The sequence below is a fragment of the Rhea pennata genome, chromosome 3 (assembly GCF_028389875.1).
Source record: "Rhea pennata isolate bPtePen1 chromosome 3, bPtePen1.pri, whole genome shotgun sequence".
Classification (NCBI taxonomy): Eukaryota; Metazoa; Chordata; class Aves; order Rheiformes; family Rheidae; genus Rhea; species Rhea pennata.
This window is the reverse complement of record NC_084665.1, coordinates 12,132,405-12,391,993: the sequence shown is the minus strand read 5'-3', so window position 1 is coordinate 12,391,993 and position 259,589 is coordinate 12,132,405. Positions and strand designations below refer to the sequence as shown.

Sequence of the window (259,589 nt, the reverse complement as noted above, 5' to 3'; positions counted from 1 at the left end):
CAAATCTTGAAAGATCACTGAAGTTAGGAAGGGCGCATATGCTAAAAGTATGTTGCCATTGAAAGGAGACTTCCACTCCATGAGAAGAGAGTCTTGAAGCAAGCAAAGAAGACAAGGAGCAAGATACATCTGTAGAGTCTGACTCTGCAGAAATAATCAAACATAATGCACTAGTATGGTAAGCAGATTAATTTCAGATGGGACTGGCACTAGCACTAGCAAATACTTGCAATGTTTCTTTGCAGTATGAAGTACTACCAACAGCAAGCATGCAGTTTTGTGAAGTAAGGTTTCCAAAATCAGAAAACCGGTGTAAAAAGTAAAAGTTTAGAAAACAATAACAAATGTCTGGTATTTCACCCTGTAAAATCACATTTCTATGCTTTCTGATTATAAGAAGGTGGAAACTCATTCAATGCATGAATCCAAGAGCCAAGGCTTTAAGAAATAGTCCAAGCAGTTCAAGACTTCTGCTTGAACTGTGAAGCACAGCAAAATTAGTCAGGCCTCGAGTAAGGAACAGCTTTAGAAAGCCAGTGAAGAAAAGATGGGCTGGCCTCCCAAGCTTCCCAGCCTGCTCTAGGTGGTGGCTTTTCATCACGTATGTCCTCCTTCATTCTTGCAAAATGTTGTAGTTCTTACTGATAAATAGGATTAGCAAAACTATGGCCTTGTGTGCAAAGACCTCTTGAAGAAGTGACAATAAGTCTCTCTAAATGGACAAATTTACAACCCATGGTCTCTGCAAAGCCTTTGCTGGCAGTTGTTCCGTTAGGCTGCTCGTCAGTCTCGGAGAATGCAGCAGACACCTTTGGGATGCCAAACAGCTCATTTGGCTTTTGGTATAAGAGCTTTTACATATGCAGCTTTTAGTTACCTTTTTGCTATTTTGCTCCTTATAAAGAAGAGCTGAGCATCTTGGTCTTCAGCTTTACTTTGCTGCTTCTGGCAGCTGTAAAAGATCTGTGAACCAGATGCTCCCCCACAGGTATTCCCTTCAACCAAACAAGAGCTGCAAAAGCCAAGTTTAGGAGCTGAGGTTTACCCAGGAGGCCACTGTAAGCACAGACACCAACCACAGAGAACATTGCCTGGATGCAAAGCAGGTACCAGAAAATTTAAATTCAACCCTTTTAGTCAACCTTGTATCGCAGCTAGACATTACTGTTGGGCCTACCCATCTCGTCAGTGATTCTCTCTTGCTGTTTGCACAGAGATCAACAGGAGGTTTGTCTTCCCTTGTTACCTCACCTTTGCTTTTTGTATTGTATATATGCAGCATAATGGTTGCCAAAAATAACTCTACATTTCCTTTTCAATATGCAAAAATCAGTATAGGTATGACATGGGTTATTCCATAGTGCAAAGACTATCTATTCATAGCAGACACTATTTGTTTCAGATGTGGTTTTCCTTCCTTTTAGATAGCCTATTGTTTGCCTTTTCCATTTGTATTAAAAATAAAATCTTTGAAAACTGCAAGTAAGAGAGAAAAATATATTCCTTCTGAAACTAACAATTCTCCAAACAGGAAGGTTAGCTTTTTCCTGTTTAGACATTATGTTCAAAGAAAGGAAATTGGGATTTTCGATTATAATAGTAATTACATGGTATGTAAACATCAGTAAGTATCAAAGAAGGCTTCACTCTATTTATTGTGTCCCAAATGACATAGTGTTGTTTAGAATATCTTGCTGTTTGCGCATTCACAGCCTCATGCAAAAAAAAAAAAAAAAAAAAAAAAAAAAAAAAAAAAAGCCATTGCACTTGGCTGATCACCTGTATGCGTCTTGCAAGCTTCCACAGTACAAGAACAGCCCTATCCAGCTGCCTCAAGCCTGCGTATAATGCGGTGGGAAGCAGTGAAGCAAACAGAGGATCCTGGTACAAAACACCAAAATTTGATGCGGTATTGGTTTTTTGTCTGTTTGTTTTTGCATCAGGAATGTTTCTAGGCTGTGCAACTTTTTTCATGTTGGCAAAGCAAAGCTAAGTATTTCAGCTATGTCTGTTGACACCATTTCTAAAAATTGAATTGGGAATGGAATTTCAGTGTTGTGATTACATGTGATATTAAACCAGAGATATTTAGTACGTATGGTACCTTGTAACAGTGAAACTAAAAGTACTTTAGAAAGATAAATGCATTTTATTATCTTCTGTTAAAAGATGGAGAAATTTAGGCACTGTATGTCATGGGTAGTATTAGGAAGAAAATTCAGGTTTGGGCTGTGCATCCACTGTCTTGTATAATATACTGAATTAAACATCAAGAAGAGACACAGTATAAGCTAGCAAGTCTGTTTGCTCTGGTTTGTAGTAGCCAGCAGTGCCCCTGACAGAACTGATGACACAAGGAGCAATGCAAGCTCTTGTGGAGCAGAGAGAAATCCAGGACACACAGTACTTTTAAAAAATGACCAGTACAAGGTCCCTGCAGCAAGAGCAGAGAGTAGCCTGTAGGTTAATCCAAAGCTAGGCATGTTTCACTCTGTTCTGTCTTTACAATTCTTTATCAGGAGTAATTTAGAATCTGACTTGATGGAGAACAGACTCTGGCTGGGGCTGACAAAGCTTGGTTAGTTTAAATAATGAAGTACTTTCTTCTTTTTTTGTTCCTGATACTTCAGACAGGCTTTACAAAAGTCCAGTTAGCTTTCTGCCCCATTTTCCATTTTTGTGCAAGTCTCCTAGCCTAGGTTCTGGCTGCAGGTGGAAACAAGCTACTTTATGAAAGAAAAGTTAAAAGATCTTTAGTCTGATTTGAGAGACCCGAGGAATCCAGAGAAGCAAAAGCATAAGAACTACCAACAACAATGGCTGCAAGAAAACAAAATCTGAAATTAGCAAAAGTTTCCAGTGTGAAGAAAGAGGGGAGCTGCATTACTACGGAGGGCACTGTCCCTACCAACCCACCAGCTTTTCATACTGTAGATGCAGGGGCATCTAAATGAGAGTAAAAGAATGGTATGAGAGGACGATAGTCCGAAACACAGGACACAGATTTTTAGAGAATCTTGGGCAAATCACTTACCTTCTTTATACTTCATTTCTTCACCTTCTTTTTTTTTAACTTACTCCCCTCCTAAGAGAGTTCTGCTTGTCCTACTGTCAAAAAAGTACATTTCACTGGCACTTACCTTCATGCTCAGAGCTTTCACTGAGGACAGACACTTTTTTTTTTTTTTTTTTTTTTTTTTTTTTTTTTGCTAAAACTGGAAAGTCTTTCCTACCTAGCATGACTTCTGAAAAGAAAATAATGGAGTTCACTAGAAAGTGGGAACCCACTCCCCCTGGGTGTTCTTCCTTTCAAGTATTTGCTCATACTTCTGTGGCTGTTTTTGCTAACAGTGTCCTTTTCATCAGTGTTCTTCTCTGAAGAGACTCATTCATAATATTCTCATTTGGGTATATACACATTCGTCCCCTTGACACTTCAGAAATCCACAATTCCATTCATACACCAAGACACACATGAGAAAGCTGCTTTAAAAAGCCCAGGAAGTTTGCTCAGACATGTTCTATTTTAAGACTTGGACTGAGTTTTGGAATTTTGTAATATTTAGAGGATTTGGCAGTGTGACTGTTTCCACCCCAGGACATATGTGCAGTCAGAACGTGTACCATACACCTTGTGGAAGGGGAATAAACTACCTGCAAAATAAGAGATAAAGATGAAGGCCTGTAAAATGCTTGAGATAAGTAATTTTGGGAAGACGGATTCAGTGAGCCAGCAGGCTCTGCCCAAAGAGAGGGGTGGGCCAGGCTGCAGCTGGCCAAAGGGTCTGTGGGTTGTCTGCTGCTCTGCCACCTGAACTGTACCTTGTGAGCAGGAGGAGACACGTACATGTAAATTGTTAGTGTGTCAGAGGCTGGGTTATAACACAATTCGGTATTAGGCGAAGAGACAAACTAAACATTTATTCATGTCACAGTACTGTAAGGTATGTAGATACAAAACCTGTCTGATACTTTGCACAATTCTGCTGTATCAGCATTTGCAGTATAGTCCTAAAATTGTGGGAAGATAAAGGATTACCCAGTCAAAAGAAGCCTGAGGAAGAACAAATAAGACACTGCAGTTTTTCTACGGCGCTTCAATATACCTGCTGGCAGCTGACAAAGACACCAGAACCCTTTTCAGCAGGGGTGCCCAGGGACGATCAGCCCTGCTAATATAGTCCTTGCCAGAGTTAAAAAGCTACTTAAATCGGAAGTCTGAAGTAATCTTAAACAACAGAACTAGGAGGAGGCAGTGGTCACATCACTAGCTTTATCCTTCTCACTCAACAGGCAACCTGTGACACCTGGTCAAACACCACTGACTGACGTAGGGGAGCATTTGCACATAGGGGTGCAGTGGACACTGTTCCTAGGAAGCAGTAATTCTCCAGTTGCAGTCCAGGAGCTCCCTGCAGTAGCAGTTCTGGGTCCAAGGTTTCAGAAGGATCCCACAACTCACATCAGGTTTCCATGCACACAGTACTTGCAAGCGCTTAGGAAAGAGGCCTGATGGTGTAACTTAGGAACCTATCAATCAGGAACATCTGCAGAAGAAATATTTTAGAAAGACGGTAGCTGACTTAACCACTCTGGCTAGGCTCACGTTAGATTTTTTTTTTTACTCTGATTCTGTCTTCTTAATTTTCAGAGGAAGGGAGTATTTCTCACATGTCTGTTCTTCTGTAGAAGCAGGCTATTTGCCAGAAAACTGCTCCCTACTTCACGTGCGTGAGACGCAGAAATGGGTGCTGATGCTCACTGAACAGCCCTGCATTTTGCAGAAGCAGGGCAATGGCTGTTCTCAGCAAAGTCTAGCCCTTTGTTCTGCCATGCTACAGATTCTGCTGCTTCTCAGACAACCTCAGAATATACTGTTTTTAACTTAACAACATACTGCTTTCTGAACTTTGGCTTTGCCCAAGATTTTAAAGCCAGAGGCTTTGGTGGAGCCTGTTTGGAGGGATGCAGTCTGTATTCCACGTACAGAAGTAGCAGCTTTCCTCTCACCGTGACCCTTTGGTAGCCCTTATGCTCAGGTTGGAGCTCTCCCCATATCCTGTTGACTGTGTTTTATTGGCATGAGAAAGCAGCACATCCTGTCTGAACCCGTGAACCTTTGGCTGGACCCTTCTTTTTAAGGCTCCAAGATACGTACATTAATAATACTTGATGACCCATCACAATATGCTTGATGCCTTAGACACTGAAACTGCGCTTTGCTCCTGTGAAACCTGATATTATTCCTTTAAGCCTTATATTTGAAGCCCAAATCTTCACTAAACACTGCTGTGCCACAAGAGCACCATCCTCAGCAAAAACAGCTGAGATTTGGGACAGAAGCCTTTGGTTTTACTGTGACTTCCTGCAAAGGCTAGAGATGTATCAAGCCTCAGTTTTCAGCGCAGGATCTGGGATCAATGCAAACTTGTGTTACAAGGTGAGAGACTCAGACTTGTCTCCCACGGAGACCCAGCAGCTGCCTAGATTGCTGTCAGACTGATTAACTGTTTATGCCGTGGCAGCTATTTTCATAGCCATTTATTCATACTTTCATGTCACTTCTTTAGGGGGGAAAAGATACTAAGAAGCCTATATGATTTTGTGTGTGTGTACTTCACAGTTTGATAGAAAAAATATGACCTAGGAGGGTAAGAATCTGAAAAAAAGAGATATGATTGCTTTAGCAGGAAGGATAACAAAACAAAATTCCTCAAGACCTGATCCCTCCTCCCTAGCTCCTACTTGCCTTTTGTGACTACTGTGCATGTTTTGACCTACCCACTGAGAAGCAGGGGATAGTTGGTTGTGGACTGCCTGGCCTTTGAGGAGGATGGGAGAAACATCTACAAACATTTTTTCCCCTCAATACTAATACACTTACTAGAAACAAACCTAATCAGTAAGATGTTGACTAATTAATGCGTGTTTTGGTTTTGATGAGTCACCTCAGATAGGACCCAGAGAAGCATCTAGATGGTTGTAAGTTGGATGAGCTGGGGAGGAGGTGTTTTAAACAATTATGTTGTGGTAAGAGGAGAACCAGGTACTACAAGCCAGAGAAAAATGAGCTTGAAAATCAGAGATAACTAGAGAAAAAAAAATGAAGAGAAAAACAAGTGGGCTTTTTACATTTTAAGCGGTCTAAGATCTGACCAGGTTCCATCAATAGAAAGATATTGAAAGAGTTTGAAGTCTTTAGTTAGAAAAAAATATATATATTACATCTCGAGTAAATTAATCTCACAGCAAAAAGTATAAACTTTTTTTTTTTCAAAATCCTAGTCCTTCTGAAGAAAAAAAAAAGTTTTTTTAAATGGTATTAGATCTTGATAGGCAGAATCAGATGATCTCAGCCCTGGAGCAGCTTCTGACCTACAGTGTCCAGAATTACCAAGATCATTCTCCTGCATATATGGCTTTAAGCATATTTAAAATATACATCTGCTTAGGATACCACATTTAAAAAGAGGAAATTACCATAAAAAGATCGCTATTGTGACTCATTGTTCTCTAATCTCTCTTTCAAAAAAGATGTCTCTATCCCTTCCCAAAATGTGAGTAACAGTTCTTTGGTGTGAGCCAGAAACCTGCCCTCCAGTTCTCAGAAAGTGATGTTAATAGCATTGCAGTATCTAATGATTCAGGAATTACAAACCCTACTTGAGAAATAAAAAGAGCTGCTACTCTCAGGTGGCCAGCAAAGAGCATGACCCCTGGAGGGAAGGACATCCTTGTGGATGAATGTGAGGATGACAAAAAAAAAAAGTCCCAGGATTTCCCTGGAAAAGCCACAATCTCTGTGTTTTCCCTGTGACAACCATGCACTCCCACACTCATAGAAAGAAATCAGTAGGGAGCTGATCAATATATATTTTAAATAATTCCCAGTATTTTGATGTCTCCAGGAGTTTCTTCAAAAGATAACATAGCAAACATACCTCTTTCTATAGAGTATCAAGCACGTAAGGGAACCACCTACCCAGAAACTGCTCTCAGCAGGAGTCACAAGCAACATCTGCCCTGTTACATTACGTTTTCCATTAGGCTTCTGAAATTAGATTTGACTGAGAAAAGGAGTGTGCGGGTACCTTTGTCAGCTCCAGAGGCATGAGACAGGAATGGCACTTTAATGACCCACTTAAAAGTAGTGAAACAGCCATTTATCTTAATTGGAGGAATACTAATTATACCAGAAAGCAGTGCACTCCTGCATGGCAGAGTGCAAATGGTGTCTCATCAAGCTTAATGAGTAAGTGAAGTATCCTGACAGAGCATCTATGCATCACACATGCATTCCTGCAAACAAAAATTAGCCTGTAAGGAGCTGATTTGCAAATGAAGGTTTTTAAATGGAAGGTTAATTATAATACCTGAATCCATGTGATTTAACTAAAAACAAATTTCCAATGGGACATTTTGCATTTGAAAGAAATTAATGTAGCTGAAGGGTGGCTGGGATACAGGGGAACATCTGGCACGGGAGGGCCAGTAGTGGTAACTAGGAACATGAGAGGGACTCTCAGTCCTAACTCATGTGACAGAAGGAGGAGATTCAAGAGAGCCTTTGAATAAAACCTCAGATGATACTTAGCACTGCTGCTAAGTCAAGAGTAAACATATGCTGAAATATCTTGCTTTGCACTCAGTTTGGTTTTCAGCAAGCAGGACAGATGAGCCTCTGGCACTGCTGCTGGGAGGCAAAAGCTCATTGCTAGTATCTTCCTGCAGACTTCCTGGGCACACTGCAGAAGCAAAGTGTGCCGTGCCTGGGCTGGCCCAAAGTGCCACGCATCATTCAGCATCAGTCCTTTGGGACAGCAAAGAGGCCTCCTATGCCAGGCTCTGACTGGGATCCTATTTGCTCTGTATCAGCCAGGAGAAAGGTGGTTGGGACACAAGGGCTGCGAAGGGACGTGAAACAAGGATCCATGAACAGGTAGGTCCAGGAGAACACATCACTGTCCTACACTCCTGGAATGGGAGATGACTACTACAGGAGGAGTGCAGAGCTCTTGGCTTCAGCAATCGCATGGATATACTAATGCTTTTGTATGAAAGTGAGCTGGGCTTTCCATGAGTGTTCACTGACAGGAACCCACCACCTAAAAAAAAAAAAAAAAAAAAAAAAAGGAAAACACTTTGCCATGTATTTAAAAAAAATCTAATGAGGAATAGGAGTGAATTGACAAAATTGAAACCTCTACCAATGAGAAAAGTCATCAAAACTTGTTCCAGTGAGCACGGTACAACATTAAAGTCAGAAAACATTTACCCTTAAGCCACATTAGTCAGAGCCTTAAAATATTAGCAGAATTGGCTGCATAAAAGCCGTGCTAACAGCGCTAGTTTTATATACTGAAGATGCCAAGTAAACACACAAGTCCTGACCAAACAAGTAGCACACTGACAGCTCAGTGGAGACAAAAAAAAACCCATGAGGGATGTAATAAAACTACAAGCAAAATGTGTTCCCAGCCAGAAAAACAAAACAAACCCCAACAACTCAGGATAAAAAGACATTCACAGCCTCTGAACGCTTACTGAGATTAGACATAAAAGCCTCTTCAACTTATCTTGAGCCACGCTTTCCTCTTAATGTCAAAGGGTACCCTGCTGCATAGGGAGATGTTTATACGCTCCCATGGGAAGCCAGAGGCTTCAGATAAGCGAGTGTCTTTGGAAGAGCAGAACTTTGAAGGCTTGGGAAGATAGCCTTTACTATCAGCGAGCCCTCTGCTAGGTTGGTGAGATTCCTGTTTGATTTGGCTGCCGTCTCTAGCCTCAAGTTCCTGCCTTAGCTTTTAAAATAGAACAAGATCTCCCTGCAGCTGGAAAACGGGCAAAGGGTGGAACGTGTAAATAGCAGTTAAAACAAAAATTTTGTTTTTAGAAAAGAAGTCCTCCCCTAAAAGATACCCTGTGCTCTTCCCTAGTGACTCAGGTTGGCAGGCTGACAAAGCCAAACATGCCATACAAAACAGCTTGAGTTAAATACAGCTTGACCGTTTATTTCAAACAGTGGAAGATGACACAGTCCTTGGTATCACCCTTCCTCGCTCTTGTCATTAGAGGCAATTCCACCAAAAGGACAGACCGCTGGACAGGGGCTCATAACTACTGGGCTCTGTCCCGGCTCCTTGCCAACCTGGAGTTACCTCGGGACAGCTCTGACGCTCAGTTCACCCACATGAACCACAGGGGAATGTACCATGTGAAGCCTAATGCCCCTCACCTTTCTAAAGTATTTTTTGAAACCTACATGTAAGAAGCTCTGGATTAGGTATTATTATATATTCTTATCATCAGCAATTTCTGTTCCACACAGGGTGGTAAAGACTATGTGGAAAGAGGAAACAGACCAGCAAACCAGACTTGGTGTAGCGAATAGGAACCCCTCATATCCTCTCTTACTGCACGTTGGACTGTCATGGGAGAGCCCAGCCAGGTCTGTGTTTCAGAGGAGCTGAGCACGCTCTGCTCCTGTTTACTGCTCACGTTTTGAGACTTTAGCTCATCTGTTTCTCAGTCTTTCATTGTACTGTTATAAATCATGACTTTCTTGACTCTCCAAGTTTCGATCAATATATAAAATGTCGGATCAGATAACTGCACCCCCCATGCACACTAAAGTGATTTCGTAATGCAATTTCATTTTTCGGAGAAGACACAATCAGAAGAGCTATTATTGGAACAGAAAGAACTCGGCAATCGAGCAAGGACACTTTAAAGGCAAAAGTCTTTCAGTTCGAGTAGCAGTTTTGGCTTTGGATTATACTCAAGTGGCTTCACTGACTTCCACATCATTTGCATAAGCTAAAGAGCAAAACTCTTTCCAAAAGCTAACTGCATATACCACTAACCGAGGACAAAGCAAACTCAGGAGGGTTAAGCACCCGTATCTGGGGAGAACGGTGAAGTGCTAGGAGTGCTTCAGCAGCTACAATTCGTTTTCATATAGCATGTGTGGATGAGGTCAGACAGTAGTTTCAGTCTCACTTACAAGCAATTTCTAACAGATGGGATGAACCTAAGCTAATATGTATCTTCAAGTATGATAACACTGGATAGAGATCTTGGAGAAGAGCAATTGACTGCAAGATATGAAACAGAACTAAACTACAAAATTTTAAGGAATAATTAAGGAATTCCTGCAGAAAAATAATCCAAAACTCATGATGTTGATTTGAATCTGTGTACCAACAGAAGGCAAATCCAAAGACTGAGTGAAGACACAATTACTCCTTCTTGCTCTGGAACCAGACCTGTGAAATGACAAGACGAAGTGCTGCTTACGTCTCTGCAGGTTGCCTCTCCCTTAGTTCATGGCCATATCCATCTGTGTTAGAAGCTGATGAAATTTTTCCATTTGGAATTTTTGATAAATTTGCCTTTGGAAACCAGTTGCTTTCAGAAGCACAACAGTAATGCCTGGGTGAACTGTTAATAATTTGCATTATATAATAGTTTGCAGTTTCAGAGTGTTTTGCACTTTGCTCGATTCTCTGAATTATCTACAATACCCTCCCCATTGCTCAAACTTGAGGCATGGAGATTAAATGGTACAAACCATTGAAGAAGAAGCCAGTATCTGGGCCAGAAACACAATTGTTGTATTTCTTGCTTTAATCACATTTTGGACAGTCCAAGCAAAGAGTCTTTTGAAAAAATAATCAGATAGTTTTTTTTTTTTTTTTTTTTTTTTTTTTTTTTTTTTTAATTTAGTCACTGACCTCAGGTTTTGCCCATGGCCTCGGTAGACACACCAAAGGGCTCAGTAAGGAATACAGACTATTTTCTGCGATAGCAGAGTTCACTCTATCGGCTTGATGGCCTGCTTCGTTTCAAATTCTCAAAGCTTTTGCTTCAGAGCAAAGGAGGTTTTGTTTAGATAAGAAAGGTCATTGCATTGCATAGTTACTGCTATAACGGCCCTAATTTCAAAGCACTTTTGCTAAGCAAAATATCTTAAACAGTTTGTGTGTGAAACATGGAAATACGCAAAGAAGCAGAACTAGATATTATTGGGATGGACTAATTGGAGGTTAGAAGGAATAGCTACTGCAAACAGGAATTAAGATATGAAACAAGGGAGACTGGCACAATGGTCTCTGCACAGCTTGGTGAGAATCAAACAAGCCCAAATAACCTCTCTGAAACTGCAGAATTACCTCTCTGAGGTGTTTTAAGAGCTGTGGGAATGCTAAGACTCAAAAGACGACATAACTTTTTCTGAGAGAAAAAGAAAAAGACAGAGAAGGTGAAGGATTTTGCAGAGCCAGGCAACTCCACATACATCAAAGTTCCTCCATGTGGGAGAAAGAGGCATTTTTCTTCAAATCCTCCCTGCGATAAAATTAGCAGGAGTTTGACTTCCCCGGAGCAAGCCCTTCCCCTGGGGCAGGGCCGCGCCGCTCGGCACCGAGGGCAGCGCGGAGAGCTGGCGCCAGGTCCTGCCTGCGGCCGGGTCGCTGAAAAAGTCCACGCAGGGCTTTACCTCGGTGTGGCAGAGACAAACCGGGTACCTCAGGCAGCACCGCGCGGAGACGGCGCACCGGCAGCGCGCTGCGCAGGCAGCGTGACCCAGGCTGGGGCGAGAAAAACAGCCCGTGATTTACACAGGCGAGGGGCAGAGCGGAGCTCCTTGACAGACCCCGCTAGCACCATCAGACTGAGGATTTTTTCATTTCAGGAAACACTGAGAATTTTAATTTCCAGCAAAAACCTTGGTTTTGGAATTGTCTCACTATAAAATAAACACTAAATTAAAAGTAGTTTCATTTTTCTTGTCTTTTCTTTTTTTGATTTCTTTTCCTTCCTCATTTTTCCTCTTTTTTCCCCTTTTTCAATGACAAAAAAGTTTTGTTCAGTGTCCTGTGCTCAATGGTAACCAGAAGAAAACCAGCATTTCCTACTGCCCTTTCAGGGCCAGGCACAACTAGAGACACTAATTTCTAGCGCTGGTCACCAAACTGAGTTGCATCCAAACTGAGTTCATCTCTTTAAGTGACTAAGTTTCTTATACTTGCATTTTCCTTGAGAGTTTTTCTAGTCAGGCAGACTTCCCAAATGTGGGGATTTTGGACAACTCCATACACACACCATGGCTTTGACTCTGCTAACTCTCTCCAGGCTGGTGGAAAGACAAGGTGGAAGAGCAATCAGCAGGTCTTTTAGTCCCTGGTGCAGCTGATACCTGAGAAGAACATCTCAGCAAGGCCCTAAGGGTAACAGCGACTTTGATTTACTCCAGGAACTGCTTTCTTAGACGAGTTGCTTTCTTTAGAACAAATTCTTGAACGGTGAAGGCTGGAGGAAGGTTTTGACTTCCTGCCTCTCCTGAACAAGTGCTGTCTGTGCTGTGTTCTAGGTGTCCCCCCCGCCCCAGCAACACCACTGACCATTTCCTGACGGAATGGCGGTATTTGGCACGTTTAAAGCCTTCACTGTTCGTAATTATTTTATGAACACAATGTTGAGAGTTTATTTCAAATTCTCATTAACTTCGGCAGCAACAGGAAGAGGAACGTAGGGGAAGCAAACCCCGCAGTTACTGTTTCGCGTCCCCTGTAAGGCCAGTCCCACCGCCTCAGCACGCTGCCTGCCTTGCTCTTCATGTCTCTTCTGCTCAGATGTCCTCTGGCAGAGCCAGCTCGGAGAACAGAAGCTGGATTAGACAGTTGTATGAATAGAATAGTAACTAATATTACACTACCTAACGAAAAATGACCAAAGATATCAACCGTCATGCTTCCAGGGGACAAACTGATTGCCAGCTGCGGTCAAGGAAAAACAGCTTTCCCACCATCACCTCTGCAGAGCTCTATAGCAGAGAAACAACAGGGACACGACGAGGATTTAAATCTTGTTTGAAGCCTCCACGACTGGAAGCATTGGAAAGGAAAATAATTGACTAGACAACTCATTTGCCCGGAAGATTCCTACAGTCGTACAAAAAGAAGACAAGGTGGCAATCCAGATGAAGCCAATAAAGGAATTTGGGCTTTTCTCCTTAATTACTGGCAGATGAGCCACGTACGGCTGTTTTCTGCAATTCAGGCCTGCGCGCGTAGGTGACAGATGCTCATCTGCCACGGCACTACAGTTCCTTGCCCAGCCCGTTGCCTGCACGTCCACCAGGACCCGTAGTGCCAGGCCAAGCACTTTCTGCACAGACCATTCAGTCTGGTCCTCCTCATGGCTGGCCCTGCAAGGCCAAACTCTGCGCCACCCCGGCTTCCTAACTCGGCTCCAAAGCTCTCAAGCCCACTACTCAGCAAGATGGTAACACACGCTCTCAGCAGCACACATACAACTCAGGCTCAGCTTGACTGTCTCTACTTAGATCCTTTTTATTCCTTTTTAAATCTTCTTTGGAAATAGCATACTTCAGAGTGGCAGCAATATGAAATACCCCTCTGGCTAGCTGCTTCTGTCTCTGCTTTATTTACCAAACACAAGGATTTCTCTGCTTGCCAGTGCTGTAGATTTAACTGTGAATCTAAGAATCAGGCTTGCCTTTTATTTAATACATCAGTTTTAATAAGAAATATCATGCAATTACAATGAGATGGTGCCTTCTCCTGGAACTGGGTAAATTCTGAATTCGGAGCAGTTAATATGAATATCAGCTACCTTGCTCTCCCTACTTCTATCTATAATATAAGGTAATATCCTTGCCTTCCACAGTTAACCTTACATTTACCTGGAACACCCACAAAGGGCTGCAGAAGTAATACAGAATTAAAAATACTGAATAACAAAACTATCTGCTTTATTTTGGCATTCTTTTAGTGTTGTCCTATCTTTAATACTGCAGAAATCAAGCAGATACCATGTAGTGCCTGGAACTTTTCCCTCCTGTGAAGCCAACATTTCTTCTGTGCTTAGAGTAAATATTTTGGTAGAGGAAGGGTGGGTAGGAGATTCAGAGATACAAGAATGATGTTCACAATTTAAGTACTTGAGTGTGGAATAGCTTTCTAAGGAAAGCTCTGAAATACCCTCAGGGTGGTCTGGGTTCATCTGGTCTGTTTTGAGAGGTTTTTCCCTGTCATTTGTGAAGAAAACAGGCCTGCCCACACTCTGTGTTTCACGCTGTGCTAGAGAAGTGTAGCAGCTAGAGTCATACACAGATTAATACTCAGTCTCTAATGTGGCTGAAGCTTGATCCACTTATTAATTTGAAAATTAGATCAATGCTTTAAATTCATTTTGGAAACTAAATGGGAAGCAGCAGAGTGAGTTAAATTCAGACCTCAGGTCTCCACTGTGGCCTGAACCATGGAGAAGGGATGCAACCATGTTCTGCCCCTGCTGAAATCCGTGCATCATCCTCAAATTCAGCTTTAGATGCAACGAGTTACAGTAGGGCAGTCTGGAAGAGATGAACGGACTGGTGTATGGTGGCCAGATCTGTATAAGAGAAGAAAGGCCAAACTTCCTTAGAAAGCTAGAAGCGAAAGATGACATTTTTAGAAACTAATGTAAACCCAAGGTTCCTCAAATAAAGTATGCTAATGAGTCTCAAATCTTTGGCTGGCATAGACATCACGAGTAAGAACAGGGATTTTTTTATTATTTTTATCATTATTATTATACTATTTTTAACTGACCAGATCTAACCTTTTAAAAAAGCAAGTTTTATGGTTGCTTACTTACATAAATACACACACATATATATATCTATACTTATTAATACACACACATACATGTATATGTAAAAACAAACAAACAAACAAACGGGGAAAACAGATTAATCAATTTAATTAAACTACCCCCAGCCTGCACACAGCTGATGGCTGACCACGAGCGGGAAGATGATCTGGATTTAAAGCATCAGCACAGGGAATCCAAGAGCTGGGCTCCAAGCACTGGGCCTAGGGACTACCATAGCTGTTCACCCGTCGTGAAATCGGGTACCAGTTACTCACAGAAGGCTGTGCTCTGTCCCTAAAGGACAATTACCGGATAATATTATGCAAGACTTCCAGTAGAAGTAAACTTTGGCATGCCACCAAATGTCCTGCCAAAGACCACAGCACAGCATAGGTGGCTTGAAGAGGAGAGGCAGGAGAAGCAAACTGCTGCAGAGTCGGTGTTGCCTCAGCTTGATGCCTTTGGTGCCTTGCGAGGGCCACGGGGAGCAGGGTGAGTATCCCAGGATACTCCCGGGGGAGCAGCCCATCAACCCCTTTCTTTGCATGATCAAATAAAAAGACTGATTGAAGTGAAGCAGCCCCTTCCCCAAGCCTGCTACCTCTAAGAGGAAAGAAACTACTTCAGCAGTTCTTGTGCTTGCCCAGCTTTCCCATGCTATTCCAAATCCTAATCCAACCTGATAGATTAGTTAACGGGAGAGAAACAGACTTTTACTGGATTGTTAACCAAAAAGTCACTGCAATCCCTGAAAACTTTCAGAGGGGGGTGTTCCAAGTGAGGTATAATCCCCTAATCCTGAATTAGGCACCAGGGCTCCCTGGACAGTCAATGGGAAGAGACGGGAGTTCTTCCAGAAGGTTGCGCCTGAGTTGGATGTCTCCCTCAGATTGCTACTGCACAGTCAGGAGCTGAGTCACCCCCTGAGTTTGGGGGCTCTCTACAGCAAGAGCTGAGGGATTTCACGCAGGACACCATAGCCCAGGATGCACGTCCTCCTCCTCCGTGGCAGCACACATACTGCCTAGGTGCTAGCATACATCCTGCCTGCTCCATCCACAGCCAGGTAGCCTGGAGCTTTCAGATCCCACTTCATCCTAGAGCTACTTCAGTTTACAAAAAAACTTCCTTGCTGAGAGGCAAATTCCTGATTCAGATCATCAGTTACGGATCAGCTAGTGTCCTGCTGAGAAGGAATTTAAGTGATTGGGAAGAAGAGTCTGTTGGTACAGCTCCAGCTTCTCTTCCCCAATTCCCCTCCAGCAAAGCAGGAACTACAGACAAGACTTGTGCCCAGGTGGATATACCGAAGATATGGCTGTTCATTTCCATGTCAGACCCTTTAAAACAAAAACACACGAATCTGAGAGCTGTCCTATCTCTGAGGAAATTTAAATTCAGCCAGACGCATTCAAACGTGAAAACATGAAGAGGCTGTGGCTTCCTTGCTATCTGGGTTTCCTAAGGAAGGGTGGGCCCATCTCCAGATAGCATGGGCTTGGGTGGGAGGAAGGGGAAAGCCACTAACAGCAACATCACCTGATATGAACCTCTGCTCTTTCAATCTTAAAACACAACGGTGTGAAACCAGGGCAAGCGTGGAAGCTGCAGACTGCAGCAGGGTTTCACATCAATCCCTTTTCAGGCTAAAGGGCATCAAGAAACACGACTGAAACACACTTTATTGGTCAGGACCGTTTCTGAGCTCTTGCATAGTCAGAAGATAAACCAGATATAAATCTACAGCTTTGAGATTTACAGTCCACCTCAGGTGCTCCTGCTGCCCCTGCCCCTTTCCTCTTCTCCAAGCGGCAGAAGCTAGAACTGCTCACACAAACAATAGCTATTTTCAGGGAAAGGTCACATAAATAAATGGAAACCAGCGTCTCTCCTCCACTGCCACAGGGCTCCGAGGAGGCCGCGCACGAGCCGCAGGGGCTCCTCCTGCAGCCCGCTTTCTGGCACGCGGCTCCGACGGCAAAGGTTGGAGCACCGGCTCCAGGAGGGAGCCACTCCGGGGTAGCTCGCAGAGTAGGACAATGGTAAAGGATAAAAGGCAAATTTAGACCTAACATCACGAAGATAAATTGCCGAGAGATCCGTGCCTGGAAACAAGTCCTTGCACAGCCCCGTGCCCACCGCTGCACAGGGCATCGCACCTGCCCTGGGGCACCAGATCACCCCACGGCCAAGATCTCGGAGGGATACAAGAGCAGGTCCCTTTTCGAGGGCTGTGCCTGGGAACATATTTTTAATTTTTATTCTGCCAGTTATTTCAAGCTGCTTTAAAGATAACTGTCGGTATTTTGAATCACCTGGGTTCAGGCCTAGCATTTAGATATTATTCTTTTAAAGACATTGTGAAGTTCTGAAAATGGTAAATGAAAACACAGTTTATACATCCCTACAGTACTAGATGATTTATAAAAATATTGAAGTAACGATAACAACATTAAACATCATTAAACATCAGTTTATAATAACAAGAGTTTAAGGCTGGGGGATATTATTGTAGCATTTATATATCTAAAATAAACATGAATTTAAACAAAACAGCATGGTATTTCTTTAAGAGAGCCAAACAGAAACAGACTAGGCCATTTTTTACACTTAAGTAAAGAGGAAGGTGAAAAATTAAACAATCATTTTAAACGTCAGTAAGTTTTAAGCTACAAAAATGCCAAGTATGTACTCGGAATGTACTGAAACACACACATCCAAACACACACATACAATTTTAGCCATATGTGCAGAACATCCCTTTCATAGAATCAGTAAGGTTGGAAGGGACCTCTGGAGATCATCTAGTCCAACCTCCCTGCTCAGCAGGGTCACCTAGAGCATGTTAGACAGGGTTTCATCCAGGCAGGCCTTGAAGATCTCCAGAGAAGGAGACTCCACAACCTCTCTGGGCAACCTGCTCCAGGGCTCCGTCACTCTCACAGGGAAGAAATTCCCCCTCACGTTCAGGCAGAACTTCCTGTGCTTCAGTTTCTGCCCATTGCCTCTTGTCCTGTCACATGGGACAACTGAAAAGAGTTTGTCCCCGTCCCCTTGACACCCTCCCTTCAGGTACTTATACGCATTGATAAGATCCCCCCTCAGTCTTCTCTTCCCCAGGCTGAAGAGGCCCAGCTCTCGCAGCCGTTCCTCATAGGCCAGGTGCTCCAGCCCTCTGACCATCCTCACAGCCCTACGCTGGACTCTCTCCAGTAGCTCCATGTCTCTCTTGTAGTGGGGAGCCCAGAACTGGACACAGGACTCCAGATGAGGCCTCCCCAGGGCTGAGTAGAGGGGCAGGATCACCTCCCTCCACCTGCTGGCAACACTCTTCCTAATGAACCCCAGGAGACCACTGGCCTTCCTGGCCACAAGGGCACATTGCTGGCTCATGGTCAACTTGTCATCCTCCAGCACTCCCAGGTCCTTCTCTGCAGAGCTGCTCTCCAGAAGGTCAGCCCCCAGCTTGTACTGCTGCCCAGGGTTATTTCTCCCTAGGTGCAGGACATTTGCCCTTGTTGAACCTTAGGAGGTTCCTCTCCGCCCAGCTCTCCAGCCTGTCCAGGTCTCTCTGAATGGCAGCACAGCCCTCAGGTGTGTCAGCCACTCCTGCCAGCCTGGTATCATCAGCAAACTTGCTGAGGAGGCACTCTGACCCCTCATCCAGGTCACTGATGAATAAGTTGAACAGGATGGGACACAGTCCTGACCCCTGGGGGACTCCACTAGCCACAGGCCTCCCATTAGATTCTGCTCCACTGATGACGACCCTCTGAGCTCTGCCTTTCAGCCAGTTCTCAATCCACCTCACCATCCACTCGTCTCACCGGCACTTCCTGAGCTTCTCTAGGAGGATGTTACAGGAGAGAGTGTCGAAAGCCTTGCTGAAGTCAAGGTACACAACGTCCACCGCTCTCCCCTCATCTGCCCAGCCAGTCATTCCATCAGAGAAGGCTATTAGATGGGTTAAGCAGGATTTCCCCTTGGTGGATCCATGCTGGCTACTCCTGATCATCTTCTTTTCCTCCATATGCCTGGAGATGACATCCAGAAGGAGCTGTTCCATCACCTTTCCAGGGATGGAGGTGAGGCTGACTGGCCAATAGTTGCCTGGGTCCTCCTCCTTGCCCTTCTTGAAGACTGGAGTGACACTGGCTCTCTTCCAGTCCTCAGGCATATCTCCAATTCTCCAGGACCTTTCAAAGATGATGGAGAGCAGCCTGGCAACAACATCCGCCAGCTCCCTCAGTACCCATGGGTGCATCCCATCCGGGCCCATGGATTTGTGGATGTCTAGCCTGCCCAGAAGGTCTCTAATCCTTTCCTCCTCAACCAAAGGAAAGTCTTCCCTTCTCCAGACTTTCTCCCTCACATCCAGGCTGCAGGATTCCTGGGGGTTGCCCCTAGCAGTGAAGACTGAAGCAAAGAAGGCATTCAGTAATTCTGCCTTCTCTGAATCCCTTGTCACCAGGGCCCCTTTACGAATTTTCTTGAAGGACTTTATTTGCCTTTCAGGTTCTGAGACATCTGTGCTGGTCAAAGTCATCAGCTTTTGCCCTTAGGGGACAGGCAGAAGAACTGCTCCAATCTCTCTCCTCCATTGCCCACAAGCTGGCATCTGGCAGAAGACAAACCAGCGAACTAGCTTCTGCTTCACACATGGCCTCAGTTTTGTTGGTCTCCATCCACAGTCCTGATCAGTAGCAGCCAGATTTGCTGCACTGCTGTGCTTGTGAAACCCGTATAATAGGTGTCAACTGGAGTACATCAAAACTGGAGCACTAAGATGTGCACTGAGTTACTTCTTGAAGACCCCTGGTACTTTGTCTTGAACAAGTACTAACACTTATTACAGGTTCCTGAAATGCATCTTTTTTAAACACCATCAACATTAAATACATAGAATATTACAATTCCCTAAATAAACATCAGCGACCTTCTACAAGCTTTTATTTACTGCTGTTTAGGACTTACTACTCTGAGGAGATCATAACAGTTCTTGTAGTTGGGGTTTTTTTCCCTAAATCAGGACTCTCAAATACTGCATTTACAGAGGTTTTCAAGACATTTAGTTGAGTTTTGCAAAATACTAAACTCTATCAAGTATCCCATATAAACGTATTGCAGTACAAATAAGGCTTCGGGGTGCCTCTCTCCACTAGACTAATTGAAAGCTATAGATCTGAGTTATCCAGGGCACCTACTAAGCTGTCTCAAATCTTTGCTTATGGCCTTGAGTATCTTGCAGCTAAAATATATTAGTTCAGTTCTCGTATTATTTTTCAGCTGCAAATAATGAAAAAGCCAAGACAGAGTAACACCTGAATGATAGCCTTCATTAAGGAACCTTCTTTTGGTAAGGTATCATCTTTCCCCAGTGCTGTTAAAATTATTTCACATAGTCAAACTTTGCTGGAAAGTGATACCATGAAGAGAGGCCAACAGACAATTTCTTGAATTCTCATTCTATAACAGCATGCTGTTCATCTGGGACACATTAAGTCAGCTAGGGAGTTAAAAAGTCTTCACAGAATCCAGAAAATAGCTGTTTTCCTCCTAGTAAGCCACCGTAATCCTAGCATTTTTTTAATTTTATTTTGCTTAATGCTTCCTGACTTATTTTTTTCCAAGCTCTTTGCTCAATATGTTTTAAACACAGTGAAGCAATGCGACACAAAAGAAGAGGCGTATCTGTGATAAGTCAGCACCTATCACGTAAGCTACAAAATTCATAATGCTTCAGAACAGGGACTCATCTCCGTCCTTCCATGTGAAGATTATGCTCTACGAATGCTACACCAAATAAAACACCTCCAAACTATGTAACTACCTACCAGTTAAGTACTCACGCTAAGGTCAGTGTAACACAGCAGTCTTTATCATCTGCCATAGTTAGTGGTATAATATTGCTGTGATTTGTTAACAAGCTGACATATTTTATCCCCTAAATCTAAGTTTCTCTAATAAGAAAGGATCAAAGCGATTATGCTGCACAAGACATATTTCAAAACCTGAAGATAAATGGAAATCAACACAAGGAGAGGAAGAACTTGTGTGTGTTATTTTATCCATACATTGTTATCTTTAGTGTACATTAACGTCAAAATGAGCTACATTTATCGCATGAAAAAGATGCAACAGATTCAGTATTATGTCCAAAAAGAAAAATCAAGCCATCAGGGCATTTAAGAAAAGATCGAAATTTTAGGGTCACATGAGACAAATCCCTAATTAAGTGCACAGGAAAGAAGAAAGGGGCGGTGAGGGTGTTGGACAGCTTTGCTGCTACGATTGCCTTAAATTTAAGTTTTGTCAGATTGAAAAGAACATATTTTGGGGGAAAAAGTCTGATGCTCAGCCGTATCGTATCAGATCTCTTGGAAAAGATAAGGGCAATAGCATAATATATCATATTTGTATTTCTGTATTGAAAAGTGAAAAATCTAACCACGTATGGCAGGATGGCAGCGACACAGCTCTCCGCCCAAGCACTGCCAAGCCCCCTCTTCACGTACCGTGAGTTTGCATGCTGTTGTTCGCATGCTTGTGTTTGTTTTGGGGGTTTGAGCTTTTTGATTTTTTTTTTTTAAGAGGTGGATGTCATTTTTCCTAGAACAGATAAAAACATTGCAGGGAAGCAGCTGGATGTTGCTTTTACTTACATTGTGCTAGCAAAGAGTGTATGCTCGGTTTAGTCCCCAAACCACTGAAGTTAATTAAAAGAGGTGCTGATCTTGCCCGTTTTTGTTCATTTTGCACAGCCTGGATTCTGAGGACATCCATGTGCTTTTGCACATTAGCATCTCTTTCTGAAAATGGATTTAGGGCCAGACACTCAAGTGCACTCAGGAGCTTTTATGACAGCCCAAACCCAGCAGTTGTGATTCCTCTCTAATGCCAACAGAGCTCCGGAGCCTCCAGTTCACTTACCTGATTTATACCATGAAAGTGAGAGGTGAATTATGGCCCCAGCATGCAACGTATAGAAGTTTCTATGGAAAACACAGAACTTCACCTGTTCATGAAGGGAAGAAGAGGTGGCTGAGAAGGTTATTGCCCGCCTCCGCCATCCCCACCCCAGTCTCCCCAGGCTGCAGATACCCGGCAGCTTCTCAGGGAGCCCCAAATGCTGCAGTTTACCACAAAGTGGTTTCAGGGGAGCTGCTGCTGGCGTTGGGCAGACAACTGGAGGTGCTGCCCGGTCGGTCACCTGAAGCCAAGCTGTCCTCACTTGTCATTCAGTGTCCAGGAAATGACTTCTAATACACTGGAATCCAGCAGCAATTTTGGTACCTCATCTGGCTAAAGATTTAAATTATAACATTCCCCGTTATTGACTACTCTTTGAAAAACATTCTTGTATGCAAAAGATATGGCTTAGGGCAAATTTTCAAGGCTGTGACATTTCGGAGCTCAAGTTTTTACTTTAATCATAGTCTGTTCTGAGGATCAGGCCACTGTAATGTAGCCACTATAATTACAATTAAGGGTTAATAATAATCTGCTCCTTTCCTCAGCCATGGAGAAACACGCTAGAACTGCTACTAAGAAAAATTTACAGACAATTTCTGGTCAAGTCTTTACATGGGTTTAAGAGAGTTTGTTTAGGCCCCAAAACGAAAACATCCCTCTGCTGTAAAGACTCATTGCTGGAAGAGTTCAGTTTCTAACACTACAATCATTGTGGCCAGCCCACAGCAAGGGAACAAACGTTATTCCTGCTGCTTCAAAGACAGATCAGCACCTCTTTTAATTAACTTCAGTGGTTTGGGGACTAAACCGAGCATACACTCTTTGCTAGCACAATGTAAGTAAAAGCAACATCCAGCTGCTTCCCTGCAATGTTTTTATCTGTTCTAGGAAAAATGACATCCATCTCTTAAAAAAAAAAAAAATCAAAAAGCTCAAACCCCCAAAACAAACACAAGTAGGACATATTGCCTTTAATCCGTTTCAGGAATCAACTAAAAATTAGGTGGCTCCCAAAAATACTTGAGTCTATGTAACTTCCTGAAGCAGCAAGCTTAGAAAAAATACCCAGAACACAAGCTACCAAATAAAGGCAAACGACAAAGTAAGAGTCCTCAGGGCATAAAACCACTTAGCGTTCACTAGTTACAACACACTAGTACCTTAAAAACTGCAGTCAGCGCCAGGGCTCTGCCGGAGCTGCACGTGATCTATCTTACGGGCTCTCCAGACCTCAGAGATCTTCCGCGGGCAAAGCGAGCGGAGAGATGAGAGCCACGAAGAGGCGGAACGACGGATGCCGAACGGATACGATGCACGGAGGGAACAACTGAGGGACAATAAATTGGCGTGGAAAGAAAGCGAGGGTAGTTTTGTAATACCGGTACTGAATTCAAGTTCAGGAGTCTGTGGAGATCTGTTATGCGCAAAAAAGCTCTCACCTTTCTTGCACGCCTCTCTCTTACTTATATAGACTGATTATTTATTTATTTAGGTAAAGGCAAGCATGGTTTCACACTGCGGGAAAACGCAGTGCTTAGCACTATGGTGTCCCAACTTACCTTCATAAATCAAATGCTAGATGTATAGGTACTTCAGATATTATTAGTAGAAGTAAAATTTAATATAGCTTGCCAGCACGTGGAAAAAATTTAAGTTCCAATTCAATGAAGTCAGTATGATTTTGGCCTGAATCAGCCATCTGCTACCGATATTAAATAGTATAACATTCTCAATATAAATAGAATACATTCAATTTTTATCAAGTCTGGCATTTCTTACAGTACTAAAATTTTGTCATTTGTCAACCTCTATTTTTAGACCTCTCTTGGACTGGAGTCTGAGCTCCACCTGGTAAAATCAGAGGTGCTCCAAACCCAAAGCATTTCAAAGGAATACTTCCATGTTAGTTAATAAAGAACAAATTATAACTGATTGCAGGTGATAGCGAAAGGACAGATTTTAATTTTCTTTTTGAAAATATAAACTACGAAATATTAGCTTAAAAACTATGGGTAGTATGGGTAGCAACTTTCTGTTGCTGTACCAGCTACCTATCAATCTACCAACGCATTATATGAGGTAGCAGCATGACGTTTAGAGCAGTTATATATTGAGCGTGGCATAATATTCGAAAAGGCTTACTGTAAATCAGCGTATCTTCTTTTTGTTAAGCTAATCGCTGTGTTACTCACATTATAAATACGAATGCAATCTGAAAAACACAGAGCCTAAGGACAACACAGTCAACTAACATTGCCTAGCACGTTAGATACATGGTTTTTTCAGGGTTTAAGTGAATCTGAAAGGGATAGGCTCAGCTGCAAGTCCCACTCCCAGGAAGATTCTGGTTCATGCAGGTTACTGTTGGAGTAAGCGTGCTAGCAACTTAGGAGACACAAGCAGATCCCTGTCCTCCTACGTGAAGTCTCTCAGAGAAAGAGATATTAAAGACTCGTTATACGCACGAGTTATAACCGAGTCTTCCCTATAACTGTGTTGTCTTCCTAGGGCTCTCCTTCAGCCTTCGTGCAGAGCAGTTTCCAAGCAGCCTGCCCAAAGCTGTAAGCTCCCCGGGGCGGTTCATCCGCAGAAGCGGAGGCCCAGGTCTGCTGAGCCCAAGGAGCGAGCGGCAGGGCCCTTGCTGCCCGGGCCGCAGGCTGCAAGGGCTGCTCCACGCTCAGCCAGCTCGCGACGCGCACGTCCCGGTTCACGAAGCGACGGCGACGCGAGGAAGGGCCTCAGCTAATGGCAGTGACAGTATCGTAAGCCGAAGACCTCCCCCGGGGACTTGGCAACCGCTGGCCGCCCTCTCGAGAGACGTCTCAGTAGGATGTAATGGTCTTTGCTAAGTTTTCCGGGAGCGGAAAAGGATCCCACATCTCCCCACGTGCTCCTCGCAGCCTACAAAAACTCAACATATTAATATTTAGCTCAGCTCTCACTCATGCCCTGGGGGCCTCACTAGCCTCCAGCCACCAAGTCTTCTTCTCGTCCACTCTCCAGGAGTCTCGTATTGCTTTGGATTTTGCAGTCCAAGCATGCAGCTACTTATGCACATCCGTTTGGTGCCACGCACACAAATACTAAACGTGCTCTTTCAGCGGCTGCCGTGCGTCCAGCTAAGTGACTCGGCAGGAACAGAGAGGCTGGCAGGGAGGCAACGGCAAAGTCGCAAATGGCAAACGCAACAGCAGTATCGTCCGCTCGCCAAGTACGTTAGCTCATTTTAATCTTTTCTAAGTGTACGTTACATCACAGCTCCTTATCTGCCCCAGGATTTTTTTTACTGTATCAGCCTTTCTTAAAAACATATAAATCATACTGAAAACACAATACTAATCTTTATCACTTACCTCACCGTTATTTAATAAGCAGCAGGAGGGAGTTCCCTTCTGCAGAACGCCGTGGGGAAAAGCTGGCTTTGAGCTAACTCCGGTTTCGAGCTCACCGGTGCTCTTGAGCTGTGCGGCCGTGTCAGCCAGGGACCTCCAAAAGGCCCGCGTCCGCCCGCGGTGCAGCCGAGCATCACACGCCGCTTTGGCAAGGCCGGGCTAGAGGTCAGCTAAGCTGTCGTGATCTCGACTTTAGCTCTGGCTTATCGTCTAAAAATTTATTTCCTAGCGCGTTACGTCCACCCCTCACAGAAATTACACTGTGGCATGTATAGTGGTTAGAAAGAAAGCTGGTTAGCACCACACGGCAACAGCCCAATGTATTTCTTACCCCCTTTATTTCGATTACTAGCATGGCCAATACTAGTTCTTTATGATTCCTGGCCTCTACAGTGCACAGAAAATCTTTGTATTACTCTCATTATAGACATTTAGAAGGAATGTAGCTCTAAATTGAGTTTTGAGTTTTAAAAGTTTTATTGAAAATTAATTTTTAGTAAAAATGAGTTTTGTTTTATAGCCAAGAGAAAACAGGACTCCTCTTAAGCCATGTAAAATCACTTCAGTTTTTCTGTAAAGTTCAACCTCTTATTCTGCTCCAGTCACTGGGGTACGTAAGCACGGACATCACCACCCCTGAGACAAACCAAACTGGTTTGACATACGAAACTGATCTTCTACGTCCCTTTGATAGGAAAATTAGAGCAGAAAAAGCTAAGCTTTTCCTACAGTCAGTCATAACACGCCAAGTACAGGACAGCAAACTGTTCTTCGAAATGTATCTTACGTTACCTAAGGAAAGTAAATCAACATCACTGATACAACCAAACTATCACTAGAAGAGCGATTCAGCATTAGATTACATATCAATTACGATAAATTATATATCCACATCTCGAATCCACCTTCTCTGCATCACGACACCAGCAAGTGTCTCCATGACCAAATCGTACCTATCGAGAAAATCATTTCGTCACATAAATACAATATCTAAAATCCAGTTTCTCATTTAAATGATTTAACTTGTAACTATATTTTTGGATCTTCTATGGGTAAGCAAAAACCCTGAACATGACATTTTAATTTTAATAAAGCCCCATTTGAGCTTTCTGAATCAACTGCATCCCATATTACTGGCAGTAAGTTTAGAACGCGTGCTATGCTTTTTTTTTGCAACTGCTTTACTTCTAATTTTCACATTTATGGAAAAATGCAATAGGAAAATGTAGTATTGGAAGGCACTTCATTCCTGACTCGATAAACTCCTGACTTTGTATACATACATACGTATAAACATCATATAAAAAAATTGTACGTTTCTTGTCTTCACATGCAGTAAATAACTTTCACTTACCATAGTTTCTTCTTGCAGTCTCTTGTACTTAAGGGTAAGCTATACAGTAACTGCCAGGAAGGGCAGTTTAAAATGTTTTACTGTACTATATATACAGATATATAACAATGGCAGTGCAAGCGCTGCTGACCTCTACAGAGCTATTCTTCAGATTTTGTTAGGATTAGTAGTTAAATATATTCTCAAAACACAGTACACCGCAGAGCTGGTCTTCCAGACAACCCTGAACTAGGGCACTCCAGCTGATCCATGGTGTGCACCACGGTCTCAACAGGAGCCTGCCAAGGCAGCAGAGGAGCGGGGTAAGAGATGTGGCCACCATCCTCTACCCCAAATGTTACGAGTCTCACATGCCCTGGCTTCAGAAAAGGGGGAGTTTCTTCATATTACTTTATTTCTTGAGATGGCTTATAAGAAAAATTCAAACTCAAGTGCCCTGAGGCAAAAACTAAATTAAGTATAATCCATCTTCCGAGTTACAGCAAAAAACATTCTGGACAGTATCAGGTTTCACTACATGTAATGGCTTCATGAAAAGTATAAATGTTACCGTTCTATAAAATACATTTTTCATTCCAAAAGGAAAATTATAATTCATATTTAATCAGGACCTTACTCATTAGTTTTTAAATGTACTTTTAAAAGAAAGACACAAGATTGCCAAATTAAAGATTTATTATAGCGTTTTTATTAACAAACTTTCATTGGAAAGTTCTGGGCGCATTAACAGAGGAGGCACATTGGCTTCGATGTTTGGCATTTGACAGGCAACAGAATTGCACTTCACTGTTAAAGCCTTGCTACAACAGTGTGAATTTTCATGGCAACCTTCATAGTGAGCCTCTCTCCCCGACCTACTCAGCAGGTGTTTCTGATCATTTTGGTCAGCCTTCAAAACCTGCTCATTCTCCAACGAATGCTGATGGGTTTTGCTCTCAGCTTTCTTCTTCTGCTTTGACATAGAGGCTTGCTTGCTTTCAACCCCGTTTACTTCCGTACCACACTTTCCATCACATTTGTCCTTCTGACAGAGTCCCTTTTGGTTAGTTGATACACTGTTCTCACATTCAGAGCAATGCATCATTAGAGGCCCTGCATTTCGGCAGAGAAATTGCGAGGAGCTCATCACTTCCGGAAGAGTTTTTATGTTTTCCTCCGGGTTTTGATGACCACATGAATCTGTCCTATTTACTCTTTGATGTGCCTGAAACTGTTGTACTGACTGGAAGAAAAAATTTTTAGGCAGAGAGTTCTGTGTCATCGTTCTTTTGAGCCTTTCTTGAAGGCAACCGCAGCGGAGGACGTGCTGGACTGGGCGCACATACCCTTCTGGAGCCTGCTGCAAAGCATTCACGGGAGCCGCAACGTTTTGGAGCTGTACTGCTCCAGCTGAAGGAGAGCACTGGTAACAGAAGGTATCACTTAACTGTTGACATGAGTGCGGGCTCCACTTCACTGCTACCTGCTTATATGCATCAGGACAGCTACAATGTCTGTTTGGAGAGAAAAGTGGGCATACGGTACGTTGGTCAACAGATGATTGTAACACAGCTGAACCAGCAACTTTTTGAATGCTTTTATTCACTTCACTGTTATATGCTGAATGCATAGGCATACACGTGTTTTGGGGCCTGCTACTGAAGAGTTCAGAGCAGATATGTGTTTCCTCATAAGTCACTTTCTCTGCAGGGTTACAGTTACTGGTTTGGGATGCCAGAGGCTCCAGCTCATAGCGCTCATGCTCCATTTCTGGTTTTTGATTTCTGGAGTCCAGCTGGTATTTGCTAACTGAATGTGATTTATTTTGTCCTCTGCTTCCCTGTCCTCCTGAAAACGTCTGAGAGAAGGCATTGCATTGCAGTTTTTTTGGTAGTGGAATCTGGCCACAAGTGCCCTGGGGCCCAAGGCAGCGGCACATGCACTGGAAGAAGAATGTTGCAAAAGCCCAACTAATGCACATTATAAGCATCATAAAGGTGCCAAGCTGCGTGTAGGCCAGCACTGTAGAAGGCATCATCATCGCTCCAGCTACAAACGTGGTCAATGCAGCCATTGCAATAGCAGAACCCATACGGCTTAAAGAAAAGATGACTTTTCCTTCTCGGTCAGGATCAGGGGCTAAGCGATAAGCCACTCCATAGTGAACAGCAAAGTCTACAGATAAGCCGACAGCCACAGAAATAGTGACAGATTCTAACACATTTAGCTCCCATCCAAGAAGAACCAGAGAACCTACGGTGACAAAAATAGTTCCAGCTATTGAAACGATTGCATAAAGGCTTATAATTATGTTCCAAGTTGTAAGAAGCATTACACTAAACGCAACAGCAACTGAAAGACCCATGGCAATCAGAGTACCATCAGACAGGCTGTCCTGAAGATCATAAAATTCTAAATTACTCACAAACCAGCCATTGCTGAGACCCTCGGGAGCAGAACTAAGCTCATTTGAAATCCAGGAGTCCACCTCTTTGTAGAACTGATGCATTTTCTCATAAGCAAGTGTGAAGAGGTAGGTGCTCTGGAACTCCAACACCACTGCCCGAATAGTGTCATTTAGGTCAAAGCGAGGCCCTGGGGTTTTGCTATCTAAATGGTACCCTGTGCTTCTTTCTAACTCCATTATAGCTCTCTTGATACATAATTCAAAAACTTCTTGCTTGTATGGAAAGCTCCAGTGGCTGCAGCAAGGGTAAAGAGATGGCTCATCGCAGTCCTGATTTTCCATCCACTGCTTAAATGTTTCGATAAAGCAGCTCGTGAAGTCTTGTTCTTCAGTCTGATGATAAAATGTTTGATTTCTTAACTTCTGACAGAAACGTAAAATCCAAACCTGTGAAGCTGGGCTAGCAATATTAAAACTACTATCCAGCTGCAACTTTCCTTTACTTTTAGGGTTTAAAGGGTCACCATTATCTTCAGGTATGACACCCCAGATAACCGTAATTGGCATGTGGAGTTCCTCTCCATGGTGGACACGTTCAAACATAAAAAGCTTTTTGTATTCTGCATCATATCGTTCAAACGGGTGAGAAGACCTAAATACCTGAAACTCAGAGAGCTCCAACGATGGCAATTTCATCTTTGGATTTACACACACAATATATGCTCCACCTATTGTTAAGGCAAGAAACCAGAAAAGCCAAATGTATCGAAATTTGATAACAATGCACGGCAAAACTTTTTCAAAAAATATCCTGGATGCTTCTGAGACTGCAAAAATAACCTTGTGGAACATTTGGCACAATACTGTCCAGCAGTTTTTGTTGTTGTATACCCTCTGCTGAGATTTTTTAAAGCAACTGAAAATATTGAGAAGGTATCGTTCATGTAATACAACTACGGCAGGTAGCCACGTAACCATCAAAACGTAATTCACCAATATGGCAGTGCCAGCGTAAACACCAAAACATCTGATTGCTGTGATATTGCTGACATAATTAGCATAGAAGGCAGCCGCGGTGGTGAAACTGGTGACAAACATGGAAAGAGCAGCATGCTGCAATGTGATGCTTACTGTCTCAGAAGTTCCAGCATGAGGTTTATCAAACTTTGTGTAGTTCCAAACATCACATAAGACAAAAGCATCATCTGCTCCAATTCCAACAAGAATAATTAATGCAGTGAGATTCATAAATGGAAAAAACTCAAAATTAAATACTACCCGATAGAGAAAATAAGAAACAATCAAGGAGCTAATTATTGCAAACATAGTCATCAGCGTGATAAACATGGACTTCGTGTATACACACATAACTAACAGAACAATTACAATGGCTATGGCAGGATACACGGTATCCATCAACAGGTAATCTTGAAACAAACTATGTTTTATTCCAAACTCAATCCCGGTGATGGTTGTTACACCATCAGAAGAGTTCCAGTTCTCAAAGTTATCCAGGTAAATATTCATCATGCTTTCTCCTTTCTCAGTCGGAGAGAAGAGCATGCTGTATTTTAAAGCTGGTAGGACATAGTCAGCTGTCTTTGGGCTTAGAAAATCCTTGTCCACTAGGTAGTGGAGGATCTGGTAAACAGCATTGTACTTTGTACATTTACGAGGCACATTTGTACACTTGAGCTGGTCCTTCCTTTTGGCATTCATGTCCCAGCAGTCCGGTCCCAAGGTCCCATTGTAGTAGTATTTGGCACACGTGCGAAGCAGCTTTAGGGTGTGAGAGACATCTCGTTCTACAACTTTTTGACATGATGACCTGTTGTTTAAAATGGCAATATAGTTGCCCAGCGTCCAGCTAGGACAGCACGAAGCAGCAGTGGCTCTCTGGCAGAGATCACCAAATTGGGAATGAGATCTGATCTGTATAAAGACAGGCAAGGCAAAAATCCATTTTAAAGCAAGAGTCTGAATGGTATTTTGAAATTAGAAACATTCACACACAGAAAATTTAAGTGTGATGAAAATTGAGCTTACAGTCATTTTATGTTAATATTTTAAACTCTTATTTCCACAGACAGTGTTTGATCTGCATCGCATTACTTATACCAGGCTAAATCAGCAGTAACTCTACTGAACTGTCACAGCAGCACAAAATTGGCAAAGTGGTAAGAATATCGCACTGCAGCAATTCTAGTCTACTGTTTGTAGATGCACCGAGTTCTCTTCCCGACTGAAGATTGTTTCTCTCCTCTACTATCTCATACCATAGTCCTGAAAATAAACAGCCAGTCATACATTAGAGGAGTCTCCTTCTGCTTGAAATCACACGCGGAAGTTTCTAGGAGAGGCAGGGATTCACCATCCGGAAAGAAGGGACGTGACAGCTTTACAGCAACGACTTCCATCATCTGGGCTCTCTTCCAGAGGCTCCGACTTCGTGAGCCTCTGTCGCTCTCATACACATCTCCCGAAATACCGAGCCTCCCCCAGGGCGCCGCACGTCCCCGCCTGAGCCAGCAGCTCCCGCACAGGAGAGTCGGATGCAGCCCAAAGCCGCCCAGCCTGAGCCCCGGGGCGCAGAGAGCGCCCACGCCTCGGGGCGCTGCGCCCACCCCCGGGACGTCCCGACGGCCATCCCAGCGGGAGGAAAGGAGCGGGAGAAAATCCTGCGGCAGCAAGAACCTTAGCCGGTATTTTAGTTTAGAAATCCCCTTAGCCAAACGAGCGTTAATCCTTATGTGCATACTCTTCTTTAAGACAGTTCTAGATTTAGGTGAAGCCAGTAAGAATACGACTTAGCTAAATCACCATCAGGTACTTTTAAGCAAAATTGACTGTGTCTATAAAATACAATTGAATCTCTTAGCTAACAAGGTTAGAGCATGGAAATCTGCTCTAGTGCATAAGACCCATGAACTTGATAGGGCACAGGGAATTTAAGTCTTAAAAACTTCATATGTATGCTGCTAAACAAAACTTCTGGCTTGTTATATATATCATGTGAGAATTAACCTTTCAAATATTTAGGCATATGTAAAATTTCAGTCTATTAATCAAGTTATATGCAATAAGCACATATTAATAAAGTTACATTAATAACCTATGTCCTTACGGGTTTTTAAGACCTGGCCCCTAAATCATTGTCCATGCATACTTCAGATCAGCTAGATTTAATAAAAACTTTGCATTTTTTTTTAGCAAAATTGCACAGGTTTATTATTAGCAGTCATTTATAATGCAGACAAAAAAAAAGTACTTGGGGAATCTCCTGACAGTTATAAAAGCTTTAATATGGACTTAATTTTGTCAGCCAGTTTCTGAACAAGAACAAACTGACATTCCAAAAAACAGGATAATTCACATTTGATTGTTTCCAGATAAAAACACTCACACATGCAAACTCAGGAAAAACTGAACAACCTACTAAATAAAAGGAAGCACTGCAACAGCATATCTGTATTTTTCATGGCACATCTCCAGGTTTATCCTAGGAGGATATAATAGGCAAACCCTTGGGTCAGGCAGGCAAATGGGGAGGAAAGGACTGTATTGTCTCCTCTGCGTATTCAAGTTCAAAGCGACACAAGGAGTTTATCTGGTATTCTTCAGTACTTGCCGCAGGCTATGGACATTCATTGGTAAAGTAACTGTTGCCAAAACGCAACATGAGCAGCCAGCTGAAACTTAGAAGTTAAAATATAAAATGTATTTGGGGATAACATTAAAACACTATGTAAAATGTTAATATATTGTAGTGTTGGGCCCTCTTTCCTGGTGAACCAAAGGTATGGCCAGAGCCATCCTGCTGTTGCCAGACTGGGTCTGCCACTGGCAGCCTTTTTCTTAATTTCAGGACAACTAAAGAAACAAAGCTGTGCATCCTGTGCACATGCTGTATCTGTAGCCAGATCTCCTTGCCAAATGGATCTGTGCAGCGACAGAGAAGCACAAACACACATTTTGGGGGCAGCAGACTGGGAAAATCATTTACAGTCTTTGAAGTTTATAAAATGACTGTTTTTGGTTTATAGAGAAAACACCCTGTGATTAACACGTGAAAGAAAGGACTCTTCTTATCCAAGTAATTAAAAATTAGAACACCTCCTATAGCTATTTTGTATACAATGTTTCCATGAAGATTACAGGTTTACCATGTGCTGAGCAGCTGCAAGATGAAGCCCCTAAATGTTAGTAAAACATATAGTTAAATAGTTACAAGCAGATGGGAATGCAATTAACACACAGGGGATTTACTTATAGCTCATATTTAAGTAAATAGTTCGTGTAGAAATCCTACTCATCATTAGAAAAATATATAAACCCTAAGGTTCATACTTCCAGAAAATGTAGTGTCTGATTTTCCTGTCTTTTAATATGGGAAGTTTCACCACGTATTTAATCAGAAGGAGAGTTGTGCCCCTGAACAAGCATGAATTCAACAACAAAGAAATAGCAGCAGCCAGAGCAGAGTCTGCAAGACCAGAAGGTCACTGAAGTCATTTATTTCTTCTGATAGCTACAGGGTAAGCTAGCATCCTTTCTAGAGACTGGATGTTAGCAGAAGAACACAGCATTCAGAAGTGGGGCATATCTCAGCGCTTCACGGGATCTAAAAGGCGTTCGAACTTAGAAACGCCGTATGTAAGTAATAACAAGTGTTTTTTAAATTTTAATGAAAAAAGCTTCAGCTTTTTCTGTCCTGCTCTGTTATGGTGCCTGATTATTATTATATTCTTAAGTAATGCCCTAAGTTACAAAAAGGATCAGTGGAAACATTATCTGCAATAAATATTCTTTATAAATATTGACAGCTCTGGGTGCAGCTGAAGTAGCCAACATTTCGGTTTCTCAAGTGTTCTTATTTGAAAGGAAGAGGTACTTTTGTGGAGTTGAGATGGATGGTGCTTGTTCTTTAAAACAGTTTCCTCTCGAGCGATTTCATCACTCTTTGGTTTTGCAAAGTGGTAGTTGAAATAATGCTTTATTACAAAAGCATACACGTGTACATACATATAGGGCAAAAAAAGATGAAATCCTCGGGGGTAATACAATCATTACAAAAATTATCCTTCAGAGGTAATAACTGATTTTATTTTGTTATACAAAAATATTTTTCTTTGTTTATGCTGAATTGCTTTACAATGATCTATAATATGTGAAATTTACCTTCCTCACCTGTACCTGTAGCAGTTTAATCCCATGAACATGCGCACAGATGAGCACCTCCTACTTAACTCGCCTAATTCTTCCCCTTGCAAAAGGTTATTAGACTAAATACTGCATTTTGCTCTCCTGGTTCATTTTGATTTAAAGACATACGGGGTAAGCACATGAGCCCTTCTGCTAGTGCAAGATTCTCCGGTGGGGAAACGAGGACCAATGTGTGACCGTGTGAGGACAACAACCACTTACAGCAAAAGAGCCCAGTCAGAACAAATTCTGTGTCAACAGACTTAGAGGGAGGTTCATCACACAGTTCTTCACTGCAGCTCGAAATTTTAAGCAAACAAATGCCAGTGGTTAGGGAAAAGAGTTTGCGAATTTGTCTGAAAGGCAACAGTAAAACAAATATAACAAACGTTCCTCATGAAATAAATGTGCTGTATTTACGATGTTAATCATTTACGACAATTTTGGTTTTGGAGGAGGAAAAATATGTTTCTTATCAGGAAATCAATGGCTCATTATTAACACACAAAAACATACTGCATAATTAATTTCCACATGAGGTCAACAGGACACAAAAAATAGTTGCCTAGTAATTCAAAGAACAAAATTTTCAGCAAGTCACAAGCTTGTAGTTTTAGAAATGTGCTACCTGAACACCTAATTTATTTTAGCCTGTGTTAGTTAACACCTATTAGTTGAAATCAGACATCAATTTTAACAGTGTGCTTAACTGTCTTCTAATATATGCAGAAAAAGCTGTAATAGCCCAAGGCTGGCTATTACACTGGTCATTTTGGCTATGCAAGGTACCAAGAGTAAGTAAAGCCATATCTGTATTGTCCAAGGAAAATTACAGCTGAGCCAGATGGACAAGGCCAAAATGTCTTCTTTCATTTTCTCAATTTAACATAAAAACTCTTAGATTATCACAAGCCAGATCTAATTAATTGTGCTTTTCATCTAGATACTGTATCTATGTTTCTTTGACATCCAGCTGCTAATTTATCATCTTTTGACTTCATAAATCTAAAGATCCACTGGCTCCCAGAAAAGACTGCATGTACTGTGAAGACGTAACCAGTTCAGCTGACGCAGAAAAAGCAAGGAAAACAAGTATTTTCTGGGAAGCATGAACAAAAATCCAGGAAATAATATTTTAAGAGGAAGCACACAGCAAAAGTTAAGTTCCTTCAATCATTCTGTACTGAAACTTTTGAATCAACCCTAGCCTGTTCTATTCTGGATTCTAGATAGCATTAGCAGCAAAACGCAAAGAAATTCCTGTGTGTAATAAGACTGTACAAACTGAAAGCTGTTTGTTAACGCTTTGCATGCAGACTGACCATCAACAAGGATGTGGACAATGTGAAATGCTCTCATACACTATCAGATTGTAATGGGCAGCAAAAACAAATTCTGAAATACATACTTCATACCTGTGTATTAAACAAAGACCATCTTTACTTACCCTTAAGTTATCTACATTGCACATTGACTTAATTGCATTCAAATTCCATAAATTTTCTCCCTCTGTTGAAGTAAATACCACTCGTGAATACCGATCACCTGAAATTATAGTAGGAGAGTTTATGGATTATTCAGCTATGCCTGGTATCAAAGACTGAAGCAAAATCCCACCATTCAAATGATACAGATGGAATCTTTTTCAGATCATGGGAATCATCTCCTTTTCAAGATGATCTCTTTATCTTCAAGATTCAGTCCACATGAAAGCTTCAGTTTCCTTAAAGTGCTTATAGTAAATACAGCATCTTAAATATTATATACCTCTTAGAAGTTCTACTGACTTCTGTCCAAGCAAACTATCTTCTGAAATATGACAAACATGAAAATCAGAAGATCTAATCAGCAGATTATGAAATTCTTGGCACAGTATAATGGCAGCATGTAGATAACAGTAATCAAAGGCTGATTCAGTAAGACATTTGGGAATATAAATAATAATTATAAAGATGTTTCTACAAGAATGTTTTTGCTTCAGAAGTGAATGACTGCAGTAGAAATTGTTGCAATATCCTTGAGGCCATTTTAAAAGAATTCTACAGTTTAGATACACACACAGCTTAAATTACAAACTGAATCACATTTATTAGGAGACAGCTTTTAGGAAGAAAATTATTACTTAGCAGCAGCAAGATCATCATGCACAGCTAAACACATACACACTAATCTATACCCACTAATCTATGGCACTGTGTAGCACAATACGAAATTTTGGGTTAAAGAAACATTATTAAGTTTACAATGTTTCAAATACCAAAAGACTGAATTTTTCCTTCTGCTGTGAATTGGCAGAATTGCTGCCTCTCAGAGAACTGTGATCAAAAGACTAAGGGGCTAGTGCTTTAAGATATTTGACTGTGCTTTAGGATTAGGGAAGCTGAAATTTGCTGATCCTGGAGCATACCAGGGAAGACAAATACTGGTCAACAGGAAATAAACTGTTTTCTTTCTATAATGTGCTGGCAAACCTTCCTATAGAAGCATAATTCTGTCCTGACTGCTATGACTGAGACTGTGCAGAAACAGTAGGGGAAAGAAAAAAAATGAGACTTAAAATATAAAAAAGAGTGGGCAGAGTAAGAGCAGTTAATTCTGCTTCAAGCTGTGGTTAATGCTCAGTAGAGTTTCTAGTACATTTGCTCATCCTTAGGAGAGGTCTCATTAGTCTAATTCAGTTCTACTTATAGGAGCAGAATTGATCATGCTGTGCACTTCCTCTCACTTATACTAGATGCAAGACGTTACTATAATTGAAAAAAAATCAAAAATCTATTTGTTATCTCTGTTTTTTCTTGGTTATTGCTCTCTCAGATAAAGTAACGTAACCAAACAATTACACAATTACGTTTTCATGTTGTAATCAGTGTTCATATATTGAAGCAGCAGGTCATATACTAATGTAGCAGCAAAAACCCCAAGTTTAAAACTATTCCATGAAATAAAGGTAAGATCTACGCTAACGCACGCTCTCTGCCAGAATAGGACCTATCAAAGTTGTCTTTGCAATACGTCTTCTTGGTCAAAATAATCTCTTTACTTGAAACTAAACATCTTCACAGGCACAGGCCTTTGGTTTTTAAGATTTTTTTTTGTTAAAAAAAAAAAAAAAAAGAACTAAATCCTAGGCAGGATGTGACCTGTAGATGTCTTTTAGAAAAGAGTATCATAAAAACATAAAGAGGAAAAGTACTTTAGTTTAGGTATTTTTAGATTTGTGTTGATGGCACAGATAAAACACTTCTTTCCTAAGCTGAATTAGGTGCAACTTCTATAGGTATATAAAGAGACTGCTTTTACAATGATCAGTATTAACAACTCATAAAAAGTTTAAAGGAATGGAACTACTTAAAGAAAGGACTTCAAGGAAGTACCATTGCTTCCTAAGACACACCAATAGAATGCAATTTTTTAATTTGATTTCTTCAAAGGCTTCTGCAGACAAAAAGAAGGTACTTATTATGAATATACCAAATAAGAAATATTTTCCTAATATTAAAGCATACAACATGAGGAAGAGTTCAGAAATCATCACACTGGCAAACTTTTTAGGCTTCTTGATATCATTTCTCCACTTACTTGGAATATCGCAGAAAAAGGTATCTTTGTGGAAGTTCCAATCTGCTTGCCTCTTCTCTCTTTCATAGTGATCATCTGACCATCTGTCATCCTGATGACTAACACAGGATAAATAGTTTTACTTTTCTTAAGCAAAGACATCATTAAAAGGAGTACCCAAGCTAGTCACACCTCTTCATAACTCTTGCATTAGAAAAATATATATTTTTTTGCCAGTGTGACTTCAGTATTCAAGAACTGAAATATTCATTAGTTTTTTCTTCTTTTAGAGACTTCAAAGGAAATTACATTGAGTCTACTACTGAAAAATCCTCATAATTCAAAGAGAAAACAAAAATGCCAAGATATTTTAAACAGCTTGTGATGGGAAAAATCTAATTCCATATGAAAGGCCTTATCAGAGGATTAGATTCAGTGTTCGTCGAAATCATTGGCACTGTATACATTGAGTTCAGAGGATACCGGAGCAAGCCTCTTTTAAGCAATAAAAACAATAAACGAAGTTAATTTTGAATACAAATTCTTACCTTTTAGCCTGCTCATCTGCATATTTGAAAGGATAGTTTGCCAGTGTTGCTTTGTACCCTGTATTTTTGACCATGTTATTCCACGTGACCAGTCTCTGCCCTATTGCAGTCCCTCTTGGTTCAAAACCCTAAGGGAGAAAATTATGAAATTCCAGTAATACATTTCATTCTTTAGTTTTAATGGGAAAGTGGAAACATGATCAAAGTAATAGACAGTTTTCATGATGAATCATAGTTACTCCAGGCATCTACATTTAAGGTAAAGCGCTTTATGACAGGGCAGTTGGACAAAGTAATGACCAACTGTATGGACTATCAAGGAATTAAGAATTCTTGTGCCTACTATTTACCTCCTTGACAAATTATGATTATTTAATCTTTGACAATGTTTGATACATTAGTTTTCAGAACAAGGATGCTCTAGATTGTCCTCTTCTGTATCTTAATTATCACTCTTTACTGATTAAATATGATTTTAAAATCCTGAAGTATATCTTTTTAGTTCTCCAAGAAAAAGCCAATATTATAATAATTTTAAAAGAGACTTTTAACCATAATTTGAGTAACTGTTGACTGTGTCAAGAAATATCCTTTACTGCACATTGCATATATACAGTACTGTGTCATAACTTATAGGAATGGTATATTTACATTTGCGGACAATAACAAAACATAATTTCTTCCAAAAGCATTCTGAAAGTTTCTCATGGGTAATACAGCTCAAGAAAAATAAGAAATGAGCTTATTATTTAAGGGAATCTGATAAAGATTACTTTCAGCTTTCAATATGGATATGATTTCATCCCCAGAAGGCTCTTAGAATCCCCTTTCCTTTAAAAAAATCCTGGCACTTACTTTTTGAAACTTGATTTAGAACGTATGGTCTGTGTTGTACTGCGCCTATTATCTATAACCACGATGAATTTACATTGTTCAATGTATAGAAGTTCTGTTGTAAGACGCATGAGATCTGAATGCAGAAAACCGTAACTTGAACTAGTGCACAACACTGATGTGCAATTGCTTTTTTATATCATCTTTAGCTAGCTATGGTAACATCAAATTGTATTTTTATTTTTTTTTTAATTAGAGGAATTACCAGGCTCTTAAATCCAATTTCTTTCATGGATTCATCATATAACACTTACTTCTCTATGCTTACTATTAATGGACTCTCTCTGGAAATTGATTACAAAGCAGATCCATAGTAAGAAAAATCTTCAGGTTTTGATAGTAAAAAGATAAACACGCCAATTCAATTTTTAGATCCCAAATACAGTAGGCTGCACTGTAGACTTTAGACAGAGATGTCCACTAAACTGAGGTATGTCAAGAGTCAGGGGTTTTGTCCAGGCAGACTTGAATTTAAAAGGAATTTTAACAATTTTACAGCACTGTACTTACATTCACCATTTACTCGTATCACTGAAAAACCAGCACACCAAAAATACTCATTTCACAGTACATGTGACTAGTATTTACCTACCAGCAATGGATCAGAGAAGTCTGGAAGATCTGGCACCAATATCCCAACCAGAGCACACACCACTATCAGCACAGTGCACATGCCCAGCACCACCACGGGCCAGTCGGCTATCAGTGCCGCATAGCTGCGGGGAAAGGAGCAGAGGAAAAGGCGTCAGAGAAACAAAGCTCATACACCGAAGGAGTCCACGTCCCTCTCCAAGCAAAGAGCCTCACTGAATGATGGACCTACTTTCTTCGTTTTCTTTCCATGAAATTAAGCTAAATGTCATATGTGGATGTAGGAAAGATTTGGAAATCACATTTATTTCTACTACCATTTTGTTAAGCAAATCAGAAAATAAACAAAAAAAACCCCACTTTCAAATTTTCTCCCTACAGAAACTTTCTACTCTCATGAGAAGCCCTTCATATCAGACTAGTACTACTGTTTTTTTCAGGATTCTGACAAAAATGTAGGTTTTAGCCTATATTTTTTTTCTGTTGACAGAACTATGACTAACTATGGGTTACTGAAATAAGTGTTTTTGCTGTATGTGTTCTGTAATGAAAACTGCCGTGACTATCATTTATATAAAAACAAATTGACACTAAAAATGCACGCGCGAACTGAAAAGGTTGTTTAAGACCAAAGATGAATTATTGATATTAATACTTCTCCCATAACTTTAATTTTTGGTATAAATATTATCCATGCTCAGAAATCACTAGAAAACAAGTGTTTGCTAAAAGCTTAATGATAGAAAACATCGTAGTTTCTTTTTTGAAAGCATCAGCTTTTTAAGAAAAATACCGTACTTAAAAGAGGAAAATCCATTTTAAAGTAGAACTTATAACGCAAAAATTTCCTCTATATTTAAAACTATCATATATTTAAAACTATTTAAAACTTACTGAAAAGCTATATTCTAATAATACATAAAATCTGTTGTAAATTCAAAGGTGAAGGTGAAGCAACATGATGCATAAACTAACAGCATTAGTTACTTAGTCTTCTGGAACAACGTATATTCTCAGCTTTTAACTCTCTCTTCCAAATTGTCAGAATGCAAAGTTTATGCACAAATCTAATTTTTGTAATTTGCATAAGATACTTTTATTGTTGTTAAATTGGAAAAAAGTAGCAGAAAATGCCCAAATCTTAATTTCTTTATGATTTTTCTACTCCTGAAATCATAGCGCTTATGTTTCAAGGGCAACACTGTCTGATCTTAGGAGCAAGGAGAGTACAGAAAGTCCACAAAGTTTACATAGTATTTTAAAAGATAATTATACAATATGAATCATCCTACACTGTTAGTGTCTGAACACACTAAATATTGATCAAGATTCCTACTCTACTTCCTCCTCAACTTACATGCAGTGTAACATGAAAATAAATTTATAGCAGAGTGCACTCTGCACTTATTTCTATGTCTTAAAGATTGTTGTTCTTTTTCAACCTCAGACAACCCATTTCCTAATCACAGTTACAGAAATTAGGCAGAAATTGTCTGTCCTCCTCCCGCCCAGAGGAGACCTAACAGCTACAGCCAGCTCCTCACTCCAGCAACACCTTCCCATTTTTCGATCCGTAAAATCGACACCCTGTTGCTGACTTTCTGCAGCGTGTGGTGCCAGGTACTGTCTAGAGGTCTAAGCACAGCTTTAGGAGCAAGAAAGTCCAAAGCAATGGATGCACCTCAATTTCTCGTTAGGTAAATGTGGAATAATTTTCACATTCTCACACAAGAAGTTACGAACCTTAACTAACTGAAGCTTGAAAAGTGATCTGACATGTTAGTTATTATTAAGGTGAATCACAAAGAGGCAGTTTGCCAGGTGAGCAACTGTCCAAAGTAGGAGTGAAGGGAAGTAGATGACCTAACAGAATTTCCCTTTCTAGAGGATGTTTTTCCCTTTCGTATAAACACCAATTGCTAGATCGATTGGCTACGACAGACATTTGCTCTGAAGTCATAAAAATTATACCTAAAAATTTATTTTCCTTTTCATCACCACTGCAGGATTTACCCCTTTGACATGTTGCCTATGTAATTCCATTCTCAGTTGAGCAGCTCGTAAATTGGTTAAATTCTTTATTCGCTACCTATAAAATAAACTATGTCCTAGATAAACTGCTTAAATGTTAATAAGCCACAAACAGGAGACAGTAATTGTGCCTTTACATCTGTAAAATTCTCCTGTTTCTTATATCACATGCTCAGATAAGCAAAGATGACCTAAACCAGAACACCAAACTAGACGAACCACAGTACACAAATTTTATTTGTCTGAGTATCATTTGGTGCTGGAGGATTCTGGTTCGAACCAAGTTGCCTACAGATAGCCTATACCTCAACTGACTGTAAGTAATGAGAAAGATGGAAGTTGTAAGCAAGTAATGAGAAAGATGGAAATTATTTTATTTTTCTTGCATTAAGAAGCCTTAATGTATTTAGCTATTTTTTATTTTCTCTATGAAAAGTAAGCCACTGCCCTGCCTACTCCTTTCCACAGTCATTTGCGGACCCGCAGTACATCAAATTTTCTAAACCTCTTTGAGCTACCTAATGCTATTTGCCTCCACTGCTTTGGCAGTTCCAGAAATTCATTATCCACTGTGTAAGATACACTTAAAAAAAATCTAATTAATTGCCTACTATTTTCACCAAACATCTCTTATATTTTGTACTGTATGGAGAATAACAGTTTAGCCTTCACCTTATTCACTGCCTTCATGATTTTGTAAACCTCACATGTGACAGTAATATACCTTACCTTTTTGGTAACTTGAATGGTCTGGCTGGTCTGGAAAAAAAGAAAAGTGTAATTGAAAATATATGAAACATACATGCATATACCAATTTGTTTAATTCTTCTCCTTCATAAATATATGATCTTTTACTTCTTATCCATGAATATATATTATTTTAAAAGGCATACAATCATATTCAACTGAGTCTCTGCAAACAAGTAATTCAGCAAATAATTATAGCTACAAAGGCAGCTGGATTTTCAAAAGCAGAATTTCGAGGCAGCTGATTTTCAGGATTACTCTTTGAGAGGCTTTTCAAGTTTTCAATAAGAGAGCAAATAAACTAACAGTATAAAAATTCAGTACTTTAAAAATCACGGCAAAGTTTGCATTTGATGGGAAAGGACAACCAAAACACCATCTTCCAGCTCTGCAGTTCATGAACCTTCTTAATCGCTGCTGTAGTTCCATCACAGAAAGTAACTTTGGCCCTAATTCTCTCTTTCCATAATTATGAAAATAGAATGACAAAAAGTACCCATATGTAATACCTTTTCTATGTGACTTTTTGTCATTTATTTAAAATTTAATACAAATAATATTACTTTGATGGATAAGAGAAAGCAAACCCACATGCAAATTATTCATATCTGCTGCCGGTCAGCAAGCACTTCATTTTGTTAGTTACTGGATCCTTAAGTTTCATATAGACTTCTCTTTAAAAGGAGACAGGGAAAAAAAAAGAAATCCTAATTCCCATAAATAACCTGTAAGTCCTTTTATGAACTTCCTCTCTGTGAACGTGACATACAATCATTCTGAAGATGTAACCAAACCATAGCTTCAGGTAAGTTATGAACTTACCTAAAGTTCATATGTGAACTCATTTTACTTTTACCATCAAGGTTGTATCTAACGCTCTTTCTTTAAAAACATAAAAAACAATGAATTAAGAAGCAGCTCCTTGCGTAAAATAGATCACTTAATATTTCCGCACTGAGGTTTCCAAAAGAGTAAAGATTTGCATGTTTTCACACCACATAACAGCTCAAACATTGGAGTATTCGAAAATTTTCATAAAAATTTAAAGATTAATTCACTGCTCAAGAATGAGGTTGACTGTCCTTTGAAGAATGAGATTCACCACACCACAGGGAAATCCTAGTCCACGGGGGTGAAACACGCCGGCATATTCATCTCAAGGTAGTTGCAACCATGCCCATACCAGGTAGCAGTTCTGCTTAGACTACGCTATTTCTGAATCAGAAAGTTGCTTTGGCAAAGGGGAAATAATCCATATAAAACGAACCTCAGAAAGTCAATACTCTGCTACACCAAAAAAAGGTACAATTTAATGTAAAACAGGTCTTACCACAGCAATAGACCACTTGAGACATATATTCAAAGCATTGCTAACTAGTATGATTGCAAAGGGGGTGACAAAAGAATGAGTATAATTGACAGCCTGGCATAACAAAAATGTGAACTTTCCTATTAGCACTTTCATCAGAGGAGAGGATGGAAGGAAAATATAAACTAGAAAAGCTAAAAACTGCTGCTAAACTGTCTTTTACTCCTCATCCTCACTCACAGCATGTCTCACCTGATACAACACGACTATAAATATTATAGAACATTTCCTCAAGAAATATAAAGCCAACATAGGTATTTTCTCAAGAAATATAAAGTTAATCTAACTGTGACAATAAATTTAAGATTTCTAAGAAAGTAAAACTCTCTCAGCTGTATTTAACTGCTGTCTAGAAATGCTCTGAACGGAGCTGCTAACTGGGGCACGAAAGCAGGAGCCAGCAGTAGTAAAAACTGCTAATAGCAGCCACGAGAAAGCTGCAGAAAGGGAAGAGAAAGGCAGAACACCTGATCTTTAGTTGCAGTAACTCGAAGATTGAGGAAGCACACAGACGTAAAACCGACTGCAGGAATGGTTCTGCAGTAGCCTGCCCGAGGCTGCAACGGCGTCGCGTGCGCCCTCGGGGACCTCCCGCCTTCCCGCCGACAGCCTCCACCGCTAACCCAACTCACCTCAACTCAGGCTCCCTCGGAAGATGGGAAACTGCCTACCAGAGCCAGAAGCGACTGAATTTGCAAGTGGAGTGAGTATATACAGGACTGTATACGAAGAGAAATACTTAAACAGATGAGCCTCTCACGCATTAAAGCGTCACCAAAGAATACAGAAATAGTTGCTTCGCCTAAATACTAGAACCAGGTACAGCCCCAGCGATGAGCACAACCTACGAACCTGTGCATCCACGCCTGTATGGAAAAGGGAATAAAGACACGAACTGAGCCAGAGAACAGATTTTTGTGATTGCAGCGCACATCTTTGTGTTTACGGGTCAGAAAAAAATGGATTCACAACATTTATTCTTAACACAGAGATGAATTTCTAGCTTTTTTTTCTGTAAACATCTACATTTATGTATAAGCTCAGGCTCTTTTGAAAATGAGTCCTCCCTGGGTCGTAGCAGGCTTTACCACCATGAACAATAATACCACGTAATTTTTTGGCACAACCAACAACCTTCCAAGGACATTAGCTGGCATAGGCTGTTTTAATTCAGGTTTATACTTACTTGTAAAAGTTTATATGACAACTCAGGTTTATGCTGGCAGATAAAATTGCTTCGCTTGTATTTGGACTTTTAATCAATTTTAGTACCTGCTTTTACAACAAAGTTAATCTACAAGGTTGAAAAACTAAGCGACCGATTTAATGGAGAGTTAACCCCCACGGAGACAGTATTTTCCTGCGTGCGTGCCAGGGCGCTGCTATTCCCAGCGCCCCACGGCAGGCCGTGTCCGGGGCTCCGCAGAGGGGGAGTCTGGCTCATCCCGACGCTACCGCTACGCAATGCCCCGGGCACCCGAGCTCGCTCGGCCAGCGAGACGGAGCCGCCGAGCCGTCAGAGGGCCGAAGAAGCAGGCGCGGGGAGGGAGCGCCGGCGCGGGCACGTCTCCGGGCGCCTTCCCGTGCTGCCCCCGCTTCCACGGCTCTCCCAGCCCCTTCTCCGTAGCTTGCTTAGTAAATGCGTGTTTTGAATCAGTCTTTTCATCCGAGACTGATCATATTTTCATTATGTCCCTGTAATTATACAGCAAAAAAAAAAAAAAAAAAAAAAAAGTTTTCCCAGTCAAACTTACAACTTGTTTTAGACAGAACTTTCCAAACATAACCCTGCCTTGTCCGGTGTATAAAACAGGGACAAGGATCCCTACAGAGCCACTCCTCAGCCCCCTTCTTTCCCATCAGAACCAAACTACATTTCCCTCCGTTCCCTCCACCTGCAAAATTAATTCAGTGCTGAACAAATGACGATGATTAAGTTCTTCAAAGTTAGGGAGGGTTAAAGGCCACACCTGCTATCAAACTGTTTTGTTTCGAAAAGCACGCACAAAAAACCCCCGCGCACACCAAAATGAATCCCAGCAGTGTAACCAATCCCTTGCAGCTGTTGTGATGACTCTATTATATCAGTCAATAGGAAAAGTTATCCCTGAAAACTATGCCCCAGAATTCTTTAGTTATGCTCTAACACACAGAAATGCATAGCAAAGCCAGGTCGTTCCTGCTTAATTAATTAATGCTGCTCGGTCTAATTTTTGAATTATTGTACTTTCATTTAGTCAGTTTAAATAACATCACGAACGCCTAAGAGAAAGGCAAGACAAAAAAGAAAAATCCTCATCAGTTTACACGGGAAAAAAAGGTAAATTCCATAAATTACCTCAAGAAAAAAAATTAAAGCATGCTATCCTATCAGAAAGCCTGGGACAGAGCTCAAGTTGATCTGTGTATTAAATTATTAGTTTGATCACAAGTTTGACATCAGAAAGTAGCATCCCATTTGTCTGCGATGAGACTAACAAAGCCAGGTTATTGCAAAACTACAGTCACTGATAAAATATCCAATACACATGACGCCAAAGACTGAAACTGGAAGGTGAAATAAAAGCATTGGCTGTACTTCACAACATTTACTGCAAGCCTCAGCTCCTATTCTACAGACGCTTTTCTTCATTCTGACCTTCCTAATGGCTAGTTCGGACTGAGCACCATACAGTTAGGACCACATAACGAAAAGAAATATATATCGAACGAAGAATGAAACAGAGGTTCTTTAACATGAGATTCATTTGGTTGTCTCACATCCTTCAATTCTACATGGTGAAAAAGAGTAGTGGTGTTTCTAAAAAGTGTTGCTGTAATATCGAGGTTTACCATAGGAAATAACAGCAACAAGAATGACAGATTAGAGCACCCGTTTGGACTATTACGGCTCTAATATCCAGCCTAAACAATCACCTGACCTCAGCTTTTCTACTAACGTTCTGAACAGTTGGGAAACACAATATATTTTCACTTTTGTATTCATTTTCATGTATTTTTATTAGTAAATACGAAAATACTATTGCTTTAGATGTTTTTCAACTTGAGAAGAAGAATGGTACTAGAAGTCTAGTTTCCTTAAGTAAACTATGTCATGCTCTTCCATCACAGTATGCATTCCAGTTCTCAGTACAGTCAAAATTTCCATATTTTTCTCATGAAAAGGGACTGGCATGATTATAACAGAGAGGCCAGTTTAGCCCTAATTTCAAGCATAGTAATGAAAAACAAGCTCTTGAAAAACAAAAGTATTATTACATCTAGTTCCATAATCTTCACATTACCTGGACATTACTTGACCCAAAGCAATGTTTCTTGAGCATGTTCCTCAGCATAGAACTGTTCCAAATTAAATGCTTAATAATAAAGCTACAGTTGGTTACAGTTTTCGCAGTGTATTTGCTTCACTGACCTAACACATTTCAAGGGAATAAGACTTCCAAGAAACCTGAACAAGTACCTAAGTATTCCAAGACTTTCTTCACAGTCCTTCTTCACAAATCTCAGTTGTGAAGACGACATCAATTACAGAAACCCCTTTTGCCTCACACCTGAAGAATCAACATTAGCTGCTTCCGGAGTGGGTGCAACAAACCCTGCAGAAGGCAACGATGAAACAGAAAATGATGAAAATAGGCTGTCTGTTGATGCATACTTTGATAACAGCTTTCTACCTATTGCAAAGCAACCAGCGTTTTAAAATGTGTTAGCAGTTATCAATAACTTGACAAGTGGAAAATTATACTAACATGATTCTGAACGTGAACACTCCTGCCTACGTTAATACTGTTTTTTAAAAAAGTTATTTAGAAAATGTTAATACATTTCAACTTACTTTCGTACTAACATACCCAAACAATGACCTCCTAAAACGTTTTAAATCCCCCATCACAAATTTATATATTGTCCTTGCTAATTATTTGACTTCTGAGTTATTTCTTGACACTTGAAGATCCAATACATCTATACATTGTGAAACAGAGAGACTGGAGCTTAGAAGGAGGACTTTTCTCCTTCATTCCTTGGAGGCAGCAAGAAACCCATCAGCCTTCAAGCTAAAACTAAAGCCTGTGGGGCTACCTCCCCAGATACGGAGCAACACAGGCACTGACGAGGATTGTCATGCTCTAGTCTACAGTATAAGGCAACATCTAAAGCACCTCAGATGTGTGAATCTGCCTTCCCCTCTGTTTTGCTCCTGAGGGACAACTAAAGGAAGCTCCCAGCAGCGACACCCAGCTGACTCTGGTGCTTGTGCTGAGCAGCTGAGCTGAAGATGACTTGAGGAAGCATCGCAGTGCTCTTCCTGCACATCACTCCCTGCAGTGAAGCAGCTTCTCAGAAACTCCTAGTGAAATGCCTTATAAGCATTTCAAGAAGGTAAGCACCAGTCTTTGCAATTATTTTTCCTACTTCATTGCAGCAACTGGTCTCAGATGAAAAGTATAGGTTGCTGATAAATGCAATCCCCTGGCAAACTGAGCAGAGAATCCTATTCAGTTGGTCCGAATAGGAACAGTAGTAACAGCCCTCAATTTCAGGGCTCAAGCACAGGTCAAACTGCAGCAAAGAAAGTCACTAACAGAAATCTGGCAGATAGAAAAAGCTTAGTTTTCTAAACTGGTCCAGAGAGAACTGTTCACATGGCTGGTCTTCTTCATTTTGGCACTAAGCTGCACAAAGTTGCAAAGACAGATTAAATACACAGCCTATAAGTATTTATCCAGAAAAACAATCGAAGTAGCTTTCATAGGAAAGTAAAGTGATCACCAACGGAACTGCAGACAAGTCAGCAGAAGAAGCAGTTGCAACAACTGCTCTAGCAAAACGGGATCCAGAGTAAATGAAAATTGTAGACTTTGACACAGATCTATAGCAACTCCAATTTCTAGAAGTACAGACAAACTACGTTTTACCTAATCTCAATTCTACTTTTCTCATGCAAGTATTTGTAAAAGATCTATTATTTTCTGGATACAAATAAGATCACATGCATAAAAACCCTTACGGTGTTTGGGTAGTTGTCAGGGCACAAACTGTACCTTCTGTTGGAAGCATCTGACATACCATAGGTGCTATCATTATCTAAATGAATAGCAATATAAAAAATTAAAAAGCTAATAGCAGAAAAACTAACCTCGCTCCCTTGCATTTCACTATAAAATTAACTTGAATCAAAAACATTATGTTACAATAAATGTAACTTACTGAAGAAATCAATATGAAGACTCTCCTGTCCAAGGATTATGAAGTGTTTAACTCCAACACCTTACTTTGTCAAAGGGAAGCTATTCCTTTGTTGGTAGATCTGGTTACAAGAAGTGGTAAAACACAGCTTTTTGTCATTACTACACTCAAAGATAAGCTAAATCCCTTCAGGATAGAACAAAATATGCATCATATTGTACACCTTCCATTAGAACATACAATACCAACTAAATTCCTGCAGAGGAAGAAAATCCTAGTGTTTTCAGCATGTCACTGACCCATGAGAAAAACTTCAATTGCTTTTAACTATCAAGCTAGCTTTTGCAGTTACATGAGATATAACATCTCTCTGCTCTATCGTTTTAACAATAAGAGCAACCACTCAGCCAAAAAATCCAAATGATTTAAATTGCCCCCCAAAATTTTGCAAGCCTCCCAATTTAATTTTCTGCTATGCTGTATAGAGTTTTCCTTGACTCTGATCATGATTTAACTTCCGAAGTTTTTTAAACATGTAGTGTTTATTGCCTTGTAGTGTTTATTGCCTTTGTCTGCACATATTTTTGTTTATCTACATCTATAAAGGAAGTACAAGACAATGCACAGCAGAAGCATGTTGTAATAAAGATGAAAATTCACTTTTTTGATAAACCTCTTTTATCTAATTTTTAATGAAAGCAAGAAAAACGCAAAGAATTTCTTGTTGTCTCTCACACAAAATGCCAAGGAACTCTCCAAAATATTTTTCTTTCTCTAAATTATCAGGGTGAGATGATCTTAAACTAACTGAAACTATCTGAAATTTCATCTCACGAAAACATATGAAAACCTGATGTTGCACATTTGTTTAACCTTATGCTTGTTAATTACTTCTGATAAGGCTATTTTTATGCATAAAATTAAGCAGAATGAAAACTGTTGTTGTACAGAGACTAAAATAAATAAACTAACTGGCAACTGTATTACAGATGTCCATTTGAGTTTTTACAGTCAATATTCCAGGCTTTCTGAAGGCCCCTGTTTTTCTTGTATTCTACCTCTTCAGTTCCATCTGGGAATCTATGTTCACCACAAGTATGAGTGAATAATATTGCCTTTCTGCAAAGTAATTGTAATATGTTAATGACAATAAAATCATTGTCTGAGTGATCCTTGCTGTAACTGATTTAAATTTTAGCATGAAAATGTATGCCCCATTGACCTCCAGCACGCACACAGGGTACACGCAGATTCCTTTGGCATCAGCAACATGTCCTATATACTTTACTGTAGCCAAGACCTTGCTTTCTTTCTGCTATTAAATCCATATTAAGCTGACAGTTTGTTGATCTATTTTGTAAAAGTGAAAGGTAGTTTTGACACATCTCAATCACAAACTTCCAGCTTAAGTCAGCATACAATAGATGCACACGGCAGACACATATGTTCCTTCCAAGTCAACAGATATGCATAAAGGCCAATGCAATCAGATTAACATCCTATACCTGCATATTTTCACTTGGAAGTTTTGATTAATTCAGTATCACTGTATGATTTACTATATACTAAAATTAAAACTTCTACAAATTTATAACATACAGATGACTTAAATTTTAAATGCTCCTTTAAACATCTCCAAGGCTTGGGGTTCTTTTTCCTTTTGCCTACTGCTACATACAGACAGAATACATGCAGAATACCAGGCTCTACTTACAAAGTCTTCATCTTCAGGTTCTTCAGAAGATTCATTTTTGCAATATTGACTTCTGATGCCCTCCCTCTTTCACCTCCCACAACTGAACACATATTATCATACTCCTAAGAAAGTTAGTTCTTCTCCTTAAGAGAGTGTACCCTATTCATTATCTTTAACAGGAGATAAATCACCTTCTCTGTAGGAAAATGCCAGTGTATGAGGAAGCTATCAAGCACTTATGCAGTATATACCCTAAAATTATTTTTCTTATACCCTTCTTCCCCTCAGAAATCCCTCTTCAAGGAGTCCAGCCACTTCTAAAGATAGTTCTCAAAAAATACCAGTAAGAAAACTATCATCAAACATACATAAAACGGAGTGTCCCAGTTCTAAGTGGCAAAGTTTATAAATTTAAAGTATGTTCTTCTTCAGAAGGTTTAAATAAAGCTATGCATGTTTTCCTTTAGCTTCTGAAACGCTAAAGGCAGGACCACATATAGTACAGTTTGGCAAGTTAAACAAAAGTTCTGAACTATTCAAGATAATAAAAAAGGCTTAGTAAAATACCAGCATGAATCACTATTTGAAAACAAGCCAGTAGCTAATTTGGAGCAGACTAATATTATTTCAAGATCTCTCACAAGTCTAAAACCATTAATCGTTTTTCTTTTCTCTGTAATTACAGTGAAATTAATAGATACGTTCTGGGATTTAAATGACGACTAGAGTAGTTTTCAGCATTTTCACTAGCAAAAAAAAAAAAAAAAAAAAAAAAAAAATCCCCTCCTTAGAAATATTTTTATTTCAAAGCTGTTTTTATTATACTTCCCAGTTTAATGGAGAAATTCAAGGTCATAGTCACAACTTCTATTTCTCACACAGACAGGAAATTAATGTGACCCACCAAACCACAACAGGCACCCAGCAAAAATCCACCCTGCAGCAAAGGGGGCAAAAGAGATGGACCAGAGCTTCCACCTCAACGCGCATTTCTCCACAAAGGCTGTACTCTAGGCTCTTACAGGCACCTGGGGCCGATATTAAGGATGTGCACGCTTGACTCTGAAGCGTGGAGACTCTGGAGTGTCTCGTACCGCGCTTCAGCTGGTCTACGCTTCAGCCTTCCTTCCTGCGCAGATGTAAGATTTGTAAATGCAGATCACCAGAGGCTTCATTTTTGCCTAGTCTCAGAAGCTTGGACAACCTCCTTGGACTGAAGAGCTTCTCTGAAGATAGAACACAATCCTCAAGAGTTTCTCCCAAAGCGTTTGGCTGACTATAGGGACAAATGCTACTTTTTAGCTTTCTACATGTTTACTCTTTTACAGCAAGTGAAAACACTTCTGCTTTACTTGAGCAATTTTCTTTAAAATCAGCAGTTTTTCTCATTTAAAATTTTAGTGTTAAGCTGCTGTTCTAATACTTGTGAATTTTGAGTCACTTAGAAACTGATAATTTTATATGACATAAAACACATTCAACAACACTAGGAGATTTTAAAAGGATTTAAAAGGATTTGTAAGTATCTATAAAAAAGGCTCTTTAATCTTTGCTGACTTCACTGAAAATCTGAACATATATAATAGGCCATCATCTTCTGTATCTCCTGAAATGATATTATTTGCGTTTTGTTTGCTTAGTAAAAAGCAAGCAAAATCAGAAATATTTGATGAACATTCGAGATTTTTGCTAAGACCTCCCCAAAAAGCAGTGTAAAATTAGCCAGCAGACCATAAAATAGATTTAACATGATGAAATATTTTACTGTTTTTTCAGTAAGAAGTTAGAAAAGTTCACCTCCTTGAATGAATGTACTAGACACCTGATGAACGGAAAAATGTAACGTAAGAATTCTGCAGAAAGGTATCCCACTTACATAAGAGAAAATATTGTAAAAGTGGGAGAGGGGGATGCCTATAAGCTTTTCTAATTCAATATATTTGTCTCCTCATTCATGGCTTTGCTAGAAAAAATTTTGATTTCTAAAGTAGATGGTTTAGACTTTCTCAGTCTAAGTCCTGATAACTTAGGATTTCTGCCTATGACTCCTTCCAATCTGTATAAATCTATTAGTAGTACTAGGTAATTTGTATTTTGCAATAACAGTTAAAGTTTTAAGAAATTTGCTTATTCAGCAAATATGAATGGGAGTACTCTCGTAACACTTAGTTTAACACAAAAACTAATTAATGCCAAATTGCCCAGGCATGTTGCTCAGGCATATTTTTCTCTTGCATTTCTTTTTCATTCTTTTTTGTTCAAGCACCTTCTACTACTTAAAAGCATGTACATCAATTATTAATTACTAGGAGCTGAAGAAGACATTGAAATATTATCAGAGGGGAAGGACAAATGCTTTTGGAATGAGCAGCAGATGACTATTTCCAAAGCCAACTCTCCTCGTTCTGCGCTACCACCCTGAAGGCAAACGGAAAGCTTCCAAGAACAGGGTTTACCCTGCTCTTCCAAACACCGTCCCGGAAGAATGCTGAAAACCAAGTACCTGCTCAGGTTCACTTCTGACTTTCCTTCTTCATTTTTTACTGTTGCCTTACTGTTGTTTCACACTTGAACTTCTTACTTACTATTAATAGTGAATGCAAACAACTGTACACGGTCAAAACATTCCGATAAACAAACTGTCCTTTTTTTAGCTATTCCTCCACACGCATTTTTTCACTATTTCTAAATATAATGTGTATGTAAATGCTCAGTTTTAAAAGCTGTCTCAAGCACAACACACAGCCCCATCCTTTTCAAGAAGGAACACAGCTGATGCTACTTTTCCAGTCCATTTAGTACAAAAGAAAGCACTTGCTTCTTTTTTTTTTCTTTACTATTTCTCTTGTATTATCTTCTGAGGACTTTATATTCAGAATTATATCTTCTGAAGACTACAGCCCAGCAGATTACTAGTCAAGTGCTAGCTACTCTGTTGGTCAAGGAAAGGTGAAGGATATAGGGCACAAGAAATTCATTTTCAGATACGTAGAGTCTCTGCCTCTTGCAGGCTCCAGGTTCTGGAGGCCAGAATGCCACAGGGCTGGTACTCAGCTGTGCTCAGACCAGAGCAGGAATCGTGGCCATTCCTTTTTACTGCAAAAAAAGGCCTAGTTCAAAGTGATCTGAAGTCTAGACAAATACTAATGCTTAATTAGTGCAACTAAGAGCCTGCAAAAATCCCTTGGACTGTCTAATGAATGAGATCTTTTAAGAGTACTCAAATTTTTTTTTCTAAGTATGTTATTTTTAATTTGGTCAACCTCTGAATTATAAATGGCATTTTTTATTTGTATTCTGGTCTCCACATGTCAGCCCTTTGCTTTAAGCTCTGTGCAAGACTAACAAGGAGCGTAGCAAGTTTTTGTATAGCTGACAAGGTACAGTAATTACCACGGGAACTGTGAATGACCTAACAAAACCAGAATAAACCTCCTGCATTAACACCGTGTGAGATAACTTTTAAGACTAAATAAAAAGAGTAAAAACGAGAAAGCATAGCTCAACACGTTGACTCCCACGAAAACAATTTTTTTCCAGAGAAAGAAAATTAACCAGTTTATTTCTTTGGTCACAAGGAGAGCTCTTCTTCCAAACTTGCACAGCAGAGAACCCCCACGGGGGCCCAGAGATTCAGAAGGATGCAGGAGATTGCTTTACATTCTGTGTCCCTTCCTTGACTGCTTCAAAATCTCCAAGTACGCCGCTGGGCTGGTCACACTGCGACGTGAAAGGGAGCATCTAATTTGTGGTTCCCATTTGCCTCCAGCCTCCTCATTCCAGGATCCCATTTTAGTATGGCATGAACAGCTCAAATGAGGGAAAAAAAGAATTTGGAATTTTTATTGTTCCCATACAAATTTCTGTCGTGCATGAACTCCTGATCTAGAACATGTATTGGCAACATAATGAACATTAAAAACATTAGTATGTTGACAAATGACAGAGCAAAACAAGAGCAAGAGCTTCCACCTTCTAGCTGCTGAAGGCTGATAAAACGGTTCAGGAACAACCTTAAATATATGTATTTGGTCAGATTTTTGAAGATATGTACTTTTAACCTTCTAAGGGCAAGAGAATAGGTTTCTTTTACTGATCTTTAACACAGTATATATTTACATATTGTATAGAACACACTAACACGTTTCATACAAAAAGTGAAAACCAAAGAATCTTCTAATGCATTAAGTAGAGCAGACTCTAACAATTTTTGAAACAAAAAATACTTAGATGTGTGTAAAATACTTTAAATAATATTCCATGTAGGAGTTTTTTTGTGAACTATTAATATTGCTGAAATGAGAAATTATATTATAAAATATTGTAAATGCACATATAAGTATAACCAGTTTAGCAAGCCTCACAAAATGCACTAGATAACAATTATCCTTTTCCTGGACTCAAGCAGAGAGCTGTTTCATAACAAAGTCTTCTTATTAAGATTGGTATTTGGCAAATATTCCCTTGCTTTTTGAAAAAACAAGAGCTTTTTATTTCTTTCTGGTTCTAATCTTTGTGCCAAGTATTAGCTAGGAGTAAAATAAAAAATGGGTAAGAGGCAGCTATCATGCTCTATCTTCACAGCTATTCAGCTGCACGTTTCTACACAGCTCCCTCTTTAAAGCGTTAAAGTATTGAAATATATCTATAATACTGTTTAAAGTGTTTAGCACAGAAATACATGACATATAGCAGAACCCCAGAAACTGTGAGGGTTTCCCCTCAGAACTGTGACATAGATCTGCAATGCCAAAACAGATCTAAAGAACGTTTAAATCTAACTGAACAGATGATGTCCAATAAGTTTGGAGATATTAATGCTTTAACAGTTTCCTGACTCTGAACTATTATGGTTTTTCCTGGCTTAAAATATCAAATTGGTCTAACAAATGAAAAATTTGAATCCAGCAAGTCAAATTTTAGTTGTGGCCCAGCCACTCAGGTGCTGTCCGGGCACTGCTACTAATGGTGAGCTGTTATTCTCAGCTTACAGTGCTTTGGGTGCTCATAAAGTTTTAGTTAAGGAAGGCTGGAGATGACATGAACAGCTCCACTTCCCTTAAAGGAAGCATGTAGCAGGCACGACTGCTGAGAAAGGCTTCGGAAACTAAAGGTTTAAAACCAGGGGGACAGAGCATGGGGAAGGATCTACATATTTTCCATCGTCTAGACTCTGTGCAGCTTAAGCTGATTTTCTTCTTATCTTCTAGCTTGATATGACTGTATGATCATGGAGAGATCACATCCTTTACTACAGAAATTTTATCAACAACTTTTAGTCCCTCAATTTATCAGAAATAATTTGGATGCTTTACAGAGGGGTTTTCTTTACTTATCTGCTTTAGTCAAAAGTATTAACAATATCGTCTTGAAATATAAATAATGGTAGGTGATATAAAGCAGGTCTACTCTGAGCGAGGAATGCTTGTATGAATTTATGGGCTCAGACTTGCAGAACTGCAAATACTATGCTTGCTGGCAATTTGGAGCAGTTTCCTTATCAGCAATACCACCATTTCTTTTGCAGCTCCCTGACCTTCTGTCCTCGTTTGTCTGTGAGTCCAGTCTTACGTTCTCAGAGTTGTACTACACAAGATAGATTCCAAAAGGGTCGGTATCAAGATTAGCAATGACATAGGTAGTTTTCAACTACAGTTTTCCAACTAGAAGTTCACATACCAGCCTGAGATTAACAGTCTAATTTGGTACAGAGACAATAGCTGTACATGGAAGCGTGTACACATATGCCGTCCACAAATCTATGATGACTTACTGAATGTTTTCTACATGTTCTTCCTTTTTGCTCCAATTTACTCGCACACATTCGTACATAAATAATAGATTTTGAAAAAAACAAGAACGACTTTAATTAAGAGCTTTCTAGTTTTACATTGCTTTACTGCAGTGTTTAGTTCTGCTACAATATGCAAACATTTATTTATTTTAATCCTGCTTTCATCCAATTAAACATGCTGCTGGGCGGCACAGTTTCCTTCTGCCCTAGTGACTCCTAACTCAGTGCCTCCAGCTCTCAAGAGCGAGTCTTCATGCTTCTACTTCTTCTGTATAACAACAGACTAACACTTTGCTTGGTTCCTCTTCCTCATTTCTACCTTCTACTCAGGCAATGCTGCTGATGATTACAGAAGCAGATGGTGGTCAAGGAGCAGCAGTAACTACCCATCTTCCAAGGGCTCTAATCCCCACAGGTCTGTCAAGATACATAACTGTGTTTAGACAAAACACGTTACATCAACATGATGGGATTTCCACCCTCTCAAAGGGAGAGGGTGGAAAATCTTCCAGAAGCACCTGAAAAGAACTAGTTGCAGCATGCTCCATGAAATGTAAGTTTAGAAACCATTAGTCAGAAAGCAGAGTCCCCAGACAATTTCATTCTAGTACGGACAGACTGCAGGAATCTCACAGATCGTGTGCAGTCAGATATTCTGCCTACTATGAAAGGGGTAAGAACATATTCAGATGAATTACATCTTAAATACAGACAAGAAATAATACAACACTTCCAATTTCTTCCAATCTCATAAAAATAGCTTTCTAAAAATAAAGTCCATCAGAATGATTAGGATGAACAGTTGAACTATTTTACCTTCTTTTATAATAGACTAGTCATGATCACATTGTATACCCATAAATACTAAAAATATTTTATTTCTGTTATGTTACAAGCCTTTCATACCAATTTAAAAAATTGCCCAGACATTCAAGATATGGTGTATAGACGATGTTCCCATGTAATTTAGTTTAAACTTCAAAGCTCAACACACTACGAAATCCCAGATCCAACCAACTTTCAGAGGAGACAAGTGTGGCGTTATTTCAATCTGTCTTCTTTTTACGCTCCCATCCACAACGATACACCAGGCCCACATTCTTTTAATATTAGGTCACTAACAAATGTTAAGCCTGGGGCTTAAAAACCTGATAAAACCTGTCGTGCTGAAACAATTGGTTACCTGTCCAGAGCTGCAAGCATTAGTGATACAGTTTGCAAAAAGCTTTCACCCTCTCTAACAACATCTTTTCTCCCCTCAGACTTAAAATTATAAGAATATTTAAACGCATATTTTTAAATACTAAGAATCAAAATGAAAGCTATTTTGACTATACACTGAATTTAATTAACATATCATATGAGATCTTGCATTTTAAGTAACCCTGTTAGAACATGCACATACTGTAAAACTGGGTGAAATCCAAGTCAGCCTTGTAAGTATCTGGGAAAGAAGCTTTTGTGCTGATTTTAGGCTCAAAATGTATTAAAATTAGAGGGTGGAACAGAGATCATATAAATATCACATACACAGAAGTGTTCTTTTGTGAAGAGAAAGTTACCTGCTCATGTCAGGGAAGAATGTACAAGTTTTATCACTTACTTTCTCCATCAGTGTGAGGTAACAACCAGGTAGCCAGACTACTACTCTCTGAGCAGACCTACATTTGCAAGTTTGTATCCAGTTTCTCCTTTTTAACATCTACCAGCATGTCTTCATCCATAACAACCTTGCGTTATTATAACTGGGATTCACAGTGTAACAGGACGCTCTAACATTTAGACACACTCTGTGGAGTACGCAGGAAAAAAAAAAATCCATGCCCGTAACACCACTGATAAAGTCAGACAGCACGCATCTCCCATTAACGCAGCCACTGTCCGTTCAAGTAGTTAAAATACATGCAGAAGCCCAGCTTCCACCGCACGGCGCGGGACCTGAGTCTCATTTACCTCATGTTTAGACCTAAAACACAGCTGACAATAACCAGAGGCTGCATGATTTTTAGAAGATGGACTAATCGATTTGCTGGCCTACGAGGCATATTGCAAGCACCTGCTCTTTCAGCAAACTCAGTTGCCCTGGGTAGAAAGCAGCCTAGGAAAGAAACAGTGAACATTTTAAAGGGATATGTAGAATACACTAATGTAGATAGTTAATAACTACAGATGTTTTAAAGGTCAGAATCTACCCTTACTTTGATGGCTAACAGTACAATGACAATTACCATAATTTATATAACAGATCCTCACAAATACGCATTATTGGTGAGGAAGTATAAGGTGAAGAAAAGCATCTTGGCTCCAGATCTTAATCACAGAGGTCAAACACAAAATCCTGGAATTTGTAAAATACTATGGAAAATATTATTTCATCATATCTGAGAACTTTTCAGTGCTTTTTTTTTTTTTTTTTTTTTTAAGAAAGAACAGAAATCCACATTATGGATAAAATTTGTTCTCTTTCTCATAACTATGGAATATAGATACAATTTAAACAGTCCTGCTGCAAAGGGAAAAAAAAAACAGAATTTAGTGTAGCCACTTTGACAGTTTGAAAGGTATGACTGACTCTTCTGTAAGTGCTTAGCCTCCTGCATACCTTTGCACACAGAATCATACAAAAGTTTTCATCTTTTCTTAATATTTAATCAAATATGGGATGGAAAAATTATGTCTGACTGTAAAAAGTTCCAACAATTAGGATTTTTTCCACTTGTAAGAGGAAAAACTGGCAGAGGCAAGCTGACTTGCACATTATGTCATTAACTTCATTTTAAGCTGCTTTCACCTTACAGAAAAAACTTTTTTCATTTTGACATTTTCCACCTTGGATATTTGTCCCAGTCTCATATTTTCAGAAGTTTAAAATCCATATGTACATTTCATCAAGACAAAATGCATAGAATTGGCTGAGAAATATTTGTAGCTCCAAGCTCTAAAGCAAGGATGCAGATGTTGAACAGTCTCCCGAAGAATAACTTTTATTATCCCAGTGAAACAACATCCAATTTGGCTCAATTACAACTCAAAAGGAAAATCTTGTATGAAAGCTTAGAAGTGTCTCACATTGGGGAATTAGATTTTTAGAAACTGACTCCTAGACTGAGAGTGAACTTGCCCAGTACCAGCAGTTCGTAGTCAACTTTCCTTCCAATTGTTGCTCCTAGTAGCTGTTCACTGAACCTCCAAAACTAACAGATATAAAGAGGAAATTCTTTATGAAGTGGTGGAGAGATAGGATTAAAAGCTTTAACAATCTCAAATTTCTCAATCCTAGCACAACTTTGAAGTTTGGCACATACATACACTGACATGAGGTCAACTCACTCAAACAGTTGATCTGACAAGGAAAAACAACATAGTACATTTATTAACAGAGTTGTTAAAAGTATTTTTCAATGCGTCTTTTTGAGGAAAAGTGATTTTCGATCAGACTATACAGATATATCAGCTTTTTCAGTGCTAGTTATCTCTGTGTTGTCCTATCCCTAGAAATGTAGGCACACTTCCAAATAATCCCCAAGAAGAAAGAAAAAAAATGGCCTTTCTTGTTTAGGAAGAAGAAATTCATTCCAGAAATACTCATGTAGAGCAGCAAAGCTAGTTTCCTGACTTGGTTTCTTTCAAACAATAAATCCTAAGTAAGAATGAAATAAATAATTTCAATCAATTACACTGTTCATGCAGGCTTCCCCAACTTAAGGCAGTAACGTATCAAAAATTAACATGGAAAAGCACTGTGAAAGAAATTAGGGTCACCACCCTTTTTGATCATCTTCTTCCACAGCAAAATGAAACGACTTCACAGTTCTCAATATGTGTAGCTCTTTCTAACAAAAATTCAATCTGCTTACCTTATCCTGGCTATATGTTGCTGCACAGGCTGATGCTGAAAATGATCAGGCCATTGATGGTGAAGGCAGAAGGACGGCGAGGGCTGAAGACAGCATGCAGGCTGATATATAGGTGTATGTTTTTGGCAAATAGATGCTGAGTACTCAGTATGTGGCTGCATGCAGCACGAAGTCATAGGAGACGGTGCCGAGCTGCCAACCACTGAATGACATTCTTGCTTATTATTATGGCTACTTAAAGGATGATGGTATGGGCAAGGGTGGCAGCATTGCGACAACATCTGCTGAGTTCTTTGGTTGTCTAAAGGCAGAAAAGATGGTTTGATTGTACCATTAAGTTGCAGGCAGCCATTCGGACTCGCTTTTGTTCTCGGTGCTTCCTTGGGTGGGAGCTGCTGGACGGCAACATCTCCGTCATTAGCTGCAACGACACTTGGGCTCGTAGCGCTTGAGAGGATGCTGCCGTTGCTCAGAATCGCGGAGTCACGGACACTGCTCATAGCCATGCTCCCCGTTCTTGATGGGTACGCGACGTTCCTGAAGAAAAACAAAGCAAATGTGCAACATTTTCAGGTGCTCAGAAATAAACACAGACTTAAATTAGTAAAGCTCCTCTCCCACTTTTACCTTTTGCAACATGGGAAAATGGAAAGGAGTCACACATGCTGTTAGGAACATTTTGAAGACTTTTACTTGTTTGACAAAAAATTAAAGTGAAGTTACATAAATGCTGGGAGATTAAACTGAAATATAAGTCAAATTAATAGATATCTGACAGTCTCTGAATCAGAGCCAAGATGTAATGTTTGAAATACATTTTGTACAATATAAAGACTAAGTAGAAAACTACTGTTTATGAAAACAGATTTCACTACAAACTACAAAACCATCCAAATCTTACACTGCAGTTTGCCTGTGTGCTCTGAAAGCCAGCAAGAGACAGGACTGCATAGCAGAGAGTGTTTAACAGTGATCAACGTGGCAGTTTCTGTAACCTCCTTTCCTATTCCCCCACTTCCATTGAAAAATCAGGCTTATTAATATTTTTGAATATTCTTTTAAAGTGCCTTATTTAAATAAATCAAAATACTTTAGCAGATATCTGTCAGGATTTCCAGATGATGGACTAAGTCGGTACCAGTAGTTCAAAATGAACCTTTAGAAATAGTAAAAATGTATAATGCAACCAGTATGTTTTCTCCAAACTTAAAAAAAAAAAAAAAAAAGAAAAAGTATGAAAGAACCCTAGGATCTAATTATTGCTGATTGAGAAGCTCACCCTTCAGTAACAGCTATCCCAAAGGCAATTAAGAAATGCACTGTGCTGTGTTAGTTTAAATAAAGGGTATTAAAGATTTTCTTCTCATGTTCCATCTTTTTCAAGCAATTTGTAAATGAATTAAAACTATTTATGCTGGAAAGGTGACTGCAGCATTTGGCTAAAAAGCAAAACTGGTCGAGATACTTGCAACAGCTAATTTCCCTGTATTAACCGTAATTGTGTTTTAACAAGATTTGAAAATAAGTTAGAGGCTATTATTTTGATAACATAATTTTGAAAAACAGTACGAAAAGTGAAACACTACACTCATCTAAGATAAGAATTTGTTTCACAAGTGGTATGTTTTTTTTGGGGGGGGGAGGAAAGAGGAGAAAGAATGAGGAAGAAAGAACGCTAATTATATACTATTTAGAAGAGTAACTCAACACTTGCTTAAAAAAAAGAGAATCAGTTAATTACTACTGCTTTGGCTACCTTGATGTTACCTTTTTAATGCTGAGCTGAATTAACAACACTCCAAGCCTAAATTGCAAGGCGGACATTGTAGGCACTGCGCTTTGCATCAAGACACAACACACAGATTAAGAGAGATAAATAAGAGAGTTTCTGACTGGTTTTCTTCGCTGCACCTTTGCTGCGTGCTCGGAGGGCTGAGCCTGCGGGGCCGGCTAATTGCCGGAGCGCTAATTCGGGGCAGAAGGGGGCTGTGCGCAGAGGAATGCTTCCCCCAGCAGCCCCCCGCCACAACCTCCCTCCTAGCCATAACTAAACGCTCAGCTTGGGAAACGAAAAGAAAATTAATCCCGGGCTATTTGTTCTAGAGCACGTGCAGCGCCAGATTCCCCGTGACGGCGGTCGCGCTGAGGTAACTAGTCAGAACAGGAGGATTTGCTGCTAAACCAGACTATTTTCTCCACAGTGCAATTCCTCGCATTTTTTTTCCCTCCGCGTCCCCCGCCCCGGCCCCTGCCAGTCGAGCCCATTGAAGACCTTTCACTAAGCACAGAGAGTAAATTCAAGTGGCTGGCTGATGTTTGCCTCGGCCTGAAGAGACACTTCAGTTATGTGAAATACTGCTGTGTTTGAGCAGGCTGCTTCTCTCCCAAACCGCGGGCAGCTCCGAAGAGCCTGCAGGGGTGGACAGAGCGAAGGCTGCGCGGGCACCGGGGACGAGAAAGCTCCTACCGAGGCGCCGGGCAGCCGCCTAGGAATGCCTGCCTGGTTATTTTCTCATTCACTCACCTAACAGATACGATGCAGGGTGATAATCATGTTTCTTTTCCTAAATGAGACGTACCCATGTCATTGCTCGAGTTTTTTTTTTTTTTTTTTTGCTTTAAACTCAAGCCAGCTGTAGCATCCATGAGTCAGGTCATGGAGCATAATTTACAGTAACTGTTTCAAGTCCCTTTTTATAAAGAAAAACAAGCATTTTTGCATAGGGCATACGCACATTACACACACCTTCGCCAGCTGATGCAGATTCTCGGAAACTGGACACTCCCAGCACTACGGGACCGCAGGGATATTCGGGGTCTTTGTGCCCCTCTTCAACACTGATACGGGAGCTTTAACTTGTGCTCCAAACAGGTCAGAAGCTTCAACTGAATATGAGCAGAGGTGAAATACTGTATTTTCAATAGATGTAATATCCACCCGCGTGTCTTTGAGTTCAAGCATAATCTTCAGAAAGACTCTTTAAAAACTAGTGAACTGAAAGAATTGCCAGAGATCACCATCATCAGTAAGAAGGCATGCGAGTGACACAAGCCTGCCTTTGTTCTCTGGTTGAACAGACTGTTCATGAAATGTTTCAAGCCACAAAAAAGTTAATATATCAAGCCAATTCAGTCTTTCTTCCTAAACCTTGAAAAATTTGTGAATTTTGTCCATTTTCACAGATCTTTGGGCACGGCTGGAAGCATCTGCTTACCTTGAAACTCTTTCACAGCCATATTAAAGTAAGCACGACGACTCTGACAAGTCTAAGGCACCTGAATTTTGTTTCACTGATACTTAAGGGTATTAAAATTGCATTACAATTGCATTTAAGACATTTACATTACAAACAAATTAATGCACTAGGGAATTCCATTACATTTGTGTCACACTACATAAGGAAGTGCAACTCCACTGACACCAAACCTGTTCTTGCAGTTGTCACACCAAAACATATTTGTATAATATATTCTTATTTCTCTGCAGTTATTTTGACTCAGCTATCACAACTGCAGTGACTAGCAGCTTACTGTGATACGCAATGGCCCACAGAAACATTTATCTGAGAGTCTCAGCTTTAGAGGATGCACAAATAGGCAAATTAAAGGCAACAAATGAAACCACAAAAAGATTTTAATAACTCATGGACTTGGGAAAAACAAAGCTGTGCATTATGAAAAAAATCTAAAAATAAAAGTCTTCTTATCTAAAAACAAAAGGCAAATATTTGAGAATTCTGAATTACTTCCAAGCTTAAAGTCTATTTTTGCTGCATTCCTCAGAATGCTTTAGGATTTATATTCTCTACTATAGAGGATTTTTTAGACTTGGATTATGTTCATTTACTACTCTGGCCACAAGTGAAATGATTTCTCTTTGATTTAAAGTTTTATTGAAAAGACATTTATCATCCCAATTTACAACTGGAAGTTTTGAAGTAATGAACACATAGTTCTGAATAATGCAGTTATGGATAATGCACATTTTAGTACGGACAACCCTAGTTAACAGAAGGTTAAATAAAAAGTGTCCTTTAACTTAGATGTTAAATACACCACACACAGCTATCCACCTCTCTCTGAGCATATTTTAAACATTAATGTCAATTCAGAAATTATGCCAGCTAAAATGCTATTAAAAAAATAGAAGAAAAACTAGAAAAATTCTAGAAAACTAGAATTATCTTTAATTACTATATGCTTGACAACAATAACTGCTAAGAAAGCACTTAAGTCATTCAATTCAAAACAACAGTTTGGAACAGCGTCGTATCTGGGAAGTAAAGTAGCACAGTACGTAGAGGCCGTAGTACTTAGTGACAGTTTTATGGAGTAATCCCTCTATTATTTGTAGAGCTAACAATGAGCACAGCTTACCCAGCAGACATCTGCCATCTGCATTGCAAGCCCTGCAGGAAATAAAGCAATGCTGTACCACACCGAAACTATGTAGGATTTGGTGTTCTCTAACTAGCATGTTCTTTTTAGATCTGGATTAAGTTCACCTGTTCCTTTGGTTGCAGCTGAAAGAATTTTTCTGTGCTTTAAAGTTGCTTTAAAAAAACCCCAAACCCTGCAAACCAGACTTAAGAAACCAACAGTTCAACAAATTCCATCTAGATTCATAATGTCCACAACAGAGAATGACAGTGCAAATACAAGACGGAATAATGTAGTAGAAATTTAGTATAACCCAGTTATACTAAAAGATAATTTATAGATCTTTAGAACAACTTGGAAAATAGCTAATTGGTTTCATATAAGTGTACAAGGAAAAAACTCCTAAAAAAATCTTGCATTAAAATAGAACTAAACTGGTTCATAAGACTTCTCATTATTCATTTAAGGTAGAACAAGACTCAGACTTCACTTGAAAGTTATCTAAAGCCTTTCAGCTGTAGTCAGCATCCAGCCAAGCAGTCATTTACACCAGTTCAGGTTTTCAGACCTGCCGACTGCAAGGCATCCCCGTTCTGACCCCCACATAAGGTCTGAAGTAACGAAATAAATCTTTCCTTTTCAAAAGCTCATCTAAGGCAGTTTAATTATAAAAGGAGTGCCTGCTCAAAATAAGCAATATTTAACAGTCCCACTGCAACCACTAAGCCTCCTTTCAGATAAAATATTATCATGGACTTACAGCCCCTTAAGACTACACAGGTTTTTAACGCAGCAAACGGGTTACGTGGTCTCAGCCTGTTAGCTCAGATAACTCCTCTGCAGCCTTCATTTGCTGTGCCAGTCCGTGCATCGCTGCGCCAGGGAGGGTTTTCTCCCCCTTCACTTCACCAAAATTCCTTGCAGCTTTGCTTTTTCTCAGCATTTGCAGAAGTAACAGGTGGTGCCTGGTATTTGATATTGTTTTTTATGGGAGACGTCTAGTTATCTATCAATGCAATGTTCTTCAGGAAGTCAAACAGCTTTTTAATGTTTTATGGTTGCTGATCTCCGTTTTGGCTCTCAGCTAGACATTTTTTAAATTCTCCAGCTCTTATTCCTATGTGTTCACAATGTAGTGCTTGGTTTCTTTCAATACTCTGATTCCTGCTTTTCTATTTCAGCTGTAAATGACTAGGTCTTCTCTAGAAAGCTTTCACTGTACAAAATACAGAAATGTACTCAAACAAACCTCCCTGTCTGAAAGGTTTCTCAGACCTTTAAAGTATATTTGAAAAAAGTTTTACCTTAAAGAAAATTATCTAATTTTAATCTCATTAGCACCATAACTTTACGTGATATACTTACTAATGCAACTGCTTCACTATGAGGATTGATGCAATATAGTTCATATTTTTAAGAAATGTGGTTATGATCAGTGTGTAAATACAGACTTTCTCAATCAATATCTCCCTGTTAACAAGCAGATTTTCAGCAAACTAAATACTTTTACTATGCAATAGAAGTCAGAGGACAGTTATGAAGCAGAAGAAATCTGTCAGAAAATTCCCCTCCTCCATTTCAGACATAGTATCTCAAAAAAAAGGCTACTTCTTCCCTCCCTCTCGATAGCACGATACAGTACGAAGCTGCCCCATCCTGAACCTGAGACTCCATGATTTCATTTCCTGCATTGCAGGCTGGCTCAGGAATTGCAATTCCTGTGACAGGGAGTTTCCAGATGTCACGGTGCCAGGACCACAGCTCATGCTGCACGTGGGCACCAGTGAATCAACGCTGCCAAGCTGGCGCAGGAAACGACCCACCACGAGCAGCTGGGGGGTGAGGGAGCACAAACTGGGGAAGAACTCCACAGGGCGGGGAAGACAGTATTTGAAAGAACTTAATAGATATATTTTGCTTTTAAGCTAAAGTTACCTTGGCTGGCACAAACAATAAAACACAGCAGACTGCTTACAGAAATTATTTGCAATGCTTTGGCTAGAGAAATCATAGAAAATAATTGCAGTGCTTTGACTACGAAGTCCTTTCAAAGTCAGGATTTGAAACAAAGATCATTTTATATAATTGCATGATCACACAAAATTTCTGGAAGAAAGAAGTAACAGCAAGGAGCCTGAAAACTATCTATTGTTGTGTGGATTCTTTTAAATGTATATACACAGGGAATAGGGATGAGGTAACATATTAAGAAAATCAGAAGAAATCTTCAGATAATCAGTTTGGGAAAGACATACAACTACAAAGCAGTATGATGAGAACAAAACATACCACTTCAGGAAAAAACGTACATAGTTTTGTAAAGTAGGACCACCTCAGTAAAGTTTAAAAGCAAGAAAAGGTGTTAAAAAAAAATGTTTACAACTGGGACACTCACCACACTAAATCTTATTTACACAACTTACTGATTTTCCATTACCATATGAAAGACACTTAAGTTTTTGTAATTGCAAATATTCTGATCCAAAATAGCTCTAATCCTGCTTACACAGACGGGGTGGGGGGGGGGCGGGATCACATCTCTTTGGATTTAAAATGAGTTGCTTGTATTGAGAATTCCACAAATTCTTAGTTCATCATGCTGTGGGAACAACACTCAAATGAATATAGCTGCAAAAAGATGCTAAAAGATATACTCTTTTAGGATATACCTACAGCTACGCCTACCATCATCCCGGTTACATTACTGTTACGTGATAGGTTAAGAAACCTCTTAACCATCTCCCCAGAAAAAAGAAGTTCTTTTTCAGTTCAAATTTGAAAGCGATATTTGAAAAAAAAATCTTTAAAGGAGCTTTGTTAATTACAGCACTTTCCACATATTTTAAATACAAGCGTAACGTTATTTTGCAGCGAATAAGCGTAACGCTATTTTGCAGCGAAAACGAGCAGGGCATTAAACGGGACGGGCAGCGCGCGCGGAGCAGGTCCGCAGCGGCCGTCACGCCTGCTCGCTGGACACAGGCTCCTCTCTGTGCGCCGCGAGAGCGGGCAGCGCGCAGGCCTTTTTAACGAGCTTTTCCTTAGGAAGCTCCGCACTCCCGCGGCGATTTTCACTCCGCCTCTGAACCGCGCTTTTTTCCAAGCCTCATGTTTGCTGAGCTGCGCTATGAAGACCCAATGAGAAAACACATATACTATTTTGGTAAAAGGGTATATGCCTAATTAGATTTTAACATCGGGGGTTTGTTTTTCTTTCTCACGAGGTTCTTAAGCTTTAACACAGCTCTGCTCTAAGCTCTCAGACGTTCCCATCCAGCTGTAGTGTTTTACAAGCGAAGGAGCCTACTTATGTTACAAAGTAGCACTTTAGTGTAAATAAACTGAACACACACAATAGTCTTAGCTAAATCGACATTGTAATGCTTTCTGAAAGAGCAAGTTGTTTCAGCTGTAACCTCACATACACCGCAGGAACGTACGGCTGGATTTTAAACAGCGTAACGTAAAAATACTTTTAAGCACTTACCAGAAGCAAACAGAAAGATTAACAGCCACAGAAAGCAGCGCTCTGCTCCAGCGAGGGATCCCGCACCCCGGAGCGGCCTCCCCGGGCGCCGCCGCCGCCCATCCGCCCGGCCTCGGGGCGGCGAGCGCCGCGCCGCAGCAGTCAGCAAGGCAGGACGCGAAGGTGACATGTAACTCCCGGCCTTTTCCTGCTTCTGCCGGGGGGGGGGGGGGGGTCAGCCAAGCGCTGCCGCTAGTTACCACTGGCTTTGATCTCCTTGATTAAAGTCGATCAGGAGATTAAAGCCATATTCCCAGCCGCGTTCGACCGCTTAGACTCGGGGTGCTTGCTGGATTTCTAATCGCTGCGGGTATTTCTGTTTCGCTATCTAGTCTTCTGAACACGTGTTTACACAGAAAGGGAAAGCACAAGTCAAACGAGCATGCCAAAAAAAATTAAAAAATAAACTTCAGTCCTTCATTTTATTTTTTATTTTTTTTTTTTTTTTGAAAGAGAGGTGTCTGGGGAAAACGCTGAACACTGAAAATAGCATTGAGTGTAATTTGAAGTGTTTTTTAAGCTCAGTTCAGTCTTCATTAGTTCCTAGCAACAATACATCACCCCCCACCCCCAAACAGCTCATTTCATGGTTTTGTTGTGAGGGATTTCTCACAAAATACCTCTGCACGGGCTGCAGAATCTCTTAAGCTTATACAACAACAAAGATGTAGAAAAACACAGCTTTCCCCTCCACCAGATTTTAAGATATCTGTGCCTAAAACGCCCTTTTCTCAATCTTCCTTCTGAGCACCTGAGGACCTGTTGGCTCGGAAGGGTACACCTCCACATGCCTGGGTCCATTTTTTTTTAAAGACGTTATGAAGAAAACCTTAAGAATTATTACAGACTAGTAATGCAAAAAGCTGGTAACTCCACAAGGAGAGAAGACAGTCTGCCCAAGCAAAACTCCAAACGTAAAAGCAGAGACTGCCAAGCCCGGGGGGGGTTTTAAATCCTCAGTCCGGGGATCGCAAGCGTAAAGCGGCATGCCTCGTTCAGAGCGCGCACTACTACAGAGGCACAGAGCACTGTACTTTGCCAAGCAACATCACGAGGAATTTTTTTCAGTATTCCTACGGGACGGGTCACGAGCTGGTTTCGGCCTGCTCTTAGGGACGTACTCATTCTAACTACCGAACCGCACGTGCTTCCAAGCCTCGTATTTCCACGAGGTGCCTCACGGCTTTTCCTCAGCTCAGGATGAGCCTGACTTTTCCTCAGCTGACATCCTCCTGGGGCAGCTAGATCTTATAATCCAACCTCCTGCCACTGCAAAGCGGGTCCCAGACCTCCCGAGATAGCTTTTTTAGAAGTGGTCTCTTCTCCCCGCACTTCAGGGGCTTTCATCCCAGGATGAAGCGGAGCTGGTGAAGCAAAGAACATAGTTGTAGAAGGAATTCCTTCTCCACACGCATCTTCACTCTTTGAAAAGCACGCAAGCTCTTTTTAAAATGCAAAAAATCCTACCAAAATAAACACTGGAGCTCAATTTTCCTCAGTGTCACCTTAGACTTACAAGTCCTAACTTCAGTCCAAGTTCTTACGCAAGGCAGCTCTTCCCACTCACTGGCTCTGGTCTTTAACAGGTGGTGGAAGACCACTGCTCTACTGCTTTTCTCCACTTCTAAGTCAAAATCTTTTGCTGTTGTTATCATTTCTCAAAGCAGTGGTTCTCGCCTTTTTCACTTAGCTTCCACTGGAAAACTTCACTGTCATCAGCTGTCCTTCCTCCACCTCCCCCCAACACCACCAGCACCTGATCTAGCACACAATGGATTTTCTAATAGAAAACTCCCTTTCCACCAGCGTAGAGCTGTCCAATGCTCGTGATGCAAGACAGTCCTTCCACAGGTACTCAGGTATATTTAATAAACAAAATACCAGCACTACAAAACAGACAGCTTTAAACCACAGCTCAGAATGGAAGTAAGAACACAACATGATTAACAACTACAGAGCAAAGGTCTATCTTGAGCAAAGTGCTCCCCACCTAGGAAGAGCCTCGTTATGCAATCACCTTGGAGAACAGTATGGTTTGTGAACAGCATGCATGCAGAATGCTATCCGCTTTGCAATATGTGAAATACATCCTCAGAACTGTTTCAAAAAGAATCTCAAAGCCACTTTTCAGAAATCAGAAAGCCTTAGTCAACGTGCTTTTTGAAAAATCTGCTACTAATAAAGGTATTATTTCTTAAAACATGTAAATATTACTCTATACCCATTCACCACTGATACCATATCACTTATATTTGCTAACCACCTCAAGGAAGTTATGAAAATCACATTAATATTTGTTCAATGCCTTGGTATCCTGTAGGGAAAAGTACTGTAAAATCTAAAGGACGAGTTAATCTATTGAAGCTCTCAGCATTATATGTACTGCACAGAATAGCATTACTGTATCTTAGCTCATGAACTTTCTGAAGTTACTTTGTTCCCAAAGATGACAGTAAAATGAAAGTATAATGTACTTTCATAGGTTATGGTTAATAAAATATTTCCTGTGAAAATTGGATTTAAATATTGTATCACATATTTGAATTAGGGACTAGCAGTCAATTACTGGCTTCATGGTATCTTAAAAGCAAACGCAGCACTACAAGCAGCTGCAAAACACAACTTTACCCACACACTATGCTCTATCCCTAAAGAGCTTTAGGTGCCTGATGTTCCTGACACGCTCTTATTTTTTGGTGCTTCCAGCAAGCACCCTTTAATTTCCACCTCTGTAGTACATTCAGCTTTTAACATTGCTGTTTATTTCACAGTTCATCTCCAGCAATACCAGATAAATGCCAACTTTATCCTTTATAAATGGATGATAAGGAAACACAACTGAGCTTCACACTATATGGTGTGCAGGTACAAGACCACCGGGGAGGGAAGGTGGGAGAAGATGGAAGAATTTAGACCAATTAACAACACAGATCAGGGATGTCAGATTTGATCTGTGGAGGCCTAAAGAGGATGAACAAGTAACACTGCTCTACCCACCACCTGAAAAAAAATACACACACACACACACACGTGTGTGCAGAGAATCTGCAGTATGTCTCCACTACTAATTCAGTCTTAAGTCAATAAAATACTCTTGGATCCACCAGAAAGTTCCACCAACGTATATATTTAGCAATATGTTTTATAAATGACAGACTTTCAGTAATAAATAAAATGAATTCTGCAAACTTAAGTATGTGTTAAAGAGACACTGAACAGGATAAAATTTGATTGTTATACCACCTTGGAGATTAATTTTCATTTTCAGATTTCAAACATGACTTGAAAATTTCCCATTTGATCCTCAAGCTCTTAAGACAGATATACTGTTCTGGCAAACTGAAGTACTTTCAACGTTCTGATCAAAGAGAAGTCCTTTAAATTTAGACAAATACGCAAACCACCTCTCTATAACTTATCATAAGCCATCTTTTCACTAAGATTTCATTTTTCATAAACATCTATATAAAATCTAATAGTAATAAAAATATTAATACGGTTCACAGAATTCTACGCATAAGCTTTAGGAAAAAAGAAATCCAATTATAATGACAGCCCTAATAGAGATTCAAATGAATCACAGTTTGTATAATACAAAAAAAGTAAGTTTAAGATACATTATAGCTGATATCTGTATTTACAAAGCATCGATCACTTTCATGTATATTAACTGTTTTGTATTATGTGAAGTTTCACAATCCTCTCTATTCAAACATGATATGAAGAGCTACCATTCTCGGTCATGATCCTTTATGATTTCTCCTAAACTAAAAGATCACCAAGCAATGCCATCAAGCAACACCCACTTCTGTTAGTTTTGGCTGCCTGTGATCAAGAGGTGCTACTCAGCTACTTTTCCAATATTATAGTGCAGCCATTCTCTGTACCTTTTCTTGGCTGGATTCCTTCTCACGCCTCTGAGCTTAATACGACACTAATCACAGATACTTCTTGTCACTGCAGCGTCCTTTAAAAGGAGAGAGATACACAAAAGAAAGAGGTTGAAGGACTTTGATAGTGTTGGACATTAGTAGGAGAGCTGGCAGCCTTTTGGGGTGTCCTGGAGACAAAACGAAGCTGAACGCCTATGTAAGTGCTCACAGAAAATCTCAGAGGCTTTCAAAATGCTTGAGGTCTAGACAGAGGGGACCATGGGCCCTGCAGAAATTATACTGGATTGCTAATGAATTGGGAAAAATAAGTGAATATGGAATAGAAATAAAGAGATATAAGCTGAGGTTGAAATGACAGAATGCATTGTGTGTGTGGCATATATACTTCCCAAGTACTTTTATTACATCTACACTGATTTTTTATTAAAATTCCTAATTATCTACAACATTGTAGATAGAATACAAGGTATTAAATGGAAATATAAAAAGTCACATCCCCTTATATTGGTATTCTTCTAAATTTTCTTTTCTTTTTGCTTAGGGGGAGGAGATATACAAACTTTAATGTAAATATAGGCTGATAAGCAAAATTGATTTAGTATCATCATATCCATACAGCTGAGACCTTAAGAATTGACTTTCCACTCTCAGACTGCTGACTCCAGGAAGATGAAATATTATTGTCTGATCAATAGATGACATGAAGTAAATTGGCTGCCCTTCTCCAGCTCCCATTCACCCAGATTCATTGCAAATATCTTTCATAACTGATATCCTCAAGAAAGGCAGAGGATGAACAGACTGCGGAGGGTGAAATATCTTTCAAATCCTGCAAAGCAGGCTCACCAGCCCTAGCGATGGGGGAAATGTTACACATTATTGCTGTTCATACACAATTTGTTTTTTTAGATAAACAAAGCACTTCTGTCTTGCAATCAGGAAATTTAAACTCTACATGCTACATTCTATGAAACAGTTTGATACCAACACATTGCATGCTTAAGATCACATCATCTTAAATAATACTGAAAGCCAAAGCACTGAGCTGAATTTCAAGGGGGCAGTGTCTTTCACTGCCCATAAAATATCTGGAACAGTATGTTCTCAATCTCTAGTGTAAATTAAAGCCAGATCAGTATGATATTGCAAATAGATAAAGTAGTATTCAAAACTACTTCTGCTATTTTTTAAAAAAGTTCTCAAAATATAATAGTGACATTTTCCAGTCTTTCTTTTTCCAACTGAAAGATGACTCTCCAGTAGTTTTTTTTTTTTCCAACATTTTTCATCCTGAGTTTTATCACAAACCAGGTCATGCTAAGGTTGGACTTTATGAAATGTAAAACTGTCTTGTTTTATCTACTTACAGGATAGAAATATTAACGTCAATTTAATGAGTTTTCAGTAAAGATCTAGAAGAGATGTATCATTTAATAAGCACGCTCCTAAATCAACAGATTTATGCTGAACTGAAGTAGATATGATTGGCTCTGCAATAGCTAAAGTCCCATATCACTCAAAATCTTAGAAAAAACAGTAAGTTTAAAAAATGTCCCCATACGCACATGAGCATTGAAGTATTTATCTACTTTCCTAAAATAAAAACCAAAGTTGTGCATTAATCATGAAAAACAGTCAAAAAAAAGCATAATACTCTCCTTTGCAGAAATGCTTTAACAAGGAAAAGCTCATAGGACAAAGTTTCACTAGCAACTGAAATAGTTTTCAAATACTAGTATGAAGAAATCTTGTTCAAAGTATGAATAAATCTGAAAGCAGAACTGAAGAGCTATGCTTTTTTATTTATCTACTGCTCAGTGTTTCGAAGCAATTTTTAATAGCCTGCCTTCAGTTGTAACACATTCTGTAAATAGAGTGCTCCAATAACAAATTACATAAAAAGGCAGCTGCATAAACATATTCGCACAGTTATATTTTCTCATTCACATTCCTTTCTCACAGGTGTAACTTTTCCACTATGAACTAACTATACTTACGTATGAATGTGATGTAAGTGCACACATGTAGAGTATCACTTGTAAAATAGCCCAGACTGACCACAGAGGGAAAAACTAACAGAATGCTACATCTGAACATAAAATAAACAAATGATGCCAAAAGCAATAATAATAATTCCATCACTTGTACAACACTGGTATTTGTACAATTACCATACTGATGTTACAGTGAAAGTGACTACTGCTGCATAAGTTTTTCCAAATGACAGGAAAAATACACTTTTGCGATATCACTATAGTGATTACCGTATTAATATTACCTTTCATTTACAACAAAAGAAATAACACTGCTTTTTTTCTCATTATTTGGGAAAATTTATACAGTAATAGTATATAAATACAACTAGCATTATTTCTATTTTAACTAAAATCAAAAGTCACTTCAGAATCACTTTCCTAGCTCAGAAAACAGTAAAGTTTTGAAATACACAAGATTCTTTTTAAAAACTAAGATGTCAATTACTTTTAAGATGACAGAGACTGTCTTTTTGTCCTTAAGTTCAGGGAAACCAAAAACGTACACATTATTCATTGCAACTGGGAAAGTATTGATAATTTACAAATATAGATCTTGCAGATATTATAGAAATCTATCATTTTGTTATTTCCTTTCACACCTAAAGCAAACAGATTATTCTTGTCATTTAAGAGCAAATTAGGCAATGATTGTAGCGCTCAAACATTTCTTCTGCCTAATGAAGAGTTTAGGCTTCAACTTAGTATGCTGTTCATTGGCTTAGTAAAAATAACGCAACAAAAACCCTACCAACTCCCCTAATTATTCATTTTTCTAAAGGATTTTCCAAAAACAACTGCCTAAACCTTCAAGTAACACATGAAAGAGCTCCCTCCTCCCCTTCCCACACAACCCACAGCATACCTTCACCTTTCCTCATTAGCGAAGTGAAACAGGCACCAAAGTTCTTTTCTCCTTCAGAAAAAAAAAGATCCAAGTGTTTTGAGTAAACGGACATAGCTAGAGCCCACAGAGAAGGTTTTATTTGATGTGAGCTTTACTGACACACTAATGAAGGCCTGACAGACAAGGCAAGAGAAAATGTTATTTGAGCACAAACTTAGTGTTTGCTCTCTAGCCCACTTGCCTTTCAGAAGGTTACCCAAACACAGCTCACGCAATGTGAAGTCAGTCTTTTCTAGCTGTCTCGTAGCAAACAGATGCGAGCCTGGGAATTTCTCTTACATTCAGCTAAATCCAGAAGACCTTTCACAACGCTAACCTTCCTACCTTTAGAAGGAGATGTCGAATTTCTCTGGGACTCTCTGATTTCACGCTGCTTAGACTAAACTGTAGTTATTGCTTATCATGCACAAGTCACATCATTTCAAAAGCAGCTCACTAAAGTGAGTTTGAAATGCACAAGTTCATTTTGCTATTCTAAGTCTAAAATGTTGAGACAAGCCTTTCTAATGCTGTCTCTATTCCTTTTATGTTATGGCTAGCAATACTGATGTGTACCTTCTTAAAAACCTGACGTGGCGTTTTCTATAGTGCACCCAAACTCCCTAGGGCCACACAGCTCTATGCGATGTTCCTGTCAGCACAAAACTGCAATTCTACTCTGACTTGGCCAATGCACAAATCAGAACGCCTTTGGAAAAGTAGAGGGTGTCTAGAAATTGTGTTACAATTGTAATACAGCTCAAAAAAACTACTTCTTTGCTTGAGGTCCATTTAACAAACCCAATTCTTCTAACGGAAAAATCTCTAATATTGACCAGGTGTCTAAGAATGATGCACTTAAAGGCCTCCCAAATCTTGTGGTTTACGTTCAAGTAAGCACAGTCAGACAGCTGGGTAAAGACTGAATTCAGGATCAGGCTTTAATAAGATTACTTCAACTACAGTGTCCCTGATGCAGTTAGACAATATTGCTTTCTCCAGTTACTAGAAACTACTCATTTTATATGTACTATGCTCTCCATTTCTAGGAGATAGTTCAGAATAGGATTTGGTTCTCTACCGGTTATACAACATGTAGTATCAGATTAACTCTCTTCACATACGAATTAAGGCATTTGAATTGGATTAGCTATTGTAACGTGTTTAGGAGTACAGTTTCTTTCAATACACAGGATTTGAGAACCATGAAATTCTCCAGGACTCTGAAACAGCAGGATTGATACTGGTCTTCCACATAGGAAACGAGGGTATGGGAATTATGCAGAGATTGATACTTTCAGTGAAGTTGAGTAAAACTGTGGAGAGCTTTTTTTTTTTTTTTTTTTTTTAATAACTCTGCAAGGAAGAGTGACTGGGTATATCTGGGTATATGCCAGCAGTACCACAGCTGTACAAAGTCACCAACAGTAACCCCCCCACACACACCTCCCAGTATCGGATACAGCCCGGAGCAGCTGCCGAGGAGTGCTGGCAGCCCTGTGGCAGCAGCAGCTGCAAAGCAGGTCCGTGGCTGGAAGGAAAATTTGGTCCCTTTGCAACTCTCTGCCTTCCAACTACCTTGGATTGGATGATGTACTTGTTTCAGGGCACGGACATTGCTAATTTTAATAAAGCTAAGAAACTGGTTTACTATCTAGCTGTTGAACCTTTGCTGCCGGGTTCAAACATTAAAACCTGAATATTGTTTTTTACAATTTTAAGTCTTATTTAACAGAACAGCCTTGTTAAATCTACAGCACTTAACTTACATCAGTCGGATACTATTATAACATGAGCAATGTACAAACAAGATAGTGACTTTGTCGGCAAGAACGCGTTGCCCAATTAGCTACTGAGAGCAACAGAACAGCAGCAAAAGGACTGCTTGGTTTGTCAGAAGATATTCAACTTCGTGCATTATACTCAAACCAGCTTACACATAAAGCTATTAGGATTTTTTTTTTTTTTTTTTTAACAAACTGTGAAAAGTGGCCCAAATTCTGTGTTAACTAACCAATCCACACACCCCAAACATACAGTAAATTTCTACTCTAACAGCAAAAATTATTTTTCCCATAGGATTTTCATTAGAGGAAGTGAGGAAAAAATATCTAACCTTGAGGAAAGCAATCCCAAGCACCAACTTTTGCTCCTGGTGCTTGAACCACGTATCCAGCCACACTTTCTCACAGCGAAGAAAAGCGGTACCACGTGGACCCGACCGTCGCGCTCGAAGGCGAACACGCGCAGAGCCGGCGCCGGGCGTCAGGAGAGACGCGGATGCTCTCCGTGGCTTCGCGGTGCCTGCGAGCGCGAGCCGGAGGGCGGGAGCAGCGGTGCTCGCGGCCGGCGAGCGGAAAGCGGCGGCCCCCGGGCTGCCGGCGCGTCACGAGAGGGGTGAGGGCAAGCGGGGCAGGCAGGAAAGGAGAGCAGCGACCTGCCACGCTTGTAACTCAGGTCAGGGGATGATTTTACAACTGATTTTAAACCTAGGTGATAATTTTAAAAGGTAAGTGCTCATCATACCAACATGTGCTATGGCTCCCACAACTGTACACTTTCTCTTCATAAATTTGTTTTATTCTCAATGAGTTTCCCAGATTCAGTTCACCACTTACCTGCACAAGTATGTTTGCTGGCATAAAGAAGAGGATCAAGACAGGCAAAATAACTAAGCAAGGAGTGAAGTACTTTCTGTGGCACAGATGATTTAGCTCCTCTTAAAAGTATTTATGTATACAATGTGTATAAATATAGTATACAATGTAGAAGCAACAGCTTCTAGAGTTGAACAGCTCTCAACAAAAACTTCTTTAAACGATTTTTAAAATTTTGCTTAAGAAAAAGCACATAATACACAGAATAATTCTAGAAGTTAAACTGCAAATAGAAAGCACAAACATAAGTTGCATATTTTCTGGTTTCAAATTTTCCACAAAAACGAATTACGGCTGAAGCAGTTTTGAATTCTTCCAAAATAACAAGCAAAAAAGCGAAAGGTTGTGCTTGCAAACTGAAATGCCAGTCCCATACAAATTGAAATTTCTTTCACTAGGACAAGATGGATAGGAAATAAATTATCAGCCTGCTAATTAAATACTAAAAGTACTCGGACATTATTTGTAAAATCACAGAAGGGTATTTTCCCAGCTTGACATTTTACGCTTTCTGGTTGAATGACTGCACTTTTGCTTTAGCAGCTAAACATTTAAGCGGTTCAACAACAAGATTACCTTACCTGACAGTCTTCACAAGCACCGCACTATTTTGCTACCTGCATCGCTGCTGTAGGCACTGACCAGAAGCATCAGAATGAGCCAGGCTGCAAGGCATCAGGTGGACACGGGAAAGCGACAGCAAACAAAGCTGTACTCAGTGGAAACGACACGGCTGGAAAATACGGCACTCTAGTTCTAATTCAGATGGAGGTAATTCAAGAAAAACTGTTCTGCATTGCGTATTACTGACTTCTTAGTAGTTGGAAAAAGCCTCATACACTTCAAAAATACAAGAACAGCCAGCTGCTGCTAGGTTTACTATGCCTACCCCCTCACATTTAAAGATGGAAAGAAATACTTCCCTCAGGGAAGGAGGCCCAGCTCATAATTTCTGGATTAAACTCATTACTATTATCTGCAGAATGAAATTATTAGTGACAAGTTCACTGAATTACCTCTTTAGAGGGGTCACTAGCGCTTCCTAGAAACCTAAAACTGCCATTGTAAATTTAGCTAATAACAAATGAGTTTTTCAAACTATCAAAATCAGAGGTAAACATAATTTAAAACTGTTTTAACACACTAATTCAGTCATGCACTCAAGTACAGTACATTTTTGCTTTCTTCACTACAAAGTTATAAACTGAGAAATACATGAGTGCTGGCATGCTTCACTATTACATCAACATTTTATATCCACAGATGTGGATGTAGAATTTGTATTGATTTTCAGTGCATTCACTTCTCTCTTAAAACTATAAAACGAATCAAGAATCATTTCTCCAAGAAAACAAGCTGTGAACTTGTAGCATTTAAATAAACAAAAATTTCTTTTATTATGGGATATTTCCTGTCACGAAATTATGAAATGAATCAATTTTGCAAATACCAAGAATCAGAATCTTGGAGGAGGGTCAGGGCAAAGGCAACTACCTCTACAATATTTTACTTACCATTTTGTGCTTATTACTGCCATTTGAAGGCTTTGCACGATTAATTGCTTAAAGACCTAAGACAAAAATTGTTCCATCCATCACTTCACAGGCTATGCTTTGTTCTGTTTATACTTCCAAGACTGCCAATAAATTCTGTGCACTGCTTCATGTAAAGTACAGCCTGTGTTTCCTCCCTCCCAGGTAAGTGACCTCATCACTGGATTACAAAGTCCTGCTTCTCTTGCTTGTGCTCTCCCTCACTCCGGTCCTGTTCATTTTGCATTCCTGGCTGTACAAAGGATGTCCTTGATCCCAATCTAGTCAACAGTTCAGCAGCTAAGACTCTGCCACTCGGTGAAAAATGTGTACTTGAAATTCTTCAAGTATGGCCAAAAATACAGGTCTTCCTTTTCTTAGAGGTGCTGCACTGCTGTCCATGAGTTACAGCAAGGCATTGCAAGGTGTTCAGAGACACGTTGCTGCTCCTGCAATGGAAGGGGGACACTGGCACAGAGGTAGAAATGGCACCAGGGACAATTTCTGCTCTATAACACTTCAATATACCTTGTTAATCGGAGCTATGGGAGTGTTACATTTGTTTTTCTCAAGATCTGCTTTCCCACTTGTATAAGCTCTTTGAGTACCTTCAGCCCTGTTGTCTTTTTTAAGCTCTGACATACTTTGTCAGATGCTACTTCAAGAACTTTTAGAAGTATCCATGCTTTACGCTAGCTAAAAGCACTTTGGAATCCCCACTTTTAAAAAGGATAAAATAACGATCCTTAACTCTACTGCCTCACAAGGAATTGCCTGTTAAAATGGTGTGATAGTTGAATTACTAGAGAAGAAATGCAACACTCCACAAAATGGTCATGGTAAATCTCACGTTAAAATGAGTGTCACGTCACTTTAACAACTGAGCCAGGTTCATTATTATTGAACATTAACCTACTAAAGTTTAGATAGTTCCACAACCCTTAAGGAAATTTAAAACTGTGCTCTGTTATGATTTATTTTACCAGTAAAAAGTTAAGTAATTTGAATCCCACTGATTCTGGCCACAAGTTCCCTTAAATACTGTGATGAAAATTCAACAAGTGTTATATAGAGCATGAATCTAAAGTAGACTGATATTAATTTGTGGTGGTTAGGACACCGAACCATAACTGTGCAGATTTCAAGGTCTAAATTCAGTTTACTATTATTACAGTTCATTCTGTAAATCTTTTCCTACTTAATATTTTAAGGTTGCTATTTTTAAGCAATTAGTACATTTCATGCAATAACTCGAGATAGCTAATGACAGAATGCAGAAAACGGGAGCAGCTGTGCAATTCAGCATCAGCCTTGTGTGGGGCACATCTGCTACTGAGCAAAGCAGGCAAATGAGCTCCTCTCTGCCCGGCCGGTCCCTACGGCACTGCGGCACAGAGGAATAGCACCACACTGCTAAATGCCTTCCCGGCCCGGCATTTAGCTCTTAAGAGCTCAAGGTAGACCGAACGATCTTACCGAAGAAAGAATTCCTCTGAATTGTTCCACTCTACAGTGTGTACAGAGCACTGTTAGCAAGATGCAGCTCAGAGGAGACAGGCACTAAAATACTGAAGCATTGGACACTCCCATAAAAGGAACTTCAACATGACACAAATCAAAACAAAGAGGTGACCAAAACACTGACAAGTCCCTAAAAAATTCAGACGTCGAAGTCCTGCAGTGGTTACTACCGTATAGCTCCCAGGCTTTACAGGTCTAACCCCTCCTTGCAAAAACCTAGTGTGAAAATAAAGTTCAGCTAGTCCCCAAGCCATCAGGTGAGCTGAAATTCAGCAACTGCTGTCAGGGGTCACACTAAATTATCTACCATCTGGAATTCCTAAAATCACTGTTACGTTAAGAGGAACTAAAAATACATATTATTAAAGCATGATGGTGGTGATTTGACCCCCTTCCAACAGCACCGATGGGAAAGCAGCCTTTGCAGATCACCCCTGCAGCTCACAGGAGGCTGGAGGAGAGGGAAGACCCCTGCGGCCCCGCACAGGAGGTTGCCCAGCAGGTAAGATCTCACCACCAGCGCCTCTTATCTGTGCACAGCTGCCAGGCAACTGCCCTGGAGACAAACTCTATTGCTTTCTATAAAGAAATCCAGCACATTTTATTTTCATTTCTAAAGAGGACCAAAAAAATCAAATTTCAAAATATTGAACTTCTTTGCAAAAGCAGTCATCTTACTCCAGCCAGCTCTATATAAGTCTCTTTGTGAAATATGTACCACAGTTCAAAATGAAGTTAAGAAGAAATTATTAGGAGTTGTCGTGCATAAACACAAGCCAAATATCGGCTTAAGTTACAATAACGGTCTTTATACAGGCTCATAAGTCACATGGCAAATTCTGGCAGAAACAGACTTCATTCCTGAGAACATGCACATTTAGTTAAAAATCTCCCAAAGAAAAGTGAAATATCCCAGGAAAACTGTGGTTTTAGTATCTGAAGAGTTACTGAACCTTCAGTGAATTTTTCAAGATAAAGAGTACATTTTTCTCATTATCCTGAAGACAGATGAATCTTTCAGCTCAATGTCTAACAGCTGTTGCAAACAACTGAGATGCTACAAATTCTCTTAAGAAACTCTGCAAAATCTTTTATAGCAAAACATACTCAGCAACCTAAACATTGGAGTTGTTACAGTATCCTCCTATAATCTGTGCCATAGTCCTAAATTCACTCTACGTCATATATTCATTCATCCTAGAGCCTCTAATCTTTGTATCCAAGAAGTTCTCAGACAAGCTGTAGTCTTCCATAAACTTGTTCACTTACTAGTACTAATCTAAACTCTGTGAAATATTGTTCTGGTGACCTGCCATGTAAAGTAACTGAACCACACCACAGTCTGTTCTGATGGAAAAGCAAAAAAATAAACAAGAAATAAAAAGGCTATCATTCAAAAACCAAGACTTCTAGTCTGTAAAACTGTGTAGTTAATTCTGTATAGAACAATTCAGTCTATTCTATTCCTTAATCCAAAAATGAAAATCATAACCTTTAATCAATTTACTAAAAAGCTTTTCTTCCATCCACAGCTTAAGCCAAATGTCTCAGCACTGGATCCCAAACTTTAATTTTCTCCTACTTCAGCTATTGTTATGCCAGCACTTCTAAATATTTACCCTTCCCAGATTCCTAAAATGGAATGAGACATGGCTCTTTTGTAGTGCAGATGATTTGAACAGACCACAAGTAGTGGAGAAATTCTCACGCTTTCACGGGAGGGAACTGGATTTAGGGGACACTTTGTTCCTGACAGGGTAAACTAATCTTCAATAAATCTACATTGAAGGATCTTTCTAACACAGGCACCTTCCTCATATACAATGATAAACATTAAAGGCATTAATAAATGCCTTCTAGTCCTTAGAGAACTGCAGATTTAAATTTTACATGAAGTGTAGATGTGATCATATTGCACCCATATCTGGAAAAATTTAGCACTAAGTTGTTGAAAAGTTATTCCACTATATGTTCAATTCCAATTTATCTTCAAAACATTGAACACTTTTTGTAGATAAGGATTCAATAAAAGCTTCGTGTGTGTGTGTGTGTGTGTGTGTGTGTGTGTGTGTGTGTGTGTGTGTGTGTGTGTGTCGGGAGGATCCTAAGGAAAGCCAAGCAAAACACAAGCATTAAAAAATGTTAAAAAGGAAGATACGTTCCAGTTTTATGGCTAGAGAATGTTTCAGAGTCTCTGCAGAGGCAGCTTGGCCACTGCCACTGAAGGAGGAAGGCAATCTTGGTCTTTGCTAACATCATGTGGATTCAGCAGAGTGATCTACAAGAGAAACATTTCACATCCCATGTATTTAATAAGTCAAATCCAGAGCTTTACATGTTACGCTACAGTAAATCTAAAGGAGATGTAAACACAAAAAACACTACAGAGTAGGCAGAGAGAAAATTAGTTTTCCTTTTCTCGTTTTTGCAAGCACATGCTGAATTCAGCTCTCCTTAAAATAAACTTGTTACTAAAATATTTATTACTCCTGTTCACCACAAAAGCTCCAATGGCTATAACAGAACATACAGAAGACTGACTAAAACTTGCTAAGCCATTGATCACACCATCATAGCTGAAGCTATAAATAATAGTACCAATACCATTCTAATACCAATAATAGTACACCAATAGTCGTCTTTCAAATAAAGTTACCAAATTATTTCCTCTAACTACAAGGAATTCTTTCCAGAACATCTCTTACTGAGCCTCTTTGTTATCAAAGCAACCATTTCTTTATGTGTGTATTTTACAGCATAAAATTGCTTTTTTTTCCCCTGCCTTAGTTGCTGACATTTTTGGTGATAATAAACAAAATGAGACCAACATCCTCATGTATTCCACAACGGCCTGAGAATCTGTTCAAACATACACAGTAACTGACAGAGTCACATAATAAAACTTAAGAGTTTTCTGCACAGGGAGGAGCTACAATTCATCAGTATCCAACTCAAAATGCTACTGATGTCCGAGTGCTCTCCTTTGAGCATGGGGAGGAAGCAGAGTAACATACCTCTTTTTTCTACATACCTTTGCATCTTTCTCCTCTCCTCCTTTTATATTTATCTCATTTGCTCCTCAATTTTCTTAATTATTAAATATTCTGAATTAGCCCAGCAACACAAGATTCATTTCTGGAAGCAGCAGCTTCTAGATAGGAAAGGAGAAATCCCTGCATCAGTCCTGTAGGCAGCCCTAATGTGTAGAATATCCATCTGCATAAACACCATGTTAAAAGGCCACTTTGAACATATAACTACGAAGTTTCTATATGCGTGCAGGTTCCACAGATCAAAGTGCCATAACATCTTCCATTAACCAGCTGCACCTTTTAATCACTGCAGTGAACTGCATGGCACTTGCATCTTCCACACTGCAATATGAGGCACCATAAAGCTCATTTACGAGGCATTTAACAAATTTTCCAATTTAGGCTAAAATTACTTCAAAACTATTTACCCTACTAAGGGAAACATTAAAAGAAGATGAAATCAGAAATGTTGTTACTGAGATTAGAAAGAAATTGTAGTATTCAAAGAAGTCATTAAACAGATTTTTTTGTTGTTTTTACAGCCTGACTCCATCAACCATCAAGAAAATATTTCTGAAAGCTCCTTCCAAGTGATCCTTACTCAGCTGTTAAGTTATGATAGAGTTTAACTTCTGATAAAACTTGTCAACTATCTGAACTGTCAAAAGATCATTAAACAAACACCAGCTATTAATTAAGAAAGCCCCTCTCAGGGAAAAAAGAAAAGAAAAAAGAGAGAAAAGAAAGCCCACCACCGAAAACTAGTACTAGAACTTTAAACCCCTGAAAACACAAAAATAACAGTGAACATTGAAATTTTAGGTACTTTTTTTCTTGATTAAAGAAAGCATCTTGTTATAAAGAAAAAAGAAAAGAGAAAAGAGAAACAATTCCTTACCACTAATCACTTTAAAAACACAGCTGAAAGGCTAGAAGCCTGCCCTATAAGGTTAATGAAGGGATAAAAGCACATTTTCCAATCCCAGCCTCATCTCCGATGCCAGCTTTGTGATTAGTTTGGAACACCAAAATTTAAACTGACTGATAATCATGAAACACCTTAGGTGCTACACCACCTTAACTGAATCATCCAAACCCTGCCAGTACCAAGAACCTGGCTTACAAAACAGGTAAACTAAGGTGTGTTGCATGTCACTCACTAACTGCATAATTTGGAAACACTTCACTTGCATACATGAACTTGTTTCTTAATAGTACTTAAGAAAGTAGATTACAAAATCAACCTTGTCTTCTTCTGACTAGAAAAAGCAAGAAGAAAGATGAATAAACTTCAGTGTTGCCAAACGCCATACTACACGTAGCAGAGTAAGCAATGTATCTCCTACAGCCTGTCCTGGGACATACACACAAAATACAATGGTTAACTTCTATTTGTCTTTGCCTAAAATGAGATAACTAATGTCTTCATTTCTATCTTTCAGTCTCTAAAGCACAAAGACAGATAAATGAAAATAAACTAGTAGAAAAAAAATCAAATATTACTACTAAATTTATCTTGTTTAAGAGCATGTTAAAGAAGTTAGGGTTTCTTATCAAAATTATTTGGAGAAAAAACATGCTGCTTTATAGAATTATTGGAATCTGTGATTTTCTAATATGATAATGAAAGTAATACTAACTAGCTATAAAGAATATTGTAACTTTCCAGGGTTATACAGTAATGAACAAAGGAAAAGATTTCAAAAAAAAATCAGTTTAATCACAGTAATACTATCTACTTCTTTCGTGTATCAAGTGACAGAGCTACTAACATCAAAGCTAGTAATTAACAGAAAATTTTAAAAAGCTGAAAAAATATCTAAGTTAATCTTCCATTAACTGCAATAACCAAAGGTTAGGTTCCACTGAAGGCTGGATCAAACTTTTAAAAATTCTTCATCAAGTTTTGTGCTTTCCATTTATCTGTTTTAAAACAGTATAGTTGAACAAATTTTAACCTTAAAAGCTGACACATAAGGCAAGTAGCAAAGCTCAAAAACTATAATGCTGTTGAAGTTAGGCAGAGATGTATCAAATATGTTTCTAATACCAAACAGCAAGTAAGGCTTGTCTAAGCTGAAAAACAGTTTTTAAAGAGCAGCATAGAACAGTCAAGGTTAATTTGCATAGTAAGAAATTGTCTTAAAAAGGAAAATGTTTATACAGTTAATGGTTTTGTATATATTATAAGAAATAACATCCAGATAACAGGCCACAGATACAAGTGTTTCAAAACATTTAATGTTTGATACTCTCTGGAATCTCACCCTCTCCCACTCGGACCGTACGATGGCACCTAGAGAGAGGCGAAAGGGAGCGGAAAGGAAAAAAGAAAAAGGCATCTGGGAAGAGGTGACACAGCTCTGGACAGGACGGTCCCGTTCTGAGAGGCACTGCGTCAGGAAGAAAGCGATTTCAAAGCGTTCTGTGCAGCGTTCTTCAGGCTACGATTTTAACGATTTTGAAAATAAATTTCACAGAGAAATATAGAGAAAACAAACTTAAAGCTATAGAAAAGAGGAGAACATGCTCCCATGGAAAGGTTCAAACACTTATTGTGTACTGCACTTTTATTCCATCCATTACCACAAAACACAGAATTTTTTAGGTTCAGATTTCTCATAGTTGGAAAGTTATGGTGCTTTAATTACCACTGCTGGCTAGAAAAGAAGCCACTTCCTGCTCCCAGATTACAGTTCCTTAAATGCAAGCAAGCTGACAACTGGAACAGAAACCTTCCCAACACCAAAGGAGGAGAATCATGAAGTCCCGGGCGAGCGAGCGGCGCACCGAGCGGGCCATGCTGCCTCACCCCAGCAGCGGCGGGCCGCCGAGGCGCAGCTCGCTGCACGCACAATGCGTTCTCCCCATAGGGCTTACATTTGATGTACTTTAGGCAAGTGAAAAACTTCATTACAACCTTCTAAGCAGGCTTCCAGGAATTGAGGCACACTGAATTAGGGTCTAAAGGAAGAGCAGTTGTCAGTTGTAACAGCATCAGAAAGAAAAACAGGGACACGTTTCCTGGGGCTTTTTAAATTACACTTCCAAGAGCTACTGTTATTAATAGCTGCCCCAAGCTGTAAAAACTGCAACCTCAGAGGGCAAAAGTCAAAGAAACCCTACTGATTTTCCCTAGATTACTCGCAGATTAATAAAATCACTTGGGAGCTAGCCTTGAGGTTATCAGAAATCTTTGGACATACGCCCACAGTGTACCTTTGCAGCATTTCTGTTTACAGCATTTTCCTGAACTGCAGCACTGAAGCAGCAATCCTCTCGTCTGCTAGTAGGTGGTGTTGGAATGCAATTGAGGTATCTATATATTTTGCATTTCCAGTAGCAAAGTTAGCAAAATGAAGCAGGTGAATCTCCAGGTTTTCAGTATATGCGTCTAAAATACCTGTACAAAAAGGTGTTTACCACAGAAAGAATAAATATCAAAACTTGAATATCAGTATTATTACTGATAATAAGCAAATTATCATAATCATTCATGATACAATCAAATGGAACATCACCTTAGAATGCCAAATAAGGTTAGTGGGAGGTTTTGCGATATTTTTAAAATGAACAAAGTCTCAGGCCAAGAGAAATAATCCAAACAATGAACAACTTCATTGTTGTTTTGAAACAGGCTGAAAAATCCTAAATATCAGGAGAACTGAGTAGACGCATGCCTTCACTACGTTATTAGTTTGTAAGTGTAGACACTTCCATGGTTTAGCCCACACTCTACCACTACTTGTGGCAATGAACACTTTGGTCCACGAGGTTTCCCACATTCTCGAAATGTGGAACAAGACAGAGATACCATTTTGGATATCTCCTCTTAGATACCATCTTGAATATCACCTCTCAGCATTCAAAACGTGGCTTGCCAGCCAGCAGCTCAGACATCCACTGTGAATTCGTGATGTGAGATGATTCGAGCTCACAGCTAGAACGGGTATGACAAAAATCAACAACTACAGGGTAGCACCTCAATATGGAAAGATTAAACCAGTAATTTGGTAGTGATTCAACTCAAATAATTCAAATATACATGACAAAACAGGACCTCAACCTTCCTTTAACGTGAAGATCAGCATTGCTGAAAGTGCTGTGAATTTGAAAGTGTCATGCATTCAAAAGCAAATCCTTTCTTTCAAACTAGATCTAAAGGCTGAGATTGAGAATTAAAGGACTCAAAAAAAAAAAAAAAAAAAAAAAACAACACCAACTGGTCTGAGAAGCAGAATAAGACTTCAGAAGAGCAGATAGCCTGGAAAAAAAAAACAAAAAAAACCCAAAAACCAAAAACCAAAAAACAAACAGCTTGAAACCTAAGGGTCTGGACAAGATATGGGTTAGACCTCTTCTTCTCCTCAAAAACCACCACCACACAACCAAACCAAAAATCCACAGCCAACAGTCACAGGTAAAAAGCTGCCTGCCTTTGATATTCATTAGAGAGAGATCACAGGATTTGTGGCAGAATTTTGCTTGTTTAATCAGTGCAATCATTGCAATAGAGAGTACTAAGATTATCAGGCATCCACCATCACAGCTTCAAGGGAAGTCTGGCAATATTTGACGCCTCTTCCCTTCTACATCTCAAGCAACCACAAACTGATTCTAAGCAAGCAATAAATTTAAACTTCTGATTTATTCTAACTGGTCTTTGGCCAGTTACTGACATTTTACTCAAAACAAGTTACAAACAGAACAAATCCAGTAGATGAAGCAGCAGACGCACATAAATGCAAATACACCTACATTTAGAGGTTGAAGGGGAAAATTAGGTCTGAATGTGGAATGAGATTGTGTGTCTTAACTGCTGTGCGTGAAAGCTTGCTGTTCTGAGAAGGGCGAGTATGCCAAAAGTATCAGCCATTTCAACAGTGCAAACTTGTGCACGTGGGGTTTCTGTACACCCGAACTGGCCTGAAAGCATTGTCTGCGGAGTCCTTACTCATAAATCTTACTGTGTGACGCGCAGTTTTAAGCAGTCCCATGGTACTGCCGTCATTTGGAATCTAGGCCCTGCTGATTCACTTGTATGTGTTGAAAAGACTTCTGTCATATGCAACATTCTGCATCCAAGTTCAGCATCTTGTTTGCGTTAGCATGAACTTCTGCCCGCTGTTGACTGATGATCCTTTTTGAACAGGAAAAGCTTAAGGTGGGTCTGTGAAATTCCTTTGTCAGGGCAGATGCTCCCTCCCCTTCCTCTCATAAATGCATATGCACACGGCACACTATCCTTGGAAGAGCAAGAATAAAGCTTTTAATAAACTCTCAGAACAACAGATAAATGTGCGTGTGTTATTCTGATAAAGCACATTACTAGTTATCAGCACATTTCATCCTCAAGAATACAGGAACAAAGAGTATCTGTTATTTCCCCTGTACATCTAATACTAAGCAGCCAGCAGAACTGCACTTCCTAGCTTGGAATTAGTATATCCATTTCAACCCACTCCTATCAACAGCTCTTGGCTCCATTCTCCTATTTATAAAGTATTCACTGTACTATCAGCAACATGAGCAGAACTGAACTTGCCATCCAAATGGCCTGGAGGCAGCACTGTTTGCCTGCTCGGAGAAGGTTGCTACCTCCAGCTGGCCCAAATTCTTATAGCAGGGTGTTGTTTTATGAGTTAGATCAGCACAGAGCTGGCTGTATCCCCCAAGCAGTAGGGTAGATGTATACTTGCTGGTGATATCAATGGCAGTAGGGATGAAGAAGATAGGTAGTTGGTTTTACATCATGTGGCTTACCAAAGAAATCCACTGCCTTGGAGAAAAGTCAAAGTGATGAGAGGACAATTTCCATCACCTAGAAATGACAGTTGTGTCAGAATTTCCTCTTCTGTGGATCTTGACAAAGTTTGTCGAGAAAAGTTCTTAGGCCACAAAAATCATGTGTCTGTCTTGGAGCTATTGGGAACGGCACCATGGAAATGTAATGCAAAAAGGGATACTTGCCTTTTCTGAAAGCCCTTTGGCTGGTAACATCTGGAGGCATCTATTAGATTTCTTAAGGAGTTTTTGCAGACTTGAATTGTCTTTGAGTAGTCACTGTCTGAGTTACTAGAAATGATGCAGCATCTCTCTGAAGGGAGGAGGATTTAGGGTTATAGTAATTCTTTCCACATAATTCATTGTCGATTCTTCACCTGAGCCAGGCACCTTGAGTTTCAACAGAATAGTCCCATATGCTTTCGTTATGTTTCAGCCAACAACAGAGCCACAAGTAACTTCACCTTACTACTCTCTAGGGAGTACAATTATTAACCTAACATCTTTACGAGTTCTTAAAATTTTCCTGCAAATCCCTCTTATACAGGTAACACTGCTTCACCAATAACCTTCTCTTTCAGTGTGTCTAATACTAACTTCTACTTTTCTTGGATGATGGCTTCTTGTCAGAACTATGTCTAACTTGGCACTTGGGCCCAAAGGTGCAATTTTTACATGGTAAGACTATTAGGCATAATATTACATCCCTTCTCTCCCGGAAAGATAACTGGTACAGATTCAATATTTCATCTACAATATCTTCAACCAAATATTTACATCAAATCTATTACATAAAAACAGGAAGTGAAAGAGAACAGCATGTGCTTTCTATATTTTAACTTTAGGCAATACTGAACACAAAAGTAATCATCAAGAAACAGTTATTTAAATGTTTATAATTACGAGTGTTAAGAATATAAAGAAAATTTAAATTTTTTAACCTGAACACAGGTGTTCAGAACTTACAACTTATCAAAACACTTGATGTATTGCATACTGAGTGGTTCAGGAAATAACTATACAACTAAGAGTGAGAAATGAAGGTTTTACATCTAACACGCTAGTTTATAACCACTTTCAGGTAGTGTGCACTAAAAAATATAGAATAACTTTTTCACTGCTCATGTAAATTAAATGGATGGATTCAGCTCAGAACTGCCAGTCTCAAAGCGTTGAGAACTTCTAGACACACAGGAGCCTGTTAACCACTGCACTGCAGTTAACCACCAGGATGATTTTTTTAAAAAATAAGAATTCTCATTTCTGCACAGTAAACAGCTTTTAGTCAGCAGAAAGCCTTGGTGGTGACAGGAATGGAGCAGACTTGCTTTCAAGAATGCCCTAAATTTCTTTCAGTATACCCTGAAGACAACCTCAAGGTCAGAAGAGTCCTTGTCCAAAGTAAGCATATTCCAATCAAGGCTACTCTATTGTGAATTTTGAAATGGATGTGAAGCCATGTGAATTAACAATCTGAGGAACTGTGACTGTCATGCTGATCTCACCAGCTCCATGAATATGAAGTTCCCTACTCAATGCCCAAGCGCAATCAAATCTAGTATTTAAATAACAACGCAAATATTTGTTGTGTCAGCTCATGACAAATTTCTAATATTCTTAAAACCTGATTTACATTTGGAACATGATCTCAGGTTTATATGTTTTTCACTTAAGGACAAGAATTATTTACTACTAAATATTTGGTTCTCATTTGCCAAGACCACATTTCTGCAAAGAACACTTAATGAAACGAGAGTGGAAGAGAGTTGAGAACACAGTTTCTCATTCATGGTATCAGAAAACCATGCACCACTTCATGCTTTCTAAATTGTTTTCCTATAAAATCAAATTTTTTTCTTTGAAGTCAAGAAGAAAGTTAAAAGCAGTAGCTGTACCTGGATTGACAAAAAACAGAGTCTGCAGCTATTAGCCTCATGAGGGCAGGAAGGCATCTCAGTGTAAATTCCTAAATGGAATTCTGCTTGGAATTTCAACAAGGTAATTAAATATAGACCACTTCAAAGTGAGACTTGTCCATACTGATCACAGTAACACACAGAATTCCAGAAGGGGGAGAAGTCAGTACTTCAAACAGCATTTGAATAAAATCTGGATTTTTTAGAAATCTATACAAGAAACATAAGGACAGAAGAATATTTGGGCAGACCTGCCTCTCATTTTTTGAGTTAACGTAACTTATGCCTATACATACCTTTACAAAGCAGAAGAACGTAGCTATTAGCTCCAAACACCCTCAGATAATCAGAACAGTCTTAAACATTAGTCATGCCATGGTTCAAAATCTTTCCATGCAGATTGCAAGGTACTGCAAATCTAGTTTGTTTTCTCCCTAGATGACCTAAAGTAGTACAGCAACTAAGCTCGTCCAGCTCTAATTCAGAAGGGTCTTGCTGTGTATGTCTTTTCTCCAGTTCATGTCATATGTGATGGGACTTCTGGTGATACACCGTCCGTGCCAACACATCGGCTTGCTTCTTCTGAAAATTTGCTAATTTTCTACTTCCAAACTGCAACCTCTTCAGATATTCAAAAGAAAGTACTGTTCTGTGCAGTACATATATTACGTTGGCTGGATCACCCCGAACTCTGATTATTCATAATAACCTCCTCCCTCATGCTCGCTTACTCTCTTGGAAGATTTGCAAGCCATGACTTCTTTCCATGAAAACTATGCCGATTGTCAATATATTACCTTCATCCAGTTTGTCTGGTGTACAAATTAGACTTACTTTACTGTTTCTCCTCAGTCTAGAAACACAAGTGAAATAAGTGTTTAAATCACAGCAACAAGAAAAAGAATTGGCTGCTGCACTTGTTTGGAATATAAGCAGGAGGGCAACTGACCGCTATTTTGGCAAGTAGGAGCTGTAGCTGTTATATAAAATCCAGATTTTCAGAAGGAGTAGAAATACATTTGTCTTTATCCTACTACAGAATTCTTACTTTTTTTTTACATAAAAAAAAAAAAATCTAGCAATTCCGAATCTATGCTCAATCAGACAGACTTGCATGAAAACATATTTTGTGGACCAAGATGCAGAGCCTAGGTGACTTGAAACTTCGCCTAAGATGGTACTCAGTCAGTTGGGAATAGATTCTAGGTGCATTATCAGAAATGGAAATACAAGCCAAAAGCTTGCCTCCTTCTCTAGAGATCTAAACACAAAGCAGTATTTCACTTGAAGGGCAGAATATACAGAAAGGAAAATAATATACTTCACTTATACAAGAGAAAATCACTTTGACAGATGACCAAATACATCATGTCTCTAAATTATATCAAAAAGATTCAGGGTTTCTTTTATATACTCTTTTTCAGCCATATTTTGTTCAACGAGCTTCAGACAAAACGTGCAGATTTCAAAAGTGAGAACATATGCAGAGCACAATAAAAGGCTGAGCGAATGCCACCAGTTCGACCAAACAGCTCTTCCTGCACGTGTATGCAGATGGAAGCAGCTGTTGCCACCGAATATGTCACAGAGCTGTTTTAAAACACATTCGGAAATCTGGCTCCATTCGCTAGGCAGGATACTCTTTCATGGGTTTCAGCATCAAAACTAGACAAGGCATAAAGTGTACACAAGTGGCAACATGCTTATTCCTAAAGAGTCATCTTTAATTAAAAGACTTAGATAAATACCACTTTTTCTTGTAATTGTTTAAGAAAAACGTTATAAGTAGTGTTATAATTCCACATTTTTGTTCTGTAGCACAGCACTAAACCATCAAAATATGCAATTTCCCAAGCAGGTCACTACAAGAGTAGTCAAGAAAAAAAAAAAAAAAAAAAAGAAGTATGCTGACTGCAATACAAGTTTATACTGAAAAAAGGAGGAGGTAGAAGGATGAGGTAATGGAAAGGGAAAAAGCAGTTCATCACTCCTCTTTCTTTCTCCCTTCTCCTTATAGGCAACTTTTGTCTGAACACTCAGGAACAGGAGAGGACTACATTCCTTTTCATGACCTTTCTTTGAAGAAGTGAAGTACACAGTCCTGAAAAGTAACAGAAAAGTTGGGGTGGAGGAAGAAATCCAGCATTCCAACACTCCCACTCTGAGTTTAAACCTCAGGGGCAGACTGATTGCCATTTCACAGTCTGCTGGTCTGCTCTACTTTACATGAATCAGAAATGCTTAAGAAGTTTTAACTCAATCTCTGTTTAACATCTCAAGTTAATCATGGTAAAATTTTATATCTGAATTCTTCAGTGTCATCAGTGGCAATAATGGCCAATTTAAACGCATGTTTGATAAGAAAAAGAAAGTTAAGAATCTCCTTGCTTCAGATGACACTGAAGTCATCTTTCCAGAGTATTTTAGAGACAGGTTACTTTGGTTTTCAGGTTTTATATAAACATATGTACATATAAAGAGAAATACAAGTAGATCAGTACAGAATTTGCACTCTTCTCCAACATTTATCAAGTTATGATAAGCCATTAGCAACAGCACTGAAACCTGCTTATTTATGGACTAGAAAAACATTTATGCTGTCTGTGAGCTCATGAAGTAACTTTGCTCTTGTACACACCCTGTAACTAGAGTATCATTTACTGTTTTATACACAACTGCAGACACTTCCATTTCTATGACCAAAATACGGAAAAGATAGTACTGAATCAACCCATGAGATTTCCCACAATCTTCAGTAATGAAGAAACATCAGATGCTTCAGGGAAAAGTATATGCTGCCACATGATGGACATCTCTGTGGGGAATATTTTACCTAGTCCTCAGAAGTTATTATAGCCTCATCGTACTTTTATGTGTCAGCTATTGCAAAAAAATGATAAATTTAAGTTTACATTTTGGTCTAATCTCATTATGTACCTAATATGCCTCAGTATCTTCTAGGAGTCAGGTCCCTAAGTTCCATATGGTGTAGTCTTCACTGCATGAGAAAAGTTTCACGTTTTGAGTTCAGATACAACGGAGGCCCTATCTATTTCGCAAACATATAGCCAAACGTTCTAGATTTCAGGATTTTTCCCTATCACAGGGCTGCTTCACAATTAAATGATTACGACTGTCATGCCATACATGAAGAACACATAGATACACCAACACAGATGGGTGCAGTCATGCTCTTGTGCTCCAAGCCAGACGCAAATCCTTCTGATGTTTCGGCAGAGCAGTGAATCTGCAGAAACGTCAACTTCCATAAGACAGTAACTGTAAAATGAAGATGCATCCTTAAAGGGGCAGTGCCTCAAAAGCACTCCCGAATCACTTGCCTTCTACATTTCCAAGTAAAACATACTACATGGAAGCTCTACGTTACTATGTACCTCCAGAGTTTGTATCAGAAGAATGAAGTTCACAGACTCGCAGGATTACAAAACAGCTAAGGTTGGAAGTGACCTGTGGAAACCACCTTGGCCAACTGCCCTGCGCAAAGCAGTCAGATAGAACTGTTCAGTTTAGAAAAACTCCAAGGCTGGAGACTCCACGGTCTCTCCAAGCAACCTGTTCCAGTGCTTGATAACCCTAATAGTAAAAAAGGTTTCTCTAATATTTAAGTAGAATTTCTTGTATTTCAATTTCTTGTCCTTTCCCTGGACTAGGATGCAAACAGCAAGAGAGCCAAGAATGAAAACTACTACTCAGAAAGAGTTACCATGCACACGAAGCTGTGAGAGAGAAAAAGATTTCTCTAATCTTTAGGTACTATAATCATGCTTTGCTTGGAAACATAGATGGTAACTATTAAGGCACTATGCCTTTAAGGATATTTCTTCTTCAGTTCACTGGGTATTTTGAGCATAGGCAGCACAAAAGCATATATATTCAAGTTTTATTCCATGCTCTGTCATCTAAATAAATGTTTTCTATTTTTATAGACAAACTGTGCCATTATCTTAGCCCAGAAAGTTGTATTTCTCCTTTTGCCAAATGAAAAATTATTTCATTCTAAATTTCAAGTGAATGTTCCTACAAGAGTCATATCAAAATAATGAAGCAAATTAAAGAAGAAATCAAAAAAAAAAAAAAAAAAAAAAAAAAAAAAGAAGAACAAATTCAACTAATCCATGATTCACATGGAAATTAGCTTGCTTCCAAGAATATGCTTAATGTCCATTAGGTACTGATACAACCTTAAAGGTATAGCCTCCCTTAATGCAGAACCTCATTTTCCATAGTTTCCACTGAACTGTGCACAACTTCTCACCTAAAACAACTTCTCTCCTACCCAGCTGATGGACAAGGATATTCATTGTTTTGACCTCTGCAGCAGGATGCACTTACGTTAGTACTAACACATTAAATCGTTAACTGCTTTATAATCCAGTCATTGCCTGGTTGGATATGACACTAACTAAAAGAAAGACAATGAAATTAAAAGATTCAGTGAAAAGAATCCTCATCTACTTACTCATCTTTTAAATGTTTCATCCAACTTTTCTGCTCCCACTTCTTTAGAGATTAGAGATACTGATGGCTTATAAGATCAGCTCTTATTTAATGAGTCAATTACTGCCCTGATAACATACATCTTCAGCGCAGCTGCCACTTGAGACCTCTTCATCTTTGTTCTTGATATTTCTGGGGACTTGAGCTCTTGATTTTGATTCCTCAGGTCCTTCTCTCATCAAAGCAAGGTTCTTGCCAGTGCTGCAGCTTCTTTAGCTAAGCCCTTCCTTCTATTCCTCTTCTTTGCCAGCATTAAGAATCTGATTCTTCTTCTGAATCTCTGAATTTCTGTCTAACTTCCATCCTAACTCTCTTGCCATTCTATAGCAATACTTTCCCAGAAAGCAAGCAAGCAGCAAGATGGAACAAGTCAAATTCAGCACAGCCATTTATATATTCTTTAAATGCCTTCCTCTTTAGTGAAGATGTGTTTTCTATCATTATTCACCTCGGACATCCAATATACTTTATTTGTTCTCCCTAAACTTGCTTTTTCTTCAACTTTTTAACACTGTACTTTGTTTTAACATTCTGATAATGTGAATAGACCTGAGACAGAGATGGCAGAGGAGTGAGCACTAATAATAGTAAGTAGGATGAAAGACGTTGAGTCATGATTTTAGTAAGACCTGTCAGGATGCCTAGTACTTGGGAAGAATAATGCCCTTGCAACCACAAGGGAACAGAGTAACTGCGAAGAAAGTGCAAGATGTGAACAAACTGGTACAGTAAAGAAGTACTGGTCACCTCTCTCCTTATCAATCATCCTTTTCATGCCCTAGGGTAGATCTGATGCTGCTTTTTATGTTAGTACTAGCACTGCATTTTAATACTTATATTTAGTACCAAGATTATGATGCTATAAAACAGAGATAAATATCAACTAAATTTTCTGGAGAAATTAGGTTCTAAATCTAACCAATTTTGAAAAATAGTAATTTCAAAAACTCCAACCACTATTAGAATGGGAGCAGCTAGGGAAAACAAACCCTGGCTGATGCTGTTTCAGGCACCTTATCAGTTATAGGTTCTTTATGATTTCTAGCACTTCATGATCACAAAATGAAGTTAACTTTTTATGTTGATTCATGACAAAATACATCCTCTCTTTCAGTATTCAAAATCTACCTATTTTTTACAACAGTACACAACTACTAGTAGCAAAAATCTTCAGCTCAGGCAAGGTATTTTTAGTTTTGCCCCTGCATGTAGTTATTGATGACAAGATAACAGAGGCAAAGATTACTATTATTATACTGTCTAGCATTAACCTGTCTAAAGGTGCTTAGTAACCATGCATTTGGATCTGTTTCATTATTTCCATACACAGAATGTGAAGGTGCAAGCGTACAATGCTTTCAGCACTGTAGATCTCTACTCATTTAATTAACACTGTTTCAGAACTGTAGTCATTCTCTTTAGGCTTTAACAGAAGGGACAAAATTGAGTTAGACTGTCTCAACTGTAAAACTACAAAGAAAACAAACCCTCCCAAACACAGCACCCTTAAGCCAGAAGGGAAAGAGGAGAAAAGGAAGGAGTAGCTGACTCTCAGACTCTTGCAACAAGAGTAGAAACTGCATTATTTCACATTTCTGAAAATGTTTAACTGAGGCATTCAAATAAAATTTCTATGATATATACTGCACAGAATCTGCTCTAAAGTGACAGACCATCACTTTATTACTTTGTGTAAAGTTTATGTGGTAAAATGCCATATTCCCATATAAAACTTACTAAAAGGAGGTACAGAATCCTTAGAAAGCCAATGAAGAAAAGTATATATTGTACTTCAGGTATCGTAAATTGAAATAATAGAACAGATATGTAATAATAAAATAGTTGCAAAAAGATCCCACAATAAGTTGATTTAAGCTCAGCTTGGCTGTACCTGTCCCACATAAAAACATACATAAAAGGCAAGCATGTAAAAATCAATTATAAACATGTAACTTGCAAAAGCAGCATGAAAATCTCAAGAGCTACCCAGACTTTCAGCCACTCTCAGACCACTGCTTCTTATTTCTGATAGGTGATTTCTATAGGAATATTTTGTTTTAGTCAAGTTACAGCTAAATCACTTTACTAAGGTTATATTGCACAGGTGAACCCAGCAACCCCTCCGCCTATTTGGACAGACAATTCTGTAATTCCCCGATGAGTATTTTCATCCTAGGAGAAGTGGTAGCTTACAATGGCTCAAACCACTACCAATTTCTAATGGCCTAAATGAAGCAATCTGGTCTTATTCCAAATGTTATTGAGCCCAAAGTCATACGAAGGAAAAGATACAAGCAGCAAAACCTAAAATTAAAAGCCACTACTAGCAGTCTCTGTATTTAGGTCAAGTAACAGAAGAAACTAATTTGGACATGAAAAAGCAGTGTCTGGATACCTGATTTACTCCTGATCACTAGGAGTGTTTCAACAGCTTCAAAAGGTTGTTCATGAAACATTATTTTGACTACAATGTGATACAGAATAATCAAAAAACAGTTTGAACAGTCAGTTTTTACCATGAATATAAAGCTGTGGATGAATATTTTATTTGTAGACCAAGTCTATGTGCTAGCTCTTTAGCAAATTTTAATTGTCACTGTCTCCTAAGACCACTTCAAGTGTTTTCCCAGTGTTTTTCAAATTAGATTTTGTAACATACATATAGGTTCTTTTCTTAAAAGCAGGATCCCATTTTGTGCAAGTTCAATTTAAAACATTCAAAATTCATCCAAAAAATAACACACATTTTTGTAGGTAGCTAATTTCTTAATACAAATACATAAGCTCAAAATCGTATCTCTTATCAAAGAACTGTAACAGCGCTTTAACAAAGCAGAAGTTGTATTGCAGTACGAGTACTGTCACTGCCTCCTTCTAGCAAATGATTTCATTTCACCAGCGCAAATTTTATCATAATTATTTTCCACTGCTTCTACTCTCTCAAAGCATTCCTGTATCATAATGTTATAGAATATAAATTTTCACACTTCAGAAACCCAACATCTTGTTTGGAAATAGCCTTGAAAAACTGGCATATGGCCAACTTGCAACTGATACTACAGTTTAAATGCCTTCCTAGCAAAGTTGCACAAACTTCAAAATACTCTGGGATCAGTCATTAAAATGTTTTTGTTTCAGTTACAACACTAATGAAAACCAAATGTCTAAATTTATTTTAGCTAGCTTAATGGTCTAGGGACTTCACTGAAGAGAAAGGTCTGAATCAACCCCCCAGCTGAATCGTCAGTACAACATTTCAGAGAGATGGGGCTAATACCTGGAAAAGATTTAATTATAAGAGTTTCAGCCACAGATTTAATTAAGAAGGCCTAATTAATTGTCTCAATTTGTCTTCAACTACTATTTGCTGAAACTATGTGCTTCTAGCTGCAAGTTTTCCCGATTCCATTTGTGAACAGATTCCAGATCCAAAACTAATGCTACGCTACAAAATCAGCTATTGCAAACGGGATGATTTTACCTGTCCAAATTAGGTGCACAATAACTAACCTTGTTCAAAGTCTATGCTTTCCTGAAGTGTTTGCTTGTAAAACAGACAGAAAGACTTCATGTAAGCATATCTCTGGGTTAATATACATGCCTCATTCAGAACACAGGAGTATTCTGGGTGGGAAATTCAGAATCCAAAATGCAACACTTTGCACAAAGCTGCCTTTCAGCTAAGAGCCATGACATGCTGCTGCCCGTTTAATCCATATCCTCTACAACTAGGTCAGCAATTCTATGCCGGTTTTGTACATGCTTGAAAATTTATATTTTTTTTTCCCGAAAATACATTTTAGAAAGCCTTGTACATTCTTCTCTACAGCAAACAATATCAGGGTTCTGTTAAAACAAAATCAACACAAGCTGATATAAGTATCTACATTTTCATTTACAGCATTGTTGACTACCATCCATACCAAGATATTGAGAGCATGCACCACCTGTTTCCAACTAGCTTCAAACTGTTTAACTACACAATTAGTGACAGCTGCTAAAAAGTCCAAAATATCAGGGAAAAAAAATAAAAGTTTAACAACTGCTATATAGCATTGATGTAAGCCAGAGTCTTTTGCTAAATATGAGGCATTATAATACATACAATACTCTAAACATGTATATTCACATTTCACAGTGTTCTTTCAAAAGTTAAGTTTATCTGCAAGAATGCCAGAGTGAATGCGTAATGAGTATTTGTAGGACAGCAGAACAAGCGTATTTTCTGCATAATTCTAGAATGTTACATATTTAAGAAATTCCTGGAAGGGAATTTCCAAATACTCATCCCTACATGTAGAGCCACACTTACTATTTATTCAAGAACTTGTACAACAAACACTTAGAAGATTTAAGACAAAAAAGAGAGACTAGAGGATATATTTTACTTAAGAGGCAATATCAAGCACGCCTATCCCAATCCAAAAAGAAAAGCTAAGATTCAGTCATGTGACATTTAATTGGTTATTCCCTAAAACAAGTAAAATCTGATCTCGAGCGAGAAATAAAAGGTTTTATGTCATTGATCATAGGGTAAGCAGGCTTTAAAACACCAATTACCACTTTACTTGAAACTGCAGTTTCCTTATTAACATTGACATTCTCATCATGCTTTCAAAAGCACGTGCAAGTCTCCTCTTTTCTAGCATACCAGTCTTTCTAGCATACGAAAACACTGAAATAAGCATATAAAAAATTATTCTTTTCAGAGTAATATCATCACATGCTTACAGTGATTCAATTACTCTTCTGTATTTCAGAGGTTCTTCTTATGAAAACTAGAAGATAGAATCCTAGCACTAAAAACCTATTAAACCTATTGCTTTAGGCCTGTAAAGTGAATCTATTAAACAATACTGAAATTCAACTACATGTTAATTATTCCTTCATAGAAAAGTGATCACGTCAAAAGGAGATTAACGGAGAAATGATAATATTGACGAACTGAATCTCATAAATTCAGAATATTAAGACTGACTTTTATAGAGAAGAATAAAATGATACATGTTAAACCTTCCCCATTGAAGCAGAACAGTCTAACACTTCCCATAGATACTGCATTCTTGTTTTAATACCTCATCTACTTGGGTACTAGTTTAAAACACACCTCAGGTCACATGAACTGTTCCATAACAGTAATCCAGAGACAGGTACCACTCGAGAACAAGCTGGCGACAACTTCCTTCAAATCAATATGCCCACAGGAGCGATCATTTCATTCAAAATAATAGTATTTCACTATAGTCTTCCCCCATTGTTCTTAGCATTTGAGACTTTTCCACTGCACGTAAAGAGAAATCATTTAAATAGAGAATCTTTTTTATGTACAACAAAATACTGATGACTTTTTTTTTTGCTGTTAGCCAACTCATTTTTAAGCTGCTTTTAGCAAGCCTAAAGGGAACATTACCTCCATGAACATTTGGGCTCTTTGCGGCTGTTCGCTTCAGCTCTGGAAGCTAGCTGTTTGGCCTACAAGGCCTGATGAAAAATGAGGGAATTCAGCAGATGTTGGCAGCTGTTTTTGTTTTCTTCCCCCTGTCCGTACTCTGAGTGGCTTTACCCACTATAGTACCATAAATTTCTTTGCATATGTAGTGGTATAGGACAAAGTCACTGCCATCATGCCCAAGGAGTTCCAGAATTAAGTTTATCTTGACATGCACAAAAGGCTCAGTTTTACCAAGAGAACTTCTGCTGTTAGATACATGTTTTTCTTCCTTGGACATCTTTCACCTTCCATGGAAGTCCATCTCTTCACTCTTTTCCCATTCCTTTGCTTCTTGACTTTTGGCTTCCTCTCTGACAAGGAAGCTAAGCATGTGTCCAGTAGCAGTTAGCAGCCCTGTCCTTAAGGGCTGCACATCTTCGAAGAATGAGGCATTAGCAGTACTTAGTCTACCTGTTTATATCCTAGTGCAATAAAGACAGTGTTCATTTTCTTTAGCTTTGAAACATGCCTCTCTCCATGTCTCCTCTTACGCATGACCTAGGAGAAGAATCAGTTAACATCTGACTTCTCCTTTAATTCTACACTTTCCTTAGTGGTTACTTAACAGCAGGGTCTGGCATGCTCTGTGGGTAGTTTGCATAGGTTTGAAAGTCAGCAGTCTGTTCTGAATCAGGATTTAAGGGGTTGCACGCTCAAATTCATCTATTTGTGTGATCCTTGCTTTGGAAAAAGAACAGTAAGAAAGCAGTGAGGAAGGGGAAAGCAGATGGTTTTAAAAGTCAAAAGAACAGACCAGAAATACTTTGAGTGTCGCATTATACAAGTAGCCTCTCCCAGGCTGATGGTCTATGTATGGGTAGTCTTTTTTTTTTTTTTTTTTTTTTTTTTGCCTTTTCTTTATTATTATTATTATTTTATTGTTACAGCAGCCAGACAAAACTCAATATTTTCCTCAGATCATAGGGAATCTAGGACCTTTCCTTGCTTCATGAAGATAAATGAAATAGCAGGTTTTTTGCAGCTATGCTGCACTACCCAGTTCTTGGGACTGCAATAATGCATGTATATTGTTCTCACATTTAAATGCTGATACATAACAGTATTAACAGATTAACATGATGCCGAAGTACTACAGGGCACACAAAACAATCAGGCTTACTTCCCTGCCAAGAAAGAAAAGCAATCCAGAAATGTACCTGAAGACTAACAAACCAGTGCAAAAAAAGATGTACATAGAGACTCATCTGTATCAATACATTCCAAAGTGCACTTAATCTATTTGCAATGTAGCAAGTAAAATTTATGTTCACTGGCCAGTTGAATTCCCAGTAAGAAAAGCATCATTTGGATGCAGAACATGAATTTGAAAAGTTATCATGAACCTTCTCTACCTCATTCCTCTGTAAACAAACATTAAGAACCTGACATATCCATGGCAACTTGTGCTGTGGAAACCAAACCTAAACATAACCTTTTTTAAAAGTGATGTCAGTTCTTTCAAATAGAATTCACTGAGGGAACTATAAACCCTGTAGAGTGACACTAATAATAAATTTAAATGTAAACTTCAGTGGAGACCTAACCTAAAAAACACACACCTGGAAAAAGAAGCCCATGGGGATTCCAGTCTGCACCAGACTGAAAGAGGTATTTCATTGCCCTCAAGACCCCACATCATATCTCACTGTTTAGCACTTACAGTTTGTTAAAACAGAATTGTATGGCCCCCAGCCTTCTATGCATAGGAATGTTGTATTGCTACAACAATCCTGAAAGTCACCTCAGTTTGGACTGATACAACCTCCCCTCCTAGAAAAGGGAGGCAGGACAACACAACTGTGATTCTTCTGATAACATTTAAATTCTGCAAGCTTTACTACAAGGTAACTTTATAAATTTTGAATAGATCCAAGCAACTGTACTACATCTGAAGTCTTTGAGAAAGAAGCTATCCTCAGCAGCAGTTAGGAGGGAAGGAGGAGAAAAGGCTGCATTTTCACATGCAGCAAACAGTTAAGTGGAAAAATGTACATGATGGTAAATTCCACTGTGGTAGGTATTTTTAAGCTACCCTTTAAGGTATTAGCTTTTAATGCAGAAAAAAAGATGAGTGTCTTAAGAGTTTCTATCTCTGTAGCTATTGATAAAAACTGATAGTTACAGCATTAAGTGCTGCTTGTGGAAAACAAGGAAAGCAATTAAATATGCCCTTCAGCAAATCATAAATCAGTATCATATTAAAAAAAATGCTGACAGCTCCGTCTCCTAGGCCTGAGTTCCAGCTACCAGGCTACATTGCCTCTTATTTCTGCATCTTAATTGCTAGTTTCAACAAACAGGACATGCAAGATAAAAGCTGGTATCTGCTAATGAGTGGATGTTTTATTTCATATCTTAATTCTAAATTACAGTAATGAGAAGAGCAGTCTGCAATCTCAGATTTTGATACCAAATTTGCATGGTTTGATGACTGCGATTTCTCCCTTGCACCCAAAGCAATTTTATGTGATACTGGGGAAGAAAGAAGATTCTGGAATTTTATAGATGCCAGTATACACTTAGCTATAAAGTAGAAGCACAACAGAAAGCTTAGGTTAGAAGGCTTATAAAAGTATTTTTCTGTCTGGTATGAAATATTACTTTTCCCTGAAGAGAAGGGAGTGGGAGTGGAAATGAGGGTGTATGGATGTGCTACTTTGATAGAAACAATATCACACAAAAAAATATAATGATTAGCATGAAACTGGTGCTATTACCCAAAATGATATCTTTTTAAATTTGTATGCTCTGGCTTTCTTTGTACTGTGAAATTCTTCTAGGATTTTCTCATCCTAGAAAATAATGGTTGGAAAGCAGCTCAATAATTCAGCTAATCCACCTGCTCAGAACTAGATTAAAAAAGCATGGTCCAGATGTTGTTAATCTGTTCTTTAAAAAAAAAAAAAAGCACTCTGAAAAATAGAAATCCCACAAGCTTCCTAAGCAATTTTATTTGAGCAGTTCACTTTTTTTCTAGTGAGTATTTACATAATCTCTGTGGCCATTTAAACCCATTACTGCTGGTCCTATCTTTAGGGTGGCTATGGTGAACAACACTTTCCTCTTCTTGCATCTTGCCTGAAGACAATTCTTCCTTCTTCTTGTAGTCTTTTGTTCTTTAAAAGAAACTATTCTGATTTTTGGTGGGGGAAAAAAAAATTTTCAAAGACTTTGTTCTCTTTATTTTCCTCTATACGCTCTCCAGCCATTCTACTTTTTCTTGAGGTGGAATGTCTAAACCTATAGTGAAGGACTGTCATACAATTTATACAAAGGTGTAAGCAGGATAACTTTCTATATCTGACCTGTTTGCAACACTAAGGTAATAAATCAGACGCAATTCTGTAAACCACCACCAGATCCTTTGCACAAAGTTCCTTCTGCTCCCCTATTGCTACTTGTATGACTGATTACCATTAAATGGAGGATCTTGGGTCTTGCCCTCATTTGAAACATACTTTTCCTTAGACTCCATCTCCAGTGTGTTTAAATTGTTCTGAACCCTACCCATGTTTTCCAACATGCTTGCAGCAATTCCCAGCTCGGCACCATCTGCTGCTAATATTGTATAGCCTTAACTTTTCACTTAAGTCGAAATTAGTGACAGAACCCTGCAGAGACTCTTCAGTCTAGACATCCTTCTGGTTTGACAGTGATCCATGAAACTACTTTACATTTTCCACCAACTTTACGGTATTTAGAGAAACATTTTCCTTGCATTTTACAAGGATTGTATCATTAGATTTGCCTCATTAAAACAAAGACATATCTGTTTCCCCAAAAGCCACGAGACTTGATACCATGTCATAAACAGAGATTTGACTGCTTGTCAATTTGGTTTTCAAAAAATCCACATTGGCCTTTTTTACTATCGTGGTATTTTTTCCCCTCTAAGAGCTTACAAAATAGTTCATACTTGTTACAACCTTTTTGCAAATGGTCTCTAGCTTTCCACTGGTTCTTATCTGACCCCTTTAGATACAGGTAATGTCTTAGATTATCCTACCACCACTTTTCTTTTCTTAAAAAAGAAAAAAAAACAAAACCAAAAAACACACTTTACCTGACTACACAAAAATTAAGAGTGGTTCTGAGATTAAGAACCAGCTGAAGCAAAAAAGCTGTAGTTGAATTTCATCTGCTTTTCAGATTAACACTTCTGTAAGTATTCCTTATTATTTTCCTCTTCTAAGGAGAGTTTTGGTGTCAGCTGTAATTGCAGTTTATCCTGCAATAAAGATAAGTCAAACAAGTAACACGTTAAACATTGGTTTTCTCAGCATCACCTATCACACCTTTACTCGGTAGCAAGACAACTCCTTATTTTTCTTACTGCTAGATAAACTATTCTAGAAGTACACTATCTTATGCTTTTAATACTCAATGCATCATCATAGGCTTCCTACAGTTCAAATATGGCAAACAGATACAAAGACAGACAAGGGCCCACATTAAAAAAAGCCCTCTGGACTGAGCCCCATTAACGTACACAGTTTACTGTTACATGTTGTACAGTATGATGTCTTTGTATCATGTATTTCTATAAGCATATCAGTCTTTTAATTTTGACTTTAAAATTGTTTGACATACCTTTGTAAGTGTCAACTCCGTTCTCAGCCAGTATGTGCTCACTCAGATTTATAAAAATCACCTGTTGGAACATTTGAGAGCACATAGCCAAAAATCATGCACCAATTCTTTTTTGATAGCTAGGAGGAAAGAAAACACACAGTCAGTCATGGAATACACACCCACAAGATTTTAGCATTGTCAGATAAAATCATTTTTCTTAAAATCCACACCAAATCAAAGTATTAAGTTGTCACAGGGCTCATAAGTTCATAATTCGATGCAAAAAGTTTTCATCCCGGGGAAGAGTTTCCATATTCAATACATTTGCCTTTCTAGACTAGTTCAAGAGAGGAAAGTTTAAATGTGTGAAATAAATATAAAAAGTTTTCTTCATAACATAGAAACCTTTCTGTCTGAAGATAAAATTTCATTAATGTAAACAGTATTAAAAGTACAAATTTCTCTCTTTTTTTAAAAAAGGGTAAAAACAGAAATGTAAAACATTTCCTTATGAAAGAAAATCAAGTTCATCCAAACCAGTATTTCTTTCTTCCCTCCCCCACAAAACAGGTTGAAACCAAGTGATTTCTGGAAACTTTTTCACCACCCAGCTTCTTAATTGTCTGCCCCCTAGTTTAGTAAGCATCTAGCAGCAGCCCACATTCAAGTTGTGGCCAGTCTAGTTTGGTAAATTGGAAAAACAAATCTTTATGTTACACATGGAAATGATCTTACAGCTCACTAGTGTTAAACGAGACTTCCTGCTCCCATCTTTTGCTTCCTTTTCTGGACGAGCTGCACCAGTCCCACCTCGTGTTTGTTCTGCTATGCATCTGGCCTCGTGCGGAGCTCACTGAACTCGGTAACCAGAAGGTAACCTAACCAAATAAATTTAAAATCTAATTTTCTACAAGGTTCGCAACTTAAATAGGCTTATGCCATGAATAGTTAAGCACAAGGAAGGTACAAAGCACAAGGCAGGACTATATTGCTGGGTTTGGATATAGGAAATTTCTGATCTAGGAAAGTAGTTACATGTATTTGCCATGGTTTTATTTTCTTTATATACTCACACACACACACACACACACACACACACACACACACACACTATTTGTTATATAAAATATACTACTAAAAGCAGGAAATTTCTGACCTATATTTCCCAACAAGTACTGTCACTACAACCTAAAATGCCACACACAGTAAGAAAGAGTACAGCTGCTGAACATGGCAGCTATATCCATAACTAAAGACTATTTGACTCCAGCTTCCTGAGGTCCTCTAACCTGACAGTCTACAAAAGTCTGAATTCACTGAATGAAGGTAGCAATGAGAGAAAAATTTAAGCAAAGTTGTTTAATTTAAGGAACAAAGTTGTTGCATCAGTTTCCCTGACTCGCCCTTCTCCATGTAAGGCGTTTTTTTTTTTAACCTGTGTTTTATTACACTAAACAGGAAATTACCGAAGAGTATCCACAAACAGCTTATTCTTAAGAAAGTTATTTCTTATTAAGAATTACCAAAATATTTATCCTGAACCACTTCTGAAGGTTAGAGAAAAGGCCAGTTTAAGAAAAACAAACCCCAAACCATTTTGGGCACATGAGAACACACGCTAGTTTGCCTGCCTCAAGAATAGTAAAACATAGATTAGAAGGTCATATATTTCTGAAAATTAATAGCCTTTCTACTGTAAATATTATTGGCAAAGTCATCATAAAGAAAAGCTGTGAAAGAGCTTCTGCAAAATAACAGATTTTTAAAAGCTAGTAATGGGGGGCAAAAAACCCACCCCCAAACACATCTGCCTTCATGTGGATGGATTGTGAACTGCGAATTGAATTGTGAATTGAAGTTGGATGTCCACCCAGGTTCACTTCAGTGATGAAAATCCATTTTACAAACAAATCACTTTAAAATCCCCGTAGTTGTTGGGAAATCCCCGTTGTAAAGCTATTTGGTTTGCAGAACTCAACAACATTCAAGTGGTGTGACCCTCTTGTGGAAAGGCTATGGAAAAGAATCTGTCCGGAGTTTGTGTTGGCCAAGCAAATCAATACACTTAGTCATAACTCAGCAGCACTACTTACAAAGCAAGGAATTGTTTTTGCAATAATGCCATCTCTACCATTTTTAACAGAGAACAAGTTGCCAAAGTACTGAGTTTGCAGTGGATCTTAAGCCGGCTTTGCCTAACAGATTATACGCAAAAAAGCAATTTAATACAACAGCTAAGCATTTACACTTGAAGACAATTACAGATCATGGTCAAACCATATCACCATTTCCTTCAGCAATCTTAGTGTATATGCATTAGTACACAATGATACATGTCACTGAATACATTTTATTTTCTAAAGCTCTTGATACAAATTTTGCTTTATTTTGTGAACTTCCATTGTCAAAAGGATAAATGATGACTAACTCATGCCCATAAAACTTCCAGGAATATCAGGGCCTTAGAATTTCTTTTCACAAAAGAGAGTTCTAAACCATATGAATGCTTTTAAAATTTTTATTATGATATATATTTCACATGATTTAACTTCAAAGAGTCTTAAGATTAAGTTACAGAATTGTTGCAATACTTGCTGTAGATTTTTCTTACAATATTAAAAAAAAAAAAAAAACTTATCAACACTAAGTGAGAACATATGTTTGAGACTAGGGTAAAGTTTATTCCAAGCGGCTAAAATTCCATTCAGCTTTATATAATTATTTTGAACAGCGTACATATTAAATATTTAAAACTTACTTACATATTCAAACTGTGTGGCAAAGTATCTTGTAGTTTTCTAAGCTCAAAACATTGCAATCATAGCAATCTTTAATTAAACTCTGTTCTCAAAGTTCCCCTCTTCCTTCCTCCCACCCAAAGGATCCCCACAACACCAAGTTCCCATACAACTTAAAAGTTCTGTCAGACATCGGTGTTGTGATATTAAGTATTTTTAGTTTCAGGAGATGCTCAGTAATACTACCAATGGGAGCGATAAGAACGTTCAGAGAACAAACTGTAAGAGAAGTTCCTAATAAAGTCTTTTCACTTCATGTCTAGAAGCATCTTCAGTCCACATTTACAGGTATCAAGCAAACACATCTTTACAACTAATAGGAATGTGCGAAAGCTCTGAGATGAGGCCAAAGCTATATCAGAAAAGTATAGTTTCAACTCCAGCACAAACCTGAAGCACAGCTGTAATCTGAGCTGTATCATTCCACCCACTTTCCAGGTAAAATAGGTTTTATGTTTACTAAAATGCACCTTCTCAAATCTCACTGTTGATGCTCCACTCTGTATACAAACACTTAATCACAGACAGGCACTTCACAAAAGATGTATTCAATATATTGGTGATAAACGCATCTTCCCTGAACTAAAAAGACAAAAACATGTATTTTTACACATAAGGTTGGTTAAGACGACTTAGAGATGCTTGCATTGAAAGAATCAATTTAAGTCTGTTATTTTACATTCAAAATATTTTTAAAGTCTATTCATTGTTCAGGTGAGCAAAAGTCATAAGAAGACACACCGATGTTGTATTTAAACACTCAAACTTGAAATGACACTCATCAACTCTCCATTCAAAAACTTGGGAAAACTGCAAATGTGATACTTTGCAAAAGCAAGTGACAAGCACAATATTAGTCACAGCAAGAAAAAAAGAAAAAAAAAAACTTACTGCCTTTGAGTTTTATTCTTTGTTACAGCACCAATAAGAATGTCTTATCACATGTAAGGATGGCAATGGCAAAGAAAAACACTGGGAGTCCTACAACAGAAGGCTGTTTGCAGCCCTTGACCAACCTTAGTTACATAAAGACAGGAGATAAAGAATTAAAGCTCTAGGGGCCCTGAGATTCTCGACAACTCAGGAATAACAATAGTCTCAATTGCTAAGTGTTATGGCTATGCACAAGAAAGCACTAGTGCTCAGACCACAAGCTTAACCCTGGAATGTAAATATTTTCAGATGAGAAGGGATACATCTCTCCTGTTAAAGCTAGAGCCTTCTCCTTACCATTTTATCTACATGTCAAGTTTATTAACAAGAGGAGAGTATACAAGCATAAAATACTGTGTATCCATCTGCTAATAGTTATGGTCTTAGTCACTTTTAATTATACAACATAACTCTTGTGCTATGTAGCATAAAACACCAAAAGATGGTTTTATCATGCTGCGTTTGTCTGTTTCTATGAAAAGAACTCAATACTATAGAATAAGATACACAGCAAAACCTTTCTTCAAAAACCCTTATAGGAACAGCTAACATTATTTCCAGCCCCAGGTGGGACACACAAGTATCAGAATGCAAGTTTTTCACTTCTATCACAGATAATAAAGATGAGGGAGGAAATAAGAGAATAAGTATGGGGGACATAAAAACAGTGTTTCTTTTGCAGCCTTCATAAGCTGAGCATGCCGAGAGCCCACTGCGCCCTGTGCCACCGATGACACCCTGCCGTGCCCCTCTTTGGGATCCCTGCAGTTCCCCTCATCCTGGGCAGCGTGTCTTGAGCTCTCTGTAGCAAAAATCCCCCAATTCCCCACCACAGCACCCAGATTTCCCCTCACAGCCATAGGCTTTATATGCCCTTGTTCCCTTCTCCATTCCCCTATCCCGTATTAAGACCACACAGCTCAACCACTAGCTCTTCTCCTGAGTGGCTGTCCCCTTATATATATTATATTCCTATTTAAATTCACATGGTACTTTGCTGCCTATCTACCAGTTCCTCTTGCTCTCTTCCCACATTGCTACCTTTGATCTCTACAAACCCTTCCTCTTGTTGAGGTCTCTTACCCCACACCATCAGCAGCAACTTTCAGTCTCCTGTGGCACCCTGCTTCCCATGCTTCATTCCTAGCATCGCTCTTCTTTTTTGGCCACACTCATCTGGTCTGATTGCTTCCACTTTTAGATCTTTTCCTTCCCAATGCACCATATGCCACTGGTACTCCTTCCCCACAGGTCTCCCTGCTAGAAATATTTCTGTTACACTGCGTGCTAAAGAATCTCCTACATAGCAAGTTAAACTACTATTAATAAGCATAGACAGCACACGGTAACTTGAACATATGCACAACACTTTCACCTTTCAAAAATCCTCAGTTAAGAAGCCATGAGCTGCCTGTAAAGCAACCTTCTCTGCTATTCTAGTTTTCACCAAGCTAGCTGGATTGCATTCCGACAACCAGCGTGTTTCTGAACAGCTTTTGACTTGACAGATGTAATGTTCAAAAACTACGGAGAGATGGATTAAATGAATACCTTTTTGATTGCTATGAACCTCAAAACCAAAATTCAGATGTAAATTTGGTGTGGCTGTTCTATTACTATCAAAAAACACATGCAAGTGTATAAGCTTCATGAAAAGAAACCCCCTTAAAAGGCAAGTTATTGTAACAGAGGTCTCATTTTGACAGTAAAGCTATGATGTTTTTCATCTGCAACAGAATATTGATCTATCAACAATTATGTTTATGTAAATGTAAATATAAATTGATTGCTATCTATATTAGTCTAACTGAATGCATAACTTAGGCTATAATATATTCTTACGCTACATTGTGAAAGCAATCTGCTTATTTAGGGCCTTCTCAAAAACAGCATTTTCACACCCTCCTATAGGGCTTTTATTTATTATTTTTTATTATTTTTTGCACTTCACACCAAAGTACAGCTGACTTCGTAAAAACTGCTCACAGGAAGTCACACTAAACTCAGAAATACCATATGGTCACTGAACAAGAAAATACCCATGGTTACAAAACCAGATTAATCCCACTAACTGCTTTGAAGAGAGATAGCTGTAGACTCACTAATTATCTGAGGTGCTTATTATGTATTTCAAAGTTTGAAAGTAATTCTATACTTCTATCAAAGCCAATAAATCAACCATCTCTGTTAAAGGCTTAAAGGAAAAGTAAGACTTACCACTCAAATCTATCGATAACATATGAGAAACATTACTATGAAAGCCATTCAAAAAGTCTCCTCAAGGGAAAGGGTAAGATTATGAGAACTAAGTGTTTTCACATGTTCTTTCTACCTTTGTTCTTTTACAGCCTTATTTTTCACCTCTTCTATAGTAAGACTTTATTTTTGGAGGTTACTAATCTGAATTCCATCTCTTTCTTCTCAGGGCCCTTTGGGACCACTCTCGCCCATCAATACCTTTTATTCCTGCCACAGTGATTCGTGATCAGTCAAAAAACAGTTCTGCATGGCATTCCCCAACAGTCAAATTAGCAACAGCAGCAAATTTGGAAAGAACTGGCAAGTAGAAAGTTATTTGAAGGGACAAGACGACTATTTTCTCAATGTTTTAAGCCCGTCCATTGGGAGATGGTGAACAAGCTTCATCCTTAACTCACATCTCATGTATTAATGAGATAGGGAAGGCTAAACTGAAGCAAAACTGCTGCAGCTGCCACATACTGAAATCCAACCACTGCTGCTGCTTCTCCAGGTTCTGCGGAGGCAGACAGGCCTTATTTATCACGTCGTATATCACATCCACAAACAACCTTAACTCTGCTCTGATGAGCTCAAAAGCAGCTCAACAAAAAGCAACACAAACGAACTCAATGCCAGCAGATCTAAATGAAAAACCCAACATCTGCATTTCAGTCTCTACGCAGAGACAGTACTATCCAAACAGGCAAAAAAAAGCATAGCAATGCTATAGACTCAAATTGTACTGCAGTCTAATATTTAAATTACTATAGTATTAGGCACAAGTTTGAACATCCATCTGCTTTTAACTGATGCACACATTTAATCTTTAATCTCAAAATAACTGTGTCCTCAAACTAGGCTATTACTAGGATATTACTCACTCCACTGTAAAGAATCAGATGAGTGCTCCAGTAGAATTTGATTTTCTTTCTTATTTAAAGACTTCCAAGGTACCTAATGCTGAAACTATGCACAGTTTTATTCTTATGTGTATTCAAGGTGGCAAAGGGTGTGGGGTTTTGTTATTAAGTCTACAATTTCAAGATAATTGCTACAAAAGCAGCAAGTGTTGAGTGGTTTTTTTGGTTTAGGCTTTTTCATTTGTATCTCAGTTCACTTGTCTGTTCAGCAACTAGCACAACAGCATCCCAATGGAAACCGCAGTTTCTAGGAGCTACTGAAAAACTGAAGGAAGTAGAAGTTATATTTATTTTACATATTCCTTTTTGCAGTTATGAATGTAACTATTACTTATGTTCACAATTTCATGATTACAAACTTCAGTATTTGCAGCAGAAGCCTGTAACTATTTTAAGCCTTCATGTTTTTTAATGTTTCCCTACTCCAAACACTTCTCCTCCGCTTGGCTGTGTCACACTAGACCTTTTGCACCTCCAGCACTCCAGGAGGTTTGCTCCAGGCTCACATGCCCCCCTCTCCTCCCCAAAGATGCTCTAACATCTCCTGTCCCCTTGCCCAGTTAAGGGAGCCTATCTCAAGGAGAACCAACCCTTCCTCCCCAGATGAAATATTAAAAACAAAAAGACTCTGAGACTAATAAGCTAGTCGCAAACGGTCCTACCGTGCTCGGATGCTGTTCTGCTTTGTCATCCACCTAGCGTTAAGTCTATGCTGAACCGATGTTTTCTAGGACAGAGACCAGTCTAACGCTATCACCACCTGACAGCACAGCGCAGGGAAGCTCTAGCTTAAGGTCGGTCTTCCAGGGGATACAGACATTTAAATACGGCACGCTGCAACTCCTCCCGCCAGTTAACAACGTGCTGACTTTTTTTTTTTTTCCCTCCTGTTCTGCAGGGAGCTTAATAGCACCTTCTGCCCGTCAACACTCCCAAATCCGAGCACGCTTGTTTACAAGCCCCTGGCAACGCCGGCGCCTGAAGCCCGGCGCCCCCGCACAGCCGTGTGTGCGCTCCTGGGGGCTGTTCCGGCTCGCCGGCCGGCGCTGCCCGCTGCTCCGCCAGCCCGCCGGGGACCCGCTCGGGCAGCCCCGGCTGCTCCGAGGCGCGCGGAGCGCCCGCCCCCCCCCTCCTCGCCGACCGCCCCGGCGCGGCGGCTCGACCCCCGCACGGACCCACGGACCCCGCCTCGGCGCAGAGCCGAGCCCGGGCCGGCCGCTCCCCCCCCCCCCCCCGCCACCCCGCCGCGGGAGGGACCCGCTCCGCCACCGAGGGGAGGCACGCGGCCCCCCAGCACCCTCCGCGCTCCCCGCGGCGGCGGCGGCGCGCACCTGGCTGCGGCGCGGCGCGGCGGCTCCGGCGGGCTCCGCCGTTGTGGCGCGGGCGGCAGGAAGCGAGCGGCCCCCGCGGCGTCTCCGCCGTGGCGCAGTTACCATGGGACGGACGCCCTCTCCCGCCGGAAGTCACCGCCGGGGGCGGGCCGGGGGCGGGGGCAGGCGCCATCTTGAGCGCGGCGCCAGGGCCGGCGGCCGCCCTCCGCCATCTTGAGCGTGGCCTGCTCTCGGGGCAGCTCAGGGCCCGGCCGGGCCTGAGCTCCTTCTTGAGACCAAGCGCCGTGGGGCGGTAGAGGTCATACGAGGAAGGGCAGGAGGAGTGTTGAACACACACGCAGGTGCCACCTGCACAGAGGCGAAGCCCCCGTGCTGGCCGCCATGTCCGTCCTCCTGCACCCACTTCCCTGTCAGCCATTTCTCATGCCCGGTGGGGTTTGGCCAGAGCAGGCCGCCCTTCGACTCCTTCCCAGCTCGTGTTCTCTGTAGCTTTCCCTTTTACTGGGGAGTCAGTAAATCTAATTTCAGCGACTGGGCCGACTAGCCAAGCGCTGGGAGCGAGGAGGAGCCTGGGGCTCGGCCTGGTGTTGGCGCTGGCTTCCCCGGCCGGCTCAGAGCTGATCCTTAGCGGGGCCGCACCCGCTGCTGCTGGGACCGAGCTGGCACAGGGCCTTGGCCCGCGGGCAGTGGGGGTAAAATAATACTCTGCCACTTTTCACTTTTTTCTCAGCCATCTGAAGTGGTGATAGGTGGGTAAGAGAATAAGCCAAGAGGAGCAAGCACTATAATTTCCTGTGTTAAAACATCCAGCTGTGGTTCCTTGTAATACAAACTAAATTTTTCAAAACAAAAGGAAAACAAAATACGTCTTGCAATGCTGGGCACATAACTGTTGTTTTCAGTCATTTCAGATTAGTAGCAACTGCACTTTATGCCACAATTCAATGAAATCATTGGTTATATTCATATAATCACCTAATACCTATAAAAACAGGCCTCTGCAACGGGATTCTGCAATGGGAAGTTGAAACAAGGGTTTTCCCTAAGTGGGTAGTGTAAATCTGAAAATGTGATCGGTGTGTGTCTTGAGATGCTAGAAAGAGAAAAGTTACAATTATCTAGCCCACAAAAAACACATGAACGGATGTTATCTAGAGCTCTCTGAAGAACAAGCATTTCAGTAAGTCTGATATTCACACTTCTAAGCAGATATAAACAGGGATCTAACCAGAAGAAAAGTCATATCTGGAGTTAAAACGGTTCTTTTCAGCATAAGATTGTTTGAAAATAATAATAATAATAGTAAGAAAAAGAAAATAAGCATATTTTTTTCCAGCTGAAAATCTGTAAGGTTCTAGAGAAATTCTAACTAAAGGGATTTAGACTGTTTTCCCAGCTATCCCACCAATCATGCTGTAACTTTTGGTAGTCTCAGAGGACTGAGAGAGGTGATACAGCAGAAATGTCAAGAACAGTGAGAAGAAAAAGAGCCACCATTAGCGTACATCCATCTCATACCTGACTCCCCGAGCCAAACCCAGCGGGGGCCCAACACAGGCCACAGCGATTCCAGGACAGGTTCTTCGCAGATGTGACACATGCTTCAAGGGCTCTTTCTCTGGCCTGCACGAGGTGGGTTGCCGTGTCGTACTGTATATATGGCATTGTACTTGATCTTTTTTTTTCTTTTTTTATAAATTAAATTTTGTATATAAAATCACGTATAGAAAAGAATATTATCTCCATCGTTAAGTCAAGTGCTGAAACGCTAGGATAGGCTTGCTACAGCCGTGGTTATGGTGTCTTGTGCATGTGCTTTATGCTCCAGTTTTTAATTACATGAACAAATAACATTTTGTCCCAAAAGATGTAATACAGTTGCACTGTTACTCACAGGCCTGTAATTTCCTAACTTCTGAGGGCTTGCTTTTACATTGTAAATAAAACAGTGTATTCCTATTTTTTAAGACCAGAATGAAACATCAGACAGTCTGCAGTTATCCCTTGCATGTCACAGGCCATTATATTTTTAACCCATTACAAGGATAATCTGCCCTTTAAGCGAAGGCTGAAGTACTGGAAACCCTCTGGGTCAGGCTGTCCGTTGTTTGAGAGTCAGGGTTTGCAGCCCGAGTCAGACACTGATTCCCACCTCGGTTCCCACCTTGTCCAAGGGGTGACCCCCAGCCTCATCCTCAGCAGGCAGGTCCAGCAGCAGCCCTGAACAGAGCGTAGGATACACCTATAACCTGCCTTTTAATCTCAAATTGTCCTCACTTCTTTTGTAGGTTTGAGCGACTACTGAGTCATGTAATATAGTTGCTGTAATTCTGTGATGCTTTCCCTTTTTTCACGAAATGTATCTACAGAATATCAATTTTGCTTCAGGGAACCTCCATTGAAGTACGTGAATCTCGAGAAATTTAAAATAAATCACGATTTTACACATAGCTCCTGTCTTTCAGTGACATCTAGTGTTCACATGTGGAAAAGACGTTGTGACTAACGGAATTGCTCTTCATCTGATTAATTTGCTATAATTGAAACATTTTGGAAATTGATAGATTTCATTACTAAAACTTATCATTGAAAATTAGTAATATATGCCTGTGTATAAAACTTAGAGATATCTCTATTAATATTTTTATTTTATGGCATTAATTTCTGACACCGATCTCTTACATTATTTGAAATCAATAATGCTCGCAAATCAAATGTATCTATCAGCTATTTACTTCTAGCTACGCTGTTCGTAGTGACTAATTAGCCTATCTCAAAAAGCAGCAGTTGCAAAAAAATAAAAATAAAAAAAGTCCTGAAGTAACCTATCATCCAACTTCATTTTCAGCTCTCCCAAAAGAAAGTGGCCACTAAGTTCAAAGCCCTATAAAAATTTACTGGAAAGCTAGGAGTGACAGATCCTTCAGCTCCTCTAGTGAAAAGGAGTTGCATGGCTTTTGGTACATAGAGGAGGCAAAAAATAAGGAATTATCCAGAGGTCCTCTCTCTCTTCAGCTTCTTATCTTTTCTCCCTTGATGTCTGTCTTTACAGTGACTTCTGGTTCTCATCCTCATCCATGATCAGCAGTTAAATCGTTCACGACCATTGAAAATACCTTTGTCTGGCTTTACTATTAAACATATAAAGTTACGTAAGATAAGAACATGGGGGACTTAAGACAGGTTATAAATTAAGATAGAAATTCTGCACATAACAAGTAAAAGGAATATAAAGACAGAATTTCATACCATAGTTTTGTGCATACTCTGATTCTTGAGGTAACAAAACTGATAAGATCACACTTCCAGCCAGTTATGAAAGTCATTATTATCTGAATTAGTCTACTTAAAAAGAAAACAAGGCAAGGTGCTTAGTTACTTTCATTCCAGTGAGAATTTAATTTAATTAGAGTAATTTCAGATCACATTTCTGGCAGCTGTGTTTATCACACTTTCTTCAAAGGATAGGAATTAGCATTGAGTGACATTAGCATCAAAGCTCATTTATCCATCCACCCACATTCTGCCAGCCAGTCTGAATCTGTATGTTTATTTAGCACTTTAGTAACACCACAGTGGATAAGATTTCATTTCAGAATATACATGTTTTTGTCAAAGCATTTAGCATGGACTTTTTATAAGATCGTGTTACAACCCATCATTGTAGATGTGACAAAAGAACAGCTAGACATGCTACAGGATAGATGTTTTAAATAGTACTAGATTAGCAAGACAACAAGAACACCGATTGGGATCAGACATTTCCTTTTCCTTCTTTTTGTCAACAGCATACCTTATGCTGTTGAAGACTTCTTGAGTCTTAAGGCAGCCAGGTCACTGGTGGTTTGAACTTAAGGAGTTTGAGGAAGCCGGGTCCTTCTGAAGACTCAGCTGCCTTTTTCATAGCTACTTTGTCCTTAGGCAAAGCAAATAATGGAAAATAATGTCAAAAGAGGAGACACAGCTCCTTTCAGTGGCTTTCCAAAAAGGAGTAAAGCAAACAATTCTATTTTAATTTTTAACAAGTGGAACCCACTTGACTTGTCATACCAGTTTCACAGCTGAGTAACCTGCTAAAGATTCCCACAGATCTCCCTCACCAGTTTCCTTCTCCTATCTCTTACTCCCAACTTCCTAACATAGGTGCCATCAGGTACAAACTAAAGGCAGCAAAGAAGGCAGCCAACCAGCCAAAAGCTGAACAGACTGGAAACGGAGCCTCTTGTGCGTATTACTCAGACAGAAAGGGCTGAAGACAAGCCAGGTTTGTTCAGCTTCCCTTAGAAAATCAGGAGAAAACCAGGATGAGCGACTCGGCAAGCAATGGGATGGTGTGGTGATTTTTTGCCTTGCAGTGAAACAACAAAACTGATGGTGGAAAAGATTAGTTCTGCATTTAGCACAATAAACCTTTGGGAAAGAACAATCTCCCTTAGACATTGTTAAAAGCATTGGCACTAACTGAAAAAAAAAAACCCACAGAACCCTCATTTAAAAACATAATTCAGAACTGGAATGGTGAACAGCATAACTCTTAAGTTATCTTCAATAGGCATACGATTCTGAAGAGAAGTCAAAATAAATTCAGTTTAGATCGAGCCATACCGTATAAATTGAATTAGTTACCCTTTGACTGACTGTTACTCCATGTTTCTTCTGTATGGGAGACACACTTTGTTACATCCTCACTGAAAGGACAGCAAAACTGCTATGGATAGAGCCTCTAACCGCTGCTGAAGCACGCTTCCTAGAGATCTGCAGGAAGGAAGGAGATGGTGACCTGCAGAGAACCCCCTCTACCAATATACCAATGCCTGCATGCGCTCCGGGGCTAAATGGTGGATGAAAGTGTTACTGTGCAACGGTTACTAGAGTGTTACTGTGCGAAGTTCATTGCAGATGTTGAATGAAAATTGAAAATTCATAGTCCTTCCCCAATTCTCTCTCTAAAGTTCCTATTCTTGCTACAGTAATATCTTCAGCAGCTGTATAATTGCTGCAGATTAGGGTATGGTATGCACTAGCTTATTGTTAATAAACCTGCCTAGGTTGTACAGGTCTCTCTTTCACAGCACAGCTGCCAAACCTCTGTGCAGCAAGGCTGAGAGCCTCCCAGAGGAGGGGGGACCTAGCCACGGCAAGCAGGAACCCTCCCAGCCATCCTGTTGGGAGGGAAGCCGTTCCCACTACTCCATATCATCTCCTCTTGCTGATATTGTACAGAATACTGGACTGAAGAGATAGCACTTGATTTTGCATTGGGGCAACAAGGCTGTGGGAATAGATGAATTTCATTAGTACAGTTGGCTACACCTGGAATTTTCTGTAAAAGCAAAAAATGCTTAAAAAGCTGGTTCCTTTAGCATTCAGGACTATATGGACTAGATGCTAATGTCAAAAAAAAAAAAAAAAAAAAAAAAAAGAAAAAAAAAGAAGAAGAAAGAAAGAAAGATAGATGAGAGAATGACTAATGGGAAGAATTTCCACTGTTTTGACCACAGCATTACATTATAAAATCCTGGGACTTAACATGCAGAAGACTTATCACAAGACAATGGTTCTGCGTAATGGAAATCACTTAAGTTTCAATATTTCATCCAGCAGTGCAGACAGGTCCATGGAGTGTTCCACATCAGCTGAAATATTTATTGATTCTGGCCACTAGTTTACATAGCAGGAGTTGAAAGGTTAAGAAATCAACTCTCAAGGTTTAAAATTGGGAAGAAAACAGAAAAGCCAAGGAAACGAGACACTCGGCAGCCTGCAAGAGGGCCTTTCAGTCATTCACAGTACTTGTTTTGCAGAGACGGGCTAAACACTCACTTTTGCTTGGGGGTCCCATCATTTTCAGTCTTTCCTGTGAAACTCAGGCATGGGTTATAGTATGATTTGCACGTAGACAAATGAAACTTCTGCTTTCAATGAGTGTTTTGGAAACTTAAGTTTTTACTAGTTCAGAAAGAAAAAAGCTTTTGAGGGGAGTATTACTGTTGTGGGAAAAAAAAATCCTAATGTTCAAACCATTACCCTCAGTCTACTTTTTGTTTTTTCTTTTAAGGAAAAAAAAAAAGCATGATACATACAACAGAGCACCACTGATTCGCATTTTCAGCTGACAGCCCAGTGACTGGAGAATTTTGTTTATTCCATTTAGTCAACCAGAAACCACACAAGCCCACACAAAACCAAGTTTGGAACATGCTTTTTCTCAACTACCGTGGAACTGTCAGGGAAAGGAATATTTTTGAAATCCACTCAAAACATTGTCCAGAGATCTCATCTTGTATAGCACTTTCCATAATACACTCTTCCAAAATGTGCTTCTCACTTTCTTGATGTGTATAAGTAATCCAAAAAGTGCAACTATAAGTAGCTTTGGCAGTATTCAATGTCTCGTAATGAGATTATTGTAGGAGCACATCAGCTAGGATAAGTATATTCTTCTATTAGCTTGCTTGTTTTATAAAGCCAATATACCTTCTTATGATTATTGACCAAGATTTGGGTTTGCAATGCAAAAGCCAAAGAGCAAGAATTCAAAAAATCATGATTATTAGTGTGCTTTACTGAATACTTGAAAGGATAAGCTTTACATATTTTCAGTCAGCTAATTTTTTTAATTCATTCTACTACTCTGATGAACGAAGAAAAATCAGTAGCCACCGAGAACAAAACAGGACTTTGCAGACTGCATTAAATGTTCCAGAATATTGAATTGCACTGCACTGACTAGAGCAGCTAATAACGACAGGACCAAGATCCATGCTGATTACTTCGTGACGGAAGGGAGTTTCAGTTAAATGGGAACCTGATGACAGAAGCTCCAATTATCTCCTTCGGTCAAATGAAGCAAATTGTAGGTTTTACAAAGGCCATATTAGACCCTCACCGAGCTCCTTTCTCTCTTCAGCGATGGTGTTGCTCTTTTCTCTACTGAACACAGAAATCAGGCTGGGCTGGCTAGAGGGAGGAGATGTGTTATTCCATGCTAGTGATTCATTCATGGCCTATAAATTATTTTCATCAGAGATGTATCAGAATGTCAACATTCAGTATTTAATAGCTGACACACTTCACTTTATGGATCATGTTCTGAAATTTCATTAATCTTTGCAAAAGTACTTGAGGAAAAATCCCCTGTATCCTTAACTGATCCATATTCAACATCTTGTATTCCAAGGTGGCATTTTTCACTCAAAGTGTTTATCATTTCTCTCTGAATCCTCCTCATCTTCAGGTTCCTGAAGACAATACAATATTCACTAGACAAAATGTAACTAATTTTAGTGACTTCCATTAGGAGCGCTGACAAGTGATAGCTATTCCAGTGTTTCTAGATAGCCTGAGTATTAGTGGCTCCATTGCATAAGGCTGAGCTATGGCTGTAGCTGATATGGTGAAGTAGAAGACAGACACTTGCAATATCAGAAGCCACAGAACATATTTAAAATACGCCTTGAAAAGCAACAAAGTGGAAATACTGGCTGCAAACCTGCTATTGGATTTTAAAAATCGACCAGTTTTACTTTACTGACAAAAAAATCCATGAAGTCTGTATTAGGTGAACTGGATTCTTTCATGGCACAGGTTTCAAGCAGGGTTCCATCTGCAAAATCTCCTGTTTCCTTTTTAATGTCAGTTTACTCCTTCCTCTATGTAAGCCCAATAATATGCAATTAAATAGGCTTGTGTAGATGTATTGGAGGCTTTAATTTAAGATAGAGTTACCAGGAAATAGAAATAGCATTGGATGAAGAAAAGATCAAGTACAAGGCCTCTGAATATGTCAGTAGATCTCTTGAGTAGAGCTGAGATCTCCTTTTAAATTTCTGCCACATCTACAATTTGTAAAACCACACCACCATTTTTCTATATCCTCCTTTTCAAAGTAGACATTCACTTTAAAGAACAAACTGTTACAAACTGGTACTTCAAGCCTTAAAGGAAGTTGCTGGCCAGCATGTCTGGAATAGCCATACTTCACTTACCTTATTTACGGTCTTTAAAATGTCTTCCATGATATGTTTAAATTAAATCCAGCTTGGTTTAATTCATTTTAAGACCTCATTACTGCCTCACAAGGATTATCTTGCCTGTCTACTTACGTACACCTGCCTTGTTGTCTTCAGGGGAAGAAGAAATGGGATTGGCATCTCTTGTGTTGTAGGAGGCTGCCAATCTTTGAAGAAAGCGGACTCATTGCAACTACTAGCCGGCCCTAACTTTGCGGATGTAGCACTGCCCTGCCTACAGCACACTCTTTCCAGACCAAAATGGTCTGGAATCAGCCAGCAGTGTCCTATCGTCCAGATGCCAACTTTCTGAGACAAGGTACTTGGCAGCGGTTATTATTATGACCCATTTTCTTTTGCTTTATGCCCTCAGTTCCTGCCTGTAGGCCAGTTTCTACTATTCCACTAGTCCTTGTGCCTTTTCTTTATTTGCACCATGCTTTCCATTTAGTTATGCTACTCCAGTCTCAAATGCTCAGCTGCTTTCCCCGGACTGAAATAAATTTTGTTTGAACATAACTTACTTGCTGCCTGCTAATTAATACACCTTATTGTAGGTCATACTGACAGTGATACCTTTAATTAAGTTTATGCGACACTTATCAGAAACATTATTTTCAGTTGTAGATAATTTGTTGTTAGAGCTGAGGTATTTTGTGCCATGTGGGAAAAAAAGTGACTTCAAAAGAGTGCAAGTAAAATAATGGATTTTCTTTAGTCCACATTAAAACAGCTCTTCAGCATTTTCACTGCTGTAAATCATAGACATACCAGAGCATTTCAGAGCCTTGAGACCTGGCAGAGGAGAAGGCCTACTGATTCAGCTTTTGCTATCCTTACAAAAATTTGCCCAGGATCCAAATACCCAAGTTGTAGAGAAGATTTGTAAGTGGAAAGAACATGGGGCATTTCACAGAATTATGATCTATTTTTTTAGAATGCTTAAGTTTTTCAGAAAGATGAATTTAAACTGGGCTTAAAGAGGTTAAAGCAACGCCGGGCGGCAGAGTTTCAAAGTTAGGAAACATGTTTTGGAATTTGTTCCGTTTTGAAGGGGATCCTAAGTCCCCTACTTGCCTTGAATATCGGAAAAGGGGCTGCGGATCGTGTATCATTCTTCCGCCTGCAGCTCGCGCCTCCGTACCAGCGGGTCAGAGCGGGCAATGACTACGGCTGGATGAGAACTGCAGAGCGAGCAGCGCCGCTGTCCGCGGGAACCTCACCGGTAACCGCTGCGAACGCGGCAGATGCCGCTGAAACAGCAGACTGGGGAGCAAGGAGGAGGAGAAGGTGGCTTCATAATAAAGGCAGCTGACAGATGGCTCAGAGGGATACCATGGCTCTGCCTTAGAGTTCCCATACGATCCGTGCGTGGATTTTGGCAGCTTAACTGGATGATGTGTGCTTGCTGGGCTCCTTTGAAACACCTGCAGCCTGCTGGCAGAAGCGTTGACCATTCATAATTGCTGGAGAAGGCTACAATAGGACCACTATCCATAGTGTAAAATGCTTAATGACCCATAGCATTTCTAACTGGACACCCTAAATTAGCTGACTGCTGACAATTTTGGCTCTCATTTTTTTATTGCAAAAAATTTGTATTTACAGAGCATTCAGATACTTGTGACACCACTGCTGAAAAGTCCAGGAGGAATGAGCAAGTCCTCATTCTGGACTACATTTGGATATTGCACAGCAAATAAAAGAGGATAGACTGCATGGGTATATAAAAGATGCTGAGAACAAATTACATGCTCTCAAATGAGGAAGCAACCTATCCATAAAGTCAGACAGTCTTTTGTAAAGAATTGGCTCAAGATCTTGTAATTAAAGTCTATCATGATGCATAAGGACAAGGGACTGAATTCAGATGCCATAAGCAACCCTAGCTCTAGTTATTCATACTTTTTGAGTAACTAATTTTGCCATCTTAAGTTACCTCTTGTTGTTTAACTGCAATATAATAATTTTTATTTATAACTAATACATCATTGGTAATAAATAAAAATTAATCTAAGCACCTGCCATAATGGTATAAATAGAGATGTGGTGTTTATTTTTTAAAAAATCACTGGCAGTAAAAAGTATGTTTAATATAAGAGGATGGAACGAAAACAAGTAGCTTCATATGGCTTCAAATTAAAGGGGTCAGCCATGGGTCTAATTGTTCTTAGAAAAGTTGTTTTTCTTTGAAAGAATATACAGTGATTAGTTAACAATATTTCTCTGTCAGCACAGAAGGATGTTGTCCAGGCTCTGCCTTGGACATCTATACTAAGTATTTTCATTAGCAAATGGGCTGATGCAATAGATGATATATCTGTAAATATATCTTTGCAAACAGGCTGAAAGCAGTATGGAAAAGAGGAATACAATTCAGAAGAATGTCTATGAAAGAAATATTCTGTAAAAAACAGGAAGTAAGGGAATAATTTCAGGGTTCTGCACTTAGCCAAGATGGGAAACAGCTGCTTAGGTAGCAGTCCTGCACTATTCTGCCTTGGTGAGCCCCAGCTGGAGGCCCCTGTTCTGTTCTGGGCATGACAACATTTGAAAAGCACGTGGCCCGATTAGAGAAAGTTCAGAGGACAGCAGTGAGAATGAGGAACTATCTCAGAAGCAAGACTAAGGCAGGGAGACGCAAAGAGATGGTGTTATTTAGACTACAGATGGAAAAGCTAAGGGGAGGCACAGTAATAGTCAAATACGGAAAAAGATAATGAAAGACGAAAGAATAATTTTTTTAATAGGATGAGAACTAAAATTCAGGCAGCAAGATCTAGGTTAAACATGTAGAAAAACTTTCTGATGGAAGGGGTAACAAGACACTAGAATCAATTTCCTAGGGAGGTGATGCAGTAACCATTGCTAGAAGTCTTTTAGAATAAATTTGACAAGCGTGCCAAGAATGATTCGATCTCTTTTTTGATATTATTGCAAGTGCTTTCTGCCCCATTGCTCTAACTATGGAAGTAGCACAACATTTATAGCATTACTCACATGCTGCATCCTGGTAATTAGCTACTTTTACAATTATGAGGCTTTTGCCATTATTTTTAAATTGCTCTTTTACTCACACTGAGGCTGCCTCTATTTATCCAAAAGCAACAGGAGCTCCTGTTTTGCTATGGTAAAAAGTGTCCTTTCAAAAAGACTGGTAGGCTAATACCAAGCTATCTAAATTATTTCATTTTTCATACTGTTATGATGTCTGACTGAAAGAAAATATCTAGTTTCCATGAAGGATTTTAAATCCTGGTGATTAATTAACCCTTGAGGAAATGCCAGGAAATATTAAAAAGGCGAGTTTGTTTTTTGAATAATGATTGCATTCCAATTAATCTATCCTTAAAGTATGTTAATCAATCATTAACTTACTTAGTAAGTTTAACTTGCTTCAAAATCAACTTACTAAGGAATGAAGTGGTTGCAATTCAAACTGCCCAAAACCAGAGATACAGCCCCCAGGAGAGTCTGGACTACAAAGCAAAAACAAGAAGAAAGCTTTAATGTAAAAACCAAAGCCAAGCTCCTCCATGAGACTGCGCTAAGCACTGTCCCGTACCACGCAGCTGGCAATATGAAATGGTCTGCCAGTATGCAAAGCAGCAAACTAGTGGCCTATTCAAATAATCTCCTCACAGGCTGTTTTCTCTAGCCAGATTCAGATGATATATCATGTGCTTTAAATAATCCCACCGTGAACAGCAAATTTCTTAACTACAATGAACATACATAACAGCTATACAGAGATCTGAATTTGGGAAGATAGAAGTTTTGGAGAAATATTACCTGGAGGTACTTGTGGGAATAAAATCATTTGAACCACTTCCAAAATCAGGCCAAAATGGGATAGTTTTAAATATTTTTACAGACATTTTTCCTTTCCCCCTAGCAAGAGCATCATCTTTCAGATAAGTGACCATGCTTAGCTTATTAAATGCTTTATTTTTTTCTCAAGTCTTTAGAAACTTGTTTCATCCATGCTGCATTCCCTTCCTCCTGTTATCCCTCTTGAGTTCCAGAAAACCAGTAACTGGGCTGTGTCAAAAGGCTGCTGCTCCTCCTCCTCATCCATGCTGTATTCTTCCATGGTGTCACTATTTGCAAAATAAATTATCCTCCTTGGAGGTTTTGCTTCTTCAAGGTCTTTTTTGCCCCTCTCCTCTTCTGGAAACTAGCATCCTCTCACTCAAAGATGCCCATCAGAAGCACAATTTTAGTATAGTAGATATAGAAGGTACAAGGCTATTCTTGAGGTTTAAAGGACTGTTATAATTCAGAATAATACGACTGAATGTGAGGATTTCTTTTAATCCATCTTCTCCCTGAATTATAATACATTCCAAACAGTTCAGTCCAGAAAAAGAAGAAACAAGAGCCCAGGACTAACAACAGAAATGGTCAAAAATCAACTTGTGCACAGCTACTTTAGAACAGCTTTTAAATAGCTATGATTAGCTGCATCAGTTATGAACCGGTCTATTGATCTACAAGTATGCAGCTTTTTCAGTTAAGTCAAAATACACAGTGTCATTTAGCAGAAGAAACTGAAAATAGGAGTGTACTGAAAAAGAAAACTCAAGAGAAACAAATCCTCTATCATAGAGATGGGCCAATATTCAAAACATAAGCCTACACGTGTAATTTACTGTAATTAAACAAGCAGCATCTCAAAAGGGCAGCAAAAGGCTGACACCCTAAAGAAAGTACATTTTTTTTAAATGTGCTCCTTTCATGCTATTAGATAATTTTTGCTTTTTTTGTCATCTAACCACTTGATCTTTGGTGGGGAAGCTCAGTAAGGCCTGCAGAAGTACTTTCATTTTTAACTGAAGTTGTAAAACAGAAGATAAAACTATACATCAAATAACTAAAATATCCTTTGAGAACATATAGCACCATCGATATTCTCTTAATCAGAGGTGCATTTATATTTATGTACTGCTATTTATTCTTTATCTACATCTCTCTTGCTGTAAGCCAGTTATGGAAAAATAGCATGTATATATTTATTACTATATGTGATATTTTGTTACTGGATGAAAGTTAAAGAAAATATTTCTAATAAGCAAATTAGACAATGAAATTACTACCACAGTGCCATACAAGAGCAAAGCTCCTTGTGGTAGAATTTTAGCATTGAAGTCACTTTATGAAGCTATGGCATCAAATAGATACATTTGTGAAAAATACTTGGCATCAAAAAATTAAAAAGGAAACTCACCTGTAGAATTTCTTGTGGCTTTTCCATCGCATTAAAAAAAATTACTCAAGTATTTCCAAGGAAAAATAAAGAAAATAAATTAGAATCAACACATTTAGTGCCCCCACACAGAATTTACTCACTTAAAAAAACCCAAACAAACCAACCAACCAACCCTGTCTTGTAGCATGGGCAACAATACCGAGCAAGTGGCAAATAAGGAAATTCAAGCTTAGAGCTAAAGGATGCAACTATCTGAAAGGACTGCTTGGATTTGAACTGGGGGCAGGTCCTGGCAATTTGCAGGCTTGGCCTGAGATTAAGAACAGGTAAAACGGGGAGCAGTGCAGCAAAAAAACCCACGAGGCACAAAGGCACAAGCCTATGTAAACCGGTACTCCTCAGGAAAGCGTTAAGGGGGCAGCTACAGGTTTTCAAGTATGCTGTACTCAGAAGTAATGTTTAGTGTTCTGTCCCCTTAGGCTAATTTTCACATAGAAACTGAAATAAAGCCTCGGAGGCTAAAAGCCTTTAGTATGTTTTTACACTAAAAATTGAAAGAACCAACGCTGCCTCTGAAAATGAAAAATCATGTTTCCTACGAACCTATTTGCCACCTGCTGGCAATTTAGAGAAGGGTCCAGCATGTAGTATACCAAATATCCTACAATGGCACAGACGTTTGCAAGGACTTGGATTTTGCATTGGCATGCAAAAAACAAGCCAAAAAAAAAAAAAAAAAAAAGTTTGGAAAGTCCATCTTTTCTCTTCCTGCCACATAACTTCACATGCATCACTGTAGCTACTGACTTGCTTCCCAAATACCCATATATGCTCCCAATTCACATAACTGAACTGTGTAACTGTCACACAACTGTGACTTGCTTAGTCAAACCCTTCCTCAGCCATAAAGTGTTCTCTTTTATTACTATATTTGTATTAAATTGGAGAAAGTAACATTCAAGACAGACCCTATTTCTTTCTACTGAAGATTTTAAATAATGAAACAAAAAAACACATTGATTGCTTATTTTTATTTTAAATAGTATTCTGAAACTGGTGGTTATATACAAATTTTCAAACTATCAAACCTAAGACTGCATGGTGACTGTCTTCATAAAATAAGGTGGCTTGGTCAATCTCACCATGGTTTATTCCATTCAATTAATAAATCAGAGTATACACTTGCTTCAAATACTAGTTTGTAACCCATAAAGATGCCAACTCCAAACAAGTTTAGCTCACATTGCTTTCTTAATTTGGCAATAATAATCTTTAGAGAGATTTTTAGGGATAAGTAATATGCATAAACAGGATTTTTGTTAATGCTGAAGCTTCAGTTTCAGATGCTAGGCATAGGGATGAGACAAAACATTATATACAATCCCCCAGCCAACAGAGATAAACTTAACTTCTCTGAACTGACATGGAAAACAGATGACAGTGTCTCATGTTCCCTCTGTACTGAAGATAGAGATATGCTTCATAAGCATATTTTATATATAGACAATTAGATTTTAGTAACGTTTCCCATAAAAATTGTACTAATACCACAGTACTGAAATCAGGACAACAAAATTGGAAAGATAAGAAGGAATATTTACAAACACATTGTACTGTACTGAAATTACAAGATTAGAAATTTCTAAAGTGCAAAGTTGGCTCTATTCTACACAGATACAGGTATGTTTTCTTGTTTATACTACAAACCAATACCATCATTACAGACACACCACATATTCATGCTGAACATTCAAGTGACCAAATGTTATCCTTAGGCTGACAGGCAAAACTCCCCACTGAACCCAGTGGGAGGCAGGCACTGGCATCCACGGGCTAAGTTCAGTCCTCTGGTTCTAGGAGTGTCACATGCCAGATGGACATTAACTACGGTAAACCTAGGAACATGAAACATTAAAGAAGTATAAAGGTCTCAAAGCAGAATTTTTACAGCACTTACTGATTTGCTTTTTAGTATATTAAGATGATCAGTGCATTTTTAAAAGCACAAAATAGAGGACCCAGTGCTCAGTATTTTATTCGGCAGCAGTTTTGTCCTAGTTCAGACTGAGCACAAGTTTTTAAGACATTATTATATGAACAACATTTGTAGGTATAGTCATGAGAGCCTCTAAACCCAGAGAGAGACCAAAAAAAATGGGCTCTTGCAGCATGACAATATTAAAAAGCCAGCATTCAAAATACATCATAAAAAAAAATTATTACAGGAAGCCATAATAGAAGGGAAGTGGCTGCTAGGTTTCCAGATTAACTGTCCACAATTTCCTGAGGAATACAGGTGACTTGAATGGGAGTTTCAGTTAATCTAAATATTACGTACAATAATTCTTACCACTTCTCAACAAAACCAAAGCAAAAAAACTGCCTGTCGACTGACAGCATTCTATGTATTTGCTTGGCAAAGCAAACAATCTCAAATTCCTTATTCTTGGGCAAAACTGTTCAGTGTTTGCCATAGGATTTTAAACTGAAAGTAAACAAAGTTTGTCTTGAAAAGCAACATAAGTAATCTAGTTTGATCCATTAGACTATTTTTAAACTACTACATCATATCTACTGAAACAGCTATGGCATAAGAGATTACACAGCCAGGATTAAGTAATGCCATAGTCTGACATAATCCAGTTGCTTATACCCAAAGCTATTTACAGGGAATTTGACTGAAATAAATCACTTGGGTTTGAGAAAGCATCCAAAGAATTAAAATTGCAATTCCATAAAATAATCTTTTCTGAAATGTTTTAGGGGGAATGATTTGGTCAAGATTTGCTCTTTTAAGATATTCATACACTGAAAAACACCCATGCTAAAAAGCTTCACTGGAAACGAGTCCCAGCACACACATGTGCGTTAAGAAATAAAGGCGAGTCTGTGCCACAGGGTGTAGCAGATGGGAGGGAAAGCAAGAGAGAAGAAGGAAAATAGAATCTAGTGTGTTTCAAAAGAACCATTAAGTAGGTTGAGACCTATCAGCATTGACAGACACAGACTTCTGAAAAACAATGAACAACTGACATTTCATGATTATGAAATCCAGTTAATGGAATCTTGATCCTTAAAGGGGTCAGGCTAAGCAGATGCAGATGACTACAGCTGTAGTAAGTTTTTAAGAATATTAAAATCTGTATTGGCAGAGTAGCTCCACACTCCATTCCAATGAGTCTTAAGCTGGGTCTTTTTACTAATGCAAGAAGCCTAAAAAGTCAACTGATCAAGTAATGATCTGAGTAATTCTTCATCAAATACACTCAAGTCACCTCTTTGTGTATGCTGTGCAGTTGGAAAAAATGGACATATTTTTGATATAAATCCCTCTAGATTATTATGCTCCATTCACATAAGCCCCTTCAAAACAGAATCTTGTTCTTCCAAAGTGATCCTCTGGATTCTGTACTTATTTTTAATGTGCAGAAATGGCTGAAAGAACCATCACTGGATGGAGTGAGTTCTGCATTTGATTCACTCATAGCAGTCAGCATTAAGATTCTCTTTGTCTTTTGCAGCAATGAATTGTGTACTTTGGTCCAGTATCCAAGGAAGAGTCTTGTGCTCATATTAAACCCCCTCAAAGAGGATCCACAAGCCTTCAAGGAGCTACACACCTTGTAAGCTGGTCCATTCCCACAAAAGATTTCAAACACAAAGCCACTGAATTAGACTACAGCGAAAGGTGAACCAAACCAAAGAGGGCAATGCAAGGAATACATTCACAGCATCTGTCACGCTGAGTGCATATATCATCACACTTTGTTTAAACAGGAACATTTTCAGGCTGTTCAGTTTCTTTCTCAGGTAGAATGAAGGGCAGCAACTGGGACCTGGAGACTGCAAGACTCACTTTAACATACACATCAGATATCACTCTTTTACATTTGCAACAAATCAGAAAACTTTTTTTGATATGTGTGTTTTGGAGTGCTCAGTACTAAAAAAATACTATCACGTTTTCCACAGTAGGAAGAGATGGAAGAAGCAAGTTCTACAAAATTCTTTCCTCCTCAGTCTTCGCTGGACTTGGCTTTTGGTAAATTCTCTTCATATGGAGCTGATTTCAGTGTGATGCTGCGAAACAGCACTGTTTACATATGGTGTAAAGGAAATCTAGAGCTTGATGTCCCAATTGTGTCGTTAGCTCTTCAGCTAATATTTCCTACCTGTTCTCCGGATGGTTTCTTACAGACGTTACTCAAATGGAAACAAAGCATCTTAATTACAACCTCATTATTTTTATACATGACAATTTCATGCATCCAGATTGAGCTTTTCTAATGCTAGGGGATTTCAACCATCTGCAGCTCTCAACCTTTTAAAGTCTTTCTAGATTCAAGAACTACAAACGAATGACACTGATGCATTACCTTTAAGAGCTTCCTTGTTACTTGCTACATCACTTTCACATGCAATCTGACATTAAAGGATTTTAATTTAGGGACAGTCAAGCTAAAATACCTTACTATAAACTCTGATACAGGAATCCAAATCTATAAAAGAAGAGTCCAATAGTTTCAGAAGAATATAAACTGCGCTCTTGTTATGCAGAACGTCAAGTTTTCCAAATTCTGTGAAAGTCCTGTGAAACACTATACAAATGCTACATACCAAATCCAACTTTTCTTCAGTCAATACAATTAAGTGAATCAGGGAGTTACGCCTTTAGGACAAACCTAAATGGATGTAACAGCTCATGCTAATATCCGTTTGTAGAATTTGACATTATATAGCATATAATTTAACAGAAAATCCTCAGTGTTACAGTCATGATTCTTTCTTTGTTTTTTGTGGGTAGAAACTAAACCCATAAGAAGAAACTCTCTAGAGGCACAATAGGGACATTTAAGCCGATTCATTCTACAATATCCTGCTAAAACAAAAAATAAGTCAAATATAAATACATTTCTTCTAGAAATCCACTACATTCTCAAGCAAGATAGACCCATACTAATAAAAACAAATTAAATTACTATTCTAAATTAAAAAGAATCAGAAAGGGAGGATCACAACTAAGAGCCCCAAAGTCCAATTAGTATAGTTTTAAAAGGAATTCAAAGCACTTATGGCACTTAAGAAATCTGGCAGCCGCTGTCTTTTTGAGGCTTTATATCTGGTTCCTTCAGAGGTTTTACATCTTCATCTGCTTTCGGTTTAGCCTGCAAACAAAAGGAAAAAAAAAGATTTAAAATACCACAAGTAAAAAACACTGTCTGCCAATTATTCATGTACTGCTAACTTTACATATGCTAATCTAATAGTCCCCTCTCTTCTCAGGGCTGAAGACTTTGAACAAAGAAGGGGGAAAAAAAGGTCAAGTCTTCTCTATTTCAGTTTCCTTAAATGGATTCTTTTTAAAGAGAAATTTTCTCTAGCATTCACTCCTGTAGCATCTCAGTTTCTTAAACACATTACTGAATTTCCTCTTATTTGGGACTTAGTGACCCCGTAATCTCTTTGTTGCACTGTTGGCATATGGGAGTTAAATGACTTGTCTCTTTGCACAGTGCAAGTCTGAGACATCAGGCTGCCACCTGAGTTATGCCCTGCACTGAGCTGGGGAGCATGTCAGAAGAGCAAAATGGCATACATAAAATAAAGCTAATGGGAAGGAACAGCAAATAAAAGCCTTACAGTGTCATCCTTTGGCCTCTTGGTGAGATCAAATGCAGCAAGTGTTTCAGGAGTCCAGTGTGCATTCAGGGCAGGAAATTCAAAAGGAACTGGCTCTACCAAGCCATAGTTTGCTTTCAGTTCCAGCTGGGGAGCCTCTGCTGGCACCTTTTGAAAATAACTATAATAGAATACAATAACATCTTAAATACAGCACACTATCACTGCAAATTTCATTTTCAATTCCAAAGAAAAACAACTTAGCCTTTCACAGTGGTTACCATTACTGCTCCATTTCCATTTCATTAAGGCACCATCTGACATGTATCCTATCAACAAGCTTCACAAGAACAAAAGCAGTTCCTTCTTGGCATTGCTCTTCCCCCAAAAGCCAGTTGGATTTCCTATTTGAAAACTATTCTTCCCAACACTTCAATGAAAAGAGCAATTTTTGCCCTCACCCCAAAATTTTAAAAATCCAGACGGGGATTTAAAATGTCTTGCAAGAAAGGTGAAGAGGCTGATACAGCTCTTTTCCTCTGCTATTGCAAAATCAGCTTTGGTGTTCCAAAGTGTATAATAGTACCAACACCACAACATCCACAAAAACTTGCTACAATACAGAGCCGGAATAAGGTATAAATCTACTCTATTTCATAATAATTGAAAACTGGTAATTACTGGTACACACTAACCTACTTCTTGTGCTCAGCGGGGCTCTATGGGAGGCATACCTCCCAAAACGTGCAAGGGTTACCTTGTTTCTCCTTCACAGTTTAGTTCTAGAGGGACATGGATAGATTGAAATTTCCAGCATATTGTTGCTATAAGCTATGACAACAAGTTATTGAAACCCAAACAGAGCAGAGCATTTTTTTTCCCTTTTCTTCAGTTTATCTTAATGTACTTGACAATCTTTTGCGCTTAGTTAATCCCCCTACTGTACAGATCTTTAACAAGTGTAAAGGGGGGAATACTATCTATTATGGAATACTAAATTTTAAGAGAAGAAGAGGGGAGAAGGAAATCAGCAAGAGAATTCTAAAGCTGAACTAATAATATTATTTTAAAATGCTTCCAAACTCTTCTGTGAAGAGGCATTAACTAAACAACAACTTATTCACGCTATTAGTTACACTAACAGAGCCTCTAGCCCTTTAAGCACACTCTTCACTGAAGGCACGACCATGTTTCAACTTTCCTGCTAGCAAGGTAGAATAAGCTACTAGTCTTCTCCATTTTCCCCTCTGTCCTCTTCACCTGCTACGCTCCAGCAGCAGGGAAGAAGGCATCAGCACAACACAGAAATCTCTGCAGGAGTCTCTTGTGCAGAAGGAAAAAGACCAAAGAGGCAGATGACAGAAGGAAGAAAACAGCTTAGCCTCTCCAGCACATCAGTCCAACCTGCACAGCTGAACTGACATAGAACAGGGAGAGGGCAATAGCTAACATCAGACTGACAGCGAATCTGCTGAGAGGAAGTTAAAGATATATTTGCAATTCTGTGAATTACATGCTGTGCCTTAAAGGTATATCAAAATTGGAGAGTAAAATTTACCATCCCATTCTGAAACAAAAGCAAATGAGGTATTAACACTCCGTAAAGAGTACTATATACCAACCAGGAATTACTTACATGAATCCATTTTCTCTCTGGCATTTTTCTAGAGTGTTCTTAATCAAACTTCCTAATTTCTTAAAAAAGAGATGTCCAGAAGGTTTGGCTGTAGTCCCAGGCCCTTTGGTTTCTCCATATTCTTTGCACAATTCTTCAGCCTTCGCAAAAACTTCACCAGAAAGCATTGTAATAAAAATCAGTTAACATGAATTTATTAAATGGCAGCTATGATTTACAGTTGCTTTAGTTTTAAGAGATACCAGACTTCATTCAGGCTTCTTATTTCTTGGAAGTAAAATAAACATGCTCAAGGGCAGTACCTCTAGCCAAGATTTACTACATCCACAAAGAGACTATGAGACAGGAAAAAAAAAGATAAGCCTTCTGGGTAGGGAGAAGGGAAGTATTCTTATTTGTGGTGCAAAATATAAGAATAAGCCTAAGTACTCTGAAACATGACAGGAAACAAGAGTGGGTATGAAGGTGCCTATACAGTGTTGATGTCCAAGCACATTTCTCTGAACAGAAGGCACAGTAAAAAACACAAGATTTGGTTTTTTTTATTATTAGTTACTAGTTTATACTCTCATTCAGTTTTTTTCCCTTATCTGCTTTTGAAATTGATAGTAAAACTTTCAAATTAGATTATTTGAGTGTTTTTATGTACTGTGGTAAAGTAACACAGTACAGGCCACTGGGATGCAACAGAAGTCACCTGTCTTTATGCGAGACAGTTTGAGCATTATCTTTGCATACGAGCAGTACCTTTGAAGAGAGAAGGATAGAGGAAAGACATTGAATTACTGTAATAACTCTAGTTAGCTCCCCTAATCTACCTTCCAAAAGAAATAAAAAGTACAGGAATTATCAAAACCTGTTTTAAATAAATAAATAAAAGCTTTGAGAGGAGTCATAGTGTATTTTCACTATTTAATGCAAGATACTACGACTTCATGATTTGGAGGCTGCTGTAACTTAACACACAGACCAGAAAATACAGTGACCAGGCAACTGTTTTTTAAATGGCACTGTAGATAGCTCAAAGCCAGTCTTCATAGGCTAGGAAGTAAAGTTGAGATTTTCGGCAGACCCATTACGAAAGAGTCTTCAGTAAGACAGATCTACAACAGAGTATACTGCCTCTGTTCAAAAGCGTTCTGGATTTTCACCAAACACCACACAATACAGCAAAATAAAACACATTACACCCTACAATCCATTTTCAATCACACTTACATTTTTCTGATTCTTGCAGAGATCTGATTGCTTCCCCACACTTATCACTGGCCAGCAAAGTCTGACCATGGTAACAATACGCCTAATGAGAGAGGACAACATCATTATCAGTATCGCTGGGCACTTCCCACACCAATTAACTTCTGCTCTTCCTTCCTTACATCAGAGCTGAATCTCTTTGAAGCTGTCATCACCTGCAGAAAGCTGACAATTTGAGAAGACAAGTCACCAATGACTGAGCACATTCACACTGAACAATGCAGCTCAGCAGATGTACACCTAAGCTAGGCCTAAAGCAAGCTGTCTCAGGTCTGAATGTAATTCAGTCAACAATAACTTGGAGCTTCATGAACACTATTTTACCAACAGCAGTAGTACATAGCCTAATTCTCTCCACTGCATTGGTGTGTAGCATTAAATCCCACCAGCAGCAAGAAATGAACCCCAGTCAAGTTTACAGAAGTGAAGACTAAAAACTAAACCACCTGGATACTCAATAACTGAGACTGCAACCAACATCACGGAATCCACAAAAGATGAAGGGTTCTGCTGATCGTTTGAGATATTTCACCATAGTCAAAATAACTTTTCACCCCCAGAACTCCCATTCCTGCAAACACGTGCCCAAAGTCAGTACTGTGTTCTAATGAGAAATGAACAGCCTCTTTTCTACTATTAAGGAATTTAAATTCAGTATCTCCTAAGTACTAAATTCTGTAAGCACAGGAACATTCCCATGAACTAATGCATAGCTTCCCAGCTATACCATGAGAGGAGACATGAAAAATGTTACCTAACCTGCCAAGGCCCATTTTATACAAATTAGGTGCTTTAAAAAAGTACCACACAGCTCTGATCCTCCCTCACCTCTCACGCTTGCTAATAAAACATGCAACTTTTACACACAGTTTTAAAGCAAGAGAAAGACGACTAACTGTTTACTTTTAGGCTTTTTTACAGTATATAAGAGCCAAATCATAGGTTCTGACAGGCTACAAGAAGTAAATAGCAAGTCCAGTAACAGATGATCCCGAGAGTGCCACTGCACTTGCTAAGAGATCAGTCACACAAAGGGGACAGGACTTGGAATGACAACTGACACTATTTGATGAGGTTTCATTCAGAGCTTTAGAAAAGATGATCATCTCTGAATTATGCCTAGAATCAGATTGTGATACAGATAATGGAAGATAAGTATTATACTCAATCTGCCCTTACTCAGAGATAAGTTATGGCAATAAATTCTGTTTAGCACCTGGCTCAATAAAAAAAACAGTGCAAACACCACTGACATTCCAGAGTATCTCTTCACAGCATGGTAACAAGGTCAAGACAATAGTCAGCCCCGACTCCCTGTCCAGACAACATTAAAAACTGATCAATGTCAACCCAGTACTTACATAGGCCATATAGAAACAGGTCTTCAAGTTTAAGTATTTCCTCCATTTACCTACACAGGTTGGATCCAAACTGGATAATGTTTGATCTACGAAAGGTAAGTAACATTATTTAAGACATTTGGAAAAATAAAAATGCCATATAAACTTAAAGAGTAGAATTCTTAAACTCAGCAATGGATTTTAACTACAAGTTGGTTAGAAACAAGTGACAAAAGTTATTCCTGCAAAGGCACGGAGAAACCATGAAAAAACACAAATATGCACTTCATGGAGCTATCATGCAATTGTTACTAGAACCCCTGGAACGGCTGTCCACTAAGTCTGGAAGGCTAAATTTCCTAAATAGTTTTAGGTAGCATTTCCAAATTTGTTCCTAGTTTAATTTCAAGCAGTGACCTATAGAAGTCTATGTATGTTACAGTATTCCATCTCCCAGACTGACTCCTGCATTTTAGGCCTTTTCTGACTTGCCTCAGTAAGCCCACAGATCAGTTCGCTCATTTGTGAGGATGTACGTAATGAACCTGCTGCACACTTAACAGTCTGCATCATACTCTACTTGCCAAAGAGAGCTGAACATGCTCTGTTTACTTGAGCCATTTGTTTGCTGGCAAGACCTGCTATTACATATCTCAGGACATTACTCTGTCTTCTAGCTCCTCTCACCAGCACTTCCTACTAGTAGCTACAGAAAAAGATGCCAACAAAAAAATGGGCCTTATCAAAATATATCTATCATATTGGTAACTGAAGCCTTGAACACACTAAATAGAAACTAAACATGCAACGTGTATCCACTAAGAAACAGCATTAATACCACAACTGATGGGCGGGTAAAGTATGTCTGCTGGCAAGAACGCACAAACCAAGTCACTAAGGATACAAAACAAGACACTTACCAGCTTTTTGGTAGAAGTTAGCTGTTTCGTAAGCGAGAGCAGCTATTAAACCTGGGTTATGTTTCAACTCAATAGCCCGGGCAATTGTCACTGAAAGAAAATCCCACATCACAGTACTAAATTTTAATTGAAAATATCTCAAACTTAGCAAAGGTAATTTTAACACCCCTATATAAGCAGAAAACAAGTATTATTTTCACAAGTCATAATGAAAGTAGACTGTTAACTTGAACAGAATGATTCCCAGCTAATAGAAAAACTAAAAGAAAAAATGAGTAAACAGATTTTAAGTAAATGAACTAGAATTTATGTTTGGCAAGAATGGTGTTGGAGAGAATGCATGAAAGGAAGAAAGGAGGGAGGAGGATTATCACACACACGTTTTTCAAAAATGTGTAGTATCAGAATGATCTTTGTTGTTTCCTCCCTCCTACAACGGGAACTTAAGTTTCTTTAGAAACAACCTTCCCCACTAAGCCATAGTACTTCAGGACAAAAAACAATCATCGCTACCAAGTAGACTTCATGAAACATCAAAGAAGCCCACTGACAAAGACTTTCACTTCCCATCCCCAGCAAGCATGCATATTTAAGAATACCTTCTTGAGCTTCAGCTTGGCACTGTATGATGTACGAGTCTATAAGTCGAGCTTCTAAATCTCTTCCCTTTTCTACAGGTGTAATTAATTTTGGAATATGACTTTCCTAAGTACAAAGCAAGTATCAAAATTAGTTAGTCTTAGTATCACTATCATTAATTCAAAGCAAGTCCCTAAATGGGGACTGTTTGATGCTATTCCTAAATGGATGCAACACTGAATGAGGATCACAAGATGCCTGGCTACACTGCTGCATGTGCTACTGCCCAGACTTGATTATTACTCCACTGCCCCTAGGAAAGGGCAGCAGAAAGTAAGTAATAGCACAACAAATTAATATCCTTCTCTTTTCTGTATCATTCAGAGAGTCTGAGGTATTCGTTCAAATATTCTCTAACTTCATCAGAAAAGCACTTCTAAGACAAAAAGCCAAATATTCTAATCAGATACAACTCAAGGAACAGACAGTGAAGAAAATTTGTCTACCTTCAAATGTTTAAAAATCCCAGCTGCTATCTTCAGACTTCTGTGAACATCTTTTGCTTCATCTTCTGTTACACTAAGAAAGGGCAGAACACATAATGAATCACAGAAATGTTGGTTGGAAAAGACCTCTGATGTCATTTAACTCCCACCTCCTGCTTGGAGTAGGACTCTTGCCAACAGTAGAACTGGTCAGTTATGGCTTTGTCTAGCTGAATCTCGTTGTCCTTCAAGGACAGAGAATCTGCAGTCCCTTTAAGTAACCTGTCCAGCACCACTCTTCTGGTGAAGAAGCTTCTTTTAACACTCAATCACTAAATAATCAAATTAAACCAATTTGGGGGGAAAGAAAGCAACATCTTGCAATGATTTTCAACTGAAAGTGAGCCTCAGTGTTAAAAGGTAAAAGTTTTAGAAACCTGTAGAGTTAAAAGGCAGCAGAGCTGTGATTTTGAGAATTTAAATCTCAGAACTAGACATCTAGAGTAAGACTGATGAAGGGTTTCTTCACAGCTAGTACTTTCCCTGTATCATAGTCATATGGTATTAATACACTGTTCATAGATGCAAGGAGAGATTGAGGTGCACTTGGACATTAAAGCACATGAATGAAGGCCAACTGCCTCCTTGAACTCATAGCTGTGTTCATTGGACATGCACTATAGGAGTCAAAAACTAGTAAACTTTTTGTGGAATACTGCTGCAATGGAATTACTAAGAAAAGAAAAACACTTACTCTTCTTTTCCAGCGAGTCTTGATGCATATTTTGTAAACCACAGAGCTACATTAAATCCCATGGAAACCAGTTCAAACACTGCATCCTGCTGAGAACTAAAGAACGAGACAGAAACCCCAAAACAGCCCCCAAACAATTTAATGCTTTCCATTTTGTTTTGACAAATTCTCTCTTAGAAATCTACAGCACAAGTTGGCATTTCTCTCTGTAAAATAGTTTTAATTTAAGTCAATAATTTCCAAATCAGATCTTCCTATTGTGGAACTGCCTAAAAGAGACTTCAGTTTTTGCTTACTCCTTTCAAGAGCTCTATAATCATAATTTCCTACATTCAAATGCATACCCTTCACATTTGGGAACTTTTATTTTAAAACAGTAACTTGAGATTTGTTTAGCTTTGGGTGTGGCTGAGATCCCCCCCCCCCTTAAAAAAAACTGCGCATTTTGTGGAAATCTCACTCTGGAATGCCTGCTTTAAAGTTGTTGCTTCTAAATTCATAAGTCTGCTACATCTCTCAAAATGCATTTTATTGTAAATATGTATATAACTGCAGTCAAATGGCATGCATAAATAGCAGGACATTTCAGAAGTTAAAAACATGCTTGGTCTTTGAAAAGAGTTAACATGCCATCACAAGTTCAACAAAGCTTAAAAACTAAACATCTTAAAAGGGAAAGATATGGGTATGGGAGAAATGATGTTGGCATAAGAACAAAGGTGAACAATCGTGAGAAAATTAAGAGAGAATCCTAATCAATATATTGTCTTCAAGGGGGAATAAAAGCTGTAATGGAGTTCAACACAACTTCTAGATAACACTCGACAAATATGTAAGTGTAAATTATACAATGGGATCACCAACAATAGCAACAGGCGACCGAATAATCCAGGAGGTTCTTTCCAGATTTATATTCCTATTTCAAACAAAAGCTGTGTTGGCAGCTTCCATGCTAATCAAGCCAAAGGGCCGAATGAAAGAGTCTGTTTTAAACAGCAGTAATCTATGCTATCATATTTAATTCACAAATATTCTCACAGCTTTTTTTGTACTCCTCTATCCAACACAACATATAATTTGTAGAAGGACTGACTGTGTTTTAGTTGATTTATCATGCAACTGTACTATCATAAATAAAGGTAACACATGTGTCAGTACATGCAGCACAGAAGAGTACAGCAATTATTAAAGACAAAGCAACCAGTTTCTGGAAACTACTTTGTGTGGAAAACTGCTACACTTAAGTTTTCCTTCACATGCACCTGTGCCAGCTGATATGTAACAGATCAAAAGAAAATATCTGTGCAACCTGTAATGGTGGAAGCACACGTACCTTGGAACTTGTCCTTGTAATGTGTCTGTCCATTTGAAATTCTGAATATATCGCAACTTACATTCCTGGGAAGAGTCATCCAGTGAAATAATAAAACCTATAGAATAAAACATATACCAAAAAGCAATCTCAAAATAGGAAACAGCAATAAGTAACGAAAGGAATGGGGATCAATGAGAACACAGATATAGATAAAGAAATGTTTTTGGTGTAGTGCTTAAAGATCTGTGTCATTTCCTGAGGCTTTTATTCCTCAATATCTTGAGAACAAAGCTTGTAACAAGACAAACTTGCTAGCCTAAGAAACTCCTTGCCCAGTAGCTTATCAGTTCAATCCCGTGAGTTTCAATTGTTCAAAGAAAATCTTGCAGATGCCTGCACACACCCATATGGTGACTAGCGGGGATTTTAGCTGGCTCAGATACTGGATGGTTGGGGCTGCTCAAGGTGAGTCCATGACTGTCCCTGGTACTACAGTGGTGATAGGAGAATTCCAAAAAAAAAGCTGTTCGGTCAACAGGGAGAGGGAAAAGGGCTTAGAAGCAAAGACTTGCTTAGAGATCAGCTATTTTATCGCAAGGGCTGCAGGAAACTCATTATTTAGATCCAGCCGCTTAATGAGCAGAAAGGAGCTCATGCTATGAGCAATATGAGATATTGCTAGCATACACACAAGGAGTTTTCTTGGGTGAAAACTAGCTTATGTCTGCTGGCATTTTACAGAGTTCAAAAATTCAAGACTTGTAACAGCTGCTATTTATGCTACAATGCTAGATGTTGTCAGATGTTTAGAAAAAGAGAGTAATTGTTTCTTCTGCATGCAAAGGATTTTAGTGACCAAGCATGATGCTTTCTTGAAGACACTCTTCAAATCTTGTCTGCAGCAACTAGGACTGTTATCTTACCTTTATCTAGGATGTCTAATTAGCTTACACCCTCCTACAGACTGAGAGTGCTACACTAACTTGAACTATTTCACTTGCCACAGAGTGAAGGAAAAAAATTATGTATATATCTCACTATTTTCATGAATCGGCTGATTCCTGACAATTCTCAATCTTAAGTAACTTGTTCGAGTATCTGACTACTAAGAGAAGGTTATCAAAATATTGGCAGGAAGAAGGTTTCAGGGAAACGTATTTGAGCCATCATAGGTGACCATCTACTGAAAATGCAGATGCTACAGTAACAAGAAGATAAGTAACAGAAGTGTAAACTTGCAACAATTCTATTACCTATCATTAGACAAATCAGAAGTTTACACCTAGGAACAATCTCTATCAACTAAGTAACAGATTCAATTTATTCTAAAGATACAATCTATTTTAGAGACACAATTTCCTCCGGCAGAAAGCTGAGCGAGGTTAAAAACAATAGGACAGGATCGCCAACATCTAGTACTGGCAGGTTACAAAGGATACTGAAACCTGTAGAAAGGCCTGGTAACTGCTCATGATTTACCAATCATTATAATCAGGGAACTCACAAAGATTCTTGCCTTTCTGAGAAGCACAGAACTTCTTTATATAAGATTAGTACAACATACATTCTTAGTAGTGTCTTTAAAACTCAATTTATATGAAAGACCTCTTGACTTATTAGCAGCTTTGCATGTTCCTACCTTGCAAGAGTGAGAAGTACAAGTCAGTTGCATTCTTCATCATTTCTGGATTACAACTCAAATCAGTAAACAGCTCCAACAGTCGTGTTCGAGATAATCTTAAATCACTGAAAGGAAAAAGGAAAAAAAAAAAAAAAAGACAAAGGAAACTAAGAAACACTACTCCAAAATGTTCTACTAAAAAAGGTAGCCACTCACGTATATCAGCACAGCTTGCTCTTTTAGCTAAGAAAATGAAGCTGGCATTCAGCTTAGCTATCTTAACACAAGAAAGAGGTACTTTAGGTACTTAGCAAGAAGCTAATAAATACAGAAGAATCTTCCCATCAACTCTGAATACATAAGATTGATTTAAAGTACAGTCCATTTTGGACAAAGAACCAGATAGCAACAGATAACTATTACTCACTACCAATTTCTTGTTCAAACATAGACTAAAAAGAAATATTCCTTTATCTACAAAGAGGGTGGGTGCAGGGAAGGGAAGGGAAGCAGAAATACTCTTCAACATTAGAATGAGATGAGCACGTGAATAAATAAGAACAGACCTGCAAAATAATCTGAGATCTCTTTTCATTATATTCCTGTCTACAGTCTACACTCACGCCTTATTCACTTATGGAAATTACTTAAAATAATCCCTTTGCAGAAGAGTGCACAGTTATCAGAGAGACAATGAAATGTTTAGTCTTCTGCCTCTATTATTATAATAGGCCTTGCTATACAGTAAAAGACTTGAAAACTGGATAATTCATTCTTTGTAGTGAACTGCTCAATGTTATCAATGTTTTATTGTCTCCCAGCCTACAGGCTTCTAGTATAACAAAAGTAGTAGTAAAACAAAAATTTATGAGCAACTATTACATTTCAAGATGTCCTCTAAACTATGACAGACAGACTGAAGTTGATCACAAGCACTTACTTGCAAATTTTTGTTGCACCAGGAGTGGTAGCTACCCCATAAAAATTGAAGGAAACAGGAGCTGTAGCCTTCAAAGGGTTGCGATGAAACCAATGTGTCATTTTCTTTCTGTAATGCTGCTTATGTCAATTCTAAAGAGCAGAAGGAAATGATTAGCTCTAGTAACAGGTAGAACTGAGGTGCTGTATGTGTCACACTCCTCAGCTCAGAAAAATACATTCAAAATGTAAACAGTAAAGAAATGAATTTGTAAAATTTTACAAATAATTACAGGGAAGAGATCAATTTTTGTATTTTTTTTTTTTTTTTTTTACAAAAACTTGAAACACTAAGCTTTCATAGACGTTGTCTTCATCATCCACACACTTAGCATTACAACTTCATTTTGAGGAAATACATAATTTTTATGAAGCAATGTAGGGTAGATATATTAATGCAAATTTTCTTACTCAAAAGAACAATATTAACTCTACTATGAGGTCATATTTTTCACATCTTAAGTTGTTGGTACACCTCAATTTGTTGAAGTCAGTACGATGTGTCCGGCCAAACTATTACTAGCTTTTATTGTGGCATTATGAATATGAAAGAAACAGAGTTTCTTTCATAGAAAAGTAACTGCCATTACAGAGTAATCAATGCTGTAAACATGGATATATTTACGTACATGCAACAGATCTGGAAATTTGATAGAGTACAGCTAAAACGGATTATTGTCTACTCTTTCACTTCAATTTTAGATAACATATATAACATAAACACTCCTGTGAGATGTTTTTACAAGCTTTTCCCCAGGGGGCATTGTAGGAGGATGAGATATCATTGGCATGAGCTAAAACAAGGGAGGTTTGTACTGGATAAAAGGAGAAACTTTTTTTTTTCACTACGAGGGCAGTTGGCCAGTGGAACAAGTTGTCCTAACAACCCGTCGTGTGGCGCAGTCTCCATCCTCAAAGCTTTTCAAGACCCATCTGGAAAAAGCCCTGAGCAACCTGGTCTGACCTCCTAGCTGACTCTGCCTCGAGCAAGCGGTCGGACTGGAGACCTCCTCAGGTCCCTTCCAACATGAACGGTCCCACAGTCTGTCTTGAGTCTGTAAATTCATCACCATAAACACCGTGCAGCCTTGCTGAAAGAAGATCTTGCCAGAGCAGCCATCTCTTACCACGTTCGAGGCTACTGAGCCGCGCTACGTGACCGGCCACAGAGCGATCTCTCAACAACCTCCACAGCGATCAACGCTTCTTCCAGCCACCCGCGCAGCGGCGCGGGTTAACGGCGGACGGGGGCGAAGACACCCCGCGTCCTCACGGCAGGCCCGGGCAGCCTGACCAACGCCTGCCAGGGGAGCGCTTCCGGGCGGCGCCTGCCCGCCGAACGCCAACGGCCCGCGGCGCGCGCCGCGGCCCCGCGGCCCCCGGCAGGCCGCCCCGGCCCCGGCCCCGGCCGCCGCCCCGGCCCCGGCCCCGGCCGCGGCGCTTCCGCGCGCTGCCCCCGCAGCGTCACGCGGCTCCCGCAGGCAGCGCGAGCGCAGAGCGGAGGCCACCGCTCCCCGCGCGGCGTCCCGGCCCCCCCGGCCTGCCCCCTCTCCCCGGCACCACCCCGGCGGCGCCCGCGGCGGCACCCGGGCCGCCCACGCGTGGGCAGCCAGCCTGGACAAGGCCGAGCTGCCCGTGCGGCGCCGCAGTGCCCCCGGCGCACGGGCGCTGCCCCCCCCGCGCCACGCGCCGGGATGGGCACGGCGCGGGCCCCGTAGAGAGCGGAGCCCGGCTGCGCAGGGGCGCCGCTACGTACCGCGCACGGGGCAGCTTCCGCGCTGGCACCGCCGGCCGGGAGGGGGCGGGGGAGGAGCCGAGCGGCACCGCCCGGCCGCCGCCGAGGCCTGCAGGGAGCGCCCGGAGCCCTCAGGATCGCGGCGCCCGCGGCCACGTGACCCCGCCGCCATGACACCTACCGAGGCGGAAGCGCGCCGGGCGCCTGTCTGCGGGTGGGCGGGCGGACCGGAGCGGTGGTGTTGGGGGGGCGGCGGTTGCCTCGGTAGCGATGGCGCCGGCAGGGCGCGGCCGGCGCAGCCTATCTCGCTGGGCGGCGCTGGCGGCCGCCGCGCTTGGTTGTCGCGGCGGCTGGGCTGGGCCGGCGGCGGCGGCAGCGGCGGGGCTGGCGGGAGCGGCTGCCCGGCGCGATCCCCCGGCCCCGGGGTGAGCATGGTGCCCTAGTGCTGGGGCTATGTCGGAGGCGGCCCGGAGCCTCCTGCAGCGCTGGGGCGCCAGCTTCAGGAAGGGCACCGACTTCGACTCCTGGGGGCAGCTGGTGGAGGCCATCGACGAGTACCAGATGTGAGTGGGGCCGCCCGGGGGCCGCGGCCGGCCGGGCGCCGCGGGGCAGGTGCGGCCCGCCGCCGCCGCCGGGCCCGGGCGCGCCTCCGGCCCGCGGCGCTGCGGGGGCAGCGGCGGCGGGGAGAGCCGGCCCGTGGGCTGGCGAAGGCCGGGGAGGGTCCCGGCGGGGGGAGGGGGGATCCCCCGGGGGGCACCCGGGGGCTCCCGAGGCGCCGGGGGAGCCGCGGTGCCGTGGCCGGAGAGGCGCTGGCCGTGGCCTTGGGAAGGCGCCGTCCTAGGCCCCTCTTGGCCGCGACGGTGGGAGCTCTTTGCCTGTGGCCTGGGCAGCGCAGGCTGAGTTTCCTAGGGTGAATTTTCCGGAAGAAGTCCGGAGGGTTTGCGTTTGTTCCCCCCAGAGAAAGCCAAAGAGATGCCATCTGAGAAACCTTCTAGAGCTCTTCAGGGCTCTTCAAGTTACGGGCTCTAACTCTGTGCGGGCTGCTGGATCACCTGCCGTTCGCAGCAAAGAGGGTGCTGGCCAGGTGCAGCACAGAGCCGTGAGATGCTGTAATCTCATCAGCTCCTGCCCTCACCAGGTAGGATGATGCAGGTTCAGGTATTTGCAGTTTGCTGATGGTCTTTAGATCGGGGCAAGCTGTCACCGCAAACCTTGGCAGAGGGATGGAAAGAAGTCCTATTCTAGATCTATATCTGAGAAGAAAAAAAAATTATCAGAAAGCAAAGGAAGATGTTTTTAATAACTACCTTTGTGTGGACATCTGTGAGGAGTCTAGTAGAACCTAGTGTTTCAAACCATCATGACAGGCTCAGCAGTCAATATTCATTAATGATGATGTTTCACTCTAAGCATGCTTCATTAAGAAGGTCTCTACACTTCTGCAGACAGTCTAGTTTGAGAATTGAACTATAACTTCCATTCCCTTCCCTTTTCCTCCCAGCATCACGTGTACCTGACGAGAACTGAGCTGATCTCTGTGCCCTTGCTTCTTTCAGACTTTGTAGTGGTGTGATGTCTTTGCAAGAAAGCTTGCCTTGGGTAGTAGTACTGTAAGCTACTCTCTCAAGCTTATCAGTGAATTTCTGCTGAAGGAGAGTAGTAGTCTGTAGATGAACTCTGTGGTTCGAGAGAGGGGAGGGAAGATCAGAGGATTACAAGGACATATTTCCTTGGAAAGGAGCAGAACCTTACTATTAATGTGGCATTAATAGTAATTTCAATCAATAGGGTAGAAGCTGCCGGTAAAAGGCGTAGAGTGAGATATCTACTTGTAACTCTGGAGAGACATCAGCACGGCTTTATCTTTTGCCCGCTTAACTGGTAACCTGCAATGGGGTTGCCACTGAAGTGTGTTGCTGCAGGTGGTTAAGTGCAGCTAACATTGGCAAGGTCTGTACTGATCAACATGGGAAGGCAGGGGATAATTTGAGTATGGTGAGTTTGCTGACAGTGAAAAACATTTCTATGACTGTTGGATAGTTCTTTTCATGGACTTAATGGCTGACGACAGAGAATACAATTATTTGCCTCTTACATCTAGAGGGACCTACATCTGCTTAGGTCTTTGTGTTACTCGCAGAAGTGCAGGAAGCTTAGTGTAAAGATTGTCCCACGTTCGTTCAAGTGCTCACTCGTGCAAGAGCCCTCTGAGCAGTTAACAAGACCTTCTCTTTTGCATATCCCTGTTGATAGTACTTGGTCTGATCCAACTTTGAACAAGCTTAGGGTAGGATGCCAGATGCGTTTATTTGGATTAGGGTGGTTTTTTTTCCGAATTACTGACAAATGGAAAGATCATTGTGTTACTGATGCTTGCACAAATGTTAGTTATGATAATAACGCTGTCTGTTGTCGGTGGCTTATTGCTGCTATGGTGATGCATTTTCTTAAATTATGACTCTTCAATGCTTTACGCATTCAAGTACATCCAGCACTTGCCTTGCATCCCTTCAGGCATACCACCAGGACTGGAGGAGAGAACTATGTATTTGCATGCTAGTATGTTTGTGCTTTTTGACTTTTCTCTGTCATCATCTTCTCCCTTTTGTAGAGGAGGGTAATGCCACTGAGTTGTGTAGTTGTCTTGTTCCCTTCGGTTGTTTCTTCACTAGCACTAGTTGAAAGCTACAGTGGTGACTTCAATCCTTGTGTCTTTTTAATGGAGCTTATTTTTATAAAAAGGAAGAATTGGATTCTGGTTTTGGTTCTGCTGCAGACTTGATGGCAGTCTGTTTTTGTGGATGCTTCTTTTTTTAAACCCCCCCCCCCAACTGGCTAATGCCCTCTGTGCCAGTGGGGAGAAGCTGGATTCCTTCAACAATGTAAAATTATGGGGCGATTCCAGTCAGGAGTGCATTGAGATGTCCTGAGTACTGTTGTTGTCGTTGGTTGTTTCCCCCCCCGCTGCATTTTTTTTTTTTTGTTAATTATTTACAGGGAATGGCAACAATTGCACAGAGATTTCTGCTTGTTTAATTTTCTCCTTCCTCCCCGGACGGAAACTATAACTCTTCCCATAGATTGCCTTCAGATGCTCTCTAGCTTCCTTTCGCTTTCTTGTGCTGCTTGCTTGCTGTTACTTTCCAACCCCCTTGATACGCTGCTAGTCTCGGTGGTGGTGATGGGTGGAGTCTCAGCTCCGCGTGTGATGCTGACAGGAGCCCCCGTGAACTGATACACCCCGAGAGCCCCCGCCAAGCCGCCCCGCGCTTGGCTTCCAGCAGCAGGAGAGCGGGTGGCCAGTACCTAGGGCACCGGCTGCCTCTCTGCCTGCGCGCGCGCTCGCTCCTCCTGGCAGTCACAACGGCCGCAAATTCTGCCCGTGAAATGCATGTGGGCTTGTACTGCGGTATAGTGTTATTTTCCTTAAAAAAAAAAAAAAAAAGGAGGGGCAAGGGAAGGAGAAAAAAGGTCTGTACTTGTAAAAGGGGCTGTTGGCTAGAAGGGCTTCCTTTCCTGTTCTGCTTACTTGACACATTATATACGTACTTATTCTCACCTAATATAGTAGTATACTTTGTCTAGTTTTCAGTATGGCCTACCATAGCTATAGAAAACTGTGTGAAAAAGAAACTGTCTGGAACAGCAGTCTGGGGATCTATCTGCTGCCACGTTTTCTGGAGACTGTAGTGGTGGGGAGGGGAGTTTCTGCACTATGTTTCCACTCTACAGTTTTATTTCTCCCCCCATCCAGATTAGCAAGACATCTACAAAAAGAGGCCCAGTCTCAACACAACAACTCAGAATTCACAGAAGATCAAAAGGTACGTATTACTATTTGTTCAGTCAAGGGGTCTGACTCCATAGATGTCAATGTGTATTATGGTTCTTTGTATCTTGCAGATCTGAGAGTTAGGAGACTTTTTTTTTTTCCTCCCTTAATGTATAAACAGAAACAGAGCCCAGCATGGCTGAAGTGGTTGCTATCATTAGAGGTGATAGATGCTCTGCTGTGTAATATTGAATGTCTTGCATGCTGGCTGGAGTCCTTCATAACCTATTTTTTTTTGGAGGGGTGACCTCTTGATAACTTGCTTATACAAAGTTAGCACAATTTAACGTGTGAAGTCTGAGTACAACATGTCTGGAACTGCAGACGTCCAGAGGGTGCATGGAGGAGATTAGCTTAACACATAACACCTGACAAGGAAGGGTCCTGGTGGAAGACTCACTGTTAGTCTCTTAGAATGTTATTTGTTTATAATCTTTTAAAATTTTCAAATTTTCCTTCCTCTCTCCCTTAGCTGAAAACAATGTTTCTTGTCTCAGCATCATGTTGATGCAATTTTCTGACAGGATTTAAGAGGAAAATGCTGACTGGGTTCTCACACACTCAAACATCTTCAGTGTAATAAAGCAAAATCTCTTAAGAAATGAGTCCCTGATAAATTCTAGTATGTTGCATAGAAGTTTTTCTGAGGAATACCTAATTGGAAAATACCTGTATTTTGAGACTTCTAAATAAGCTCATTTGCTTGAGCAACGGCATTATCTGAAGAGTGACACTTTCTCACCCAGAATCCCAGATATCATAATAGGGTGCTAAAGTAATGGGATCTGTGTTGAAAAATGTTTGCTTTGAAAGCATGTCCTGGCTACAGAAATTGGAGATGAACTTAATGTGCTTAAAAACTTTGTTTGTTACAAAGAAATATACCTTTACATAGAGTTTGACAGTAGTTTCTAACTGTTTTCTTAACACGTACCAATAAAAAAGCAAAGAAAAGGCCTTCCATGTCCTACTTACCTTTTGCAAAGAAGAGGATTAGGGTCAGGATGCACCAAAGCAATAAATCATAATCTTGGAGAAAGATTGAGACCACTTTTCCTGAACTGAAGGTTTGGGAGCTTTGTTAACATGGAACAGCTGTTCAGTCTTTGGTTGTTTCTGCTCTCTGCCCCTTGCTGATACCTTCCTTCATCATTACGAGCTCTGGTAATTTTTAGTGCTCCATGGATGCTCTTGAAAGTACCATTACTTCCCAAAGAAGTTGTTAATATCACTTGTGAAGACATCATCTCCTTTGAGTATGGGAACTAGAACCATGTTGGGCTTTGCTTCTAGATGTTCCCTGAATCTTGTGGAAGGGCCCTTGAATGAAATTGAGGAAGCAAATGAGGTCAACAATAAGGAAAAGGCTGGAGGGCTCGGGAAACAGAAGTAATTTGTCTCTGTTGCAAGATGCACAACTGCAAGCTTGTGTTAAGGTGACAGTCTTCTGAAAATAAAAAATGAGGAGTGGCTGTTTTGAATCCTTGCAGTGATGCCTGTTTCTAAAGCAGATACAGCTTACAGAAGAGGTTGACGTTTAAATGTATCGTTTGGCAGATCAGAAGGGGGCAGATGCACCTGATTTTCAAAGAGCCTGTTGTCATTTGAGCCTTACTCTCAAATTGCGATGCCGATTTTATTAGTCACATACACAGCCAAGCTCCTCAACTTTTTGTGAGATGTTTAAGTAACATCATTCTCTTCCCCTCTCCTAGCAATAGTAATGCTAGTCACAGCAAAAATGACTCCCATTACTGCTTACAAAGAAGCACTTAAACCTCTTCATATAATAAAATCTTTTAGTCTGACATTAAGCTTCTTACTCTTCTGGTCTTCCCTATTTCTACAGGAGTTGGGCTGACATAATCTAGTGATCATGATCAGTTACTAGCAGCATTCCAACAGAGTGTAGGAGCGGAGTTTAGCACGCTTCTATTTTTCCAGGTTTTCAAGCAATAGACTTCAATAGAAGCATATTTTCTCTCTCCACACCACTCAAAAATCTACTTACCTAAACATCTACTTTTGCTCAACTCAGTTCCTGCTGATGCATCCACCAGCATGCTATTTCCTCCTCCTGTTTGTGGAAAGCCTTTCTTTCACTAATTTCTTGTCATTTCCGGGTACTATTTGTCATATAAGAGCCATCTCTTTGTTTTTCTGAAGGCAGATTAGTATGTTCAGTTCAGTGTTTGATCACCTGATTTCACTGGCCCAGACTGAGCACAGAATTTCATGGATTGGGGAAGGGGGAAGACAAGATCATGAAGCTAATTATAATTCTGTCAATCTACCCTCATTCCAGTCTCTGTGTAGCTTTATAGCTAGCTGTTTCCTAAAGGACTAAGCACACTATTGAGAATTACTGGGAAGCTGTCATTGTTTATAACTTGATATACCATGTGGGAAAGATAGACTTAAGCAGAGATTCCTCTACATCAAGGAAAAACTACTATCTTTACAACTGCAGGGAAAGGAGAAGGGTAGGTTCAAATTCTCAGCCATATTTCTCTTTATAATTTTTTAACACATTAGGATTATTTTGTGTATCACAGGTGGTGTTACAGTGTGGCTTACTGCCACATCATAATTGATAGTGTATTAGTTGCTAATTTAATCATCCAATATGTTAATCCAACAACACTTGACAGATGCACCAAATGCCTTCTTAGGTGTAAGTAGTGTGAGCCAGCTGTTGTTTAACTTGTAGTAAATGTGTAGTTCACTGTAAGAATTTAAACTTTGCAAAATGATAAAATGGGCTAATATTAAAATTGATCTGAAGAGTCTGTTCTGAAGCACTCCGTGCTGCTTCATTTGATAGGGAAGACTGGTCTCCAGAATTCAGTGTTCATTCCTGGATTCTCAGCTTATGGGGGCTTCTCAGTCTTCCTGTATCTACCTCTGGATGTAATTCTGGAGTTTTAGTCCTTAGTGAAGATGGTGCCACGCCTTGGATAATTGACAATGTTGTAATCTTCGTTAATGATTATGAACTTGGTTGAAGACTGCGCAGAAATACTATAAATAGCAAATCATTGTTAGTGTTTAAATGTAATTACTCTGCGGTGGTTTTAAGGAGGCTATGCAGCACTTTCAGCGCCTAGGAACTCCCTAAATGGGATATTAGCAGCATATTGTTACTGGCAGACTTATCTCAGCCTTAACATCTGCATCCCACCTTTCCTTATTTTACCTTCATTCTCTAAAACCTATCCTCATCCATGATCACCCATTGTATTTTGCTTTGTGAATTGATCCACTTAGGGTTTGGCTGTGGTTGTCAGCTTGCCTCCAGCTATGGTTATTCTCACCCAGTTCTCCACACAATGAATGTGACCTCTCAAGCCCTCTGCTAACCACAATTGTAACTTTCTTGTGCTGAGCTAGTATTAAAAAATCATGCCTTTTGTGCAATGGCAGCTTGCTGAAATAACAGCATTGTTGTATAGTCTTAGTATGATTCATTAAACTACTGGTCTCATAACAGCCTAGACCTCACTTTAAAGCCAAACTCTGCTCTGGCTCTCTATTTATGCAAACATCTTTGACTGCATTACAGTTAGCACAGTCATTACTCACACAACTGCACAGAAGAAACTTTAACTACAAGATCAACTGCCTTTTTCCCTTTCTAATCACTAGTTTACATAAAACTGAATCTTAACTGCTTTAAACTAGCAAACTTAATTACAACTTCAGTCCTTAATGAAATGCAGAATGTTTTCTGTGCCGGAAAAAGGAGCCCTTGCATGGGATAGTTGCAGCTGAAAATGATAGCAGTGTTTAGCTGCATTTTTAACTTTCGGGTTGGGTGTGGTCCCTTAAAAAAATAGTTATGAATAATGCCTGCTGGGAGCTTGCCATATTTCAATAGATTCCATATAAAACCTATTCTTTACTATTTTAAGACTCCCAAACTCTCTTCAATTAATCCGTTTCTAGAGACACTATTGCCCTTCAGCCCCCAGGAGCCAAAGGACACACATTATGTACGGTTCAGTCCTATTAAGAGGTTCCTAGTTCAGGCAAATTAAGAATACATAGTTAAGAATCATCAGGATAGGGGACAGTGGCATTGCTGAGCTTATCAGTGAATTAACAACAGAGACAGGAGCCAAGTAGCATTTGTTGAATCTCGTTCACAGTGTGGGCTTAATGCTCTGTGTGTGAGACAGCGCGAGGAAGAACAGCATGAAACTGTTTGCATGTTCTGACTGTTGTGGAGCACTCAGACTGTGTACGAGCACCCTGCAGACTCTGAGCCCTCTTTCTCTTGTGCAGTTGAGGGGTTGTGATCTACGTGGAATTGGCACGCTGTTTGCTCGGCGGTCAACACCCAAACCATAGGAACAGCTGGGTTTTTGCAAATGTTAGAGTTGTACTCAAACTTCAGAGATTTCCCCTCCCTTCCCGAGGGAGCCTCTGTGGATTCCTCTCTCTTACCCATTACTTCACACCTTCCTCTTCTTTGAGGCTCTACCTTTGCAAACATACTTTCCAGATGTTTTCAAATGTAAGAAGAAATTTCTTGTTATACTATGGCTGATTAGAAGGATCCAGTGCAATCTCTCTTTATGGACTGAGAATCTGCTTCTGTAGTCCTACCTGGTGTCCTCCTGCAAAGCCTCAATCTACAGATCCCATGTGTGGAATGTGTGTCTGAAGGTGTTGAAATGAATCCAGGACTGTATGTTCTCCTTTCCTTTTCAAAAAACTGCATTTTCTCAAACTATGCTGAAGAGCCAACTCTGGATTTTCGTTGTGTAGCAGAAATTATTTCAGGGAGCAGGAGTTTGATTGGACCTCGTTTGTAAAATGAACCTCCACAGAAATGAAAAGCCACAGTATTTTTTTTTATTAGTACTTTTTTCACTCTGCCATGTTGCATGCAAGCATACAGGCTTGTTGCTCTATAGTAAAATTCCCAAACAACACGCTGCTGCACATGCTGCATCCCAGGCAGAGAAGAGAACAATGTGTGTCCTGTGCTAAGACACATCATTCACCACTTTCTTGGAAGGTGCTCAAAGGAACTGAAATTTTATATAGGACCTCCATACAGTGGACAGTAATGTAAACTACAATGACGCAACGTCTGGATTAATGCCATGTTGTAACAGAGCGTTTAAAACTAGCGGAGATGCCGGTTGGGAAGAAATGGCTTTGAAAGCTTTGATGGGCCTGTGGTGGCAGATAAAAATCAGGTATCCAAGACTTCTGCAGACTCCAGCTATTGGCTTCACCCATGAGGTATTGATGTCTGATCTGCTGGTGAATCAGCTCCTGAACTCTTTCAACTTTCGATGTGGCATAAGGTAAACTTGCAGCTGGAGCCTTTTAGCTTTCAAACTCTTACATTGAAAGTAACGGTGGCCAAGGAGTTGATTTAGACACAGTTCTGTCATACTGTTGATGGAGAGTTGGTGCAGATGACGGGAAGTTAGCTGTGAACACAGGCCTGTTTTTTATCTGCTGCTGCAAGTCTTTGGAGCCCTAATGTAACCCTTCCTTAAAAAGGAAATTTTGGCTTTTGACTAATACCACTTAATTTGCCAGTTGCCCATGCTTTTGAAGTTCTTTGATGCTAGAGTTGCACACTAGGACATCTTTTTCTTCCCCTTGCATCCAGCTTAGAGGGAGACCTGTTTTTTGATACTGCCTAATTTAAAAGAAGAGAATGAGTTTCAGGTGCATGTTTCAGCTTTTATTTTCCTACTAGGGGAAAACTTTCTTTGAAAATAAACTGCTTTTTTATAGCTTCATTGTTGCCATTTTTTCTGCCCTATAAATGTCCTGTAAAAGAATTGGATTTAGTTTTGGCCTCACCTGGGCATATGAACTTTTTTTTTTCCCTTCACTAAAAGCTTTTAGTTGGTAAATAAACTTTTGATGTTCAAGCAAAGTAAAAATTACTGTGCCGTTTTGTCCATTTGATGTTAATTACAGACATCTTAATTCCTCCAGACATTTTTCAATTGATACAAGCAGAAACTAATTTGACTGCTGCTTGAGGTTCTTATTTTGTGAGACATAAGAACTTCAGTAGCATTGTCCTTAAAGCAGAATGCTAGAGAATGGCTATACTGAAGGCCTTGCCTTTCTTCTACATTTTTTAAATAAAAACACGAAGTTATGTCACAGTTCTGCTAAGGGATGTTGTAGATGGCTGACAAGTTTGAATCGAAGAAATTCTATCTTATGCCTCATTCAGAGTTTAGAGCTTAGAGGAGCTTAGAGAAGCTTAGAGAAAATAGAACATTAGAAAAATAATCCCTTTTATGTTTCCTTTCCTACCAAACCCCACAAAAGTGGACAGTGCTTTTTTCAGTGCTGAGATACTGGGCATCCATAACTTCTGAGAAGGGCTGACTTGGTCTGCTAACACTGTAATCTAGATAAATGAACTGTAGTCATGATTCCTAAATTAAGAATAAACCACTCAAGTTCTCTAAAGCTAATATACTGGCTTGTTTTGATTTTTTTTCTTTTTTGGCTCTCCCCTATCACTTCAGAGTAGTTGAGTTTATAAACAATTTATGATGTGGTAAGCATTATTATGGTTTCTGCTGAGTGAACAACTCCCATCTGTGCTGATGAACCATGGGGAAGGGAGTTCAATGGCAGATGTTTCAGTTTCAGCTATTGCACTTTCAGTAAATCTTATTTGTGAAATAGCTTTTGATGCTGAATGATCTGATATCGAAAAATAGATTTGAAATCTTTACAGGAAAAAACAATTGTTCATATTTATATTTTTTAAGTAAAGAATGTCAATATGGAAATTATTTCTTCTTTTTCCCTTTCAGAAAACCATAGCTAAAATTGCAACATGCTTGGAACTGAGAAGTGCAGCTTTACAGGTATAGCTCTTTTTCCCATGTGATTTCACACTTCAGTGATAGACAATTGTAATGCTTTTTCTAGCTAGTTTAGTGACTTTAGACACAGTCAAAACTTCTGAAAACAGAATGAAAGACCCCTTTAATGCTTAGACTTTCCAGACTGTCAACATAATACCCCGGGTGGCTTCCTGAAGATCTTTGAGTGGTTAGAGGAGCACGTGTTAGAGTTTATACAGGAATGAAACTGTAGATTTTGTGTCTCTGGTTCTTTGTTTCTTTTTCCTCCTGCAGAACTGATTAGTTTCTCTGCCTAATATGTGTGCAAGAGTAGGAAGTTCCTTGGAGTGACCCTTGCACTAATTCAGCCTCTTCACAAGTCATGAATTAAGCCAAAGTGTGGTTACTGTATTAGCTCTTTCCCAGTGAAGGGTGGTGAAAGGCAAATTTGGCACCAAATTGCTTACAGCAACACCTGTGACTAATTGTGTTGCTGTTCAAGGTACAGCAGCTCCATTGTGCTGCTTTCAATTGTTCGTGAGGCTGAGGGAGAGTGAAAATTTAAGCAGCAGGCTGGAGCTGGACTAATGAGGTAGGAGCTGATTAGTTTAGATGCTGTGCAGCATTCAAAGAGTTATTTAATTAGCTCTACCTATCTTTCTATCTTGATCTGACCTGGGGTCTTTGAACAGTTTGTTTGTTCTGAGTCAGGGTAGTTTTGTTATGAGGGCAGACTCTTCACTATGAGACAGTTTAATAAGTCAGGTGCTTCTCAGCACAACAGTAGATGATGTAGAAACATCTTTAGCTGCTGAACGGAAGAGGCCCTGTCTCATAAGAACAGCCTTCCTTGATTTGATTCCATCTTGTAGTTTCTTTCAGGGTTTTATAACCTGGTTCACGGATTTTTTGTTTAGGTTTTTTCTTTTTGTCTTTTGAGAGTTTAGGTTTTTTGTTTCATTTTGTTTTTTAAGTAAGATGAAATGGAAGCCCCCCTGACCTTTTGAGGAGAATAAGAAAAATCGTGTTTGTTTTTTGGTGACACTGGCTTTTCCTGACTCACCCTTTCCCCAGTTGAGGTTTATGCCAAGCGAGTCACTCCTCCCTCAGCAGTAACTCAAGGATTTTATAATCTTCTGTGAGGTACTAGAACTTCTCATCCGTCTCACTTTGAGAAGCATTTTACATGCTGCAGTTTTATTATGGTTTCTTAGCAGAGTTAATGAGTATGGTCATCTTTTACTGCTCTTCTAACAGTATGCATATATGCACTGTCTTATAGTCACCTTTGATCCTTTGTTGACACCTAGGCAAGATTAAGAGAACTGCCAGGCTTTAAAGAAGTGTTGAAAACAATAGATATTCCTAAAAGATGCTGAGGATGCAATTAGACAATAGGTAACCCTCTGCCAAAAAGAGCATATCCAGTGCCAATCCCCTTATTTGCACCATTTTTATTGTACTGTCTCCGCCACTCATCATCTCAGGATAGGCAAGTTCAGCTCTCCAAACTAGCAGTGAACTAATTCAGAAGAAAAAGTTAATAAATTTTCTGTAGAGATAATAAGTCGAATAGGCTTACTGAGAGAAACAGATCAGTGCCCTAGCCAGATACGGAAACTGCATGGTCAGGGTTGGAGAAGGCGGAGATGGGAGTCCCTCTTTCATGTGCCGCAACCTCTTAGGTCAGCTGTTTTTTGTCAAACTTGTCCTGAGTATGATAATTTCTGCTGCTGTTTCAGTGTTGTAAGTATTTCTTGAACTACTTTTGGAGCTTATCTTACTTCAGAATCGTTTGATTGGGGAAGAATTAAAACAAGTTCCTCTATCTTAATGTTCCCATGTGTAGTGAGTGCAAAGGATTAACTAGTTACTTTAAAAATATTTATCCTGTGTTAAAGCTTGGAATTCTAGATAAATGTGTTGTCAATGCATGAGTAGTAGCATGCTTTCTGCCTCATCTGTGAACCTAGTCTCTGCTGGGGAGTTTTTGTTTGGGTTTTTTTGATGACATAGCTTTGAAGTAGCTTGGTGTACTTGAACTAAGGACGTGCCTTACATGCTTATTATGAGATATAGTAGCTTTGTCTGGGGGCTGGGGGAGAAGTGCATACCAAATTCTGACTCTTTCTTTGTAATGTCCTAGTCCACGCAGTCGCAGGATGAATTTAAGCTTGAGGATCTGAAGAAGTTGGAACCAAGTAAGTAGTATCTTTGTATTTTAAGTGCATAATGTTTGTCATTGCAGTGGAAAATCTGACAGTAGCATGAATACTGACTGACCACAATGTGGTTGGCCAGTAATACTGTTTTTAGGTGGTTCTTCCAAATATCTGCTACCACATAGACAAAACTAGACATGCATTAAGGAATATAATAGGGATAACTTTGAAGTATAGTAGTCCTAATGTTTTGGATAATCTATTATTTTTTTCTCTAACTTCATTAATTCTTTGGATGCTAATTTTGCAGAGAATAATAATTTAAGCTATCAGTACTGCAGTATATAGTCAAATATAATCTATGAAGTTTGACCCTTTACCTCCATATTACTATTTGAACAGAATTTCAATACTTTGTGGTCTTCCTACTTGCAACATCAAATATGTTTTTCTTTTAAAAATATTTAATGTGTGCTTATTGTAGCCAGTCACCTGTCACCTACCACAGTAATGCTACTAGACTAACGAAGTTAGAGTCAGGCCAAGGATGAGTCAGTCCTTGGAGGATTCTTTTTTTCCCCAGCTGATCCTGGATCAGTTTTTGGTCCATCAATTCAGAAATAACTTTCTTGTAGGAACTACATTTATCTGCTACGTTTTCCTTCTGGTAACATTGACTGCTTTATTTTCAAAGTATCCTTGTGATCTCACACCGTATCTAAACAATATTATCCATAATGCTAATATTTCTTTTATTCTTGGGGAACAAGAAGTGTTGAAGAGCTTCCTTCATGCTGGAAAAAGCTGGTTCTATTTTGCTTCTGTCACAATTGTACCATTTAGGGGAATATTTAGAATAAACATTATGGATAGGAAAGTGTTGCTATACCCACTTCATGGATAGCTTCTTTGCACTCCCTTTTTCTATGTAACTGGCACAAGATCATATAGGAAGCTTATGGCGAGGCAGGGCATGGAATTGAGGTTCCTAGTAGTTCTACCAAAATACAAAGTCCAAATGCATTTAAATTGATCCCCCAAAATGGAAAGTGAAGGTACATAATAAGAGTGCAGTGTCTATGAAGACCATAAACTCAGGAAAGGATTTAATTGTTTGTTAAAATTGTTTATTTCTTTTTTGTGCTGCATATTGTGTATCTGGAATCTGCCTCCTTTGATTTGGAATTATTTCATACCAGAAAGCTAGGTACTCCTGCTCTTTGTTTACAAAGTATTTAAAATGTTGTAATTAGTTACTGACCATGAATTTTAGACTCTGCTATGTAAATGGCCTGTGAGGGACTATGTGAGGGGAGAGGGAGAAGAATCACATTTTAATTGGTCAAACTATTCTACAGACCAAAGGAAATGGATATTGAAGGGTTTAATCAAAATTTGCATTCTGCCTAAAAGACTTAATGCCTTCCTTGAAGCTCTTTTCTTTTAAAAGGTGAGGTTTTAATTTACACTATCACGATCCTGTTCCTTATCTTGCCTTTCCTCATAGAATTGATTTTTAGCTGTTAAAAAAACTGCTCAGCAGTATGAACCACACTTATCCCACTCTTCATACAACAAGCAATTGTGTTAAAACTGAGGGACAGTGTGTGTGGTCATCAGTCTTTAAAAACACTGAGTTATTTTCCTTGGAGGGGAATGGGTAGAATGGGTGCTTCTACAACAACGATTGAATGCTGCAGTTGTGACTTGGGTTGCTCTGATAGTGCATTGGCTTGTTTCTCTCTAACTGCACCTTTGTTTCGTGGTTTTAAAAAATACCTTGTTGAATAGGTTAAATCTTAATCAGGCCAGCACCAGCCATTTCATAAAATATATTAGGAAGTATTTTAATTTAGCATTTTGTTGATTTCCTTTTACATCCTAACAAAATAGGCTAAAAACTCTGGATTGGCAAATGCGAATAATGATTCCTCTGTTATGCCAAGTCAATCTATTAGGGAAAAGAAAACAGCTATTCACATAATATGGGTTGTTTTAATTTTTCAAAATGGCTGGGAAATTTGATTTTGGTGTTGTTATAACAACCAGTACGCTTAGATTTATCCCTTTTTTTTTTTTCTGTGTTGTAAAGCTCAAAGAGTTTTTCTACTTACTGAGCTCTCATTCCATACTGCATGTGAAGGAAAACAGTTGGCTAGTTTTGTTTGGTTTTAGGATTTGTCACTGAATCCTTCATGCTGGAATAATGCTACAGAAAGGTCCATACAAGTAGTTCTTTTGGAAGTACACTGTGTGAAATCATTACTAGCACACTAGATCTTGCAAATCCTTTTCTTGTGAAAGCTTACACCAGTGTTAATACACATTAAAAATAGGTGGGCTGTGATATCGCACATACCAGTACTGGCTTTCGTGTGTAAATGGGATGAAGTGGATCAGGCAGTGTTCTAGCTGAAAATCAATGTTTTTTTTGCCAGGCCAGTTTGGTGGCCTGCGTGAGAGTTACTGCTGGGCAGCAGTGCAGTTGGGAGCACGCGTTCGCAGCGAGGATCGGACTGTCCCTCCTGCAGTGGCCCCTGCTTAAAGAGTAATTTTATGATTGCTGTAAACCGTTGTCGGTGTCTGTGTTCGTAAGTGTGATAGTTCTAGCTAACACACTTACTTAGTTACTAACTGAGTGACTAGTTCGGAAGCTCTTAGTGTGTATGTATTACAAGAGAAGCAGGTACTTGGTTGTACTGGAGAACTTGATATCTGAATTGATTTGTGTATCATCTATTTAAAATGATATGCATTACATTATATCTTGTTGGCTGTCACAAAAAAAACTGAACGGACAGTGGTCTTTACCAAATGGGGGCTTACTGGTCTTACTGCTCGGGCTGATATTCTCATTTGACACCTTTCAAGAAAATAACAAATCTACTGATAAGAACAGTGTGATGTTGCCCAACATCACAACAGGAATGTCACTCTCGAAAAGGTCGCTTCTGCGTATAAGCCTGCTGAAGAGCCTTTAAAAAAGACTTCTCTTGACAAACCAACATAGATACAGGACGTGTTCCTGGGAATCTGCCTTTTAATTCTGAAATCCGAGTTAGCGACCTGGGGCCTCTGCGTGGATCAGCAGCAGCGTTATCCGAGGGGAAGCACCCTTTCCCTGAGAGGAGGTGTGTGCTAAAACCAAACAAAATGAAACAAAAAGGTAGCTCGTAATTTGGGCGTCTTAAGCAGAGCTTCAAGGCAGAGTCTTATAACCTGGACATTATAACCTAGTGTTTTTCCTGTATCTGATTATTTTGTTTTAAATAACCAAAATTCTAGTCTGTGATGGTAGGTGAAAGCGAGTTTTCTTTCCCCCTTTTGCATTTGCAAAAGTCTTTTGCATTGGTTAGCTTCATCCTTAGCGGCTTAGAGTAAGTATTTCCTCAGGCTGAAGGCGGCAGATACAGTACTTGTCCCTGATTACACGTGTTTGAAGGGGCATGTTTAATAAATCCCGGTACAGGGCTTTGCAAAATTGTTCTCTGTTGGAGGCTGAACAGCGCGTAGCCGCAGCGCTGAGTTTCGGACGCCGAGGCCGTCGGCGGGCTCGCCGTGGCGCTCCTGTCCGCGGTATGTTTTGGGCCCTCTAGCGCTGGCTGGGGTGGATTGCTGGAAGGCTCCTGCGCAGGATGGTCCTGGGGGAGAGGGGGAGAGGGGAGGCCGGGGGCCGTGCCGGCGCCCCGGCGGCCGGAGGAGCACTGCCGTGGCTTGTGCTGCCGCTTCGGTCTGCGCTCTGCGAGAGGGTTTCCTTTCCCGAGACTTTTCTCGTTGGAGTAGCTTTGCTTTCCTTCTCCGGCATGATGGAGCCGACCAAGGCTAGGGGATTTCTGAGAGGGATAAAAATCCCCTTCTTTTCCTGAACCTCATCTGTGCTCACGAGTTGTCGGCTGCTGTCCGTCAACTGCTTCCCTTTTGGGAGGTGGTTGTGGTTCCTCACCGGCGTGCGCAGACCTCCACTGATGGTCCCGCAGGGCCCGAGTCCCTGGAGGGGGGAGACAGGTTTGGCGTTTTCCCGCAGGCCGTCGGTTCTGTCCGTCGCGTCTCTGGCCGAGCGCAGCCGGCAGCTCTGTGCTGGGTCCGCTCAGAACTGAACTAAGCAGCTACCTGACCTCTCGCATGGTGGTCCAGAAACTGGCTGCACTGCCACCTACGGAGACTGAGGGGCCTAGCAGTGACTGCTCAAATGTAACTGGCTTTTTTCATACTTAGGAGTGTTTGTGTAATTTCCATGCTGTTTAAAAATGTTTTTGTTATCATCTGGAAGGCATAAGGGGAGATTTCCAAAACCTGCTTATGCAGAGTGAGACTCAGTGAAAGGACTTGGCTTTTCCCACTCCCTGCTCCCTCCTGGCTGGTCTCAGATACTCGCTACCTGCCAGGAGATTGCCTCCCCTGCAAGCTTTCCCTCTTATGTCTTTAGGTCCTTTAACCATCATGACTAGAGCAATACTGCTGAAGAGAAAGTAGGCATGTGACCCTTTTGGAAGTCATTAACGACTGAATATTGGGCGGTCATTTGGCTTGAAACTAACCTAGTTCTAAACTGATCCCTGACATGCAAATTGGTATCAGCATGCAAATGGTTATCTAGGTTTTTAAATCGATATATGCATTTTCTACGGCCTTTGTGTAGCACTTTGAAATTTCCACTTTCAGCACCTCTGGTTTGCATGATTATTTTCTTTTTGTGTTTTTAGGGATATTACCTTTACTAGTTAATGCTTTGGGGAATACAAGTTAAATGTATGATAACTAAAACTTGATTAAATTTCCTATACAAAAGGCAAGGCTGTGCAATTACAGTGAATGCTGGAGAGTATAGCTGGTTTCTGTGGACCTTAATGCTCAGATACTCTACTCCATCCCTTCTGAATGTTTCTGATCTGCCCAGATATCTGCACACATGAATGAAGAAGTAGGAAATCTCAACTAAGTTATGTGTTCCCAGCATGCCTGGACTTCTACAGTTGCTGTTTGGATGTGCAGCCTATGTGTGTGCTTGCGTGTGTCAGTTTTGGAGCCTTCAGTCTGTTTGGAGCTGATGCCAGTAACAGCACCACCCTCCTTTGAATAACTACCAGAGATCCCTACCATTACCCCAGGGGCCTGTAGTCTCTCCTCGTGATGTTTTTAGTTATTGCTGTATTTATCTTCCCTGGCTGTGTAAATGTGGTAGTGATTATATACTGGAGTTTAAGTTAGCCAGTCTCAATGCTACAGTGATATGGCTCTGACCAGGACTGTATAGATGTTTAAAACATGGAGAGGCAGACTTTTTCTTGTCATGATCTGATGTTTTCTGTGAAGTGCACGTAGCTATGCAAAGTGATTAAATTAATCATGATTTATGGATATGGATTCTTAGCAATTTTCTTTTTTTCCTCTCTCTACAGTCTTAAAGAATATCCTCACTTATAATAAAGAGTTCCCCTTTGATGTTCAGCCTGTCCCACTCAGGTAAGAGAGAGGACTGCATCACTGCATGTACAGACAAGTGTCTGAAAGGGAGTATGGTCTGGGAACTTGTGTATATCTGAGACAGGAGAATTTCTAGAGCTACACACATGCTGAATTGCTTTGGGTAAATGCAGTTTAAGAAAGAACTTTTGAATTCTGGTTATCTATATACTGCTAAAAATTAAGCCTTTGCTCTTGGTAGTTGGTAGGCCCATAGGTGTCTCTGAAATTGCATCTTTTTTGTTTGTATACTCTTTGCTCTCCTTGTGTGGGCTGAGCTCTTTACAACCTCTGTCAGGGTCCAGAGGTACAACAAGTAGCTGATCAGAAGCATGAGATGACATTAAAGTATGTTGCTTCATCTCTACATTAAGATACTGACTTGGGAGTTGAAAGCTAGACTAACCTCAGTATCTGTAGTCTCATTTTTCTTTTTCATGTTTTACAGGAAGATTTTAGCACCTGGAGAAGAGGAACACTTGGAATTTGAGGAGGATGATGAGGAAGGAGGAGCTGGAGCAGGGTCTCCAGACTCTTTTCCTGCTAGAGTTCCAGGTAGGGGCACCAGTAACATATGTAAGTTCTGTCTCTGAGAAGCTGCTTTCTCTAACTGTGATTTGAAAAGTTTGGATGAGGAGCAACAGGCTAATGTAAACTGTAATGGCATATAGGAGAACCATGAAGGTGGCCAGTGTTTTTTTCCCTCAAAAATGATTTTTTTTAATTGTAAAATAGATAATGTATGAGATGGTACCATCTACCTCAAGTAATCTGTCTTTATTCCTTTTTCAAATTTAGTATTTTCATTCCATGCATTTTCTTAACTGTATTATATGAGGTGTTGCAAAGGCATTCAGATGTGAACTATGGCAATGTTTGCTCCTGTAAATAGCTTTGCCTCCTGCTAGGAATGTGATAAGTTGTTGCTGGTTAGCTTTTTTTTGCATCATCTGGTGAGACAACAGCTTGGATTAAAGCCCTGCTGAGGAAGGATAAAGATGAGTAGCACTGACTTTGCTAGCTCAAGTCCTTGTCCACATGAAAGCATTTGTAGCTATGGTTGTACCTGCTGATTCTGGAGAAGATCTTGTATCTTCAACTTTTGACAATTTATTAGGTAACAGAGCAGTACTTTCCAATGGAAGGTCTTTTGGTTGCTGGTCTAGTTTCTTTGCAGAAAAAAAAAATCTAGTTTTAGAGCGTGCTGGCATGCTCTGAGTTCTGAAAAGCGATAACAAGTAGGGAACCTAGTACTGGAAATATGATCCAAAGAGCTGGGGTGTGGCATTACTCATACCTGAGGAAAACATGACCTTGTCCTTAGAATTGAGCCAGTGGGTGCCACTGAATATTGTCCCTGTAGGCTATACTGACGCAGACATGCGGGGCCTACACTGCTTACAGTAAGCTCATGAATAGGCTATAATAAATACATTGTGATATTTCATTATTGACATTCTACTATCCTTACCTTTGTAATCCATCATGATAAATCCATATGTGAAGATGCATTCTGTCTGTCCTGACAGAACTTTCCATCTGTTGGAAATTTCATTTTGGCTTCCTCTGAGTACGTGTATCTCTAATTGTATTAATGTGCACAATTCTAGATTTTTCTGAGTGGAATTTAGCATTAAATGCTACCTCTGCTCTTTGATGCTGTCATCTCTAGGTAGCTAGGTGGATGACAAGTTTGAGGAAGAGAGAAATACATATTTCTGGCTGCTTTTTTTCTTTACCTTTCAGCACACTGGTTAGATAAGGTTTAAGGTGTGGAAAAAGTGAGAGATCTTAAGTAGTTCACTGGAATGGTGGTGAATCAATAATATTGTGACCATTTACCACAGTGCCAACAGTTAACCTCTGTGCAACTCATTGAAGCTATATGGATATAATGGACATGGTTAGGGGCCTTGTATGTGCTTAAGAAAGAATGAGAGCTGACAGTAGACAGGTTCAGTTTATAGTTAAATCCTTTTCTAAGAGGTAGGATATCCAAATCAGGAAAAAAAAAAAAAAAAAAAAAAAGTAGCTTGGGACATATATTTTCTTACAGAATTGCTTCTCATGATAATTCCATGCTTTAAGAGGAGGTGATAGTAATTCCTAAGCTTACTGATGTTTTATATTGTAACCTACTTCATGATTTGCATATCTGTCTTTTCTGATTTTTTTCATTAAGATAAACTTTCCCATAGCTATATTAATCTAAACCCCTGAGTTGATTTTGTACTACTTCGATAACACAGACCTTATTTCCCTGTTGAATGTAAATTTTTGTGCAGTTTTCTCAGCTAATTCAGTATTGGATTGCTGCTTTCTCTGGATGATGAAACTTAAACGAAAACAGTTTGCAGCCTTCTAAGCTGAGCTTTATAAGTCTAAGTAGACTTTCCATATTGAATTGATAGAACTTTGTGCACTCTTTGCTTCTATATGGCTTTAATCCATAATCCGTAACTGTATTGTCTAACTGACCACGGTCTTGTCTTCTACATGCATGGCTTCATCGTTATCACATTGCACCATTCATCTAACCCAGGAGCCAATGAAGGTATGATAACCTTTTAATACATACTATAATTTCTTTGATCATGTTCATGTAGCTATGACATCCTTCATTTAGCTCTTAATTTCAGCCCTCAAAATACAACCTCTGGTAACAGTTGAAGAACTGAGCATCTATTTGTTGATCTGTATTTGCCTTCTGTGGCAGAAAAAGGGAAGGTCGTATTTGGTGATGTACCTTATATAGTGCTCTAGAAGTCTTACTGTGCTGATAAAGACATGCTGACTTGCAGTGTTGCCAGAGTTAGGCATAGCTAGCTTTTCTTTAATGGATTGCATATTTGATGGGATGTCTTATACTAAATGTACTCATGTACTTAAGACTTCAGTCCTATAAGGAGATGAGCTGATCCAATGGCGTGCTGCCCCTGGCTGTGAAAGTCTCCTGGGTATCTACTCCTTTGTTCCAGTGCTGTGCTGGCAGCAGATTCTTCTGTGAGCTATTTCCATTTGTGAACCCAGAACAAGACTTCTCATTCTTGTCATGCCTGCTAAATGCTAATGGGCCCAAGCTATCGTGGCAGACTGGCATCACGATGGCCAGCCCTACTAACGTACCTCAGAGATGTTACTGTCAGTTGATGTCTCCAATGTGAAATGACTACAGAGGCTTCAGCAAAAGACCTGCCAGGTGGTTGTGGCTCATGTGAAACAGGTGTAGAGCTGCTATATTGCAATGCTAGCTTGGCTGTTCCTCCAGTTGAAGTGGCAAAGAAACTGTGTTTCGTTGGACACCATCTGTCCTACTGTTCTCTCACCCACTGAAAGTGAGCTTGACTTTTCTGTTCATTGCAACTCCACAATTTCTGAAAAGCATTTTGCAGTAGAATTTTTCTTAAGCTATTTTTTAAATATATGATAAAAGGCAAAAGTCTGATGCATCTTTGAGGTTATTTTAGGTGTCAAATATCCTGTCACTTGGTCCCTTTGAATGATGGACAGGAAAACTGGAAGTTACAGCTGATTATGACTCTTGACTGGGCATGCTGCTCTTTGAAGATCACTGAAAAGTGGCAGACAAAAATTTTGTGCCAAAGAGAAAAGAGACTTCCTTCTGCCTTCCATAAGGTTGAAATAAGAACCCTGACTTTGAACGTCTGTTCAAGAGATATTGCAGGATGAAGCAGTTGTGTGTATGCTTGGGGGCAGAAATAGATGTTCTCTTGTAACTTTATTTTACCATTTCTCACTTTATCATCAGAAGTCCATCCTGTTACTCTGGAAGGGTGGGTCAAATTCTGCCATGATATGTTCTGAAGTGTCCACAGATGTGGTACCAGAAGGTCATGAGTAGTAGCTAAGACAGGAAGTACTAAAATGTGCTGTATAATAGATGTGATTCAAGCCTTGCTGATGATCCCAAGAGGGGGACTGAGTATGGGTGTGCTCATGAAATCATGCTGAAGCTATGGCTTTAGTTCTGAGAGCAGAATATATGGTCCCCTCTTTCAAAGCCAGTCCTGCTAATACGGCAAAAAATACTGAGTTCTCCAGCCCTTCAAGAATATCAAGGGAAAAGAAGGATGAAGGAAAACCTTATTGGACTTGCCAAAGGAAACTATTATTTTGTTTAGATCTCAAAGCCTTGGGATAGCATTTTTTTTTTATTAGAAAATCAAAACCTTATATGAAACTTGTCTTGCCAACTGCACTGTCTTCCTTAGTGTACTGTAAGGATTCACCTACATTGACATCAGCCTGTGACCACAAAGATACCTGATGTTAAAGTTTCTTCATACAGAGCTAGTAACTCCTTCCTTAAAGCAGAAGAGATGCAAAAACTGTTTCCTCCACTTCCTTTAAGTCCTTACTAATGGAATTTAGATAACTAAGAATCTCTCTTCTGGTTTCCCTTTCTCCAGTGGGATTTGCAGCAATGCCATTTTCCTCCTTATTCTTCCAGTCTAAATGCTCAACATGAGGCCAAGTCTTATGTAGTGGGATCGGTACTCCTGATTAAACATCTGAACTTCCTGCAGCTGCAGCTTGAATCCAACCTCCCACATTTTAATTCTTAAAAACAATATAAATTTTGCATTATTATTTTGCATGAGAGCAGGAAAAAACACTTTAAACAAAGTTCCACACTGTTCTTAGGGCGTTACAGTTTTCTATGGATTTATTTAACTTGAGGCAGTCCTGGGAGTTCTTGGTGGGGGCTTTGAAGTATGTCAAATGATGTTGTGTATCTGTGCACACAAACTTTCTCATAGTGCTATGTACTATCAGGGCATGAATCCTTGGGTTTTGAAGCCTCTCTGGAGAACAGCATCTTCCATGAAAGATGATAAATAGCAGGTGGAATAAGCAAGGCCTTTGCTGTAAGATTACGTAAAGGGTTAATGGTATGTTTTACTCATTCCAGGTACTTTATTACCCAGATTGCCATCTGAACCCGGGATGACATTACTCACCATCAACATAGAGAAAATTGGTCTGAAAGATGCTGGGCAGTGCATTGATCCTTACATCACAGTCAGTGTAAAGGGTAACGATTTCTGTTCCTGCCTGCTCGTATCTGGTGTGGAGAAAATGTGTTTTCTGAAAACTGATTGATTTTAAACCTACAGGGAAAAGTATTTGTTGCATCTTTTTGATGCTTTTATCTTCTGTTGTGGACTTACGGCTTTTATTTTAATCAAGGATAGGAAAATTCTATATTTGAGAGATACTAGGAGGTGAATCTCCTCCCTGCTCACCGCAGGAGCGACGCTTGTCTTTGCACCCTGAGGTGTTTTCCCCAGGCTGGGAGCCGAGTATCAGCGATTTGACAGACTGTAAGCCTCTGTCCCATGTTCTTCAGCTAGCTCTGGAGAGCAGGTCCCTTTGGACTGCTTGTACTCTCTGGTACCTGTTGGTTTCTGGGCTTTCTGGAGACAACAACCCCCCTGCCCCCGGCTCCATTATAAAGTCAGGATTAAAGTCAGATTTTTGGTGTTCTGAGGCTTTCTGCTGGGAGTATCTGCCTCTTTCTCCTTCCCCATTTCTTAGCAGGAAGCTGCTGTAGACAGGATTGCTTACTCTTAACCTGCCCTGCTTGATTCATGCTTATATTTACAATTTTCTGAGGTATATCATTTTTTGGTTACCTGATTAAAAATATGTAGTTGAGCCCAGATCCTCTAATTATGTTTAGTTTAGTTTTGATGATGACCTTGTACATATCCTCTGTAGATGTGCTATTAAAGAGTAAATGTAGGGATAAAAGGTTTGTTAGATGTTGTAATTGGGCTGCTTCCTCCACCAGACAAGTTCTTTGGCAGAGGTGGGGGACACAGAATCTAATGTCACTTGAGTCCCAGTGATGCTTCAAATGTTGCCTGACAAATAGGTAGACAGAAGGCTTTATCTAATCCTGCTTCCTGTGATGATTTTTGAACAGTCAAACCTTCTGCTTTACTCTGAAAGCTGTTCACCTGGTCAGGGTGGAAGGCTGAGACATGACTCTCGCCTTCCCCAGCTGATACGCTTGCCCTACTTGTTTCCAGTCTGGGAAAAATGCTGTATTTATTTGTTTATCATGTTGCTGTAGGTTTGCAGTGTTATTTTTAGATTATGTACTATTCTTCAGGCTCCATTTTGTTAATCACTTCTGGATCTTTATTTGCCCCAGTAAGCTAGAAAGCTGAGGGACAGGGAACTTTAGTGGCAGGGCTAGCCGGACGGATGTGGGTTTAATCAGAGTTAATTCTTTCCTGTTGAATTTCTCTTGGCTAGCAGAGGAATAACAGTGCTAACAGGGTTCTAACATTGAATCCTGGGACTTATCAGAAATTGTAAAGCAAATATTCAGTGTTCCTATCCACTGAAGTGCTTGTCTTTATTAACAATTATGTATTGTTTAAGCCGTTGCTTGTCTTCAGAGATAGCTTTCATTTCCTTTCTGGAGCCAAGGGAGACTGTACTTTGCTAGGCTTGCTTTCTCAGCAAGTGTTGCTATTAACAGGTGGTACTTCAGTTGCAGGCTTTTAAAAGCAAGGGCTGCCAAGTGATAGTGTAGACAGTAGAAACAAAAAGTGTACGGGAGGCTATCGTCTATTTTGTTAATAGTGATTTTATACTTTATTTCTCGATATTTTTGGTGAGAAAAAGTAACTCTGAAAAGTCATTTTATTATGTTAAAAGAAGCCTCAAGATGCTTAGTAGTCTCTTTTTCAGCCGTCTTATATGAGGTCTGCTCTACTATTGGCTTAGAGTGAGGCTTTCTGCATCCTGCAAATGCATCGCTGGTGACCCTGGCCTGCTGCCTGAGAGAAGTGTGTCCAGGGGCGCTTCCAGGCCCCAGCCGGAGCCTGCGCCCCAGGCACACTGTGGCTGTTACATACTTGTAATCTTGACTGCAACATTAGCAACTTTGCTCCACCTGAGGGAGAGGAAACACTAATGAGCGAGAAGGAGAGTAAAAGGACAAAAGTGCACAAACGTGCTGATGTGAACAGCAGAAATTTAGTGAGAAACAGTATTGTGTGTTCTGGCTTGTGCCTGAGCGGCACAACCCGCAGTCGATGCCGACAGCGGGAACCCAACGCAATGGCCCTCGTCCCTCTCTCGACTTGTGAAGAGCCAAGGGAGTAACGCACGCTGTGCCTAGGCTGCGAAGCGAGGGGGGCTGCGATGACTGCTGCTTGAGCAGATCCTGCGCGGAGGGGAGCTGCGCGGTGCCGTTCTGCCTGTTCAGTGGCAATCCTGAAGCTGTGCTCAAGTCCTGCTTGCAGAGGGAATGGAATCCTTTGCTGACAGCAGCAAGGAATGACCTCTTGAAATAAAAAGACGGATAGTTCCAAATTTTCTTCTTAAACAGTGTCCAAACGTCATCTGCTTTCTCTTTGCACTCAAAAGATCAGATTGACTGTAGAGTATGATTGCCCCTTTTTAAGGTTAGAGAAAAATCCAGATGGGCATTAGATTTCCATTGGATGTTTTAGAAATTATTCGTAAATCTCATAAAGAAAAGAGGACTTAAATGTCTAGGAAGCTTCTGCCATTCTCATGGTATTTCTTTCCTGCAGATTTGAATGGGATAGATCTGACTCCTGTGCAAGATACTCCTGTGGCTCTGAGGAAAGAGGACACGTATGTCCATTTTAATGTGGACATTGAGATCCAGAAACATGTTGAAAAACTAACTAAAGGTATGTAGTGTCAGATATTGCAAATGGGGCCCAGAAGCTTTCAGAGTGTAGACACTAGGCTGCTCCTGATCTAATAAACAGGTGTGCATGAGCTGCTGCTGTAGGGCTCAAAATCCAGATGTGGATAAAAATAGACCTTTACATCCTGTATTGGTCATTGTGATGACTTGCAGGCAAAAGAGGAATGAAAGCAGATAAAAATGCAGCAGTCTGCTCTGTTAGGTATTCAGCTGCTTTGTGGCCTTCTCAAATCATTGGACAAACTTTTGCCTATATATGAGTAACTGAGCTGGGAATGCAAGCTCACGTGAGTGTGATGAGCAGTGTAAGAACATGGTGTGTCTTTCAAGTAAGTTATGAAATCATTGGAGATAATTCCCTCTGTTGTATGCAGAGCACCTTAATGGCAGATAAGTTTTTTGATAATTGTTGCCCATAATTGCTAACTTTCTAATAAACTACTTCCACTCCAGGTGCAGCTATTTTCTTTGAATTCAAACACTACAAGCCTAAGAAGAGGTTTACTAGCACCAAGTGCTTTGCTTTCATGGAGATGGATGAAATTAAACCTGGGGCAATTGTTATAGAACTGTAAGTGACTTGTGGTTATAGATGCCAAGGCAGGTGCTACAGAGGAAGTGAACTAGGCTTCAGTTACAGTGTGTTGCTTGTTGCATCGAGGAAGGTTTTACGGACTCATTGAATTGATTTCCATAAAAAAAAAATTTACTTTTAATAAGAATGGAAGATAAAATGCTTTTAGACAAGTAAAATGGCTGGAGACCTTTCTCAAAACTAGACTATTTCCAAATGAAATGCTGGTGTCTGTAACTGAATGAAGTTAACAAATTCTGTGTGGAAGTCTCATTTTGACCTTAGCTTGAGCATCAGATCGGTTATATAAGAAAATATTGAACTCTCATGAACTTCTAGTACAGAACTTCTATAAAGAAAATACTATTTGAAGTGTTCAGTATTGATTTTAAAATTGAATTTTTATGAATGTAACTGTGTGGGTGAAGGTGTATTAAGGAAGGTTTTGGGTTCTGTTTGAGGAAGAGAGGGAACTTGCAATTCAGAGCATCTTTAAGTATTTAACTAATGTTGCCGTTGGCTGCAGTACTTCTGATGTACTGAATTAACTGGTACGATATTTCCTAGGATCCAGAGTATTATATCCAGAATTCTCCTTACAGAAAGATTACATGTATTTAAAAATTAAAATCTTTATTTTGCTAAAGTAATATTCCAGAGAAAATACTGTTTGGAGTTTCTTCGTGTAAATCTATTCATTATTGTTCATTTCAGTAAATCCTAATGGATGTATTTGAAAGATTACAGCAATAGGATTTGGAGAGGAAAAGCTTTCTGGTATGCTTTCATTTTCCTACATAGTCTTTGGCACCTACTAACTTAACTTCCTTGTGGTTACAGGTACAAAAAACCCACTGACTTTAAAAGGAAGAAATTGCAACTGTTGACCAAGAAACCACTCTACCTTCACCTCCATCAAACATTGCACAAGGAATGACCCTGTTTGTGAGACTTCTGTGAACTAAACCGCAAGTCATGGTAGCTGTGTGTAGTAGCCTTAGCCTCCAAGGGGCAGGAAAACGACTATATTCATGCCAGGAAGTCAAATGGGACCATCACACACTGCACAGCACTACTACAGGGTCAGAGGCAAGCCTACCATGCAAGTGCAAGTTTTTTTCCGTACCTTCCAGATACAGGTTTTTCTGAGAGCCCTGAAAAATGTTGACTGCTTTTCCTAATTTTGCTGTTCAGAATTTTTTACCTTAACCATTATTCTCCTTTGCCTCAAACTCCACTGAAGGATGGAGACTGCCCCTTTGCCAAACCTGTAGCAATAAAGATGCGGCAGGCCTACTAACCAGGTTACACTTGCTGTGCTATTGTAGTTCCTCTCATCTGCATTTCAGAGTCCTCTCTAAAGGACTGGATGGCAGAAAACCGGGAAAAGGACAAGGTGGGCGGGAAGGAGCTTGAGCTATCGCAAGTGATGTAAAATGAGGGAGAGGAGGATGCTGGGTCAAGGCTGGGAGATAAGCTTGCTTCAGAAGAGCTTGAGTCAGCTGGTCGTCTTTGGTCAGGCTAGGAGGAGGAGATGACTGCAGATGAGAAGACTGAACTATGATTTTAACAGCTAAATCTTAGTTCTTAGACTTGCCCGATCCACTCTTGCCAAGTTTTGGATAAAATATATATTGCAAACCTTTAAACCACAGTTACTCCCAGGTAGAGTTATTCTTTCTTCCTATGTCTTGTCACAGAACAGTTTGCAAAGATGGGTGGAGGAAGAAGAGAGGCTTCTTTTGGGGCCTCATGCTCATCTTAAGGGGGGGCGGATTTTACTGTTTTGGTGATAGCAGGACTGGCCCCTTAGCGTTCAACAGTGTCAATTTTCCAGAGCTTTTTAATAAAGTAGATCTGGCCAGCAGGTTGACCCACCTTTTACATGAAACTGCTGTTTTTTATGGAAACTGATTATATGCAGTTTTCTGCATATTTTGTGCAAGTCTGGAAACTTACTTTAAAATTACCTTTCTATGTAAGTAGATAGGATTATCCTTTATTTTCTATATTATTGATTCAGTGTGTAATGAGCTGCAGGACATTGGCTTATTATAACACAATTTCACTCACTTTTTGACCTAATAAAGGGACAGAAGTAGAACCCAGTCAAATCTTTCATATATTTGAGTGGATATTTAATACAGTACTTTAAGGTTTGATATACTTCCTGCGTATCTAACTAGTGCCTAAATATTCTGCTATGCTAACAAAAGACCCAGCACCCAAAAGTGTCAAATGTTAGGGGTTTTTTGAAACAGTCTAGATGAAGATGTATTACTAATTCCTCTTCTCTGTCATGTAATGTTAGGATGTTGCAGAATGCTTTAAGAAAAAGGATGTTACTTCTCCTTGTGACCTATTTGTCTGTTCATAAGGAGATGTTCAGAATTCTTTTTGTTTTACCATATTGATTAGGATAAAAAGCAATTTCTGAATGTCCTTATCTTCTCTCTTTACCTCTGTTCTGGCATACCCAAGGACTTAAATAATTGCATTAAGTGAGGAAAATTTAACTCTTTTGACAAAAACCAGCAACAGTTGCTCAAATTCCATTAATGGCTGGAAAAAAAATTTACAGAAGTAAAATTGTACTTTCCTGTTTACAGGTCTTTGAAAGACCCCCCCCCCCCAGTGGTATTGTATCTGATACCTCAGGATACCAAGCTCTAAAAAAAAAAATATCCCCATGAGTTACGGAAATACTCTGATTTGGGTGTACCAGATACCATACAAAAGGAGGATACATACATTCTGAAAAACTGAACAACAACAACAACAAAAAACTCAGCAACTTTACCCTTCAAACTGTGTAAAAAGGCTGGACAAATCCTGATGGAGCAAAACATTAGTTTAACTTCTACAGTTGCAAATAAATCCGAGTTAATAGCTGTATTAATTTACCAACAGTGCTTTGCTGGTTCAGGCCTCTTTCTAACCTAGACGTCTATAGCACCAGGCTTTTGCGTGACGCACATCTTGTCTTGCTCAGCAAGTGAACATGCTGTGGCTCTGTCCCTGGTCTGACATCCTACTGTTTCTTTTTTTTTTTTTTTTTTTTTTTTTAGCGTCACTCAATATGTGGTAAAAGCACTGAACTAGGTTGTGTGTGTTCTGCCTGTCACTAACAGTACACTCACCCTCCTCCCGCTGCTCCCAGTGGATGATTCCTTCCAGCTGGAAGTTGTGTTAATGCTAACTACAGTAGGCAAGGGAAGAGACATCAACCATCATAAAACATTGCGTTGGGGAAGAAAAGATGCTAAACTAGCAGAATCTGACTTTCAAGTACATATGTTCAATGTGTATGTAATTAGCCACTATTCAAATTGAACATTTTCACTTGAATTACAAACCCACTGTTTCAGCTACTTACCGTGACTCTTCCCTAGCTTGTAGATGTTTGTGTTAACTCCAGTCATATGATGTCAAACTTTGAAGTATTTTTTGTTAAATACACAAGTAGCGCTTTGTATTTAACTAATTGTGAATTAATGTTTGTAGAGTGTGAAATACCATTTTTAAAGTTGCTTCTATCTAGCTTTCACATTTTTTTTCTGCAAACTGGCTTTCATTGAAAGGACTACTACTCCACAAAACACAAGCTCCTACATGTATTGTTTTATGCTTCAGTGATGTTCTATCTTGTCTTTCATCTTAAATCTAAAGCTTACTACTTGTACTGTAAGAATGTAACACCTACATGACAAGTTTAATGGCTGCTTGTACTCTGGCAGTAAAGCTATAATGGCCTTTCATTAGTTTTTTTTTTTTTTTTTTTTTTTTAATTCCTGACAGACTGACAATTCCTGATGTCCTAACAGAGTACTGTTAAAACCGTTTAGTGTCTACATAATTGGCCTGCTATGCACAATATTACACATGTCTACAAAGTGCTAACTTTACCTTCAGGGATTTCTTTGAACATCTGCAGGTATACAGCATTTTTAAAGTTATCCTGTGTTCTGTGTACATAAACTGATTTGAAGCAATATCTGTTAATATGGCTTACTTAAAAACACTCTGCTTGAGGATTTTTTTTTTTTAATATAAAGCGAAAAATGCTGTAAAACACAGTCAAGGCTAGGGAAGCTGAATTGTTATTGAACATAAAAACTTAAACTCAGTTCTCAAACCCTGCTTAATATGCTGCTTTCTGCCCCTTCTCTTCTGAATGCTGCAGGAAGCCAGTTTTGAAAGCAGAAGAAAGTGGCTACTAAATTTCTTCATTTCTAGAATCATAGAGCCCTAAACTCTATTTCTGATCTAACCACATGATTGTGGCTTTCAGGAGCTCAGGCTGTCCATAGTTTCCAGCACTACACTGCCTTTCAGTCAAAGTCTGCATCCCCCACTGTCTTCATCCATGAAGCGAGTCAGTAAAATTAACACAATCATTAATCTTACAACCTGTGCAACTACTCAGCCTTGATTCAGTTCTTAAACTTGATCCTGGCTCTAGCATTCTTTGGTTACACGACTGAAGCAATGTCCTTTCTGAATAAAAAAAATGGCACTGGAACAAAGTCTTGAGCACTTAGCAAAAGGAATTTCTTTTTATTATAACTTTCCTTTGAGTACAGTATCATTTGTGCTTCTGATCTCTGACCAGACATCTTGTTTTGTTTTTTTTTAAAAAAAAAAAAAAAAAAGTCCTTAGACTCCTCATGTAAACCCCTGGTCTACAATAACTGCAACTTAATGATGTGATGGAGAAGGCAGGTAAGATAGCATTTTACTTAAAAATTATTTCCACAGGAAATGATTTGATTTACATTTTTCACGAAATCAGTTCATTCACCAACTGGTTACATAGGCTACATTTAATTAAAACTAGCCACACAGGTACTTCCTTTCTATTGCACGTTTAGAGTAGGTTCAAGTCCATCACAAAAACGTTCTTGCAGCCCAAGAGGATGGATGAGTTTAAGGTGATCATAAATGCACATAAGATGTCTATAGCAATTCGATAAAAATTAATCCTGCAAAAGCTGAAATATACTGAAATGAGACAAACTGTTTCAAAGAACCATCTTCTAAAGCCCTGACTGCAGGAAGTGTGCTAGAGTCCGTTCTGCTGAGCTGCTGATCACACTGCAGTTAGGGTTTCTGCGCTGGAGGCTGTGTATAGTCCTTCGAGCCTGCTGGTGGTGGTGGTGGAGGGCTTGCTGGGTAGTCTCTAGGTCCTGATGGAGTCAAGTCTCTATTAGGAGAAGGCATATAGTCTCTTGAGCCAGGTGGGGATAGCCGTGGGCCTGGAGGATAATCTCTTGGGCCATAAGGACCTAGGGGTCGAAAAGGAGGATGCCCCCGTCCATATCCTCTTGGATCTGGAGGTGGTAGTGGGCCAGGAGGCAGATCTCTCATTCCTAAGGGTGGGCCAGGTAAGAAGTCTCGTACAGCTGGAGGTGGTAAGGGAGCACCACGAACTAGAAGGAAAGGAAGACATTGAGTTAAAAGAAATTTTGCTCAAATCTAAAAATATTAAGCTCCCACTTTGTTCCTCATTTTGTAAGTTGTTGAAGCATCTCTGGGGTGGGTCACTATCACATGCAGACTCCGCAGGCCATGAATTATATTCTAGTGCCTTTTGGCAGCTGTTTTCCAGTTTAGACTTAACAGGGAGAAACATCTAGAAACTAAGGAAGCTTTAAAAACAAAACAAAATGAAAAAAACACACACAACTTGTCCAGACCTACTGGGCAAGACAGGTAGCCCTCATGAAGAACAGGAAGGAAAGCTGTATGCTAAGAGAGAGCAGATTCTCAGTTCTGCAGTAGGCGTCTGAGTAGGAGATCAGTTTCAGCACAAGGGAATGGAACTATACCTAGGGGCCCAGGAAGAGGGCGAGGCCCAAAGTGCCCACGGAGAGATGCTGGTGGAGGTCCGTATCGAACAGGTGGTGGAGGTGGAGGTCCCATCACTGAAGAGGTCATGATAGGTGTCCCAGGGAAAGAAGGTGGGCCTTTCGGACTAATACTAGCCTGTGCAAGATTAGGTTAATACTTCAATGCATGACTCACTGCATCAGAGAAATAATGACACTGCTGAACACAACGATCACTCACCCAAACACCAAGAGATGGAAGAAAAAATATGTTAACCAAGTGGAAAACAGAAGTCACTGCACCTTCACTGCCCCTTTGCACAGAATGTTGCTTACACTACCTAGGAGTGAACACTTAGTCCTCCTGGGAGGACATTTTATCTAAAGAGCATTTCCATCCCTTTTAAAGTGTCCTTGACCACCCCTTTGGGCCTCAGAGCTCCCAGAACAGCCAGCAACCCTCCAAAGGTGAAGGGCCTGGCTTCTTATATTACATACGGAATAATGCTTAAATACCACAGGTAAGACAGCGTCTTAGGATTACTCTTGTAGTCACTCCAAAGTGAAGTGTTTGTCTGCAGTCCTTAACAAGAAAGATCTAATTTGCTCCAGTCCATGAAAATGAGACAGCAATTATTCATCATTAAAGAGACCTTTTGAGTTAAGAGGTATAAGCCGTTGGTTAGTTTTGCAGAGCATTTTGTTACTTGCAGTCCAGAACACCAAGCCTGTTACTCCTCTCCACCAAAGCAGAGGAACACCATTTTCAGCCTGTGAATACTCACTGTAGCTGGTTCAATAGGTGAAGATGAATCAGTAGTTACAACACAGGGGGCTTCAGACTCTTTGAGAGTAGTGGGCTGCTTTTTTTTTTTTTTTTTTTTTTTTGGTCAGCAAATAAGGATAGTGACAGGATACACACAAGACAGAACATAATACTGTTAAAAAAGCAGGAAGTACAGTAAATCATGTATTAGAAATGCTTCCTGAAGTAGTTTTTTCCAGCTTACCACTCCATCCATTGTTGCAGAAGGAGAGGAGGTTCTTGGCGCAGTACCAATCAGGGATGCTACCACAGGCCCAAGATCTGTAGAGAGAGCCACAATTGCATGCCTTACCATGCGTTGGGCAAAAGGAACACGTTTTTTCAAATTTCACTTCTGAAGTGAGAGAACAACCGTGTGAGTTGCAGTTGGCTGCACGCCACATAACTTACCAGGGACAGACATCCTTCCAGATAGCTCTGGTGGCCTTCGTGGAGCAGAGGGGCCATCTACCACTGCACCTTAAGGGAAACAAGAACCCCCTAGAGCCTAACCAACACATGCCCGAGCTATTTCTATTAAAAAAAACAAAATAAACAAAAAACCCAACATGTTTATTATAAAGCCGGTATCAGAACATACACTACCCCCAGAATCAGACCAGAACTTAGCATTCTTGGGATTTTAGCATGAGAGATACTGATGACAGAAAGGAAACTTCACTGCTTACCAAATTCACCTCTTGAGCCTTCCCTTCGAGGAGCAGAAAGGGGACGACCAGAAACTTCAACCATCTGTGTGGGGGAAGGATTTCCTCCACTCACAGGTGATGGGCCAAAAGAGCCATCCCGGCTTAAGGGCCCTACACAAAAGAAAAAACAGTATTTGATTTACTTCTCTAGCCTGACTCAAAGACCAAAGTTTAGGGAAAAACAGCAGCATTTACCTCTTCGTGGAGGGACCTGGCGATCAGGTCTGCCTGGAGTTGGCTTGACAAGTAAAGGTCTTTGAAGCATAACAATTTTTTGGTTCACTTCTATTAATCTAATTAAAAAAAAATTTTTTTTTTTCAAATAATAACGTGCAAGTTATTTGTTATGATGTAACACTATCATAAACAAGCTGCATTGTGAAACATTAGAGCTTTTCACCAAGAGAATGTATTTACACCATCAAAACAAATTAACCAGTTTAAAATTAGTACTCGGATGTGCACGGCACATTCCAGGCTAACGAGTACTTACATAGTTCATGCTTCTCTCCTAAGCAGCACAGGGTATGTTCAAAAAGCAATACGAATGATCTGTCCTGTACTTACTTTTGCCTCAGGTTGGCTGCTTCTCTTTTTTCTTCAGCTAAAGCTCTCTCAGCAGAGCGGGCAATAAGCTGTTAGGGGAAAATATTGCCAACTGAATTAACTGCACCAGCCTGAAGCTAAATGCAAAGTGTTTGCTTTATATAGTCAGAAAAGGAAGAACATCCTTACCCAATTGTCATGTGCCTTTTTCTCATGAGCAGCAATCTGAGAAGAATTTAAGTGTTTTAGCTTATTTTTCCCAAAAAATAATATTGCCAACAACTCACAACAAAGCATTAAAAAGAAGTAAACTGTGATGCAATAATAAGGAAGCTGGAAATTTACCTGATTTTTGTAAGATCTTTCTGTTTTTTGCAATTCTTCTTCCATATCTTGAATCCTTTGCCTGTCAAGAAAAAGCGGGAGGAGAAGGGCTTAAGTGAATTTTCTTCAACAGCTAAAATAAAGGAAAACAACAATCTTAAGAAACTGAAGTTACTTGTAAACTTTCACTTCCTCAATGGCCAGCACTGCTTTTTCATCTGCAGCAGACAATTTCTGCTCCTTCTCCTGGCGCTCATACTCTTCCTGGGTCAGTTTTCTATATAGAGGGAAAAAAAGTGTACATATGTGTATGTATACACACATACACACATGTATGTATGGACACACAGCCTTTTTAACCGTATAGTTCATTACTACTTGCACTTTTAATATTTTGCTAGTGGTATCATGTCTTACAATAGCTATCCCATAAAAATGAAACCATTAAACTAATACGTTAATTATTGCTAATAACCAATTCAACATAACCCATTTCCTTAGCTACACATGGAAACAATTTTCTGTAAAAAAAAAATCTGGGAAATTCTTTCATTCAAAACAAAAGGTAGCAATGGGCAATGTAACTTCCTAAAAGTTTTGGAAAGAATATAAATCCTTCAGTTACAGAGGTCAAGAGGAAGTTTTTCATGAAAGGTGAGTTATCCTTTACCTCCCTATTATGTGTTTACTACATCAGGATGCTGAGTAAAAAGATCAGTCAGCTTCACTTTTGAGCCTCAACACTTTAATTCGTTCCAACCTTGTGCTTCGGCCCAAAACTCACTTGAGCTTTAGAACTTTCAACTGCTTCTCTATCAGAATTTCAATTTACTGGAAGAATTTTTTTAGATGAAAATCTGAATCATATCTCAGATTTCTCCCACAAAATTGAGATAGTGTTATAGACAAGTTAATAAACAAGTTTATTTTTATTAACAAGTTTATTTTATTAACAAGTTAATAAAAACAAACGAGGCATGAATACAACTGACATACACAGCTAGTTCTTCACTCCCAGTAATTAACTCATTTCAGCTATTGCTATGAATCCAACCTTAACTTAGTCCTTTGAAAAATGCAAAAAGCTCACAAGACTAAAATAATAAGTTCCTACATTACGAAAGTTAGAGTCATCAAACTGAGGCACGGAATAACTGAAACAATCAACGGTCACCATTTTCTCCTTGTCATTTTTAAACAAGACACACCGACCACAGAGTTTGCAGACCAAGCTACTTGGTCTGAAGTTTCACCTGTTTCCCTCCAAAACTTTTTTTAGGCTAGAGACAATATTGGGGGTCAGGGGAGAGTTTTTGAGAACTTGTGGAATGGCAAAAAGAAAAAAGAGAAAAAAAAAGGAGTAAAAAATTTGGGCTAGGTTCAATCATACTGAAGCAGTAGCTATCACCACTCATTCAATACAACCTGAAGTCACTTGTGCCTACTGAGCAAAAATCAGCAGGCACAACAGTGCATGTCATACAATATGCTCTCTTGTAGAAAAATAATGGAAGGCTTACTTCTGGAGTGCCATCTCTTTCTGCTGGTAAAGTTCATTGAGAATCTCCACTTTCTGCTGTAATGTTTTACATTCATTTTCCAGTCGAGCTTTGGCTGACTGCAGCGAACAGGAGTCGTGTTCTAATTTTTTTATTTGTTCTGTTAGAGAAACAAGGGCAGGTAAGGAAGTCAAGGGAGTTGCTATGAGAACTGTTATGCCGCTAAAGTGTTCTAATGTTTCTTTTTAAACTACAGACAGAATTTTACAGCAAGCAATTCTTTTGCTAAGGCTACCTTCTAGCTCATGTCTTGCTGTTACTTCATCACTCAGTTTGGATTGCAGAAGATCTCTATCTTCTTCAACTATGGATAACATAGTTTTTACCTGAAAAGCAGAGCAAGAAGTTTATCATCGTAGATACAGTAGTAATGGAGCTGCATTTATTAGATATTTTGTGCAGCATACCCTTGAGACATCCATCATTTGCTTTATCTGAGTCTTCATCTTCTCACTCTCATTGTCTAAGAAAAAAAAAAAAAGTATATTTTCCCCCATTTCTTAACCTTAATTCCCCAGAATCAAAAGATATTAAAAACAGCGTTCACCACTTTTTAAACTGGCATAAGTTTCTTTACATGTTGAAACAAAGGGGAAGCGGGGGAAAAACATACAGTAGTAATTTTCTGATATTGCAATTCAAAGACCAGCACAACAGGACTAGAAGATTTATTCCAAAAGGCATTCAGAAGGTTCTTTTCTGTCACTGCTAGCCACCACACTAACGTGAATGCAGTATCTGCTATTGAAAACAGTATTTGAGAATCAAGAACTGGGAATTTCCAGTCCACAGATGATGTAAGGTTAAAAGAAAAAGATGAAGAAGAAGAAAAAAAGAAGAAAAAAGAGTCTTCAAAACCAGAAATTTAGCAAATATTAATCACAGGAAGGATTCTACATGTCCTAAATAGTTTTGAAAAGTTCTATTTCAGTCTTTCAGACTTAAAAAATGTGATTATCTAAAGTAGTTACATATGCTGAGATATCCACGGTAGTTCTACAAAAAATAAACCTAGCATAACAACAAAGCTGAGATTCTCAGATTTTGCAGTGGTCTTACCTGCTAATCTTTATGCCCTTCATCTCTATAACTCTGCCATTACATTTACAATACACCTAAACATGATTCTGAAATCAACTATGAGCCTTTTAACCATTTTCTCCCCTTGGAGTTGGCAGGTATTTTGTGTTCTTTGACGATTAAACCTGTCAGTCTCTTAACTCATTAGCAGCTACACGCATAGATTCTCCCTGTTCCTCACAATACAACATGAACATACCACCTTTATTATATGCTTTAATCTATCATATGTGTTTAATAGCCAACAAGTAGGATTACTGTACCTGGTAACTCTCCATTGGCCAGGTCGTCTCCTGTACTCCATTCGTGCCCATCATCATCCTTCTTAGCCTCAGAGGCAGGAGCTACATCAAGCTGCTTCAGCTGCATAATGCAGTTAGTTAAAACCTAATGAAGAAATTGAAGGATCACTCAAGGAGAATTGCTCTGCATTTTGTAAAATATTCCACACTATTTTACAGTGTGTAATATTCAAAGCTTGTTAAAAAGAAATTACTTCAATTTCATTTTCCTTGTAGGCGAGTGCTTCTTCTATATCTTTCTGAGACTTCTGATACAATTTAATTTGCTCACTGAGTTCAGTATGTCTCTCACTCCAGCCTTCAGCTTCTTTTAGTAGCTGTATGAAGAACCAAAAAAGGGTGATTTTTTTGTTTTATTTTTAGTACACGATAGATGCAGTTCAAGTCTATTACTACCAGCTCTGGTGATAATTGATAACCAAAGGTCACAGAAAAAGCGTAAGCTTCACAATTATCACATTCACAATATCATTATTTTCACTAGGTTCACTAATTTCACTAATATCACAATTATCACTAATCTACTACGGAACTGGCTGTTGGAAATCTTTCTACAATTTATAGTACTAGGCACTTCTACAAATTTGATGTTTTTTCATCCAATATTCCAACATTAGAATCAAACTGCTCACATGCTTCAAAAAATAATAGGAATTAACTGCAATCCAGCGGCAACTAAACCACTTAAGTCCTTAAAATGACAATTACTTCATAAATGGAGAAAAAGAACAGGTATTTGCAATTGAGCTGTAGAAGGACAGTCATGATATTTCAAGGCTAAAGGGCCTGCCTATCTACCTTAGCTTCAGAACTGCTTCTTAGCAATTCCTTAGTGTGACTTTCTTCAGTTTCATCCCCAGATGGCATCTCCTGATCATAGGGACCATCATATCAATATAGATTTTCTATGAAGTTACTGATAAAAACTGAATCACTGGAACTGGCAAAGCTGTCATAATGGAAACACATGGTTCATTTGCACAAAAACCCTATTACAACAAGCAGTTTATCATAATACTATGAAATATGAAATTCTGACATGTTAAGAAACGGAGGAGAAAGACAGACTGAAATTATACTCACGAGAACTAGGAAAAACATCCAAACATTTCATTCAAAGAAGAAACAAATTTGCCTGGCCTGGGAATAACTTACTTGTTCCTTGCTCTTTTTCAGCCTAGCATTCTCTTCCTGCACATGATGTAGCTCAGATTTCACCTTTTCTTCATTTAGCTTAGCTTCATTAAGGGCTATCTGCACCTATGTATTAAACAAAAATGAGCAAAAAATACAAAAGTCAAACTGTAATGGAATAAGAGTTACCTATTGCTTGGTAACATATAAAGATAAACATGCACAAACAACCTGAAATTTGGCAAGCTATCGTCTGCTATTAGGTCTTAGACGTGAGTTTTCCCGGTACAAGAACTTGTACCTATGAACATTGAGAACATGTAGGTAATATTTTACCTCTGAAAGCTCTGCAGAATGCACACTGACAACCTCTTGAAGTTTCTCCAAGGACTTCTGGGTTTCAGAGATCTATATAAGAAAAAGATGAGCAGTGGTACATGCCTGGTACATGCCCTAGCCTATGTAATTATTTTATCTGTATATTTTGTAAGCATAAAAATAAATTCAAAGCACTAACCAATCCCTATTTAGAACAACCACTGGATTAGTAGCACAGTGCTGCCTTATCAGCAACATAAAACATAAAAACAAACTGGAGGTTAGAATCAACCTCCCCTCGTGACTCTGCCTGTCTGTGGCTAGGAAAGTTCCAAGTACATCTGCAGTCTAGAACCAAAGTACCACATCATGCTACTGTTATTAACAACAACTTTTGATCAAAACACCCACCACCAAAGAACTTGTTGGAACTTACCATTATTAGAACAAAACAAAAGGGGGTAGGGGGGAGGAAAACTGGAAAACCTACAGACAACAACAACAAGGGGCAGCTTAAAGAGTCTCTCTTACTACAGAACTAGGTGCTTCTTCTCAGCAAAAGAAAATTTCTCACAACAATCTCAAAGCCTCGGTCCATATTTTTAAGGAACTTCCCGGCTTTGGTAGAAAGTACTAGACCAGCCCAAGACTGGAGTACATCTGTTTATGTGTGAAGGCATATAACCACAGATGTTCATCAACATTTTACAGAATCAATATTAATTTCAGTTCATCCCAAGTTTAAAGGGGCCAATTCATTTCAGTTCTCCTTCTGAAGTGGTTCATCTTGTTTGCTCTGCCTCTATCTATTCACCCATCAGAGGGTGACTAGCTTTAAGGCACATAAGTTAAGGACAATATAAGACATCAGTGTGATTGCTCTTACCTTGCTCTGTTTCTTCTCATTCTGTTTTCTCTCCGTTTCAAGCATTGTGTGTAGGTTTTTTACTTTGTCACCAAGCAGACGATTTGTTTCTTCCAGCCCTTTGACAGTATCCTAAAAACAAAGGACACGTGACTGCTAAAGCAAGTTCTTTTATTAATGTCTTTATTTTCAGTACAACAATGGAATGAGTTGTTGACAATGGCCATTCAGTACAACAAGAATGAACTGTATGTTACCTTAAGCTCTGCAGCTTCATCTGAGAACACATTTTTTTGTTCTTGAGCCGCTTTCACTGATTCCTTTGCTTCCTTTATCTAAGTACAGAAACAATCAACAGAACTGAGAAAACAGTCAACACAATGTTCAATAAGAACAGAAAACTTTTAAAAATAGATGTTGCATTGACTGTGTCATTAAACCAAAAATAGAAAACTATGAGACATGATAAGAACACAGAATAATACCTTTTTATCATACTCTGATATCTTTTCTAGGATTTCTGTTTTTTCTTGTAGCAGGTTTTTAATCTTTTCAGCAAGTTGTTTTTCAGTCACTAGGAAGAAAAAGAAAGATTGCAGTAATTGTTCTTCCTGGAAGAAAATTCAGAGCTACCATTACTATCACTTCAGAGAATGTTTTCAAGTAGGGACAAAAGCACAAATCAGGATACTGTCAGTTCCCTGGCAATCAGCCCCTTCTGCAGAAGTCTAAGTATCTTGAGCTTTCATTTAAAGTTAGGACTCTAAACAACTTGAGACAGGTAAGCACCAAACACTGACACAAAGCATATAACTCTTGCACCTGCTTCATAGAAGCTAGTCACAGAATGCACACTAGAGCAGACTGAGGTGCTTGCTATACCTAGATGACATATGTTCAAGGGAAGAACTGCCAGTGAGGATGTCAGAGCACCCTCAGACCTGGAGCTCTGAGACTCAAGGAGATGCAAACACCTTCCATAACAACCAGTTCTTTCTACTGTGCTGAAACCAAGACTTCAGTAAGCAAAGAATAGGACAAAGCTTTGAAAGATCTACTGTGAACAGAAAGATGCTGTCAGCTAGCAGATGGCATCACTAAGCCTCAAAGATCTGCACGCTTTTCTAACAGACACTGTTTCTGGATCTCACAAAGGGTTGTGATCAAGCAACAATTTTCCAAGGCATACATGTGTTTCTCCATCTAAACAGCTTGCCAATCAATCTTTTGGATTCAATGCTTAACATAAATTACCTTATTGCAAATTAATTTAGAAGCAGCATCCAATTAGCATTCTTTTTCCAGCCCCAAACCGCCCCCATATTTGACCGTCCCAAGCCCCATTTGCCTCACAGCAAAGCCTGCAGCTCAAACATTAGTTGTTCCAGTTGCTCCCTACAGGTTGCAATGGCAACTGCTACTCCTCCTTCCTCTCCCACATCAGGGCTTTTGGACTACAGGATTCCCATCCCTTGCTGCTCTGCTGAGAGGAGAGGCAACAATCAATTGCTGAGAGATACAAGATTGTTCTCAGCAGTTTAAATGAGGCATGAATCCCTGCATTAACTTGGTCTCCAGACTTTACTACTGTGATGAAGAGTGGATAATAGATTTTACCAGTGGGGTTCCAAATGAAGTCTGTATTTTAATGTATTTTATCACTGTTAATAAACTATTTCAGATAGGGATTTTTATAACAAAATGAACTTTATCATGCTTGAAGAATACTTGCTCTTAGCTTTCGTAGTTTCTATGCTCTAATATACAAAACAATATTTTGAAATAAAAAGAGGATTAAACGTATGTTCTTCACTTTTTTATGAATGGCTGCTAAGTAGTATTTATACCCTCAAGATTGGTATTTTTCCTCCTGAATATTTATTTTACAGCAAAGAAATAGATATTGCTTTTTGCAAGAAGGAACAAGCAAAAGCAGATTCACCATTAGTCAGAACACCAAAACAAACTCTGTCCCACTGCCACCTTAGCAGGTAATCAAAGGATGACATTTAAGTTTCATAGAGTGGACAAGTTTCCTTGCCCTTATCTTTAATTTGCAGATGTGGGCTGCATCATTTCTCCTCAGGCAACCACATTCCATAGCCTTAGCTTTAAACGTATATCATCTATAGGCCTTACACTTAACATTCTCCTGGAAAATGAGGGTAGATTAACGTTTGGTCATCAGAAAATGTTAAAAACTTGTATAGGCATAAACATAAGCATCAAGTACACTGAAAAGTACAGAGAAACTCACCTTGATACATTCTACTCTTTACCTATGGAAAAAAAAGAAAAAAGCATTTAACTGTAAAGTGGTAACTGAAAACTTTTATTTGTTTTGCCTACAAGGAAAAACCGTCATCACTTATACATGGATTAAAGAAGCATATGGAAAGTTCTGAACATCCATCACTGCCAACAAGAGTGTTGAATAACACTACACAAACAAGCTTAAGCAGTTTTCTAATAAAAGCTTCTAGGTTAATGCCCTATCTTTGGTAAGTAAAGGTCTGATTACTCTGGCACTAAAAGGATACAAATAACAGACCTCATCCACGTTCCCATAAAGAACATCAATCCATTTTTAATCAGATAACAATCATGAACTTTCAAATATGAATGATACTTGCACCTCACTTTTGTTTCACCATTTAAAAAGGAAGGTATGTTTGCATGGCCACTGCTCATTTCAAAATAAACGCCATTAAAGAAGAAATGCAGAAGCTATTCTTTTTCTTGTGTTACATATTAACAGCTTTTTACATTTGAAACTGATCTAGTTCATTAAATATCAGAGCTAGAGAAATGAAAAAACATATTGGTGTTGTTCCAGATAATATTTAGTTTTAATATATTTTTATAAAGCAAAGAAAGTATTCTATAGTTTTCAAGCATATATCATCAATGAACTTGACAACTGAAAAGAATTCATCTTAATTGTTTTTCATATATTCATTCCCAAGGCAATACACTGATAAATTTGAGAGGTGGGATTTTTCTTGAACAGAAAATTATCTGTGTAGAGAAGAGGGTAACAAATGCAAACTGAGGAACAGATTAGGGAAGGGGCTCTGCAGTCAGAAGGAAAATAAGGTTCTTAGGTTTCCAGATGTGGTATCTGCAGTTAAAAGCAACTGAACAACATAGTGGTGGTGGTGTGTGTGTGTGGGGGGGATTAACTGCTTGTTTTGGAGATTGTTAGCAGTAGGCTCAAAGCAAAAGGGAAGGCATCTCATCTAAAAGACATACTGACTCTTTCTTCAGCCTTCTGGTTTTACACCACACTCCCCTATTTTGCCTTGGAAACTGACTCTTACTAAGAAATTAACAGCTAAATGGAACACTTTCTTAATTTGAATAACTTCAGTTATTAAGCCCAGCATTAAGTTTGTATTAATTATCTAAATGGAAAAAGTAAAAATGCAGAAGACTAGATATTGCTTCGACACCAGCAGTGTCGAAGCATAGTTTAAATCATACAAAAAACCCACTCAGTGAGTTAAATATCAGCAGGCTTGCAAGTACAAAGCATACTCACTGAAAGGCAGGTTCTCCAGAAGATTATAGCGAGTGTAGCAATTCCCACTAAGGCAGTGATAATGATAGGCTCCCATGGAAGTCCATGGAAATCAGGCCCAGGACGGATATCCTCAGGCAGGGCAGCAACCAACTAAAAACCAACAATGTTGACAACTATGATATGAAATATGTTTTAATTAAATACTCAGGTAAAATGTGTAGTCTGAAAAATGTATTTCTTGCTCTCAATAAAATCAGAGAACCATCTAGAGCTTTCCTGGGTCTGTCTCCAAATGCAGTAAAGAACATTTGAAGAGAATGAAAAAATACAAACTTAAAATGAAAACCAAAGCAAACCACAAAGCAGTCTAGTGCCTGCATTACTATGCAAGAGTATGAATATCTGAAAGACACCTGCCAGTAACAATCAGCAGTCAAAAAAATAGGCCGTTATGTCAAAATAAGCTGATGTGACATTTTGCGTTAGAAAACACTAACAGTTATGAGATACATTTCAAAATAAAACTGTAAGGATAGAAAAATATTTAAAGAACAGCTTCACATCTGGACGTTGAAAACAATCCAGTGAAAATGGCTTCAATCTTTTCCCAAGTATTAAGCTCACAAGTCTCTCTCTGAAGACCATAAAGGTGCTGGCTGCAAAAAGGTGCAACTACCTGGTACAGGTATGCTGATATGGAAATGGCTCTTGGTAAATAAACCGTATGACATGCATCACAGAAATTGCTCCCTCCTCCTTGGTCAGAATTCACACAAGCACAAAAATAAATTTTGGGCTCCCAGAGCCAAATCTAGGGCTGCCAAACCTAGGAAAGCGCTCTTATCTTAGCAAACACCCTCCCTCCCAAAGTGTCAGGGTGCGACGAGCTGCCACACAGCAATTTCTCGCCACGTTTACAACACAGACGCCTCCGCTCGCTCGGGGGCTGCCCTAAATCGAAGTTAGGGGTGAGGAAGAACAGCTCCTTGCTGAGGGTGGGGATGAGCCAGCGCACCAAGTCACCCGCCTCGGGGACACGGAGCAAGGCCCGCCTCGGCCCTGCAGGCTCCGTGTCCCCGAGGCGGGTCACGCGGTGCCTCGAGCCCGATTGGGGGCGCCCCGCCCCGCGCCCCCTCCCCGGCTCGACGCGGCCACCCGCGCGCCCGTTAACGGCTCCCAACGGCCGGCGGCGCGGGAGGGCGGACCCACCCGGCGCGCGCGCCCCCTCCCCGCCGTTCACCTGCAGCACCGCGGCGGCGCAGCCGCGCGCCGGCGGCCCCACGAGGCGCGCGCCGGCGCCCCCCGCCGCGGGCTCCATGGCGGCGCCGGCGTCCCCGGCGCGAGCCCAACTTCCAAGAACACGTCAGCCCGGAGCGGCCCCCGCCGTCACCCCGCCGCAGCCGGCGAGCGCCCGCGTCATCGCCGCGCGCCGCGCCGACCCGGAAGCGGCGGCAGCCGCGGCGGCCTCCCGCCCGCCCGCCCGCCCCGGGACTCACCAGCTGCGCGAGCGGCCGCAGCCCGTCCTTGGCCGCCGCCACCGCCTCGCCGAGGGCTCCCCGTGCGGCGGCGCCTGCCTCCGCGCCGGCTCCTGCGCCGTCCTCGGCGGCTGCGGGCAGAGGGAGAGCGGCGTTCACCCCGCGCGGCCCGGCCGTGCCGTCCCGTCCCCGGCAGCACCGCGTTGCGCCCCCCGCCCCAGCGCGGCCTGCGGACAGGGGGAACATCTCCCTCTCTGCTGTCAGTGCCCTCGGAGGCTACGGGGAGCCGCACCGGCACCAGGGGGCCCGCGGCCTTCTCTGAGGTGAGATTCCAAACTGCGGTCCCTGTTTGTCCAGGGCGTTGAAGAAGAGGCAGAAGCGCTCAGAAACAACAGCGGTCCTCTGCTTGAGTTCATTAGAAAAGGTGCCGTGAAGAGGGACAAGGATACAGAGCTCTGGTTGCTTGCCCCAGCCTACGTCAGATGCGTACTTCTCACTGACTCTTAGATCCCTAGCCAAAAGACCCACCTCAGCCTCTAATAAACTCAGCACTGAGCACAGTGCAAGAGTTTTAAATCATCCTTATTTCTGCTCTGTACTGAAGATTGCCTTCTTCCCTCGCTGCTATTGTTGCCATGAATTCACATTAACAGATTCAAATAACCAGTTGCACAGCCTGATGCTGTACTGTGGAGCTGCCATAACGAATGGTGCTTCAAACACCTGCCTTATTTCCTCCCCAGCATTTCCAGCAAGCTTCATTGGAACTGCTGGCAAGCAACATTTAATCACAGTTAATCTGATGTTACCATGAAGGAAAGGGAAGAACACCTGACTGCTTAACCACATACAAGTAGTTCGCCAGCCATTTAAAATTAAGTATGTACCTTTACATTCAACTTAACCTTTCCCTTAGGACTTAAACTTCCTCAGAAGTGCTTGACTATGGGAATGGAGGTACCAGACCTTAGTAAGATTCTGAGGCTAACAAGACATGCCTAAATTTTGTCTGAATCCTCAAAGAAATGATTTGTTAAGTGGACAGTGATCAGAGATGAATGCAAACAAAAGCTGAGCTTGGCAAAAAGAACAGCGTCAAAGCCAGTTTCATGCCCGAACGGAACCAGGGACGATGGCAGTAACAGGAAATCTCCTACCTCTCTGTCTGTGGTAATGACCATTCAGCACAGCTCAGCACATGTACCTCCAGAGGAAGACAACCCGAGTTAATTTCAGTCCTCAGAGGAATCAAATCAAACCTCTCTCTCCTACTCCAACAAATACCTTAGCCAGAAACTACAGTCTCACTTGAGTGGAGCTACACTCCATCTTTCCTGGAAAAGTAGTTTTGGTAGGAATATAGTCCAGAGCCACAGGTTAAAAAGAGAGGCAGAAAAGACAGAGCATAATTCTACATCCTAATGGTTAGATCATCAATCTCTTCTGTAAGAGGGAGGAAACCTCAGTGTCTCCTTCCAGTGCTTTCTGTTTTTTTTTCTTCTTTTTAAATGCGCTACTGTTGTGAGACACAAGCCACCACCCTAGCACAGAATTCTGATGATGGTGCTTAGAAAAGAACTTTACTTTTCTAGTGCACAAAGGAAATGGAAAAAAAAATCTGTCTATTGAGATCAGTGTAAGCTAGAAATACTGGCACTAGAGATTCTGTTTTGGATTACTGAAAAAATGTTAGAATTATAGTGCATATAATGAAAACATTAGTGAAAAACCTCATTATTTGCATAAAAGAACCAGTCAACTGTACTCATCAAAAGCAAAGGAAGAAAACAACAAATTTCAAAAGCTTTACCTGCAGCAACGTCTTCCTTGGTACTCTGTTCTGAATCAATTGACCCAGAGGAAGCGTCTGCCAGTGGCAATCTTCTTTTGTTGTCGTACCCTTCCTCAGCATCTCCGTTATCTGAGAAGCTGGCCTCTTCGTGCTCAGGCGGAACGTTAACTGCTTGCTCATCCTTTTCAATAGGCAGAACTGGCCTCTTATCTTCAAGTTGCTGAAATACCCGATTCCTCTCATCGATGTCATTTGGGTTCCTGAAGGGAACACTGTCATATTCATCTTCTTTTGCAGCATCTATAGCAGACAGAAAGATCGTGAATTTAACATTGAACTGGTATGTATTTCTTACTAGCAGCTGTCTCCAGCTAAATACTGCATTTGACAAAGACTTGCTGATACTTTTAAACACCAGCTTATATGTTGCTTCCAATATATTCTTAGTAAAATTTCAGTGTCATCTAATTAATATTGATATGGAATTTATGCAAGGTATTGATCACTGACCAGATAGTGAGTTGTTTTCATTGTTGGTGATATGACTTTATCAGAAAGTACATTTATTACTATGCAAAGAGCCTTGCTAAGGATCTATCTTAGTGCCTTACACATTAATTAGAAAAAAAACAGCCAGTTTATAGCAGACTAGTGCTAGTTCTTCTCTCTGCCAGAAGATAGGTTTGCTCAGTTTCTTCTATTTATGCTCAGTTTTATGAATGTGGACAAAAATATGATGATAGGGACATCTGAGATTTTAGGTTGTACCTTTTTAGTGTCTTAATTTTTATTACTCACTGCACATCTTAGAATGAAGTGCTAGTTTGAGGGGAAAAAAAAGATCTCTAGACCCTGTAGAAAATTGAGCACATGCTACAGATGTGAATTTCCATTTTGTGGGGTAAAAGGGAAGGAGGAGACCTGAGTGGCTCCTTCTAGACTTACCTATCCACTGATCCCACTTCCTTATGCAGAGGCTGGCCCGTAAGAACAGACATGCAGAGCTCAACATTTTCTTTCTCAGGGCCACGCATCACCATGCCAAAAATTGCATCAAAAGTCAGCAAAAACCCACAGAGCCTCTTCCAATTCTGCTTCCTCAACCCCTTCTTAAAGTTTCTCTGGGTTACATAGCTTGGTCTGGGGCAGGGTTTTACTTCCATTTAATCTATTCATTAACTAGCTTGTGTTTAATGTTTTATTATTTTTCTGCAAACACAGAACACAAAATTATCACAAACTCCCCAGAACAGCCATCATGCATGCATTTTAACATCTTACCTTCATGATGGAGCTGGTTATCTTCTTCCTGTTCTAGAACAGCTGCAAGTGGGACACTCTCACTAGCAGATGAGTATTTGCTCCTTAGAGAATATATTAATTCTTGAATATCATCCATCAGTGCACTTTCTTCATCGTACAAATCCATCTCTTTCACCACCTCCTCTTTATTTTCTGCCTCTCTGGAATCTAGAGCTTTTCCTACAGCATCCATAATACTAGATTCTGAAAATTCAAGTATCTGGTCCAAAGCTTTTTCTATATCTTCATTATTATGACTTGCCTTCTGAGCAAGCTCCAATTCTATCTTCATATCCTGAAACATGGCTTCTATCCTAACCACATGATGGAGCCCAAGGTACTTTTGTAAGCGTGCTACACGCTTTTCATCAAGGAAATCCCTCATTATTGTGAGCTGTTTCACAGACTCACCGTAGTCTGATATGATAGTGTCATTTGTGGTTGCTGAGACATTAGTGGGGCTGGGGAGACGTGCAGACTGCTGGTGATCATTTTCTGTGTGCTCTAAATTTTGCATCTCTTTTGAGTCTTTTTGTGAAACAGCCTCTGAGAGAGGTTCTTTCCTTTGGTTAAAGTCATTGCTGTCTTCTGTTTCAGAAGGTTTGAAATTATGTTCTTCCACAGCTGATGGTTCTTCAGCTTCAGAAGACTCCTCACCACCTTCCTTGACATGTTCCATTTCATCCAGTTTAGAGTCTTCCCTGACTTGTATGTCGTCCTCTTTGTTCCCAGTCTCAATTGTATCTTCCATGCTGATCATTTTCTTTACTTCCTTAGAAAATGCATTTGCTTCCTCTCCCATTTCATCAGTTTTGTAACTAGGATTAGCAGTTCCTGAAATAGCTTCACTTAGTGTTTCTAATTCAAGATTTGTACTTCTAATATTTAGTTTATTACCTTGTATGTTTGCAAGTCTTGATTGTGACAACTTTGCACTTGCAGCATTCTCATCTTCCAAAAGCTCTTCCTCTGCTTGTTTCAGATCAGGGTCTTCCTCAGCATCCAACTCTTCAGACTGGAATTCTTGTCTTAGTGTTTTTTCTCTAGCTGAATATGTGCCACTGTCTGAACCCCCATCCTCAGTATGATTAATTCCTTGCTGAGTAAAATTCTCTGTATTAGTATTCTCTGGGGCACCTTTTGATTTTTCTTCAGGGGAGCTTTTCTGAACGCTTTCTTCCAATACTGTTGCCTTGCCAAGGCTTCTTGAAAGCTCTTCTTTCACATCTGCCTCCGAATACTCAGTCTCAATTTCCCATGGCCTGGGTTGCTCAGCTGCTTCTCTAATCACATGCTGATGGTGTGGGTCTCCCTCTCCTGCAGGTCTTGCTTTCATGTTTACCCCTTTTATTTTAGGTTCTTCTTTAAAGAAAGTGGTTTTTGAATTTTCCTGATCAGCCTCCTCTACTTGTTTTAAATCTTCTTCGTGTTTCAAAACTTCTTTCTCCACAGCAGGCATTCCATGCTCTTTTAAGAGGTCAGTATCTCTCAAGTCATTTTGAGATGCATTTTGTGCTTCCACTGGTTTGGCTAGAACATCAACAGAAGGCTTATCCTCTGCTCTTCCTTTCTCATTTATTTTTTCCTGTAACATTTTGTGCTTTAAATCACTTTCCAAGATCTCTTCCTCCAAAGTCTCATCCTCAGTATTCTCCTCCTCTTCAGTTGTTTCAGCAAGTGGCACTCCTTCTGGATTTTTGTTGATGTCACCAAGGGATTGTTTTAAAGGATCTTGCATGCCTTTAATGGATAATTCATCTCCTAGACTATGGAGAACATGGGATTCAGACACAGATGTACTCTTTAGCTCTTCAGTATGTGATTCAGTCCCATCATCGAAGAGCTGTTCTTCAAACTGTTCAGTTTTATTTGTTTTTCCCTTTGAACCAGGATCACCTACAACTACAGGTTCCTTTCTAAGGAGCTCTTTGGAGAGGTACTCAAATTGAGGTGTTGCTGCTGCTGCTTCTCTTTTACTAATTAGCATTACCTCATCCTGCTTCTCCTTTGTTTCTACAGATTCAGACCTATCCACATTTATATTGTCATCTGACCTCCTGCTCTCACTGAAGGCATGCTCAAGAATTAATGTATCTGAATTATATTTTTTCTCATAATCTCTTTGGTTATTTAGCTCTGTAGCACCCTTTGCATTTTCATCAGGTTCATTTTGTGACTTAAAGCCATTGTTTTCATCAGCTTCTGAGTCCTCTAGGGGTACAATTTCTTCTGCCATGAATGACAGCAATGGGATTTCTTCAGATTGATCTGCAAAGTCTTGTTCCTCCTCTGTATAATGAGCATCAATGCTCAAATCTTCATTAAAATCATCTTCCAGTGATGTAACAAGGCTAGTCACCTCATCATCAGATACAACAGCATCAGCAGTGGAACCAAATTTTGTTTTCAAGTTCACAGATAGCTCTCTGTTTAAAAGTGTATAGGCATTGACTTCTTCACTCTCTTTGTCAAGTTGGCTGGTTTCATCCTGAGAAATACTAGTGTTTTTGGTATTTTCACTTTCTAGCCCTTTTAATTTCTCATGTAGCATTCCTTTCAAGTGCTCATGTGCAATTTGATCTCCCTGAGAGTTTTTTTCATGACTATTTACACTGGGGTCTCCCCCAGTATTTTCAGTTCCTTCTGTAAAAGGACTGTCTATTTCCTCTGTCATAGAGAGGGCTTCCTGGTCTTCCTCTGCGCTTAGCTCAAGATTGTCCATCTCCAAAGCATGAAGGGACTTTATTGTATCAACTTCTTCCATCTCTTCATCTCTTTTGGTTCCTTCAACTGTTTTTGTCCCTGGATCACTCGATTCTGTTTCCTCTTCATTTGTTAGAGTCTCTCCTGATGACTTCAAAAGCTCATCCACATTATAATTATCAAAATCATCCCTTCCACCATCAAAACAAACAAAATCTGTTTCCTGAAATGAAAAAAGTGCCAATCATAACAGATATTATTTTCTTTATTACAGTGATGAGACACAATCCATTTGGTTGGTTAGAGAGAAATACAGCGCCAAAGTAAGTATTATTAGTTGTGCCAGATTAACTGCTTGAGTCCTTAACCAAAACTGTCTTTGAAATCAGTGGGTGCTTTGCCCAGGAACCCATAAAAAAATAAAAAATTCAGGACTTCGCCTGTTCTAAGACCTCCTAGTGAGGAACCAAATGGAAGTCAGCAATGAAGCTGATAGTATTATCATATTATCACATGCATCTTTGAAATAAGAACAATTCCATTGCTAAATGACAATGAAGAATTCTTAATTGTATAGAGGGAAACCAACTTCACTGAGCTTATTTCATTAGCTAGTCCCTCCTCCAATAGCAAACTCCTCCAAGCAAGATTGCCCATTATACAATTTCTGAAAAATAAATTGAAAGTCATGCAAGCCACAGAATTCTATTTCATGATGGTCTGAATCTCTCTCCACATACAGGCCTTACTCAATCAATTCTGGAGTTATTAGCTATTAGTGCATGAAAACCATGTAATACAAAGTTGAGGGATCAACCCTCGAATCAAAGTGCTAATAGTGCAGCAGATTTTGTTTCTAATAATACTTTAAACTTCTCAAGTTTGGAAACAAATTCTGAATACATACCAGACAGCCTATGTGCAAGCCAGCTAGCAACATTTCTAGAGCTTACTAATTAGAGATATTCAAACAGGTTTTGTTAGGAGAGAAACATAACATTCAAAATAATAATAATAATAATTAGTGGCAACATTATGGACTCATGTTTACACACTCATCCACATACATATCTACACAAACATTCCTCTTTCCCTGACATGTATGTACATGTGTGCCACTACGTAGTTGCCAATTTACATGAAAATAACTAAGATTTACTGATACTCCTATTCTCCTCAGCAATTTTACTGAATGCTAAGGTAGGAAGTAGTAAAAAGTTTAATTAAAAAATAACATCCAAAACTTACATCTGTTGGTAATTCTAGCTCCTCATTGGTATAATTATGATTTATTTCAAGTAAATCCTTTGGAAAATATCCAAAATCACTTCCAACCTGCCCAAAAACAAAAGCAAATAAACAAAAGAGTTAAAGAAGCTGCTGAAATCATGAAATTATGAATGAAGTACATGTTTGAATCCTAATTACAGGCACTAGTCACAAATACATTATACTCAAGTATTTCTAAATGAAGTTTAACGCAACAAATAGAAGAAAATAATCAGCAATACCTTGTTTGTACAAGAGTTCTCATGGAAGTTTTATACATATAACCTTCATAACAGCTTTGTGAGGCTGGGAAGTTTTATTATTCCTGCTTTAAAGATTGACTTATGTAACAAATTATTAGGAAAGCTGGGAAAGAAACCCAAGCATTCTGACTCATATGCACTTTATTTGCTAATCTGTACTCTCCCTAATACCATAGTTGTCTCAAGTATTTTCTTAATTAGTAAGCAAAAGAGAATCTTTGACTAGTAAGACTTACCTCCTTGTAAAATACTATTACATAGTAATAATATTGTAGCCTGTAAATTTGCTCATTTTGTAGTTTAAGGGAAAAGTATTTGAGCAGAATTTAGGAAAATACAAAACTGTACCCAAGTTAATATAATAATCTACAACCTGTTTGCGAAACACACCCTCTGTGCAAATATATTATTGATCTTTACTGACTATTGTGAGTAACAGTTAGTTGCAGGTGGCTATCTAAAAGTAAGGCAACAGCTGAGTGGAAGACAAGAATACCTCTTATCACTCACTGGATAAGATCTACACAGTAATGCTCTCACTTGATAGTTCTGACAAGTGCTGTCAAGAAGCCAATATTAATAGCATGCTATCAGTACTCAGGTTAGATAATCCAGGCAAACAGAGCCTGGCAAACACACCCAGAAGGGTAGGGAGTTCCTAGAGGACCAAAATGTCCAGGAGAAGAAAGTGTTACTCGTTTCCTGAATGTTTTGTTATAGGAGGAAGACAACTGCCAATTTTCTTGAAGTTTATTTGTGAAAAGCACTCAAAGACCAAATTAAAAACACTCGTATCAAAACAATTAGGGAAGCCAAGTTTTGTTACATGGATGTAACTGAAACCAGTTAATCTTGGCTGAAGTTTTCTGAATTTACAATGGCATAAAGAAGAGAAAAATCTTCTCCAGTGGATAAGAGGTATTAGTACTTTTTTGTTTATGCAAGCAAAGTAAGTACTGATATGCTGTGGGATTTGCATTCACATCTGCATTCTATAGTCAAGATTTCTAAAATTAGTCATAGGAGGGGGAACCCCCTCCAAAACAAAAAACATTAACTCCTTCCTCACACATATACACATTTTATAAACATGCAGCAGACTGACAACTAATTGTTAATACTGCAATTCTCTTATGGAAAAGAGATCCAGTATGCAGTTTTTATAGTGCAAAACAATTCTTGGGAATGGAAATTAAACTAGACAAGCCACATCAAAAGCTTATTCCTATGTTACATACTACAGTTCTATTCTAAACTGACAGATTTCTCTCCACAAACTTCTATTAGTTTTAAATGATCTTTGCAAAAACAAAAGCCAAAGCTTTCAAATAGCCTCCTTACGGACCAGTCTCTGTGACTACCATTATAATTAGGCATCACAATTTGGAATGGATTTAGTGTAATCCAAGCTGCTGACTTCACAAGTCCTCTGCAGTGACCCAATTTGCAACTTACATGGTTTATGACCTATGCAGGACTTGCGTGCCCAAAATTTTATCTGTTCCTCTCCCTATAATTCCTACACTGTAAGAGAGAAAAAAAAAGTCATCTTTGTACCATTATGCAGGGAAAGGAAACATTTTTAATTCTGTAGGTACACGATAGAGGCAAGGCAATATGCATGCCAAGTAACAGGAGAAGAAAAGGTACATCCCTCAGACCACACAGGAGACAGCTTCGCTCTCTTGCCAGCTACAACACCCCAGGGAGGAAAGTGAGCGAGCGTGGGGTGTGTATGTACAGCATCTGTCCCCACTTGTGACAGCAGCCAGCTGTTGCAGATTCACTAAGCACCACTGACCAAGAAGCCAGTCTCTTGCTCTACCTACCTTGCAGATAAAAAAAACAGGGAGTTTGGAAAACAAGATATTCAATGTGTGTTCTAGTGATGTGGGCTAAGATTTGGAAAAAAAAAAAAAAAAAAAAAAAAGCAGGAGGGCTCTCATCACAGGTGACAAAAACTGTCAAAACTGTCAAAACATTGGTCCAAGGAGGGGGTCATTTCTAAGTGCTAGCATTGCTCAGAAAGCACAAAAACAATAGGAACAAATCCTCTGAACCAGTGAGTCTTCCAGACATACTCTGTCTTCTGATCTACTTTAAGTTAACTTCGCCTTCTTTCCTTTCTGCTATGTTCTGTATGAGCTTTTGGAGGGAAAAAAAAAAACGAAAACAAAACAAAACTTAAAAAGGTGATCAGCAGTCAAGTCCATTTATTGAGGCTAGAAACTGTTTCTTCAATCATGCATCAACAGAAACAAAGTTCAGCTCTTTGCCACAAGGTAAAATAATAGTCTTGCGCAGCAAGAATATGAAGTGTCTTTGCTAAAGTGTTTATTTAAAAATAGCAATTTTTACTTGAATTATCTGAAGTAGTTTTGGACCCTGCTAAAGATGAGGGGAGCATGCAGAAGAATTGTATAATAAAGTCTGTATCACAAAACTTGATGACTTAAACAGTGCAAAGTGTGTGCTCAAAGAAGAGGCTAGTTTTAGAGTAGGACATGGAACACTAGGCAATGAAAGTACCAAACATGCTCCCTCTCTGCCTTTGTGAAAAACTTGAGTGTTTTTTGGACTTGAGATATTCATTAAATTTGTAACAAAAATCACGCAAAACATTGTCACAGCATTTGTCTTTGCAGTATTAACAGGGTTTGGATGGCTCTGCTAAAAACTGCATACCATGTAATATAAAGAATAGATATTATAGCTGGGTTCCAGAAATTTCACAAGCAAAATATTTACAGAGCTCAATGATAATTCTGCAAGCAATATTATACAAAGTATACAAGACTGTTCATTAAATAAGGATTCTGTTTTGTTAAAACAAAGCACATTTACTGGCACAGGTCAAAACTCAACAATAGCTTGAACAAGGCAGAGTGAATGTGGTAAGGCAAATAAAGCCTAACTCCAACTGCTTTAGATTTTCTGGCCTGGATGAATCCAATATTATCAGATCGTCTCCTTTCAGGTCAATAGTATTTCTCATGGCTGCTCAAAAATCAATTCCATGATTAGAGCTTGTATTTAGAACTTTTTTGGAACAAGCCCCAAGTTCCAGTAGTTCAAGCTTCTCATACACACTTTACCCTAACCTTTGTCCCAACTCAAGGGAGGATCATCTGTTAGGAACATCCATGAGTTAGTCATAAATAATCCCTCCATCTGCAAGGGAAAAATCAAAGCTTAAACATTATAGTAGAAATTCATACAATAATTTCAGACTATAGACTTTTCATAAAAGATATGATTTAATGACTTCCAATTTTCAAGAAATTGTAGTTGCTTAAGTTGGAGTTATCCCTGGATTTCAGTTTTTGTTATGCTCTAAGAAATGCTTTCCCCCAAAGCTTCAGCAAACAGAAAAAAGCAGTAGGGTCAGATGACACACATGAGCAAACATGAAGTCATGTGATGAGATTCCCAAAGGGGCTGCAGCAAAAGGCAACCTGACTTCCACTGAAATTTCTTCGAATGCAACCTCACAAAGGTAGCCTGTCTGTAATTTGCAAGCAACAGCCTCTTCCCAGCTCCAGGACTCCACATAGCAGGCACAGCTGGTGCATGTAAATCAAGTTACCCAGCTGAATCTGGCACATGAAGTCATATTGCAGGAGAGAGGGACCACTGCACTATCTGCAAGTGCATGACTGCAGGGTCAGTGGCAGGGTCAGGCATGCCAGTCCCTTATTGACCAGGCAAGGGTAGGCAGGTCTCACTGCTCTGTGGCACTTGCAGCCTGTTTGTTGCAGTGTTAGGACTGGTGCAGAAGCAGTCAGTGGAATTGGTGGTGGTGGTGTGGGGAGGAGGGGGATTCAACGTTCCAAGAGAAATATAGGAAACTCAGTAACACTAAATAAATAGGTGTTTTACAGTTCTTTCATACCTGCTAACTTCAGTTGTTATTTGCTAAAGTCAAAGCAAAAAGTACTTTTAACTCAAACACCTACATGTTGCATTAGCTCCCTATCAGTGAATATATTTAAACTGAGTATTAACTCAGTAATTACTGAAAACTTGTAGGTCTGATCTTACATCTTGCGAACAGAAGATTTAAAATTGGCCCCATGTTACTACCTTGCATCTGAAGAATTGTTCGCCATGAAAACCTGTACTATCTAATTATCCAGAATATTTATGGTACAGTACTTGTCAGAAGGGAATTACCCGCGTGATACAATTATACACTCTTCTCCTTTAACCACTTGCTGTAATTTTCTGGTCTCTTCTGTGCTGTTTTAATTGGATTTGACTCCTGCTGAGAGCCTGGCTTGTCCACACCCAGCCCAAGCAGGATAGAGAAAGTGATACATCCTGCTTTTCTCTAAACCACTAGTCCCACAATAAACACACAGGTGTGGCTTTGACCAGTCTAGACCACTGTCAAAGGCAGCATCTCCGGTAGCAGAGCAGAGTAAGAAAGGCTGAAACGAACAACTCTGACTCAAAGAACAAGGGAAGGAGAAGGGGGAGAAAAAAAAAAAAGGAAAAAGCGAGGGGAGGGAGGAACGAGGAGGTGGACTAAGCAACCTCCGTACTGCCAGAGTATTTGTGGGAGTCTCAGAAAAATAGTTCTTTCTCTGGGATAACTCAGAAGGGATATCTTAGAGGAGTTTTCTGTGGGAAAAACTGCAGGCTTACCCGCAGAGAAGCACTTGCCGAACAGACCTTCCCTTCACATTAACATCACCCTCTCAGATTGCTTAAAGGGGACGACTCAGTTAATGCCACTATTCTGCAAACTACTGCAATCGGTTACTCAACCTGAAAGATGGACTCTTAAAATCCAATATACCTTAATTGTTTTTGGTGTTACTAATTTTTTTTTCCAGATGTGCATTACAACTTAGATAAAAGGGGGAAGGCAGTAGCTGAATATTAGGATGAGAAATTTATTTAAAATAAACACATTGTTCAATCTTTAACAAGATTGCCCAGAGTGCACAAGTCATAGGTAAAAGCAAGCTCAGGATTAAGCTGCTCTAGATGGGAAGGAGAGCATAGCATCTACTAGGTAGTCAGTGGGCCATCAGTTACAGTGTTGCAATGTGGGGGTTTTGACACAAAAGAAGTTTCTTAAAGAAGCAACATTCATCACATACTAGCACATCCACCTTCAGAGAACTTAATGTTTGAAGTCTGATACAACCACACACTAACCTCGAGACAAAAGAGCATTCATATATCATTTGTTAAAATCTTAAAGTTTTCTCATAAGAGGCAAAAGGAAGAAGATGGAAAAAAAAAATTACCGAAGGAAGTGCCAACAAGATCAAATGGAATAAATGCTTTGCGGTACTTACACTTCCAGCCCAAAGCTCAGTTGATTTTCCTATTAGTTTGTAATATACGTACACAGCTTCTCCTTTCTTAAAATTTACAAAACGACAATCTGGACCTTTAAAATCCTGCATTGCTTTCCCTCGGCACATTAGCACTATGCAAAGAAGGGAGAAAAAAAAAAAAGTAGAGCATTACTTTAAAAAAAAAAAGGAAAAAAAAAGAAAAAAAGGAGGTCACTTTTTTTTTTTTTTTTTTTTTTTTTTTTTGTGTGTGTGTGTGTGTGGAAAGGATCCCTGCTAGTGAGCAGGGAAGACAACCTCTCTGCACGCACAGCTTCCCCGGACCGGGTCAAGGGACGGGAACGTAACCGAGAGCGCAGCCGGGACCAGAAAGGAGCGACGTTCCCAAGCCGCCGCCGGCGGCCGGGAGCTCCGCGGGGCGCTCGGGGCTGCGCCCGAGCGGGGCGCCGCGAAGCCGGCTGCCGACCTCACGCGCGGGCGGCGGCCAGGCGGCTGCTGCCGGCCCTGGCGCTGCCCGCGCCTTTCTGCGGGGGAGGCGAAGCAGCGGGAGCGACGCACCTGGCTCCGCGGAGCCCGAGCGGCGGCGCCCCGACCCGGCCTGGCCCGCGCCATCTGCGCGTGAGAACGACGCCGCGGAGCGCCGCGCCGACCCCGGCCCCCGCCCGCCGCGCCGCGGCGGCAACAAGTCCCCGGCAGCGCCCCCGGCCCGGCCCGGCCCCACTCACTGCTGCACTCGGGGTCGGCGCAGCGCTTGAGCTCGGCGAAGCGGCGGCCCAGCTCGGCGCCGAGCGGCCGCGGCGGCAGCAGCAGCAGCAGCAGCAGCAGCAGCCCGGCGAGGAGCGGCCGAGCGGCCGGCGGCGGCGCTGCGGCCATGATCGCTGGGCGCCGGCGGCAGGGAGGGAGCAGACACGTCAGCAGGGCCGCCGCCGCCGTCGGGAGGGACGAACGGACGGACGCAGGGATTGACGGACGGAGCGAGGCGGCGGGGAGGGACCCGCGCCCGCGGCGGCGGGCGGCGCCCGGACCCTCCTCCCCCCGCTCCCCCCGGCCGCCATTTCGCACCCCCCTCTCCCGCTCCCCCCGGCCGCCATTTCGCACCCCCCCCCGGCCGCCATGTCGCCCCCGCCCCCCGGCGCGGCTGCCGGGCGCCCCGCAGCGGAGCCGCCGCAGACTCTGGTCAGCTCCTCGCCGAGAGCCGCCTGAGGGCAGAAGCCGAGGCGGGAGAGGGCACAGCGCTCGCCGCGGCCCCCGCGGGGCAGGCGGAGGGAGCGAGCGCCTTCCCCACGCAGCCCGGCCGTCACGGGGAAGCGCCCTGCTTTGCCGCGCGTCTCGAGAGCGCCGCAGCCGCAGTCCCGCTTCGCACCGGCGGTTGGGGCGTTATTCCGCAGCTCCTGCCGCAGCTGACCCTCCGCGGCCGCTTGCAGCCGGCTCTTATCGCCGGCACTTAGCCGTCATCGCTGCCGACTGCCTTAGCGACGCTGCTCCTGCTCTTATCATATCCTCAAGGTTATTGGTTTTGCTTTGCACACTCTCACTTCTACAGCCCCACGAGCCCCGCCGCCTGACAGCCAAGCACAGTTAATACCGCTCGAGCTCTGAAAAATAGCTATTGTGTTTTTACTCCCCACCTTCCCTCCAGTTGAGAGCATTTTAATATTTTTATCACATTATGAAAAGGCATTAGGGCAGAAATTCTCTTCCTAATTTAATCCTGCAAGGAAAGGCTTTGGTATCTCATAGTTAAACTGACCTTAAACCTCTCGCCACTCCTTAAAGCCCCATCTATCCCAAGATTAAGGAAACACCCATATGCTTCAGGAATGCAACAGTTCATTTATCCAGTACTACTTCCTTCAGGAAGGTGCCCACACATACGTTTTCCCAAGGCCTGGCACAGTGTCGTGGCTGGAGAACACAGCATTGCTGGGAGCCTCCCGGGAGTTTTGTTGAGGCTTCTCTGTTTCACATCCTATAAAATGAGGCGATACCTACTTGCCCTTACTGATACTATCTGAAGAAAAGCTCTAAGAGTGTCTAACTCATAAAATGTAAATGTGGATTTCATCACAGCTTACAACCAGCCTGAGCTGTTAACTGCAGTTCTCTTGAAATACACCCTGTAAGAGTTAACTCCAAACACAAGCATAAAAACAGATTTTACTGAAAAAGTATGAAATACAAACATGGCAAAATTAGAAGATTTTAATACGCTGTTGTATACAGACACTAGTATATTCAAGTCATACAATGTATGAGACTAAGAATGAACAACAAGTAATTTTTTCCTTGACATTAAAGTTTCTTGTGGCTTAATTCCCATTCTAATCTTTACGTCCACTTGCTTGTGAAGAAATAGCTTTCGGATTATCCCCTACTAGTACTAGTTATCTTTATTAAAAGACCAAGATAAAACTAGTGGTGCCTATGATCATAAAAAACAAGTGTAAGAAAGTGAGATGTGAAGAGAAACAAGATCACTTATTGCACGAGTCATTGCCGTTATCATGAAATAATGAATAGCTTGCTGTCTATATATATATATATATAGACATGGTTTTACTACTGCAACTGTTCAGAATTCCCTACAATTTCGCGTATTTCATAATAACAATATGTACGCAGCTTTCCATAATGTGTGACACAGCAGAGAAATATTTCATTTAATTTTAGATGTTTTAGGCAAGATTTCCTTCAGTCTTCAACCCTAATCTTGCAAATGTATATTCAGTTTCAAGTATAAGAGTAGTCCCATTATGCACATGGGAATCCAGAGAGCTGTACATGTTCACAGGCACAAACAAAACAGCTTCCCCATCTCCCCTGCACTACCAAACGTAAAACTAATACTCATGAGTAAGACCAATTGTTAAAGTTCACAGAGGAATCAGCAAAGACACACACACACACACACACACACAAAGAAAAAAAATAGGAGAAACATACATCTACATTAAGCAAATGTGAGAACTTTCAGAAATAAAGTGGGGGAAGCTAAATACTGGAACTAGTGTATTGCTGTAACAGAACATCAGAAACGTTGTACGATGCAAAACTGCACTTAAGGAACACAAGTGATCAATGAGACACTCATGTGAGGTGCTGATTATAAAGAGTAGACAAAAAATATAAAGAAGGTTTCTAGTCAAATTAGTTGGATAAATTAACACTATCTATGAGTTAATACTATCCACAAGCATTACCAAATATTTATGAACTGAAATTCTGGACCTCAATGGGAAGATCACATTCTTGTGGTAACACCAGGGACTGTGAGAGGCCAGTATCTGAAAGGCTGAAAGAGCAAAGAAAATCAGTAATGTGAGACTTCTGTTATTCCCACGTAGAATTATTAAATGTCACAGTAGGGTATGATACTGAGATTAAATGTTCAAACACTACAAAAAACTGCCCTGCTTTATACTTTTCCCTTGACACCTGTTCTAGATCATAGTTGAAGACAGGACACTGGATCAGATGAAGCTTTCATCTGAGCCAGTATTTTCACTTACTCACCTTCCCCCTGGTAGAATTGTTTAGAAAAGAAATGTACATTCTTATTCAGAAAACAGGACTTTAAACATACCAAAATACGCAAAGGTTAAGTCAGTTCCTGAAAGTGGCTTAACGAAGCAAGTTCCAGCACAAGTTTATACAACCCAGAACATGGGTATCCTTCAGAGACACCAGCATCACTGTTGCTCTACAACGCCCAAAACTGACTCGGGGTCCTTTTCTCCAGCAGCAGAATGGTTTTCTAGATTACAGACCCACAGAAAAGTACCAGGACACCACGACCCCTACGACCCCCGCCCCCCCAGACCTCCCCGCACACACCCCACTACGCAGGCGCATGAGGCACTTCCCCCCCCCCGGTGACGCAGCTGCCCAAGTGCTTCATCGCGCAGGCGCGAGAGGCAGAGTTCCCCGTTTCATCATGGCGGCGAAGGGGCCCAGGTTCAACAGGGCGCATGCGCCTGCTAACACGGGCAATGCGGCGCGCACGGTGGAAGAGCCTTTGTGGGGCGGGAAGAGGTTGTCATCTCTCAGCCGAGCTCCGGTTAAGCTCTCCGGGGCGGAGGATCCTTGGCGGCTCAGCTCGGATTAGGCTGGCTGCACCTCTGGTCAGGTCGCCGCGTGGCGAGACTCCCCCCCCCCCCCCCCCCCCGAAGCGGCCGCCAGGGTCAAAGATGGCCGCTGGCGCCGGGCGGTGCCACCCACCAGCCGCGTGGCGGGTCCCGCGAGGGCGGCTCGCGCCGCGGCGCCGTTAGCGGCCGCGGCAACGGCCCCTTCCGGCGGGCCATGGACGGCTTCGTGGAGCGGGCGGCGCCGTGCCCCGCCGCGCAGGCGGGCAGCGCCCTGCTGCCGGCCCTGCACCTGCCCTTCCTGCCGCCGCACCTCTACCGGCCGGGTAAGGGCGGAGCGGCGCGGCGCGGCGGCGGCCGCCCCCGCGGGCCCCTGCAGCGCCTGGCGCTCCGCGGCCTGCGGGAGGAGCTCCCCGCCGCCTCCCTTCGGCGGGCAGCCTGCGCCGCTCCCCCGTGAAGGGAGCGAGCTCCGTGCTCGGAGCCTGGCGGCCTCCGAGGCGCTCCGCGCTGCGGGGCCGCGGTTGAGCGGTAGTGACCGGTGACTCCCGTGGCAGTGTTCACCCTCTCAGTGCCCTCCACGCGGGCAGCCTCGCGGGTGCGGGTGCCTCGACGCTGACGGCTGTAATGTCAGCATCCCCGTGTTGTTTCTCCATTTCTCTGTGTAATGAGCTGCACGTGGCTTGTTCTGCATTTTCGCTGTTAGTAAAGTAAGGGTAGATGAAATGACTGGTAACAAAGGTACAGCAAACCTCTAGCAAAGTTCTTGTTTCAAGATGCTTTTGTAGAGAAACACTTAGCAGAGCCTTTACATCAAATCAGGAGACTTCTCAGCAGCTTATGTGATAGGGCTGACCTACAGTAGCCACAGTCCTTGATATATTTAATCTTTCAATGTTCATTGTGTTTTTCTATTCTAAGTAGTTGGAACCTGTGAAGTTCAAGTAATTTAAATGTTAGCCCAAGTGTGAAGACACTATTGCTCTACTTCAAGAAGCTTCTCTTAGAATAGTGGATATAATCTTGGGTAGGTTGGTTAGAGGTGGTTTTATACAATGCACTGTAATAAAAGTGCTGCCAACTTATATTTGAGTTACTGCTTTGCATACAGCATTCATATAGAAGCTGGTTTGGCCAGCTCTGAACCTTCTTTACAAAAGGATTTTGTGACTTGAAAATTGTTGCAGGGGCATGTTAGATCGTGGCATGCAAATATTACTTAGCCATGGGCTTTGAAAAGATGTGGAAATGGGTTCAATTTTGTGCAATAACGAAGGTGAACCAGTGTCTTGCCCCATGTATGTAAAAGGGGTAAGTGGCCTCCTTCCCATTTTTTTTAATCACGAGACAATAGTTTGCTGCATGCATCTTCCTGTTTTGCTTTTTGTTTTTAATGCCCCCCCCCCCCGATATCAGAAAACAATACTAAGTTTTCAGAGCACTGTGGTTTTCTAATACCTCTAGGGAAGTAGTGCTAGGACAGCTAGTCCTTGGCCATTTCAGAAGTGTCTTCATCTCCATGTTGTTTGTGAAAATGCTATGTTACATTGTATTTCCAGCTTTTGCAATAATCTGTTGCTCTCTTTTGTCAGTTTTTTCAGAAAGTAGGTGTGTTTACCTTCAAAGCTATATGAGTGAAGATCAGTTTCTGTGATGTCTGAGAAATCTTTTTTTCCTTTTTTGATAAAAAGACACATTGAAATGGTAGGCATGTTGTTATTTAAATGAAGACTTTTTGTTTATTTGTAGCAACTTCCCATGAACACAAATTAAACTTCAGGAAGAGCAAGGAAGCGTGCTTAAGTTATATTCAGGATGCTATGCTACAAAAGCAGTGGAAGAGGGCTGCAGAGTTTCTGACCTTCTATATTGAGTCATTGGAGAAAGACTTCTCTACAGAATACATGAGTCCTTCAGAGGTAAGTGAGTCAACATTCTTTATTGGAATTCTTTTGCAGTTGAAAAAAAATAATTGCAAGAAGCAGCTATAGTACTTCAGCACTAACATTTGTATTAATTAAATAAATTCCATGGGCTTGATATAGGAAAAAATGTCAAAGATAAGACCTGAAAAGTCTGGAGACTTTCATAAGCTAAGTAAGTTCCTTTATTAAAAAAAAAAGAAAAAATAGAAAAAAAGATCGTTGTATAACAGAGAACATATGGATTTGAGCATGGCACTACAAAGGCAAAGACTGTCAGTATAAGCAGCTGTTCAAGTGGAAAGTCTTGGATAACAGGCTGCAGAAAGTACACCAGACTTTGTTATTGGTGATGTTCAAGGCAATATGTTGCCTGATTACTCATTAAAAGTGTGTTGGATTGGCATCTGCACAAGCGTACCACTGTGCTGTGGGGTTGATCAATCTTACTGGGCATTCAGTTGTGCTGAGATCTGACTTTCAGGAGTTCTGAGAAATTACTGTAGTCTCTAATGTCCTTCCCAACGGAGTGTTCAGTGCTCCTGAAAAGTTCTCTTGACTTGCAGGCTTTTTTACATAAGCCATTGCCACAACAGATGAAAACTGGGCTTTGTACAGGTGAATTCCATCAGTGGCATATCTAACAAAAGTCATCTTAATGTAGTCTTCTGAAATGGAAAAGCAGTAAATGTGTTTGCCTCTGGCATGCCGTCAGTCAGAGTCTATTTGAAAGTTAGTGGCTTATGTAGGTCTTTACTAGCTTTTCTAGTACCTACAAAACTCCAAACTGGTACTGAGGTAGAAGCAGGAGGAAAGGGATCAAGCTGAGTTGTTAATGAATTTTGTATACCCTGCACTTCAGCAGGAACATACCAAAGAAAAGCAAACTTTTTAATAACAGGAGTAGGAACCTTCAGACATGCAGTTTCCGTATGCTTTGCTGAAGTGCTGGATTTTTCATGAGCAGTTGTGATGCACCCACTGAATGATTGTAAAAATGAACTAGATGATCATGTAAGTAATTATATCAGTAGACAACACACAGTATTCTGCTTTTAATTTGCAATTCAAATGCATATTTTATTCGTATGTTACAGCAGCTACAAGCTTGCTAGGATTGCATATATGGTGATTGTTTCCTTTCTTTGTAATAAGGTTATTTTTTGATCTTTTTCCTGCCTCACTGATAGTTGATTTGGAGAATAGGAACAGAAATTTTGTGCCATCATTCGCATAGCAGCATGAAAGAGTTCAACTCTTTCATAGAACAGATGAAAACTTTAGGAGTGAAAAGATATTTGAAGGTAAGAGTGTACTTAATGCAACCTTAATGACTTGCCACAAGTGTTCATCTAAACATTTACTTGAGTAATGTTTCAGTACTTGTTTCAGGAAGTTCTACATCTTTTAGGGTGTATTACTGACACTGGAGTCAAAGATTGTACCTCTGTGTTACCAATTGCATGAAGCTTTTTATGTTAGTCTGTATCTACTGATATCTCATTGGTCTATGTATTTGATCACAGTTGCATATTGTCAATCCTTAGTAGTCTCTAGATCTCTTAATAATTTACTTTGAAATCTCTATAAACTGATTTTCACATGTGCCCCAGCTTTATCAGCAACATCTAATTTCATGCTAACATTTGCAAAGTTTTCTTTGTAGTGCTTCATTTGGCCACTGTGCACCTTTCAAGAGCAGTGCATCCCTATGAGTAAGAAGTGCAGCAAAAGGGGCAGGAGACCTGCATGGGTGAGCAAGGAGCTCTTGGCCAAATTCAGACAGAAGAAGAAAACACACAGAATGTGGAAGAAGGGACAGTCTACTTGGGAGAATTATAGGAATGCAGCCAGAGTGTGTAGAGATGCAGCAAGGAAGGCTAAGGCCCAGCTGGAATTGAGTCTGGCAAGGGATGTCAAGGACCATAGGAAGGGCTTCTTCAAATACATCAGCAGCAAGAGGAGGACTAGGGAAAACGTGGGCCTGCTACTGAATGGGGCGGGGACCCTGATGACAAGGGATACAAAGAAGGCAGAGTTACTGAATGCCTCCTTTGCTTCAGTCTTCACTGCTAAGGGAGCCCTCATGAATCCTGCAGCCTGGACATGAGGGAGAAAGTCTGGAGAAAGGAAGACTTACCTGGCTGGGTAGATGAGGGGAGAGCAGTGAACGTTGTGGACCTTGACTTCAGCAAGGCTTTTGACACTGTCTCCCGTAACATCCTCCCAGAGAAGCTCAGGAAGTGTGGGTTAGACGAGTGGACAGTGAGGTGGATTGAGAACTCGCTGAAACGCAGAGCTCAGAGGGTCATCAGCAGTGGTGTGGAGTCTAGTTGGAGGCCTGTGGCTAGTGGAGTCCCCCAGGGGTCAGTACTGGGTCCCATCCCGATCAACCTTTTCATCAATGAGCTGGGTGAGGGGACAGAGTGCCTCCTCAGCAAGTTTGCTGATGACATCAAGCTGGGAGGAGTGGCTGACACACCTGAGGGCTGTGCTGCCATTCAGAGAGACCTGGACAGGCTGGAGAGCTGGGCAGAGAGGAACCTCATGAGGTTCAACAAGGGCGAGTGCGGAGTCCTGCACCTAAGGAAAAAAGCCCTAGGCACCAGTACAAGCTGGGGGCTGACCTGTGCTGGAGAGCAGCTCTGCAGAGAAGGACCTGCGAGTGCTGGTGGATGACAAGCTGACCATGAGCCAGCAATGTGCCCTTGTGGCCAAGAAGGCCAGTGGTCTCCTGAGGCACATTAGGAAGAGTGTTGCCAGCAGGTGGAGGGAGGTGATCCTGCCCCTCTACTCAGCCCTGGGGAGGCCTCACCTCGAGTACTGCGTCCAGTTCTGGGCTCCCCACTACAAGAGAGACATGGAGCTACTCGAGAGAGTCCAGTGTAGGGCTACAGAGATGATAAGAGGGCTGGAGCACCTGCCCTGTGATGAATGGCTGCGAGAGCTGGGCCTGTTCAGCCTGGGGAAGAGAAGACCTAGGGGGGATCTGATCAATGTGTACAAGTACCTGAAGGGAGGGTGTCAAGGGGACGGGGACAAACTCTTTTCAGTTGTCCCGTGTGACAGGACAAGAGGCAATGGGCAGAAACTGAAGCACAGGAAGTTCTGCCTGAGCGTGAGGGGGAATTTCTTCCCTGTGAGAGTGACAGAGCCCTGGAGCAGGTTGCCCAGAGAGGTTGTGGAGTCTCCTTCTCTGGAGATCTTCAAGGCCTGCCTGGATGCAACCCTGTCTAACATGCTCTATGTGACCCTGCTGAGCAGGGGCCTCTGGACTAGATGTTCTCCAGAGGTCCCTTCCAACCTTACTGATTCTATGATTCTATGACTAAACTATGCCATCATTATTTATTCACTTTTTAAGTAATTAATATCTGTGTAAAACAGTAGGCCTTATACAGTAGACCCTTGTGTCACCCAGCTGTTGTTCTTTGTCCATGATGGCTGATTCAAACATACATTATTTTGGTCTTCCTGACTGTTTCTAATCTGTGACAATGTTTCTGTTTTTCTTACTGTACTAGTTCTAGTAATCTCTTGTGAAGAACTTCTAGCAAAGGTCTTCAGCAGCTTAAGACTCAGACTTTTGCCTGATCAACGTGATAGGGTAGTAAGACATCCCTTTTTCAGGTGTGCTGCAGCTGGGTAACCAAATGAAAAACTTGGCAAATATGAACCTGACAAGATTTCCTCAGGTCATTTCTGGATCTTCAAAATAGCTACAGCATTGACTAATGACAAGCAATGCTTTCGATAAGTACCACTGGATATAGACCACCTGGGTTGGTGATATTCTACCTCACAAACTAGCATAAGCTTTAGCCCTCTCACTTCCCAGGAACTCACTTAGTATCCCATAGATCGTTTTCATTCATGTTCTTCCAGCATCTTCGGACAGATAAAGAATTGCTTAGGTTCTTGGTACACCCCTGCCCTCACCTCTTCCAGGGGCGTTTGTATTCTTACATTCCTGCATTTTTCTCCAAAATTTCCTATAAAGATACTCTTTGGATGAGAGAATACATGTAAAATGCAATTCTAATTAAATAATTTTACTAACAATGTATTTGGAATACTTTATATGGATTTCAGTAGTTAGGCTCTTTTCTGTCCTTGTACATCTATATAAAACTTTGCTCCCTTGATAAGATTCCCCCCATTTATGATGTGAAATGCTGTGGTATGGACTGTTTGAATTGTAGGTCTGTTTAGAGCATGCATTTCATCTCCTTTGTAATGGACGAACAGATGAAGCCTACCAAAACTTGTCCCTGGCAGAAAGCTGGAGATTTGGAGAGCAAACAAATGCTCAGGATAAAGAACTGAAACTGATTCAGGCTTACAGAGGACTGTTGGACTACTATAGCTGGTCTAAGCAGAAGAATGTCCTGCTAGAGTATAGTAAGTCCTAGTACAGCTTTCTGTACTGAGCTGTAAACTTCAACTTGCTTATTCTTGTGAGCACCATGGTTTGAATTAATATTTTTTTTTTAATGTGGGCTGCTCTTCTACCGTTATCTGCATAATAAGGCACCAAAGGGACTTCAGAAGTTCAGAGTACAAATGGTACATAATTCTATATCACCAGTGATGGTGGTGCTGGGAAGACACACTGACCAGTGAATTTCTTGGCACATTTTAAGGTGTCTTGAAATGCTGTTCTGAAACAAAGTAACATTCCCTGCCATCCTCTCAGGTCTTGTATCTATCCAGTATCACTTAAAACCATTGCCCAAGGCCTGTATCCATCTGCAGCAGTGGCTGTAGAGGATTGTGAAACCCTCGTGTGCCTGAGGGTTTGTGACTGCTGCTACAATTTTGAGTGCTAACATAAAAACTGTGTGTGTTTGGGTTTTCTTTTTAATGATAGCATTATGTGGGCTGCTGCTTGTGCACGGCCTCTAACCCTGCAGATACCTGCTGGCTGTGTGTTATTATTTGCATTGGATCACTACTTATTTCTATCAAAAACTCAATACTGAGTTTGATTTGTAGACTTTGTATTGGTAGTGTCTTTTCTTCAAACAGTGTCTCTCATGTCTGATGAGTCAATTTGGTGAATATAAATGTGAATGCAGAACAGTGGAAATTTTTTGTTGCTCTGATACTGAGGGTTGGCTCTGAGGATTTTTTTTTTTTTTAATTTGCTTTCTTAGAAGTTCTGTGAATGAAGTCCTTAGCAAAATGCGATCATCTCAGGTGTACCACCTCTTGATTAACAAAGCTAACATTGTGGCTTTCTGTCATATTTTGGTAGATAAGGATGGATTTGAAGACTTATCTGTTGAACAGGAAATGCACAGTTCCTTCCGGAAGGCAGCAGTGAACTTAAAGGATATCATTCAAATACCTGGAGTCTGGGATCTGTTTGTGAAATGCTGTGTAGATGTAAGAGCACGTTTTACAGATCTTAGTTTTGTGTTTCCTTGTTTGATTTTTTTTTTTCCCTCACTGTCAGAGTAAGATATGTTTGCAGGTTTGTTATATATACATGGATGACAGTGAAATATTTTTCTAAAAGAAACATGTCTGGTACATGCATCTCATTGGCTTTGATTCAGAGCAACAGCAGAGCCTGTATAGAATACAAACAGGGTTTTATCTATCCCTTGCCAATAAAAAGATGGCCAACATGCAGATTTTGTTTTTAGAGTGGTATTGGTAGAGAAATTGGGGCACAGCTGCTTTTCTGAATTTCTGAACACAAATTCTTTGGCAGGACAATGAGAAAGGAATTGTTTTTTTTCTGACTATACTAAACCTTACTTAAAGACACCAAGCATGCAATCCTTCATTTTCTTTTAAATATCCACTTAGAAATTCTCATCAGGAAATAAAATTAAAATCACTTTGAAATTACTTAATATTTGTAATTATTGATAAGCTCTGACTTACCACATCTTAAGGAATTTTACTAGGTGATGACAACTGCCAAGTTCTCTCATTGTATTTTCTCTTAAAAGACATGGTAGGCTGCTTCAGTGTCTTTTCCTCATGAACAAATGATGGTAATTCTTAAACAGATAAGTGCTAAAGGAATTTTCTCCATAGCTGCTTCTATATGTGAATTTTTGTCTGCCTGTGATAAGAGCAGTAGTGCTAGAGACCAGTAACATTAAAATACACTGATCCTATTCTGTTCTAATATCCTATATTGTTAGATACAGACTCTGCTACTGGACAATTCTATGGCAACTCAAAATTAGTTGTAGGAGTTTTATTGCCAATATGTGGCAAACAAATGACAGACTTATCTTTTCTTAGTTGTTGGAGTTCTATGGGGAGCATGATGAAGCCCGCCAAGTATTAAGTGAATATGCCTACAACTCAAAGTTTCCTGCTAATCCCAATGCTCATGTTTACTTCTATCAGTTCCTAAAGAGACATGGTGAACCAAAGAAGTCATTGATATCTGTGCTTAAGGTATATATTATGTATATATATACAAGTATATAGTATATAGTTGTTCATGTTGTGTGATGATCTGACTGTTTGTTCAGCTGTGCTTCTGTTACTTTATTTGCCCTGTTACGTTCTCTGTGGGAAGTAGACAACTGGAGGAAAGGCAGGTGGAGGAATGCTGATGAGTGGAACAAGCAGCATCTTTTACTATCTTCCTTCCTTCTGGTAGCTTGAATTCAAATTTCTGTTCTGCTTGTGTAACTTGACACACCACAACTTCCTTAAGTCAATAACTCTAAGCTCAGAGAGGATGTTTATATGGTCCAGAAGTCTGTACCAGCAGTTTTGAATGTGACGTGTTGATTTCTGTTACAGTTTGAACTTTATTGTATTTAAGAAGTGACTGGGTACTTGTTTTCTTCGCAATTGTCTAGCAATTAGTTTCTCTGCTTGTTTTCAGTGAGCCATACCTTTAAGCTACAGTACAACCTTGTTTCTGCTGACTGTTGACAAAGAAGACCTTGCTATCTTAAACTTTTGTATAGTTGCTTTTGAATCCCCACTTTCCTTGTCCTTGCTCACTGATCTTGGAAATTTTTTGCCAAAAATGTTTTATTATCTCTTTTGCCACTTGATGGTACTAAAACGCTTTCACTAGGGCAGAAGCTTTAACGCAGCTTCGTAAAGTTGAGATTTAGCCTGTGGGAATAAAATTCTAGTTTCCTAGTGGTTCAGCAGTGGTTTTATAAGCCAGTCTTTTACAAGATAATGACAAATCAAATAATTGATCTGACAGATCCTGAAACCATTATCCAATGCACAGAGCAGTAAACAGGGGAGCTAGAATTGGCCTAGGAAGAAGATATCGCCCTCTAGAGAGGAGATACTGGATGTAGATTTGGGCTGCTTCTAGAGAATGTTATATTTATTATGTGCAAGATTTCTTGACTCCCATCAAGGTATTTCATCTATCATGTCACGGGATAGTGTCACAGAGCTTCAAAATTTGTTATATCAAGGTGTAAGATACCTGATTACTTAATTTTTCTTTAAAAAATACCAAAAAACCTGAAGCTTGTGCTTCTGCCTAACCAAGATAAATCTTTGAAAGCTTTTATATCAGAAGTAATGTCTCTGGTTTTTGTTCTTTTTCAGATTTTGCATGATATTGTTCCCTCTCATGAACTAATGATAGATTTTAACACCATGCTTCAGAAATCAAGTAAGTCTTTAAATATCTTTGCTCTTTTCCTTAATGTTAATCTGATATCTAATGATATTCTGAAATTATTTTTATAGCCTTCTGTCTGCTCTTTAAAGTAGTTCTGATGTAAAAAAAAATCCGCAACTTTCAGATCATAGGAACTTAAAGTCAGCTGCTGCAGTAGGCATTTACAACCTTCTGTAAACAAATGCTTTTCTAAGTTGAAAGACTGATCAAAGCAAAATGTTGTAACATGTCTAGGTTATCAAATATATACATACATATATATATGTATATAGGCACACACACGTATTTTGAGGTACCGTAGTCTGAATTGCCAGACTTACTGTTCTGTTTTTGGGGTCTCTAATTCCTCTAATTCTTTTCTTCTGAAAAACTGGAAATGGACTTATGCCTTAGATCAGTGTTATTGATCAGAGAAAACCGAAAGAATCTTTATTCTCTTCAAAGGAATTTTACCTTCAGGCTGATAGAAATGTCTTCCAAACTGGAGACTATTTTTCCATGGTGATAAGTTAACTTATCTCTGATATGTAGTTGCTGATGTGAAATGCCCATTTTATTCATATCAGTCCCAGATGTGCTTTTTTTGTTTTGTTTGTTTTTTTATTTTGTTTCTCTCGATAGCATCTCAGGACTTGAAATGTCGCAGAGGCACAGTGCTCAGTTCCCATGGGCAGAATAAATTGAACAGCAGCTCCAGCTGAGAGCATTGATTAGTGAGCTTTGGAAGCAGCAGCCATGCTGCAAGCAAGGGCAATGTGGGGCGGGCAGGCAGTTCTATGAGCAATATTTGAGCAGAATGGGAGTAGGGACGGAGTGTCTCCTGATATGAATTGCGCTCTAGACCTGGGAAGTCTTCCTTTACTTCGCCTCTTGAATGAGGTAGTAGGTAGAAGGGAGGAACCATTGGTAATAAGGAAAGTAGCAATGCATAGGAAGGGAGGATGAATAGAGGACTAGATTTCACTTTGCTTACTAATGAGTTCAGCCTAATTTAATTTCAGAGAAAAGAAAAAAACGTCGACTGGGGCTAGAGGTTATTTTTGCAGCTTTGGATTATGCTGGGTGGAAGGAAAACGTAAAAGCATGGAGTTGTTTGGCAAGACAAGTTAAACAAATTATAATGTAAGTATAGTATCTCTGATAAAACATACCAAAACCAAACCTGAGTGTGTCTGGTCTCCAGCTTTGGACTCTTTAACAAAATGACAAACTTCAAGTGTGTCTTCCATGCTGATGAATAGAAGAGTGAGCTGGCCTGCTCGTGAGTTTTGTGCTTGGGTGCAGTGTGTATTAGAGCTAGGAGTGTTGATGTATACAGCTGGTAAAAACGGTGTGATACTCTTTACTTGCAGTTTTGTGTTTGAAGACACAGCTTCAGAGTATCTTGAAATATACTGAATGTCTTGCTCATTTATGGAATATCACTTGCATATTGTAGTTGGCTTTCATTTCTAAAATGCTTAGTTTAAAGTCTTTATTGTGTAACAGTTATTGGGGTAAGTCTCTGGCATAAGCTAGTCCTTGAGTTCTTAAAAATTCTTAAAAAAAATCATAATACTAACTTGCTGACAAATTTAAAGAAATTCTTATTACTATTGACAAACTGGCACACAAGTCAAAAGCTTACTTTGTTTCACCATAATCTGTGTCACTGTAGAGTCTAGAAACTGCTAGAATTCACCTTCTGCCTCAATAGCATTTCCAGGGATTTAAAAAAGAAAAAGTGGATATTTCTACCTAGTTCAGTGTTTCAGTCTGCAATGCAAAGTCAATGCATCTATGCTAGCAGTTTTTGAAACCTGTAGTGAGCAGATTATAAAAATTCCTGCCCTCCCCCCCCCCATCATCATCTCAGCCCAATTTAAATTCTTCTGTAACTTGTTTCACCTTTTTCAAGCTCTGAGAAGCATCTTGACTGGATCAAGCAGGAGTGGAACTCCAGAAAGGACTGGTGGCCAGCCTTCCATTTTAGCCGCTACTTGGCAAAAAGGAATTGGCAGGACGATGAAAGCCTTGCGTATGAAAAAGCTCTGGTGGCTGGAATCTTACTGGGAAAGGGTAATATTAAATATTTTCTTTTCACTCCAGAAATACTGTCTAGTTCTAGTCCTAATGAAATGGCATGCATCTGATCTACACCCTGGAAGAAAGATAATTTCATACGTCTAGGGAAGATTGTCCTCTCTGAAGCTGAACATGAGAAAAATGTCCAAAATGGTTTGATATTTGTCAGTGAGACATGTTTCACATAACTTGTTTCATCCTGGTTTGAAGTTCTATTTTATTTGGCCTTGTTGAGCAGTCATAGTACTAGTTATCCTGTTCTTGTTTATAACCTTGAAACCACAGTTTCAGAAATACACAACATGCTCCTGAGTGAATGTTGTGAGGACTATGGAGACTTTACTTGCTGGATGCCAGCCTAGGCAGTTCCCCAGCAAATATTGGAGAGCAGACAGTGCTTACAGATCATGAGCATATCATAGTATAAGAAAGAGGAGGCGGGAGGCCTTGAGTGTAAACTGTCAGCAATTTAAATAGGAAGGTCATGAAGATCATAACCTCCTTTGTAGCATTCTTTAAAACACTGACAAAACCAAGTGGAAGATCAAATCAAGCAGCAGCCGTTGAGCTAAGAATGAGAAAATGGTGTAGAGAGCATGGCTTGTAGACAAGTTTGGACTTCTGGAGGATCACTTTGTTCTTTGTCAACTTTACTGTAATGAATACCTTCTGGACTTCATAAAACAATTTCTTATATTGAGAGCTTTTTTTTTGTTGTTTTTTTTTGTTTTGTTTTCAATAAAATGTTATCAGATGTCTCCTAGCTTTTATCTCTAGATAACTAATAAGATGGTTCCAGTGGTGACTTTCTTTAACGAAGCTATCTATGCTTATTGATGTAAAATAAAGGCTTGTATGAACCTGTATTTTATTTATCCAAGATAATACTTTAATGTCTGAAATAAATGCTTCTTTACACTTTTAAATCTTACTCTCTAATATATCTGAAGAGTAAAATGAAAGAAGCATATGCTGTGTCTTGCAGAATAGGTATATGTTTTATGGATCAAATGAGGACTAATTATTTAAAGCTGCAGTTGTGCCTCTAACGTGCCTGTCTTGGGTTATAATGCTTTGTTACTGAAAAACTTTGCTAAGATGCTTGTTTGTAAATATAATGCCATTTTTGAAAAAGATGGAACATTTTGTATTGGCTTGTATGTGTATATTGGTATAACTTACATCACTTTTTTTTTTTTTTTCCTATTAGATTGCAAGTACTTTAAATATGTATCACACCAAGGCTGTAAAGATAAGAAGAAAAGATTTCGGACACTGAAGAAATTTGTGAATAAGCACAGTCCTGTCTACCTGAGAATATCTGGTCTTTCAGATTCTTCTATACAAAATTGATTAGACATCCTAAGATTCTCGCTGTACTTTTTCTTCTCTGTGAAACTGGGTTCTGTATCAGTGCTGCTCTAAAACTTCTAGGCAAGCCCTATCAGCTCGGTGCTGGACTTCTTGTGTGTTTCTGTAAACAATTTGGTTTGTATTTATTTTGTAATGAAATTAATTTATGTCCACCCGTAAGGTTAAAGGATTTCTTTTAATATTAGTCTAACTTTTGTGAAATGCAAACAAAATTGTTTTCAAATAAATCTTTAAATATTTAATTATGGAGCAGAATTTCTGTGGCGGTAGTATAGTAGGGTTGATTCCTATTGTATTTAGATACAGAGAAACTGATTTAAATAGCTGTGGGAATGTAGTTTAAATCCATTTAGGGTTAGCTGCAGTATTCATAATAAGTAGGAGTGTCTAAACCTAGGAATGCTGTGTGATGCAGTGCAAAAATATACTTCTCAACCTGTAAAGGTTACATAACTTGCTGCTTATAATTAATTTTCATGAAGTAAATGGAAAATGAGGCCTATATTGTATTCTTGCACAGTAATTTAGTAGAATTATAGGTAGTGAAGTTCTACTGCAGTTTGTTCAAGTGGATGATGCACTTAAACATATCCAAAACTACGTTTTAAATGTTATGCTTGTGGGTTGTGTCTGGTTTGGGAAATGCTTTCACTTCCTTCCTAATAGGAGGGAGGGAAAGGTCATCTCAATTGCATGGCTACAGAAGAAAGCTGGTGTCACGGTGCTTTGAGAGAGCAAAGAAACAGGACTACCAAAAACTTCACTACCTGATGGAAGAGGTTTGCTACAACCTTCTTGTAGTCCTGCTCGTTACAGTTGAAATACGTGCTGTTACTCTTTCTGGAAAGCAGATGTTAATGTGTTGTTACAAACTAGCTGTACAGTTTTGTTTTGTTTTCCTTTTTACTTCAAAAAAAAAAAATTAAATACGTGTTTCTGTTTTAACTTTGCAAATGGCAGCTCCATAGAACTCTGGTGGATGAACCAGCACAAGGGGTGTCTTGGACAGGGCGTAGTATATGGATGAGAGTAGTTGTACTTTAAAAGCTGAGTGTTTGTTATCTGGGAATTTGGTCTAGGTTATTGTTGAGTTTTGTGAAATGTGCTTTGAGTCTTAAACATGAAGTGAACTGCCTGTCATAACTTCATACTTAATCTAAAAATTAACAATTATCCAAGTGACTCTTGATCTCACTGCTAGCTTAGTTCTGACTCACTAGCAATGCTGCTCAATCTGTAATACTCAGCATTTTGCTGGAGATCTTCCACTCAGTTTTGAGTAGCTTTACAAAGCCGTGTGGTAACAAGCTAGTGTGGTAAAACATCAGGGCAGATCATCTCACTGTATAAAACTTGAGATTTGGTTAATATTAGAGTTAAAAGTTTAATTGTAACTTAGGTTTTTTTTCTAATGCTCTTGTGAGAAGTTGTTTTTCCTGAACCTTTCTTTCAAAAGAAGAGGGTTTCAAGAGATCAGTTTAGGAATAAGTATTTTAGAACTGTTGATTTACACAGGGAGAAGGGATTAGCCTCAGGATATGAGCCCTTTGAGTCTTCAAGTACAAAATCTTTTATAGGAAAAGTGGCCTTTGATTTCAGACTCTTTTTTTTTTTTTTTTTTTTTTTTTTAACAAAAGGTGCAAATGACTACTCTGGAATAGTAAAGGAATTGAATGCTAGAGTCACTGCTGCTTGTTGAGAGCTACCACATAATTTTCCCTCTATCCCTTTAGCTGCCTGTGGAAAATGTGTATACCTTGTAGCAGCTGAGAGTCGTTCTCCTCTGAGGAAGAAATGGGAACCAAAGCAGCAAAGATCTGAGTAGAGGTGAGGAGAATGAGAGTACAAAGAGCAGTCTGATGCCTTTGAAGTCTCTGTTAACTGTGCTTGAAGCTTTCTACTGTGATCTTGGTTGTAACTGTTGTCAACTTTAAGTGATCTCAGACCTAAGCTTTGGAAATAGCATGTTTGCAAACACTGTCTTACCTCAAATCCACTGGGTTAGGGAGAGGAGAGAAGGAATCCCTTGTCTGTGCTTCAGTTCCTCAGAGGATCCTTCTGTAGCTGGTTTGCAGCGAGAGGTTGTTTTCTCTCCTGGCACTAGAGCTGCAGAGCTGCAGTCTGCAAGTGTGAGAAGAGCACAGTCCCAGCTTAGACATAAAAATCAGTCTCAAGCATTGCTCTCTTGCACTGATTTTATTTTATTTTATTTTATTTTTTAAAAAAAGCTATTACCTAAGGCTGTGGTATTTGCAACTGGGACAAAACTGCACGTCGAAAGTCCTGAGCAGAATTTCCTGTGCAGATTATTCAACACAATGCTGTATTTTCAAGCCTGTGAATTGTACATTGAATATGGTAACTGCCAGTGGATGGGAACGTTCTTTTTTGGCTCTGTGTTCTGCAGTTTTCTTATGGATGGTCCTCCTCATCCTGTGTACAAACTTCTGTGTTTCTTTTATTATATTTTTTTTCCATGAAACAAACATCATATACGTTATTACTCTCCTTTATGCTGAGGAAAGAAACTTGCCCAGGGAAACCACATCTTTTGGTCCGTATACCCAGTGTGTATTGTCCCTCTGTTATTCCACCTTTCATTCTGGTATTTTTAGTATTCAAATCTAATTTGATGAAAATTTACATAAAACTGCAATTCATTTTAGCTTTACACTCTGCTTTCCCTGTTGTCTTATCCCTATTTGTTATGTTGCTGCCTCTTCTTTCCTGTTTTAAAAATTCATGTCTCACCACAGATCAAGAAAAGAGAGCTAATCTCTTGCTTATAAGCATGTTACTCTCCTTGTGCTCTGATGTCTCCCTCCCCCCCCCCCAACACACACACTTCACCTCTCCTTCCCCCCAGTTTCTGAACAGCTGTTTCATACTGGAAACTTGAGTAAGACTCCCCTTATCTTTCGGGGCAGTGTAAGCATGCTGTCAACACTAAAAAAATGCATATCCGTTACCCTTGGATCGGTCCCTGCTGAATCAGAGGACTGCTGTGCTTTGTGCTGGTTTGACTTCACAGTTGCGTGTTTTCAGTAACCGGTGTTCTGATCTGTGGTGGTAAATGGCAAGTTCCACCGAGTCCTGTCTTTGCTGCGTTTAAGGAATTGCTTGAGATGGCATGTTGGCTGAATTCAAGATTGCTCACTGAAGAGTTTTCGGGTAATGTTAACAGGCTCTACGGGAGGCTGTGTTCTGCCTTTGTTCAAACTTGATTGAAGCTAGAATAGCTTTTATACCCTCTTCAGAGTGAGTAGCAAGGAATATTTTTGCGTCCTGAAGTATTGGAAGTGCAGGTCTTTATGAACGTAAATGTTCCGAGTGCTTGTCTAGAAGCAGCATGTTTCCAGGAAAGGGAGAGAAGGACTTAAGTTCTCTTAACAGAAAAATTTGATCTGGTGAATAAGTTTAGTTATCCCCAAAGAGCTCAGTAAAGCTAAAGGAATGAAAAGCACAGAAACTTGAATGGCTCTAGTTACAAATGAGGAATATGCAAGGATCCTAATTTGTCATCCTTGCTGTTTGTTGTGATTTCAAAATGATTGTACAATTGCAAGGGGATACCACAGAAACAGCTGTATCTTAATGACTGTAATGTATGAGAGTAATAGAGTTAGACTAGTATTTGAGGGGATCCACGTACTTGAATTTTAAGTGCTTTATTTTGTGACAGTACTGAATCTTGCAACTGGCATATTTTCAAGTCATTGAAATTTGAGCAGAGACAGTGTTGTCAGCAGACAAGGTGCCACAGTTTAGAGCTGCAGCAAAATAATGATGGTTTAAAAATCCAATGGTATCTTTTTATTTATTTTTATTATTTTTTTTTAACAAAGAGATGAATAGTCACAGAGCATTTCTAGCTGTCACTTTGCACTGGTTATTTTACTGGAAATCTAGAACTGGGAACTTCATTTTCCCCATGAGACCAGTGGGAGTAAGTGATGGTGTGTAGGGAGAGGGGAAGGAGTTTTAAATGAGCAGAAGTGTCCTTAAACATGACATTCTACCTTCAGCTTCCCTTTCCCCACTCTCTGTCCCTCTGCTCCATGGAGGAAGAATGGTAAGTAGGAAGCTGTGGAAGCTGCAAGAAACTGCAGAAACAATATTTGTGCATTGGCTATGATCATTTCTCCCAAGATCTGTGGGGAGGAGAGATATCTAATTGGCAATTTTACTTTTTAAAGGCAGCGGCTAGAACACTCCCCACACCATGTGTTTTCTTTATGTTGAGGAACAGTCTGGATCATGAAGCATGTCTGAAATTACTTTTCCCCCGAGTGGTTGGTTCAAGACTAGCTGGACATGCCTAAACATTTTATCAATGTTGTTCTACCCTAAACAGCAATTAGATTTTTTTTTCCTAAGCTGAGATTTTTGTAACCTTGAACTATATAAAACTTAGGCAAAATGATTATGTGAAGATGGATTTTCAAGTTACAAATAATGTTTTCATGACTCTTTCTGGAACCACTGTCCTTTGAAATCACTACCTGCATGTACTGTTAAAGTGCTATGCAAACTTTAGTGGTCATGTGTTAATGAGCATTAATGAGAAAAGAGCTTACTTCAAGTGACAATTTCTCGAGGTGAAAAAGTTCTGTAATGTTGAGTTGCAGGAATTGCTTGGTTCCTTGCTATTGCTTCAGAAGCAATAGAACAGATTGCAAAGCCTTGTTCTTTAAGTTCTTTTGTACAGAACTGTTAGTGACTAGGTGCATACTAAAGCCTTTTCCTCAATAGAATCAGACCTGCTGCGTTACTCCTATAGCAGTAAAGAAGTGCACGACTCTCCTGTTCATTGGATTGCTTGGGCTCATAGTTTGAGGAGTGTGCTGCTGTTTTAAAGTTGTCTCGTGATGTATACAGCACGGTGGTGATGAATGTTATGGATGGGTGTAGGTTTGTTGCTGTGTCATGAGTATTGGTATGTATGTGAGAGGAAAACACTTGTTTTTTGGTGAAGTGGTAAAGGATCTAGGTTGCAGTCAAAGGGTTCTCTGCTTTGCGAAGAGTGGGGCTAGAAAAAGGTGTCACTGTACTCAACCTCGGTTTCTGAGAATATGTACAGACATAATGCACTTACATATGCAGCTGATGCTGTCCTTAGCGAGCTCTGGAGGGAGCTCTCTCAGGCAGCTCTCCAGAGAGGAGGTGGTAGGCAGAAATCTCATGTATTTTTAGATATCAGTTTAGCAGCACTTGGGTCAAAACAGCTAAAATCAGTTAGCTTAAATACAGAGTTACTGCATAATATCACAGATGAGTTCCAGTTGTTCAAGTGCCTTAAATATGTGTTTTCTGCTTCACTATTTGAACTTCTTTTCAATTTAACCCTAAATTTGCAGCTGGATTTGGAAGTACCTGCAATGTGTCTAAAGCTTTCGGTCTTGAAGATACTTGTACCTATGGGCCACTTCTGCCTTAATTTGGTGGGTTGTAGGTGTTTTTTTATTATTTTATTTTATTTTTATTTATGTTTTTTTTATTCCTAGTCACAAGGTGAGAGTCCCTGATTAGTCTTTATGAAACCAGGCCCAAGTCTGGTCCATTGTAAAAGTAAAGTAAAATGTTATTTAACAGCTGAGAAGGATTCATCTTCTGTTTTGTAAATGGAGAGAGGAACAGATTATATATAGGTATCATACGTTTGTATTATTTACTTTGTGTCTGTATTTCTTCATGAATGATTTCTGAGCCTATTTAAACTAAGCTGTAGAATTGGATTTGTGAATGCTTCTAGGGATATGAGAAATGTCGGGGGAGGGAGGGTTCAGCAGTGTGACGTGTGAAATACCAGAGAGGCAGTCTGGAGGGTTTCTCTCCAGCCAAATAGTAAACTCAGAGGGAGAGAGAATGTAGGCAAACCTGAGCAAACACTGAGCTCTGCAGCTGGCAAATAATAAAGCACAGAGGATGAATGAACTATACCGTGAAGAGGTTGAGGATTTCTATACATCTGACCTCAAGAAACCTCCAGTGGAGAAAGTGAATGTTTGGCCATGCACCGGTGGGAGCAGCAGCATCTCTGGAGTTTCCTTTTCTTGCCCACGTGTCTTTGTTTGCCTCTCCTTTTTATGCCAAATAGGCAATCTTCTGGGGCATCCTCAGTGCCTGGATTATGGGCCGCCTTTCCAGCCCCCTTTTCACTTGGAGTTTTGCACTGCCTATGAAAACTTTGGCTGCTGTGACCAGGAGAGAGACAATAGCATTGCAGCAAAATACTGGGAGATCATGGATTATATTGACTCCCAGGGGCAAAAGCTCTGTGGAGCATATATTAAAGATATCCTGTGTCAGGTAAGGCAGAAAATCAGTGCCTGCATCCTACACTTCGGGCTGACCATGGGGGTGGCTTGTGGCTCTGATTGTCTTTATAGCTGTGTCACTGAAAAGAGATGTGTGGGGTGGAGGGGGATAGTGAGCTGTCATGTCAAAGTGATGATACTGATCCCCCATGTGCGTTTTGTGAAATGCTTTGTGTAAGGCACCTCAATCTGGTACCTGGCAATATACAGTGACATTTGATAGCAATAATGATTTATGGAACATTGCCCAGCTCGTTGTGATGGGAATCTGCCGCCCTGTTTTAACAAAGGGAAGAGTTGCAGATCAATATTTATTTTCTATTGTGCTTGCCCCTGCTAGGTGCTGGATGGCCAGTTCTACAGGATGAAATGACACGAGAATTATCAGGCAGAGTACTTGGATTCCTAGGTACCATGAAGGATCTGTTAAGACTGGGTTTCTGCCTAGGATGCTCTAAGCATTGTGGTTATTAAAATGAAACAACATTTAACAGCTAGTGGATTCATCAGCTGTATTGTACAGAGGCTCCAGTTGCCGTGTTTCCTTCAGTGCTGCCTTCACACTGCCCACCTGGCTCACAGGAGCAGGTTTTGTGCAGTGACAAAAGACCAAGGGCACAGTTCTTCCTGGCCTCTCTCCTTAAAAAAGCAGAACTAGCCTACTTTGACAACTGTGTTAGTCATTCAGAGCAGCACTTAAAGCATGCCAGAACACAAAGCAGCCAAAAGACACACTCTTAACAAGAATACAGAAAACTCTTCTAAAAATTTCCTTAGCCCTAAAATTTTCTTTGTTTGTCAAATGTGTTGGATGCTGATGGGATCCTGACATCTCCTTGGAGAAAAATAATTTTTGGCATCAGGGCTGGAAAAGAGTAGGCTCAGGGTTCTCTTTGTCATTTTACAGTTGGTAAACCAGAAAAAGGTGCCTTATAGTTCCTAGCAGAGCCACCAATATTCATGTTAAGAAGCTTTTTTGCATGTTGCAGGTAGATTAGAAATAGAATAAAAATGTGACAATTGCCTCTTCAGACTTGCTCACTCAGCAAACATAGTTTAATTTCACATCTGTTGGAATTGTATTCTATAGCATATAAAATCATTTTCTAAGTAATTAATTAAGACTTTCATATCTTTCTGGAGTAAGATTGCTGTAAAGTATTTGATGGTAAGGAGCTTGTAATTGTGTTGTTATGTCATATTCTTGTTCAAGTTAGTGACAGCCATGGAAATAAGGTTGGGTTCTTAAGAAAAGTGTTTTTTGGCTGTTGAATTAGTGGAGAAGCAAAAAAAAATCTACCACATAGTCTCATTTTAGTGATGTCACTTTGCTGAATCTAATTGTTACTGGTGATTTTACTTGGAGGGAGTGGAAAATGGTGATGGATCTCCATTGTATCTTGTTCCACAGTATCCTAATAATTAGTGGTCATTACCTGTGACATGTCAACACATGCTTAGTACCACATCAAATACCAGAAGACATGCATATACATTATTGGCATGTGATTCTGCCAAGTGCTTATTACCGTGGTGTATGCCAGGAGTTCAGGTAGACCAGTCTCAATAACAAGCACTTTCTTGATGTTGTTAATATGGAACCTGGGACATGAAGAATTAAACACAAGCATGGACAGATGAAAAAAACATTATTAGTTCTTGTCTTCTGGACAAAACACATATCAAGAAAAATATAGGTGCTTGTTGATTAAAACCAGAATTCATACTGTTTGCTCTAATGTTGTGAAGATAACGCTATTTTGCATCTTTTAGGGAATGGAAGTAGTAGGGATGCCTTCTAACACAGCCACAGCAGCCCATTCAGTCATGAGTTTCTTCAGTGCCCAAATCAGTGGGCAATAAACAACAGTCCAACTTTTTTTTTTTCCTGTCCCCTGGTGTGGTAATGAGTGGTATGCTGTGAGTTGAACAGAGGAAACTGTTTTTTGTGACTGCAGCAGCCTCACTGGTCCTGCAGAGCCCAAGAAGGAGCTGCAGAACGCCCCTTGGTCCTGTAGCTGTGTGCTTCTCTACAGATAGAAGATAATTAGTTTGGGGATGTGTTCAGGATCATGGGTTTCCTGCTGTCACTCTAAATCAGCTGTTTCTATTAAAAACTGACTTGAAGATGGATCTGGATTGTCTATAAGGCAATCTGGCTCTGCTGGTAGAGCTACTTCAGTTTACACCTGACAAGATCTGGGGCTATATTTGCCAGTTACACTTGTTATAAATGTTTACAGGTTTAGAACCTAGCCCTCAGCTGAGCTTCTCCACTAATTCAATCCTAGGATTTAGCCTGGAAACTGAACATGAAGCTCTGAAAACCGCCTGTAGCGCTCCCAAGGAGATGCTGTAAAAGTTGCATGGCTGCTGAAACTCCCTGGACGCACACCTTGCTAAACGTACTAGAACCGCTGCATGGCCACTGGCTGAGAGAATGTTCCTCTACTCAGAAAGCAGCCTTGTTCAAGCTGATTGAAAGCCATGATATAAGCATGTGATAGGAGCCTGGTGCAGGCAAAGCAACACATTTTTTAAGCCAGTTTTAATCTGAGGCTTGACCTGGGATTGCTTGAATGCGTAGTTTTAGTCTATTGTATCCTGGTTTGGACCAGCAGGAGACTGTACTGCACGTACAGGTCACTGCTTTAGAGGCTCTGTCTCCTCGGCTGGGGAGAGCCTGGTGTGGCGATAGGCAGCCCCAGCTTTGTAATGTAGCATTATGTGGTTCTACAACGCACTTATTTGCAACAACTAGGAAGAAATCGGATACTCTTGCAGCAAAACTATAAAGTGGCACAGAAGCATCAACTTGATTTTTAGCATTTTCTGCTTCTTCTGCTCTATTAAGCAGTTGGATTAATTGTACCATTTCATGCACACTAGAGTGAAATGAATGCAGACAACCAACAATTACTGCAAGGCCACTTAATCCTGGGAGTTTACGTCCACCCTGAGGAATGCCTCTACCTCGTGCGTTTTGCCAGAATGTATTGCAGATGTTCTTTGCCAGAGAAATGATGTGTGGGAAGCTGAATGGCTGGAAAAACTTAGCAACTGCTCAGGGGCTACGCTGTGAGATCATGAACTGCAGGAGACCCTCATACCGCAGCCTGTCAGCAGAGGGGAGATGACTGAGCTCAGAAGTGCTAAGAAAATGCCCCATCTCAGAGGAAGCTGTTTCACTGTTGGTAGTAGCTTTCATCCTGTGCTGGGAGTTTGATTCTGTTCTAACTACTGCTGAAGTAAATTAATAATGTTTTCAGATAACTTAATAAAATAATCACTGCAGAACAAAACGGAAAACAGCTTTAAACTGCAAGTGAACTGTGGAGACTCAGGTGGAATGAAGAACATTTCTGCGGAATTTAGCTCCTTCTGTTTTAACTTCTGCGGTTTAGTGCTAATTAATATAAATAGGTGGGATTTTAATAGACATATTTTACAGAAGTTCTGGCCTAGGGTTTTTGCAAGATGAGGAATTTGAATTTAAGCACAAATTCAAACACAGTGCATGATTTTCAGTATTTAACTTGTATTTGAAAATATTACCCAAAGTGACTGTTTCCAAAGATCATGTAGAGTTAACAATACCTACATTAATTGCTTAAGATAAGATTTAATTATTCCAAATAATATTAAATCTCAACTATAGTTGACTTTAGTAATACTTTACATATGAGAACAGAACCATTGTTGTACAGCATCAGGACAAAGATTCAGTAAGCTCAAGATACTGTCTGAGAGCAGCCAAAAGCTGTTGGAGGAGAGTATAAGAGGAGAGCAAATACAAGTACTTCCCCAGAATATGTTCCCAGCCTCTGATCATGTTCAGCTTAGGAACTTCTCAGGCTGAATGCAATTTCTGAGCATTTAGGGATTGTCAGTGGCTTCTCTTTCATGCAGTCACACAGACTCCCCTTGAACAGATATACATCTTCAGCATTTATAGTTATTTTAGACAGTTTCACCTCCATTTTTAATCTAGCTTCTAGGTTTCTCTGATGCTCCCTCACTTTTCTACTGGGAGAAACAGTGAATAACTGATCCGCATCCATCCTCCAATGTCACTTGTGATATTTATGGACTTCTGTCAGGCTCCTACCCCAGTTTGATCATCTCTCTTCAAGATAGCTCAGTCCCACCTTACTTAACTGTTCTGTACCTTTGTGGCCTTTCACTTGTAGTTCTGTCATGTTGCTTTTGAGAAGGAAACCAGATCTGCATGGTGTTGAAGGTACAGGTCAGCAGGTACCGGTTTTGTTCATTCTTTCTTTTCTAACATTTGATTAGAGCTAAGTATGTGCTTAAGTAGTTTAAAGAAGTAAGACCTTAAATATATCTGGATAAGGCAGTGATGCCAACTGACTTGAAGGATTCGATCAGATTCAGGAAGGGGAAAGTCCAGGGAAGAGCAATTGAGGTGACAGACACATAGAGAACACCATCTGAGGAAGAAGATTGAGGGAAGTGGAATTGCTGGTTTGGAAAAGATTGAAATATGCAGTGCAAAAAGTTGCTACAGGGAGGGCATGAAAAAAAAAGTCTCTCTGTTAAGAATAGGATACAAAGTACCTGGCTTAAAATCTAGCAGCAGAAACTAAAGGAGACTTCTAAAGCTAAGGGTACTTATCCACAAGAACAGATTGCCTGTTGCTTTCTTAAACCTCTGGTAATGGAAATTCCACAGCATCCCTAGACAAAATTCTTTGGGGAATGATTTAGGTACAGCTGGTTGTGCTTTGGTAAAGGAAAATATTACCAGCTCTGATTCACTTTAGCCATATTCTCTGACTTTCTACTACTCCACTTCAAAGATGTTTTATTGCATTCTTTGCCTAACTAATTATTTTTCATTTTATTAATCGATTTGCTTCCATCAAGGTATCCCTGCTTCTCCTGGATATGTGTACGTTGCCACATATTTAGTTTTTTTTTTTTTTTTTTTATTTTTTTTTTTTTTTACTTCCTAGGAATGTTCTCCATATGCTGCACATCTGTATGATGCAGAAAACCCTCAGACGCCTCTTCGAAACCTCCCAGGACTTTGCTTTGACTACTGCTCGGAATTTCACTTCAACTGCCGCTCCGCTATCAGCCTGCTGACTAGTGATAAACACATCCAGGAATGCTGTGAGACAAACAGGACACGCTTCTGTAACCTCCTTAACCTACACGATAAGGACTATTGCTTCCCCAATGTGCTGAAGAACACAGCCCTCAACCGTAACTTGGGCTCGGTGGCGGAGGGCCGCAAAGGCTGTCTCCAGCTCTGCCTGAAAGAAGTTGCCAATGGCCTGAGGAACCCGGTTCTGATGGTCCATGCGAATGACCATACTCATCGCATGTTTGTAGCTGAACAAGTGGGTGTGATCTGGGTCTATTTACCTGATGGCAGTCGGCTGGAGGAGCCCTTTTTGGATATCAAAACTATAGTGTTGGCTACACCATGGATAGGGGATGAGAGGGGCTTTCTTGGGATGGCTTTCCACCCCAAGTACAAGTACAATGGGAAGTTTTATATCTATTACTCTTACATGGATAAGAAGCAAGCGGAAAAGATCAGAATCAGCGAGTTAAAGGTTTCAGCATCTGATGTCAACAAAGCTGATCCACACTCAGAAAGGTAAAAGTTCACATTGAATGCTGCTGTATACTGTGATGAGAAATGATTTTCCTGTCCTTGTCCTCCTTCCTTGCAGAACCTGCACATTCCCAATCACTACGCTTTAGGCGTGTGACCAGACCTGTTATGAAGCTACTAGTGGCAAGGTAGCTCAAGGTCACATGGCAAACTAGATGGAAACAAAACTGAAACTAGAACCAAGAATCTGGACTCAAGGTTTTCTTCCAACTCCATCTTGTACTGTTGCGTTTTAAAAACCATTATGTTACAACTTTAAGCATTATTTGGAATTAACATCTGCCCTGATGTTGCTTTATACTGTAGGAAAGCAAACTGAAAAAACTTGCTGGTTTAGAACTCACTACAGGGGATGTTTCATTTATGGTATTATATGTTCATCTAATTGATTTGAAATGTGCCTCTCCCTTCCATTCTCCCTATCTCCTCCCTCTGAGAGAGAGAGAGAGAAAAAAAAAGCTAATTATCGGTCATGAAGAAAAATTTGTTAATAGTACAAACTTATTTTGAGTTTCACAATCGCCATAGACCTCAAAGATGCTTCTAAAGCTCTCAGATTCGCCCATTACTTTTCATTTCAGAAAACAGAACTCACTTGTCACAAGCAAAGTTTCAAGGCCAACTGTTCCATCTAGGCAAAAGCTTTGTAGACTTTAACCTTGTTTTTAGATGAGTTTCGGTATTCTTACGCCCAGAATGATGAATGAGTTCTGTATCAGAAAAGGTGTTGATAAAGCAGGTTGAAGCCCTAGTTCACGGGCTGCCAAATGGCAGAGAGGCCCCGGTGCTGTATGGTTTGTGGGAAGCATGTTTCCTCGAGGGACTCCATACTGAAAGGACACCTGCTAGAAAGCATGCAGCCAGCCTTGTGCTGCAGGCTCTTTCTGACAGAAATAGGATGCAACTCAGCCCTTGCGCTGTATTTGACAAAGCTGAAAAGTCTGTACAGCTGGGAAACTTTGTTTTCTTTTGTAAAACGTGTGATGCGGTGCTTCTGCAAGCTAACCAAGCATTCAGTAGCTGCATGTGGAGCTATTTCTCTTTTCTTTTTAGGAACCTCCTGGAGCTTGAAGAACCAGCTGCTAACCATAATGGTGGACAGCTACTCTTTGGTGTGGATGGTTATATGTACCTATTCACAGGGGATGGAGGGAAAGCTGGTGACCCTTTCGGAAAATTTGGAAATGCTCAGAACAAGTAAGTAGCACCTTGAGCTGGTGCACCCAGAGGTAAGGTTTGGAGGTAAGAGAAGATGGAAGAGCAAACTAAAAGAGCTTCCCGAAAGTGCTTTTACATCTACAAGTCAGTCTGATGTAGTATTTCAGAAATTAGTTAAATACTACATTTTGAAAGCTGAGAGGACCCAATTCTTTGAGAGGAGGAAGAGTCTTTTGTGACTTAAATGGATTACAAGACATGCCAGCTATTGGTTTATTTCTGCAGAACAGAGAATTTCCCTTCTGGAAAGGGCGAGTATGGAGAGAATTGTTTATACTTCCTCTTGGTTCTCGTGCTGGGGTTTATAAAACTGTCTTTATCTGCTATTCTCTTTAGGAGCACCTTGCTGGGAAAAGTCTTGAGGATTGATGTGGATGGAAAAAGCCCAGATGGAAAGCCTTATCGCATCCCTCCTGACAATCCTTTCGTGTCTGATGCCAAGGCCCGCCCTGAGGTTTATGCTTATGGGGTCAGGAACATGTGGCGCTGTGCGATTGACAGAGGGGACCCAGTGACAAGGAAGGGAAGAGGGAGGCTCTTCTGTGGGGATGTGGGGCAGAACAGGTTTGAAGAAATAGACATCATCATGAAAGGAGGGAACTATGGCTGGAGAGCGAAGGAGGGATTTGAATGCTACGACAGAAAGCTTTGCCGTAATTCTTCTTTGGGTAAGGAGGAATTTTCTTGCAGGAGGCTTCTTAAAGAACACTTATTGTACTGTATATACTTAATTATAGTGCCATTTTTTTCCAGTGAAGCTAAATAATCTAGTGTTGTATGTTGAAATGGAGTTTGTTTACTTGTTAAGAGCAGAAATCCCTTCTCTTCAGTCTTAGAGTTTTGGGGTGTGATGGTGTCCTGTGTCTTCAGGGAATTTCCTGTCATGCACTGTACTGATTGAGGAGGCTAGGCTCAAAGCCTGCGCCTCTTTGCAGACAGTTTTCCCAGAAGATAATAGATTGGGTTTAAATACAACAAGTAATACTTTGTTTTCTTCAGACGCTCTGAGCCATATCTACAGCTAAGGCAAGGGGATGAGGCTGGGGTTGAGATCCTGAAACAAATCCTATGGAGGGGGCAATGCACCCCAGCAAGTAGGACGCTGCAGCAGAACACCTGAAAGCTATGCTCTGCCTCTGACTACGTGTGACCGGACAAGCTGCCTCTTCCTGCCTTTGTGTTGCGCTCTCTAAAAAATAATGGATGCCACCAGTTTTTGTGAAGATCTTGGAAAAGGACTGTAAAGGAACTGGGTATTTTAATGTTCCTTAAGCCACTGGAAGTAAACACTTGGTCTCAAGCTCATGTAGATGATTCTGAAATATTTGTATGAACAGCCAACTGTAACTGTGGAGCGAGTGATCAATGTTTCTCCTCTTCAGTGCTGGTATCAACATGGTTATGTTGTTCTAAAATAATTATAATAGTGATCTGAGCCTCAGCTGATAATGCACCTACTTTAGATTTTGCTGTTAAATCACATTTTGAATTAATTACATTTATCCTCAGCATTAAAGATAAGCTGTTTCTTCCAAAGGAAGAAAGAGGACTAAAATTCTGTGGGATTTGAAATTTTGCTCCAAGTACAGGATGAATTCAATTTTAATGTTGTCAGAGGCAAAGCCTTTACTTTTTATAAGTCTCATGACACATCTTTTTTTGTAGGTAGTACATTTATGCGTGTTCTGTGCTGAGAATGACAGCAGACCCATAAAGGTGTGGCGTTGACTTGCGATTGTTTGATCGCATCCTCTTTTGTAGAAATGCTGATATCTGCAAAGACAATCTGTTCAAATGACTAGTGTCATGACATATGTATAATATTTCCTGCAGGCTGATACTGTTCTATATAGCTTACTGGATACAGAGAATCTTGGTCCTATACATTATGGAAGTTCACTGATCAAGCTTTGATGAGCTACATAGAAAACTACTTAAAGGCCTGGATCAAGTCCGTTTTGGAGTAAATATTTGAAACCCCACTGAAATTTAACTATGCTGCTTATTCAGCTATACCAGTATTTCTAGTCATTTTTGTGCCCATCAGTGTTACTGATAAAATTTTTTTAAATGCTCCTTAAATGTATTTTTTTCTGCTTTTCATGCATATACATTTAACAGATGACGTTCTTCCAATATTTGCATATGGCCGCAATGTGGGGAAATCAGTCACTGGAGGTTATGTATACAGAGGATGTGAATCACCCAACCTGAATGGCCTCTATATTTTTGGTGATTTCATGAATGGGTAAGACAGAATTATTTTCTCTCCAGCTCCCATTTTGTACAGATATTTTCCTTGCCTGAGCAGAATAAGCATGTCAGAGCATCCTGAAACCTTTGAGCTGGAGTAAATGAAAAATCCAGATGTCTGGGCATTAGATTAAGGGCTCTGTTTGGCCATTATAATGACATTCTGATTGGGGTCTGAGCTTCCTCCAAGTTAGGGTCCTTAAGATGGTGGGTTTTTTGGTTTGTTTTTGTTTGTTCAGGCCTGTTTAGCCTTAAAAAAAAAAGCTAGTGAACGTTCAGAGTCCTAATTTGCATTTTATTTCAGTAACATGTAATTTTGGCAGGTTCCAGATTTGATAATGGAAACATAAAACACAAGGTTTTATTTTTTCATCTAGTCGACTTATGGCTTTACAGGAAGATGAGAAGACAAATAGATGGAAGAAGCAAGATATCTGCATTGGTAAAACAAAAGCTTGTGCTTTCCCTGGAATGATCAGTTCTTATAGCAAATTTATCATCTCATTTGCTGAGGATGAAGCAGGTAAGGTAGCTCAGTAGCCATATCTTTACTGGAAATTGTACCCCATTAGTTTTGTGTTCTAGGGCAAATTGTGTTGCAAGTGAAATTATGTTGCACTTCATACATGCTACTGAAGAGCGGGCACTGCGCTACAGGTTCGTAGCTATCTTGGCGTGGCAGGTATGGTGTGGTTCAGAGATGTCTGCTGCCCTGTGAGGCTCTTGCAGGCGTGCTTGATGGAGGTCTCAGGAGATAAATCCTCATGTGAGCAGAGTTTGAACACTGCGGGTACACAGAGGAGTTTGAACTCGTGTTTGTTTCCAGCTTAACTCTCCCTGTGGTGCTATTTATGCCGCTCCATTAAGGAAAAGGCTATATCAATACTGTTTTTTTTTTTCTAGCACTGTAACAGCTCATTCTTACTTGAGTTCTTACAGTTTGTCTGAATCTCTCCTCCTTTCTTAGTATAAATTTGTCAGACTTCACAACAACAGCACTTCACTTTGTGGGTTAGAAACCAAAGCTTCATTTGAGGATGAAGAAAGCCACTGATTTCAAAATTTAGTGCAAATATCTCAATGCATGGGATTACTGTGGTCATGATGACTAAACTTTCACCAAATGCATAGATTGTTCATTTTTATATGAGTCTCCTGACAAAGACCTATGCAATGCAAAGTATTTGCAAACTTCTTGAGAGAATCCAGATGTGGTTTAATAAGTTCTGATATTTCACAATTCAGCAGAAAACTACTTTTTTTTTTTTGATGAAAAGGCCATATCTGATCTTGCTTGCATATTCTGTCAGAGATGCAGGCAGATCTAGGAAATGTGGCTTTGTTGTGAAATACATACATACATACAATTTTTTTCAACATGTGGATGCTAAATGTCTCTTCTACTGTCTTTCTTTTTAAAACTAGTGTGGTACTGTAGTATAATTTGAAAAGCAAACAATAATTTTGCCTTTTTTTTTCCCCCGAACTACAATAATTTGCCTGGATACTGTACTAGTGGCTGCTGAAGGGAAGACATGAGGAGTAGTTGTCCTCAGGCACCATTAGTAATAAGAGGCTTCTGTTTTACCTGGATGGCCAATATAGCTCCTGCTGGTTTTTTTTTATTATTATTATTTTGCTATGGTTATGAGATGGCTAAATATTTGTTGTGTGGTTTTTCCCTCTATTTGTAGCTTCTGGCTGCTTCTTTGGTACAAACAAGTTTTTTAAAAATACATATTTATGTAGAAGAAAGTAACCTTTTAGAACGTCATTGACATGAAGTAATGAAAGCTCTGCTCGTGCGTTGTGCTTGATATAGGGCTGCTAGTTCTGCATAGTACACTGCTGAAATAGATCTTTCTGCGTCCCCAGCAGTCTGCCTACACTGATTAGGGTGAGACCAAAACCCTCTCTTCGCAAGTAAGACATTGACTGAGGGGCTGACGGAAGGGATGTTCTTTTCTGACTATGTGAATTGGTGGAAAAGCCAGGGAACAGAGCGGGGTGGAGAACAAGGATTCAGCTTGGGCATTTGCATCTGAGGATTTTCTTCCTTTTTTCACCTCTCCTGATCATCTTTTCACCTTTTAGGTGAGCTGTATTTTATGTCTACTTCTTATCCCAGTGCCTATGCACCACATGGATCTCTCTACAAGTTTGTTGATCCTGCAAGGTTAGTAATTGAAAGGCAGTTTTTCTGTGCCAAATTCTTCTATAATCACCATGTGTTGTATAGCTATCACCCTAGATAAAGAGTACTAAGTACTACCAATATACAATCTTAGCAACTGACGCATCCAGGCTTTGGTCTCTGTTAGCTGCTGCACATCTGCTTCAACTTTATTAGTTTCAGTGAAGTTATTCCACACTCATGTCTGTGCACCCAGAGATAGATCAGGTTCAGACATCTTAAAGGTCTGGAATATTAAGGATCAAAATAACGTCTGCTTGTTTGCATGTCTAAAGTATACCACAGTGGCATTTTAAAAAATGACAATCCATATCCTTCAGGGTTGTGAGGTATGTAACGTTTTTTCTGCACTTGAATGAAGGACCTTGAAAAATTAAACAAAACTAGTTTTGCCACACCAGAGAGACTTCTCTCTTCTGTTTTACTTCGTATTGACTGGCATATGTCCCTTTCCATCATAAAATGCAGGTCTGGGGTGTGAACTGTATCCTTGCAAACGGACTGGTAACATGTGAAATAGTAAAACACAGTAAAAGGCTGATGGTATAGGATAGCATGAAGAGAAATAATTACGGTCTTCAAAGCTTTTGCCCCATCTTGTAAGTTCAAACCTAGCCTAAACTGCATAAGGCTGAAATTGTTTCTATTTCACTAGCAACTTAATGGAACAAATTGATGGTCTTACCAAGCATCCTAGCATGGCTTGATTTTCCTGCTCAGATGTGCCTGGGAGGTTGTCCTCCAGCCTTTGCAAGCAGGCGCGGACTGGAGTGGGCCGTGCGGAGACGGCGACTTTCTGCTCGTGGATGTGTGTGCAGCCTGTTGGTGGGAGAAAGCTGGTGCTGCTGATTCTCACGCCACCCAGCATCGCTGTACAAAGGACTCGGATACCCTGGCGGGCCACCGTGGCAGTCTCCCTTGCTGCTAAAGCGATCTAAATGAAAAGCATATGTAGAAAGCTTTACTGAGGCCAGCCTCTGAGGCTCCCCCAAGCTCTCGCCGTTACACGGGGAGGCTAATGGAGTTTGACAAGACTGGCTACGAATCTTCCTCAGGCTGGGTGAAAGGCTACCCTCTGCTGATCGCTGAGGTAATTGAGAAGTACCGGGAGGCAGGTTCTTCCATGACTTACTGCCATTTCTGACTTGACAGGACGACTGTGGGGATGACTGTCCCTGACTGCATGCAAGGAGAGCTGGCTCACTGGAGTCGTCACATGCCCTTAAGAACAGCCGCTTGCAAGGCAGATGAATAACTTTGAATCTTTGATTAATTTTCCATGTGAAAACCCTTCCCTCCTCCCCATGGAAACTGAGGGAGAGTATTAGCTCCACCGTAGAGACTCTGATGAAGATCTTACATCAACAAGTATTAAAGCTGGTGGTGGAGGAGAGAAAGCTGTGGGAACACTTCTTGCAGGTTAGGCAAATCAGTGAGACTTAAGTCATCTAGTGAAAACTTCAAAAATGCCTGTATTTGTGGAGATCTGGAAAGACAGAAGATCACTGTGATGGACTTTGATTTTAAAAAAGAGAAAAAAAAAAGATAAAAAATGCAGTCCACAGATTATCTGCAAGCCCTCTAACAAAAAGTGAAAACTAGTGGTTCATGCAATGTTCAAATAATAAGTGGAACATGAAAACAGAATTTTCCAAGCAAATCTTCCCCCCCACCCTTTTAAGCAGTTATTGCTGCTAAAGTCTATTTTTACAATAAGCATGCTTATGTGGTTTTTACCTTCTCAAGCTTTTAGCTTGCTAAAAATCATTAAATGAATTTCAAAATGCCCTGTAAAGTAAATGAAGTACTAATGTGCCTATTCTGTTGTTGATACCTCAGACACTAACATCATGAAGGAATCAAGTAATGTTTTCTTGAGAAGGTAAATCAAAAATTAAGTAGTTCACCCAAAGTCTATACTGAGACAGTAGGAATAGTTCTTTGAGTCTTTTACTGTAGATGATTTTGCTGTGACTACTTGAGGAGACTTTTGTCTTTAACAGCTTACTGTCTGTTAGGAAGCCTTTGAACTGTGTAAACTGTAGTTGACCAAAACTTAAGATTTTCATCTTAACAAAAAATAAAAACCAAAAATTGTGAGCTAGTCTAAACACTGAGATTTAAGCATCCTGTGTTTTATAAATAAAAGCTCTGCAGCCCCTATGTGACTGCTTAATGCTCCATCAAAACTATCAGGATGATAAATCTCGCCTTGCTCTCTGTAAAGGGGAGGGGGGATGCAGCTTTTTGTTTTACAAGCAGCCTGAAGAAGCCTTTCCAGAAGGCTGCCTGCCTGAGGACGGCTGGAAGGGCCGTGCAGTAGTGCACAGTGTTACCATGACTCCTGGGGGCAGCAAGCCCCCGCTGCCAGCAGTAATGTGCTTTTGTTGCTCTGAAGGGCCTTCTGGAAACAAGCCAGTTCCTCCTTGTGCTTTTGGAGCTTTCATATTCATCATTTCTAGAGCAGGATCAGGCACTTAATCTCTTGGCTCTCTGGAATTTATTCTTGTATTTTCTGGCTGCCCTTGCTGCCTTCGCCCTGCTGCTGCTCTGTTCGGCTTTGCCCTGGTTTGTTTGGTTAAGCACTTAGCAAGGTTGCACTTGCCCAGGGTGTACAAAGCGCTGTTAGTTCCTGTGGAAGCTGAGCTTGCTTGGCCTTGGAGCAAAACAAGTCCTGACATCTCGAGTTCCTTGGTTGTACTCTGGCCTCCTCCTCATATTATGAGTAGAGACTTTCCATTTTTTTCTGTGCAATTTAATGCTGTTTATAGGATTCCTCTGTTTCCCTCCCGCTGTGAGCTATGGCTTGGCTGACTGGTTCCTCTGCAACACCTCGCCGATGGGTGTAGTCCAGCCCATGCACTCCCTGCTTTCTGCCTGCACTTCGGCGTGCACCTTGGCAAGGGTAGTAAGCCATACAACCAGTGGTGGGACCAGCCACTGCCCCCTCCCTGAGGGCAAGCCTGTAATTTCGCTGTGGACCTCACAGGAAAACAGAAAGCAGCAGAGCCAAGTGTCCCCACTTTAAGTTTCTCTCTCCAGCAGTGCTCTGATTTGACCTTTGCCTGGATTGGTACCAAATTCCCTCAGTCAAGAGGAAAGGGAAGAAGTGTTAGGTGGTGCTTAAAAAAAAAAGAAAAAGAAAAAGATCCTGTTCTACAATCGTGCCTAAATTAATAGCCTGTCTTTTTTTTTTTTTTTTTTTTTTTTTTTTTTTCAATTGAAATGGTGTGGAGGAAACACTTGGCCATTTCCCATGTCTGAAGGAGAGTGCTGGTTAGCTAGTTACAAGAAAATACAACGCCTCAGGTCACGCTTTGCTCTGTGCCATTAAGCATGGCAAACTGGAAGAGCCTGTTCTTACACGTGTCTTAGAGCAGTTCCTGGGGGGGGGGGGGGGGAACAGAAAACAGTGTCTCCCACCCCCCCTGCCTGTCACTTAACAGGGGAAAAGTGCGTCTGGTGCTTTTGTACCGAGGAAGATGCCAGGGAATATAGCAGGAGAGGAACTCCAATACGGCTTCTCTGCAGCCATCGCTTCCTCCCGGTTCCCCTCCCTTCTCGATGCAGCAGTACCTTATAACCAGCGCAGCACCCTTGGCAGGTTGCATTAACTTTCATGAAGCTGCATGGGAATATTCTGCTGAATGGGCAGAAATCCTTAGGCGGTACTGCGAGCATGCAGAAAGCGCTCCATCACTGACCGGCCGTGCGCGCGTGAACGTGAGACGCCGCCCCTTCAAGGTGGGATGCAAGAGCCCGTATTGGTGGGGACAACCCAAAGTGATTTGGAAGTCTGAAGTATGGCGTTAGATCAGCGAGCTTCTGGAAATAGCGACCCGCTGCACCACCAGCAGCAGGGACGTGTAATTGAACACGCCTAATTAGCGTTCTTGACTTAGTGGTGGGCCACAAAGAGTGTTGAACAGGACATGCAGGCAGGTCAACATCCCATGGCTAACCACACTAGCTGTCAGTGATGAAGAAAGAATCCAGACTGCATGATGGCATGAAGTTGGCCAAAATGGTGGTAAAAGAGAAGCTTCAGGATTCCAGCTGCTATTAGTAATCAGACTGAGATTTCATGGATTATACCTCTGCATTAGGCTCAAATATTCCACCAAAATTGTACTCTAGCTGCCTATGTGCTTTTATGCCTGTTCCAGCATAGACAAACAGCATGGGAGGACTGATATGTGCCTCTGGAACAAATAAAATTCTAATGATTTCTCAGGTATCTGCATATGTCTTTGTGTGTTTTTTTTTTTTTTTTTCAAGGAGAGCTCCGCCAGGGAAGTGTAAATACAAGCCTGTCCCAGTGAAAACAAAGAGTAAACGTATTCCATTTGCTCCTCGTTCAAGTAAGTTGTTAAGTTTTATTGTTACTGAGAAGCAAAACTGTCAACAGTCTTAAAGGCATGTGGTTGAAAGGGTTAGTGATCTTTAAAGCACTGAGCAGAAGCAATCTTGAGGTTAGATAATCTTGCTTAATCAATGCTTCTGTTGTCTAGTAGATACAGTGGTTTCTTAATCCCCATCATCCTAAATCTTGTCAAGCAGCAGGGTGAGTGGGCATCAGAAGGGAATGGATGGCTTTGATTTAGGTGTTGGATTTCGACTGGGAAATTCTGAGTGCCTGTCCCAGCTCCTTGACAGCCTCCTTGAGTCAAATAATGTAGTCCTGCCCAGGTCAGAGCCCCCTCTCCATAAACTGAGGGGAGTTAATATCCCTTTCTCCTGGCCTTTTCCTGTCCTAGGACCTAAGCAACTAGAGCAGGAATTGCCTCTTATTATTGAGTAGAAGCAATGTTTAGTGAGGTGAAGTTATGTTTTCTGGGATTTACAGATATTAGTGTAATATGAATAATTCATAATGTTAAGTCAGCCAAAGAGAAATATGCATACTTTAATCGTATTATTTCTGGACTTATTTTCCCAAATATATATTAATCATTTCTCTTCTAAAACTAAGCAAATTTTACTTCTAAGAAGTTCAAGGCTATGATAGAAAGAAAGAAGTCCAAGTCCCATGATAGAAAGAAAGAGGTAGGCAGGTTTATGCTGTCCGTATTTCTTTTCTTAGAACGTGAGATGTTTTTCTTAGCTGTAGCTCTAATAAGGCTATATATCAGCCCTGTTTCTGAATCGGCCTTTTGCCTCAGAGCAGGGATGCTGAAACAATTAATTGCTTTCCTCAGAGACCATTCTTGAGCTGCTTAATGAAGCTTCAACAACCCAGCCTCCTGCAAAATCCTCTTCCTCCACTGGAGTCACCCAAGCAGTTTCCTCTAAGAAAGCTAAGAAGACCTCAACCACCAAAAAAAAAGCATCAGCAGTGAAGCCAGCTTCAGCTGGTAGAAAGACACAAAAGAACAAAGCTGAGGCTAAAAATCACAAGCCAAAGCAGAAGGTGAAGGTTAGAAAGGTTTCCAAAACTACTCCAGCACCGTCGTTGGCGAAAAAGAACTCCCGCCTAACCAGAACCGAAAAGCTTCCTCGCAGAAAGAAGCAGTAAATAAGGAGAAACTGGTGGAGAGCAGAGAACAGATTAAGGAACAGTTTTTGAAGCTGAATGAGGTCTCCCCCAAAAGCAAGTCATTTAGAAGATAGTGACTAATTTGATAGGTAGAAAGAAAATTTTCAATGGAGACCAAATTACGAAGAAAAAAAATCAATCAATTTGTTTTGGCCAATGAAGTTTCTTGGGGCAAATTCAGTATTGATCCTGGCGCTTCTCATTAATGTCAGTCTGTGCGTTCTATTAAATTTAAACAGCACCAGTGTCTTAATAGTGACTTTCTTTGCAAATAGTGTTGTGAAGTTCTTTTCTGACATAAGTAGTTACGAAAGTCTCTGATAAATGCTCACTGGTGAGATTTAGCTTTGTTTGTCTATGGCTAACATGCGCGCCTGCAGCTTTCAGAGCAGTATAGCAGGCTTGCTAGTAGGTGTGCATCTTTACTACAAGAGCATGAAATAAAAGTGTTGATGATCTCACCTTTCTTTCGGTGTTATTTTGTAGTCCTGAACACTGAATTTCTGCTGAAGCCAATTTTAAGAGTAGTTGCCTTTCAGATCATGATGACATCAGCAGTGATTTTTGTTAAATGGTAGTTTCTTCAAGTTACGGATCACCTGCAGATCCCACAGGATGCAATATGGGCTAGAAATGTCCAGCAAATAACACCCTCTTTCAGCGCGGAGGGGACGGAGGAAAAGAAACGAACCCACAAACCGCCCCCAAAAGGCCAGCTACGACTGGGCCGTTGGATTGAACTATCCAAAAAGACGTTTTGTGTTGGATTCTGTCCTCCTATGTTCCATGACCTTATAAAGTTCCTGCGTATCTTACACCTCTTGTATTATACAAGCTGCAGGAGATGCATTTTTTTTTCTTCATATTCCCCAAGGAGCAGAACTGTCCTGACTTCACTGTATAGCTGGTTCAGGCAGCTGAAATAGCTCCAGCGTGCAAAACTGTTCCACCCCGACTGCTAGTGCTCTGTGTGCAAGGGGTAGGGGCCACGGCCATACCCCGAACGGCCTCGTTTACCCTTTGGCACTGTGTGGGGAAAAGCGCCGTTCTCTGGGGCTGCAGGCAGTGACCGGAGGGGCAAAGACATCGCTCCAAAGGCAGAGGGAGGAATGTTTGCCCTGGACCATCTGCAGACTTTGTCTCCTCAGGACTTTTGAAGGATCTCTTACTCAACACTTGAATCTACTGATTTCTAATGCAACAGATTTGAAGCTCTGGATTCAGAAGCTTAGCGCATCTCTGAACACAACTTTCAGAAATCAGTATGTCCAGGGGCCGTTACTGCGCAGTTCTCCGCTGCTGTGTCCCTTCCTTTCAGCACAGGGTACAGTCAGCGTTGGAGCTGGAGCCCGAGCTCGTGAGACCGCCAGGGCTCAACCCACCTGGCCGTAGCTGTGTTCCTTGGTACACAGAGCACACTGTGAGATTAATTAGCATGGGGATCTGCAGGGGGAATTAAGCAAGTGAGGATGACTGCCACTAAAAGGGTTATATTATTTTTGGTGTAAGCGGGGGAATCCTAAACCTCCAATGTTCTTTTCCAGAGAAGTATATTTATTTGACTTGCAGAGCCGCAGTCTAGCTTAGCCTGTGTCAGCAACTCGTACCCTTAGGCTAAGATGGAGCCAAAACAAACTACATCAGTTTGCAAGTTCAACTTAAAATGGAACTGCTTCAAAGTTACATTTTCTCCTACTGCCACCTTCTGGACTCGCCTGTTTGGGCCGTAGTGGTGCCATTAGGCGAAGTTTGATTTGAAACGGTGCAACTGCTGTGCAGAATAACAGCCCAGGGTTTCCGAGACAAGCTGCTTGGGACGGTGTAATCGACAACCAGCTGCAGGAGTCTGGTCAGCAAAACGACCCGCAGGTGCAAGGCAAACGCCTGCAGAACAACCACGCAGCTCAGCGGAGCAGTTTACCGTGCTCTCGGGGGGCAATCCACAGTCCTTTCTGCCAGAGCAAGGGGGACTAGAGACCTCAACAGCTGCTGAAACCCAAAACATAAAGAAAATGGGAGCTGCCAGGTAAGGAAATGTAGTTTCAGCTTTTCCCTGTGTCCACCAAACTGCAGTCCTAGCCTGTTACGGTTCCTCCCTCCTTGCAGAGGATCCGTGCGGCTGCTGAGGGGTGATACAGAGCTGTTAGGGGAAACGCAAGGAGCAGGAGGAACGCACAAATGGTCTGCTGTCCATGTAATCCAAAGTCTTCGTCGACACAGAAGCTGGGGAAGTTTAATGAAAAGGGACTTGGAAGTGGCCAGCCTCAGGTGGTCTCGTTAAGTAGCATCGCCTTTACAACTCCTACTCTCTCCCGTCACGGCTAGGTGCTAGTCCAGCTCTAGCAAAGCCTTAAAGCTTTCCTAGGGAAGGGAAAGCCTAAAGGGGGAAAAAAAAGAAAAAGCATGGAGAAAATCACTGACTGTGGGAGATAAAGCTGGGCGAGGGGACCGTGGGATCATAGCGTTGCTTGGGAATCTGCGTGGGGGATCCTCACTCCCGCCCGGACGCGGGGGAGGGTGGCCGAGGAGCCTCGTGGCGTGGGCCCACTCCCTCGGGGCGGCGAGGAAAAAAACCGCGAGGCCCCAGCGAGGATCGAACTCGCGACCCCTGGTTTACAAGACCAGTGCTCTAACCACTGAGCTATGGAGCCACCTATCAGTTCCAGCGCCGCGGACGGGTGCTGAGCGCCGCGCCGGGCCGCCGGGGGAGCTGCCGCGCGTGGGCCCCCCCCGAGCCGCGCGTGGGGCCCCCCGGCCCCGTCCTTTGCCTTCTCCCGCGAGCCGGTCCTCCCGCTGGAAGAGCCGCCCGGGAGTGAGGCGGGTGCTGGTCCCGGCCAGCCGCAGCCCGGTCCGTTAGCGTTACCCGCAGATTCGGGAAACAGCGGCACAACCTACAGGTGTGTGTGTTTGTTTTCCTTTCCAAAATGAAAGCTCTTAGGCAATTTAGAGATTATAATCACCTTGGTGTTGTAAATCTCAGCTTTTGTGAAACCTGACGGTGTGGAAAAACTGTGGTTTAATTTCCTTGCAAATAAACCACCAAGTAGGTTGGCTAGGATACGAACTCTGCTGCAAGGTGAACAGGCGTGGTGCAGCCCTCGTTTCCCTTTTCAGTGTCACAGAATGATGAAGTTTGAAGCTGCTGAAGGTTTCTCTTCCTTGCGTAAGAAAGCCGATCTTTCACGTCCAGCTCTCATCCGTAACAGTCTGGGTAGATGCCCAAAGGTAATTCCCTTGAGACTGGAAGGGCGCAGAAGTGTCCCAGAGCTTTCCTGGAGCAGGACCCCGCGGCCGTGCGGTTGCTCCGCTCCCCGGTCGGTCCCTCCTGCCGTGTGCCGAGCGCTCGCTGCGCAGGGGCTTCGGGCCCGCTAGGACTAGGCCAAGAGAGTTTTTAGAGAGATAGCAAGATAAGATCTGTATCCTAAAAAAAAAAAAAAAAAAAAAAAAAAAAAAAAAAAATTTAATTCTATTTCTGCATCTGAATACAAAGATTTAAGAATTGAAGCATTTAGGACAGTAATACATCTGTTTTGTCTTCAGGCTGATGTTACTACTGTCGAAAGCCGTTAGGTGGAACCGAAGTGCTGTGTGAAAGGAAGGGGAGAATACCGACCTGACAGACTTCAAATGCTAAAAAAGGGGCTTTCAGCCCCTTTGCCTGGCGCCCCGGGGTCAGCACGGACCCGGGGCAGGGGGCGAATCGCGCCTGTTTGGGGAAAAGCGCGGTGAAAGCAAGCAGGCAGGCCCCTGGCAAACTGCTCGGCTGACGTAACGTAGCTTTTTCTTTCGTGCAGAAGAATTTTGTACTTGACCTTGGGTCGCTCCCAAGGTGAAAAGGAATAATTAAGACTATTGGAAGGAGCACACAGAAAAGCTTCCCCTTCCTGAGGACAGCTGTTAAGAAGGAGCAGGATGTGAAAGATATATCCTAGGCTCTGTCTGCTCTAAGGAAAATAGGATGGTTAGTGTAAGGTCAGGTGCAACCTTGCCCTCTGTCCGGGCCAAGGCTTTTATCAAAAAACAGATTAGTTGCTCCTGACTAGCTCTCTGCATGTCCGTACAAGCTGTCAGAGCAGACGCGTTTAACTGCTGTTTGTAAAGCTGGTGTCAGTCACAGGTGTCCACCACGTTGCTGTGAATTTATATCCATCTCACCGCTAAGAGCAGCGTGCTGATCTCATGCACGTTCTGTGAGATTGTTGCCATACCTCGTATTCGAGTGCCAGCAGGAGAGGCAAACCGGAGGAAGGACCCCTCGTACAGCTGGCGCCTGAGTTACCCTTGGAATTTCTGTGGTGCTACAGTCGTCTCTTCTTTAAACTCCTTTGCCTGGCTATCCATTGGCTCCCTGCTGAACTTGGTTTTACTGCTATTTAGCAGGATTCATCCCTTTGTTCCACCAACCAGCTACCAGCTTTGAGCTGCAGTGGTAAGAAATAAATAGCAGCGGCAATTTTCTCTGCAAATGTGGTGTGCCTCGTAACAAACTGTCAGTCTCACGTACCTTTGTCCTCTTCAAAGCTGACTCCTCCAATTCGTAAAGAAGATACGAGACTCAGCCACCAACTGGAAGGCTGATCATGTGTCGTGCTTTTGCACTTTAGACTATTTAGGTTGGAAGACTAGAGGCTTAGGGTATTGGAAGGAAGAGGAGGCCCAGAAGAAGGCTTCCTTAAAAGAAATGGTTTTGGAAAGAGGAAGGGGGCCTGGAAAGAAGATGATGAAGAGCCTGACCAGAGGAAAGAACCTGGGAGTGGGATAAGATTGTGAAGATGAGGGAACTGCACAGAGACGAATTCTGGGGTATGCCCAGTGACCTTGGCCAGTAATGCCTGAGCATGAACTGACACAACTTTCTGCCCAACTTTCCTGGACCAGCAGAGATCTCCTTGCCAGGAAGGGAAACTGAGGCACAGTGCAGTGTGGGGAGTGAGTGATTTTGTGAGATAATCAAGTACACTAAGGTCTCTAATCTCATTGGTTCTTAAATGAACTCCAGTATCTAGATCTACTATGGGTGGTCATCTACTCTGTTCCACTCAGGAGGCTCTGCTGCGCTACATCTGTAGTGGGAAAGATGTGATCCAGGGTCATGGAATGAGAACTAATTTTGTTTATTGAACTTGAGAAGTGTCATTCCGTATTTGCATCTTTTATTGTCATTGCAATGTTTTTAAGAAATAGATAAATACAGTTAATTTTAGTGCCTGGGCAATACAAAGAGGAACAAGCCTCTATTTTTCAAATAGTTACTGTATAGGACATTTTTGATACAGACATTTCCATACTATAATTACGTCTTGGTGACAGCCTGGCAAACTTTGTGGAGTATGCTTTCTGTCAGGATGGTTAACAAGATGTTAGCTGGAGCAAACAGTGGCCCTTGTAATGTAGGCCTTTCTTCTTGTCTCGAGACAAGATAGAGAGGGCCTTCTGGAGACCACAGCCTTTCGTCACTGCTCATCTGGTAGGAATTCAAACTGAAAACCTGGCGAAGACGGAAAGCAAGAGACGGTATTGAAGTAGCTTTTTAAAACTATTTCAGTTTTAAGGTTAGGATTCTGTTTTGAAAAACGTTGAAGGGATCTTTGGGAATGCAAGATTGTGCCCTGATTGAAACCTCCCCCAGCTCTTTGTACTCATGCTGTTTTCGTAGCAACCTAGCGTTCTTTCAAATCGAGCCATACCAAGTGCGAAGTGCAGTCCGCTCTGCCTGCTGCGTGCAAACACACGTAGGTATCGCGTATCTGTACCTAAGCGTGTCAGTAAGGAGCCAGGTGGAGTTGCACTGGGAGGACCAGGATGCGTTAAGTCACTTTACACAAAATCAGTGGGACCACGGTGAAGCTCAGAAGAGCCTCGAAACTTCACTGCTTTCTTAGCTTAGCTTCAACCAGGTTTGACCTGCTATTGCCTCTGTATCACCATTGAGTGTTTCTAGCAGAGGACAGGTTTCTTCCAAGCAGTCTTTTGTACGTGGAAGTGTATTTTGGACAGTAACACACAAGGGGAAGTAGTAAGAGCTGATATTTAGCGCTAGAATAAAGTACTCACAACAAGTTTTATGAGAGGTGCTAATTAGAATTAGATGCAGACAAAAACCACCATTGGATCCCGTGCAAGACTGAATGCTGAAGTGTAACTTACCTTTGGCAATCGTGCCTTGCAGGTTTTGGCCTTTGGAGTTTGCAGTGAAGTAGGCTGCTGTTGCAGATGATTAATATTGCTTAAAACTGACATGCATTACATTCATCTGCAGATTTTAAGATGTTCACAGCAGTGAATATGTGGCATTTTCCCCCCTAAAAATAGAATCACAGGCATGTGGAAGTTCTCTGGATTCCCTGCATTTTTTTTTTTTTGCGGTCAGACAGTGGCCAAACCAGCAAGGGAATCCAAGAATCTTTGATTAGACTTGCTCACTTGCTTCACATATGATTTAAGATACAGAGGCTCTTTTATAGAGGTTATTTTTCCATCAGCTCCCGTTTGAGGGCATCTTCATTCAAACATCTGTCCTTGACCTCCAGTCTTCTTCCCCTTATCTCTGAGTTATATTAGGATCTTAAATTGGTTCAGCTTTCTCTATGCTTGGATTCAGTGCTCTAATTCTGTCACTGATACAGGTGGCTCTGTGCTTTTACATGGGGTCTCCTTATTTTCTGTACAGGTGTCTGCCACACACAACGCAGGTAACATCTACAGATTTTCTCAGTGGCATATTAACCTGCCAGCTCTTGCTGGCTCTGTTTGGAGCTCTGCATTCAGATTTGCTGTATGTGCAGCAGATGGACTTGCTTTCAAACTCATGACAACTTTCAGAAGACATTGTAAACGGTTCTATTTTTCTCCTATTAATTTGATCCTCGATTTTCTAGACAAAGGAAAAAGGAGATATTAATCTGATCTTCAAGGAAACAGTTGATATGACGTTTTTCTAGAAACTGATAGGGAAGATGGACAAATGGAAAGATCATCAGAAAATCTCTAAAGTGGGCAATCATCTGATGGAAGAAAATGACACAAAATGTGGCACGGCAAAGGGAAACATTAGATTAGCTGGATTTTATTGATGGAGTTAATCAGCAGTTAGTTTGCTCTGATCTTGCTTAGCATTTTCATTAACAATCCTGGTACAAAAAGTAGCATGTTAAGAACATCTGCTCATGACACTCCTTTTGGAGATAAGACAGGACTCCAGATCAACTTCCTGAATGCCTCTGTGATTGTTTTATTTGTATCTGTGCCGTTTTTAATTTAAGTGCTAGAAAAACGATTCCTTGAGCCTCTCTTTAAATTTTTTTTCTTTTTTTCGTTGGACATATTAAGGATTTAGTTTGGCCGACCTACTTGGAAAATGTAGAAATGTTCTGAGCTGTCAGTGAGCTGTTGATGTATCGATGAGCTATTGATAACTATTGATACCTATCGATATCAGTGGCTATGAATGGGTTTGGCAATGGGCAGGCATCAATGCCCCTCATTATTGGGAAGTATTGAAGTTGGTATTGGTTGATGCTGTCAGCTAGCAAAATGGGCTGGAGACCGGAAGCGATGATGTGTGTGGAGCTTGAGGGGTATCGATGCATCTTGATAGGGATGGCTACCAAGAGGTATCAATCTTGAGAGAGGTATCAATGCCTGTGGATAGGGACTGATGTGTGTGAATCATAGAATCAGTAAGGTTGGAAGGGGCCTCTGGAGAACATCTAGTCCAACCTCCCTGCTCAGCAGGGTCACCTAGAGCATGTTAGACAGGGTTTCATCCAGGCAGACCTTGAAGATCTCCAGAGAAGGAGACTCCACAACCTCTCTGGGCAACCTGTGCCAGGGCTCTGTCACTCTCACAGGGAAGAAATTCCCCCTCACGGTCAGGTGGAACTTCCTGTGCTTCAGTTTCTGCCCATTGCCTCTTGTCCTGTCACACGGGACAACTGAAAAGAGTTTGTCCCCGTCCCCTTGACACCCTCCCTTCAGGTACTTGTACACATTGATCAGATCCCCCCTCAGTCTTCTCTTCCCCAGGCTGAAGAGGCCCAGCTCTCGCAGCCATTCATCACAGGGCAGGTGCTCCAGCCCTCTGATCATATCTGTAGCCCTACACTGGACTCTCTCCAGTAGCTCCATGTCTCTCTTGTAGTGGGGAGCCCAGAACTGTACACAGTACTCGAGGTGAGGCCTCCCCAGGGCTGAGTAGAGGGGCAGGATCACCTCCCTCCACCTGCTGGCAACACTCTTCCTAATGCACCTCAGGAGACCACTGGCCTTCTTGGCCACAAGGGCACATTGCTGGCTCATGGTCAGCTTGTCATCCACCAGCACTCGCAGGTCCTTCTCTGCAGAGCTGCTCTCCAGCACAGGTCAGCCCCCAGCTTGTACTGGTGCCTAGGGTTATTTTTCCTTAGGTGCATGACTCTGCACTCGCCCTTGTTGAACCTCACGAGGTTCCTCTCTGCCCAGCTCTCCAGCCTGTCCAGGTCTCTCTGAATGGCAGCACAGCCCTCAGGTGTATCAGCCACTCCTCCCAGCGTGGTATCATCAGCAAACTTGCTGAGGAGGCACTCTGTCCCCTCATCCAGGTCATTGGTGAAGAAGTTGAACAGGATGGGACCCAGTCCTGACCCCTGGGGGACCCCACTAGCCACAGGCCTCCCACTAGACTCCACGCCACTGACAACAACCCTCTGAGCTCTGCCTTTCAGCCAGTTCTCAATCCACCTCACTGTCCACTCTTCTAACCCACACTTCCTGAGCTTATCTGTGAGGATGTTACCGGAGACAGCGTCAAAAGCCTTGCTGAAGTCAAGGTCCACAACGTCCACTGCTCTCCCTACACAGCCAGTCATGCCATCGTAGAAGGCTATCAGATTGGTTAAGCAGGCTTTCCCCTTGGTGAATCCATGCTGGCTACTCCTGATCACCTTCTTCTCCTCCATATGCCTGGAGATGACATCCAGAAGGAGCTGTTCCATCCCCTTTCCAGGGATGGAGGTGAGGCTGACTGGCCAATAGTTGCCTGGGTCCTCCTTCTTGAAGACTGGAGTGACACTGGCTTTCTTCCAGTCCTCAGGCACCTCTCCAGTTCTCCAGGACATTTCAAAGATGAGTGTTGTTCTGAGGTGACACATATGGAAATAGCTACTCTTGGAGGCACGTCAATATTGGGAATGGTCAATGTTGATAGTCATCGGTGCCTACCAAGAGCAAAAGGGGTCTGAGAGGGAAAGGTAGCAATGGCTCTGGAGAGAGAGAGGTATTGAGGTATTGATGCCTTGTGATAGGCATCAGTATTCATAACTATTGATATTGATGCCTATGGATGGTTTTCTCAATGGGCAGGCATCCATGCCCCTCAATATTGGGAGGTGTCGATGTTAGTATCAGTCAATAGCTTCAGTTAGGAAAATGGGCCAGAGAAGGAAAGCGATCAATGCATGTCAAGCTGGAGAGGTGTCGATGTTTCTTGATAGGGATGGCTACCAAGAGGTATCAAACTTGAGAGGTGCTAATGCCTGTGGATAGGGACTGATATCTGTGGATATTGCTCCAAGGCATCACGTATGGAAATAGCTACTCCTGGAGGTGTGTCAATGTTGTAAACAATGTTGATTGTCGATGGTGCCTGCTGAGAGCAAAACCCATCTGAGATGAAAAGGTAGTGATGGCTCTGGAGATGGGGAGGAACTGAGGCTTCTTGATAGGCATCGATATTGATAGCTATTGATATTGATCAATGCCTATGGCAGTCGGCAGGCATCAACGCCGCTCAGTATCAAGAGGTATTGGTGTTGATATCGGTTGATAGTTTTGGCCTGGAAAACGGGCCAGAGACAGAAAGCAGTTGATGTGTGTGGAACTGGAGAGGTATCAAAGTGTATTGATAGAGGTTGCCACCGAAAGGTATTGATCTTGACAGAGCTATCAGTGTAGCAATGGCTCTGGAGACAGAGAGGTATTGATGCCTTGTGACAGGCATCAGTATCAATAACTATCGATATCAATGCCTATGGGTGGGTTTCTCAACAGGCAGGCACCGATGCCCCTCAACATCAAGAGGTATCGATATCTGATGCCATCAGCTAGCGAAATGGGCCAGAGATGAAAAGCGGTTGATGTATGTGGAGCTGGAGAGGTATCAATGCATCTCAACAGGGATGGCCACCAAGAGATTTCAATCTTGAGAGGTATTGGTGCCTGTGGATAGAAATCGATGTCCATGGATGTTGTTCTGAGGCATCGTATATGGAAATGGCTACTCCTGGAGGTGTATCGATGTTGTGAACAGTGTTGATAGTCATCAGTGCCTGCTGAGGGCAAAACCAATCTGAGAGGAGAAGGGACAAGCCATGAGGCAGTGCCTTGGGAAACCTTGGAATGACTGTACTTGGAAGCTGGTTCTGTCTCTGCCTCAAACCTGCCTACATGCCCAACAAGCCTCCACCACCAGAGTCCAGTGTGGCTCCCATGGCAAGGCCATCCTTGGCACTGCATGGAGCAGGAACCTGTGATGAACCTGTCCCTTGGTGCCTGCAGAGTCTGCAGAACAAGGTTTTTACCTTAGGGTAAAAACTTTAGGAACATTAGGAACTTTAGGAACTCTTAGTGTTCCTAATGTTTGCATGTTTGGCTTTGCCATGTCCATAAAATGCCCTTTGGAAGCCATTTTTGTGTATATTTCTGGATATTTGAAAACTGTGAATAGGAAAGAGAAATCAAATCATCCTCATTCTCCTCGCAGTGCCTGTATGACAGTGACTAGCTTTGGCCGCTTTTGAGTTCCCAGAATCATAGAAGGGTTGTGGTTGCAAGGGACCTCTGGGGACCATCTCGTCCAGTTGCCCTGCTGAAACAGGGGCATCAGCATCCTGTCAAGGTGGTTTTTGGATCACTTCGAAAATAGAGAATCCACAACCTTTCTGGGCAACCTGTTCCAGTGCCCAGGCACCCTTCAGCAAAGAAAATTTTACCTCCTCTGCAGACGGAACTCCGTGTTTCAGTTTGTGCCCTTTGCCTCTCGCTTCTAATGCTGGGCTCCACTGAGAAGAGTCTGACCCCATCCCCTTGACACTCTCCCTTCAGTTTTTCTTCTGCAGTTTATATTAGACAAGCAGATGAGCACAGTTTGGAAAAGCAAAGTGGTTGGCAAGTGTCTCAGCTGGCAGATACCTGCAAGCATTATTTGACATGTCTTTCAGTGCTGAGCAGTTGCGAACAACATACTAAGCATCTACTGCTTTCAGTGGAGGCATTTACCAGAATGCCCCATCTGGAAAGCCTGCCATGTGGCATCATGGTGGTGCCCAAGGGCTTGCAAGGGAGGGGTTAGACACTTCAGTGCATGGCTTGGAAGAGCTGCGTGAGAGCCCATGCAGTGAGGTTGAGGTGTTTGTGGTCAGTGACTTCAAGTGAAGGACATCAAGGAGGAGTAAGTGGCGAGGGGGAGCCATGCTTAAAAAAGGCAGTCCAGCACTGCAGTACCATTGCATTGAGCACAGCGACCACAAGCAGTGTTGTCCCGCTGTGGTAGACATGAACTTTTCTGAGTTTACTGCTCCAGGGAAGCTGGCTGGGAAATAACCAGGTGCATGTGGCGGCGTGGGTGCCCTTTGCCTGTCATGCCTGGTACCTTTGGAGGGGCTTAGCTGGAAAGGGGGATGTGAAGGAAAAGTGAGGCTGGGGCCATGGTGCAAGTTGTGGAGAATGGGTGGCTGTGCAAGCCTGCAGGGGAGAGAACAGGTCTTCTCCACCGGCAAGGGCATCTTGCTTCAGTGGGATCAGTGATATCTGGTGGTAACACAGGGGCAGTTCAGCCTCACTGTTTTTCAAGGCTCTGCATGCACTTCAGTGGCTAAGGCCCACTGAAGGACATTGTAAAATGTAGCTGTTTTGTACAAAAATGTTTACTGCCTGTGCTGCATGCCAGGAACAAGGACTAGCCAGGGGCCTGGCTGCACCCGGCGTGATTGCTGTTTTTCTCTTTTGGTGGTGGGAAACTCTGGGACCAAGGAAGCCACCAAAACACTGTGTCTTTCTGAAAAGCAGTTGAGGAAACCCTGCTTGGTATTTCCTTTAGCTGCTTAGTGCCTCTGAAAGTTTCCAAACCTGAGCACCTTTGCAAGTGAAGGAAGCTGCCAAGACTTCAGCTCCCCCTTTAAAGTACCTTGTTCAACAGAGAGGAGAAATTGAAGAGGGCAGTAGTGATGGTGGAGGGTGTGGACACCCTCCACCCCACCTGTGCAAGAAAGCTCCCTTGGCAATTTCTGGCTGGTGCCTTACACTAAAAGTAGGAGTGCCCCTCGACGGGAGCAATAACATGCCAGTGGGTTTACATGGATCTGCCAAGGCTTTGGCTTTGCTTTTGCCTTTGCCTTAGTGTAAGGGAGAGGAAGCCTCCAAGAGCCTCAGCTGAGGCAGGCAGCATGCTGGGGGAAGAGCAGAAGAGACGTTCGTGCTCATTGTCAGCATAGTGCAGCAGCTCTGTGCGTCTCAGATATGCAGTGGTTCTGGTTGCAGCTGTTAGAGAAAAAGCCCCAGCCTCTCCCCGCAGTAGAACTACATTAAGAAGTTCTCCTTGAGTGGACCTGTTGGGACAGAGATCATAGAATCAAACACCCAGTAGACCTGAATCCCTGAATTCAGGAAAAAGAAACACAAAGGGAATGAGCACACAAGTGTACTTGAGGAAAACCATCAGAATGAACATTTAATGTGACTTTCACAAGTGGTTTCACTGAGGTGCACCAAGGTGGACCTGCCTAATTTTTGTCCTAATTTTGTGGCTTCTCGATAGATTTCAGACTGTTCCTGTATTTCAATCGCAGCCCCTGAAGACTGACTAATAGAAGAACCCAAATGCTTCTCAGGAACTGGCCAGCAAGAAAGCAGCCGTGGGTGTTGTCGTCTGTTTCCAAAGCAAGGACGAGATTTTTGACCGCTAAGGAGGTGAGGCCTTGTGCTGAGGAAAAGTATCAGCCACCTGAGTCCTCAGGCAAGCAGGGCCCCTTCTGCCTGCCTGTGGGATGCACATAGCACTCCGCAGCCCAGGCAGCTCATACAGAGGAGTTAAAAGGCTGTGAGGGGGTACAAGCGCCTGTGGACAGTCTTGACTTTTCTGTTCCCACAACAAGGGCTGACCAGGCACAATGGGGAGTATGATGGGAAGGAGTGCAGCAGTGGTGGCCGCACCAGAGGGAAAATAAGGGTTACTCGAGCAGGGAACACAATGTGGCAGGGAGAAAACAAGGCCAAGTAATTTATTTATTTATTTATTTAAGGATGAACCATAGGATCTTGGGAGCTGGTTTTCATTAGCTTCAGTTAGAACCAAGCACTGTGCTCCCCAGAACCCTCTTCTCCAAGGTCTCTTACACTTCCACTGTCCACAAGAAAAGGAGTTCTTCCTCAATATCTGTAAGAATGTGAGAGTAAAAGAAAACAAGAAAGAAGAATCTTTTATTAGCAAGGGAGAACAAGTACGTGGGAGCTGGTTAGTCAGGTCACGTAGGCACAAAAGCACCAATACAAACCTCTCTCTGCTGGGTCATAGAGATCCCTGCTCTCAGGAAGACTGGTCAAGATCGATGGGGTGGGATCAGCCAAGTAATACTCAGCAAATGTCAGAGCTGCCGTTTCCTCTGTGGTCTCCTCTTCCTGCTGCACTTGCATCTGCTGCAGTTGGCAGCGTTCCTGCCAAGACAATGTTGCACGTCAAACTTCCACGCCTTTAGCTATTCCTCCTTTTCTCTGGAGGCTGAAGAAGGGTCACAGTGTGAAACTCATGCAGCAAAGACAGAGCCAAGGGAAGAAGCACAGGTAGCACCCAGGGTAACTAAATGCAGCGGACAGCCAGACGGCACCTGACTGCTCAGAGGTGTCTCCGACCTGACAGTACCCTCCGGGGCCAAGCCAACTTATTCCACAGCTTGGCTTTCCTTGCTGCCAACAGTTCTCTCTCTCAGCACAAGCATTCCCACCGGCTCCTTGTGCTCTTAGGTATTCCTACCTTCTCCTCTCTGTGTCTCCTCTGCTGCTCTTTAAGCAGCTGTCCCTCAGCCAGCTCTTCGTTTTGCCGCTCTATGTACACACATTGCTGTTCCCACCGGTATGCCAGCTCCTCTTCCATGGTGACTTCCAGCACAGCTTGCTCCACAGTCTTGCCAACGAGCACTCAGAGCAGTGGCTTGACTTCTGTGTCAAAGTCAAACCCCCGAGGCTGGCAGTCAGGGAGGGAGAGACAAAAGCTCAACACGGTAATTAGCTGAAGCAGCACAACTAGGGCACTCGGAGAAGCACCTTCTCTCATTTGACAGCAGACACTAGAGACAGGGTTTTGGGTTTTATTTATTTTTTTAATATGTCCTGTCAGTAGAAATCCCTGTGCTTGCTGCCCCAATTTTGCCTGGGAACCTTGTTTCCCATGAGAAACATCTTTTGAATATTGCTGTGGCCTGGACTTTGCCCTGTACCTCTCCTTGTGCTGCTGGCGCAGCCACTTCTCCACCTAGTGCTGTCTCCAAGGAGAGGGCAGAGGGAGATGTGTCCAGAAGCTGACTTTCCCGGCCCTCCACCTGCAACTCTTTCAGCTGCTCGGAAAGCTCTCCTGAATGCAACTCTGCAAAGTAAAAGCAACCGGCTAGAGGCAGTTGTGCTTCAAGTCCTGATTTTAAACCCGGACAGTTCTCAAGGGAGAACGATAGGCAAAGGCTGGTCAGGGAGGAGGCTTCTGTGAAGGAAAGCAAGAGCCTAGAGCAGGAGCTTGCAGGTCACCTTGCAGAAGGAAGAGCTCCTGGGAGCGTGCCCTCCGGCAAGTGCACAGGAGGACACTGAGAGTGGAGCGAGCAAGCCTCTAGCATGGCAGCAGGCAGCTGCGCAGCGTCTTTCGCCAGCTCACCCACCGAGTGGCAGAGTCCCTCGTCAACAGCCGGGAGCACCCAGACGGGGTGTTGCTTGGCCTCAGCCTGCAAGAGAGGTGCTCAGGGCGGGCGCGAAGGAAGAGCTCTGTCACCGCCAGCCCTCACCTCCTCGCTGCAGGGGAGCATCCCATGGTGCCGGCCAGCGGCCCTGCTCTGCCCGTGGGGACGGGGGTCCCCTCCAGCCCCCTGGGGGCTGACGGCGGCAGGGGCCGAGCTGGGGAGAGCCCCGGCCCCGGGGGGCAGAGCCTCGGGGCGGCCCCCACCGGCAGGCCAAGGCGCTGAAAACATTTCGAGCGGTCTTTCATGCTCCCGACTGCCCTTTCTGCAGCAGTAGCTCTGGGGCTGCAGCTCCACGCCGCTGCTCCGCATGCGCCCAGGGTGTGCGGCAGCGAGGCGCCTTTGGCCGCTGCTGTGCTTAGTGGTGAAGGGCAGCGCGAGGCAGGGTGACTTGTGCCGCAAGAGCAGCCCGAAGTCAGAGCATAACGTCATCTGGGGCTGAGCCCTGGCCTGCACCTGGACTTTCTAGACAATTCTTTGATAGGAATTAATATCAATATTTTGTAATTCTGAAAAAGCCCACAAGCCTCCAGGTGACCGATTCCCTGGTCTCGATCGTTAAGGCCTTCTCTGCACTCTTGAGGAACACGGGATGGGATCTTGCCAATCCACTGATGCTGGGGGAGACATAAAGGGTGTGAAGTGGGCGCAACAGAGCAGGCAGAGGGTCTGTGCAGTGTCAGCATCTGCCTCTGCACTGACTTGCCCGGTTTGGGCTCCTGTGTGTGTCCCATGACTTGCACAGGCATCTCATACTTTGGCATTGCCTCTCTGCAGGCATAACCTGTCAGGTGCTCCAGGACATGTGGAGAGCCCATGGGAGCAAGAAGCACTGTTGTATTGCAGGTTCCTGCTGCTCCATCCCGTTTCTATGATGCAGCTGCCATTGACATTGTTGGCAGCCATGTAAAACATCACTTTAGGAGCCACCCTGAAGTAACAAGGATGAACAGATCTTCAAGGGCTGCCACGGCTCTCTGTGTGTGGCCAGACACCTCTTGCAGCCCAGGTGCAAGGTGTAT

General features: G+C 40.7%; 7 protein-coding genes, 1 long non-coding RNA gene and 1 other non-coding gene across 21 annotated transcripts; 3 read left to right on the top strand and 6 right to left on the bottom strand.

The window, feature by feature from the left end:
* Window positions 1–27,052: 27,052 nt before the first annotated feature.
* On the bottom strand, window positions 27,053–114,312 carry DISP1 (dispatched RND transporter family member 1). 5 transcript variants are annotated; one of them, XM_062571570.1, is made up of 13 exons: window positions 114,202–114,312; window positions 110,793–110,969; window positions 109,167–109,358; window positions 106,714–106,856; window positions 105,997–106,115; window positions 105,470–105,634; window positions 60,238–60,774; window positions 42,316–42,345; window positions 39,557–39,680; window positions 38,071–38,198; window positions 37,544–37,641; window positions 35,412–35,509; window positions 27,053–30,694 (listed from the first exon to the last, which is right to left on the bottom strand). In XM_062571570.1, the coding sequence occupies exons 7-13, from the start codon at window positions 60,741–60,743 to the stop codon at window positions 27,053–27,055; spliced, it is 4,626 nt and encodes a 1,541-aa protein (XP_062427554.1). In that variant the 5' UTR covers window positions 60,744–60,774; window positions 105,470–105,634; window positions 105,997–106,115; window positions 106,714–106,856; window positions 109,167–109,358; window positions 110,793–110,969; window positions 114,202–114,312. The 5 variants fall into 5 exon arrangements, with proteins under 5 accessions (XP_062427554.1, XP_062427556.1, XP_062427555.1 ...); XM_062571572.1 differs by lacking the exon at window positions 110,793–110,969; XM_062571571.1 differs by lacking the exons at window positions 109,167–109,358; window positions 110,793–110,969.
* Window positions 114,313–128,433: 14,121 nt separating this feature from the next.
* Window positions 128,434–145,727, bottom strand: BROX (BRO1 domain and CAAX motif containing). Of its 3 annotated transcripts, none has more exons than XM_062571568.1 (13): window positions 145,683–145,727; window positions 143,889–144,019; window positions 142,967–143,073; window positions 141,346–141,442; window positions 140,013–140,108; window positions 139,280–139,352; window positions 138,794–138,899; window positions 138,195–138,284; window positions 137,296–137,381; window positions 135,896–135,977; window positions 134,678–134,828; window positions 133,063–133,222; window positions 128,434–132,587 (listed from the first exon to the last, which is right to left on the bottom strand). In XM_062571568.1, exons 2-13 carry the CDS (start codon window positions 143,987–143,989, stop codon window positions 132,501–132,503), a joined length of 1,236 nt encoding a protein of 411 aa, XP_062427552.1. In that variant the 5' UTR covers window positions 143,990–144,019; window positions 145,683–145,727; the 3' UTR covers window positions 128,434–132,500. The 3 variants fall into 3 exon arrangements, with proteins under 3 accessions (XP_062427552.1, XP_062427550.1, XP_062427551.1); XM_062571566.1 differs by lacking the exon at window positions 145,683–145,727 and adding an exon at window positions 144,891–145,254; XM_062571567.1 differs by lacking the exon at window positions 145,683–145,727 and adding an exon at window positions 145,054–145,254.
* A 287-nt stretch (window positions 145,728–146,014) lies between these two features.
* Window positions 146,015–176,787, top strand: AIDA (axin interactor, dorsalization associated). Of its 2 annotated transcripts, XM_062571564.1 has the most exons (11): window positions 146,015–146,224; window positions 149,416–149,485; window positions 156,303–156,356; window positions 158,482–158,536; window positions 163,897–163,960; window positions 164,409–164,515; window positions 166,503–166,514; window positions 168,894–169,016; window positions 171,538–171,660; window positions 172,134–172,251; window positions 173,095–176,787. In XM_062571564.1, the coding sequence occupies exons 1-11, from the start codon at window positions 146,115–146,117 to the stop codon at window positions 173,189–173,191; spliced, it is 933 nt and encodes a 310-aa protein (XP_062427548.1). In that variant the 5' UTR covers window positions 146,015–146,114; the 3' UTR covers window positions 173,192–176,787. The 2 variants fall into 2 exon arrangements, with proteins under 2 accessions (XP_062427548.1, XP_062427549.1); XM_062571565.1 differs by lacking the exon at window positions 166,503–166,514.
* Window positions 176,784–204,234, bottom strand: MIA3 (MIA SH3 domain ER export factor 3). Of its 4 annotated transcripts, none has more exons than XM_062571560.1 (29): window positions 204,087–204,234; window positions 203,362–203,495; window positions 197,769–197,855; window positions 193,797–196,743; window positions 192,534–192,815; window positions 190,745–190,854; window positions 189,267–189,398; window positions 187,983–188,004; window positions 186,211–186,299; window positions 185,983–186,060; window positions 185,747–185,857; window positions 184,879–184,950; window positions 184,564–184,668; window positions 183,603–183,725; window positions 183,370–183,493; window positions 182,434–182,489; window positions 182,262–182,352; window positions 181,988–182,126; window positions 180,643–180,744; window positions 180,489–180,549; window positions 180,333–180,368; window positions 180,165–180,232; window positions 179,793–179,890; window positions 179,577–179,708; window positions 179,299–179,367; window positions 179,093–179,169; window positions 178,868–178,945; window positions 178,083–178,239; window positions 176,784–177,683 (listed from the first exon to the last, which is right to left on the bottom strand). In XM_062571560.1, exons 1-29 carry the CDS (start codon window positions 204,232–204,234, stop codon window positions 177,355–177,357), a joined length of 6,057 nt encoding a protein of 2,018 aa, XP_062427544.1. In that variant the 3' UTR covers window positions 176,784–177,354. The 4 variants fall into 4 exon arrangements, 3 of the variants coding, with proteins under 3 accessions (XP_062427544.1, XP_062427545.1, XP_062427547.1); XM_062571561.1 differs by having other exon boundaries at window positions 178,868–178,942; XM_062571563.1 differs by lacking the exon at window positions 178,868–178,945.
* Window positions 204,235–205,188: 954 nt separating this feature from the next.
* Window positions 205,189–207,111, bottom strand: LOC134139126 (uncharacterized). Its single transcript, XR_009958072.1, has 3 exons — window positions 206,945–207,111; window positions 206,590–206,653; window positions 205,189–205,330 (listed from the first exon to the last, which is right to left on the bottom strand). It is a non-coding gene; the product is annotated as an uncharacterized LOC134139126 (long non-coding RNA).
* Window positions 207,112–207,392: 281 nt separating this feature from the next.
* TAF1A (TATA-box binding protein associated factor, RNA polymerase I subunit A) lies at window positions 207,393–221,378 on the top strand. 3 transcript variants are annotated; one of them, XM_062573519.1, is made up of 10 exons: window positions 207,393–207,482; window positions 209,190–209,359; window positions 210,553–210,666; window positions 213,565–213,763; window positions 214,620–214,750; window positions 215,627–215,785; window positions 216,920–216,986; window positions 217,997–218,117; window positions 218,893–219,053; window positions 220,270–221,378. In XM_062573519.1, exons 2-10 carry the CDS (start codon window positions 209,261–209,263, stop codon window positions 220,410–220,412), a joined length of 1,194 nt encoding a protein of 397 aa, XP_062429503.1. In that variant the 5' UTR covers window positions 207,393–207,482; window positions 209,190–209,260; the 3' UTR covers window positions 220,413–221,378. The 3 variants fall into 3 exon arrangements, with proteins under 3 accessions (XP_062429503.1, XP_062429502.1, XP_062429504.1); XM_062573518.1 differs by lacking the exon at window positions 207,393–207,482 and adding an exon at window positions 207,606–207,769; XM_062573520.1 differs by lacking the exons at window positions 207,393–207,482; window positions 217,997–218,117 and adding an exon at window positions 207,606–207,769.
* A 4,904-nt stretch (window positions 221,379–226,282) lies between these two features.
* On the top strand, window positions 226,283–243,577 carry HHIPL2 (HHIP like 2). Its single transcript, XM_062573517.1, has 9 exons — window positions 226,283–226,742; window positions 231,727–232,379; window positions 233,451–233,594; window positions 233,952–234,283; window positions 235,737–235,863; window positions 236,246–236,391; window positions 237,963–238,044; window positions 242,341–242,423; window positions 243,261–243,577. The coding sequence occupies exons 1-9, from the start codon at window positions 226,359–226,361 to the stop codon at window positions 243,575–243,577; spliced, it is 2,268 nt and encodes a 755-aa protein (XP_062429501.1). The 5' UTR covers window positions 226,283–226,358.
* Window positions 243,578–246,176: 2,599 nt separating this feature from the next.
* TRNAT-UGU (transfer RNA threonine (anticodon UGU)) lies at window positions 246,177–246,249 on the bottom strand. The gene has a single exon. It is a non-coding gene; the product is annotated as a tRNA-Thr (tRNA).
* Window positions 246,250–256,943: 10,694 nt separating this feature from the next.
* On the bottom strand, window positions 256,944–257,850 carry LOC134139123 (radial spoke head protein 3 homolog B-like). The gene is made up of 3 exons (XM_062573515.1): window positions 257,601–257,850; window positions 257,125–257,284; window positions 256,944–257,006 (listed from the first exon to the last, which is right to left on the bottom strand). Exons 1-3 carry the CDS (start codon window positions 257,718–257,720, stop codon window positions 256,963–256,965), a joined length of 324 nt encoding a protein of 107 aa, XP_062429499.1. The 5' UTR covers window positions 257,721–257,850; the 3' UTR covers window positions 256,944–256,962.
* Between the last annotated feature and the right edge of the window lie 1,739 nt (window positions 257,851–259,589).

Bases quoted from the DNA above. Each gene is read 5' to 3' on its own strand.
- DISP1 (XM_062571570.1), bottom strand. From the start codon at position 60,743: ATGGCTATGAGCAGTGTCCGTGACTCCGCGATTCTGAGCAACGGCAGC. The intron at 42,346-60,237 runs GTAAGCAGATTG...CTTTTTTTCCAG, and splicing joins CAACATATAGCCAGGATAAG to ACCAGCCAGACCATTCAAGT. The intron at 30,695-35,411 runs GTAAGTAAAGAT...GTCTTTATACAG, and splicing joins GCAATGTAGATAACTTAAGG to ATCAGATCTCATTCCCAATT.
- BROX (XM_062571568.1), bottom strand. From the start codon at position 143,989: ATGACACATTGGTTTCATCGCAACCCTTTGAAGGCTACAGCTCCTGTT. The intron at 139,353-140,012 runs GTAAGTGTTTTT...GCCCTTTCTTAG, and splicing joins AGACTCGCTGGAAAAGAAGA to TGTAACAGAAGATGAAGCAA. The intron at 134,829-135,895 runs GTAAGTGTGATT...TTTCTGGTGAAG, and splicing joins TCTGCAAGAATCAGAAAAAT to TTTTTGCGAAGGCTGAAGAA.
- AIDA (XM_062571564.1), top strand. From the start codon at position 146,115: ATGTCGGAGGCGGCCCGGAGCCTCCTGCAGCGCTGGGGCGCCAGCTTC. The intron at 146,225-149,415 runs GTGAGTGGGGCC...CCCCCCATCCAG, and splicing joins GCCATCGACGAGTACCAGAT to ATTAGCAAGACATCTACAAA. The intron at 149,486-156,302 runs GTACGTATTACT...TTTCCCTTTCAG, and splicing joins AATTCACAGAAGATCAAAAG to AAAACCATAGCTAAAATTGC.
- MIA3 (XM_062571560.1), bottom strand. From the start codon at position 204,234: ATGGCCGCAGCGCCGCCGCCGGCCGCTCGGCCGCTCCTCGCCGGGCTG. The intron at 188,005-189,266 runs GTGAGTATGCTT...TTTTTTCCATAG, and splicing joins TCTGGAGAACCTGCCTTTCA to GTAAAGAGTAGAATGTATCA. The intron at 180,745-181,987 runs GTAAGCCTTCCA...CCCTCTATATAG, and splicing joins AAAGAGATGGCACTCCAGAA to AAAACTGACCCAGGAAGAGT.
- TAF1A (XM_062573518.1), top strand. From the start codon at position 207,661: ATGGACGGCTTCGTGGAGCGGGCGGCGCCGTGCCCCGCCGCGCAGGCG. The intron at 216,987-217,996 runs GTAAGTCTTTAA...ATTTAATTTCAG, and splicing joins CACCATGCTTCAGAAATCAA to AGAAAAGAAAAAAACGTCGA. The intron at 218,118-218,892 runs GTAAGTATAGTA...ACCTTTTTCAAG, and splicing joins CAAGTTAAACAAATTATAAT to CTCTGAGAAGCATCTTGACT.
- HHIPL2 (XM_062573517.1), top strand. From the start codon at position 226,359: ATGAATGAACTATACCGTGAAGAGGTTGAGGATTTCTATACATCTGAC. The intron at 233,595-233,951 runs GTAAGTAGCACC...TATTCTCTTTAG, and splicing joins TTTGGAAATGCTCAGAACAA to GAGCACCTTGCTGGGAAAAG. The intron at 235,864-236,245 runs GTAAGACAGAAT...TTTTTCATCTAG, and splicing joins TTTGGTGATTTCATGAATGG to TCGACTTATGGCTTTACAGG.
- LOC134139123 (XM_062573515.1), bottom strand. From the start codon at position 257,720: ATGGAAGAGGAGCTGGCATACCGGTGGGAACAGCAATGTGTGTACATA. The intron at 257,285-257,600 runs GTAGGAATACCT...TTGTCTTGGCAG, and splicing joins GGAGACACAGAGAGGAGAAG to GAACGCTGCCAACTGCAGCA. The intron at 257,007-257,124 runs GTTTGTATTGGT...ACATTCTTACAG, and splicing joins CTATGACCCAGCAGAGAGAG to ATATTGAGGAAGAACTCCTT.